At 42.6% G+C, this 288,358-nt stretch overlaps 8 protein-coding genes and 4 pseudogenes across 8 annotated transcripts; 4 read left to right on the forward strand and 8 right to left on the reverse strand.

Moving 5' to 3' along the window:
* The first annotated feature begins 7,219 nt into the window (after nucleotides 1–7,219).
* On the forward strand, nucleotides 7,220–134,397 carry LOC139468593 (serine/threonine-protein kinase SMG1-like). Its single transcript, XM_071250715.1, has 74 exons — nucleotides 7,220–7,671; nucleotides 19,075–19,211; nucleotides 21,222–21,280; nucleotides 22,865–22,942; nucleotides 23,236–23,317; nucleotides 23,476–23,523; nucleotides 24,100–24,225; nucleotides 26,476–26,646; nucleotides 28,112–28,288; nucleotides 28,653–28,725; nucleotides 29,434–29,585; nucleotides 30,214–30,315; nucleotides 33,060–33,136; nucleotides 34,428–34,620; nucleotides 35,207–35,337; nucleotides 35,948–36,109; nucleotides 41,542–41,651; nucleotides 41,891–41,987; nucleotides 42,171–42,272; nucleotides 42,665–42,844; nucleotides 43,886–43,988; nucleotides 44,868–45,063; nucleotides 45,847–45,974; nucleotides 47,722–47,886; nucleotides 48,261–48,415; nucleotides 48,779–48,983; nucleotides 49,927–50,066; nucleotides 50,339–50,539; nucleotides 51,043–51,202; nucleotides 51,732–51,858; nucleotides 52,717–53,295; nucleotides 54,042–54,201; nucleotides 54,368–54,428; nucleotides 54,572–54,667; nucleotides 55,672–55,860; nucleotides 56,213–56,348; nucleotides 56,630–56,800; nucleotides 57,744–57,918; nucleotides 58,881–59,100; nucleotides 59,372–59,542; nucleotides 70,281–70,507; nucleotides 70,717–70,815; nucleotides 71,459–71,609; nucleotides 74,116–74,217; nucleotides 74,862–74,962; nucleotides 76,764–76,917; nucleotides 77,400–77,519; nucleotides 92,803–93,080; nucleotides 93,677–93,950; nucleotides 94,277–94,417; nucleotides 95,714–95,818; nucleotides 96,404–96,489; nucleotides 97,050–97,188; nucleotides 97,494–97,587; nucleotides 98,065–98,163; nucleotides 99,409–99,527; nucleotides 99,637–99,711; nucleotides 111,026–111,211; nucleotides 112,143–112,385; nucleotides 113,073–113,190; nucleotides 114,869–114,951; nucleotides 115,843–116,093; nucleotides 117,283–117,448; nucleotides 118,377–118,553; nucleotides 119,858–119,982; nucleotides 120,469–120,547; nucleotides 121,308–121,433; nucleotides 121,652–121,750; nucleotides 122,610–122,794; nucleotides 126,898–126,992; nucleotides 128,068–128,196; nucleotides 128,868–128,918; nucleotides 130,018–130,124; nucleotides 130,661–134,397. The coding sequence occupies exons 1-74, from the start codon at nucleotides 7,311–7,313 to the stop codon at nucleotides 130,736–130,738; spliced, it is 10,818 nt and encodes a 3,605-aa protein (XP_071106816.1). The 5' UTR covers nucleotides 7,220–7,310; the 3' UTR covers nucleotides 130,739–134,397.
* Nucleotides 83,226–84,182, reverse strand: LOC139469741 (beta-2 adrenergic receptor-like). Its single transcript, XM_071252010.1, has one exon. It carries the CDS (start codon nucleotides 84,180–84,182, stop codon nucleotides 83,226–83,228), a length of 957 nt encoding a protein of 318 aa, XP_071108111.1.
* LOC139468592 (nuclear apoptosis-inducing factor 1-like) lies at nucleotides 105,683–108,436 on the forward strand. The gene is made up of 4 exons (XM_071250714.1): nucleotides 105,683–105,832; nucleotides 106,605–106,737; nucleotides 107,018–107,165; nucleotides 107,919–108,436. Exons 1-4 carry the CDS (start codon nucleotides 105,683–105,685, stop codon nucleotides 108,115–108,117), a joined length of 630 nt encoding a protein of 209 aa, XP_071106815.1. The 3' UTR covers nucleotides 108,118–108,436.
* LOC139468591 (putative nuclease HARBI1) lies at nucleotides 108,404–110,472 on the reverse strand. The gene is made up of 3 exons (XM_071250713.1): nucleotides 109,739–110,472; nucleotides 109,135–109,243; nucleotides 108,404–108,604 (listed from the first exon to the last, which is right to left on the reverse strand). Exons 1-3 carry the CDS (start codon nucleotides 110,470–110,472, stop codon nucleotides 108,404–108,406), a joined length of 1,044 nt encoding a protein of 347 aa, XP_071106814.1.
* A 1,137-nt stretch (nucleotides 134,398–135,534) lies between the features above and the next one.
* Nucleotides 135,535–149,512, reverse strand: LOC139469742 (uncharacterized). Its single transcript, XM_071252011.1, has 4 exons — nucleotides 149,153–149,512; nucleotides 141,339–141,491; nucleotides 138,251–138,452; nucleotides 135,535–137,550 (listed from the first exon to the last, which is right to left on the reverse strand). Exons 1-4 carry the CDS (start codon nucleotides 149,390–149,392, stop codon nucleotides 137,444–137,446), a joined length of 702 nt encoding a protein of 233 aa, XP_071108112.1. The 5' UTR covers nucleotides 149,393–149,512; the 3' UTR covers nucleotides 135,535–137,443.
* A 7,869-nt stretch (nucleotides 149,513–157,381) lies between these two features.
* Nucleotides 157,382–160,677, reverse strand: LOC139467844 (E3 ubiquitin-protein ligase TRIM45-like; annotated as a pseudogene).
* A 6,119-nt stretch (nucleotides 160,678–166,796) lies between these two features.
* LOC139469743 (uncharacterized) lies at nucleotides 166,797–173,651 on the reverse strand. Its single transcript, XM_071252012.1, has 3 exons — nucleotides 173,312–173,651; nucleotides 172,047–172,151; nucleotides 166,797–168,918 (listed from the first exon to the last, which is right to left on the reverse strand). Exons 1-3 carry the CDS (start codon nucleotides 173,374–173,376, stop codon nucleotides 167,793–167,795), a joined length of 1,296 nt encoding a protein of 431 aa, XP_071108113.1. The 5' UTR covers nucleotides 173,377–173,651; the 3' UTR covers nucleotides 166,797–167,792.
* A 2,644-nt stretch (nucleotides 173,652–176,295) lies between these two features.
* Nucleotides 176,296–182,964, reverse strand: LOC139467845 (uncharacterized). The gene is made up of 3 exons (XM_071249348.1): nucleotides 182,960–182,964; nucleotides 181,910–182,017; nucleotides 176,296–177,415 (listed from the first exon to the last, which is right to left on the reverse strand). The coding sequence occupies exons 1-3, from the start codon at nucleotides 182,962–182,964 to the stop codon at nucleotides 176,296–176,298; spliced, it is 1,233 nt and encodes a 410-aa protein (XP_071105449.1).
* A 7,301-nt stretch (nucleotides 182,965–190,265) lies between these two features.
* On the forward strand, nucleotides 190,266–192,431 carry LOC139468027 (uncharacterized; annotated as a pseudogene).
* Nucleotides 192,432–206,054: 13,623 nt separating this feature from the next.
* Nucleotides 206,055–206,669, reverse strand: LOC139467846 (300 kDa antigen AG231-like). Its single transcript, XM_071249349.1, has one exon. It carries the CDS (start codon nucleotides 206,667–206,669, stop codon nucleotides 206,055–206,057), a length of 615 nt encoding a protein of 204 aa, XP_071105450.1.
* A 36,806-nt stretch (nucleotides 206,670–243,475) lies between these two features.
* Nucleotides 243,476–247,625, reverse strand: LOC139467848 (uncharacterized; annotated as a pseudogene).
* Nucleotides 247,626–264,372: 16,747 nt separating this feature from the next.
* Nucleotides 264,373–265,146, forward strand: LOC139467849 (tigger transposable element derived 5-like; annotated as a pseudogene).
* The last annotated feature ends 23,212 nt before the right edge of the window (nucleotides 265,147–288,358 follow it).

A 288,358-nucleotide genomic window follows, 5' to 3' on the forward strand; every position in this document is an offset into this window, starting at 1 on the left:
GACACAGGACAGGCCTAGAACCGGACAACCCCGACCACTGGGAGACGGTCAGATACGGCTCATTCACCTGCGAAACAGATTCGTAACTGCGACGGCGTCGGCAGCAACAGCTTTGGGACATCCAATTAGCCAGCGTACAGTACTACGACGACTTCGTGCTGCTGGAATCCGACCGTATCGTCCTTTCCGAGGAATGGTACTGACTGCTCAACATCGACGCCTGAGACTGCGATGGGCGAGGCAGGTTCGACGCTGAGAAATTGGCGTCGCGTGCTGTTTACTGATGAAAGTCGGTTTAACTTGTATCGAAATGACGGCAGAGAACGAGTTTATCGACGCAGAGGGGAACGTTTGGCAGTAGAACGTTGACGTTTTGCCCTGGCCTGCCCATTCACTCGATTTGAATCCTATTGAACATCTGTGGGACCATCTTGACAGACACGTCATCAGCCTCCCGTCAACAGACAAGAATTGCAGCAGGCCCTGAGAGACGAATGGCAACGGATTCCAGTTCACGTCATCAGAAGACTGACGTCATCGATGAGGCGGCGTATCACAGCATGCATTGAGGCAACTGGAGGTCATACACGCTACTGGAGGCAACTGTGTCGACAATGAACATGTAGTGTGTCTGACAATGTTTTGGTGACATTTCAGACAACTTTTGAAAATGAAATTTCTTACCCCACCATTGTTTACCTTGAGCTTACATTACCTGTGACTGCACAATTTCATTCAAACTGTGGTTGATCAGTCATTTGTTACCCCTCCCTAGATTATATTATAATTCACAACAAAACCTCTTCTTGTTATTTTTTTATCGATCATGGAACTCGACCTATACTTTCTTTTGTCGCCCAGTTTATTTCAAAGTTTCATCCTTCAAGGATCTTTTTAATATCAGTGCGTGTTTAATTATTGACATTTTAAAGGAAATAGACTTATTACATAAATTTTGATTGATATGTTTTGTATATAATGTGGTTTTTATAATTGGTAAAATAAATTTGATAACTGATATTGGCCGCGGCTGTGCCCTCGAAGGGAGTTCAAGTTGTGTCAAATTATTCTCCCCTGGAGAGGGTTTCTAAGACCACGTCTTTCAATGTATATTTATTTCTACCACGTTTTATAATCGTAGCATATGTATTATTGTAATGTGTGGCTACATTTGTCAGCCATCGCCAACACCTGAAGGGATGATGTAAATCCAGCTGGGGTCCATGCAGGTAGCAAAAGTACTGTAAGTCCCCATGGACCCAAGCGTGGTGATCTACCTTCAGTTGTTGGCGATCTATAGCCTGTTGTTATATTGTGTTGTAAAATGATAATATATTTTTACATGTTCTCTAACTAGTTTTATGTAAATCTGTGATATTCCAGTTATTATACTGCCCTTCGTCGGCAGAATTGTATACAGTTTAATATATATTGTTAATGTCAAATCTTGTTTCGTCACGATATGGCTGAAATATTGCCGATGTGACGTTAAACTTTAACTCACTCACTCACTCACTGCTGCTGCTTGTAGTGTTGTTTGAAATTGGCGATAATCCCTTGGTCCATCGGTTGGATCTTCGATGTTGTGTTTGGTGTCAGAAACACAAGTTTAATGTTCGTCAGATTTGAAACAGTAGAGTGCGCAGGGCAATTGTCTACAAACAAAACGTTTCGTTTTTGTTTGGCCATGCTCTTATCTAGATCTCTAATCCAATCAGTGAATATTTCACCTGTCATCCAAGCTTTTGTGTTGGCACGGTAGGTGATTGGCATTCTGAGATTTTCCAATCACGAGCAATTCCAGTTTTTCTGTGCCCGTCATATTTGCTGCTACTAACAGAGTTATTCTGTCCTTGGATTTCTTCCCCCCACTATATTTCTCAGATTTTAGATGGGAGTTTCGTCGGCATTGGAAATGTTTTCTTGCTCGTATGTTGCAAGAAAACCTGGAAGTTGAGAGGTCAACCAATCATCGACGATGTTTGTGCAGATTTTGCGACGATTAAATTTGTATGAAAAATCCAAAGATAGAAATTTCAGTCCTGGCGATAGGGCTGTAGTGTTAGTTTACCACTGTTTTGGACGGTTCTTTGTTTTTTTGTTTATTGAATTATGTTTAGTTTTGTTTTGTTTTGCTGTGTGTTTTTGTTGTGTTTTTTTGTTGTTGTTGTTTTGTTTGGTCTTTTTCTTTTCTTCTTCTTCTTTCTTTTTCTTTTGAGGGGGGGGGGGGGGGGGGGGGGGTAAAACTTGAGGAGTTGAGTTCATGTTCCTAAATCAAAGACAAGGAATAAAACTTCCTGATAATGGATGACAGGAATCGAACCCACAACTGATCAGTAGGTCAAGCACTCTAACCACAGGACCACGGGACCACATAAATGCACGATTGAGGTGAAGTTATGTGGTTTATAAGAAGGTACCACGTTCAGGGAATAATTCCTTTCAGATATATTTTACGAGCGCTTCTTTAGGCTGTCGCCCCTCATGGTTTATTCTCCCTGCAGAGTTTTATTGTACGATAAACAACTCCCACTCGTCGTTTATTTCTTATATAAGATATTTACAGCCTTTTTAAGAATGTCTATAGATTGTACAAGCTTTTAAAAACATTTCATTGATGACTCCCCGAATACAGTCCGACAAGCCTCTTCCCAGCGCGTGACACGTTCGTCACACTCTCGGTCACTCGTGACCAACTCGTTTTATTCCGGGACAAGCCGAATAGCGACTCGTGCCTGTCACGTGGTTTATTTTCCCTGCAGTGTTTTACTGTACGATAAACGACGACCACGAGTCGTTTATTTCATTATTAAACAAATATTAATAACTGTTGTTTTGACGTGTTCATAAGTCGGATTACAAACAAACTCCAGGCCGCTGAAAACAAAAAATGGTCGTGGAATTTGAATGTGATAAAAGAATATCATGGTAGGTCTGAGTCGACCAGTGAATATGTGAAGTTGGATGATTTGGCTGAGGAGGATACTATGAGGTTTAAACATTCTGAGGTGTTGAACATGATTTATATGAATTTAGCTCAACTTATTCCATAACAACAGAGACAGTTGTCAGATTTAAATCACGTTTTTCCATTTGTTTTCTGCACAAAACCGTCCGCCGTCTACCAACGTCCGCCGATCTTGTGTGGTTATTTAGGGATTTCACATTTTAGTTCTGTGTGTACCGATTTCCGGGTTAACCTTTGAGTTTTAATTTTGAAGTTATCTCTTAACAACACTTTTACATGACCAAATACAATGTACTTGCGAAGTTGTAAACATATGGATAAAAACATTATATTATTTGTCCCGACGTAACGGATATAACATGTCCCTTCGCTTTCATGTCTGACCCGCCGCCTCATGTCAATGACCGTTAAAAGATTATACTTGTTGTTACCCTGCCTGGCGCTCGGCATTAAGAGGCTAAAACAAGGACTGGTGGGCTCGGAGTCAGTGTACTGTGTCTGAGTGGGGTATTCAAGTAAAACTGCGGCAAACAAGGACTGGTCGGCCCGGAGTCAGTGTACTGTGTCTGAGTGGGGTATTCAAGTAAAACTGCGGCAAACAAGGACTGGTCGGCTCGGAGTCAGTATACTGTGTCTGAGTGGGGTATTCATGTAAAACTGCGGCAAACAAGGACTGGTGGGCTCGGAGTCAGTGTACTGTGTCTGAGTGGGGTATTCAAGTAAAACTGCGGCAAACAAGGATTGGTCGGCTCGGAGTCAGTATACTGTGTCTGAGTGCGGTATTCAAGTAAAACTGCGGCAAACAAGGACTGGTGGGCTCGGAGTCAGTATACTGTGTCTGAGTGGGGTATTCAAGTAAAACTGCGGCAAACAAGGACTGGTCGGCTCGGAGTCAGTGTACTGTGTCTGAGTGGGGTATTCAAGTAAAACTGCGGCAAACAGGGACTGGTGGGCTCGGAGTCAGTATACTGTGTCTGAGTGCGGTATTCAAGTAAAACTGCGGCAAACAAGGACTGGTGGGCTCGGAGTCAGTACACTGTGTCTGAGTGGGGTATTCAAGTAAAACTGCGGCAAACAAGGACTGGTCGGCTCGGAGTCAGTACACTGTGTCTGAGTGCGGTATTCAAGTAAAACTGCGGCAAACAAGGACTGGTGGGCTCGGAGTCAGTGTACTGTGTCTGAGTGGGGTATTCAAGTAAAACTGCGGCAAACAAGGACTGGTCGGCTCGGAGTCAGTGTACTGTGTCTGAGTGCGGTATTCAAGTAAAACTGCTGCAAACAAGGACTGGTCGGCTCGGAGTCAGTGTACTGTGTCTGAGTGGGGTATTCAAGTAAAACTGCGGCAAACAAGGACTGGTCGGCTCGGAGTCAGTGTACTGTGTCTGAGTGGGGTATTCATGTAAAACTGCGGCAAACAAGGACTGGTCGGCTCGGAGTCAGTGTACTGTGTCTGAGTGGGGTATTCATGTAAAACTGCGGCAAACAAGGACTGGTCGGCTCGGAGTCAGTGTACTGTGTCTGAGTGCGGTATTCATGTGAAACTGCGGCAAACAAGGACTGGTGGGCTCGGAGTCAGTATACTGTGTCTGAGTGCGGTATTCATGTTAAACTGCGGCAAACAAGGACTGGTCGGCTCGGAGTCAGTATACTGTGGCTGAGTGCGGTATTCATGTTAAACTGCGGCAAACAAGGACTGGTCGGCTCGGAGTCAGTATACTGTGTCTGAGTGGGGTATTCAAGTAAAACTGCGGCAAACAAGGACTGGTGGGCTCGGAGTCAGTGTACTGTGTCTGACTGCGGTATTCATGTTAAACTGCGGCAAACAAGGACTGGTCGGCTCGGAGTCAGTATACTGTGTCTGAGTGCGGTATTCATGTAAAACTGCGGCAAACAAGGACTGGTGGGCTCGGAGTCAGTATACTGTGTCTGAGTGCGGTATTCATGTTAAACTGCGGCAAACAAGGACTGGTCGGCTCGGAGTCAGTATACTGTGTCTGAGTGCGGTATTCAAGTAAAACTGCGGCAAACAAGGGTGAAACTGAGTCAGTAATAAAGTTCGCTTTGGCAAAATGTCAACCTCACAGCGAGGGTAAACAGTGTTGTGCCGTTTATGAAATGACAATATTTGGAAACTGTTATACACGTCATCAATAGCTCAAAATAAATGATGCTATACATGGACTTCATAGTTCATAGTGTAAACAACACAACAGAGCAGGGCAGCTTCCGTGTTTCACTTCCAACTCAGTAAACACATGTGTACTTTGAATCTTCGAAGAAAGAGAGAAACGTTTTGAGCTGCGTGCTTCTATATAAAAACGCCCTATGATAAAGAAACCCCGTGAAGATCCGGGTAGAGAATAGCTCTTTAGCAACCCATGCTGGCCGTAAAAAGCGACTATGCTTATCGTAAGAGGCAACTAACGGGATCGGGTGGTTTGGCTCGCTGACTTGGTTGATTCATGTCATCGTATCCCAATTGCGTGGATCGATGCTCATCATGTCAATCACTAGATTGTCTGGTCGAGACGCGATTATTTACGGATCGCTGTCATATAGCTAGAATATTGCTGAGTGCGGCGTTAAACAACAAACAAACAAACATTTTAATTAAACTAACACGTCCCGACATCGCTGAAATACTGTTCAAAGCGGCGTTAGACTAACGTAAGACGGCTGGACCACGCGAGTACCATGCAAGAAGTAGTCTTAAGGATCTTGGACATAAAAAGGCTTTGTTCATCTGTACACCCCCTTTTATATGTAAATATATATTTTAAACCTTTAAAACTATGTACGCATTTTCTTCGAAGCCGAATATAAATCGATTTCGAAACCTGTGTATGAAACTCTGAGGTATTTGTTTCCAACGTACATCTAATGAGTTCCTGATAACAATCAAAAGCCTTTTGAAAATTGGAGCCCGTTTAAAAAAATCTATATGACATTAGTGCCACAAGAACTGTCGTGAATAAAATGGGTCAAGCAGTCCTTTATTTCCCTTGAAAATGCATGTGCATTGCCCGTCGTGAATTTAACCCCAACATTTTTCAAAGTATGTGTTCGATTGTGTTATTGAGCACATGCGCGGTCTATATCATCATTGATGCCTCGTAGAGATCCAGAGGGGAATACCCTAGATGTATGACGAATAATAAGGGTTGACTGTCAATATGCGTGACCTGACTGTATGTGTCATTGTGCCTCGACTGCTTGGATTGTTGCTCATGCCATCAACCACCGGTCAAGATTTACTTATGTTCAGGCTGTCGTGATATAGTTGTGAATATTGTTGCCGGCGTAACATATCAAGGATTCACTCACTATAAGACCGACAACAGGCAATGGTCTTTACAATTACATAAGATAAGATACGATAATACTATAGAGTCTCAAAGGTCTTCCAAATTATTATTATAAAAAAAACATGATGACTACGAACCTATTTTTCAATAAGTACGGTAATATGGACTTGCAGCATGTCAAGCTGAAATATTAGTTAAAAGGGTTGAAGGACTTCCGGAAGCTGTTTGTTCTTGCATGCAGTCGGCGTCAGAAGCAAATTTCATATACCGTATTCGACGTAATAAGCGCCCCTCTCTAATAAGCGCACACGGCGATATTTGCTAATATATTGGCTAGTGAACAAACCCAATTAGCACCCCTTCCGATTGATCAATGTACACAAGACTTATTTATTCGCGTATAATACGCACTTGTGTGTTATATGCATCCTTTATGGGCAAATAATTTCTGGAAAATATATCTGTCGTATATAAACATTTCAGGCTGTCAGCATACACCACGAACTTTATCTTTTAACTCTGTTTTTTTTCCACCAAAATAATATTCTAATATTAAGAGCCCCCCCTTTCTAATTTTGAGAGCGCCCAAGGCGCTTATTACGTCGAATACGGTACCAGGAATAAGACCTGATCATCGACTTTTAGTAATTTCTAAATATTTTTTGGGACCGGGGTTGATCGAACTATTCCTTAGAATCTACTAAATGAAACATATTTTCTTTGCGTTATTTGGTAATGTCAAATGAATCATGGATTGTGGTTTGCTTTCTGTTACACCACGTCGGTTAACCGTACAGAAGGTAAATATATCTATATGGTCAGCTGAGAAAACACAGCTCATGCTTGTCAGATCTTTAACTGGCGTTGCGCTATTTTTAGAACTGAGGATTCCCCGCTTCATTTTGACCAATGACAAGCCTTGAATAAATGTGTGCGTTACAGCTGTCAAGAAGTAATGGCGGATTGTAGGTTGCAACTTCAACTGACTGATATGTAAAACTTCTGACATTATGATAGTTTGAGCCACAATACGTGTAATGAGTGACAAGTCTGGTGGAGTTAAGCAAAAATCACAAGAAAATTTGGATAAAAACCATGACAAGTCAGCGAATGGGTCGGGTGAAAATTCACGATCCAACTTGAGCGAAAGTGGAAGTCCCGAAAAGGTCTCGACTGCCTCGAAATATGACCCCAAAGCTCGTTCCTTTGACAGGAAGACCTCGCCAAGGCCTCCGCCAAAGGGTAGAGGTCTATACAAGAATGGTGGACCCAAACCTCGACGGGAAGATGAACGAAATTTTAATTCTAACGCCAAAGGCTTCCGCAGATACGACACAAAGTCGGGTGCTCCTCCGCCACCCCAAACAACTTCATCTCTGTCAGAGAAAAAGACAATAGGTTTGTTCATTAACATTATCACAGCTGTTGATTTTAGTAACGTGTGTATGCGATTGTGTTCCAGTATGTCCACAGAACAAAAAGCGTGCATAAGAGGTAACATGTTCGAAACGAAAATACCCTGTTCGCAGAATTCGTTACACCGGTAAAATCCAGACCAGGACAGATTTCCTATCGTTTCCCCTATTTTGGGTATATTACTAACATAAACTTGATGGAGGGGTGACATGTGGTGACTTTATATATACTAAGTGCTTACATATTAAGCTATTTTTTTTACCACTTGCCTCAGTAGTAATGATTCTAAGATGCTTTGCCAAAATATTATGGGTGTCGACAGTACTTTATCCTGCGATAAAGTACACTTTCTGTGTTATGTCATAATGGTCTGACGTCTTGACGTTCAAATTACCAACCCCCTGATCTAAAGTTTCCTTTCTAACATTGTTCAATCATTCCTGTCAATCAATATGGTGCATCTACATTAATATCAATGATTGGTGAAAGTTTCAAAAATGGGGAATTGAAGATGTGAAGAAATACGGCAAAATAGTGTCAACCATCACACATGCTGCAGGGTTATCCCAAACATATACAAACTACAGTATTCGTACTACAGCAGCCACAAAATTGTTCGAGGCATGTGTTTGTGCCCTATGAGTTATGGCTGTCTCCAGCCACAGGAATGAGCAATCTTTCAAACATTTTTCGACCACACCTGCTGCTCAGCATAGAGCATGTAGCAAAATACTGCAGTCAAATAACATGACTGCTGTTGCCCTTCTCTGACTATTCATCCGTTGTCAACGTCATTTCTTCACCAAGCCATTGATTTAATGATTACAGTATCATGTAGTGCGAGTGTGGGTGTACCTCTGGAATATTTGAAATGTTCAAATAATGGGCTCATATCAGAAAATTGATGTGACCTTATTTCTGGAGATTCGAACATGTGCTCGCAACTTGATGACGTAAACTGGATGATGTTATTTTTTTAGAGGGAAGTGTCTTGTGAGTTCTTCCCCATAGATGTAGCTGGACAGATGAACGCAATAGCTGAACGATCACACCCAAAAGTGGGAGAGATATGGCAGTCAGTATCAACACATGTTCCATTACAACAGTCAATTCATTTGGAAGTATCACTTAACTGCATCGCCACAATTTGAAATGAAAATTGTGTGTATACTAAAGTTTTGAGATGTGATAAAAGTGAATTTTTGATTTGCAACTCTGTTGACATGATGTAGACTACAGTGTGACTGACTCAATCATCCAACATGTTCAATACCATCTATTTATCATATAATGGGTAGGTTTCTCGGCAGGATAAAGCCAACGGATAAAAACGATATCCGTAGGGGTCATATGCGGATAGAGATGCAAATATCAAAGGTCAAGTAGGACTACTTTCACTGTTTATAAACAAACATGGTGTTGCCCTCGTCATTCGGCGATCGAGTCAGAATTAACCATCGGGAATCTGGATAAAGTACAGGGATAATTGCTATTATTATCAAAAGAACAGTCTAATATACTGAAAATCAGTGTCTAACTGTGACGTAGCTAAGGCATTTTATAAGTGATGGCAACTTTGGAGATATAAATTTCGAGGGCACGAGGCCTAGCCAAGCCCGGATCAGTAGCCATATCTGTGCTTGTAGACCTCTGCGGCTTGAAACCTTCTCCACAAATTAAAATAGTTGGATTTTGCCGAAATATGTTTGAATTGTTACCTTGTTTCAATTTGTCGCTGTGTGTACATCTGACTACACTTCTTAACGTTATAACAGGACAGAGCGGCTGTCAACAACGTCTGACCGTGGATGTGATGTCTCATAGACTAACGTTAGAGTAGCTTCCCTTTGACAAAGGGCAGTTACTCTAGCGGACAGACGGATGGATTGCCGCGAAAGGCAATTAAAAACAACTGTTGTTTTGCATATATGTTGCTTCGCCACTGTATAAGGAAAACATTCCAGGAAAACTCGCAATGTTTCGGTAATATTTGTGAGAGAGGGAAAGCGATTTTAAAGCACAGAATTGAAGAATGACATTATATGATAAAGAGGTTATCACGCGAGTGTGTTTGGGGATGGTAAATATCCTGTATTAGGAATAAACACTATGTATTTAGCTCGCCAAGGCTTGCTAAATACAATGTTTATTCCTAATGCAGGATATTTACCATCCCCAAACACACTCGCGTGATAACCTCTATTTACAAAGTTAAACAGTGATTTTGCTGCAAACAAATGACGTCAAGATATTCTCAAAATTTTATCTGCATAATAGTGACATTCTATATCAATACAAAATTTGAAAATGATATGAAGGACAGTTAGGATAACAATCAGCATGATCAGTCAATGTTTTTGAAAATGAACCAATCTGAAATCCTTTTAAGATGTTGATACGTGTCCATCCTCAGTATTGGATATGGCAGTGTCATCATTATTCGCTGTGTTGGGGCAAGGGATGTGATTAAGATAGTTATTTTCACTGAAGAATGGAAAAGTAGAGCATCCCATGCTTGTCATGTTATTACTTTGTGAAGGACCAATGAAGAAGCACTAAAACATTCATTCATTTTAAAGAACCAGGACATGTACAAGTACATAGTTAAACTTAATAACAGACTAACACTAGTAGAGGACTGTAGCTAATTTTAAATCCTGCTGTCAAAATAGTTCATGTTATCAACCATGTCCACATTATCAGGATTATCACTTATATCAGGATTATCAATTGGGTCACAGGCTAGAATTAACATGATTGAGGTGATCAGGTCATGTGATGCTTTAGTTGCTACCAGCCGTTTTTCAAGATGATGACTTTGACAAATTTTGATCAGATAATGGATTTAGACAGCATTCAATATGTAGAGGGATAGCCATGATGGCATCAACATGATTACTAAGGCAGTCAAATATCACATGAAGGCAAGCAACCAGCAGGATTGGTGACAGTACAGTCAGCCTGGTCATATAACATGTGACATGTATACATCATGATACACCCCTGAAGATCCGGGGTAGAATAGTCTTCAGCAACCCATGCTTGTCGTAACAGGCCACTGTGCTTGTCGTAAGAGGTGACTGATGGGATCGGTTAGTCAGGCTCGCTGACTTGGTTGATGCATGTCATTGTATCCCATTTGCATAGATCAAAACTCATGATGTCAATCACTGGATTGTCTGGTCCAGACTCGATTAGTTACAGACTGACGTCATATAGCTGGAATATTGCTGAGAGCAGCATTAAACATCATGATACATGTTATAACCTAATCATGCTAACTATACTCCTGAAAATAAAGCACCACTTACTACATATTTCCATTTAAACAAGATACTTAGTTTCTAACGAACTAGACCGCCTCCGTGGTCAACTGGTACAGAGCGCCCGCATGGAGAGCGGAAGGTCTGGGGTTCAGTCTCTGGTCACGTCATGCTAAAAGACGTTAAAGATGGTACTTGTTGTTACCCTGCCTGGTGCTCGGCATGGCATTAAGGAGCTGAAACAAGGACTGGTCGGGCTCAGAGACAGTCTGTTGTGTGAGTGGGGTATTCACTCTTAAACTGCAGTATGGTGTCTCTCTCTCGCACGCACGCACGCTCGCTCGCTCACTCACAAACTCACTCACTCACTCACAGTGCAATAGTCTTAGACGCAATGTTAAACCATGTTAAAATACATGTACTCAGATTGAAATATTAAAACCAAAATTAAATTTCTAACATGTCTAATGCCATATTTTGCAGCTGTTCCCTGGCAGTAGTTATTTAGCTGTGTTGTTGCCTCCTCTGTTTCTCTACATTGCTGGTATTGTAGACATGGTAGACATTCATCAAACTGAGATCAGTGTCACATGTACATATTTCCTAAACATACAATTGAATTGGGAATATATGCAAGTAGACAAGGGATGGTGCTCAACTTTTTCCAGCTGTATGTCTTTCTCACCAAAGTTCCTCAGTTTGATTTTTTGGTCACCTTTGTTGAATTGTTCAGTTCAAAATAAACAAATCAAACCAATATAAACATTTCCATGATTTCAGATTTCTGTCAAAAGTAACCTCCCAGACATACACATGATACATCATCAGGTTTATCTCTGAACATGTTCATGAGTCTGTGTGATCAATATTGCTAACAGCTATTTTTCTAGGTCACTATGTGATTTCATATCGTTTCATGTTTGTGACGAATTCTGCTTCACTGTGGTTATTAATTTATAACAAAGTAATACGTACATATGTTTATAGGCATGCATCGGTTAATCTCGTGTTAGTATCCCTGCAGAAGCGTTGTCACCAATGTTCCAAGGATGATCTTCATAACAAGTAAACCTGTCGCCACGTTTATCAACAGGTGTCCCTGACTGTGTGTTCCTATTGGCTGTTAATACAAAGTATATATGTATTATAAATGAACAGATGTGTGTGTTCCCACACTGCTATCTGTTAGCACAGGTTGTAACCACTGCAGTATTGACTGTGTGTATTTCCTCTGTGCCTCACATAGACAGTTGTCGATTGCATGTACATTTCAAGCTGGACTGAATATATTCCACTGTGCCTCACATAGACACTTGTCAAATGCATGTACATTTCAAGCTGGACTGAATGTACACACCTGCATGTCAGTATGACATGAGCACAGGTACAGCAATCAATGCATTGTTCCCTTTGCTGACACAGGTTTAATTGGAAAATGCACGGCAGTGAAGACTGCAACTGGGACTGTTTGAAGCTGACATATGGATGTGGGTCGTGTAGCATATGGCTGAGGTGTAACCTGACCTCGTAACACTGACAGTGGACTGTTTAACATTGGGACTTGTATGTTGTGGTGGTGATAGCAAGGTGGAAGATATGGCCCTGCTATGGAGTTTTGTCAACATTATGTAACTGAAATTGACATGATTGACATTGATGGGCTGGAGCAGGGATTGGAGGAGCCTAACTATGATTCGTGGAGCAATGAACATGCTGACAGTCATTGTACAGAGTTTTACCCTACTTTCGATGGTAGGGTAGCTTTTCCAGTACTGTTACTTGAGCTTGAACATTCTGACATACAAATGTCAAATCAGTAACATTAAATATGAATTTTGTTTTTGATTTAGAGAATCCATAAACTGCATGTAATTCTTGAATAATTTACATGTCAATTGCCATGGCATTCGTCCACATTGTTGACAATAGTATTTTTGTAACAGCTGTTAATTGACTTGTTCTTATCACTAATGCTTATCATGATCACACAGCATGCCTACAATTCTTCAGTGCTGTACATATTCTAGACACAACTACTGTTAACGTGGTTAACTTTGTTCAAGATGATATTTACAACATATATCTAAACATGCTTTAGAAATGTGAAATTATTGCCGGTTAACATGATTAATGACATTTCTTTAAGATATTTATTTTAGAAATAAACAACGAGTTATAGTTATTTATCGTACAATAACACTGCAGTGAGAATAAACCATGAGGGTGGAGGGTTTTACTGTATGATAAACAACCACGAGTCATTTACGTATTTCTTATGTGAGATATCAACATCATGTACAGCCTCTTTGAGGATGATGATAAAATGTTCAAACATATTTTAATAATGATGACTCCCTGAATAGAATCCGACCTCAGCAATCTCAGACAAGTCAAAGAACGGGTGGGTTAAGTTTGGTATGTCCCGCATATTCTCACAATTCTCATGTCAATTGTCTGTACCTTTTCTCCTAATACCTATTGTCATGTCTCTTCCACTTTTCGATGCAATTGTTCGGCCACTGCTGCATCTATAGGGAACAACTCATCCTCTCAAAAATAACGTCGTCCAATATATGACATCAAGTCGCAAGGGCATATTCAGATTTCCAGAAATGATTTTATAATAGAACAATGTTTTATTGTGAGATAAACTTTGCTTTGTTCTTCATTGCTTTTTGCAATTTATTGCTAGCAATCTTATGTTTTACAATAAAACATTGTTCTTCCATAGCGTCATTTCTGGTTGACATATGTGATTGTACATAGATGTCCTCTGGTCATGATATATGTACATGATGTAGGGACTTACAGGTTACCACTCCAAAACCATGACTTGCAGCGTTAGAAATTTGGACTAGTCCCATAGTCCTTACCAAAGTGCCCAATAGTAAAGGTATCATAAGGACGAGTAGATATTTGCCATTTTTTAGAGTTTTGGTACCAGGGTATATGTTATCATTATAAGGACTATTGGACTGAAACTATTTGTTTCTACCATTTGTCTACCGCTAACTTGGTTATTAGTTAGTAAATGAATCATAATGAATTGGGAAATCTATGATTCCAATTTGGGAATTTTGAATGACTTTAGCTGCAGACTTGGGGCCGAATATCAGCCTCAGAGCAGGTCTATATAAATCTCTGATATGTTATACATCATATAGAGAAGGTCAGTTGAACATGTTGAACATGTTGAAAGGAACTGGTCATTGACCAATGATCAAAGATGATTGACAATGCAACCCTGGTCTATTTCCCTGATCCCCAAATACTACATATTTATGATATCTGCATGATCTGCAGCAGTACAAAAGTTTTTAACATGAAGTTCACACAATATTTGGCGTTTCAATTGGACAGAATGGTCAGTTACTCTGTGTTTACAATTGTTGAAGCTTAAAAATAGATTGGTTAGACTTTAATTTTGAAGGCATTGTTGTTGCCCTGTGTGCATATATTTTGAACCCACACCAAATTGCCAGAACACAATCAAGTCAGCATTCTAATTACTTGTGGCTGAGTGGGTTAGATGGATGACTTTGTGAGGGAGCCTTGGTGGCTGAGTGGGTTAGATGGATGACTTTGTGAAGGAGCCTTGGTGGCTGAGTGGGTTAGATGGATGACTTTGTGAGGAAACCTTGGTGGCTGCGTGGGTTAGATGGATGACTTTGTGAGGGAGCCTAGTTGGCTGAGTGGGTTAGATGGATGACTTTGTGAAGGAGCCTTGGTGGCTGAGTGGGTTAGATGGATGACTTTGTTAGGGAGCCTTGGTGGCTGAGTGGGTTAGATGGATGACTTTGTGAGGGAGCCTAGTTGGCTGAGTGGGTTAGATGGATGACTTTGTGAAGGAGCCTTGGTGGCTGAGTGGGTTAGATGGATGACTTTGTGAAGGAGCCTAGTTGGCTGAGTGGGTTAGATGGATGACTTTGTGAGGGAGCCTTGGTGGCTGAGTGGGTTAGATGGATGACTTTGTGAAGGAGCCTCGGTGGCTGAGTGGGTTAGATGGATGACTTTGTGAGGGAGCCTAGTTGGCTGAGTGGGTTAGATGGATGACTTTGTGAGGGAGCCTTGGTGGCTGGGTGGGTTAGATGGATGACTTTGTGAAGGAGCCTTGGTGGTTGAGTGGGTTAGATGGATGACTTTGTGAAGGAGCCTTGGTGGCTGAGTGGGTTAGATGGATGACTTTGTGAAGGAGCCTTGGTGGCTGCGTGGGTTAGATGGATGACTTTGTGAGGGAGCCTTGGCGGCTGAGTGGGTTAGATGGATGACTTTGTGAGGGAGCCTCGGTGGCTGAGTGGGTTAGATGGATGACTTTGTGAGGGAGCCTCGGTGGCTGAGTGGGTTAGATGGATGACTTTGTGAAGGAGCCTCAGTGGCTGAGTTGGTTAGATGGATGACTTTGTGAAAGAGCCTTGGTGGCTGAGTGGGTTAGATGGATGACTTTGTGAGAGCCTTGGTGGCTGAGTGGGTTAGATGGATGACTTTGTGAAGGAGCCTAGTTGGCTGAGTGGGTTAGATGGATGACTTTGTGAGGGAGCCTTGGTGGCTGAGTGGGTTAGATGGATGACTTTGTGAAGGAGCCTTGGTTGCTGAGTGGGTTAGATGGATGACTTTGTGAGGGAGCCTAGTTGGCTGAGTGGGTTAGATGGATGACTTTGTGAGGGAGCCTTGGTGGTTGAGTGGGTTAGATGGATGACTTTGTGAAGGAGCCTTGGTGGCTGAGTGGGTTAGATGGATGACTTTGTGAAGGAGCCTTGGTGGCTGCGTGGGTTAGATGGATGACTTTGTGAGGGAGCCTTGGCGGCTGAGTGGGTTAGATGGATGACTTTGTGAAGGAGCCTTGGTGGCTGCGTGGGTTAGATGGATGACTTTGTTAGGGAGCCTAGTTGGCTGAGTGGGTTAGATGGATGACTTTGTGAAGGAGCCTTGGTGGCTGAGTGGGTTAGATGGATGACTTTGTGAGGGAGCCTTGGTGGCTGAGTGGGTTAGATGGATGACTTTGTGAGGGAGCCTTGGTGGCTGGGTGGGTTAGATGGATGACTTTGTGAGGGAGCCTTGGTGGCTGAGTGGGTTAGATGGATGACTTTGTTAGGGAGCCTAGTTGGCTGAGTGGGTTAGATGGATGACTTTGTGAAGGAGCCTTGGTGGCTGAGTGGGTTAGATGGATGACTTTGTGAGGGAGCCTTGGTGGCTGAGTGGGTTAGATGGATGACTTTGTGAAGGAGCCTTGGCGGCTGAGTGGGTTAGATGGATGACTTTGTGAAGGAGCCTTGGTGGCTGCGTGGGTTAGATGGATGACTTTGTGAAGGAGCCTAGTTGGCTGAGTGGGTTAGATGGATGACTTTGTGAGGGAGCCTTGGTGGCTGAGTGGGTTAGATGGATGACTTTGTGAAGGAGCCTCGGTGGCTGAGTGGGTTAGATGGATGACTTTGTGAGGGAGCCTAGTTGGCTGAGTGGGTTAGATGGATGACTTTGTGAGGGAGCCTTGGTGGCTGGGTGGGTTAGATGGATGACTTTGTGAAGGAGCCTTGGTGGTTGAGTGGGTTAGATGGATGACTTTGTGAAGGAGCCTTGGTGGCTGAGTGGGTTAGATGGATGACTTTGTGAAGGAGCCTTGGTGGCTGCGTGGGTTAGATGGATGACTTTGTGAGGGAGCCTTGGCGGCTGAGTGGGTTAGATGGATGACTTTGTGAGGGAGCCTCGGTGGCTGAGTGGGTTAGATGGATGACTTTGTGAGGGAGCCTCGGTGGCTGAGTGGGTTAGATGGATGACTTTGTGAAGGAGCCTCAGTGGCTGAGTTGGTTAGATGGATGACTTTGTGAAAGAGCCTTGGTGGCTGAGTGGGTTAGATGGATGACTTTGTGAGAGCCTTGGTGGCTGAGTGGGTTAGATGGATGACTTTGTGAAGGAGCCTAGTTGGCTGAGTGGGTTAGATGGATGACTTTGTGAGGGAGCCTTGGTGGCTGAGTGGGTTAGATGGATGACTTTGTGAAGGAGCCTTGGTTGCTGAGTGGGTTAGATGGATGACTTTGTGAGGGAGCCTAGTTGGCTGAGTGGGTTAGATGGATGACTTTGTGAGGGAGCCTTGGTGGTTGAGTGGGTTAGATGGATGACTTTGTGAAGGAGCCTTGGTGGCTGAGTGGGTTAGATGGATGACTTTGTGAAGGAGCCTTGGTGGCTGCGTGGGTTAGATGGATGACTTTGTGAGGGAGCCTTGGCGGCTGAGTGGGTTAGATGGATGACTTTGTGAAGGAGCCTTGGTGGCTGCGTGGGTTAGATGGATGACTTTGTTAGGGAGCCTAGTTGGCTGAGTGGGTTAGATGGATGACTTTGTGAAGGAGCCTTGGTGGCTGAGTGGGTTAGATGGATGACTTTGTGAGGGAGCCTTGGTGGCTGAGTGGGTTAGATGGATGACTTTGTGAGGGAGCCTTGGTGGCTGGGTGGGTTAGATGGATGACTTTGTGAGGGAGCCTTGGTGGCTGAGTGGGTTAGATGGATGACTTTGTTAGGGAGCCTAGTTGGCTGAGTGGGTTAGATGGATGACTTTGTGAAGGAGCCTTGGTGGCTGAGTGGGTTAGATGGATGACTTTGTGAGGGAGCCTTGGTGGCTGAGTGGGTTAGATGGATGACTTTGTGAAGGAGCCTTGGCGGCTGAGTGGGTTAGATGGATGACTTTGTGAAGGAGCCTTGGTGGCTGCGTGGGTTAGATGGATGACTTTGTTAGGGAGCCTAGTTGGCTGAGTGGGTTAGATGGATGACTTTGTGAAGGAGCCTTGGTGGCTGAGTGGGTTAGATGGATGACTTTGTGAAGGAGCCTAGTTGGCTGAGTGGGTTAGATGGATGACTTTGTGAAGGAGCCTTGGTGGTTGCGTGGGTTAGATGGATGACTTTGTTAGGGAGCCTTGGTGGCTGAGTGGGTTAGATGGATGACTTTGTGAGGGAGCCTTGGTGGCTGCGTGGGTTAGATGGATGACTTTGTTAGGGAGCCTAGTTGGCTGAGTGGGTTAGATGGATGACTTTGTGAAGGAGCCTTGGTGGCTGAGTGGGTTAGATGGATGACTTTGTGAAGGAGCCTTGGTGGCTGAGTGGGTTAGATGGATGACTTTGTGAGGGAGCCTTGGTGGCTGCGTGGGTTAGATGGATGACTTTGTGAAGGAGCCTTGGTGGCTGAGTGGGTTAGATGGATGACTTTGTTAGGGAGCCTAGTTGGCTGAGTGGGTTAGATGGATGACTTTGTGAAGGAGCCTTGGTGGCTGAGTGGGTTAGATGGATGACTTTGTGAGGGAGCCTAGTTGGCTGAGTGGGTTAGATGGATGACTTTGTTAGGGAGCCTAGTTGGCTGAGTGGGTTAGATGGATGACTTTGTGAAGGAGCCTTGGTGGCTGCGTGGGTTAGATGGATGACTTTGTGAGGGAGCCTAGTTGGCTGAGTGGGTTAGATGGATGACTTTGTTAAGGAGCCTTGGTGGCTGAGTGGGTTAGATGGATGACTTTGTGAAGGAGCCTAGTTGGCTGAGTGGGTTAGATGGATGACTTTGTGAAGGAGCCTTGGTGGCTGCGTGGGTTAGATGGATGACTTTGTTAGGGAGCCTTGGTGGCTGAGTGGGTTAGATGGATGACTTTGTGAGGGAGCCTTGGTGGCTGCGTGGGTTAGATGGATGACTTTGTTAGGGAGCCTAGTTGGCTGAGTGGGTTAGATGGATGACTTTGTGAGGGAGCCTTGGTGGCTGAGTGGGTTAGATGGATGACTTTGTGAGGAAACCTCGGTGGCTTAGTGGGTAAAATGGATGACTTTGTGAGGAAGCCTCAGTAGATCGAATGGTCAAGCTCGCTGATGCATATCTTCGTATCCAAATTGCAAAGATCGATGCACATGGTTGTCTTGTCCAGACTGGATTATTTACAGACTGTTGTCATATCTAGCGTTTAAGCAAACAAGAAACAAACAAGTTCATGGTAGTTCTAGGGCTTGTCCAACCTCAGAGGGATTGTTCCAACAATCTGTTGAAATTTCAAACTGGTGATTGCCTATTTGTATTTTATCTCACAAAAGTGAGAAATGTGTACATGTGGATCTACAATGTGTTACAGTTTGGGCCAATAGAAACATATTCTGCTTTCAGAACCAGGCAAGACTTTCACTGATGAGTCTCGACTGTCCAAGGTGATGCGGCGTTTGCTCCGAGATGCAGATCGAGACCGAAGACTCACAGCAGCCAAGCAACTTAAAGACTATCTACACACTGTAGAAGGAGGGAAGGTAGGAGATAACATGACAATATCACCATGTAAAGACTATCTACACACTGTAGAAGGAGGGAAGGTAGGAGATAACTTGACAATACCACCATGTAAAGACTATCTACACACTGTAGAAGGAGGGAAGGTAGGAGATAACACGACAATACCACCATGTAAAGACTATCTACACACTGTAGAAGGAGGGAAGGTAGGAGATAACATGACAATACCACCAGGTAAAGACTATCTACACACTGTAGAAGGAGGGAAGGTAGGAGATAACATGACAATACCACCATGTAAAGACTATCTACACACTGTAGAAGGAGGGAAGGTAGGAGATAACATGACAATACCACCATGTAAAGACTATCTACACACTGTAGAAGGAGGGAAGACATAATCATTATGAAGGATCTTTTAGCAGTGTTTAAGAATAAGAAATAAGAAAGAATAAGATTGTATATTGATAAAACCACATGCTATATGGTCTGGTTTCCAGTGTTTCTAGAAAATGGGAAACCTGAAAACATGTATAAGTAATGAGTCAGTGAGCATGGTGAGTGAGTGAGTGAGTGACACTGCTTGGATGTTGTTAAGGTTATGTATATATATATATATCACGGTGGGTCAGCTTCACTTTGGGAGGAAAGCCTGAAGTGATGCAGCTCTTCGACGTTTACTTCTTTGGTGAAATCCATGAGCACAAGTACGGTGCTCACAAACCTAGAAACATAATCTGTGTCAGTCTGAGATTGAAATCCACAGCCATAGGTTTCTGGCTTGCTTATGAATGCAAGCCTGCACAGCGAGTTGTTGTACAGTGGTAGAAACTAACAGTTTTGGTCTACTAGTCCTTATAATGATAACATATAGCAAAACCTCTTAAAATGGCCAATTTCTACTGGTCCTTATGATACCTTAAATATTGGACAATTTGGCAAGGAATACAGGACTATTGCCAATATCTCATGCTGTTGGGTCTTGTACAAGGGGCGCCCGGGCCCAGTCATCTAAGTCATGAGTAAGCAGAATCTTTGACTTTATGATTCATTCATCATGTTCATGATATTGCAAATACATAGCTGATAAATTAATCCTACGATCAGTGAGTGAATGAGTATGGTTTTACGCCACTTTTAGCAATATCATGGCAGGGGACACCAGAACTGGGCTTCACACATTGTACCCATGTCGAGAAGAAGTGAACCTGGGTCTTCGGCGTGACGAGTGAACTCTAACCACGAGGCTATCCGACTGCCCCCCTATGATCAGTAGGAACAATAGTAGTAATAGATTTTGTTGAATGCCTGGTCCATTGTTGTTGGAATATTCAATATGGTGGTTAGCTGATAATGCTAGCTATCGATGAAGCCATCTCTGGTTTATGATGCACTTTCCTGTCCAACTTGGTTTGATAGGGACTCTCTCTTGGCTCGTTTAAATTCATTTTTTCATTGAAGATGTTGATTCAAGCGTCTCTGTTACTTTCTGAGCACTGCCCTATGGATGTTTGGCCAGTGAGCAAATGTGTAGCTTGTAAAAGTTAAATGATAGGTTGTAAATTTCTAATGGAACGGTCAGTCATATAGCCGTAATATTGCTGAGTGCGGTGTTAAACACCAAACAACAGAAATATTTCAGCTGCCTCGTCTAACTTTGTTACTGTGGTTACTAGTATCTGTTTACAAGAGTCATTGCAACTAATTTTACTTACTTTTGTTGGTACCAATTCTAATAGTTGACTTGGACGTGAGTGTAGAGAGATTCTGGGGCATTATGTAGACAAGTGTTGATGGGAGTCAGTGTGTTTTTACCTGGTGGCACCCCATGTGCATTCTGCATTAGAATAGGTCTCCAGCAACCTATGCTATTTTATCAAACACTCGACTGTCTGGTCCAGACTAGATTAGTTACAGGCCGCTGTCATATAGCTGGAAAATTGCTGAGTCAAGCATTAAACAGCAAACAAACATCACCTTGTGTCAGTGTTTTCCTGTTTTACTCCATGTTAACTCTGTTTTTGCAGGCTGCTGTGAAGTCAGCAGATGACCTACTGGCAGCCCTGCCTGGGATCTTCTTTGAGAGGTCAGTCGGCAGTATGTCTAAGGGTGAAATGATACATCACAATGACTTCATGTGACAATACCATACACGATGCATTTTTTACTGTATCGATACAAGACCATACACTTGCTAAAATAAATTTCTTACTTCTCATTTAATTACCCCCAGCATGTTTGTCTGTCAAATATCTTAAAATGTGTTGTAATTAGCATTTCAAGTTCTTTACTAAGACTAGCCAAAACAAACCTGCATCTAAATCTAGCTGTTCCTTTTGAATCTGCTCTGAAATATTTATTTTCAATAAGTTTCCACGCGATTTGTTGTAAATATGCGTATCACAGTTGTGACCTGCTGTATCGTTTCACCATAAGTATGTCTGGATGAATCGGTCACTGGCAACACTGTTAGTTGATACTCCATGCAGAAACAACCGTAACGATCCGTGGTAGAATAGGTCCTCAGCAACTCATGCTTGCTGTAAAAGGCGACTATGCTTGTCGTAAGAGGCGACTAACGGGATCGGGTGGTCAGGCTTGCTGACTTGGTTGGTGCATGTCATCGATCCCAATTGCATGGATCGATGCTCATGATATAAATCACTGGATTGTCTGGTCCAGACTGGATTATTTATAGACCACCGTTATATAACTGGAATATTGCTGAGTACAGCATTAAACAACAAACCAACCAACCAACCAATCATACAGAACCACTGGAAAATGGCCAGGCTTGAATTCCATGAGCCTGTCTTCTTCAGATATATAGGTAAACCAAGCCACTGACCGCCTCCGTGGTCTAGTGGTATAGCGTCCACCTGGAGAGCAGTAGGTCTGGGGTTCCACCCCCGGCCGTGTCATACCAAAAGACGTACTTGTTGTTACCCTGTCTGGCGCTCAGCATTTAGGGGCTAAAACAAGGTCGGCTCGGAGTCAGTATACTGTGTCTGAGTGGCGTATTCATGTTAAACTGCAGCATGGTATCTCATTAGGCTAGCCTTATAAATTGTCATCAGTCCGAACTACTAACCAATTAATGCTGAACTTGTCCAAATGTAATTAAATTTGCCCACGACTTTTACAATGGATGTTTGGTTGTCAATATGTCAAGAACTATTATTTTTTGCTTTGCTTGTATTCCTTAGAAGTTTAAGAAAAGTCAGTTTGTTGGTTCAGAAAAAGAAGTTAAAATTTTGGCTGCCGGTAACTACTAGTACAAGCAGCCACACACACACACACACACACACACGTGCATGCACGTCGCTTGGACGCAATGTTAAACCCAATTTCACCTCACCTCACCTGAACTGCCACTGTGTATGACCTTGCAATGACTATGTCTTCATCACCGCACGTTTGAATATAGACCTCTAATGATGACGTCATTGCAACTGATAAAATATATGATATGAAACTCTCCTTGTCATTGTTCCAAATGGATGTATAAAGAAAGTCAACATGGTCATGGACCCTGATGTTATTCATTCAAGAATTAGGGGATCTTCAATTACTACAGCAGAAAATGTCAAGGTCACACTTTATTTCTAACACTGATATGTAGGGAGGTATCAGTCCTTGGAAATGAAAGATTTCCTGTGTTTTGTTGTAGAGGGTACCGGGAGGTGAAGGTGGAAGTAGCCTTGTCTATTGGAGCTATAGGCAGTGCTGTTGGTCAGGATATGCAGAGGTAAGAGTGACACGATTGAGACTTTTGAAGATAAGGCTGAAGAAAACCATCTTACATTTTCTTGGTTCTTGCACTTTATTTTAAAGATAACATATTTAAGTTTAAAAATAAAATCATTATGACCGCATAGTAAATATTACAGCATAGTTCATCAGTTATAAAACAACAGTGTACGCTGTCACCTGGCAACAGTCCTAATTCGGAACATGATGAGAAGCAAATGCTTTTGATCAGGGCTTCGTATTGTTTGTTATAACCATTTATTCATCACATGATGTATTTCCAATTTTCAGCTTTTTCCAGTGGTTGTTTGGGCAGACCGAGACAGTGTTTGAGGATGAGGTGAAGACCTTCTATCTCCTGGCCTTGCTTGAGGTAGGAACCATGTCGGCAGGTGCCCTCAGGCTGTGTACTTACAGAGGCAGACTAAGTGCTTTTGTACAGTTTGTGAGGGGGGGATTTGTAAATTGAATCACCTGATGCAAAACTGTGAACTCAATCGTTCACCCTAGTCCACTTGTCATTTGTTTCAGACTTTGCGTTGTGATGAAAAGAGACAGAATGCTGCAGAACTTATGCAGGTAAGCTTGATGCAGAGATGTTGCTAGAGACAAATGTCATGGGACATTTTCATGATTTTAGCAGATTTTGATAAGACATTCCTCTATACCATTACCGAAATTGTAAAACATCTTTAGGATTTTGTGGATCATACAATGTCCTAGAAAATGAACCAGTGTGAACCACTGGCATCAACTACGTATTGAATAAAAGCATGGCTTTATTTGGTGGAAGGGCAGATGCATGTAATAAACAGATAAACGTGACGTTTGCTGTCATGGCGGGATTGTTTCTCGTGATCCAAGTTGTTCCTCATAAGTCATAAGTCAAGCTTCTTATGGGTAGCCTAGTGGTTAAAGCATTGCTCGTCACCCTGAAGACCTGGGTTCCATTCCTGACATGGGTATAATGTGTGAAGCCCATTTCTGGTGACCCCTGCTGTGATATTGCTAAAAGCGGCGTAAAGCCATACTCACTCACTGAATAGTAAGAAAACCAGCTTGGTATTTGAAGCCAAGGAAACAGACTATCATGATGTATGTTTGTATTGCTACATTCTGCTGTTGATGGTGGAGATATTGCTGCTGCTGTTGTAGCTGGTGATGGAGAAGATACAGACGTTGCTGGAGAATGCTGACACGCCAGAACTACTGACAGCCGTGGTAGATGTCATCATGTTTATTGCCAAGATCTACCCACACATCTTCAGCATGCACTTTAGGGTGAGTGACGTCTTGCCAACTGATATAGTTACTATAGTGTGGGTACATTTCTTTCAGGTGCCTGTTTAACAATAGGTGTATGTAAACATTTTTTAATGAAATGATGAAAATCTGATACTTTTGGGTTCTTAAAATCTCTCAAATGTTCTAACCCAGAGGCCATCGTGGTTATCAGTAGGACATCAGCCAGGCAGAGTTGTATCATTACCATGCTAGAGTATCTTAACCCAGAGGCCATCGTGGTTATCAGTAGGACATCAGCCAGGCAGAGTTGTATCATTACCATGCTAGAGTATCTTAACCCAGAGGCCATCGTGGTTATCAGTAGGACATCAGCCAGGCAGAGTTGTATCATTACCATGCTAGAGTATCTTAACCCAGAGGCCATCGTGGTTATCAGTAGGACACCAGCCAGGCAGAGTTGTATCATTACCATGCTAGAGTATCTTAACCCAGAGGCCATCGTGGTTATCAGTAGGACACCAGCCAGGCAGAGTTGTATCATTACCATGCTAGAGTATCTTAACCCAGAGGCCATCGTGGTTATCAGTAGGACATCAGCCAGGCAGAGTTGTATCATTACCATGCTAGAGTATCTTAACCCAGAGGCCATCGTGGTTATCAGTAGGACACCAGCCAGGCAGAGTTGTATCATTACCATGCTAGAGTATCTTAACCCAGAGGCCATCGTGGTTATCAGTAGGACACCAGCCAGGCAGAGTTGTATCATTACCATGCTAGAGTATCTTAACAACCCAGAGGCCATCGTGGTTATCAGTAGGACATCAGCAAGGCAGAGTTGTATCATTACCATGCAAGAGTATCTTAACCCAGAGGCCATCGTGGTTATCAGTAGGACATCAGCCAGGCAGAGTTGTATCATTACCATGCTAGAGTATCTTAACCCAGAGGCCATCGTGGTTATCAGTAGGACATCAGCCAGGCAGAGTTGTATCATTACCATGCTAGAGTATCTTAACCCAGAGGCCATCGTGGTTATCAGTAGGACATCTGCCAGGCAGAGTTGTATCATTACCATGCTAGAGTATCTTAACCCAGAGGCCATCGTGGTTATCAGTAGGACATCAGCCAGGCAGAGTTGTATCATTACCATGCTAGAGTATCTTAACCCAGAGGCCATCGTGGTTATCAGTAGGACACCAGCCAGGCAGAGTTGTATCATTACCATGCTAGAGTATCTTAACCCAGAGGCCATCGTGGTTATCAGTAGGACACCAGCCAGGCAGAGTTGTATCATTACCATGCTAGAGTATCTTAACCCAGAGGCCATCGTGGTTATCAGTAGGACATCAGCCAGGCAGAGTTGTATCATTACCATGCTAGAGTATCTTAACCCAGAGGCCATCGTGGTTATCAGTAGGACACCAGCCAGGCAGAGTTGTATCATTACCATGCTAGAGTATCTTAACCCAGAGGCCATCGTGGTTATCAGTAGGACACCAGCCAGGCAGAGTTGTATCATTACCATGCTAGAGTATCTTAACAACCCAGAGGCCATCGTGGTTATCAGTAGGACATCAGCAAGGCAGAGTTGTATCATTACCATGCAAGAGTATCTTAACCCAGAGGCCATCGTGGTTATCAGTAGGACATCAGCCAGGCAGAGTTGTATCATTACCATGCTAGAGTATCTTAACCCAGAGGCCATCGTGGTTATCAGTAGGACATCAGCCAGGCAGAGTTGTATCATTACCATGCTAGAGTATCTTAACCCAGAGGCCATCGTGGTTATCAGTAGGACATCAGCCAGGCAGAGTTGTATCATTACCATGCTAGAGTATCTTAACCCAGAGGCCATCGTGGTTATCAGTAGGACATCAGCCAGGCAGAGTTGTATCATTACCATGCTAGAGTATCTTAACCCAGAGGCCATCGTGGTTATCAGTAGGACATCAGCCAGGCAGAGTTGTATCATTACCATGCTAGAGTATCTTTACCCAGAGGCCATCGTGGTTATCAGTAGGACATCAGCCAGGCAGAGTTGTATCATTACCAGGTATTTGACTCCTGGGTTTGCCCCCATTATGATCCTTGGAGATGTTGGGGGATGATCTTGCTGATGGTGATTGTCTTAATGTTGCTTGATGATCTTGCAGACAATGGTTATGTTAATGTTGCTTGATGATCTTGCTGATGGTGGTTGTGTTAATGTTGCTGGATGATCTTGCTGACTGGTTGTGTTGGAGATGATGCTGGATGTTATTGCTAATGGTGGCTGTGTTGTTGCAGGACACGGTGGACATCCTGGTCGGCTGGCACATTGATGCCACCCAGAAGGAGGCCCTGATCAGGTACACCTCCCAGGCTCTGGTCAGCTTCCACATGTTCTGGACTTCGGACCTCTCCTTCTCCCTCACTCTGCTTGGGCAGTTCCTGGAGGACATGGAGGCCTATGCCGAGGTGAGTCGGCAGCTGTTGATGTGGACCAATTCACTGTAAGACACTTGAATTTCACCATGGTTAATCTTCAGCTCGATGTGTAGTCTTATATAATTATGTAATGAACATCACAGTGACTGAGAGTCACTTTGTCTTCGTTGCTTCTTACTTTGCAAATGACTCTGTTGCATCTAAATTTCGCTATATAAAGATATGGAAGTGCTTCTTAGGTCAGATAATTGGTGTCCTGGTGCTTATTATTCAGTAACAAGAGTCCAGAGGATACCGTTTAAATATCAGGGTGGGTTTTAGTTCCTGAATACTTAATCGTGTCATGTAATTCAACTTTACAATACCCAAACTAGGAAACAAATTTTAATCATTGCTGATAAATTTGTCATGACATTCTGTTCCTCATTATATGTTATTACTTACCTTTGGTGACACTGTAACATGCAATCTCCTTCCAGGACCTGAACATCGCTATAACACCTTCACTGACATCCTCACATGCAATCTCCTCCTTCCAGGACCTGAAGATTGTTATAACACCTTCACTGACACCCTCACATGCAATCTCCTCCTTCCAGGACCTGAACATTGTTATAACACCTTCACTGACACTGTAACATGCAATCTCCTCCTTCCAGGACCTGAACATTGTTATAACACCTTCACTGACACTGTAACATGTAATCTCCTCCTTCCAGGACCTGAACATCGCTATAACACCTTCACTCACACTGTAACATGCAATCTCCTCCTTCCAGGACCTGAACATCGCTATAACACATTCACTGACACTGTAACATGCAATCTCCTCCTTCCAGGACCTGAACATCGCTATAACACATTCACTGACACCCTCACATGCAATCTCCTCCTTCCAGGACCTGAACATTGTTATAACACCTTCACTGACACCTCACATGCAATCTCCTCCTTCCAGGACCTGAACATTGTATAACACATTCACTGACACTGTAACATGCAATCCCCTTCTTCCAGGACCTGAACATCCCTATAACACCTTCACTGACACCCTCACATGCAATCTCCTCCTTCTAGGACCTGAACATCGCTATAACACATTCACTGACACTGTAACATGCAATCTCCTCCTTCCAGGACCTGAACATTGTATAACACCTTCACTGACACTGTAACATGCAATCTCCTCCTTTCAAGACCTGAACATCGCTATAACACCTTCACTGACACCCTCACATGCAATCTCCTCCTTTCAGGACCTGAACATTGTATAACACATTCACTGACACTGTAGCATGCAATCTCCTCCTTTCAGGATCTGAACATCCCTATAACACCTTCACTGACACCCTCACATGCAATCTCCTCCTTCCAGGACCTGAACATCATTATAACACCTTCACTGACACTGTAACATGCAATCTCCTCCTTCCAGGACCTGAACATCGCTATAACACATTTACTGACACTGTAACATGCAATCTTCTCCTTCCAGGACCTGAACTTGAACATGACTGTGCAGCCCCTGGCTGACGAGGACCTGCCCCCGGCAGAGGAGTGCATCACCAAGATCTCCGCCCTGCTGCGTGTGTTCACCACTGTCATACAGAGCCTGGGGGACAGCTTCTCTCCAACCAAGGGGGGTCAAATCTCAAGGGAATATGTCTATGAGGCAAGAATAGAGATCCACTGTATATCACAGCCGAAGCAATGACCGCATTTATATACAGATAGAACAAACTGTTTTTTAGTCCCATCCATTTGCTGTTTATATGCTGTATATATGCTTATAATGAACTACACTTATAACAAACTAAAATTAGTGGTCCCTTTCGACGGTCAGTGCCACAATTGCTACACCCCTACCACTGTAGGTGGCATTTGTACTTTCAACATTTGACAGGAATTGTTGCAGTGTTTCAGAACATGTCAAACCATGTGTCAAATATTTGATTATACAAAGCCTAAAGAACAGACTCTTTGTTGTTGTGTCCTTTTGGAAATAGCTGTGAATATTGTTTGTCTTCTGTCTACAGGTGTTGGATAAGATTGTCCGCAGTGTTGAAAATGCTACAAAAAATCTACACTCTGAGAGCATCTTTATTGCAGGTCAGTCTGTTATAAGCCTTACACATGGTCTCTTTCTACTGAATCAGTTGACATCGTTGATACTCACTTCATACATTTATTTAGTAGTCTCCTGCAGCACTCTCGTTCTTAGTTCATTTCACAGAATCTGTTGTATGTTTAATGTAAATTCCCCCCTGGGAACGACCAGGCCAGAATAGATCTTCAGCGACCCTTGTTTGTCGTAAGAGGCGACTAACAGATCGGGTGGTCAGGCTCGCTGACTTGGTTGATTGCATGTCACTGCATCTCAACTGCATAGATCGATGCTTTTGATGGCCATCACTGGATTGTCTAATCCAAACTCGATTATTTATAGACCATATAGACCGTCATCATATGGTTTGAATATTGCTGAGTGAAGTGCTAAACTATTCCTATAGTCCTTGCCAAACTGCCAAAAAGGCATCCTTAGGACTAGTAGAAATGTTCCCTTTTTTAAGGGTTTTGCTATATGATATCATGATAAGGTTTAGTGGGCTAAAATTGTTAGTTTTCATCGCTTCTTAAACAACAAAGAAAGAAAGATAAATTCCAGGCTGACACATGTTGTCAAATGTCAGAAGAGTAAAATGGTTGAGGGTCTGTCAACTGTCAAGTCATTTCTCTGTGAACATTGACTTGACTTGTAAAGACATTCATGGTTATTAATACTAACTGTGGTTTACCTATGTTCTTCCATTGTTGCAGCCAATGTGTGTCTGACCTGCATTGCAAGCCAGCTTCAGAACAACATCACTCCGACCTGTGAGGTGATGCTGCCGTTTATAACCAGGCAGATCTTCCTCACGAAGCTGCTCAGCAAGCACCACCTCATGACTCTCTTTGATCTGGTACACAAGGTACGGAGGCTGACGATCATGTCTCGCTCTTGTACGAGTGGAGAATAAGATAACGGGTTGTCAGCATCTTTACTTCTTGTTCATTAATAGTGTCAAATTTTATTTCATTTGAATATTGCATTTAAAATCTTGCGAAGATTAAACACAATATTATTGATTACCATGTTTTGAGAATTCCCAGTGATTTAACGAGACAAAAATGGCATTTGGACACTTTCATTCTTTGTGTTGAATTTTGATAGGACAATCTTCTCTTTATCGAACAGAATCTGAGGACATTTTTGAGGACATTTTTGGTTGAACCAATCTGAAACCCTGATAACCTAACACAACCAGAATACAAGTTCTAAATAACCTAGTGACCTTGTTTTCTCTCACCCTTCCTCCAGCGAAGGCCTTTACTGAAGTGTGACTATGAACTGTTCGACACTGCTGTTTGATAAACCTTAATTTGTAATGTGAGATTGATGCAGTAATGTCTATACTCTTGAGATAGTCCACCTACTTCTATTTGTGCATGCTACATGCAAGAACATTGCTAAGGTAACTGTGTGTTTTCCTGAACAATGACAACACTAGCTTTATCATGATCTCAAGTTCCCCTCATCCAACATGTGTGTGTTTGCAGGTGGTGGAGGTGTTTGGACCACAGCTTCCAGTGATCTTCCTGACCAAGGTTCTAGGTCCTGGCTCCCTGCTACATGGCTGTGTGATGTCCCACTCGGGGGAGGTGAGAGGGGGGCAGTGTAGGGCTGTGTGATGTCCCACTCGGGGGAGGTGAGAGGGGGCAGTGTAGGGCTGTGTGATGTCCCACTCGGGGGAGGTGAGAGAGAGGCAGTGTTGGGCTGTGTGATGTCCCACTCGGGGGAGGTGAGAGGGGGCAGTGTAGGACTGTGTGATGTCCCACTCGGGGGAGGTGAGAGAGAGGCAGTGTTGGGCTGTGTGATGTCCCACTCGGGGGAGGTGAGAGGGGGCAGTGTAGGGCTGTGTGATGTCCTACTGGGGGGAGGTGAGAGGGGGCAGTGTAGGACTGTGTGATGTCCCACTCGGGGGAGGTGAGAGGGGGCAGTGTAGGACTGTGTGATGTCCCACTCGGGGGAGGTGAGAGGGGGCAGTGTAGGGCTGTGTGATGTCCTACTGGGGGGAGGTGAGAGAGAGGCAGTGTTGGGCTGTGTGATGTCCCACTCGGGGGAGGTGAGAGGGGGCAGTGTAGGGCTGTGTGATGTCCTACTGGGGGGTGGTGAGAGGGGGCAGTGTAGGGCTGTGTGATGTCCTACTGGGGGGAGGTGAGAGGGGGCAGTGTAGGGCTGTGTGATGTCCCACTTGGGGGAGGTGAGAGGGGGCAGTGTTGGGCTGTGTGATGTCCTACTGGGGGGAGGTGAGAGAGAGGCAGTGTTGGGCTGTGTGATGTCCCACTCGGGGGAGGTGAGAGGGGGCAGTGTAGGGCTGTGTGATGTCCTACTGGGGGGAGGTGAGAGGGGGCAGTGTAGGGCTGTGTGATGTCCTACTGGGGGGAGGTGAGAGGGGGCAGTGTAGGGCTGTGTGATGTCCCACTCGGGGGAGGTGAGAAGAGGGCAGTGTAGGGCTGTGTGATGTCCCACTCGGGGGAGGTGAGAGGGGGGCAGTGTTGGGCTGTGTGATGTCCCACTCGGGGGAGGTGAGAGGGGGCAGTGTAGGACTGTGTGATGTCCCACTCGGGGGAGGTGAGAGAGAGGCAGTGTTGGGCTGTGTGATGTCCCACTCGGGGGAGGTGAGAGGGGGGCAGTGTTGGGCTGTGTGATGTCCCACTCGGGGGAGGTGAGAGGGGGGCAGTGTTGGGCTGTGTGATGTCCCACTCGGGGGAGGTGAGAGGGGGCAGTGTAGGGCTGTGTGATGTCCCACTCGGGGGAGGTGAGAGGGGGGCAGTGTTGGGCTGTGTGATGTCCCACTCGGGAGAGGTGAGAGGGGGGCAGTGTTGGGCTGTGTGATGTCCCACTCGGGGGAGGTGAGAGGGGGCAGTGTAGGGCTGTGTGATGTCCCACTCGGGGGAGGTGAGAGGGGGGCAGTGTAGGGCTGTGTGATGTCCCACTCGGGGGAGGTGAGAAGAGGGCAGTGTAGGGCTGGGGTTTGGTGGAATACAGCAGCACTTGTAATGATGGAATAATTTGTGCTTTAAATGTTTCTTTCCTGACTAAGTCAAATGGGTTGGATGGAAGCATTTCATAACAATTAGCCTGGGTAACTGGTGCTCATTGATGCCTGTTTATTTCATAGTATAATCATTATATGTAAATTAGGTAAATGTGGATGAGTCTTTCTTCTCTGATAATTTTTAATATGCTAACTGTTCCAAAAAGTGATCTTAGTGCTGAGATGATTGTTACTGCGATAATTATGAAGTAAATCGGGGGTATATGGCGTTCCGTTCGTCCGTCCTTCCGTCCGAGCTTTTGTACGGCCTATATCTTTTTAACTATGCACCCTAGCTTCACCAAACTTTCTACACACATTAACCACAATGAGTACTTGTGCCTTTTGCTAGTTTGAAGATTTTGAATTTTTTTATTTTTGCCGTTTCCATGGAATCATGGTGAAACATAAATTTTGGGTAGAGTTTTTGTACGATCCATGTTTACAGTATTATGTATCCTAGCTTCAGCAAACTTGCTACATTAACCGCTATGATTTTGTCTTTTGCTGTTTTCATGGAAACATGATGGAATTTAGAAATTTTGATGACTGGTTTTGTATAGCTAATAAATTTTCAAAAATTGTTTCCACACATGTAGATCATCATAAGTATCTGTGCTTTGTGATAGTTTGAATTTTTATGAATTCTTTACCATATCTGTTAAGGCTAGATGGAAATTATTAATTTATTGATTTTCTTATATGATATTGTTCCATTTTTTATGTGTTTTTATAACAACAATTTTTGGTCCTTTTGATAATTCTTCTTATGTAACTCCTCAATCAAATTTTTATTCAGAGGTGTTCATGGTGATCTACTTCTCGTAGTGAACACTGGTAACATGGGAGATTTGGCGGGGGGGCAATTGTCACTGGAACTCAATCTTAGTTTTTAAAACATTGAAGTTAAAATCAGTTAGAAATATGTAATATTTCATTACTTAACAAACTATTTACTATTTGTTGTTGACCAGCTGGGATAACGGGGGTATGTGAGCTTTGCTCACTTCTTTCTTGTTAACCTAGGCTAACGACAGTCGTAGCGCTATGGTTGCTCTGTGGAATTGGTCCGTATGGGGGGTAGCTAGACCTGCTCAGAATCCAATATTTGTTCCCAAGTCTGCAGCAAATAGCAGTAAAAATTTCCAAGTTGGAATTAAGAATTTCTCAGTCCACATTAAAATAGTGTGGCTAATATTATGGCTTTGTAAAGGTGATGTGTATTTCACCGGCCAGTAAGAGGAAGAGGCTTTGATGTTCATTATTGCACTGTGATCCTGATTAGTGTGTCGCTGTGTTGTGCAGGTGCTGGGCCACTTGATGTCCGTGTATCATGCCATCCTTGGACTCAAGAGTGTCCCCCTGTTGGAGGAGTCCTACAGGCAAGTGACACTTTGTGACCTTGTTCCATTCCCATGTATGAAACAGAAGATATTTCTACAGTGGCTGCTCATGAGATATCGCTACTGGTCATTTTCAAGCAGTAGTCCTTGCTTTTCGAAAGGACCGACCATATTGAGGATTGGGAATACAATGTTGGACCTGACTGATTGTGTTACATTGTACCCCATTCACTTAGTTTGGTGTTCAGGCTTTCAACCATCCATTGCCTCCGGCTTGTAACTTGTCCCCTTGTTCCATGCCCATATACTGAACAGGAGATATTTCAGATTCTGCTTGTGACATATTGCTTTTGGTGACATGACTGATTGTGTTACATTGTACCCCATTCACATATTTCGTTGTTCATGCTATCAACCATCCTTCTGCCACGATGAACAGTAGAACATGGATATAACAAACTACTAGGAACCGGAGAAATCAGATTGTTAATATATATATATGTTGTTCCTTTTATAAGTTTTCGCTCCGAAACGTCTGCCATCTTGGATAAAACAAAACACAACATGCTTAATTGTAACATTGACTTGTTTAGCAAGTGATCACTTCATAGCTTTCAATTAATAACATTTAATAACATTAAATTCATAAAAACTTTAGAACATTGTTCATCAAATATGTATAAAGCATTTCACAATTTACATACAAGAAAGGACTTGTGAAGATACTGGTTAGAATAGGCCTTCAGCAATCCATGCTTGCCTTAAAGGGCATCTATGCTTGTCGTAAAAGGCGACTAACGGGATGGGGTGTTCAGGCTTGCTGGCTTGGTTGATGCATGTCATCGTATCCCAATTGTGTACATCGATGTTCATGATGTCAATCCCTGGATTTTCTTGCTCCAGACTCAGACCGCCATCATATAGCAGTAACATTGCTGAGTGCGGTGTTAAACAACAAACAAACAACGTACGGGAAGATTTTCCTCTGTCCTCGTTTTGCTGACTGCATTCGTGAAATTGCCTCGTTAAGATCAGCCAAAATATCGAATGATGTCATCTGAATAATGTATGTTTTATGGACAAGAATTGTCCAATTACAGATAAGATTAACATAAGCAAGTTTAACAAGGTTGAATCGTAACCGCTGATTGTGTTGATTTGCCGCTGATTGAGTTTAGCCAAGATTAGTCCAATTACAGGTAAGATTAACATAAGCAAATTTAACAGGTTGAATTGTCACCACTGAATGGGCTGCATAAGTGCAGATATATCGTTTTACAGTACTTCTTGACACTTGTATTTCATTATTGCGTTTGTCCCAATGTTTCAGGTTGATCCGGAGCTCTGTTGAGGCGTGCTACACCAAGCTGCTGGCCGGGGGCCCCTCCCATGCCATGTTTGACAGCCAGGAGGAAAACCCCTTCTCCCACCACGCCTTCAGCATCAGGCAGGCAGAGGCCATCATCTTGTTTGACGTCTGTGCACTCGCAGAGATAGGCAACACAAAGAGCAACCTCATTGGGGTACGTGCATAGCTCATGGCCAACTTGTTACTTGTCTTTCTTGATAAAAAGGCTCTGGTCCAATGTGTGTTTTGTCATTTGCGTTGTGTGTAGTACAAGTATGTCCCAGTGATTGGACTATGCATAGACTCATTAGTCCAGCCAAAATGTAACTCCAGAATCCCAGCCTAGTTTGGCTAGGGTTGAAAGTGGACTTTTATAGTCAGTTAACGCCCTTGCCTCATGAAGAAGAAGGATTGTAGGAGTGACATTTGCACCAACAGGTCACTTTTTCTCTTGTGCTTTTAATGGGACTGGAGTATTTGTGTGTGCTCTCGGACAGATAGGGATTTGTAACTACTTTTTGTCAAGATAAAGTACTGTGACTCATCCTCAATCTGTTACATGATTGGCTGTGTGGCTGTGAGATTTATAGGATCACTTATAAACTGTTGTTTATAGGTGTGAAAAATGTATTTTGTTAGTAAAAATGTTGATGGAAACATTTCAGTTGTGACAGTTGACATCCATCAGCAATGGTCGTGATGTAATCAGGTGAGTAGAGCCTGGTAGGCTAGCGACAATACTGTGAGTTTGTTTTACCCAGATGTGGGCGCTGTCCCCCAGTGTGTTTGACCTCCTGAGCACCCACCTGTGTCCGGCGGAGCCCTGGATTGCCGAGTGTTACCCGTCGGTGCAGTTTGCCGTGGTGTACGCCCTCTACTCTCACTGCTGCAGGTAGGTCTAGCAGCACCCACTACATACATGTTCTCATACTTTCTTGTGTCTTATTGCAGAATCATTGATAACAACATTTTGGTTGTAACAAATGTTATATTTGGGATAACACTTTCTTAGTAAAGTGCAGATTCTCGTACTGTATTCATAGCTTTCGGCCATCGGAGCCGTGCCAATTACACTTGTCAGAGGGGTACTCAAAGTACGTGATCTAGACTACCAGTTGTAGGACTTTCATTTTTGTGGAAGCCTCGGTGGCTGAGTGGGTTAGATCACTGACTTTGTGTGCTGGCGATAAGATGCCTCACTCTGGCAAGTGTGGGTTCGAATCCCGGACGGGACTCAACCCAAAAAAGTGCGAGAATCTGTACTTTACTAAGAAAGTGTTATCCCAAATATAACATTTGTTACATTTGACCACTTTCTAAATGGCATTGTGTATTCATAACATTTTGGTTGGAGCAGTAATGTTTTTTAAAGAACTTTCCATGCTTGCTACTTTTTGTGTCTATTTCAACATTCACGATGATGGCTTTACATCTTGATGTACCTTGGAAAGCCTTGTTTTATGCAGTGCATCTTAAGTTGAAGTTCTTGTATCTGCTTCTAGGCACAGCAACTTCACGTCCAGCAGCTCCATGCTGTCCCAGCCCTCCCCAGTGGACAGTGCCATCATCTCATCGGTCAGCATGGTCACCAGTGGCCACTTTGCCAAGGTCCTGGAGCTCACGGAGCAGCTGCTAGCCCACTCCAAGACCACCTACGATGTAAGGTAGGTACAGTCTGACATCATCCAGAAGCCCGATGAGGTGGTTGGGGGCTGGCTAGGCTTCTGTTGTTGCAAATATGGGGATGTTAAGATGGTGGGATGGCAATCGTCTTGATTTGTCACACTTCTCCCCACCAAAATAATAACTGGCAGTGGTGTCCCCATGCTGAATACTTGAGTTTGATTACCAACTGCTATGATATTTGAAGTACATCCTTCTTAAAAAGTCATTCATTAAACAACACCACCAATACACGTGTGACATTGCTGCACTGGTGTGTATGCCACCTTGGAGGTCTGCTGCAGTCATGTCCCTTGTTGTGTGTATGCCACCTTGGAGGTCTGCTACAGTCATGTCCCTTGTTGTGTGTATGCCACCTTGGAGGTCTGCTACAGTCATGTCCCTTGTTGTGTGTATGCCACCTTGGAGGTCTGCTACAGTCATGTCCCTTGTTGTGTGTATGCCACCTTGGAGGTGTGCTACAGTCATGTCCATTGTTGTGTGTATGCCACCTTGGAGGGGTGCTACAGTCATGTCCCTTGTTGTGTGTATGCCATCTTGGAGGTGTGCTACAGTCATGTCCCTTGTTGTGTGTATGCCACCTTGGAGGGGTGCTACAGTCATGTCCCTTGTTGTGTGTATGCCACCTTGGAGGGGTGCTACAGTCACGTCCCTTGTTGTGTGTATGCCACCTTGGAGGTGTGCTACAGTCACGTCCCTTGTGTGTATGCCACCTTTGAGGTGTGCTACAGTCACGTCCCTTGTTGTGTGTATGCCACCTTTGAGGTGTGCTACAGTCACGTCCCTTGTGTGTATGCCACCTTGGAGGGGTAATACAGTCATGTCCCTTGTTGTGTGTATGCCACCTTGGAGTTGTGCTACAGACATGTCCCTTGTTGTGTGTATGCCACCTTGGAGGTGTGCTGCAGTCATGTCCCTTGTTGTGTGTATGCCACCTTGGAGGTGTGCTACAGTCACGTCCCTTGTGTGTATGCCACCTTGGAGGTTATGCTACAGTCACGTCCCTTGTTGTGTGTATGCCACCTTGGAGGTGTGCTACAGTCATGTCCCTTGTGTGTATGCCACCTTGGAGGTGTGCTACAGTCACGTCCCTTGTTGTGTGTATGCCACCTTGGTGGTGTGCTGCAGTCACGTCCCTTGTTGTGTGTATGCCACCTTGGAGGTGTGCTACAGTCATGTCCCTTGTTGTGTGTATGCCACCTTGGAGGTGTGCTACAGTCACGTCCCTTGTGTGTATGCCACCTTGGAGGGGTGCTACAGTCATGTCCCTTGTTGTGTGTATGCCACCTTGGAGTTGTGCTACAGACATGTCCCTTGTTGTGTGTATGCCACCTTGGAGGTGTGCTACAGTCACGTCCCTTGTTGTGTGTATGCCACCTTGGAGGTTATGCTACAGTCATGTCCCTTGTTGTGTGTATGCCACCTTGGAGTTGTGCTACAGACATGTCCCTTGTTGTGTGTATGCCACCTTGGAGGTTATGCTACAGTCATGTCCCTTGTTGTGTGTATGCCACCTTGGAGTTGTGCTACAGTCACGTCCCTTGTTGTGTGTATGCCATCTTGGAGGTGTGCTGCAGTCATGTCCCTTGTTGTGTGTATGCCACCTTGGAGGTGTGCTACAGTCATGTCCCTTGTTGTGTGTATGCCACCTTGGAGGTGTGCTGCAGTCATGTCCCTTGTTGTGTGTATGCCACCTTGGAGGTGTGCTACAGACATGTCCCTTGTTGTGTGTATGCCACCTTGGAGGGGTGCTACAGTCACGTCCCTTGTGTGTATGCCACCTTGGTGGTGTGCTACAGTCACGTCCCTTGTGTGTATGCCACCTTTGAGGTGTGCTACAGTCACGTCCCTTGTTGTGTGTATGCCACCTTTGAGATGTGCTACAGTCACGTCCCTTGTGTGTATGCCACCTTGGAGGGGTAATACAGTCATGTCCCTTGTTGTGTGTATGCCACCTTGGAGTTGTGCTACAGACATGTCCCTTGTTGTGTGTATGCCACCTTGGAGGTGTGCTGCAGTCATGTCCCTTGTTGTGTGTATGCCACCTTGGAGGTGTGCTACAGTCATGTCCCTTGTTGTGTGTATGCCACCTTGGAGGTGTGCTACAGTCATGTCCCCTTGTTGTGTGTATGCCATCTTGGAGGGGTAATACAGTCACGTCCCTTGTTGTGTGTATGCCATCTTGGAGGTGTGCTACAGTCATGTCCCCTTGTTGTGTGTATGCCATCTTGGAGGGGTAATACAGTCACGTCCCTTGTTGTGTGTATGCCATCTTGGAGGTGTGCTACAGACATGTCCCTTGTTGTGTGTATGCCATCTTGGAGGGGTGCTACAGTCATGTCCCTTGTTGTGTGTATGCCATCTTGGAGGTGTGCTACAGTCATGTCCCCTTGTTGTGTGTATGCCATCTTGGAGGGGTAATACAGTCACGTCCCTTGTTGTGTGTATGCCATCTTGGAGGGGTAATACAGTCACGTCCCTTGTTGTGTGTATGCCATCTTGGAGGTGTGCTACAGTCATGTCCCTTGTTGTGTGTATGCCATCTTGGAGGTGTGCTACAGTCACGTCCATTGTTGTGTGTATGCCATCTTGGAAGTGTGCTACAGTCATGTCCCCTTGTTGTGTGTATGCCATCTTGGAGGGGTAATACAGTCACGTCCCTTGTTGTGTGTATGCCATCTTGGAGGTGTGCTACAGACATGTCCCTTGTTGTGTGTATGCCATCTTGGAGGGGTGCTACAGTCATGTCCCTTGTTGTGTGTATGCCATCTTGGAGGGGTAATACAGTCACGTCCCTTGTTGTGTGTATGCCATCTTGGAGGGGTAATACAGTCATGTCCCTTGTTGTGTGTATGCCACCTTGGAGGGGTAATACAGTCATGTCCCTTGTTGTGTGTATGCCATCTTGGAGGTGTGCTACAGTCATGTCCATTGTTGTGTGTATGCCATCTTGGAGGTGTGCTACAGTCACGTCCCTTGTTGTGTGTATGCCATCTTGGAGGTGTGCTACAGTCATGTCCCCTTGTTGTGTGTATGCCATCTTGGAGGGGTAATACAGTCACGTCCCTTGTTGTGTGTATGCCATCTTGGAGGTGTGCTACAGACATGTCCCTTGTTGTGTGTATGCCATCTTGGAGGGGTGCTACAGTCACGTCCCTTGTTGTGTGTATGCCATCTTGGAGGTGTGCTACAGTCACGTCCCTTGTTGTGTGTATGCCATCTTGGAGGTGTGCTACAGTCATGTCCCCTTGTTGTGTGTATGCCATCTTGGAGGGGTAATACAGTCACGTCCCTTGTTGTGTGTATGCCACCTTGGAGGTGTGCTACAGTCATGTCCCTTGTTGTGTGTATGCCATCTTGGAGGTGTGCTACAGTCATGTCCCTTGTTGTGTGTATGCCACCTTGGAGGTGTGCTACAGTCACGTCCCTTGTTGTGTGTATGCCATCTTGGAGGTGTGCTACAGTCATGTCCCTTGTTGTGTGTATGCCATCTTGGAGGTGTGCTACAGTCATGTCCCTTGTTGTGTGTATGCCACCTTGGAGGTGTGCTACAGTCATGTCCCTTGTTGTGTGTATGCCATCTTGGAGGTGTGCTACAGTCATGTCCCCTTGTTGTGTGTATGCCATCTTGGAGGGGTAATACAGTCATGTCCCTTGTTGTGTGTATGCCATCTTGGAGGTGTGCTACAGTCATGTCCCTTGTTGTGTGTATGCCACCTTGGAGGTGTGCTACAGTCACGTCCCTTGTTGTGTGTATGCCATCTTGGAGGTGTGCTACAGTCATGTCCCCTTGTTGTGTGTATGCCATCTTGGAGGGGTAATACAGTCACGTCCCTTGTTGTGTGTATGCCATCTTGGAGGGGTAATACAGTCACGTCCCTTGTTGTGTGTATGCCATCTTGGAGGTGTGCTACAGTCATGTCCCCTTGTTGTGTGTATGCCATCTTGGAGGGGTAATACAGTCACGTCCCTTGTTGTGTGTATGCCATCTTGGAGGTGTGCTACAGTCATGTCCCTTGTTGTGTGTATGCCATCTTGGAGGGGTGCTACAGTCACGTCCCTTGTTGTGTGTATGCCACCTTGGAGGGGTAATACAGTCACGTCCCTTGTTGTGTGTATGCCACCTTGGAGGGGTGCTACAGTCATGTCCCCTTGTTGTGTGTATGCCACCTTGGAGTTGTGCTACAGTCATGTCCCTTGTTGTGTGTATGCCACCTTGGAGGGGTGCTACAGTCATGTCCCTTGTTGTGTGTATGCCACCTTGGAGGTCTGCTGCAGTCACGTCCCTTGTTGTGTGTATGCCACCTTGGAGGTGTGCTACAGTCATGTCCATTGTTGTGTGTATGCCACCTTGGAGGTGTGCTACAGTCACGTCCCTTGTTGTGTGTATGCCACCTTGGAGGTCTGCTGCAGTCACGTCCCTTGTTGTGTGTCTGCCACCTTGGAGGGGTGCTACAGTCACGTCCCTTGTTGTGTGTATGCCACCTTGGAGGTCTGCTGCAGTCACGTCCCTTGTTGTGTGTATGCCACCTTGGAGGTGTGCTACAGTCATGTCCATTGTTGTGTGTATGCCACCTTGGAGGTTATGCTACAGTCACGTCCCTTGTTGTGTGTATGCCACCTTGGAGGTCTGCTGCAGTCACGTCCCTTGTTGTGTGTATGCCACCTTGGAGGTGTGCTACAGTCATGTCCATTGTTGTGTGTATGCCACCTTGGAGGGGTAATACAGTCACGTCCCTTGTTGTGTGTATGCCACCTTGGAGGGGTGCTACAGTCACGTCCCTTGTTGTGTGTATGCCACCTTGGAGGTGTGCTACAGTCACGTCCCTTGTTGTGTGTATGCCACCTTGGAGGTGTGCTACAGTCACGTCCCTTGTTGTGTGTATGCCACCTTGGAGGGGTGCTACAGTCATGTCCCTTGTTGTGTGTATGCCATCTTGGAGGTGTGCTACAGTCACGTCCCTTGTTGTGTGTATGCCACCTTGGAGGGGTGCTACAGTCACGTCCCTTGTTGTGTGTATGCCACCTTGGAAGTGTGCTACAGTCATGTCCCTTGTTGTGTGTATGCCACCTTGGAGGGGTGCTACAGTCATGTCCCTTGTTGTGTGTATGCCACCTTGGAGGGGTGCTACAGTCATGTCGCTTGTGTGTTTGCCACCTTGGAGGTGTGCTACAGTCACGTCCCTTGTTGTGTGTATGCCACCTTGGAGGGGTGCTACAGTCATGTCCCTTGTGTGTTTGCCACCTTGGAGGTGTGCTACAGTCATGTCCCTTGTTGTGTGTTTGCCACCTTGGAGGTGTGCTACAGACATGTCCCTTGTTGTGTGTATGCCACCTTGGAGGGGTGCTACAGTCATGTCGCTTGTGTGTATGCCACCTTGGAGGTTATGCTACAGTCACTCCCTTGCTCTAGGTGCCTGGTGATCAAGTGGGTGTCCGAGATCATCACCAGCCTGCACACATCCCAGCACATCTTCCTCAAGGCAATCTTCATCAGACTCCTCAAGACTCTCATAGGACAAGGTAAGCATGAACACTGCTTCTGAATTTGAATGAAACTTACATTTGTTTTTGTCAACACAATTCTTAGAGAGAGGATATTCAACAGTTAAAATTGTGCAAGTCTTTGAATTCTTAAAAAGTGCTTTGTATCTTTCAGCAAAATTAAGATATCTCTTCTATGAAAGGAAGGCCCTGTAAAAGCAAGAGGCTGAATCCCCAGAGGTTTATGACTATACACTTGTAACTGCTTTTGTTGTCAGGTTTCAACACAGAGCAGCCCATCTTTATGGCAGTCAACCAATGTTTGATGAACTTATTCAAGTCCACTGTCCAGTTCCCAAAGGAGGTGGTCAAGCTGTAAGTGAAAGTTGCTGTTACTTAGGCTGGTCAGTTGGTTACTCAGATCAACTGTGATGCAATAGAGGTAGAGTTTTCGCAGGAACCATTTCTATATACATTGTGTAAAGATTATTCTCTTGAATATATTTAAGATATATGAAATTACTACCTTGAATATTTTCAACACTTTGTGTGTTGTAGGTGTGTGGAACTTTGTGCGTTCCGACTGACCGACCTGCGACGGCAAGTTAAAGAAGCCTTCAATTCTCTCCTCAAAATACTTCCCTTGGATGTTGTGACCAGGTGAGCATACATATTCATGAAATACCCCCGAGGTTGTGACAGTGCTGCCTTTTATGTCTTAATTCATACAGGGAGAGGATAATAATCATCTGTCCAATGATCATGAAAAAGTACCTTTGGAAATTCCAAACTAAATGTAAACAGAGTTAATAGGGATTATTACAATAGTACTGTGTTTTTTATAGAGGTTTCAAATTCATGTAAGGTTTTTTGAGTACTCAGTGTTTGAAAACGTGTATCAGTGAGGTTTGAGAAGAAGTGCTTTGAAAAAACCCATTCTTTCCCGGTGTTGCACTCATCAACGAATCCAAGGCCTAATGTAGATTCAGACCAAACAATGCAGGATTTTTTGAAGTCATGGTATGATATCGCTTGGACTAATTTATTTCCAGTAACCTTGTGTTCGAGGCAGAAGAAGAAGCCCTAGCCAGTCAGCGCCGTGACCGAGTCGTTGGACTGAAGGCGGCATGGTTGGCTCGGAGGAATCACATCGGCAAACAGCCAATGGGGACGTTCCACTCTCATAACTTCAGACATGTCATGGCCTACCTTCTGAACAACATGCAGCCCAGGTCAGTCAGTCAGTGGGGTCACAGGCCAGTACACATGCAGCCCAGGTCAGTCAGTCAGTGGGGTCACAGACAAGTACACATGCAGCCCAGGTCAGTCAGTCAGTGGGGTCACAGGCCAGTACACATGCAGCCCAGGTCAGTCAGTCAGTGGGGTCACAGGCCAGTACACAGGATGAGGCAATATATAGTTCTATTTGTTCTCAGCCCAATTCAGAGAATCGTCTTATACTCTAACAAGCCTTCAGTCAGATTGCTTTCAGTATTGTGGCATAGAGATAAATAGCTGTCATTCCTGAGGTCAGTTCAGGAAAGGATAGTTTCTTTTTCTCGTATGCTGTCAGATGAACCCTGTTCGTAATACCCCTGTGATGTTTCCAGCTTAGAATAGGTCTTCAGTATCCCATGGTGGGGTAGCCTTGTGGTTAAAATGTTTGATTGTCACGCTGAAGACCTGGGTTAGATTCCTTCAGTGTTTGAAGCCCATTTCTGGTGTCTCCGGGCGTGATATAGCTGGAATATAGCTAATGCCTCGTAAAACAATACTCACTCAGTATCCCATGCTTGTCATGTGACTACAGTGGATGGAGTGGTCAGACTCCATGACTTGGCTGGGTGCATGTCATTTTGTTGACTGTTCAGTTACTGGGTGGTCTTGTCCAAGATTATTTAAAACAGCCATGATGGTGCTGGAATATTGTTGACAGTGGCGTTATACAACATTGACTCAGCCCTGTTTGCAGTGTTAAATTGTTTTGTGTTTAGTACTTGATGCTCCGAGTGACTGAACTGTGTTAAAGTAGACACAATTTATGGATAACACCTTCTTAATTACTGTAAAAGCAACATTTCAGTATAGATCCTTATACTGTTGTCAAGCAAGGACAACAGTATAAAGATCTTGCTTGACAATGATATAAAGATCTTTACCGAAACGTCACCTTTACCGTAATTAAAGAAGGTGTTATCCATAAATTGTTTCTACTTCGTCATCTGTCAACTTGTAAGCACTGCCTATCAAACTGTACTGTGTTGTTGCTGCAGCCAACAGGGAGTGCTGCACTGGCTGGAGGCCATGTACCACAGTTCCCAGCGCTCCGACAAGGAGCAGGAGAAGACAGCGGACGTCGTCACTCTCGCCGACTTGGTCAGTCAATATGTGTAGTAATATACTCGGAAGCAGACCTGTGAAGATCTGGGTTAGAATAGGTCTTCAGCAAACCATGCTGGCCATAAAAGGCGATTACGCTTGTCATAAGAGGTGACTAACAGGATCGAGTGGTCAGACTCGCTGACTTGGTTGATGCATGTCATCATATCCAAACTGTATGGATCGATGCTCATGATATCAATCACTGGATTGTCTGGTCCAAACTGGATTATTTACAGACCGCCATCATATAGTTGGAATAATGTTGAGTGTGGCGTTAAACAACAAACAAACCACAACAGAAGCAATGATGAGGAAGCCAAGATATTCAAACACTTCATTTTAGATACTTGGTGCAATAAATCACTTCTTTGATATTCTTAGCAGACATGGGGTAGCCCATTGTTCTTGTCCACTTGTGACATTGCTGCTATAGTGTTAACAGTGTTGTCAATATTTACTGACCTCAATCTCACATAGAAGCAATCTTCTTTAAAATAGGTAGTAAGTGCATTCTATCTATATGATACATTGAAACAGTAGAGTGCTGTTTGTAGGAGGCGACTGAGTGGAGTGGGTGGTGGGGCACAGTGACATGGTTGATTGCATGTCATCATAGCTTGATGGTGTGGATCGTCACTCACAGTAGCAATTACTTGATTGACTGGTCCAGACTTTATACTTTAAAGGTGTTGAAATATTGCTGAAATATTGCTGAGTACAGAGCTTAAACAACACACTCACACTCTCTCTCTACCACCCCCCACGCACCCCAGTAGAGAAAACAGTAGAGAATGGGTGTTTGAATGTACAGTTTAAATAGTTATATGTTTTCTAACTGTACATGTGTTTAATACTGTGGTTGTGTCTGTGTAGATTGACGGGAACGAGTCCCTGCTGTGGTTCTGGGCCACTTGGGAGGCTGCCAACTTCTGTGTGTTAGCCAGGCTGAGGACACCGCTCGGCAAACCACAGGAGACTTTCATGACCATAGAAAGTGTGCTGAAGTCCATAGCTACAGAGGTCAGCCGGGAGGACACAGAGGACGGAGGCGCAGCAGATGCTCCCAAAAGTACAGTTAACTAAGTTCATAATGAACACACATTTTTAACTAATGCTTTTATTTTTGGTCCCAACCATTGGTGTATATATGCTGTATATATGCTTGTGACGTATTACGGTTATGACAAACTAAAGTTAGTGATCTGTTTGAGTTTGTTGTAACCGTAGTTTACTGAAAGTTTGGCTTGTCAGGAATGTAGAGCAGATCAGGTGGAGAGTTTCAATTGTCAGTGTTGTTCATAGAAAGCACATCAGGTCCTACCCGTGAAGATTCCGGGGTAGAATAGGTCTTCAGCAACCCATGCTTGCCGTAAAAGGTGACTATGCTTGTCGTAAAAGGCGACTAATGGGATCGGATGGTCAGGCTTGCTGACTTGGTTGATGCATGTCATCAATCCCAATTGTGTGGATCGATGCTCATGATATTAATCACTGGATTGTCTGGTCCAGATTCGATTATTTACAGACTGCCGTCATATAGCTGGAATATTGCTGAGTGCGGCGTTAAACAACAAACCAACCAACCAACCAACATCAGGTGCACTGTTAATTGCACATCACATAGTCCATGTTATCAGTGTTGTCATAAACAAGTATCGTTTTAATTGTCAGCTTTGCTATTTACGGCTAGCAGATCAGGGGGAATCCTAATTGCCCATGTTGTGATGGTCTGCATTGGTTACCAGCCCCAGTGCTAATTAGGGAGGGTGAGTCTGGAGTACGGGCCTGACACTGCTGTGTGTTTCAGGATGGTGAGTCTGGAGTAACGTTTTGACACTGCTGTGTTTTTCAGGTGAGCGTCCAGGGGAGTACACCAGCCTCCTGCGAGTCCACCTGCTGCTGCAGTTTATGGAGCATCTAGAGAAGCTCCTCTACAACGCCTACGAGGGATGCGCTGTTGCCATGCCAACACCTCCCAAGGTAAGTGAGGCCTTCATGAGAAAGAAGGAGTTTCTATTTTTGTCCTTGCTTATGTTTGGGCAGTATTGTAGGGACAGTAGTGTAGGGACAAGAATGTAGGGGCTGTATTGTAGGGGCAGTAGTGTAGTGGCAGTATTGTAGTGACAGTAGCGTAGGGGCACTAGGGTAGGGGCTGTATTGTAGGGGCAGTAGTGTAGTGGCAGTAGCGTAGTGACAGTAGCGTAGGGACAGTATTGTGGGGCCAGTATTGTAGGGGCGGTAGCGTAGGGACGGTAGCGTAGGGGCAGTAGTGTAGTGACAGTATTGTTGGGCCAGTATTGTAGGGGCAGTAGCGTAGGGACAGTAGTGTAGGGACAGTAGCGTAGGGGCAGTAGTGTAGGGGCAGTATTGTAGGGGCAGTAGCGTAGGGGCAGTATTGTAGGGGCAGTAGCGTAGGGGCAGTAGCGTAGGGGCAGTAGTGTAGGGACAGTATTATAGGGGCAGTATTGTAGGGACAGTAGTGTAGGGACAGTAGCGTAGGGGCAGTAGCGTAGGGGCAGTATTGTAGGGGCAGTAGCGTAGGGGCAGTATTGTAGGGGCAGTAGCGTAGGGGCAGTAGTGTAGGGGCAGTAGTGTAGGGGCAGTAGTGTAGGGGCAGTAGTATAGGGATAGTAGTGTAGGGGCAGTGTTGAATGGACAGTATTGTAGGGGCAGTAGCGTAGGGGCAGTAGCGTAGGGGCAGTAGCGTAGGGGCAGTAGTGTAGGGACAGTAGTATAGGGGCAGTATTATAGGGGCAGTAGTGTAGGGACAGTAGTGTAGGGACAGTAGCATAGTGACCGTAGCGTAGGGACAGTATTGTGGGGCCAGTATTGTAGGGGCAGTAGTGTAGGGACAGTAGCATAGTGACAGTAGCGTAGGGACAGTATTGTGGGGCCAGTATTGTTGGGGCAGTAGTGTAGGGACAGTAGGGTAGGGGCAGTAGTGTAGGGGCAGTAGCGTAGGGGCAGTAGGGTAGGGGCAGTAGTGTAGGGACAGTAGGGTAGGGGCAGTAGTGTAGGGGCAGTAGCGTAGGGGCAGTAGCGTAGGGGCAGTAGCGTAGGGGCAGTAGGGTAGGGGCAGTAGTGTAGGGGCAGTAGTGTAGGGGCAGTAGCGTAGGGGCAGTAGCGTAGGGACACTAGCGTAGGGGCAGTATTGTAGGGACAGTAGTGTAGGGGCAGTATTGTAGGGACAGTAGTGTAGGGGCAGTAGTGTAGGGACAGTAGTGTAGGGTTATTAAGTTAAGTGCCTCCATTAAGTAAAGTGTCAACAATAATTGCCTCAATTAAGTTGAGTTTCACCATTAAGATAAGTGCTCCCATTAAATATAGTGTCAACAATGAGTTAAGTGCCACTGTTAAGTTAAAGGCCACTATTAAGTTAAGTGCCCCTATTAAGTAAAATGCCACCATTAAGTTTAGTGTCAACGATAAGTTAAGTGCCCCCATTAAGTTAAGTGCCCGTTTTAAGTAAAATGCCACTTGCCCTGCCTCTGCATGGACAGGACAGGGACATGGTGAAGGATCGGGGTGATCATGATTGCAGTACAGAGAAACTTAGAGGGCCGTCAATGCTCATAACATAGACATGGTGACAAGAAGACTTCAGAACTAACTGCAAGAACATTTAACGTTCAGTGAAAAATTGTTTGGCTTGGAGTAAATGAATATGAAGGATTTCATTGATAGATCCCTTTGATTATTACTTGTGCAAATTTCATATGCTCTTCAGACTGTGAGGACGTTTTTCCGCACCAATCGGAACACTTGCCAGGAATGGATCGCACGTATCCGAGTGTGCATCATCAAGATGGCAGTGCATGCTGGGATGTCTGCAGCCGCAGCGCGGCATGCTTATGAACTTCTCAAAGACATGGTTGATGCAGACAATACCAATGTAAGTAATCCAGATGTTTTCATGTTTTACTTCTAGCTTTTGATAAGTCAAAATGTATTCAGATTTAATGTGCCATCCTTGTTATCGTACATACAATTGAGTAAGACTGTTTGAAACCATCTCCGTGGTCTAGTGGATAGAGCTAATGCCCTTACTGCGGGTCAGTGGTTTGAAAATTGGGCTGCATTATACCAAAATAGATGGTAGTTGTTGTTACCCTGGCTTGTGCTCAGCATTAACTGGATAAAAGAAGTATATGGCACTTTGAGTTGTAATGTTGCAGATTCTGTATCAGAGAGCAAATGTTCAGATAGATTGTACTCAAGTGTACTCAGATGTGTAACAGTGTGTAACAGTGTGTGACCTGTCTGCAGGTTCCCGAGTTTGAGCAGGGTGTGGTGTACCTGACTCAGGCACTGTGTGACCTCCGCAGTCCGGAGTGTGTGATGGGGGTGTACAACTGGTGTCGGGATGTCGCTGGACGCAAGTTCTCCTGGATCAAGGCAGTAGCAGAGAAAGCTGAGAGAAGGTAACTCACATTTATTTTAGCGATTGTTCTCCTTGTTCTTTAGGCTGCACTCAGCAGTATTCCATCTGTGTGATGGTGACCTGTTTATCATCAAATCTGAACCAGACAAAACAGTGCTTGGTATTAAGAGCAACATCCCTTGCTATTGTAATCATTAGACACATCAACAGATTCAACCATCCTAACCAGGCATCACACATACACACACGGGGCAGCACACAAGCAGATACAAATTGGACCCCAGCATTCCCCTTCATTCAGGACACTGATTTCATTGAATTGGCCACATGCATTGATCACAAGTCAAGAGTGATATGTCTTCATTATTGTCACTGTGATATGTTGGACTTTCCCTCCCCCCAGGTATGAGGCTGCAGCGAGGGAGTTCAAGTCGATGCTGAAGAACACCATGTCGGTGGAGAGTGATGACGACAGCAAAGGGAGGTCATCGAGTTCGTCCCCGGAGGGGAGTCCAAGACCTGGCAGTGAAAACAAACCTCTGCACAAGATGATCCTGAGCAAGCAGCCAGAGAAGAACCCTGGCACTGTCAACTTCATGGTGAACGAGGTCAGTTTCAACTTAGCATTTGTTTCGGGGCTGTAAGGTAGCTCTAGTTGTTTTTGTGTTTTACTCCCATGATTCGTTCCCAGGAAAAGCTGAATCATGTGTGTTACAGTGCTCATGCCCTTACAATATTGTAGTTGAAAGCTTACTCATCATCATAGCTGTAGTAAAATAAAAATGCTGGAATTTCGCATTAAGGATCTGAAGATTTCCAGAATACCCTGAGATAGGAAGGTTGGTGGTACTTGTTGTTATCCTGCCCGGTGCTCTGCATCAGCTGGAGTCTGTAGACTCTCAGACAGGAGTTTCCATTTAAAGCTGCGACATGGTATCTCCGTGGGCCAGGTTAGTATTATAAAACCAGCACTAGTACAAGCACTGACTTCACTGCTGGAGATTCTTTGAGTCCACAGTACTTAGTGAGGATTGGATGGTTACAGTGTATGACCTGGCTGATTGTGTTATCCTGTCCCAGCATTGTGGGAATGCCTCAGTGGTCTATTGGTAGAACGTCTGCCCGGAGAGAGGAAGGTCAGGGTTTTATCCCCGGCCTCGTCATACCATAAGACCTTAAAAGATGGTACTCCTTGTTACACTGCCTTGCGCTTGGCATTAAGGCGCTAAAAAAAGGACTGGTCGGCTCGGGAATCAGTATACTGTATCTTAGTAGGGTATTCATGTACACTGCGGCTTGGTATTTCATGGTATTAAAATCAGCATCAGTCCAGACTACGCACCCATACACACATGCATGCACATCGCTATGTTAGTCCAATAATCTTGGACGTTAAGCCCCATTTCACCTCACCCCACCCAGCTTAGTGGCTTGTTCATGATGTCGACCACTTTTTTGAGTTGATTATCGCCAGACTGACGTGATATGGCTGACTGTGGCCTAAATATGTCCATATGAAGTGTTGTGATGATGCGGTGCTTGTCTCCCCAGGTGATGGACTGCTACATTCAGCTGAGTGACTGGGACGCGGTGCTGGAGTGGCAGGAGTCTGTACAGAAGTACCGCTCCGAGAACACTCTCAGCACCGTACAGACAGCCTTCAACTCCAACTATGACATCAACTACATCAAGTAGGAGGCCACAAATAGATCTTCAAATATCTAAATTCATACAGGAAAGCTTATTTTATCATAAATTGAAATTAATTTCTGAAATAAAATTTTAGACAATAATAAAGCAACATATTCTTATTTGGTGTGGTTGACAAGCTACGATAATATTCCATCCATATTCTTTCCTAATTTGGAACAATTGATTGACAAGATCTTTGATTGAACTAAACAGCTACTCAAGCTCTCTAGGTAGATTGTATGTTGATATTTTGAATGCATTGTTTCCTCAGAGCACTGTCCCACTTTGACAGTGGGAACCTGAGTGGTGTTCGGGAGAGCCTGGAGCTGGTGCCAGGGGCTTCCTTGTCCGAGATGAGCAAGTCGGAGGCAGGAGGCTTGACGTGGAACCCACGCACAGAGCTGGAGAATATCCACTCCCAGTTCATCAAGGCTGCAACACTGCTGCAGGAACACAAGCAAACAAACCACAGGTGGGGGTGCAAGAAGCAGCAGCATGCTGACTTGGGATATTAGCTAACATTTGAAATCACTGCCCATGTAATGTTAACATAACCAAAAACAGACTGCTATTCCTAACTCACTGTAGACTGGTACAGCAAAAATATTTAAATGAAAGTTGGCATCGGGTACACATTTGGATTTTGGTTTTGAGAACTTGCTTAATAGGCAATAACATAACAGTTAACATATAAATCCATGTAAGAGCATTGTTGGTTTCCTTTTTAAGGTTTTCTTGATAACTCATCAGTCAAAACATCATTGCTGGGAATCAGGTGTGTTTTATCCTTGATTTGCAGAGTTTGCAATGTCTTCCACTAAATGCTCCATCCTTCACATTGAGACAGCTATATAGTGTTCTACATCCGAGACATTGCAGTCCTTGATGCATTGTTCAGTGTTTGAGTTCACAGGTAACAATTTTGTGTCAACTGTGTGTCACTTAGCTCAACATTTGAGTTGTGTGTATTTATAGGACCGACATCCAGAAGTGCCTGAGCCAGGCGGAGCGGTGTGGGGAGGGGTTGTTGAGAATCAAGGCAATGGACTGGCCTCCGACCCTGTCTGGACAGGTGCTCAATGAACTGAACACAGTGTCCATGCTGCGGAAACAGCTGGATGAGAAGAGAGTGAAGGTACGGCCCCAGGTCTATGTCTATACCTGTGGCAGCACAGATGTTGTGTGTGTGTTTGTCAGCGGTGTGTTCACATTCTTCTGTTCTCTTTTAAGGATCGGTGCCAGATTTCAGTAAACAGTTGCTGTCATTACTTTTATGGTCTGCCGTGGGACAGTATTGCACTGATAATGTTCTAGGGTAGTGTGACTGTGCGTCTCTTGTTGCAGTGGTATATTGTCACTGATAATGTTCTATGGTAGAGTGACTGTATATATCTTGTAGCAGGGTAGTTTGTCACTGAAAATGTTCTATGGTAGAGTGACTGTATATATCTTGTAGAAGGGTGGTTTGTCACTGATAATGTTCTATGGTAGAGTGACTGTATATATCTTGTAGCAGGGTAGTTTGTCACTGATAATGTTCTATGGTAGAGTGACTGTATATATCTTGTAGCAGGGTAGTTTGTCACTGATAATGTTCTATGGTAGAGTGACTGTATATATCTTGTAGCAGGGTAGTTTGTCACTGATTGGTGTTGTTGTCCCAGACGTCACTGTTGTCGCTGTCGGAGCAGCTGCTGGTGGAGCCAGACAGCCAGGAGCTGGGGACCTACATGCAGACACTGAGACTGCTCAACCTCCAGCTGCTTCTGCCGGGATGTGACCGCAAGCCAGGTGAAAATAAAATACTACAGGGAGAATAAACCATGAGGGGCACAGCCTCTTTAAAGATGTAGATTAAATGTGCAAGCTTTTTGAATACTACCTAAATTTTAATAATGATGACTCCCTAATGATGGTTGAATAGAATCCAACCTCTGCATTGTCGGACAAGTCTATTTCATTAACATGTGGGTTAAGTTTGGTATTTCCCGCACAATCTCACAATCCTCACGTCGATTATCTGTACCTTTTCTCCTAATACCAATTGACATATCTCTCCCACTTTTGAGTGCGGTTTTTCGGCCACTGCATTTATCTGCGTAGCCCAGCTACATCTATGGGGAACATCTCACTCAACACTTACCTCTCAAATATAACATTGTCCAATTTACGACATCATCAAATTGAGAGCACATATTTGATTCTCCTGAAATGCCTTTATGATAGAGCAAGGTTTTATAGTGAAATAAAGCATGCTTTGTTCTTCATTGTTGTAAGTGATTTATCACGTAGCTATCTTATATAATGTCATATTACTTCATTGTTGAGAATAAAACAATATGATGTCATCCAGGCTGGATACTGCCGTAAAATTCCATTCCCTTCCTTTTTTAAAGAGTTACACATTAATACCGTCATCATACTGAAATGTTTTTAAGTGCCTTTCACAATATAACTATGGACTTTGTAATAGACTAGTGTGTTCTTGTGACATCAGAGACCCAAGTTCGTGAAGTGTACAACTTGTGATGCCTCTTTCTGCTATGTTAATGCTGCCGTACTGCTATTAGGGGCCACTGCTATTAGGGGACACTAACTGCCCTCACAAAGTTTCAACATGATCATTACGCCTATATCATGATGTTGCAGAGTTAAAGAACCAGCTGTCTCGCACTCTCCTGGCAGCGTCGTCTCTGTCCCGCAAACAACACAGCTACGAGCTGGCTGAGGACTTGCTGGTGAGACAAGTCATCACCCTCATGAGGAACAGCAACGAGAACGGCCGCATTACCTTCCCGAACGACCTGGTCCCTGCTCTGGCCAGTCTGCGCTCTTGCAATGGCAGCCTCAACCAGATGGAGGTGATGAAGGTGGAGCGAGAGAGCGCCAAGCTGCTCCACAGCATCAGCCAGCCCAAGGATGCCATCGAGGTGATGAGCAGCAGCATCATGGGGAACATCCTCCTGGGTGACACGGCTCAGAAGAAGCCCGTCGTGGGCAGCTGTGCGGAGCTGTGTTCCAGGTCACTGGTGACCCTGGTCAAGTGGATGCAGGGGGACCAGAAACTGCTGGGGTCGGTGGCGGCGCAGGTCAAGCTGAGCGGACAGGGAGATGGCAGTGGGACATCGTCCCACACGGTGAGGAACATCAAGCTGTTGATGGAGATGGAAGAGAAGGGAGCAAAGAAGAGACTGGGACTCAGCCTTGCTATGGAGGACCAGGAACAAGGTAACTAGTGGTCTGCAGTTGTGGGGCTGGGGGAATTATCTCCCCTGGAATAGTGTTTCTCAAGCGCCTGACACCATCGTTACACTCTCGGCCACATAGAGCCATCAGTGTGGGCCCGGCCAATACAAGAATCTGAAATTTGCCCCCTAACCCCAAATGTAGTAACATTCATACTTTTTTTTATGTCTTTAGGAATGCCATTGTAGTTCATTTTGAAAAGGTTTACGTCTGACGATGATTTCCAGATGAATTTACTTTGTTGTATAATCAGATTGGTTCGAGATTGCAGAGATAACGAAAAATCACCCAATTTCTCCCTTACTTTCTTACCATATCAATTACATGATAGTTGTAATGAAATAGAAATTCAAACTGAAAAACAAAGAAAGTAATTAAGCCAGGATGTGTGTATTCGGCAACACAGCAGTCGACACTTGTTTGTAAACATAATGGTCATTCAGTTGCAAGATCAACTCCAAGCATGGTTGTGGTCATCTGTCACTGGGGAGTTTTGACTGGTCGCAGCGATAGTATAGCTCCACATACGGGATATCGCTGTGAGGAGCTTGTGTGTTTGATTATTTCTTCACAGCTGTATCCTTAAAGATGAAAAATTGTTCTGTTTGATTGTTGTGGGATTACAGTATATAAAAGTTTGATTTTATTGTGAAATGATGAAGATGTACAGATAAAATTTATTCGTTAAAAGGAAATTACTGCTAATGTTTTGTCTGTTCTATGTTTAGTTCTGAAGATAGGCGACAACCCCATCCTGTCTGACAGTGACAGTATCATTGGTCGCCTGCTCCACCTCTGTGCAATGGAGTCTCCCAAACTGGCCAAGTCCTGGTTCACCCTGGCTGGGTGGTGCTACAAATGGGGGAGGAAGGCAGTAGACAATGCCAGGTAAGATACAGGAATTTGAACGCTGAAAGTCAGTAACATGTCCTTGGTTTCCCTAGTGATATACTGCGATAATGTTGGAAGTGTCAATCAGAGTCAATCCTCATTCATTTTCTGTACCAACTGATTTGCAACATTTGTTTGTTCAACACTGGTGCCTCTGTTCCAGCCATGGTAGTGTGGAGCTGTCAACTGAAGAAAAAGGACAGATTTTGTCAATCATCCCCAAGGTAACATATCAGCTGTCGGCTATACCAGTAAATGTGCAACAACTTTGCAATGCAGATATTGAATTACAGAAAAATAAGCAAATTTTTATGACAGTATAAATGTTAAACTTGTGGTATATATGGACTGTGTTTGTGTGCTGCAGGGTACAAGCAGTGAGGAGACAGAGAGGGTGCTGGGCGTGTTGAGCCAGATCCACAGTCCGCTGTCCAGTGAGGAGGACATTAGTGACCAGGACCAGGTCAGTGGGAGCATGTAGACAATATCAGCGTTGTATAATAGCGATGTAGGTCAGTGGGAGCATGTACCTCGCACACATTGACGTGTGTATCTTGTAGACAATATCAGCGTTGTTTAATAGACATGTAGGTCAGTGGGAGCATGTACCTCGCAAAAATTGACGTGTGTATCTTGTAGACAATATCAGCGTTGTTTAATAGCGATGTAGGTCAGTGGGAGCATGTACCTCGCACTCATTGACAGGTGTATCTTGTAGACAATATCAGCGTTGTTTGATAGCGATGTAGGTCAGTGGGAGCATGTACCTCGCAAAAATTGACGTGTGTATCTTGTAGACAATATCAGCGTTGTTTAATAGCGATGTAGGTCAGTGGGAGCATGTACCTCGCACACATTGACGTGTGTATCTTGTAGACAATATCAGCGTTGTTTAATAGACATGTAGGTCAGTGGGAGCATGTACCTCGCAAAAATTGACGTGTGTATCTTGTAGACAATATCAGCGTTGTTTAATAGACATGTAGGTCAGTGGGAGCATGTACCTCGCACACGTTGATGTGTGTATCTTGTAGACAATATCAGCGTTGTTTGATAGCGATGTAGGTCAGTGGGAGCATGTACCTCGCACTCATTGACAGGTGTATCTTGTAGACAATATCAGCGTTGTTTAATAGCGATGTAGGTCAGTGGGAGCATGTACCTCGCACTCATTGACAGGTGTATCTTGTAGACAATATCAGCGTTGTTTAATAGCGATGTAGGTCAGTGGGAGCATGTACCTCGCAAAAATTGACGTGTGTATCTTGTAGACAATATCAGCGTTGTTTAATAGACATGTAGGTCAGTGGGAGCATGTACCTCGCACACGTTGACAGGTGTATCTTGTAGACAATGTCAGCGTCAACATTCTTGTAGGCCACACACTATGGAAAAATTAACAGAAGCAGAGATACTGAATAATCTACAGTTACAGTCCAGAGTCATGCTTGTGTTCTTCCCCTGCAGAGTCTCTACGATGACGGCACCGAGACGACGAGGAAGCAGCTGCTAGCAACATCCACATCGCTGCAGATGGCGAGTGAGGAGTGTATCGAGCAGTTGTTGGCGGTGTGGCAGGGAGTGGTGCAGAGAGTGTATCACTACTACAAGCTGTCCGCCAAGGCCTACTTCACGTACCTGCATCTCAATGGAGTTGTAAGTCAATCAGAATGGGTAGTGAATATGGCTTTACAGACCGGCTTCAGTGTTCATAGGGGGCGTTCGGGTAGCCTTGGGGTTAAAGCTTTCGCTCGCCACGTCATAGACCCGGGGTTGATTCCCAACATGGGTACAATGTGTGAAGTCACAGCATCTTTACAAACACTGCTTTTTACAGACAGCTCTGCAGCCTCTTTACAGTCATGTCTGACATTGTTCTGTCTAGTTATTTGTTTTGGGAAATGTTGATTAGCATGTGGGGAATGTAAATAACCGAATGGGCGAGGATACTTACGAATTGACGTAAATGTTATCATTTATGTATGTGTGGAAACAACTATTGCTGCAGAACGAAGAAACCGACAATGCTGATTGCAACATCATCTCCACTCTGCGTCTGCTTCGTCTGCTGGTGAAACACGCGTGGGAGCTGAGAAATGTGCTGGAAAGTGGCCTGGCACAGACCCCCACAACGCCATGGAAGGGTAGGCGGTTTGCTTCAACATAGGCATGTGTTGTCATAGCCATAATGGAATAGCAATGAAACCTTGCTAAACTATATTAGCAGTGGTAAATGATATCAGGACGAATCCGAATTTAAATAATAAAACTAAAACTTTGAACATATATTCCAGCTCTGTATGCATGAATGTTGGTGAGATAAAGATTTTGTCAACTGTTCTCTTGGGGCATATGGTGTGATGTCGGCTTGGAGTACATAGGCTACCATTAAGATAGTTTGTAATGTATTACCTACTCTCTTCAGGAATAATCCCCCAGTTGTTTTCCCGACTGAGCCATCCAGAAGGCTATGTGAGACAGAGTGTGTCTGATCTGCTGTGTCGGGTGGCCCAGGATGCCCCACACCTCATCATATACCCAGCTGTGGTCGGCAGCTCCGCCAACAAGATGGAGGCCAAGGTCACAGACCAGAGAGGTGGGTTGGAAGAGAGGTGGTTCAGTAGAGAGGTGGTTCGGTAGAGAGGTGGTTGGGTAGAGTGGTTGGTCAGTCACAGACCAGAGGGGTGGGTCAGTCACAGACCAGAGGTGGGTCAGTCACAGACCAGAGAGGTTGGTCGGAACAGAGGTGGGTGGGTCGGTCACAGACCAGAGAGGTGGGTCAGTCACAGACCAGAGAGGTGGGTCGGAACAGAGGTAGAGAGGTGGTTCGGTAGAGAGGTGGTTCAGTAGAGAGGTGGGTCAGTCACAGACCAGAGAAGTGGGTTGGTCACAAACCAGGGAGGTGGGTCGGTCACAGACCAGAGAGGTGGGTCGGTAGAGAGATGGGTGGGTAGAGAGGTGGGTCGGTAGAGAGGTAGGTTGGTCACAGACCAGAGAGGTGGGTCGGTAGAGAGATGGGTGGGTAGAGAGGTGGGTCGGTAGAGAGGTAGGTTGGTCACAGACCAGAGAGGTGGGTCGGTCACAGACCAGAGAGGAGGATCGGTTAGAGAGATGGGTCAATGTGTGACTTACCGATGAATGTATTGTGACTCATGGTATTGTAACGCACCTGGGTAGCCTTGTCTAGATACCCCCACAAACATAAATCCCTCACTTGTGACAGAGATTTATAATATTGCTGATTTCGGAAACGTCAATCACTCACTTTACAGCAAAAGTGCAGGTTTTGAAAACAGTTTGCAAGTCTGAGACAAGTGAATACTAAGCAAGTACTATTCCATGTGGACTGCCACTTCTACTGCCAGTTGCATGGATGCATGGCAGGTTATTTTTGCAGACAGGTGAAACTGGTATTCAGTGTTAAGGAATACTGCACACACTGCCCAAACATAGTTAAATATTGGAAACTGTTCAGAAATGGTAAAGTAAATACTTAAAAAACAAATGTCAAAGTCCCAGATGTGTCTATTTACTTCAAGGTTTGCTGAGCAACTACTTGTCAGAAGAAGAGGAGAGCCTTGACCCTGATGAAGGAGGTCAAGGGTCACAGGGAGAGGATGAGGGAGAGGATCCGGTCATTGAGGACCCGAGTGCCACCATGCTGCAGACTTGCCTAGCCACCATCGTGGACACCCTGTCTCACCACAACCCCAAGTAGGTGGAAGGAAGCTCTCATGTCCCTCAGACCAATCATGTATTCAGTGACGTAATACCGTATTTACTAGGAATAAATCTTAGAAATGGCATTATTACATTCTATCCTTCGGTAGAAACTTCTGTAATGACAACATATCGCAAAACCTTAAAAATGTCAAATTTCTACTAGTTTTGATCCCTTAAACATTGGGCAGTTTGGCAAGGACTAGAGGACTAGTGCCAGTTTCTAACACTGCTTTCTGTATGAGTGTATGAGTTAGGTTATACATTCAGTTATGCACATTTGTATCGGATAACAAAGTCTTACAGGTTACAAGTCCTTCATTTATATGACATCAGTTCAGTGAAATATCTTTCTGTCTCGTAAGCTCAGATAGTTATGGTCTTCGTGTTTACACAAATTTACTGGAAAAAATACCCAAAATGTTTTTGGCACAGACTGATTTTTCTCTTGACCTATTTCTTGTGTTCCCGCGCCATGTCATGCCGGAGACTTGAACCTGTTCCTGTGTTCCCCCGCCATGTCATGCCGGAGACTTGAACCTGTTCCTGTGTTCCCCCGCCATGTCATGCCGGAGACTTGAACCTGCTCCTGTGTTCCCCCGCCATGTCATGCCGGAGACTTGAACCTGCTCCTGTGTTCCCCCGCCATGTCATGCCGGAGACTGGAACCTGCTCCTGTGTTCCCGCTCCTGTGTTCCCGCGCCATGTCATGCCGGAGACTGGAATCTGTTCCTGTGTTCCCGCGCCATGTCATGCCGGAGACTGGAACCTGTCCTGTGTTCCCGCGCCATGTCATGCCGGAGACTGGAACCTGTTCCTTTGTTCCCGCGCCATGTCATGGCGGAGACTTGAACCTGTTCCTGTGTTCCCGCGCCATGTCATGCCGGAGACTTGAACCTGTTCCTGTGTTCCCCCGCCATGTCATGCCGGAGACTTGAACCTGTCCTGTGTTCCAGGATGATCTCCGAGGTGCAGCAGATGGTGCAGGAACTGCGGCGCGTCACGCTGCTGTGGGATGAACTGTGGCTTGGCACCCTCAACCAGCAGCATACGGACGTGGTGCGCTCCCTGGCCCAACTGGAGAGTGAGGTGAAGAAAGTCAACGCCAACCAGTCACTGAACAAGGAGGAGAAGACAGCCATCATCAGAGAGAAGCACAAGACCATTATGAAGCCAGTAAGTGTTGTACAAGAATTTGTTACTCATCCGTGAAGAGATCACCCGTTCAATAAACATACAGCTGTATTACACGTTGTGTAATGCCAAAGTGCTGCTTATGTACTGCAGGAACAAGTTTCACTATCAAATATTGCCTGTCAGATACGAAAACTTTTCACTCGTTTCATAAAATTGGACTTACACAGGAGCTCTAGTATTCTCCATAGAGTATGTTGATGTTGCTGTGGTATGTAATGTGGAAACGGAAGATGTGTTTGTGTTCACTCAGATCCTATACACAATGGAGCGGCTCCACGAGATCACCAGCCAGGCGGCGGAGACCCCGCATGAGAAGTGGTTCCAGGACACGTATGGGGAACTGATAGAGAACGCCCTGCAGAGGCTGAGGAACCCTAGCAACCCCTCCAACCCTGCCGTCAACTGGCAGCTCTTCAAACAGGTTTGTTGCTGTGATCAAATCTTACAAAAATATGTTCTGAAAGGATTCTGAAGCCGAGCAGTGGCGTCGAACTCCCTCACTCACTAATGACAGTAGCATTAAACCAAACTCCCTTACTCACTGATCAAAGTGGCGTTAAACTCACTCACTCACTGATATAAGTGGTATTAACTCTTTCAACACCAGTCAACCAGAAGTGTTTACTGCTGGGACACTGAGTTCCCAGAGACTCTTGTGTGATAGATGAAGCCAACATTTATAAAAGAAAATACCTGCTTGTAAAATATATTTGCTACTACATGTTATACACCATTTGAAAGGTCTGATCCTATGGTTTATAAATATGAAATATGTTTTTCACATTATTTAAAACAATGCATTTACAACCCAATTAAATTTGTTGTAAATAAAAAATGTACGCTAACATGGTGTTAACATCCAGATTAAGGACCAAGGAAGCGAAAACTTGACGTTCTCTTTCAGATTAAATCCTCCTTGGGGCACTTATTGCATTTTCCTGGCTCAAGAAAATCTACATGACATAGTTGTAACCATTTTCCTTAATAAAAATTGTTACCACACAAAAAACTTTGTTTTTGTCTGATATACGTCCACCCTTATGGTGCCTCACCCTCCACGGCGCGTCACGCCAAGGGAAGCAACTCTCACCCAAATCACTTTCCTTATGTCATCTGACTAAGACAGACGTGCTGTTTTTTTCAAGACAAAACAAAGTACAAGATAATCGTTCGTACAAGAACCATGGCAGACCAAACTGTATGTATGGTACATTTCTTTCATGCAAAGGCGTAATACATCGCATTGTGAAGTTATAAAGTTGTAATTATGTGACACGTGTACGATACCTTTGAAAACAAAGGCCGTAGTAGCGTCCATTTTGTAGTGCCACGTATGATACATGTAACACCAGGGCCATCAAAAACGGCTTGGGTTTTTTAATGTTATATCATCGGGCTTTAGCCTACAATCTTTTCCTTTAATAAACCCAAGGTGGTGTGTTATTTATTTTTAAATTACACTTACCTTTTTTACGGGTTTTTTACACCTTCGCGCGTAACACGCCCACTTTGGTGTTATAATTATACTACGACATTGGCTATTAGTATCGCGTTACCAATCGCATTCTAAATTACGCCTTTGCTTCTAGTTGCACAATTTATGCACGTATCTTTCCGATCTTTCAATCGCACTGATACACTTTATTACCCTTCCCGCCAAACTCAAAAATTACGGTCTTTTTTACAGACCTTCAAACTGTGTACGGGGTGCTCGGCTTCGATTCCCCCCCAAGACAGGCATGATACTTGCATAAAGTGTTTGGCCGAAGACGGGCATGACGATGGGTCATGCCCGATCTGTGTTGCATTTACACCACGGGCGCAAAAAAAGAGGAAGGTGGACCTCTTACACTTTAAGGGTCTATTGAAGGCGGGGGTGGACATTAGATCGGCAAAGACCGCCCCCCCCCCCCATCTAAAAAAGTAAGAAGGGGAAAAAAAGCAGCTGAGACTGTCTCCTCCGCTCCCTCCCCGGGGGCCGGGGGAGAAGGCTCTAGGGTCCCCGTCACAATCACTGCACCCTCTCCTGCACCGTCTTTGGCAGACATCTCTGCCTTGTTGAGGTCGCAGATGGCGTCGATGATGGAGGAGGTAAAGTCTCAGCTCCGAGAGGAGATGCGGACCGAGCCTTCCCCGTTGTCGGCGCCGGACGCGGCTTCGAGACCTTGTGATATGCCCGGCGTCGGCCGAGGCAGGCCACTTGGTCTCGGGGACGATCTCAGACCGGGCTTCGGCGCCGGCTCGAGGTCGCTCCCCAACGGAGGGGTGGCGGGCACTGGCCCGTTCACTACCGACGCACAGTTCTCCCTAGCGGAGCCAGACGCCTCTTCCGAGGCCGAGGCTTCCTCTAGCGGATTGCTAGCCCAGAGCCAGGTGGGTTCCCTTGAACCCCCGGCACCTCGGGACCGGGACTCGGCTTCGGGCCGGGTGCAGCCCGGGGATGCGAAGGCCCAGGCCTTCGGGCGTCCCCTTCCGACTTCGTCTGCCTCTTCTCTCGGGGAAGAGTCGATTAATTTCGGCTCGGAATCGAGAGAGGAGGAGTGGATGGAGGAGGGGGGAGACGACTCGGAGACCTCGGGAACATTTTCCTTCGTTTCCTCGTTGAGGCATGTACGGGACAAGATTGTCCAGGTACTGCCTCAGGTGGCTGCGCCTATGCCCCAGTCGGATCCGACTGAGTTCCGCCTTCCGGGGGACGCTTTTGCTCCGAGCAAGGCGCCCCAGGTGCGGCTCCGTATTCTGTCCTCATTGGTGCATGAAGTTATCAATCCTCTGTTGTCGGGTGCCCGCAGGAAGTTCGACCTGCCCGAACTTATTAAGCGGTACCCGTTAGCAGAGGATGGTGATTTTGAGGTACCGGTGGTGGACGAATGCGTCTGGACCTCCGTTACCCTGGGGGGGTCTTCAACCCCAACTTGGCTAAGGTCAAGCAGGGCCGGCGGTTGCCACCCTTTCCCGCGTGCGGTACGGAGCTGAAGGCTGCTTACGTTTGCTTCGAGGAGCAATATCGTAACGCATGTCAGCAGCTCCGGGTGTCCGTACACTCCGCTTATCTGTCGGCCGTACAGAGGGAGTTAGCGGGAGAGGGGCCGGCCGACTCTTCGGAGTTGGCCGCGCAACTGACGGAGGTACATAGTCATCTTGCCAGGGACGCTATTCGTAGCTGTGCCTCGCAGATGATGTGCGCAGTCATGGGCATGCGCAGGCTGTGGATGTCGGTATCCAAATACTCGGCTTCCACACGCCAGGATCTACTTGCTTTGCCATATAAGATGGGTGCCACCCTCTTCCCTGGGGCTCAGCAGGTGGTCCGAGAGGCCGCACAGTTGTATGCCTCCATCAAGGATTCTAGGGCCTTGTTGGAGGTACCATGCGTTAAACCGCGTAAGCGGACCTCTCCACTTGCTTCCTCCTACGCTGATGCGCCGGGTCAGAAGTCTGCACCTGCTTGGAAGCAGCCGCTTCCTTCAGGTAAGGGCGCCGGGAGGAGCAAGAGAGGCAGGGGCCGGGGCAGGGCAGCTGGTCGAGGCCAGCAGCCTTTTCGCGGGGCCGGGAACCCATCGGGTTCCCATTAGCGCCCGAAGTGCCCCGGGCGGACCCACGGTCGCATGTTATCGAACTGCCGACAGCCGGGGTCCACTGCCTCAAGCCGGATGTCCCCGTAGGCGGCCGACTGGCTCTATTCCTGCAGGAATGGGAGACAGTCACATCCAATCCCTGGACCCTGTCCACTCTAAGGGATGGCCATTTGCCTCGGTGGAAACACCATCCGCCCCCCTTCTCCGGGATAAAGCACACTCCGGTGCCTGCTACCCTAGAGAGGGCGGAATTCCTCCGTGCCGAGGTCGACGCACTTCTTATGAAGGCTGCGATCGAACCGGTTCCCGTGGGACAGGAAAGCGAGGGCTTCTACTCGACATATTTCCTAGTCACCAAAAAAGACGGAGGGTTCAGGCCTATTCTCAATCTGAGAAGGCTGAACAAACTTATAGAGGTACCGTCCTTCAGGATGGAGACACTGCGCTCGGTGATCTCAGCTGTCGAGACCGGAGAATGGCTAACGTCAATAGACCTAAAAGACGCCTATCTCCACGTACCCATACACCCCGAGTTCAAGAAATACCTCAGGTTTTCTTTCGACGGGAGGTGTTATCAGTTCAGGGTTCTACCATTCGGGATCGCTACGGCCCCGAGGGTGTTCACCAAGCTGATGTTGATTCCCGCCCAAGTGGCCAGGTCAAAAGGTCGGTTCTGCCATCCGTACCTCGACGACTGGTTACTAAGAGCTCTATCGCAATCCCTGAGTCAGATAGCTACACAACAAGTGATAGATATTCTGATCACTCTAGGGTGGATAGTCAATCTCAAGAAGTCAGATCTGAGCCCTACTCAGAATCTAGTCTTCCTAGGGGCGAATTTCAACACGGTGAGCGGAATTGTATCTCTGTCACAAGATCGCATTACCAAGGTCAGAAGTGTTACTTCCCAGTTCCTTCTGTCCGCCAGTCACACTGCTCGTACATGGCTCCAGTTACTGGGCAACATGGCGGCGACAGTGGATGTGGTTTGGCGGGCGCGCTTGAGAATGAGACCCATTCAACAAGCGCTCCGTCGACTTTGGGTGAACTCGGAAGATCTCGAGACTGTTCTCGAGACTCCGCAGTGGCTCAATGCACACCTTCAGTGGTGGACCGAGGTCGGGAATCTGTCCCGGGGGCTCCCCCTCGACACTCCCGTGCCGTCTCTCACAGTTCAAACAGACGCGTCACTCTCCGGCTGGGGAGGCGTTCTGAACGATCACACTGCCTCGGGACTATGGTCCCAGCAGGAGATCAAACTGCATATCAATGTGCTAGAACTGAGAGCGGTCAGGTTGGTGTTCCAACGCTTCCTGGATCTGCTTCGTGGCCAAGTGGTGCGTCTAGAGATGGACAACCAAACGGCGATGACTTACATCCGGAAGCAGGGGGGAACGGTGTCTCCGTCGCTTCTCCAAGAGACGTGGCAGTTCCTCCTATGGTGCGACTCACACGTTATCAGGGTGCTACCTGTTTATCTCCCGGGGGTAGACAACGTCCGTGCGGACGCTCTGTCTCGCCGGATCCTCGCTCCTCACGAGTGGAGGCTCGACCCGGGGATATTCGGGATTATCTCCCAGTTATACGGGTCGTTCCAGGTGGATCTGTTTGCGTCTGGGGTGAATCACCAGACACCAACGTTCTGCTCCCGAGTCCCCGACCCGAGGTCGGTGGCACCGGACGCCTTCCAGCTAGATTGGACGGACAGAATTCTGTGGGCATTCCCCCCAGTACCTCTGATTTCCAAGGTCCTGTCTCAGCTAGCCACTCAGCCTGCGCGACTACTTGTGCTCCTGGCACCCCTTTGGTCGGCGCAGAGTTGGTTTCCAGTCATACTCAGGTTTCTGGCTCAGCCTCCTGTTCTATTACCTTTACGACCGGACCTCCTATCCCAGAACGAGGCCCTCCACCCGAATCCCAGGATTCAGTGGGTGGCTTGGCCACTGTCCGGAATCGCCTCCAGGAGAGCGGTATTCCTGCACGAGTTGCAGACACAATACTGGCTTCGCGGAGGGATTCGACAAACGTTCAGTACGAGGATAGATGGGCCTGCTATGCGCGCTGGTGTGTCGATAGAGGGATTGCAGATCCCTTTTCTGCAGATCTCGTAGCCGTACTTGAGTTCCTCCAGTCGCGACTAGATGTCGGCCTGGCCGCATCGACAGTCCGGGGGTACTCTACAGCTATCGCTGCCTTTCACGTCCCCGTCGACGGGGCACTTTTGGGTGCGCACCCATTAGTGCAGCGTTTTTTAGCAGGTGTGGACAGGATCCGACCGCCTGTCCGGCGGATCAGTCCCCCTTGGGAATTGTCAATCGTTCTTGATTGGCTGTCCGGTCCTTCCTTTCGGGATCTGTCGTCTCTCTCTCTTCAGCTGTTGAGCTGGAAGACGGCGTTCCTTGTGGCGGTAACGTCCGGCAGACGGGTAGGCGACATTCACGCAATGTCAGCCGATCCCGAACTAACTGTCTTTCACCGGGACAGGGTCAGTATTCGCCTGCCGGACTCTTACCGTCCTAAGGTCGCACACGCCTTCCACGTGACGGCTCCTATTGAGCTACCTGCTCTTTCACAGCCTTCTTCGTCGGGGACCACTACAAGACATGCTCATGTCTTGGATGTCCGCAGGACCCTTAAGTCCTATATCAGCAGAACTAAGGGTATCCGTAAGGATAATCAACTATTTTGCTGTTATGGCGGTAGGAAGGCTGGCTCACCTGCGAGCAAACAAACAATCTCCAGGTGGATAGTCTCTACTATATGTACGGCGTACACACTTCAAGGCAGGGACCCCCCTACCAAGTTGAAGGCTCATTCGGTTAGAGCAGTGGCTACGACACAAGCGTATGCCGCGGCTCTGCCCATTGAGGAGATCTGCTCCGCGGCTATTTGGAGCCAGCCGAGCACGTTCATCAAACATTACCAACTCGACAAACACTCAAGCGAGCGTGCTCGGTTTGGTCAGTCAGTTCTCCGAACTGGGCAAAGTTCTACATCTCTAGCCGATTGAGCCTTCGAGATTTTAGACCGCCCGGACCGGTTATAACACTGCTCAGTAACGGTCCGGATTTTATCTTCTACGGTCGATACAATACCAGCCATTACCACTCGATAATCATCGTATTTGCACATGCACTCCTTCGATTACGGGGACCCTCTGGCCTAGCTCTGTGCGGGTTTATAGGCTCTCGTGATCTGTGCCCCAATATCACTTGTTCAAAAAAAGTGTGGGGGGTGGGGGGTGTTTGTGTCTCGAGTTCTCGATATGATAAGCCACAAAGAATGGCTCTTTTCATGGTGTATGGTCGATAACGCCCTGTCTCCAGCCCCCGCCTTTCGACGGTGGTGCCTCACGATAAGGTTGGTTCCATTTATTGAACTCTTGTTTATTCATTGAAATAATCAAAATACGATGTATTTATGCACGCTTGTTGCTGACGGATGCCACTTCCTAGATTATCTTTAGGAGTCTATCTTGATGCAATAAGTGCCCCAAGGAGGATTGAATCTGAAAGAGAATTTTACAAACCTGTAGAGGTTATGAATTCTCTGATGAAATCCTCCTTGGGGCACGGCCACCCGCCTCCCCACATTCCGTCAGCATTAGACATATGGAAAGTGATTTGGGTGAGAGTTGCTTCCCTTGGCGTGACGCGCCGTGGAGGGTGAGGCACCATAAGGGTGGACGTATATCAGACAAAAACAAAGTTTTTTGTGTGGTAACAATTTTTATTAAGGAAAATGGTTACAACTATGTCATGTAGATTTTCTTGAGCCAGGAAAATGCAATAAGTGCCCCAAGGAGGATTTCATCAGAGAATTCATAACCTCTACAGGTTTGTAAAAATTTTTGGCAAATATATGATTTCATAATATCCACGTACCTATTTCTGTTTTATTTTCATTGTTTACGTAATTGGAAAATCATTTTAAAAAGAATTATAAATAGTTTCTGTCATCACCTATTTCCCGATAACAGCGACTGTCCGCTCAGTAAAATGAAGAAATAACCCCGTTTTCGAGGTTTCGTATGAATAACAAGTTCGTCGAAGAATGGCATATGACACATCGCTGGAGAGCTTATTCCTTCATCTACACGCTCGTAACATCGACTGTTCTTTTTTGTAGTTATAATTAGCGATTTCATTGGATTAAAATTAGTTTCTAATGACGCTTTCTTGCTGAAATCTGCTACAAGTTTCGTGATTGGTCAATTTTGAGCACCTGACCTAAGGCAGCCAATCAAATTACAGCTGTGATACCAAGCTCGTGTTCGATAAATTACAGAAGTTTGCGAAAGAATTTTGTTAAATCGTGTTATTCTGAACGTTTTGAGCAGGAAATCACGATATATATTAAAAATAAGGAACTTCGTGAATGTATCGTGCTAGGTTACGAGCTGTGACAAAGATTTTTCATGCATATATTTTTGCATTAAACATCTTGTCCGAGCCGAGAAATCAAGGCGACGAAAGCCAAGATGTCATTTGACTTACATTACACGCGATCGCACGAAAAGATGGAAATAATAACTTAGATGTAAGTTTGATTACTTTTAGATATATTTTTGTTGATTTTATTTATTACTTTGTATAATATATTTAAAGATTTGTTTAAAACGTCTTTATTTTCCTCTTTGACATGTTCGATGTGGACCCGTTGTTGAAATGTGTGTCCGAGAATTTTATTTTCAATAACATCACGAGAAATAGTGAATAATTTTTTAATTTAACAATAGAAAATGTTAAATTGAAATGGAATATGTATTTCAGACATTGTGCAATGTGATAGATTTAATAAATGAATGACATTACAGGTAGGTCCATAAAAATATATACTATTTTGACGTGACTACGTCTTGGCCGAATAACCGGCCTGCGGTGTCTGGGGACTCGATGCTTCTTGGCCGGATAACCGGCCTACGGTGTTGAAAGAGTTAAACTCCCTCAGTCACTTATCAAAGTGGCGTTAAACTCCCTCACTCACTGATCAAAGTCACGTTAAACTCCCTCACTCACTGATCAAAATCACATTAAACTCCCTCATTCACTGATCACAGTGGCGTTAAACTCCCTCACTCACTGAATAAAGTGGCGTTAAACTCCCTCATTCACTGATCAAAGTCATGTTAAACTCCCTCATTCACTGATCAAAGTGGCTTTAAACTCCCTCACTCACTGATCAAAGTCACGTTAAACTCACTCACTGATCAAAGTGGTGTTAAACTCCCTCATTCACTGATCAAAGTCACGTTAAACTCCCTCATTCACTGATCAAAGTGGCGTTAAACTCCCTCATTCACTAATCAAAGTCATGTTAAACTCCCTCACTCACTGATCAAAGTCATGTTAAACTCACTCATTCACTGATCAAAGTCACGTTGAACGCCCTCATTCACTGATCAAAGTCACGTTAATCTCCCTCACTCACTGATCAAAGTCATGTTGAACTCCCTCACTCACTGATCAAAGTCACGTTGAACTCCCTCACTCACTGATCAAAGTCATGTTGAACTCCCTCATTCACTGATCAAAGTCATGTTGAACTCCCTCACTCACTGATCAAAGTCATGTTGAACTCCCTCATTCACTGTTGATGTTTGTCCCTCATTCACTGTTGATGTTTGTCCCTCATTCACTGTTCAAAGTCATGTTGAACTCCCTCATTCACTGATCAAAGTCACGTTAAACTCCCTCACTCACTGATCAAAGTCATGTTAAACTCCCTCACTCACTGATCAAAGTCATGTTGAACTCCCTCACTCACTGATCAAAGTCATGTTGAACTCCCTCACTCACTGATCAAAGTCATGTTGAACTCCCTCACTCACTGATCAAAGTCATGTTGAACTCCCTCACTCACTGATCAAAGTCATGTTGAACTCCCTCCCTCACTGATCAAAGTCATGTTGAACTCCCTCATTCACTGTTGATGTTTCTCCCTCATTCACTGTTCAAAGTCATGTTGAACTCCCTCATTCACTGATCAAAGTCACGTTAAACTCCCTCACTCACTGATCAAAGTCATGTTAAACTCCCTCACTCACTGATCAAAGTCACGTTAAACTCCCTCATTCACTGATCAAAGTCACGTTAAACTCCCTCACTCACTGATTAAGTCATGTTAAACTCCCTCACTCACTGATCAAAGTCATGTTGAACTCCCTCACTCACTGATCAAAGTCATGTTGAACTCCCTCACTCACTGATCAAAGTCATGTTGAACTCCCTCATTCACTGTTGATGTTTGTCCCTCATTCACTGTTCAAAGTCATGTTGAACTCCCTCATTCACTAATCAAAGTCACGTTAAACTCCCTCACTCACTGATCAAAGTCATGTTAAACTCCCTCACTCACTGATCAAAGTCATGTTGAACTCCCTCACTCACTGATCAAAGTCACGTTAAAATCCCTCATTCACTGATCAAAGTCACGTTAAACTCACTCACTCACTGATCAAAGTCACGTTAAACTCACTCACTGATCAAAGTGGTGTTAAACTCCCTCATTCACTGATCAAAGTCACGTTAAACTCCCTCATTCACTGTTCAAAGTGGCGTTAAACTCCCTCACTCACTGATCAAAGTCATGTTAAACTCCCTCATTCACTGATCAAAGTCATGTTGAACTCCCTCATTCACTGATCAAAGTCACGTTAATCTCCCTCACTCACTGATCAAAGTCATGTTGAACTCCCTCACTCACTGATCAAAGTCATGTTGAACTCCCTCATTCACTGATCAAAGTCATGTTGAACTCCCTCATTCACTGTTGATGTTTCTCCCTCATTCACTGTTCAAAGTCATGTTGAACTCCCTCATTCACTGATCAAAGTCACGTTAAACTCCCTCACTCACTGATCAAAGTCATGTTAAACTCCCTCATTCACTGATCAAAGTCATGTTGAACTCCCTCATTCACTGATCAAAGTCACGTTAATCTCCCTCACTCACTGATCAAAGTCATGTTGAACTCCCTCACTCACTGATCAAAGTCATGTTGAACTCCCTCATTCACTGATCAAAGTCATGTTGAACTCCCTCACTCACTGATCAAAGTCATGTTGAACTCCCTCATTCACTGATCAAAGTCATGTTGAACTCCCTCACTCACTGATCAAAGTCATGTTGAACTCCCTCATTCACTGTTGATGTTTGTCCCTCATTCACTGTTGATGTTTGTCCCTCATTCACTGTTGATGTTTGTCCCTCATTCACTGTTGATGTTTGTCCCTCATTCACTGTTCAAAGTCATGTTGAACTCCCTCATTCACTGATCAAAGTCACGTTAAACTCCCTCACTCACTGATCAAAGTCATGTTGAACTCCCTCATTCACTGATCAAAGTCATGTTAAACTCCCTCACTCACTGATCAAAGTCATGTTGAACTCCCTCACTCACTGATCAAAGTCATGTTAAACTCCCTCACTCACTGATCAAAGTCATGTTGAACTCCCTCACTCACTGATCAAAGTCATGTTGAACTCCCTCATTCACTGATCAAAGTCATGTTGAACTCCCTCATTCACTGATCAAAGTCATGTTGAACTCCCTCACTCACTGTTGATGTTTGTCCCTCAGCTGCATGTCAGCCTGCAGCAGCGAGCCCAGAAGCGAAACAGTCTGCAGTTGCGGATGGAGGAAATCAGCCCTCGACTGTCCAGTCTGGTCAGCTCGGTCATCCCTATGCCCGGACTCGGTGTGCTCGGACAGACAGTCACCATAGAGTCTGTCTACAACACGGCACAAATCCTCCCCACGAAGACCAAACCCAAGAAACTGGTCCTGCTTGGATCAGATGGCCGAAGGTTGGTGTTGTAAAGGGCGGGGCACAGGCTCTTCACAGCATGTAGTGAGGGGTGATACTAGGGAGGATTTAGGATTCAAGTCCCGATCAAACCCTAAATATTTGGTGATTACGAAGCTGTACAAATTCATTTTATTCTATTGTTAAACAATTATGGTCAGTGCTTGTTTACCTTTATGTAGCCACTATTCTTGTTTGTGGTCATTTCAGATACCCGTACCTATTCAAGGGCCTCGAGGACCTCCACTTAGATGAGAGAATCATGCAGTTCCTGTCTATTGTAAATAACATGTTCTCCAAGTCAAACAAGTAAGTACCGTCGCTCTGTTTTGAAATCTGATAGTTATGCATGGAAAGCTGTTTTTCACGGAACACTCCAGTCCTCAGTGGTATGAATCCTAACGAGGGACGCATTAACCCCCATGTACCCCGAGTGATCCTGCTACAACAAATTTATCTTACTGACATTTTTAATGTGACATTATAAAAGAATTGACACAAATTCAAAATTGATAGAAAACAACTGTTTGATTGAGCTGAGGTTAATGTGCTATGTCCCATGACATTCATTGACTTGGGGAAAAAAGCATGGGGCTTTTTGCTTTGAAGCGGGGTATAAGGGATATATTCTGCCTCTCAGAACTCCATGTGTGGCCTTAACAGTGCCTCTAGCACAGGGAGATTTATTCCCCAGCTGAGAAATTTATTACCCTCCAAGGCGGGATACACAGTATTTTATCAAGATCACATGGACCAATCAGATCTTATCATTCTGACATGGAGGTGATGTGAATTAGCTTGGCCGTTACTGACTGGGTTGTAAATTAACACTCAATCATTCACTTGTGCTAGCATTGAATGTTAAAGAATCATGAAAGTTAACAGTAAATTTGGACGTGTACCATAATAAAACAGATGTATTTCCCGGTGATAAGCTTCTTTTGTTGTGCAGGGGGACCCGTCAGCTGTACCGAGCTCGACACTACTCTGTGACACCACTTGGACCCCGGTCAGGCCTCATTCAGTGGGTGGAGGGAGCCACACCTCTGTTCGGTCTGTACAAAAAATGGCAGCAAAGGGAGGCAATTGCACAGACCCTCAAGGTAAAAAGGATTTAAATTGTCCTGAAAATGTTTGTGAATAAGTTGAATTTTTAAGCTTGTCCCATGTCACATCTACTTTTACTAGCTGGGATCGCATTCCAGATCAACGTCTGGGGTATCGACATCTTGGGATCAATGCGCTACGGATTGACATTGCAATGGAGCTACACCAGACCACTCCTGTTTGACATGAATATTGCTGCATTCGGAGGATGCTGATTCTGCAGATCGATAGTGATCCTGGTTTTGCTTCCCTTCTACAGGTGACTTTGATTGTTGGCATCATCAGGATCGTTCTCCCTCCTACGATTAAGCCCTCAGCGACAAGACGCATCGAATACGAGGATCGTCCTCACAGCTGGGATTGAACATGTTGATCCGTATCAACATATACATGCCTACTCCAATGCCTACCGTATCCTGACTATAGTGCTTGTGCTGACTTCTACTGTTCTGCGCCTCCCCGGGATTGGTCCTCGGTTCGCTATCGACAGGAGAATCAACCCTCTTCACATTGAGACTCATGTAGTCCCCCTAAAAGATCTACCTCGCTGTCTCCGTATTCGGTTCCTGCCCAACCTACCTGTATCTACCCTGCCTCTGCCTACGTCCTGGGACCACTTCAGCTTTGATCGATCCAGTGCTTCCTGAAATCCTACCTCCAGAGCAACAATTGCTGGGTCCTTATCTCCGTGCCGATGTCACTGCGTCCGAAACAGTGATATCAAATGTTTGTGCAGGAATCTCTTTGTGGCCATTTGTCTCGACCTAACACCTCCTCGTTGACACCTTGACCACTGGTTCATCGAAGAAAAGCCACTCCATATCCACATACTTTCAATTCAAGGCTGTCATTCTGGCAGTGTCCCACTGGGCCAAGCACCTTCGTGCTTCACACGTCAGAATCCAGTTGGTTGATCTATTGGTCGTCTGGTATATCAACAGGATGGGCTCCACCAAGTCAATATCGCTACTGTCGCTGATGCTTGACTTCTACGGGTTGATCAACTCACTGAATGTCCGAGTGACTTCCTCTTCAGACGTGACCAACTCTTATAAGCATCTGATGTCTTGGTATTATTTCGATGATCCTCTTGTGATTGTTGTTGATCATTCCTCTTCTCGTCTTAGCATGCTTCAATCCCTCGGGCGTGGTTGATAGCTTTGACGAAGAGATGCCAAGCTGGCTCACCCTATTCTCCATCAGAGATAGTGGTTTTGTCTGTTTTCTAGATCTGCTTGCCTGAAGACCCCTTCCATATCGGTTATAAATCATACGATGAATCGATCTTTATTCAGTAAACCACATAACACATGTTCTACCCGATTTTATGTTTTGACCTCCGATTAACATAAACTTAAACACATTTCACCTGTAAAGTGTTATAAATTCTTTCATTTGTATCACTGTTTATAACACCAGCTTCCTCGTGTCTGTATCAAGGTTGTATTCTCAAAGAGCTAGTGTAGCTGTGCCCCACTGTCCAACTGTGGGATAAATGAATAGTGTGACACACGATAAGTGTAATAATTTCTAATGTTTACATTGAATTGTATATTTATATACTTATCCTATCTCACACACTCTATGCCGTCCCAACCATCACAGCTCTGCTAGCCTGTCAGCTCTAAGAAAGAGAATGATGTGGCAGGGGGAGTCAGGTGATCAGGTTGTGTCAAGTCACAATGCACTGCGGTGACCATGGTGATACTGGGATGTGTTCGGGTGAAATGTTTTCAGAAGCAGGAGACTTTGTTCAAGCACGTTTCCACATAAGAATCGAAAAAAGGAGGAAGAAATGCATAGTGTGAGATAGGATAAGCATATAAATATGTAGGACTCAGATCTGTGGTTGGACTCTGATCCATGGCAGATTCTCATATCTACTCCACACATTGGGCAGATATTGACGTGTACTCAGATCTATGGCAGATTGTCATATGATATAAATAATGGGCAATTTCTATTGTGCTAAACTTTGTAAAGATTTCTTATATAGGGGTTGACTTTAGATCAGTGTTGTGACTATCATATCCCCTTGGGAACAGCATCGTCAGGTACTTTCCTTATAAATGTTCCCTGAAGTTTCCCTGAATATTTTCACACTTCCCTTCTTTGAATTTAGAGCATTTACACATGGAACTTAATTAAAAATATATTTTAAAAATGGTTTTGGCATAAGGGTGTTTCGCTACTGGTTTCTTCCTTTGCCAGCATGAATCTGCCATGAGAAAACCTTCAATTTTCTATGGTGTCCGGCTCCATTGTTTATGACTGATTGCTTTGTCTATCGGTTGAACTTAAATGGTGTCATCAGAGGCAAGGAGTCATGGCGGCGTCTTAAGCGTGGCGTCATATAACAGTTGAACAGATTGTCAAAGGCGACCAAATGTATTTGGGTAGTCAGGCTTGGTGACTTGATAGAATATTTGAATATACACAGCACAGCAGCCTAAAACAGCATTTACTCATTGACTCTGACTGTATTCTACTGTTTTCCTGCAGATAAGTTCATCAGGACAGAGCAGTGCTTCCAGCAATGCGGCCACCATCCTGCGCCCCAGCGACATCTACTACAACAAGCTCACACCGGCACTAAAGGATAAGGTAGGTGGCCCAATCATCATACCCTTCCTGCCACATGAAACGTGTTTTCCTACCATGAAAATGTATGTGATCCGATGTTGGTGTGTTCCATTTGGATAAATAATATCATTCCGATTTACTGGCGTTATGGCACATTTGATGACAAGAAAGTTTGTTGGTAGCTGATGGCATTACAGGGCAATTTTAGATTTAACATTTCTGTGCATCTGCAAGTCCTAAAAGAACTGTGATATTTATCTCAATGTAAATAGAGCATATCCATGACACCATCCAACTGCAGTGTCACCCTTCTGTGCCATGGGGGCGGTCGGGTAGCCTAGTGGTTAAAGTGTTCGCTCGTCACACCGAAGACCCGGGTTCAATTCCCAACATGGGTACAATGTGTGAAGCCCATTTCTGGTGTCCCTAGCCGTGACATTGCTGGAATATTGCTAAAAGCGGCGTAAAACCATACTCACTCACTCACATTCTGTGTGATATGATGTATGTTATATGTTTCCATGACAGCTGAACCTGCTGGGTAAGAGAATGCCAAAATATATCTACTAGAACAAGGTTCTGATACATATTAATGAAATGTGTTATGATTACAGCAATCCATGTTACATTTACTCATTTTATCATTTTCGTTTATGTTGGTCCAGGGCATTGACAACCTTGACAGCCGTAAGGAGTGGCCACTGAGTGTCCTGAGGAACGTCCTGGAGGAGCTGATGGAGGAGACGCCCAAAGACCTCCTGGCCAGGTAAGCTTGCGAAGCATGAGTCGACATGGCCTTGGAATGACCTCCTCACCAGGTCAGCTCATGATGCATGAGTCGACAGGGCCTTGGAATGACCTCCTCACCAGGTCAGCTCATGATACATGAGTTTTCAGGGCCTTGGAATGACCTCCTCACCAGGTCAGCTCATGATGCTTGAGTCGACAGGGACTTGGAATGACCTCCTCACAGGTCAGCTCATGATGCATGAGTCGACAGGGCCTTGGAATGACCTCCTCACCAGGTCAGCTCATGATACATGAGTTTTCAGGGCCTTGGAATGACCTCCTCACCAGGTCAACTCATGATGAATGAGTCGACAGGGCCTTGGAATGACCTCCTCACCAGGTCAACTCATGATGAATGAGTCGACAGGGCCTTGGAATGACCTCCTCACCAGGTCAACTCATGATGCATGAGTCGACAGGGCCTTGGAATGACCTCCTCACCAGGTCAGCTCATGATGCATGAGTCGACAGGGCCTTGGAATGACCTCCTCACCAGGTCAGCTCATGATGCATGAGTCGACAGGGACTTGGAATGACCTCCTCACAGGTCAGCTCATGATGCATTAGTCGACAGGGCCTTGGAATGACCCTCACCAGGTCAGCTCATGATACATGAGTTTACAGGGCCTTGGAATGACCTCCTCACCAGGTCAACTCATGATGCATGAGTCGACAGGGCCTTGGAATGACCTCCTCACCAGGTCAGCTCATGATGCATGAGTCGACAGGGCCTTGGAATGACCTCCTCACCAGGTCAGCTTATGATGCATGAGTCGACAGGGCCTTGGAATAACCTCACCAGGTCAGCTCATGATGCATGAGTCGACAGGGCCTTGGAATGACCTCCCCACCATGTCAGCTCATGATGCATTAGTCGACAGGGCTTTGGAATGACCTTCTCACCAGGTAAGATCAAGATGCATGAGTCGACAGGGCCTTGGAATGACCTCCCCACCAGGTCAGCTCATGATGCATGAGTCGACAGGGCCTTGGAATGACCTCCTCACCAGGTCAGTTCACGAAGCACGATTCTATTTGTCGCATGGAGATTCAGAGCTAGATTATATCCACAGCATCCAACTGCTCGAACTCTGAGCTGATAAATATGAAGAAGTGTTGACTGGCTTATATCATCTTCCTATTAGAGTGTGAATCATTGCTCATGCTATCAACCACTGGTTTGCTTGGTCAAACCTTATTATACACAGCCAGAATGTTGTAAATTTGTGCTTTGTGTGACATCCACTCACTCCGGTGCTTGCCACTAACTCACTCCGGTGCTTGCCACTAACACTGACATAGCCATGATAAACAAGTCACTTTCGAACCAGTCATGATCTCTTAAAAAGGGCCATGATACACGGGGCCAGTAGGTTCATGGTGGATATTTGTGATCAGATACGAGATAACTATGCTTGTCGTAAGAGGCGACTAGCATGATCGAGTGGTCAGACTCGCTGACTTGGTTGATGCATGTCATCGTATCCCAATTGCGTGGATCGATGCTCATGATATCAATCACCGAATTGTCTGGTCCAGACTTGATTATTTACAGACCATCATCATATGGCTGGAATATTGCGGAGTGCAGCCTTAAACAACAAACAAACAAATATTGTGTGGAGCATGAATTGGATGAATAATATCTTGCTGTTATAGTTTTATTTGTTTTCAATATAGGGCGTCTGTTGATCTGTAGCATCTGGTTGTAAGATGTACACGCAATATGTGTCTGGTAGAGAGATAGGAGATTCATCTTTACCTTGTCTGATCCCCAGGGAGCTTTGGTGTGCCAGCTCGGGTCCCAATGAATGGTGGCAGATCACTCAGACCTATGCCAGGTCCACTGCTGTCATGTCTATGATCGGCTACATCATTGGACTCGGGGATCGTCACCTCGACAATGTACTGGTGGATCTGGCAACGGGCGAGGTACGTCATAAATCTGGATATCTGATGAAATGTGATGACAGTGAGACTGTACCTTCAATTTCAGTATTTAAGTATATGGCTTTAGGTGATAGTATTTCATGGGGAATCTTGGTTAGAATAGGTCCCCAGCAACCTATACTTGTCGAAAGAGGGAACTTAATGAGTCGGTGGTCAGGCTTAGTTACTTGGTTGATTGATCTCCCAGTATCGATCACTGGTTTGTCTGGTCAGGTTCGATTAATTACAAGCTGTCATCATAGCTGCAATATTGCCGAGTGTAGTGTTAAACAACAAACAAGAATTCATTGACCTGATTGAAATTGCATTTCCCCGTGAGGATCACAGGGTAGAACCCCCCCAAACGTTTTGCTTGTTGTAGGATTGGGAACAGTATAGATGGTTATTGTGTGTGGCGATTGGGTGCCGTCATGCATTGTTGCTCATTTCAACAACAGTTGAACTGTTTACTTTTTTTTCACCAGGTTGTCCATATAGACTACAATGTGTGTTTTGAAAAAGGCAAAGGTCTGAGGGTCCCTGAGAGAGTCCCATTCAGGATGACTCAGAACATAGAGACAGCTCTGGGTGTTACTGGCATTGAGGTAAGGCAGCTCTGGTTGGTGTGTGGTGGTCCGTCCGTACACAGGCCCTTGTGTCGTTGCTTAAATATTTCTAGATCAATAAGTATCATGAGTGTAAGAAATGCACTATCGTAGTATACCTTTACACAAGGCTGAACACTACGTATGGCACCGCTTGCCTTGTATCACTGTTTCTAAAGTGAAATCACTTATCAGGCCAGAAAACGTCATATCTACCTTGTCTAGGGTGATTATACTATCGATTCCAATACATGACACCTCCCAATTCTTTATTACTATGAAATAATATCGACCGAATGCTGTCAACTCGTCACTTTGATACCAACTGGGCACACATCAAACCCGCACAGAATCTGTGTGTGTTGGAAAGCAGTGCTCTCATTGGTCGATATTTTAGTTACATATTTGCAATATCTTGAATGGACTATAACATGTGACGAATCGTCACATGGCGCTGGCCTGTGGCAGAGGCCCTATGCTGGCCGCATGGAACTCAGAGTAGGAGAGTGCTGGATTGCCTTGCAAGTCAGTCATGTACAGGCTGTTGTGATCATGGTGATACTGAGTGCAGTGTAAACCTCGCTCGCTCACTCACTCACTCACTCACTCACTCACTCACTCACTGTAGGAGGTACTTATGTGATCTTTTTAATACTTATCTGAAGATAGATAGTTTTTAGGAGACATACTTCGAAAGTAGGATAGTTCTAAGGTGACCTCTTTTTAAAGTAGCTGTTAATATGGATAGTTCTTAGGTGACCTCTTTTTAAAGTAGCTGTTAATATGGATAGTTCTAAGGTGACCTCTTTTTAAAGTAGCTGTTAATATGGATAGTTCTAGGTGACCTACTTTGAAAGTAGCTGAATATGGATAGTTCTTTGGTAACATATTTTGAAAGATGCTGAATATGGAGAAATAATTGCCCACATGTTTTTTGAGTGCAGATGTGATTCTGCAGATTTCAGGTTTTGTAAGACATGGTTAACTTGTTTGTTTAGTGTCTGCAAGTGTTGCTGGTGTGGGGGATGAGAAGTTTTTAACTCCTTAATTAACGAAGGTTTAAATTTCAAATCTTTACATCACATCATGCCTTATGTGTAAAGAAGGCAGCAGCTTGTTGGTTTTGTGGTCCTTGTGGTCCTTGTGTTCGGTGTTGGTTCTGTGTGTTGGTTCTGTGTGTTGGTTCAGTTGTATTGACAGAGTACAGAAAGTGGGAAACCCTCCATAGCCATGACCCAGTCCAGCTGGGAATAGAACTGCTCAAACAAACTGTAATAGAGCAGCTTCCATCTTAGGTAACTCTGTCAGTTAGATGTGGGAGAGAGAGAGTGTGTGACAGGTTTGATTGATATTACAGAAGTATTGATTTGTTAATGGGAACACTTTCAGGTGAGCAGCCAATCAGATCAGGTTTCACATAATCTGTAAGCCTGGCAAAGATGCATGAGAATGGAAGTGCTGTATGCTCAGTAGTAATTTTCTGTGGAGAGAACGAATACTTGATAAATGATCTAAGTGGTGTTGGTGTGACCCTCCATTTACAGAGCTAATAAAAAGCAATATGACTTCAAGCGGAAACTGGAGTGTAGTTGTTTTTCATTGCTACATCAAAGCTACATTGCAACTGGACACTTTTTATGATCCAAGAGTAGAAATTTTAGATGATGATGATGATGATGATTAATATGATGCTTAAATGTGATAGGTATGTTGTAATAGGATTTGCAGATGGTAAAAAACAATTTCCTATTGTGTCAGAGATCATGGTTTTATTTCATGTGAATTTCTTTGCAATCAAATTGATCCACTCGTTTCCATGGACATGGCAGTATTTTCCATGGGAATTGCCTTTCATCTAAGTCAACACAATTTACATGTATTTCCTGAGCCTGACTGGCTGGGTGTTTCATGCAAGATACTTAGCCATGAGGCCATTCGGCTGAAACGCTGGTTCTGATATGATACACATCCATACCTCTGTCCTTTGATCTGTTTGGAAATGGGGAAATACAGTAACATTAAAGTTAGCTTATGTCATGGATCTTTGTTGGTCGCGCACACACACACGCACGCACGCACGCACGCACACACACACACACACACTGCAGTGAACTTAACTCATGAATATCTACTTCCCACTTGTTCTGCGCGTAGGTGCAGCAATGTTGACTTTATAGTTTGAAATATTATAATGGCTTCCACTGCAGTGCATTTTATTATAGCATACATCCTTTGCAATGATCTTTTCTGTCAGAAACAATTGGACACATTGCTTTTTTGATGTTTGATAGATGTTCACAACATCCTCCTTCAGTGTTATAAAGTGTTTATTTTGAAAAAATAAAAATGGTGGTCATGTGCATGGCAATAGAATATCCATATCTACCACTTGTTCGTGCTAGACGAGTACCAGGACTGGTCAAAAAGTTCTAAGCGTCACTAACTTTTAAGTATGGGCCATAACAAAGTGAACTTGTCAATGTAGTACATTGTTGGAGTAGCTCATTGCAAGTGTAGTTGTTCTGTTGAGGCTGTTTGTATATTAGTGACGTGACAGCCAGTTGAATGTGATAGGGGGCCAAATGAACACAGAAATGGAAAAGAAAGAGTACCAAGCTGTTATCAAGTTTTTGACTTTACAGAAAAAGTACTCCCCAAGAAATTCAGGACTGCATGTCACAATTGTATATGGGGATAAGCTGTGATATGTTTAAGGCTGGGAGAACAAGCCCTGATGATGACCCTAGGTCTGGACGTCCATCAACTTCCACTGATGAAGATTGAATACAAGGAGATAGAAAAAACTTATGCTGTCAGATAGACGTATTACCATTGCTGAACTTGAGGAAGACACAGGTCCAAGCCATGGATCCATTGAAACTATTCTTCATGAACAAAAAAAGAATAATATATCTGCTCATTGGGTGCCTAAGTTTCTAAATTCGGATCTTAAGGAAAGAAGAACTGACATTGCCAGAGACAATTTAGTGCATATTGAGGAAGATTTTGTCAAATTCAAAAAGAGATTAGTAATGGGTGATGAAACATGGGTCTACCACTATGATCCCGAGTCAAAACATCAATCCATGGAATGGCACCATTCCACTTCTCCAGCACCAAAGAAATTCAAGTCTTCAAGATCAGTGAATAAAGATATAACCACCGTATTTTGGGATGCAAAGGATGTGATCCTTGTTGATTACTTAGAAAGTGAAAAGACAATTACCGGTGCCTATAATGTTGATTTGCTTCATCGTCTGAGAAATTCTATCAAAGAAAGGTGGCAAGAAAATCTGACTGCTGGAGTTCTACTACTTCATGACAATGTCTCTCTTCACACCTCTCGACTTGCAAAGGAGGCTGGGTGACAAAGTGGGCTTGAAGAGCTTCCTCACCCTCCATCCTCACCAGACCTGGCATAAAATGATTTCTACCTGTTTCCTAAACTGAAGGAACACCTTCGTGGAAAGCTCTATGATGACAACTATGACCTTAAAGCTGCTGTGAATGAGTTTTTCAAGGTGGCTTTAGAAACCTTTTTCCTGACTGGAATTGAAAAGCTTCACTATAGATAGGAGTGAGTGAGTGAGTGAATATGGTTTTACGCCGCTTTTAAGCAATATTCCAGCAATATCAAGGCGGGGGACACCAGAAATAAGCTTCACACATTGTACTCATGTCGGGATTCGAAACCGGGTCTTCGGCGTGATGAGCAAATGCTTTAACCACTAGGCTACCCGACTGCCCCACTATAGATATGATAAGTGTATTGAAAAGCAGGGAGATTATGTTGAAAAAAATATTTTTAAAAAAAATTCACAATTGTTGGATTTGTTTGTTAGGCTGAGAAATTTTTGACCAGCCTTCATAAGAGTATTCGTTACTTTATACAGCCTCTTTGGTCGGGTAGCCTAGTTGTTAATGCGTTTGCTCATCACACCGAAGATCCAGGTTTCGATTCCCGAGATGTGTGAAGCCTATTTCTGGTGTTCCCCGACGTGATATTGCAGGATTATTGATAAAAGTGGTGTAAAACCATACTCACTCACTTGCTCACTTATACAGCCTCTATCTGTTAGGGTGATCTATCTGCAATTTGATTGGCCAAGGTCACTACTTGTTAAATAGGCATTTAAGACAGCTTTTGACCACATAAGCTTAAAGGGAAAGTAAAGTGAAAAAATTGACTGTGACTTCTTTCAGAATATCAATTTTCCTCGATACATTAGGTCACTTTCTGAGAGGAAAAAAATTCATAACATTCATTGAAAATACTTCAATGTCCAAGTGAAATAGCTGAAATCACACGCTTTTTAATCAGACTCCAAAACAAAACTATGTGGAGGAGTGGCCTAAAGCTAGCGGCTCAGCGGTGCATGACAAATGTTTTCATTGGCTGATATGTAGACTTGGTTGCAGCATATAACTACTATATTATCTATCTTGCAATGCTTAGCAGCTATACGGAAATGTCATGAGGCAGTCCATCAAGAGGAAATCTAATGGTGTGGCTATTTCTATAAATCCTACACCAAGAACATAGCATACATTGCTGGGTGTATGCTTCTGGAGTGCTTCAATGATGGCAATTCGGCTCGTCAGCTTTTGACATGTCTAGTGTGTTTGTCATTTCTCAGGAATTGTGTCAAGTCATTAAATTGTCACTTTCTCTAGAAATGTGTCATAACGTCATTATGCTGTCACTTTCTCCATTGATTGGTCCGAGGCTGCACGTTAATGCTGTCTATATGGAACGTGCATAGGAGTGAGTGAGTATGGTTTTACGCCGCTTTTAGCAATATTCCAGCAATATCACGGCGGGGCATAGGAAACAAAGTTGGGTATTATGGATTCTGTATGTGAAGGATGCCTGCTGGTTTGTTTTTGTGTTCACTCCACATCTCTCACAGTGGACGGTTCTCTACGGACACGTTAAGTCAATCAGACAGTCAGTGAAGTGTTGCGGCCACAAGTGTGAGACTAAAAGCAAAAAAACATCAACGACGTAATGACACGTTGAAATCTTATATTCCCATTTTACATATTGCTTACAGCAAAAGTGAAAGGAAGTATGTGTCAAAAATGTTTGAACTATCACCTCACCACATCTAAACCCTGTTGTGTCGTCTTAGTACCTAATTACGTCATCAATGTAGAAATATGTATCACACATATTTGTATTCATTTGCTAAGAAACAGGCACACTACTATATAGAAACTACGTTTTCTTACTTTTCATAAAATATCTTAAAAAGTTAAATACTAGTAATTGTACTGAATTCCCGACATGGGTACATACATACCACATGAAAGCAAGTTATCATGAGTTTGTTACAAACACTGGTCCAAGCAAGCCATGAAGACTAAGCGCGCGCACACGCACACGCACACGCACACGCACACACACACACGTGGACTGCCTGTAATATCACTGTGACATGAGTATTGACGTCAGGCTAGTGGGACGAAGCAGAGTAGCGTACACTTCGGATCAGGGTGTTAGGCAAGCAATAATTATGTTGTAGTTGCAATAGTTACATTGCAAGAGGTAGAACCACTTGATGAGTTCTTTGTATCAGATGTAAAATATATAATTAGTTGACGATCCTTACAATTACTTACAACATAAGCCCCATGTGATGATGTCAACCCAGGACTTGGCCAGCGAAGCCATCTCATCTGGTTTCTATGTCCTTGTAGTCTGTTCTAACTGATTGATTCAACAGAATTGATATTTGTCTGTTGAGGAAGATGCTCAAGTCTAAGCAGTTTTTTGATAGCGCTGCGGAAGTCCGGATTCTTCCATGTGTAGATAAATGGATTTATGGCTGAATTTGAAATGCCCAGAAAGACCGCAAAGTTGCCCACAAATGCTCCAGTGACGGAGAACTTGTACACCTGGACCTCCTGAATGATGCTGAAGGGTAGCCAGCAGATGGTGAACACAATGGCGATGATGATGCTGAACTTGGCCAGCTTCTTGTCCTGGAGGAACCTGCGATCAGATGCCATGTTCTCCGTTGCAATCTTCCTCTTGTGTCTGCGGACAACGATGTAGATGTAGGAGTAGCACACCATTAGGAAGATGGAGAGGAGGAGGTCCTCGGTGTGGATATACAGGCGGTACTTCCTCTCCGTCACAAGCTCATACAGACACAAGTCAGCGGTGTCCCATGTGTTGATGTCAAAGATGATCGGGACGAGGGCGTTGGTGAGGGCGTAGATCCACATGATGGCGATGAGGACATATGCCTTGGTGTTGGTCATGATACTGGGGTACTTCAAGGGGTAGGTGATGGCAATGAAGCGGTCGATGACGGTGAGGCAGAGGGAGTACAGAGCTGCCTTGCTGAAGAGGTTGACGAACTGGAATCGGAGGATGCAGAGTTCTTTCACATGTTCCATCCAGGGCTGAAAGAAGAAAGAGATCTGGAAGGACATGGTGATCCCGAGGATGAGGTCGGACAGGGATAGATTGGCCACAAACATGCTGTTGATGGTCTTCAGTTTGCGGTACTTGATGATGGCAAGGATGAAGATGCTGTTGCCCCCCACCATCACCACCATCATGATGAACTGCCCCGTCATCAGGCCTATAGCTAGGGGGGTGAAGCCTCCATTGGATTTCCCCGGGGCTGCAGACACTGCTGTGCTGTTGTTCATTTGGGAGTGTTTTCATCTATCTGAAACACATGACAAAAGTGGCATTTGAGTTTCATTTTTGCAAGGGTTTTTCAAAATGTTATCTTCCTAAATTAATGATTTCATATAGACAGAAAGGCCAGTATGTTGCTGGATTTAGTTAACAGAGAATTAGTCAACATGGTAAAGTGTGCAAAATGGTTGAAATTGTTTCCGTGATTGTTGATTATATTGGAAATGGAGAGAATTATCAAACAATGGCCCTCAAGTTATCAGGCAAAGTGAGGGCCACTGCCATTCTACCATGAATTTGGTAAATAATTGATTTTGTTTGGTCAATCAGAGGTATCAAATCACAATAAACCCCCTCTGACTGAACCAGCCAATATGATGTCCGCATCACTGCAGAAGCTAATATTTTTAGAATGGTACTTCTTATACAGTCATTGTCGGTAGGCATATTTAATCAATTATATGTACTATTATATGCTACAAAATGCAAAGTTGTGTGTACTACAATGTTCAAAGGATGTAGGGCAATATTTTCATTCAGAAAACAGGATAGAAATATGCAAAGAGGATGTATTTCTATCTTTGAGGACAACCTTGAGCTTGCTATTCGGCACTTTTCTTTGTACGACTGTGATGTCCTACCTTTTGCGTCACAATGAGCGACATGATGTCATAATAGTGAAAGGGCGGTCGGGTAGCCTATAGTGGTTAGAGCGTTCGCTCGTTACGCTGAAGACCAAGGTTCGATTCCCGACATGTAAGGGTGAAACGATACACCGATATTCCGATGCATCGCGACACTTGACCAACGACACGATACACATGGGTCTATATATCGATATGCCACGATACGGAATGCACATCTTACTACAATGTTCCCTGGCTATTGCACCTTTCAATATAGCGCTAACTCTGTTATAGAGCGCAGTAACGCATGGCTTCCAAAGCTTACATGCATTTTAATAAGCTCAAGTTTTTTCACTGACAGGATGTTTTCCCAATCACAAAGAACATTATCAGCGCGAGCAGGGAACACCGGAAATACCAGTCAATAAATCCGAACTCAAGTACACAATTCAATCCTATTAATATACGATCTGGTTATAAAAATGTGTTCATTGTATATCTGGACTCATGTTTGTAATATATTTTATTAATTTCATTCAAAAGAGTACTCTTTTTTTTATCGTTGCGTATCGAAATACGTATCGTATCATGACAAGCATATCGAGATACGTATCGTATCGTGACCTTCCTGTATAGTTGCAGCCCTACCGACATGGGTACAATGTGTGAAGCCCATTTCTGGTGTCCCCTGCCATGATATTGCTGGAATATTGCTAAAAGCGTTGTAAAACCGTACTCACTGACTCATAATTGTGATGTGTGCTGTAGAACAAAATCTTTGCAAGGCTAACTTAGTTTTCTTTTGGGGGGTACCCACCTCATGTTAGCATGCTTTCAGTGACTGTCAAAGTTTGTGCGAAGTATTACAGAGTAAACAAACTGCTTGAGCATATAGCGCCATGTTTTGTTTAAATTCTGTTGTCAGTTATTCTGTAAATACTGACACATTCAGTGTAAACAAATTGCTTGCGCATATAGAGCGCCATGTTTTGTTTAAAGACTGTTGTCAGTGATTCTGTAAATTCTGATCAACTAAACACTCAAAACACTGGACTCAAGCCATGCCCCTTCATGCATTACATGATGAGTATTGCTCTGTCGACTCGCAGGGTTGCACGGGGGCACCGGAAGTCAACAGAAGATATTTAGGGATTGATGAAGAAAGCAATAGTGATTTAGATGACTAAACAGTTGGCAGATTGCAAATAGAGGATAAGTCTGACACTACTGCGAAGTTCCGCATTTAGGCAGTAGTCTGATATTCTGACCTTCCTTGCAGGTTCCAGTGTCCATCATTGCACTGTCAACCACCTATATCAATTCTAGTGTCGGTGACCATGAAAATGTGCAAACTGACATTCAAATAGCTATAAACATTGACAGAATTGAAGGTCAAGGTCAAATGACATCACAGACATCAAACGGTGGCATGTTTTGATGCCACACTGACCTCTGTTGTGTTCTTGCCTCAATAACAACTACTCACCATGTTCTGTTTTTATTGGGTTCTCAGAGGGTTCTCAGAGGGATATTGTCATCCTGAGGGCAAATTCTATCTGTTCTAACTTTAATACGTAACAACACCATATTTTTCGGGTTGAAGTTGACTTCTCCACACAGAAGGATGACTTGTGTGTATGTCACAGTGAAGTGCAAGAGCCTGGGCCCGACCCGACCCGACCATCTCGCATGTTGCCCAGTCTCTGTGTAGAAGTTGACCTGCAGTACCAAGATATGGGACTATGAAATTTTTCTGGAAAGGATAATCTGTTTCATCTGGCAACGAACACCAGCTGGTGTCCCAGATCTGGAGCAACTTGGTTCAAATGACAACCTGTGGGTGACCATAAGCTGGAAGCAATGGTTATGGCCGGGGATTCCAAAGCCAATTTGTCCTCTGACAATAGCATCCGTAACCATAATGTGCGATATTACACGATTCAGTCACTTTCAAGTAAAGGCATCCCGTCAAATCAAATAATGCAAGTTACTGGTCATAAAAACATCCATTCAATAAACGCATACTCTCAAATCACCCAAAGTCAACAGTGCTGCATTTTCAACATTCTGTCAAGTTCCTGTGCACCAGTTGAACCTGTAGCTAGGCCTATGTCCATGAATGCACTCTCCACTGCCATTTGTATCTCTAACGTGGTCCCCGTGTTATATTCATCGGTACAAAAACATGACGTGGTTCTGTCATCCAATTCACAAAACAAATGCTGATATGCTACACAGTAACACTCCCTCTTTTCCAGTCCAGCTTACGGTGGTGTATTCAAAATAAACATTTGCAAGTCTGACCAGTCTTCCGTTGAACACACTCCTTCCAAACGTCGCCGGATCGTAGATACATCATGCGATTCAGAATAAGTGTACACCACTGTAAACTCTTCTTCCCAGCACAGAGCGATGTCTTGGTTTTCATACGCTTGTGAACAGTAACTGGAAGTTCCTTCTGTAACTTCGTGCCGCAAAAACACTGATCACTTCAAGGTCAGGGTTGCACCCCTTCCAGTGTTTATATTTGACATTGACTGATATTTAAAAACATTTGTTCACATTAAACAATTAAACATATTTGTGGAATAATTTTGACTTGAAGATCATTTCATGCAAATTGTTTGAGTTGACAATGTAGAAATTGCAAGATTTTTCATTTCCACTCTGTAATGATGTAAGCCGGCTGTTCGTGCAGTGACAAGCGCTGAACATGTAAATAGTTTGAAGTAAACTGCACATGTTTGATTCTTTATCAGATATCCTATATCACCTACTGTGAAGTACTTAATGTTTATATTAAATGAAAACAAAACGATTCTCAATGCTGAATGATGGAATATTTAGTTTAATATTCCAAGGTATGTTTCAGTTGAACTATTTTACTATCGTGGAATCATAATGTAATTGGACTGTGCTTTGGTGAAATTCCAGGAATTTGATGCCGTTTTGCATGCGTAGTAATATGACAAAAAGTGACTTTGCCCCTCTCATATTAGGGTGAATGTAGGTCTTTGTATTTAGCTACTTACATTAATAGTAATTTGGCGATAGGTAATAAAAACAATAAACTACTCGTGACGAGGAATGATGGAGTATCTGTCCCTGTGAATTTATTTTTGTGAGTCACATGCCAAGGCTCATGACTTAATACGAATATTTTACATTTGATTATTGCCAACAGTGTTCTGGTGAGGCAGCTCATAATATTTACACTCAGTGGGACACTGGGCGCATTCATGTAGATGGGTTTGTTTTGTTGGATTGTGCGAGTGAGTCACTGACTGTTTCAGAAATAGTTTACATCACACGGACTTCTGCTTCACAATTATTGAACGCAAATGTCCTGATTTCCTTGCCGGATGCGTCTCAGTATTCTATCAGCGCCTCTCATTGGCGGAAAGTCACAAGTGGTCCAATCAGAATCGATCTTACACATCTTTGCAAATGTATTCATACTACTGATGATGCCAAAGATGTTTCTGCCCCAAATGACCCCCGGATTGCAGCATCGCCGACCACAAGTTATGTCAGGGATACACAGAATTAATCGTATGGCGCACCTGACAATGACTTGGTTACAGACTTGGGAAAGGTAGAAAATCTAAGAACGGTTGAAATTTTCAAACATCCTGGCTTTGACATTGAGGCTAAATATGTGACATGAGTTCTTGCTGCCATACGTTACATCTGAGAACCATGTCATCAAGCACACAATCAGGGCTAGGTCCAACCGTGAAGGTCTTTTATTCATAATGCAACAATGGTGTTGTTACTGTTAAAAAGAGGTTTGAAGGTGGGATTATTAACTTGAACAGGCATACGACTCAAAAGGTGTTCAGAACCAACCAATACTTTCGTAGTACTATACAGATCATTAAATATAGTAATTAAAGAATTGGATGGTACTTAACTTCTTTTGAGTAGAATATTTAACGTGCCAATAAAGATAACCATGGGCTTTCATAAACAAGCTAAGGACTGGTTAGATTTAGTGCATAACAAACACTGGCTGGATGAGACCCAAAGTCCTATCTCCATAAAAGGTGACTGTGCTTGTCGTACTAACGGGTTCGGGTGGTCAGGCTCGCCGACTTGGTTGATGCATGTCATTGTATCGCAATTGCATAGATTGATGTTCATGATGTCGATCCCTGGATTGTCTGGTCCAGACTCGTTTATTTACACACTGCCGTCATACAGCTGGAATATTGCTGAGTGCGGCGTTAAACAACAAACAACCAAACACAAGGATTACTGTCTCACAACATGATTAGTTTTAAACAAACAGCCTAAGAAGTTGAGGTAAAGACTAATCAACTGAAAGGGTTTTAATGATGCTAGTTGAGATTTGCGCACATCTGATATTGTCACTGGTAGTTTGTGTGGTTCCAGTCTGTCATGATAATTGATTGATATCTTGATAAATAAATATTACCATGATTGTCAGTGTACATGTATTGCCAATCTGAAATACACGTCTCCTCAAGTCTGGATTAATGCACATCATCACAGTCGTCAATAGAAATGTTTTGCAGTTGACAGAAGTTGTCCTTGACAGGAAGTGATGGCATTGACATCGTCTGTGAAGTGTAAACAGCATCGTCTCTATCAACAGCAGCTAGGATGGCGGCATGATGCAAGTGATTATGCATATTGTCAATAGCACTGTAAACACCCCGAGTCCCCAGTGACCATGCATTTCCCTTATAGTGTAGGATCAATTCCCTCACTTCCTCCTGGCCGAGGGGCTCCAGTATAATGGATTTCAACCTTAGACGAGGGCAAATATCCTCATCAATTTCATAATAAGTAAATTGCAAATATCACGAGTGATAGATTGGAATACAGGCAGGAACTATGATGGTCAGAAGGAATATTATTCTATTGAATGTTTTTCTGTTCAGAACATAGATTTATTCGGTTTAATTGATAATGTTTTAATTGGAATTAAAGCTGGATGATACACATGATTGGGGTCGTTGATTGCTGAATACTATTTGGTAGTAATAAGAAGTAGTTGGCCTCATCTTACAAATCTGCAAAAAAGAAATTATTTCTGAAACCTTCATTGAACTGTTGATATATATAGCTGTTAAAGATGATAAAAGGGAAAAATGGAGTCCTAGACACAAGTTGGTGTAGCATATAATTCAACTTGTTGATTATTCTACATGACACATGACAGTTTTATCAGCATACAGGTGCTATGGAAGGGATTTTGGAATGATATGTTTAAACAAGTGATTACTTGTCCTTTCTGTTCAGTGAGTGAGTTGGCATTAACGCCGCTTTTAACAGTATTCCAGTTATATCACGACGTGTCAGCTTAACGTGGGAGGAAACCCCGAAGTGATGCAGGTTTCAGACGTTTACCACTTCGGTGAAACCCGCGAGCACGTGTATGGTGCTGACAAACCTAGAAACATAATGGTGGCGAACCGGGATTTGAACCTTTTTGTTCAAACGTGAACCATCTGAATGTAATTGTTTGGAACATTCCATGGTGCTTCCGTCCCACATCATCTCTCTCTTTCAGTTGGATGTTAATTTAAGGTTTATCCAGATTGTTGAACACTTGAGCCTTTTTGAGTCCAGACAATCTACAGATAACTGATGCCTTAACATCTGCACAGTAAGAGGACATAAATACCATATTGAGGAATTACTTTACAGCTGTAATAGAAAGTATTTCAATCTCTTCCTTTGGGCTATTAGAAAATATGAATTAGCAAGACATTTATGACTGAATAGTGAATACATTGATCATATTACTGGTTTACGAGATGCTGTGATGCAGTTTGAGACTTTTTGAGACTAGGTGATACAACAATCAACTTGAACACTTACCTCCGTACCTGCAAGGTTTTTTGTCTTTTCAAAATTCCATGGGAAGAACATTATCTTGCTCCCTAAATACAGGTGTTTTGTGACGGGGTCCCAGGTGTGTTAGGCCTGCCCTCATCACTGAAGACTGTAACGATCAATCCTGGAGTCCATGCGTCACTGTACACACTGCAGACTAGCCGGACATACGCTGGGATGCGGTAATGAGTTGGACAAGGATGTGTGGTTTACATGCATCAATATTTTTAGATGATTGGATTTCAGGGAGACACATACCAGTACCTTTATCCAATTAGATTACTGTGACATTGAGCCAGGGAAATTTGACAGTGATCTCTATGAATGTTTTGATCTTAACAATTAAATCGAAATGATTTGTTGAATTGTTGTTGTGTTTGAAATATTTTCGTTTGGAAGCATTAGTGATGAAATATAATTTATCATGACCAGTTTTGCAGTACAAAATGGATCCCAACAATTGATTTTGTTGTTTTGCAGTCTCCTGTTTTAATAAGAAGAGTGAACTGTGTACTGTTAATTTTAGAATGTAAAAATATTCTTTGAAAGAAAAGGATTTTTGAAAAGGATATTTTTCAGTGTAACTATGGGTTGAAAAAATTAAACGAACTGATGCTTTGTAATTCACCAGAGCAATACTATAGCTGAATAGATGGATGTGGAAATAACAGACCATGCAAAACTTGGGTGCATGAGTGGTTTAGCACTGAAGATTATAGAATCTGGTGTTATATATTTGCTTGTATTTGATCAGTTTGGCTTGATAAATGGAATTTGAAATTTTTCAGCCTGGTGAATGAGTTTCTATCTCCTTGTCACACGTTGTCATTGTGTCCATCATATTTCTTAGGCCAGTGTCTTTACACGGAGTTACGGGGCAGTCGGGTAGCCTTGTGGTTAAAGACCTAGGTTCGATTCCCGATGTGGGTACAGTGTGTGAACTCCATTTCTGGTGTCCCCCGCAGTGATATTGCTGGAATTTTGCTAAAAGCGGTGTAAAACCATACTCACTCACTCACTCCAGCTGTATCATGGGTACAATGTGTGAAGCCAATTTCTGGTGTCCCTACAGTGATATTGCTGGAATATTGCTAACAGCAGCATAAAACCTCACTCACTCACTCACTCACTCACTACACTGAGTTGACACTGTCGACAAGAAGTGAATCAAGTATTTCCAAGATGTCATTAGATTGTAGGTGTGCATGGAGACAGTGCTAGGAGAAGCATTTAATTGATATACTGATATTGTATTTTTATCCCCCGTCCCAACGAAGTTTCCGGAGCATAACTCAGACTCATGCTGAACTGGTGCCTTTTGCTATTTAGGAATTTTATAATTTTTATTTTTTACGTTTCCATGGCAACAAGTTGGACTTAGGTTCTATGGGTGGTGTTTGTTTCCGGAGCGTAACTCAAAAACCATTAAATACTTTCTTACAAACCTTGGCATGTCTACTAGGCACATACTGAACTGGTGCCTTTTGCTATTTAGGAATTTTACAAATTTTTATTTTTTTACGTTTCCATGGTAACAAGTTGGACTTCTACAGGGGTGGTGTTCGTTTCCAGAGCGTAACTCAAAAAACATTAAAAATACTTTCTTACAAAACTTTGCATGTCTACCAGGCACATACTGAACTGGTGCCTTTTGATATATAGCACTTTTAGAAATTTTTATTGTTTCAATGACAACAAGTTGGATTTAAGTTTTAATATAGGATTGGTTTACTTAAGGAGTATAACAAATAAACTGTTAAATATTTCCTTGCCAAACATTGCATTTCTATATATAAAGTGCATACTGAACTAGTGCCATTTGATATTAAGGAGTTTTAGAAATGTTTATTTTAGAATTTCCATTGCAGCTATTTTGACATGGGCTAAGAGAAATGTTGGGTCAGTTACCTGGTTTGTGACCATAACGTGTTAAAATGGGCGGGGGATATAGACTTTGTCAACTATACGCTTGTTATTTTTCAATGGCAATCCGCTGCCAATCCATATACTTTTCTATGATTAGATTGACTACCTTTTTCCTATAAATGTCATTATTTGTTCTACTAATTTCATTCAACATTTTGAACCAATGGATGCTATGGCACTTTGTTATGACAGTGATGTTTTGGTGTTCCAGGGGACTTTCCGAACGGCAAGTGAGCACGTGATGAAGACGATGCGTAAAGGCCGAGAGACGCTGCTGACACTGCTGGAGGCCTTTGTGTATGACCCCCTGGTGGACTGGACCACCGGGAACGAGGGGGGCTACACGGGGGCCTTCTACGGAGGGGGGATGACCACGGCGGCAGGAGCAGGGGAGAAGAAGAAGAGCAAGAAGGAGATGGAGCGTGAGATCACCTGCAGCATGTTCGCTATCAGGGTGATGGAGATGAAGGCGGCCTGGACAAAGAACAGGTAGGCAGGAGAAGGAGGAGGATGTCAGAAGTAACTTTCGGATATAGATAAAACCAGAAAGAAAACCAGAATAATTCATGACTTTGTGCGCAATAACATTGAAACGCAGTGTTATCTTGTATACATATTTTGGTATCTGCTTTGAATACAGGATCTGACATTGAGAAATTGCTTAATTTCAATTTCGGAACAATTTTTGGTGTGAGGCTTTATTGGACATTTTGATAATATTCAGTTGAGGGAAATGTTACTTGAATGAGAACATGGCTTTTCCATGTTGTAATTTTGCAATGTTGCAACCATACCAAGTTAAACTTTTCACCAAATTTACAAACCTTGACCTAGATGGAATAGAATAGGACACTTACAAAGCCATTTATGGCTGACATAAAGCAGTTGCACCTGGGACTATTACAAGACTGTTCAGACATGTCTCGCGGGTCAGCGGGAACAGTCAGCGGGAACACTGAGGTACGTCAGTCAGGGTAGGACCTGCAGGACCCTACAGGCTACTGGGTTGTGTGTATCTGGTGGCATGACACTGTATCACTCAATGCCACAGTTTTCTGGTATTGATGTAAAACCTTGTGTTTCAGAGAAGATATCATGACTGCTGTGCCCGAGCTGAGGGAAGTAGAGTTGTCGTGGATACAGACGTGCGAGCGCCACCTGTCCCACCTGACTGACATGGACGGGATGAAGGAGGTGAAGCAGTTGTTGATGGAGGCTCAGCACGATGCCGGCCACGCCCTGTACTCCCTGCAGGAGAGGTACGCAGAGTACTCGGTGGTCAAGGCAGCCAAGGACTCGGCCTACAAGGCCGTGGAGGAGAAGATCAACGAGTTCAGTCACTGGCAGAAGATGCACAAGGTGAAGGGGCTGTTGAAGTGGAAGAACTCATTCTTGTTCGTTCTGTAATACGTAGGGTTCTATGCCCCTTTCAGGAATATTCCAGCCATATGACACTGAAGACACACAGGTTTAGATTCTCAACCTGTGGGACCATTTCTGGTGTGACATGCTTTGTTATGGCGGGAGTGTTGCTAAGTAGGGCATTAAACCTACCTTGCTTTGTAACATATTTTGGATTGAGACCTTATTTTCGGTTCAGCCCTTTCTTCAACATATCCCCTGGAAAGATCTGTGTATTGTTTTGGGCTGATGTGTATTGCATCAGGCTTGTTTCTACTTCTCAGCACTGCCTGGAGACCATGCAGGGTTCGGTGTTCCAGAAGATGTGTTCTGAAGTGGCCAAGCCCCTGGACCTGGGAGCACCCAGCTTCTCTGCTGCCACAGAGTTCCTCCAGGGAGCGGGCCAGAGTCAGATCGTAGGGCAGGTGAGTTGGTAGGGCATTTGGGTTATCTAGTGGTTGAAGCGTTATATATCATCTCGCCGGGGATCTGGGTCAGATTGTGGGGCAGGTGAGTTGGTAGGGCAGTCGGGTTATCTAGAGGTTGAAGCGTTATATATCATTTCACCGGGGTTCTGGGTCAGATTGTAGGGCAGGTGAGTTGGTAGGGCAGTCGGGTTATCTAGTGGTTGAAGTGTTATATATCATTTAACCGGGTTTCTGGGTCAGATCGTGGGGCAGGTGAGTTGATAGGGCAGTTGGGTTATGTAGTAGTTGAAGCGTTGTATATCGTCTCGCTGATAACGTGGGTCAGATCGCAGGGCAGGTGAGATGGTAGGGCAGTTGGGTTATCTAGTGGTTAAAGCATTATATGTCGTCTAACAGATGACCTGGATTTCCCACAACAGGGACAATGTATGAAGCCAAGGTAATGTTGGAATAATGTGAAACATGTCATTTAATCCAGCTTTCTTACAATGATGGATGTGTACCTCATCTGGTCCTGTCTGTGTACCTCAGCTGGTCCTGTCTGTGTACCTCAGCTGGTCCTGTCTGTGTACCTCAGCTGGTCCTGTCTGTGTACCTCAGCTGGTCCTGTCTGTGTACCTCAGCTGGTCTCGTCTGTGTACCTCAGCTGGTCTCGTCTGTGTACCTCAGCTGGTCCTGTCTGTGTACCTCATCTGGTCCTGTCTGTGTACCTCAGCTGGTCCTGTCTGTGTACCTCATCTGGTCCTGTCTGTGTACCTCAGCTGGTCCTGTCTGTGTACCTCAGCTGGTCTCGTCTGTGTACCTCAGCTGGTCTCGTCTGTGTACCTCAGCTGGTCCTGTCTGTGTACCTCAGCTGGTCCTGTCTGTGTACCTCAGCTGGTCCTGTCTGTGTACCTCAGCTGGTCCTGTCTGTGTACCTCAGCTGGTCTCGTCTGTGTACCTCAGCTGGTCCTGTCTGTGTACCTCAGCTGGTCCTGTCTGTGTACCTCAGCTGGTCCTGTCTGTGTCAGACATGAAGCTTATAGAACTGGTGGGCTTGATACACTGATCAGGTTGACGTTCACTTTCCCTTTGTCAGCAAACTGTGTGGTGTGGTCATTGAAACAAACAGAGAACGAAGAAGGGGTTAGTGGTTTCTTAATTCAAAAGTACTCCAATATCACAGCATAGGTAGTTTACTGTATAAGTGTTCTAACTTCGAGAGACACTCCAATATCTTCCTTTGTGGATCTCCGACAGCTCCAGCCTACTGTAGTATGAGCAGTGCTGGTGACACTGTGCTGTGTGTTTCAGTGTGAACAGCTGGAGACAGAGATGAGTGGTCACCTGCAACAGCGACGGTCACTGCTACACAGCGTGTTTGAGGTGCTGCACAGCTACAGCACCATTGTATCACAGGTGAGAAGCACAGGCACATGTCATTGTAGCAGGGATTTATCTAGGGTTTCAAACAACGTGATTTTGGCAGGCAAATTGGTGGGGAAATTATTTTGTTCAATGGGATTTTTCTTAAATTCTTAATTTGAGATGTATTTTAACATTGTGTTTAACATTGCATTCAGGACAATGATGTAAGATTAAGCCTCTTCCTCCTTTATTGGTCGCTATATGGCTGAAATAATGCTGATGATTTTTTTTATCTCACTCACACACTCCTCCTTTATGGCCATGTTATCTGTGGAATACAGGTCACCTCCATCAAGCCGTCACATCAGTTCTAACTATATTAAGATGAAATTAGATTTTATGAGTTCCCTTTTGGGAATATTTACTGAAAATTGCTGCAGAATGGAAGCCAAATATCGGCCTCTGAGCAGGTAGAGATAAGTCCCTGAGTAGTGTAGGCTACTAGGAGAGGTTGGTCAAAGTTAGCCTGTGGCTGAAGTCTGCTCTTGCATGTCATAACCAGTTACCTGTATAAACAAGTCACATTCTGATGCTGAATCACGATGGAGATTACAGAGACTTGTTGGAATGTTTCAGTTTGGAGCCATATTTGCTGACGAGGCGAGGACATCCCACTATCTGTGGTGGCTGCAGGAGCTGGTGTGTGACTTCACCACAAACAAGTGAGTTGGACACTGTTCATGACAGGGTTGGGGAGGTGGGGTAGCCTAGTGGTTTAAGTGTTTGCTTGTCACTCCATGTGTGAAGCCCATTTGTGGTGTCCCCTGCCATGATGTGGCTAAAAGTGGTGTAATATTCAACACACTCACACTCACACTCACACTCACACTCACTCATGACAGGGTTATGCCTTGTCGCTAGCAAAACAGACTCTGCTAGTTCCCCCACCACAACACTAGAAAACATCGACACAGATGGCTTGCCCCTAGTTCAAGTAACAGGTTGAGGTCGTGGGCTGTTTCTGTGTCTTGTTACACTGTCACATAGACTTGAGGAGGAAGTGTTGGCTAATGTTGTTGCCTCAGGCAGCATTGTACAGCTGTATCACATCCCCCTTAATGTTTCCACATAAGTATTGAAAGAAAAAGGAAGAAATGCATAGTGTGAGATCGGATAAGTATAATTAGTATACAATTTATTCTCAAAATTTACAATATTGATGTGCGTATGTTTGATATGATGACAGTAACATATGAACTGTACGAGGTCTGCCTTGTGTCAGATGTGAGCAGATAACCTCGCGGTATCACGACCTGTTCGGGCCCGGGTCTACAGCACCCAGCAGCAAGACACAGGTCGTCATGACAACGGAAACTCGGCTCCAGAGTATCGACACTGAAACCAATGCCAAGATACGGAAGGTACTGTAATGGCCGACAATTTACTCTTCCGGATAATGAAACATGTCATATTTCTAATATGTCTAAGGCATAATATCTTAAATAGTTTCTGGCACATACTGTTATCGGTGTTTCTATTATTTTGAAAAACATTGCTTGATTATCTAACACTTGTGTCGAATGTGTTGAGGTTTATCTAGTGCATCCTGTAATGAAACTATGAAAAAGGAAGTAGAGGTATTGATATTGATAGTGTGCTGAGATGGGATGGGGATGTGTGGTTTCTCATCATGGAAAGCTGTCTAACTGTTATATTGTTTTACCAGTTGCTGGATCGTCGTTCCCAGGAGTCGGTGGACACGCCTATCCTCGAGATACAGTACCATGAGTCTGAGAGAGCAATACAGGCCTTTGTGCAAGGTGAGCATGTGGGTCTCTGTGATGTCAGTATAAACCTAGTGGATGTGGCGACATGCCTTTCAGTGGGACTCGCTGGGCAGTTACAGACATAAGATTTTCTTTGCAACATTAGCATAGTTTATTCTACATCTACTGGGATGTATTTTAATGTTTAAATGTTGGTGGGTTGGAAGGGGTCATTAATCTAGTAATCTATGACAATGTAATTTGTTTTGAAGAGTTGCCTCCCTGGGCACGCCAGGATCAGCTGGATTAGCTCTGATTATGATCTTTGGTGTCTGTCACCCCCTTACCTTTCAGGTTCACTAAAGTAGGGAAGATCTACAACCTGCAGGACTTTGGGCGTTCCTCCTATGATAAGCTGACAAACTAATTTAGTTATTGCAACGAGTTCATTGACTTTGTTGACTATGTTGCCCATACTTAGGTTCTTTCATGTGGAAGGTTGAACATTGTCCAGTATGTGATGTGTTGCAGACAGCGGCATGTGTGGCGTGACAAGCCTGATCTGTGTGATCGTGTCAGCCCTCTGCTCCCTCAACAAGAGATACATCATGATGGAGGGTGCGGCCTCAGGTAACACACAGTTTCAGATCCAGATCAGTGAGTTCACAAACAACTGTATGCAGCCCATGTAGGATAATGGTTTCATGAACCCAGCAGCATTGTTGACCTGTTTTTATGGAACCGAAAAAAAGCAATAATGTACGAGAACGAAAGAAACACAACATCTTCCCTGTCGCTTATTACAAAGTGTTGATGATAAACTGTTAGTTAGATTCGAATGTTTATTCCGTGCTTTATTAAACTGATGTCAGATTTCCTGTATTTTTACTCTTGAAATACAACAATTCTGACAATCGTGGGGGTGGCCCTGTCATCTAAGGCCCCAGTTCACTGTGTGTCCTTTAATTGTGTCCTTTGAGCACGTCAGAAACCTGTGGTCTTGTGTATATTCCTTGTTGCCCTGGTTGTGTTTCTAGGTTTGTTAGCACCATACCCATGTTGGTGGGTTTCGTGAAGTGATAAGCGTCTGAGACCTCAGCTCAGCATCTTGTCAACTCGTTATGAAAACCATTCATTCAGGAATCAAAGGTTGCTGTTAACACCAAACACCAATTAGTAGTGAAAGTTGTTTGTGAAAAAGTAAATATTTTCATCCATTGCCCCATACTTGACACTGCCAACTGTAAATCGTCAGTGTGCCAGGTATTTGGCCATCCTGGCTATGAAAGAGATGGCTTACGAACCACAGATAAGAGCACATACAAGTATCGTGATACGTATAGGATCGTGAACAAGGTAATGAATACCTATTGGATCACACAGTTGGTGTATTTTCCCAGCCCTATGGAAGAGCACAACGTTCCACTAATGATAAGCATATTTTTGTATCCCAAAATATTCTCATAACATTGGAATTAAATAAAACTATAAACATTCTCGGTTCTCGGTCAGTTAGTTGTACAACAGTGAAACATCTCTACAATGGAGCCTCTTATTTCTGCATAAAGACAAGTGATGTACAGAGTATGGTTGACAAGTATATATACAGTTACACTGGAGTGGAGAAGCCTGTTATATACACAGAAGAGTCATCCATACTCTGTACATCACTTGCTTCATAACGGTGTTAGAACCTACACCGCAACGTCGCTCCTAATTGTAATAAAGAAGTTGTATATCCATACATCTTAACCTTACTTACACTACTGACATCAGGGTGCACACTTCATAATGGAAAACGGGGTTGCCCCCCTTCTCTATTTTTTGATGGTCGATGATGTAGCATGTCATTCATGCCCTGGCTGTGTTCCCTAGGTGCCGGGGACCGCCTCATGGACCTGACCTCCCGGGACGGGGACTGGTTCCTCGACGAGTTGTCCAGCATGAGCGGCAATGTCAACATGTTCCTCGACACTCTCAAAAACAACACCATGGTAAGTATGTTGTTAGGATTTGAGATGTTGAGTACATGTGTATTGTATGTTATCACAGAAGTTGTGTGACAATTTACGTGTTTCCATCTGAGTTTTGTGTATGTTTCAGGCAGGGGACGTGGAGAACTTCCGAGAGCTACACCATGCCCTGACTTCCACACACAATGCATATGTGGCCCTCCAGGTAACACAGACTCATGACTGGTGGCAATAGTGGTAACACATTATACAATACATGTCATGATACTTGAGTCAAGCTACAGTATGTATCCCTACACTTAAACTCGGCAGTTTTGAAGTCTTTTAAAGGTATGTAGAAGTGATATACATAAGGAAGAGCATATGTATGTCAACTTCTTTATTATGAGGAACACAACGTTTCAGAGTATATGCTTACTCCTTCATCAGGTGAATATATATACCTGTAAGTTGCTATCAGTGTTAATTACCCCCTGCCTCCTGTTTGCCCACTGTCCATGCCCTATTACCAATCAGTGCTAAGTTAAGTGTAGGCTTTCCTTGTTAATTTTCCACCTTTGTTATCTAAATACTCTTGTTGTCCTTACAGGTACATATATATCTTCTCTGCCTCATAGCATTTATTCACCTGATGAAGGAGTAAGTATATACTCCGAAACGCTGTGTTCCTCATAATAAAGGTCATTGCTATCAACCAGTTTGTGTTTGTGTTAAAGTCACACATATATTCTTATGTCAAAATATTTTTACAGTATTTAAACTGATGGAGAGTTGATTTCCTTGGTGTTGTTAAGGGCTGGAACCATTTATTTAAACTCAACTTGTCCACAACTCATTTTGCATTGTGGCTCATGTAACAAAATATATTTGAGGAAAAAAACAAGTAGTCCTCCCAGACTTGTACAAGTCTCTATTGGCTGTGTTTTACCCTGATGCCGTGTTGTAGTCCTCCCTGACTTGTACAGGTCTCTATTAGCTGTGTTTCACTCTGATGCCGTGTTGTAGTCCTCCCTGACTTGTACAGGTCTCTACTGGCTGTGTTTTACCCTGATGCCGTGTTGTAGTCCTCCCAGACTTGTACAGGTCTCTACTGGCTGTGTTTTACCCTGATGCCGTGTTGTAGTTCTCCCTGACATGTACAGATCTCTATTAGCTGTGTTTTACCCTGATGCCGTGTTGTAGTCCTCCCAGACATGTACAGGTCTCTTCTGGCTGTGTTTTACCCTGATGCCGTGTTGTAGTCCTCCCAGACTTGTACAGGTCTCTATTGGCTGTGTTTTACCCTGATGCCGTGTTGTAGTCCTCCCAGACTTGTACAGGTCTCTATTGGCTGTGTTTTACCCTGATGCCGTGTTGTAGTCCTCCCTGACTTGTACAGGTCTCTATTGGCTGTGTTTTACCCTGATGCCGTGTTGTAGTCCTCCCAGACTTGTACAGGTCTCTATTAGCTGTGTTTTACCCTGATGCCGTGTTGTAGTCCTCCCTGACTTGTACAGGTCTCTATTGGCTGTGTTTTACCCTGATGCCGTGTTGTAGTCCTCCCTGACTTGTACAGGTCTCTACTGGCTGTGTTTTACCCTGATGCCGTGTTGTAGTCCTCCCAGACTTGTACAGGTCTCTATTAGCTGTGTTTTACCCTGATGCCGTGTTGTAGTCCTCCCAGACATGTACAGGTCTCTATTAGCTGTGTTTTACCCTGATGCCGTGTTGTAGTCCTCCCAGACATGTACAGGTCTCTACTGCCTGTGTTTTGCCCTGATGCCGTGTTGTAGTCCTCCCTGACTTGTACAGGTCTCTACTGCCTGTGTTTTGCCCTGATGCCGTGTTGTAGTCCTCCCAGACTTGTACAGGTCTCTACTGCCTGTGTTTTGCCTGATGCCGTGTTGTAGTCCTCCCAGACTTGTACAGGTCTCCATTAGCTGTGTTTTACCCTGATGCCGTGTTGTAGTCCTCCCAGACTTGTACAGGTCTCTTCTGGCTGTGTTTTACCCTGATGCCGTGTTGTAGTCCTCCCAGACTTGTACAGGTCTCTATTAGCTGTGTTTTACCCTGATGCCGTGTTGTAGTCCTCCCAGACTTGTACAGGTCTCTATTAGCTGTGTTTTGCCCTGATGCCGTGTTGTAGTCCTCCCTGACTTGTACAGGTCTCTACTGGCTGTGTTTTACCCTGATGCCGTGTTGTAGTCCTTCCCTGACTTGTACAGGTCTCTATTAGCTGTGTTTTACCCTGATGCCGTGTTGTAGTCCTCCCAGACATGTACAGGTCTCTACTGCCTGTGTTTTGCCCTGATGCCGTGTTGTAGTCCTCCCTGACTTGTACAGGTCTCTACTGCCTGTGTTTTGCCCTGATGCCGTGTTGTAGTCCTCCCAGACTTGTACAGGTCTCTACTGCCTGTGTTTTGCCTGATGCCGTGTTGTAGTCCTCCCAGACTTGTACAGGTCTCTATTGGCTGTGTTTTACCCTGATGCCGTGTGGTAGTCCTCCCTGACTTGTACAGGTCTCTATTAGCTGTGTTTTACCCTGATGCCGTGTTGTAGTCCTCCCTGACTTGTACAGGTCTCTATTAGCTGTGTTTTACCCTGATGCCGTGTTGTAGTCCTCCCTGACTTGTACAGGTCTCTACTGGCTGTGTTTTACCCTGATGCCGTGTTGTAGTCCTCCCAGACTTGTACAGGTCTCTATTAGCTGTGTTTTACCCTGATGCCGTGTTGTAGTCCTCCCAGACATGTACAGGTCTCTATTAGCTGTGTTTTACCCTGATGCCGTGTTGTAGTCCTCCCAGACATGTACAGGTCTCTACTGCCTGTGTTTTGCCCTGATGCCGTGTTGTAGTCCTCCCTGACTTGTACAGGTCTCTACTGCCTGTGTTTTGCCCTGATGCCGTGTTGTAGTCCTCCCAGACTTGTACAGGTCTCTACTGCCTGTGTTTTGCCTGATGCCGTGTTGTAGTCCTCCCAGACTTGTACAGGTCTCTATTAGCTGTGTTTTACCCTGATGCCGTGTTGTAGTCCTCCCAGACTTGTACAGGTCTCTTCTGGCTGTGTTTTACCCTGATGCCGTGTTGTAGTCCTCCCAGACTTGTACAGGTCTCTATTAGCTGTGTTTTACCCTGATGCCGTGTTGTAGTCCTCCCAGACTTGTACAGGTCTCTATTAGCTGTGTTTTACCCTGATGCCGTGTTGTAGTCCTCCCAGACTTGTACAGGTCTCTATTAGCTGTGTTTTACCCTGATGCCGTGTTGTAGTCCTTCCCTGACTTGTACAGGTCTCTATTAGCTGTGTTTTACCCTGATGCCGTGTTGTAGTCCTCCCAGACATGTACAGGTCTCTACTGCCTGTGTTTTGCCCTGATGCCGTGTTGTAGTCCTCCCTGACTTGTACAGGTCTCTACTGCCTGTGTTTTGCCCTGATGCCGTGTTGTAGTCCTCCCAGACTTGTACAGGTCTCTACTGCCTGTGTTTTGCCTGATGCCGTGTTGTAGTCCTCCCAGACTTGTACAGGTCTCTATTAGCTGTGTTTTACCCTGATGCCGTGTTGTAGTCCTCCCAGACTTGTACAGGTCTCTTCTGGCTGTGTTTTACCCTGATGCCGTGTTGTAGTCCTCCCAGACATGTACAGATCTCTATTAGCTGTGTTTTACCCTGATGCCGTGTTGTAGTCCTCCCAGACATGTACAGGTCTCTTCTGGCTGTGTTTTACCCTGATGCCGTGTTGTAGTCCTCCCAGACTTGTACAGGTCTCTATTGGCTGTGTTTTACCCTGATGCCGTGTTGTAGTCCTCCCAGACTTGTACAGGTCTCTATTGGCTGTGTTTTACCCTGATGCCGTGTTGTAGTCCTCCCTGACTTGTACAGGTCTCTATTGGCTGTGTTTTACCCTGATGCCGTGTGGTAGTCCTCCCTGACTTGTACAGGTCTCTATTAGCTGTGTTTTACCCTGATGCCGTGTTGTAGTCCTCCCTGACTTGTACAGGTCTCTATTGGCTGTGTTTTACCCTGATGCCGTGTTGTAGTCCTCCCTGACTTGTACAGGTCTCTACTGGCTGTGTTTTACCCTGATGCCGTGTTGTAGTCCTCCCAGACTTGTACAGGTCTCTATTAGCTGTGTTTTACCCTGATGCCGTGTTGTAGTCCTCCCAGACATGTACAGGTCTCTATTAGCTGTGTTTTACCCTGATGCCGTGTTGTAGTCCTCCCAGACATGTACAGGTCTCTACTGCCTGTGTTTTGCCCTGATGCCGTGTTGTAGTCCTCCCTGACTTGTACAGGTCTCTACTGCCTGTGTTTTGCCCTGATGCCGTGTTGTAGTCCTCCCAGACTTGTACAGGTCTCTACTGCCTGTGTTTTGCCTGATGCCGTGTTGTAGTCCTCCCAGACTTGTACAGGTCTCTATTAGCTGTGTTTTACCCTGATGCCGTGTTGTAGTCCTCCCAGACTTGTACAGGTCTCTTCTGGCTGTGTTTTACCCTGATGCCGTGTTGTAGTCCTCCCAGACTTGTACAGGTCTCTATTAGCTGTGTTTTACCCTGATGCCGTGTTGTAGTCCTCCCAGACTTGTACAGGTCTCTATTAGCTGTGTTTTACCCTGATGCCGTGTTGTAGTCCTCCCAGACTTGTACAGGTCTCTACTGGCTGTGTTTTACCCTGATGCCGTGTTGTAGTCCTTCCCTGACTTGTACAGGTCTCTATTAGCTGTGTTTTACCCTGATGCCGTGTTGTAGTCCTCCCAGACATGTACAGGTCTCTACTGCCTGTGTTTTGCCCTGATGCCGTGTTGTAGTCCTCCCTGACTTGTACAGGTCTCTACTGCCTGTGTTTTGCCCTGATGCCGTGTTGTAGTCCTCCCAGACTTGTACAGGTCTCTACTGCCTGTGTTTTGCCTGATGCCGTGTTGTAGTCCTCCCAGACTTGTACAGGTCTCTACTGGCTGTGTTTTACCCTGATGCCGTGTTGTAGTCCTCCCAGACTTGTACAGGTCTCTTCTGGCTGTGTTTTACCCTGATGCCGTGTTGTAGTCCTCCCAGACTTGTACAGGTCTCTATTAGCTGTGTTTTACCCTGATGCCGTGTTGTAGTCCTCCCAGACTTGTACAGGTCTCTTCTGGCTGTGTTTTACCCTGATGCCGTGTTGTAGTCCTCCCAGACATGTACAGATCTCTATTAGCTGTGTTTTACCCTGATGCCGTGTTGTAGTCCTCCCAGACATGTACAGGTCTCTTCTGGCTTTGTTTTACCCTGATGCCGTGTTGTAGTCCTCTCAGACATGTACAGATCTCTATTAGCTGTGTTTTGCCTGATGCCGTGTTGTAGTCCTCCCAGACTTGTACAGGTCTCTATTAGCTGTGTTTTACCCTGATGCCGTGTTGTAGTCCTCCCTGACTTGTACAGGTCTCTACTGGCTGTGTTTTACCCTGATGCCGTGTTGTAGTCCTCCCTGACTTGTACAGGTCTCTATTGGCTGTGTTTTACCCTGATGCCGTGTTGTAGTCCTCCCAGACTTGTACAGGTCTCTATTGGCTGTGTTTTACCCTGATGCCGTGTTGTAGTCCTCCCAGACTTGTACAGGTCTCTATTAGCTGTGTTTTACCCTGATGCCATGTTGTAGTCCTCCCAGACTTGTACAGGTCTCTACTGGCTGTGTTTTACCCTGATGCCGTGTTGTAGTCCTCCCTGACTTGTACAGGTCTCTACTGCCTGTGTTTTACCCTGATGCCGTGTTGTAGTCCTCCCAGACTTGTACAGGTCTCTACTGGCTGTGTTTTACCCTGATGCCGTGTTGTAGTTCTCCCAGACTTGTACAGGTCTCTATTAGCTGTGTTTTACCCTGATGCCGTGTTGTAGTCCTCCCAGACTTGTACAGGGGCGGTATTCATAAAGAAACTAAGATTTTTCTTAAGTGTAAACTTAAGTTTTAGAAATCTGACTTAGCTAAGTCTGAGACTTAAGTTGATAATCATAAAGATGCTAAGTCCGAAACTTAGCTAAGTCTCAAAAGAAAAACTAAGTCAGTTTCGTAGTACGTACGCGCGTGATCACTAGGGTGAATCCCGGCTATTTTTAAAACTTCCGGTGGAACTCTTTAAAAAAAAGGTGTGAACGTCTTTTTCGGTGGGATTTCCCGGTTGCTATTTACGGCAGACGACACACGCAGCGAAACTTTGTCCACATTGCCAACGTCATGTCAGAGGCCGATATGAAGAAGAGGAAGCCTAACTGGACGAAAGAGGAGGTTTTACTGTTGACGGAACTAGTGAAAGCAAATGTACATGTGTTGGAAGGAAAGTTTGGTCCGGGCGTGACATCGGCGAGGCGTCAAGAGGCGTGGCAGGTACAGTGACACTTGTTGTCAGTCACTCAGGCAGTCGTTGTACACAAATGTAGTATTTACACCAGACATGAGTTTTATGAAGTTATATTTTAGCAGTGTTCATCTACTAATTTAACTTATTCGAGATATATTAGTACGCCAATCAAGCGATTATAAATGCATGATTAAGGGACTTGCAATTTGTTGTGGGGTAGGGGTGGAGAGGGAGCCTGCTGGAGGAAATAATATATTTTTTAAATCGATTAAATCTAACGTTATTTAAATATTAGTATAACAAATACCTCACACCCCCATAATAAATCACCTGTCCAACTTGTAATCAACTTGCTGATTTTCAGTAACAATATTTTCACTAGTATTTACCACTGCATGTAGATTTAATGCAACATTCTACCACTGAGCATGAAATCATCACTATTGGTGATTGGTTCTGTTATCAGTGGAATTTAAGTCACCTCTACTTTTGCCATAACATATTCTATTACTATGATAAACTGGGACATTTGTTATTTCCAATTTGAGGGTTTTTTTTACTGACAGTGCCCTTGCAGCAGACTTGGGGCTAAATATGAAATCTTGAAGTGATATCCAAAATATTAACATCTTAATTGTCGGCTGAATAAATTAACTTGAGAAAAATATTTTTTATATATATTTGGGATCAGACTACTTTTTTAATATAATCTCAGCACCCTCACAAACTGTTTAGCCCCTTATTATCTTCATATTTCCACAATTGTAAGACACTTACTACTTTCCCTTAACTCTACAGGTTATTACAGCTACCCTCAATTCCTCTTGTTCACACCCGAGAACAAAGGAAGAGGTGGAAAAAAAATGGAAGAACGTGAAAAGCCAGGCAAAACACAAGTACTCCGAATTTGGGAAACTGACAAAAGGAACTGGCAAGTACTTTTCTTCCCTTCATACATACTGTATACAAGTCAGGGTTATTGCATGACAACTCTTCTATCAATGGTCATTATAAATACGGTATTACCAATAGATCAATTATCAATCATAATGTTCTGTGTATTTTTGTATGAAGAATATCATTTCCAAAATACATTTAGATAATGATGATGATTAGAAATTTTATTGTCTTATCCCTTCCATTAACAAACATATATAATAAAATTTTAAACGATATAAAAAATTACAGTTTGTAATTAAATGTTTATACAGGAGGTGGACCAGCACCAGCACCAATCAGCCCAGTGACCAATGCAGTCATTGATATCTTAGGCCAGGACAACGTGACCCTAACTGGTGTGCCAGGTTCAATTGACACGACAATGCTGCAGGTGCTGGATCTGATGCCACCTACTGACAGGTACATCAATGATATGAGATACCTTTCGGGTTAGAAAATTATCATGGTTCTGTTCTGACATAAATACTGGGTGCTTGGAAAGGGATTATGGTATCACTATAGAAGAGCTTGTATATGGCTTATCCTTAATGAGTCCAAATTGAAGTATTTTCTGAATGTTATTCTAGTATAGGTGATGACAGATTTGCTTAATTAAAATAGTTCAAGGCAATCTATAACACTATCTTTTGTCTTATTAGATATTATGTCTGGGAGATGGGATCTTGTTACCTTTGGCTAGTTTTTATCTAAAAGCTTTGAATCTATAAAACCATGTATACATAACTTTTGTCTTGTTGAATAGTATGTCTGGGAGATAGGTTCATGTTACCTTAGCTAGGCTAGCATCTATCTAAAAAGCTTTAACTGAAACTACTAATATTTGGTATTTGCATTTTCCCTGGATCCTAATATGTATAACTTGCTGTTCTGTAATCACATGAAATTTTTTATAAATGTTACACCAAGAATAACTTATAAAACCACTTGCTGTGGACCTAATTATTATTTGAAAACTTAGTATAAATGTATATTTTTTTATAATATCAACACCTCAATTGTGCACAAATTAAGTCAATTGTTATTTAAACAATTAAGATATGATTATAAATGTAAATGTTCTCATTATAATAACACAAAACAACAGGCTTGTTGAAATTGAAAAGAACATTTATGTGAAAATTACAATTAAAACTTTAATATTTTCTGTTTCAGGGAGATTTATGACACTGCCATGTCAGATCCACATCCTCAACCAGAAGGAGCCAACATGTATTCCAAGGAGCCAGATGTCACAGGGACCCTCACTTCACCAACCGTGGAAACTCTGTTGAAGCAAAAATTAAAGCTTGAAATCGAATGCCTCACTTTGAAAAAGGAATACCTTAAATTGAAAATCACGAAACTGAATTAGCTAAAAGTATCATCCATGTTGTTTGGGCATTAAAGAATTATTTATATATTTGAATATTTAATGTCACAATACATACTACCGGTAAGCCCAATGTTATGATACAACAGATTCTGGTAGAAAGACCATTGTGGAACATTTTTGAGAAATAGTACATTCACTACATTGCATTTAGAATATTGTATATTTAAGAGGGTGAGGGCTAATTAAGATGATTAAAAACTAAAGATACTTTGCAAAGAATGTACTGCTGATACAAATTGGATTTGTTATGAGGAAATGTTGAAAATTAAAATAAAATAATCTTACATGGAAAGTTGGTATTGGCAAAGTGCTCCCGGTACCGGAGTGCAGCTACTGGTGGAGCAGTCACTGCTTGAGCTCCATTCTGCCCATCAAGCCTGCCAAGTCCATCATGCCCATCAGTGGGTGGAACTGGGATATTTCTGTCCTTGCAAATATTGTGTAGGACAGCACATGCTATTATCACCTAAAATATGAAATCATTAATGATAAATTAACATCATTACACTTAACATTTAGGCTTTTACCTGGCCTCAGTTGAACATACAAATATTACTGTAAATAACGAATAAGTTCATACAACCCCATCATTTCCCTTATCTGCTCCTAGTCATTACCAATCTACAACTGCCCTGTTATTGCCTTAAATACCAAACTGTATATATATATTCACTATATATTCACTTGATTTAGATACAAGTCAATCTGAACATGTTCATGTCCATGTACAAACTTTAATAGATGATGAGCCACTGCATTGTTCTTTTCATATTCTCAATGGCATTTGTTAACATAAATTCAAACAACCATGTTTGAAATAATTATGTAACTCAATAAAATCTTGTTGCTTTTTTCAATCATTGCTTTCCTCTCTAGGAATTGTTATTTTATATATTTATTGTCATTTAGCCTTGTTACATTTTTGTTCTGTTTAACTTATTTGTGTGGCAAATAAATAGTGCACACAAATTAACATTTGTTGATCATAATTTTTACCTTGCAAGCCTTCTCAGGTTTTAACCTGATTTCCCCATGGAGAACAGGAAATCTGCGTTTGAGTTGACCGATGGCCCTCTCAACGGTGCTCCTGGTTCTTTTGTGTGACCTGAAAATAACATAACATATCAGAGTGTAACCTGTAACATTAATCTTCAACAGGGTTTAAGAAATATATATTTATCTTTTTATTGATAAATGTCACTTGTTGAAGAAATAATTTTGATCATGTGAAAACAATAATTTACACTTCGGATTATGTAGGAAATTCATACCGGTAATGTTTAAAAAAAAATATTCCTAATTACCACCAATATTCAGCATATTTACCAAAGCAGCACATGATTACTTGTACATTTAGAACAACTAACAAAGACATAATAATAGATGTTGAAATAAAAACATATGGTTATGGTGTGAATAATATTCCGTATTTTATTAAGAATGTTTTTGTAATTTTTGCAATTGCTTCGATTATCCAGACCAAATATTGCGTTTGTGCTCTATGAAAAAAGAGGGGCAAATATGTAATCGAGGCAAATATAAGGGACATCACTCTAAGTTGTTGATTACGCTCGGCAACGTAACATGAAACTTTACATACCTGTTGTAGTTTGTTTGTGGTCCCGGCAATGGTCTTAGGAAAGGGGTAAGTAGCCACTTCTTGCAGGGATAACCACTGTCACCGAGGAGGTGACATCCGATGGGGAGAACATTGCGCTCGAAAAGCTGGTAGAGCCCGCTGTTTGTCAACATACGTGAATCGTGTGTCGATCCCGGCCAACGAGCAACAACGTCAATGACTCTGTCGTCGCTGTCAAAAGCGATCTGCGTATTTATGCTATGATAGTGATGACGGTTTACGTATTCATTTTCGTTTACTGTTGGTGCCTGGATTTGTACGTGGGTTCCATCGATCACCCCGACAACTCCGGGAAAGTTCGCAATGTGATAGAAGTTTGTTTGGTGACGCCTAATGTCCCCGAGTTGCAGTGGGAAGCGGACAAACTGTTTCACAATCCTTTCAGATGACAAACTGGTGATACACTGATTTACAACTCTGGAAATGGTGGGCTGGGTGACACCTTGATCATCTGCATTACACAACTGAAACTTTCCCGTTGCAAAGTACCTTAATGTGATCAGCGTCTTTTGTACCTCGTCAAGTGCGTGGTTACGGTTGGTTGCAGGCTCCACGTCAGCTGCTATTAAATTAGCTACGTACCTAATGCCATTTCCATCTAAACGGTATCGCCGTATCAACTCCTCATCGTTGTATTCAACAAGACTTTGTCTTCTTTGATGAAACGAACGACGACCTAGCGGTACGGCAGCCATTTTGTTTACTGACTTAAGTCAAACACCTTGTAGTTAAGCCTACCCCTACCCAGTCTTAAGATTTAAGACAGAAATTGGTAAAACTTAAGCCTAAGTCGCTTCATGAATATGACTTAAGTAAAATCTTAAAAATTAAGTCAGATAAGGTAAAAAACTTAGTTATTTTCAAGATTTAAGTTTTTTTTCAGACTTAAGTTCTTTTATGAATACCGCCCCAGGTCTCTACTGGCTGTGTTTTACCCTGATGCCGTGTTGTAGTTCTCCCAGACTTGTACAGGTCTCTATTAGCTGTGTTTTACCCTGATGCCATGTTGTAGTCCTCCCAGACTTGTACAGGTCTCTACTGGCTGTGTTTTACCCTGATGCCGTGTTGTAGTCCTCCCTGACTTGTACAGGTCTCTACTGCCTGTGTTTTACCCTGATGCCGTGTTGTAGTCCTCCCAGACTTGTACAGGTCTCTACTGGCTGTGTTTTACCCTGATGCCGTGTTGTAGTCCTCCCAGACTTGTACAGGTCTCTATTAGCTGTGTTTTACCCTGATGCCGTGTTGCAGGACCTGAACATCAACTTCCGCACCATCATCCTGCCGGAGACCCTGAAGCTGATCCAGTCCCAGGACGCCAGTCTCTTGTCCTTGCTGTCGCACCTCGAGAACATGATCTCCGACCTCAAGCAGCCACTGGACGCTCTCGTTGCCCAGCTAGAGGTTCTGCACAGGAATGCTGTCATGGGAATAGAGGTATGTAATCTTGTCTACTCCGCATAAATATGTTGTCATGGGAATAGAGGTATGTAATCTTGTCTACTCAGCATAATCATGCTGTCATGGGAATAGAGGTATGTAATCTTGTCTACTCCGCATAATGATGCTGTCATTGGAATAGAGGTATGTAATCTTGTCTGCTCAGCATAATCATGCTGTCATAGGAATAGAGGTATGTAATCTTGTCTACTCCGCATAATTATGCTATCATGGGAATAGAGGTATGTAATCTTGTCTGCTCAGCATAATCATGCTGTCATGGGAATAGAGGTATGTAATCTTGTCTGCTCAGCATAATCATGCTATCATGGGAATAGAGGTATGTAATCTTGTCTACTCATAATCATGCTATCTTGGGAATAGAGGTATGTAATCTTGTCTGCTCACCATAATCATGTTGTCATCGGAATATAGGTATGTAAACTTGTCTACTCAGCATTATCAGCAATTCTGATCAATCTGTTTTCACAGAGCTGAAGTTGTTTCGTTGTACTGTTTGGGCCAGGCTGATGACTGACGTACGCTGTAGTGTAATGTAGATATTTTGTTTGTGTACCTGATGTTTAGTCCAGTCACCTGACTGCAATTCCAATAAAGGAATTCACCATGAAATCTGTGATAGATTATTTTCCACTTTTTCAGTGTACTTTTATGAGTTTATAGTGGTATTAAGCATAACATGTATAAGAACACAAAGGTCTGAAACACTTTTACAAGGCCTGTTGTTGTAATAGATGTGTTTTTGTTGCATAAAGTAACATTGTGCAGTAAAATGTCATTAAAGAGTTTTGCAAGACAGATTGTTGATACAGGGAAAGGATACTCTAAACTTAACAGTGTCCAATTCTCATTCATGATCCACCATTAACCAATCATCTTGAAATGTTGACCAATACCCAACTTCCAGAACGATTCGATGGAGTGCATGACGATCGTGAGGAACATGCAGTGTGACTTCAACAAGCTGCTCCAGGGCTCTGACCACGACTCCGGTGACCTCACCCCGGGGCAGATGCTGCTGATGGGATTCAACGGCTTGTTCACCCGACTGGAGAATGAGTTTGCCAGCATGTTGGAGGCCATTGATTCTGTACAGGTGCCGGACGTCTGGCGGAAGGTGGACGTTGTCAAGGAGGCCAAGTCCATGCAGGTACAGGAACAGTGGTGCTTGTTACAACATCTTCTTCTTAATCATGTGGGAATCTCTGCAGCTCTTCTTCTTGACATGTTTTTTTGTTTGTTTGTTGTTTAACACCGCACTCAGCAATATTCCAGCTCTATGACGGCAGTCTGTAGATAATCGAGTCTGGACCAGACAATCCAGTGATTGACATCATGGGTATTGATCCACACAATTGAGATACGATGAAATGCATCATACTAGTCAGCGAGCCTGACCACCCGATCCCGTTAGTCGCCTCTTACGACAAGCATAGTTGCCTTTTACAGCAAGCATGGGTTGCTGAAGACCTAGTCTACTCCGGATCTTCATGGGTCCTTCTTGGTAATACAGTACTGAATGTCTGGAAAATAAATGTTGGCTCTTCAGAAGTTTGACCTAGTTGGTGTTATTGTAGGCAGCAAATATTGCAAGAATATACTTCTAACATTTTTACATCCAGTCTGACATCCATTCTGACCGGTTTCTTACTCTAGCTCTCAACTCGACTCTGACCTCATTCCAACCTCCATTCTGACCTCATTCAAACCTCCATTCTGACTTCCATTTTCACCTTCATTCCAACCTCCATTCTTACTTTCATTCGGACCTCCATTCGGACCTCATTCCGACCTCCGTTCTTACATTCATTCCAACCTCCATTCTGACCTGTTTCAGCTGTCCTCCTTCACCAGCAGCACTCGAGGTCTGTTGTCCAATCTGTTCTTCCTGAAGAGACTCCAGGCCATGCAGGACTTCTTCCACATGGGCACCCAGTTTGCTGCTGCCCTGCAGGGTGAGTGTACAACACACGTCTGTGAACCTTGCCAGTCACAGGACCAGGAATATGATGTGAACCATCTCATACGTCCCCTTTTCAGGAAGTTGATCTGACAGTAAAGGAGTCTTCAATCATCAAGCCATTTGTCTTTATTGGTTCACTCATAATCAGAGTATCCAGCATATCAGGATCTGATAGATATGTCTGTGTACTCGGATCAATACATTGTGGAGATGAACATAATGTGTTTTCAATGTAGAGGTACGTTACCTGTAGATTTAACTGCGCTTGATTGCGTTTTGGAAGCAAGCTTGCAGCATGTGGTTTTAAATGTTAAATTTAGCACAGTTAAATCTACAGGTGAACTCTTTAATGATAGTAAATATATTGAGTGAGGTGGCAAGGGGTGAGTAAATATATTGAGTAGGTTATCAATCTGAAAAGACAGATAACAGCCTTTAAACAAATAGGGTGCTGTATATGCTTAAGCAGTTGTTTATCAGATCGTAATACTTCACTCAAAACATATGACAGGCATTGAAAGCATGTAGCACAGCAAGTTTGTAAGCTATCGTAAAGTATGCGCACCCTAAGAAAACTAAGCAGGTCTTGCATGGTTTCATTCCCCATCACATGATGTCAAACTGCTCATTGACTTGAAAATATGTCACAGTCGTATATATTTAAAAAAGCTCCCAATTTCGTTCAAGTTCTCTGTTGTCCCCAAAACTTCAAATGCATTTGTTGTCATGTCTTCTACATAAGATGTATTGCCACACATTGAATATTGTAGAACTGGAACTCTGCTTTTTGTAACTTGTCATTGTACATCACAATATTTCAAAATACCTACCAAAAGAAGTATTTTTCTATACACATTTGCTTACATGGGGATGTTTCCATCAAATCAGCTGTTTCTGACAGGGCTGGTTATTGTGATTTGACACCTGATTGACCAATTACAAAAGCCGAGATGTCATTTGACTTACATTATACGCGATCGCACGAAACGCTGGAAATAATAACTTAGATGTAAGTTTGATTACTTTTAGATATATTTTTGTTGATCACTTTGTATAATATATTTAAAGATTTGCTTAAAACATCTTTATTTTGCTCTTTGACATGTTCGATGCTGACCCGTTGTCGAAATGTTTGTCCGAGAATTTTATTTTCAATAACATCGCGGGAAATAGTGAATAATTTTTTAATTTATAGATAAAAAATGATAAATTGAAATGGAATACGTATTTCCGACATTGTGAAATGTGACAGATTTAATAAATGAATGATATTACAGGTAGATCTAGGTCCATAAAAATATATACTATTTTGACGTGACGTGAGATAAACACATATTGATGATTTGAGATTTGCCGAGCGTGCTACCCCACCTCGGCCTCGGTTAAACGGCTCATCGTCTATAACGCCCACCAATTATTTGGACCCCGTTGGTAGCGTTGTAGCGAGGGACCATTGTAGTATCATTCCTAAGTCATTCCAATCCATGGTAAAATCTGGATTTATTCTGTTTCACCCAATTCCCGGGTAGAGCAGCAACAACATTGTAGCCATATGAAGACTGCTTTTATAGGGACTTAAGTTACAACACATACGTCCTGGCCATGGATGGCAACAAATGGTTATGACTTTAACAACCAGGCTGTGTGTGACATCAGTCTTTGTGTTGCAGGCCTTGATGGCGGAGTGTGCTACGATGATGAGCAGATGGCCAAACCTATCAAGAAATTCATTGCAGACTATGTGAGGAAGCAGGTAGGTTCTTGTGAACAAACTCAGAAGAAGTTTGACCCAATCTCATTTAAATCCGATCTTAGTTCTCACTACCGCTGATCAAAGATCTGAGGACATCCGATTACGGGTCATGTCAGACCAACATTTCGCAAACTTTGACTGACCAATGGAATGACTGAGAAGACGTCAACATAAGCAAATCAGAAGGCAGATCTCTCGTGCTTTATGGCGCTAGTTTCAAAATGGCGACCACGCTTCGAAACATATTTTGACAAATTTGCAATTAAAATTGGAAAACTGAACAAAGGAACAGTTTGGAATGGCTAACAGATGGCCTAGATTCCATGAATTCAGTCGTAAGGCCATGTCTGTCATTTGGAATACCTGGTGTATTTTCAAGGTTGCATGATTAGAAAACAATTTCTGACTGCCATTTTCCTGATCTGGCAAGCAATGCTGTGATTGGTCAGATGAAAGGTCATTCTGACATGACCCATAATCAGATGTCCTCAGATCTCTGTTCAGCGGTAGCGAGAAGTAAGATCTGATTTGAATGAGATTGAAGTTTGACTAAATAAACTGATTCGCCAATGAATAATGGTGGTAGGTGAAGGTTATCCTTTCTGATTCCCTTTACTTGTGAGAAATTAAACAATAGTTATCATTGAGTATAATTCTATGAATAATACGTCTATTACATCATAGCCATAAATTCTTCTGGTGACGTTACAATATGGCTAAAATACCACTACAATACCCAGTTAAAGATGTTTGGCAGTAAAGAGGACGTCTGTTGAAAATTGATAAAATATTTATGGTGTGATTCTCAGCATAAACAATTTATGGCTATGATGTAATAGAGGGTATTTGTTGGAATTATGTCATTTATAAGACATGTGGCATGTTTCCCAGGTGATTGGTTTCCCCTCCCAAATCCTGGGCTACATCATCTGTGTGTTTGTGGACACCCTCGGCGTGAATGTCACTGCGGAGATCGAGCTGAAGGATGTTGGGGCCGAGTCAAAGGTGCCGCTGGATGACCTCTGCAAGAAGGCAGTTGACCAGTGCTTGAGGAACTCTCAGTTCCAGCATGTCCACCTGACTCAAGCCACCTCCCTGACAGGGTCTCAGGACTCCTCCTGGAGAAAACATGATCTGGCCAGGTGAGTTCCTTCTCAGTCTGAACCGTACTACACCTCCACAACATGATCTGGCCAGGTGAGCTCCTGAGTCTGAACCGTACTACCACTCCACAATATGATCTGGCCAGGTGAGGTCCTTCTCAGTCTGAACCATACTACCACTTCACAACATGATCTGGCCAGGTGAGTTCCTTCTCAGTCTGAACCATACTACCACTCCACAACATGATTTGGCCAGGTGAGTTCCTTCTCAGTCTGAACCATACTACCACTCCACAACATGATTTGGCCAGGTGAGTTCCTTCTCAGTCTGATCCGTACTACCACTCCACAACATGATTTGGCCAGGTGAGTTCCTTCTCAGTCTGAACCGTACTACCACTCCACAATATGATTTGGCCAGGTGAGTTCCTTCTCAGTCTGAACCGTACTACCACTCCACAACATGATCTGGCCAGGTGAGTTCCTTCTCAGTCTGAACCGTTCTACCACTCCACAACATGATCTGGCCAGGTGAGCTCCTTCTCAGTCTGAACCGTACTACCACTCCACAACATGATCTGGCCAGGTGAGTTCCTTCTCAGTCTGAACCGTACTACCACTCCACAACATGATCTGGCCAGGTGAGTTCCTTCTCAGTCTGAACCGTACTACCACTCCACAACATGATTTGGCCAGGTGAGTTCCTTCTCAGTCTGAACCGTACTACCACTCCACAACATGATTTGGCCAGGTGAGTTCCTTCTCAGTCTGAACCGTACTACCACTCCACAACATGATCTGGCCAGGTGAGTTCCTTCTCAGTTTGAACCGTACTACACCTCCACAACAACTGTTACTGTGTTTCCATTGTGATTAGATCCAGTTTCACTGGCAGAGTAACAACTAGCACTGTCTGTAGTTTGATTTTTTCACGTGACAAAACAGTATTTTAGGGACCAGCTCAATTTCTCAATCAGCTTTCAAATATATGGTTATCTCGTTTAAGTGAAGTAGCATTATTTTCCAGTTCAGATATCCAAGTTTTGTTTTCTTATGGTGCATAACTAGACAAGAAGGAAATCCCCAAGGTTAAATAGGCGGTCAGTATTTGAAATCATTGAAGTCACCAAGATGCTTGTCATGAGTTAGTTATGAGGCAGTCTGGTATTATTGATCAAATCTTTCGCTGAATTGAAAGCCTAGTAAGATTGAATGTTACTGCTCCCAGACGTCTGGACAACAACATCAGCCTGGTAAAGACGTCCCTGCAGCGCTGTCAGCCTCAGGTGGCCAGGTTCCAGTGGCTGCATGAGGACCTGTTCTCACAGGCCGGCCGCCATTCCACCCAGTTTGACCTGCCAGTCAGAGCCAATGTCATGTCCGAAATGAGAAAGGTGAGTTTACATTTCTTCAATGGTTTTTTTTACAAATAAAGACTTCCAAATGTTTTTTAAGTTGTATTCTGAATACATTTCTGTGGACTGAAAACTTTACTGTCACGTCTAAATACATCAAAACTTGTGTATGTATTGTCCTCTACTTTTCACACCTGTCATACCGATATAGCCCTAGACTGACTTAATTGTTGTGAGCATCCTCAGTCCATTCATGTAACTGCCATCTTATCTCTGTTTCCGATCCCATTCCCAGTAGTACCTTGTCCTTCTTAGCTACATGGTGTAGCAGGGTCCTTACACCAGTGTGTCACAGAGCCTGTGAAAAAAACATACATGTGTGTGTCAAGCAATCCTGCTCCCGATAAAATCCGGTTAGAATTGGCCTTCAGTAACCCATGCTTGCCATAAAAGGTGACGATGCTTGTCTTAAGAGGAGACTAATGGGATCGGGTGGTCAGGCTCACTGACTTGGTTGATGCATATCATTGTATTTCAGTTGCATGGATGGATTGTCTGGTCCATACTCGATTATTTACAGACCGCCGTCATGTAGCTGGAATATTGCTGAGTGTGGCGTTAAACAACAAGCAAAACAGACAAACAAGCATGCAGTCCCTGTTGAGTCCGGAGGGGGTGATCGCTGGGTGTGAAGACCTGACTTACATGCCTGTTACATGTGTTCAGGGCATGCAGTCCCTGTTGAGTCCGGAGGGGGTGATCGCTGGGTGTGAAGACCTGACTTACATGCCTGTTACATGTGTTCAGGGCATGCAGTCCCTGTTGAGTCCGGAGGGGGTGATCGCTGGGTGTGAAGACCTGACTTACATGCCTGTTATGTGTTCAGGGCATGCAGTCCCTGTTGAGCCAGGAGGGGGTGATCGCTGGGTGTGAAGACCTGACTTACATGCCTGTTATATGTGTTCAGGGCATGCAGTCCCTGTTGAGCCAGGAGGGGGTGATCGCTGGGTGTGAAGACCGCTACAGTCAGTTGGAGGGTAGCATCACGCAGAGACTACGGTGGGCCGCCGGCGCCAACCCAACACTCAACTTTGTCCTGCAGCAGTTTGAGGAGGCAAGCAATCGCAGGAAAATGTCACTTGAGGTATGGACGCATGGTTGCTTGGCTGCGGAACAGAGTTACTGTCACATAGCCATGCATCAAAATAGAGGATCACGAAAATCTTGTTTCTTTCTTTACCTTTTATATTCATGTAACACATGTTATATTTTCTTAGAAAAGTACAGATTCTCGTACATTTTGAGGGTTGAGTCCCATTTTGGATTCGAACCCACACTGCCAGTGTTAGGCACCTAATCGCCAGCTCTAAAAGTGCAGTGTGGCAGTGTGGGTTCGAATCCCAGACGGGACTCAACCTCAAAAAAGTTCGAGAATCTGTACTTTACTAAGAAATTTTATCCCAAATAAACTAGTAAACTGAGCTATTAAAATAAAAGTATACTTACCGCCAAAAGATATGGGAACCATAGAAACACATAGAAAAGTATGTATGTTAAGAAGAGATGTTTCCAATGTGTACCACTTAATGACTAAACTAACAATCAGTCAAAAGTTACCACTGGGTGTCTCTGTTCTTATCACAATACGCTGCACGTTACTTCAAAACTTTTCATGGGAATCCTACATGAGACAGACCGCCTCCGTGGTCTAGTGGTAGAGCGTCCGCCCGGAGAGCGGAAGGTCCGGGGTTCGATCCCCGACCGTGTCATACCAAAAGACGTTAAAAGATGGTACTTGTTGTTACCCTGTCTGGCGCTCGGCATTAAGGGGCTAAAACAAGGACTGGTCGGCTTGGAGTCAGTATACTGTGTCTGAGTGGGATATTCATGTTAAACTGCGGCATGGTATCTCAGTGAGCTAGCACTATAAATCGGCATCAGTCCGGACTAGTACAAGCAGCCACACAAACACACACACGTACATGCACGTCGCTATATAAGTGCAATAATCTTGGACGCGACGTTAAACCCCATTTCAGTGTTTCACCTCACCTCACCTCACCTACATGAGACAAATGGTGCATCTCGAGTTATGGATCTATGACGTCACATGTGATGCATTCATGAGCGTTAGTTCACACAACATAACAGTATGTTCATTTGTGCATCGAACCAATCTAATATCTCGAGTATGAGTAATTCTTCAATTATTAACCAACATGAATGGTATTTGCATTTCTTGTGTCCGTGACTATATATAGTAACACTTAACTGTGCTGAAAGGAAAAATGATTTGGATAAGGACTAGGTTAATGAGACCACTGACCTGTACCACACTGCTGGAAATGCAAATCAAGGGAGGTATCTCATTAATAAGCCATTTTTAAAAGAATATTTTTCTATGTTATCAATTCTAGACAGATATAATGGTGGTGTTTCTTGTTTCAGACGGAGAGCAAGATGGTGACGGAGGTTGTCTCTCTGTGTCAGGGTATCTTGCACTTCGAAGCACTGAGAACACGGACAGCTGAGGCAGTGTCCTCCGACACCAACTTCCTCACTCACATCAACAGGTGGGAGGAACATCAGGCAGACTTGTTTCTCTGTTTGTGGACTGCCTCTGTGGTCTAGTGGTAGAGCGTCCGCCCAGAGAGCAGAAGGTCTGGGATTTGATCCCCGGCCACATCATACCACCAGACCTTAAAAGATGGTACTTGTTGTTACCCTGTCTGGCGCTCGGCATTAAGGGGCTAAAACAAAGACTGGTCGGCTCAGAATCAGTCTACTGGGTCTGAGTGGGGTATTCATGTTAAATTGAGGCATGGTATCCCAATGTGCTAGCACTATAAGATCGTCATTAGTCCAGACTAGTACAAGCAACCACCCACACATGCACATGCATGCACGTCGCTATATAAGTGCAATAATCTTTGACGCAACGTGAAACCCCATTTCACCACCTCTATGTTTGTGCAACAACATTAAACTAGTTTCTGTAAAAATAAAGTCAAGTGAGGCAGGCTTTGATATACATGAATCTAACGCTGTTGTTTTGGCAGATGTAACGAGGTGTGCATGTTGATGGAGTCTTCCAGCAGCAGTGTCTCGGACCTGGAGGTGCAGCTGATGACCACACGGGTAGGTGATGACCACAGCTTCTTTCACAGCCTCCCCTGCGGGGCCCCAGTCACCCATGGTGCTGTCCTGTGACAGAGGTACTATGTTGGCTGGCTGACGGCCACATGGAACTCTGGGTAGGAGAGTGTGTCCTACAGCCTCTTTCACAGCCCCCCCTGCGGGGCCCCAGTCACCCATGGCGCTGTCCTATGACAGAGGTACTATGTTGGCTGGCTGACGGCCACATGGAACTCTGGGTAGGAGAGTGTGTCCTACAGCCTCTTTCACAGCCCACACCGTGGGGCCCCAGTCACCCGTGCTTGGGGCGGTGGGGTAGCCTAGTGGTTAAAGTGTTTGTTAGTCACGTCGAAGATTCGGGTTCAATTCCTGACTTTGGTACAATGTGTGAAGCCTATTTCTGGTGTTCCCTGCTGTGATATTACTGGAATATTGATAAAAGTGGGGTAAAACCAAACTCACTCACTGCCACCTGTGACTCTGCCATGGACAATATGGAACACAGTTTGGCCAGTCATTGTAATACACGGCCCAAAAATGATCATTAAATGACCAGCTCTATGACATTAATGGACCAGTTATGGGTTAGAATTGGTCTTCAGCAACCCATGTTTGTTTTCCTGCAGTTTCACCTCTGAATATCCCCTGCATAGTATATGACGCCTCTTGTCAGAGAAAAGTGCTGAATGTGTAGGATTAGTCTAGCATTCATAAAGGTGCTCTGCTCTGCTGCATGGGTCATGTTTGGTGCTTTGTCTTCCAGTCCCCAGAGGAGGGTGAGAAGATCACTGCCCAGTGGCTGCAGTCCACGCTGGACCAGGTCAACAAGGACGTTGCAGAGATGGACACACAGACCGACACCATAAAGGCAGAGATTGATGGATTCAGAGTACGTTTAAAAGAAATTTCAGTGTATCTTGTTATTTGGCTATTTGGGAGCAACATTACAGACGCTTGACATGTCAGTTGTTTCTTGTTTTGTACTTAAACATCAAAGATAGAGAAGCATCATGGATGAAACTCTCCATGGAAATGAGCATATTTTCGTTATTGTTCTGTGAACTGTGTTTTTTTATGTCTTAAGGTGACTTTGAATAATGTTTTTAGATAAGCATTCAAGACAAGGTCTCAACAATCAAGACAGTGCTAGCATCACATCACAAGCTGATGTCTGATCTGCGCTCCATCCTCAAGTCCATGGCCAAGGTAGGTTGCAGGGTAGCAGGGGGTGTTTGCTGAAAATCCCTGGTCTAGTGGCAGAGCGTCCGCCCGGAGAGCGGAAGGTCCGGCACTGATAAAAACTAACAGGTTTAGCCCACTAGTCCTTATAATGCGGACATGTAGCAAAACCCTTAAAAAGGACAAATTTCTACTAGTCCCTTAGATACCTTAACTCTTGGGCATTTTGGCAAGGACTATAGGACCAGTGCCAATTTCTAATGCTGTCCGGGGTTCTTGTTGTTACCGACCCGTGAAGATCCGGGGTAGAAAAGATCTTCAGCAACCCATGCTTGACGTAAAAGGCGACTATGCTTGTCGTAAGAGGCGACTAACGGGATCGGGTGGTCAGGCTTACTGACTTGGTTGATGCATGTCATTGTATCTCAATTGTGTGGATCGATGCTCATGATGTCAATCACTGGATTGTCTGGTTCAGACTCGATTATTAACAGACCGCCGTCATATAGCTGGAATATTGCTGAGTGAGGCGTTACACAACAAACAAACATAAACTGCAGAATGGTATCTCATTGGGCTAGCACTATAAAAGACTAGTACAAGCGGCCACACACACGTGCATGCATGTGGCTATGTTAAATGCAATAATCTTTGTTGCAACGTTAAACCCCACTTCACCTCAACCTACACTGGCAGAGGTCAACCTTAGTTACAATGTACTTCATTGATATAAGGTAGAGTACTGAAGTAAAATCATTGTGGCAGTGGCATTGTCCTCCGTTAATAGAAGGTAGAATATTGAGATTGATGGAACCCCTAATCGTGGAATACAAGGAAGAGTGTTGAAGTAACCATGGTAATGGTAGTGTTATCCCCCTTTCTGCAGCAAGAGGAGCAGGACTATGGTGACTACGTCATTGAGGGGGGTATCCGGGAGTACCTGGCCACCTATAAGAATTTCTCGGAGAACATGGCTGCCGCCCTGAAGACTGCCGTGAGCGATGACATGACCAAAGAGGGCATGCAGGAGGCCAGGGTGATGCTGGCAGATCTGCTGGAGCAAATACCACAGTGAGTGCTGCTTTATCTTTTGAAATAACCGACCGCCTCTAATGGTAGAGCATCCACCCAGAGAGCAGAAGGTCAGGTGTGATGCCTGGCTGTGTCATACGAGAAGACGTTAAAAGATGGTACTTGTTACCCTGCCTGGCACTCGGCATTAAAGGGCAAGTTCACACGGAAATGAACCTTTTTTTCTTGTACTTTTTCCACATTAAAAGTGTTAACATAGAAGTGTCATAGACAAAAATATAAAAACATCATATTTAATTAACATATTTTTTGCACTAAAACGATTTATATTTTTCACATTTACCAAGTGTTCTATTTCCATAACAAAAACACCATGGCTTATGTCCCTTGCAATATGACGTCATTGGTGCCAATTGATAAACATTATGACGTCATCATGCTTTGTTAGAGCCGCTTCACGTGGTGTAGGTACAGTTTTGTGATTCTAGCATCTCAGATGCCAGCCAGAATTGTGTTATGCTGAGTCACCACTGCGCCGGAGTGTGTCGTAGACCATGTTGTTTTACCGCAAACTGGTCCTTGATATCTTTTGCGTTGAGAATAGACAGGGACCCAGTTGAATTGGCACCAATTACGTCATAATCTAAGGGGGATAACTCAGGCCTATTTCGCTCGTAAAACGAAGGCCTCATAACGGCATATCACTTTCACACTATTGTGAGCTTCCTACTTTCACTGTGAAAAAAAATGAGTGTATATTTTCAAACACAGATACTAACTAATTCTAAAATTGCGTTTTGTTTAGAAAAAGAAAGAAAGTGATTTTTGCGTGTACACTTCCCCTTTAAGGATCTACAACAAGGACTGGAGTCAGTATGCTGTGTGGTGAAAAATGTAATCTTGGTCTGACTTGCCAATAGTTGGATTGTCTCTTGAGAGTTCGAAAAAATGAGCCGTTTTTGTTCCTTTTAGCCATACCTCCATACTCCATCGTGCCATAGGTACAAAAGTGGAAATCATTGAAACATTCTTTTGAAAGTTATATACAAGTTCATTAGACTCACATCTAGCCACTTTTTATTTGGGGTGGTGGCGTTGCCTCATCATGCTGAACACCCAGGTTCCATTCCCTACATGGGCAATATGTATGAAGTCCGTGTCTGGTGTCCCCTGTCCCCTGTCCCCTGGGCAATATATATGAAGTCCGTTTCTGGTGTCCCCTGTCCCCTGTCCCCTGTCCCCTTGTCTCATGGGCAATATATATATGAATTCCTTGTCTGGTGTCCCCTGTCCCCTGTCCCCTGTCCCCTTGTCTCATGGGCAATATATATATGAATTCCTTGTCTGGTGTCCCCTGTCCCCTGTCCCCTGTCCCCTTGTCTCATGGGCAATATATATATGAATTCCTTGTCTGGTGTCCCCTGTCCCCTTGTCCCATGGTCAATATATATGAAGTCCATGTCTGGTCTCCCCTGTCCCCTGTCCCCTGTCCCCTGTCCCATGTCCCATGGGCAATATATATGAAGTCAATGTCTGGTGTCCCCTGTCCCCTGTCCCCTATCTCCTGTCTCCTTGTCTCATGGGCAATATATATGATGTCAGTGTCTGGTGTCCCCTGTCCCCTTGTCCCATGGTCAATGTATATGAAGTCCATGTCTGGTGTCCCCTGTCCCCTGTCCATCGTCCCTTGTCCCATGGTCAATATGTATGAAGTCAATGTCTGGTGTCCCCTGTCCCCTGTCCCCTTGTCTCATGGTCAATATATATGACGTCCTTGTCTGGTGTCCCCTGTCCCCTTGTCCCATGGTCAATATATATGAAGTCCATGTCTGGTCTCCCCTGTACCCTGTCCCCTGTCCCCTGTCCCTTGTCCCATGGTCAATATGTATGAAGTCAAAGTCTGGTGTCCCCTGTCCCCTGTCCCCTTGTCTCATGGTCAATATATATGACGTCCTTGTCTGGTGTCCCCTGTCCCCTTGTCCCATGGTCAATATATATGAAGTCCATGTCTGGTCTCCCCTGTACCCTGTCCCCTGTCCCCTGTCCCTTGTCCCATGGTCAATATGTATGAAGTCAAAGTCTGGTGTCCCCTGTCCCCTGTCCCCTGTCCCCTTGTCTCATGGTCAATATATATGAAATCCATGTCTGGTGTCCCCTGTCCCCTGTCCCCTTGTCTCATGGTCAATATATATGACGTCCTTGTCTGGTGTCCCCTGTCCCTTTGTCCCATGGTCAATATATATGAAGTCCATGTCTGGTCTCCCCTGTCCCCTGTCCCCTGTCCCTTGTCCCATGGTCAATATATATGAAGTCAATGTCTGGTGTCCCCTGTCCCCTGTCCCCTGTCCCCTTGTCTCATGGGCAATATATATGACGTCCATGTCTGGTGTCCCCTGTCCCCTTGTCCCATGGTCAATATATATGAAGTCCATGTCTGGTGTCCCCTGTCCCCTGTCCCCTGTCCCATGGGCAATATATATGAAGTCAATGTCTGGTGTCCCCAGTCTCCTGTCCCCTGTCCCCTGTCCCCTGTCCCCTTGTCTCATGGTGAATATATATGACGTCCTTGTCTGGTGTGCCCCTGTCCCCTTGTCCCATGGTCAATATATATGAAGTCCATGTCTGGTGTCCCCTGTCCCCTGTCCCTTGTCCCATGGGCAATATATATATGAATTCCTTGTCTGGTGTCCCTTGTCCCCTGTCCCCTGTCCCCTTGTCTCATGGGCAATATATATATGAATTCCTTGTCTGGTGTCCCCTGTCCCCTTGTCCCATGGTCAATATACATGAAGTCTATGTCTGGTCTCCCTTGTCCCCTGTCCCTTGTCCCATGGTCAATATATATGAAGTCAATGTCTGGTGTCCCCTGTCCCCTGTCCCCTGTCCCCTTGTCTCATGGGCAATATATATGACGTCCATGTCTGGTGTCCCCTTGTCCCATGGTCAATATATATGAAGTCCATGTCTGGTGTCCCCTGTCCCCTGTCCATTGTCCCTTGTCCCATGGTCAATATGTATGAAGTCAAAGTCTGGTGTCCCCTGTCCCCTGTCCCCTTGTCTCATGGTCAATATATATGACGTCCTTGTCTGGTGTCCCCTGTCCCCTTGTCCCATGGTCAACATATATGAAGTCCATGTCTGGTCTCCCCTGTCCCCTGTCCCTTGTCCCTTGTCCCATGGTCAATATATATGAAGTCAATGTCTGGTGTCCCCTGTCCCCTTGTCCCATGGTCAACATATATGAAGTCAATGTCTGATGTCCCCTGTCCCCTGTCCCCTGTCCCCTGTTCCCTGTCCCATGGTCAATATATATGAAATCCATGTCTGGTGTCCCCTGTCCCCTTGTCCCCTTGTCCCATGGTCAATATATATGAAGTCCATGTCTGGTGTCCCCTGTCCCCTGTCCCCTGTCCCATGGGCAATATATATGAAGTCCATGTCTGGTGTCCCCTGTCCCATGGTCAATATATATATATGAAGTCAATGTTTGGTGTCCCCTGTCCCCTGTCCCCTTGTCTCATGGTCAATATATATGACGTCCGTGTCTGGTGTCCCCTGTCCCCTGTCACCTGTCCCCTGTCCCATGGGCAATATATATGACGTCCGTGTCTGGTGTCCCCTGTCCCCTTGTCCCATGGTCAATATATATGAAGTCCATGTCTGGTGTCCCCTGTCCCTTGTCCCCTGTCCCATGGTCAATATGTATGAAGTCCATGTCTGGTGTCCCCTGTCCCCTGTCCCCTGTCCCATGGGCAATATATATGAAGTCAATGTCTGGTGTCCCCTGCCCCCTGTCCCCTATCTCCTGTCTCCTTGTCTCATGGACAATATATATGATGTCAGTGTCCCCTGTCCCCTGTCCCCTTGTCTCATGGTCAATATATATGACGTCCTTGTCTGGTGTCCCCTGTCCCCTGTCCCCTGTCCCATGGGCAATATATATGAAGTCCATGGCTGGTGTCCCCTGTCGTGAAATTCCTGAAATATTGCTAAAAGCGCTGTAAAACCACTCACTATTCCTTTTTTTTTCTAGAACTTACAATTTTCACATTGCAATAGTTCTTATATCTAGGCAATGGCATGCTCGTTTCACAGTACTGCCGAATGTCAGGGTGTGATATGTAATCTGTGTCTCCCTGCAGGATATACGACACCCTGCTGCAGTTTGCTCCACCCATCCTGCCCGACACGGAGGAAGAAGAGGAAGAGAACCCTACAAGCAAGGAGAACAATCAGGGTACACACAATACATGTGGAGTTAGTTGTTCCACAAAGTTCCGCAAAATAACTAATTTCAATTTTAGTTGCACATTACAAAGGTTTATCTTTGTCCTGCTTCAAACATGTTATGTTCACCTATGATAAGAGGGGCGGTTGGGTAGCCTAGTGGTTAAAGTGTTCGCTCGTCACGCCAAGGACCCGGGTTCGATTCCCAACATGGGTACAATGTGTGAAGCCCATTTCTGGTGTCCCCCCGCCATGATATTACTGGAATATTGCTAAAAGTGGCGTAAAACCATACTCACTCACTCACCTATGATAAGACTAGACCTAGACTAGGGCCTTCCTTCCACCAGGGGCGTAGGATGGCTTACTAGGAGATAGCTGACAGTGTATTTCCTTATCAAATGAGTTTAATCATTAGAGGGAATATAATCTGAGCCTTGGCTCTGTCGACTACTGCAGATATATTTGATATGAAAAGACATTTAGATGAGCAGGGACCAAGAACCGAGGATCGGGCCTCTGGGCCAGATGGAGAACGATGACTGACGAATGAGACCAAGCTGCTCTGTTACACGAATTAAATCTTTGTGAAGACATGCAGGGTGTTCGTGAATTGACAAATCAGCTGTCCACTCCGACTGCTGCCAGGAGAAGAGCAGCAGGGCACCCCAATGTATCAGTTACACTCATCAGTGTGGCAGTGTACGTCAGTGATACTCTACTGACGAGGCCTGTCTCTCCCTTGTATGGTCTCTGGGATGAGATCCTATTTGTTTTCCAGTATCAATTTACAATCTTAAGTTAGTTATTTTCAGAAAATATTTTCTGTTACCATATCAAGAAGGTGTTATGAACCCTTGGGAGGTGTGGCAACGCAGGTTTCAACACTTGCATGGACTAATTGATAAATGTTCCTAATCAATGCAGGGCACACTTGCACAAAGCCATCTAAGCGCTAAGACTATGGTAAGCCTATGTTAAAGTATGGGAGTTATGATAATCCTAGTGCTATGATCGCTTTGTGCAAGTGGGCCCAGGAGGCCGAGTTGATCTTCATGTACTGACCAGCTGCCTCTCTCCTCCAGCTTTGAAGAAGCCAGCCGAGCGTGAAGTAGCCAGTCCTGCACGCAGGATGTCCACAATCCAGAGAGAGCTGCAGCCCAACACCCCGCCCTTCAGCCCTCAGGCCGGTGCCGCGGCCCGGGCACAGAGCAGTCAGTAGTCTTGTAGCACCTCAATAACCAGCTCACAATCATATGATGTCTGTTCCTTTTGCTAGAATCTTATATTTTCCTGGAACAGTTTTTCATTGTTTGCTTTCACAACTACTGCATCTTCTAGGGTTGCTGTTCCATGTGTATAAGGGGCGATGGGGTAGCCCAGTGGGTAAAACGTTCGCTCATCACGCTGAAGACCCGGGTTCAATTCCCCACATGGGTACAATGTGCGAAGCCTGTTTACTGGTGTCCCCTGCCGTGATGTTGCTGGAATATTGCTAAAAGCGCGTAAAACAATACTCACTCACTCACTCAGCCATGTGTATAAGACAGTAGTAGGATTAGGATGTCAGTATGTTATTTAGGCTGAGGTGCCACAATTCATTGTGCAGAGTTTCATCCCTTAATTGTGCCAGGATCCGCTGATTGTGGAAGGTCAAATTCAGAAGTGACCTGATTATGATCAACAAAGTAGACACAATGTATGGATAACAACTTCTTTATTTACTGTAAAGGTGACATTTGGTATAGATCCTTGTACTGGAGTCACTCTGGGCTTTTCCCACAGTAAGCTGCAGACATGCTGCAATATGATCAAATCAGTGTTAAACCAAACCTTCTTGGGCGGTGCCATTGTTCTTGCACTCAACAGATTGTCTTGTTTTCAGCTCCCATTGTTAAGAAGGAGAGAGTTATCCGAGATCCACGTACGGGGAAAGGTAAGTCAAGTAGGATATTCTGTTGTCATGGACCAGTGAGAGATGGTATAACCTATGTATTGTGTATGCCAAAAATGACATGCCGGTAATAGCCTTCAGATGAGCGGACTTGATTCCCTTCAAGGTTGAAAAGTGTGAAGCTCATTCTGTGTGTCCCTTTCTGTATGGTGGCTAGAATATTGCTGGAAGCATCTTAAAGCCCTATCCACTTGAGAGCAAGGACATTAGGAAGTTGAAGTGTTTGGAGTTTTGATGGGTCCCAAAGTTCACTTCCAGTTTTTGCAGAGATTAATGACTGATTGCCCCTGTGTGTAATTCAGCCAGATTGTGTGTAATTCAGCCTGATTGTGTGTAATTCAGCCAGATTGTGTGTAATTCAGCCTGACTGTGTGTAATTCAGCCTGACTGTGTGTAATTCAGCCAGATTGTGTGTAATTCAGCCTGATTGTGTGTAATTCAGCCTGACTGTGTGTAATTCAGCCTAATTGTGTGTAATTCAGCTCGAGTGTGTAATTCAGCCTGATTGTGTGTTGTGTGTAAATCAGCCCAGTTGTGAGTAATTCAGCCCAATTGTGTATAATTCAGCCTGATTGTGTAATTCAGCTTGAGTGTGTAATTCAGCTTGAGTGTATGTAATTCAGCCCAGTTGTGTGTAATTCAGCCGGATTCTGTGTAATTCAGCCAGAGTGTAATTCAGCCTGATTGTGTATGTCAGCCTTGTTGTGCAATTCAGCTCGAGTGTGTGTAATTCAGCCTGTTTGTAATTTATCCTTATTGTGTGGAATGCAGCCTGTGTGTAATCCAGCCGTACTGTCTAATTCAGCCTGATTGTGTGTAATTCAGCCTGATTGTGTGTAATTCAGCCTGATTGTGTGTAATTCAGCTAATGTGTGTAACTCATCCCGTTTGTGTGTAATTCAACCCAATTGTGTGTAGTTCAGTCTGATTGTGTTTAATTCAACCCAATTGTGTGTCTTTCAGCCCGATTGTGTATAATTCAGCCTTATTGTGTGTAATTCGGCTAGTGTGTGTAATTCAACACAATTGTGTGTAGTTCAGTCTGATTGTGTGTAATTCAACCCAATTGTGTGTAATTCAGCCATCCAGGAGAGGAACACCTATGCAGTGGGGGTGTGGCGCCGTGTCAAGATGAAGCTAGATGGGAGAGACCCGGACCCCAACAAACGCATGTCCGTTGCAGAACAGGTCAGATTCCAGCAAATCATATAATCCAGCTGTTTTATATATGGTCTTTGTTGTAATAATTCATCTTCTATAATTTTTTTCTCCATTATTCCATATTAATGACTTGATAGCAAGTAGTTGATCAGGACTGTTTATGGAATCGGTTCAGCCAATTTTCACTTTCATATGCTTAACTGGTTGTGATGCATTGTTGTAGCTTCATGGTTATAGTTCTTTCTACTGCCAAATTCTCCATCCTAATTGGTAAGCCCATTTTATCCCCTTAAGACTTAGCCAGTCCGTAGAGATCCCCAGGCAGAACGTGGCCACAGCACCCCATTCTTTCTATAGGAGGGAGCCAACTTATGAGGGTCTTGTGGTTACCATTCGCCACCTTGCAAATTTTGTGACTATCAGTAGGGAATTGTTGATCAAGCTATTATTTTGGTTGGCCCATGCTCAAGTATTTTCAGACTACCTCTAACTCGCTGCAAAAAGAAATTCTTTCAATGCTTGTGAAAATGAAGTTCAACGTAAACTATTTGTGTGTGTTTCAGGTGGACTATGTTCTGAAGGAGGCTACCCATCTGGACAACCTGGCCGTGTTATATGAGGGATGGACGCCTTGGGTTTGAATTCAACATGACCTGAATCCAGGCTCCTCGCTCTAACTACGACCTCTAGCAGAAACCTCTCCCTAGCAGCGACGGCAGACGCGTAAACTGCACATGTTGCTCGCCTCGACTGGGAGACTCTGTCTGGGTCATACTTACAACACTCGGAAGTCGAGTCCAAAGTTCTAGCCAAAACATGGAAGTAAAAAGCAATACCGCACTCTCGGGCCCGGCCGTTGGGCCTTTATATGAGTGATTGCTTTGAGTCAAGAGCTACCGGGACGTCGACTGCCGGCACCCTTTATAGCATTTTGTTCCGACATTGGCAGAGTAACAAAGCAGCAAGAAATATCGACAAACTTATTCAGAGCGACCATCGTCAGTAGATGGGTCCGCATTGATCTGATTTGCGATGAATAATGAGATAGACTTGAGGATAGAGTTGGTGGGATAGAAGGACATATTGATTGACGTATCATGTATTACAGCCACACATTGCCCCCCTCATCCTAACTGTATGGGATTTTGTGACAAGGTGAACTATGATATTGATAGACTTTTCTTTTTCATCGAACTACAGTCCTGAAATGAAATATCTATCACCCTTGTTGTTATATTGATGATTGTGTATTATATATGACATGTCCATATGCTTGCTTTGAATTCCTGCTTGTAGTGGAAGTCTTCGCGTCCTCAGCTAGAACTGAGTGGTTGGCAGACACAGATTGCAGCCATTATGGAAATAGACAAGCTAGCCTATTTTGCAGTGCTATAAGATCACATGTTTCACACTGTAGATTGGCTTTAGACATTGCAGTGGAAATTGTTACCTGACACATGAGAATTGTTATGTTGAAAGGATCAACACTTATACATTTCCCTCTCTTCGTCAAGATGTGTGAAATTAAGGGAAATGTGCATATACAAACATCATTAAATTGTCTATCCTCTTTCTGCTTAGAGTATTAAGAAAGATCATATTACTGAATAATACTTGGATGACAATAATGAAATAATATTCAAATACTTCTTTTTTCTTGAAGAGAAGTGAAATTCTTGTCCATCTTTTTCTATTCAGTTCCATTTGCCTACTTACTCTTCATTTCTGATGTCTATCAATTCATTATGCTTGTTTTTGTTAGAATATGATACGCCTCGGTTTTAGTATCTGAATATACAATTTATACTATATTTGTGTTATGACAGAATGCTCTCTTTATTCATCTCATATAAAAAAGAAATGTAGTGTCATGCTTCTATAACTAATGTGTATAGAGAAAATCATACACCTTAGATAATAAGGATGAGCTACTGTTTCATACTCTGTTTAAGGAAAGTCAGAAAATGTTGGATTATGCATATGGTCAAAGAACAAGAGATCCAACATTTTGTGTGAGATGTAATTTAGAGTAAGTCGCTGCTGACGGTTTTGTGTAACAGCTATGCTGCTTGCTTCAGTTCAAACTCCATGTTTACATGGCCTTGGTGTTTAACAGGCCGCCAGCTTTAGGCCATTGCACTTGTGTTTATTTGTGATAATGATAGAATTAGTGTTTATTATTATGTTTACAGGAAAGACTTAAGTCAGTGTGTTCCATCGTAGGATAAGCATGAAGTATGAGTGGTCAGTTTCCGACACGGGGGTCATTGATTCCACTTTGGGATTATTCTTAGATCTATTGGGACGGTGATGTTTGATTTCATCTGATAAGATAAGAGGAACCGAGCTGCATGTTCACAGCTCACTGTACAGATATCATTGCTACACATACTGCTCCTCATGTGACCCAGAAATGGGAGTTGGTTGAGTCGAGGTGGTACGTCTAACCAGATACACAAGACTTGCATTATGTCATTAGTCTCGTCTGCAAGCCCCTGAGATTTGATGGCTTGGTATGAATGGGAAGTACTGCCGATGTTTGTGGTAATGATGTGGTCTTTGCGAGAGCTGAAGCACTGATCAGTTATATAGCTGCCCAGGAGGTGTAGCTTGTGGTGGCAGATCTTCATTAGGTGACATTGACCGGGATGGTGAGAGGCGTTGGAAGGTCATCCTTGGTGGATGTTGATCTTGAGTGACAGGGGTGAGGAATGTGAGGAGGTGATTGGTTGGGAGGGAGCCAAGCGACAGCCAATCCCAGGAATGTCAGATTGTTGACCATATACTCATAAAGAGAAAGTCAAGTCAGTTCCGAGGTTTCTTATGTACATCAATATTTGGGAAGTGTTAGGATGGCTAAAGGGCTTTTGGTACAGACTGGGAGCCTCTTTTAATTATCTGTGTGTCATCATGGAATGTGGAGCATCTTCTACAAGGTGTTTTTTTAACAGATTAGCTCCTTGCCTACACTATACACGTGATGTACCTTGGCCAGACATCGGGACAGGGTCAGTCTGCATCAAAGATGGGCCCTAGTGTAAACTGTGCCATCTGATTCTGAAATGAGTTGATTGTATCTCCAATATAGTTAAATGAACCTTCACAGAAATACAAGAAACATCAACATCAGGGCACTGCCCCATTCCACAAAATGATCTTAGGACCAAGTTAACCAGAACATCCATATGTTAACATTGACCTACAACAGTCCAAGCACTAAGATAGCTTTCTGGAACAGGGCCTGGTCACCAAACACATCTGATCATTAACTCTGTAAGCTCTGTGAGTAGACGTTTCCAGGGGATACCGGTACTTGAGATGTTGAAGCTTTCTGGCTTAGAGAACTGCCCACAGCCTGTCGTGATGTCCTTTGTATAGTCCTTGGTGCCAGGGAACCAGTCGCGATGTCCTTTGTATAGTCCTTGGTGCCAGGGAACCCGTCTGTCACGTGGGTGTTCATAAGTTTGTCTGTCAGTACGTGAGTATTGTGAAGCACTGTCCATGTGTCCGTGTGTTCACCGTCAGTCATGTTACATTCATGTTCAGTGTAGTTTTCTTTGCATGCCAGATTTCAGACTTAAATCATGTACAGTTTGATGTATTTGAATGCAATTTAACAGAACTTTCAGCTGTACTTGAATGTACAATAACAGGACCATGGCTGGACTTGAAATTTGAATGCAATTTTGATAATGCAGTTAGCCAGAATAGCAGAATGAGATCAGAATATAAATGTGGAAGGCTTTTATGCGAACCAGAGTTTTTGAAAATATGAAACTGTTGTCAACCAGTTGTTGCCGTTTAACATACTGTTCTATTATTGTCACACATGATGTATGCCTGCTGACAGTGCAGTCCTGAAAGTAAATGGAAAACTAAAACAGGCCAATGAAAACCTGGCTCTAGTTGTCATGGTAACAGAGTCATCATTAGAATCATGCTCCTATTTGGTTCCATTGGGAGGTTCTGTTTGGCCGTCCTCAAACCACCGACCTGGGCCCAAACACAGTCTGCTGAGTGGCATCAGGAGATCATCAAAGAACTTTCAGAAAAATGCCCAAATGAAAATCTGTTGTAAGCTGACTTTTGGACTGCTGTCATCAGGTATTGTGTATGATGTAGATTGGTGTATACCGATGACTTGTATGATGTGTAGATGTCCCTCCCTGATGGTCTCCGTGTAACCGTAGTCCCGTGCTGCTTCCTCAAGCACTGCACCATCTCTCATCTCACACTGTACTGTATGTTCCACTTATTTGTGTTCTGGTTTGGAGCTAATAAAAATAGTTGTAGTTGAGAACAGAGTCCTGTTGTACGTGTACACCACACTAGCAATATTTCAGCTATTAATAGTAACAATTTCTTGCAACACAAAGGTGGATCCTGAAAGTGTCAACATTCGACAGGAAATCTAAGAATCACAACTAATTCCAGGGGCATGTTTACAAGGCAAAGCTCCTCTGGTAGATCTCCTTGAACACCTTAAACTCCGAGGGGAATGAATGCATTACCAGACACCTTTGCCATTTTGGTAACAGGTGGACACAAGTTCCTTCTGTAGTAATGGTTTCCAAGTTTTTCTGACACCATTTTTGGCTGCATAGCTAAAGTAACAGGCTTTGGGTGCTTGCATGAAAATGTATATTTTTGTTTCCAAAGTTAATGAAGCTATCGAGTACACGTTCATAAAAATGTGACCCTGATGGATGTCACTGAAGTTATCGCACACCATTATGGAACTATTTCAGTAATTTTTCTATGTTCATTAATCTCAGTCAGTGCAAACAGTAATGTTTCTGCTTGTTTTGAGCTGCATTGTTCCATTTCGCAAACTGTCATGTTGACACGTGCAGCTATATTAGAAGCATCAAACAAACATGGTGGATCGGTGTCTGGTAAAATGCATATGTAAAGCAGTTGGAGCACTATATAAGACCTCTTTCCGCCCAGGATCTGGTCGGAGGGGTGAATCCCAGAATCGGACCGTTTGTGGCTGAATACTGTCAAGGAAGCGCTGAGGTCAACCTCAGGTATTATGTGAGTGACCTTGGGCTTATCCCCAACTTGAATAGTATTTCAGGCAACTGTACGCTGCATGTGGTGGGGAAATCAGAGTTGTTTGAAATGTGCCTCTGCTCACCCAGCAGTGAATGGGTACCCGGTAGGATGAGATGGTCATGTGATACATCAGACAGCAGGTCCACCTGTGCGTCCCACGTATTGTCAAGTGTATGGAAACACAGTTGAAGTATGAGGGAAAATAGGGTCTAACATCGTGTTCAAGATTGATGCACTTATGTAGGGACGTGCATGCATGTGAGGTGTTTTGAGATGCAACCAGGCGTTACGTATGATGTGACCAGGCGTTACAACCAACAGGCTGACCCTCTATCCACAGAAGTTTTAATTGTTGGTGCATGGAATTGACAATAATGAGTAGAAATGTTGATGGGGAAAATCCACATCAAAAAGGTTTATTTCCCCTAAAGAATATTACACAGAACAGTACCAGCATCTGTACAAACAGTCCAGTACCACACCTCCAACACGGAAACACATTCACATATCAAGTTACGCTTCATGAAAATATACTTTGAATGTTTAAAAGAATGTCTACAGAAAGAAATGGAGGTGCTTGGCTCCACAGAAGGAAGAACAATTATAATGCATGTCATTACAAATATTCAATTAACATTTTTTTAAATTATGTATACTGATAAAAGATGTAAATACCGTATAAAACTAGGGTGGATCCAGCGTTTTCAAAAGGGAGTGGACCAAAATACAAAAATCCTCCGTCAATTTTATTGCCCACAACATACTACATTTGGTTTTCAAAAGGGGGACGGGGGGTCTGGACCCACCCTCTGAATATGTAATACTTCATAAAACAATACTGCTGGACTAGTATCAAGAGGTACATCAACATTAGAAAAATAACAATATGTTAAAAGGAAGATTCATGAATCGGCAAAGGTAATGAATTTTGGCCCAGATCTGAGATGATGTTTTACTTCAAACACTGCTGACTCCACCTCTGTTGAGCTCCCTTGCCTCGACCTACCCTATAGCTGCAGTATCAGTATCAAGTTACCCATCTCTCCTGCTGGACCAACACAGAACTGTTCACAGTGGTCACCACACTAACAAACCTCAATCTAATCATTCTGTGCAGGTACTGAAGTTCAGCAGAAATGCATCCTTGCTTGTCAAGGGAACAGTACTCTGTTCTACAGACCTGGGCCTTCAGGACGCAACGTGATCAACACAGCATGAGTTTTGTTTGTTTGTTGTTTAACGCCGCACTCTGCAATGTTAAGGCTATATGACAGCGGTCTGTAAATAATCAAGTCTGGACCAGACAATCCAGTGATTGACATCATGAATATTGGGATACAATGACATGCATCAACCAAGTCAGTGAGCCTGACCACCCAAACACTGTTAGTTGCCTCTTACGACAAACATAGTCACCTATTTAGACCTATTCTACCCCAGATCTATGAGTTGTGTAATTGGACGAGCCTCAGTTCGAAGTCAACCCTCTCTTTCTATAGTATCTGATAGAAAAGATAATATTCATCATGTTTATATTCCCCTTCCTCGAATATTCTAGTGATGAGTTTTGTGATCTGTAGGAATTGTTTTCTATAACGACATCTTACATTGTTAGAATGTATAAACAATTGGTTATCTAAAAAAATCTCCCTTTATCTTCTCCCATTCACAAGGTTGAGGCATTGTATGTTACTAGAATCCCAGTCGTATCAAATCAATGTATTAATCATATTAAACATGGGTTGGTGACCCATCTGAACAAGGAAATCAAAATATCACATCAAAGACTGGATATAACTCCCAATACCACAAGTCGTGACAAGGCAGATTATATAGCATGCTGTTGGTGATATTATATCGAGTAATCAGTGTGAGTAATCAGTCAGATATCACGGATCAAAACTACAAGGTGCAGTATGACTACCTTACGTTTTACACAGGAGAAGAATATTCTGGATGTGTGTAAGGACATAAAGATGCCATTCTCATCAACAGCACTAATAACTTAGAGAGAACAGTGTCCTTACTCTTCAACACATCCACACATCCTTGCATTCTAAACCCACTTGTGAGCATGAAATCTTCATTCAGAAGGCAAAAATGGTGAAATTTACATGCCTGTGACAGTGAATCTCAAGTAAACTCTTTTGAAATATAAAATAACATGATAGAAAACCAGGCATCAGCGACATTATTTTTTGTTGTTTTTATCATATGACTGCTGAAAATGTTGGCCTTCATTTATACCGCTGCTGCAATTGCTTCCCTCCGTGAAGCTGGCTGACAACTCAGCTGATGATGGACGTATTCTGGACCTTAGTCCTGGCGGAGCGTAACACGCGGTTGCCGGACACTCGCCGGTTGTCCTCCTTCCAAGCTGGTGACCCCATCGTACCTGGAACACAGTGGGAAACTACAACTACAGTAAACTACGTTTATAATGAGCATGCTTATAACGAACCGGAGAATATAACAAACAGGTTTTTTTTGTCCCGGTCATTTGCTGTGTATATGCTTATAACAAACAACGGTTAACAAACTAAAAGTAGTGGTCCCTTTGAGTTATAACCACAGTTTACTGTACTTGGACAATACTTGTCTGGTGGTGTTCAATTAGACACCTCCAAAGGACTCACAGATGAACAATATCATGTCTGAAGCATGCAAACCCGACATGTTGAAAATAGCATGTTTAATATCATACAATTATAGACTTTTATACTAGGTCAATACCTGTTTTTATGGACCTGAAAAAAGAAATATTGACCGAGGATGAAGTCTGAGGTTGACATTGCCAAAACGCCTGACAGTGGACAAGACAACCATGTGTCACTGTGTCAGGCCTACTGGTCAGAGACCAGCTGAGCATCAGCATTGTTGAATTTACTGATCGTGTACCGTGTGACCTGACTGACCCTCGTGACCTCTGACTGACCCTCGTGACCTCTGACTGACCCATGTGACCTCTGACTGAACCGTGTGACCTCTGACTGACCCGTGTGACCTCTGACTGACCCGTGTGACCTCTGACTGACCCATGTGACCTCTGACTGACCCATGTGACCTCTGACTGACCCGTGTGACCTCTGACTGACCTGTGATGAAGTTGTACTGCTTCCTGACTGGATATTCTCTCGGTACGCCTGGACCCAGTATGTGGCCCAGCTTGCTGTGGATGCGGTTATACTGAGACCAGTAGCTGGGAGGGTCATCGGATGCCCGGATTACAGCCTTCACCTCGGACCCTGACGTGTGCTCTCGACTTTTGGCATGTGTGTTCACATGATGGTGATTGGCCTGCGGAGGATGCAGAGAAGAATTGACATTACTGAACAATATTCACAACTGAAAGTTTAAATGAACAATGCCTAGAATCTGTGCGAGTTGATTGAGTTAACATTCAACACAGCTGTGACAGTATTTCAGTTATATCACGGTGTGTCTGCTTGATGTGGGAGGAAAATCTTGGTGATGCAGGTCTTGGATGTTTACCACTCTGGTGAAACCCACAAGCATGGTTAACCTGCAATTGTGGGTATCAGGCCAGAGTTGAACCCACAAGCATGGTTAACCTGCAATTGTGGGTATCAGGCCAGAGTGGAACCCACAAGCATGGTTAACCTGCAATTGTGGGTATCAGGCCAGAGTGGAACCCTCAAGCATGGTTAACCTGCAATTGTGGGTATCAGGCCAGAGTGGAACCCACAAGCATGGTTAACCTGCAGCTGTGGGTATCAGGCAAAAGTGGAAACCTCAAGCATGGTTAACCTGCAGTTGTGGGTATCAGGCCAGAGTGGAACCCTCAAGCATGGTTAACCTGCAATTGTGGGTATCAGGCCAGAGTGGAACCCACAAGCATGGTTAACCTGCAGTTGTGGGTATCAGGCCAGAGTGGAACCCACAAGCATAGTTAACCTGCAGTTGTGGGTATCAGGCCAGAGTGGAACCCTCAAGCATGGTTAACCTGTAGTTGTGGGTATCAGGCCAGAGTTGAACCCACAAGCATGGTTAACCTGCAATTGTGGGTATCAGGCCAGAGTGGAACCCACAAGCATGGTTAACCTGCAATTGTGTTAATCAGGCCAGAGTGGAACCCACAAGCATGGTTAACCTGCAATTGTGGGTATCAGGCCAGAGTGGAACCCACAACCATGGTTAACCTGCAGTTGTGGGTATCAGGCCAGAGTTGAACCCACAAGCATGGTTAACCTGCAATTGTGTTAATCAGGCCAGAGTTGAACCCACAAGCATGGTTAACCTGCAATTGTGGGTATCAGGCCAGAGTGGAACCCACAAGCATGGTTAACCTGCAATTGTGGGTATCAGGCCAGAGTGGAACCCTCAAGCATGGTTAACCTGCAATTGTGGGTATCAGGCCAGAGTGGAACCCTCAAGCATGGTTAACCTGCAATTGTGGGTATCAGGCCAGAGTGGAACCCACAAGCATGGTTAACCTGCAATTGTGGGTATCAGGCCAGAGTGGAACCCTCAAGCATGGTTAACCTGCAGTTGTGGGTATCAGGCCAGAGTGGAACCCACAAGCATGGTTAACCTGCAATTGTGGGTATCAGGCCAGAGTGAAACCCACAAGCATGGTTAACCTGCAATTGTGGGTATCAGGCCAGAGTGAAACCCACAAGCATGGTTAACCTGCAATTGTGGGTATCAGGCCAGAGTGGAACCCACAAGCATGGTTAACCTGCAATTGTGGGTATCAGGCCAGAGTGAAACCCACAAGCATGGTTAACCTGCAATTGTGGGTATCAGGCCAGAGTGGAACCCACAAGCATGGTTAACCTGCAATTGTGGGTATCAGGCCAGAGTGAAACCCACAAGCATGGTTAACCTGCAATTGTGGGTATCAGGCCAGAGTGAAACCCACAAGCATGGTTAACCTGCAATTGTGGGTATCAGGCCAGAGTGAAACCCACAAGCATGGTTAACCTGCAATTGTGGGTATCAGGCCAGAGTGGAACCCACAAGCATGGTTAACCTGCAATTGTGGGTATCAGGCCAGAGTGGAACCCACAAGCATGGTTAACCTGCAATTGTGGGTATCAGGCCAGAGTGAAACCCACAAGCATGGTTAACCTGCAGTTGTGGGTATCAGGCCAGAGTGAAACCCACAAGCATGGTTAACCTGCAGTTGTGGGTATCAGGCCAGAGTGAAACCCACAAGCATGGTTAACCTGCAATTGTGGGTATCAGGCCGACCAAAAACAACCAGACCAAAAGAAACACCCCCAATAAAGTTTGTATTATCAATTGAACCAAACACAGTAAATGACGTAGCATGTAACCATTTGTTGCAGTCTGTGTCTTTCTATTTAAAGTGTGTGCAAAATCTATCGTTTGAGACGTTCTGGTTTACTTTGGTAGGCCTGGGTATGGTGAAACCCACACAATATGATTCTTCCAGCGCCTTAGTGTTTACTCTAGACACTAATAATATACTGACAGTGTTTCTCTAGACAATGATGATATACTCACAGTGTTACTCTAGACACTGATGATATACTCACAGTGTAACTCTAAGTGTTACTCTAGACACTGGTGATATACACACAGTGTTACTCTAGACACTGATGATATACTCAGGTGTTACTCTAGACACTGATGATATACTCAGGTGTTACTCTAGACACTGATGATATACTCAGGTGTTACTCTAGACACTGATGATATACTCACAGTGTTACTCTAGACACTGGTGATATACTCACAGTGTTACTCTATACACTGATAATATACTCACAGTGTTACTCTAGACACTGATGATATACTCACAGTGATACTCTAGACACTGGTGATATACTCACAGTGTTACTCTAGACACTGATGATATACTCACAGTGTAACTCTAAGTGTTACTCTAGACACTGGTGATATACTCAGTGCTACTCTAGACACTGATGATATACTCACAGTGTTACTCTATACACTAGTGATATACTCACAGTGTTACTCTAAGTGGAACTCTAGACACTGGTGATATACTCACAGTGTTACTCTAAGTGTAACTCTAGATACTGATGATATACTCACAGTGTTACTCTAGACACTGGTGATATACTCACAGTGTTACTCTAAGTGTTACTCTAGACACTGGTGATATACTCAGTGCTACTCTAGACACTGATGATATACTCACAGTGTTACTCTAGACACTGATGATATACTCACACTGGGGGACTGTTTGGCTGTGAAGTCCTGGGAGTAGTTGGTGCGCCAGGGGTTGTCAGGGTGCGGCACCCCAAGGTGGTACTGGGAGATGTGCATGGAGGGGCCGGGCGTGGCACGTGCCGGTGGATTCAGCGTCTTGCTGCCTCCGTGGAACTGGAAGGAAGAATCAACGTTTATCTCCATTCTACACAGAATTAGTCATTTTGAAAGAAAAGAGAGGGAAACTCGGAAAACCTTCTCCTGTTGTTTGAAAGGTAATTTTACAGATGCTATAGAGCTTACTCACTGAGCAATATGTTTGTTTGTGTGGTAGCCCCATACTACATACAGTTATATAATTTACAGGACAACCCGGTATTAGAGGGATAGTCATGTATTTACTCTTCTTGAGTGTTTACATCATGGCGGAAGCAGCCGTCGCGAGGTTCCCAGCATTCCCTGCTAAGGGAGCAGTTATTACGGGGAGTGGCTTATTGTTTAAACTGTTACTCTATGACACTCCTCCCCCATAGTTTTGTTGCAATTTTAAACATAACTACCATAATGAATCTACACATGTTGAAAGAACTGACAATTGCTCCAGAAGATGTCATTAAAGTGTCTCTTCACACCTCTCAATGGAACATTTTAAATGAAATTTCAACCAATATTGTTCCAGATGTTATTTAGAGTCTCTCATGTCACACAATAACTGGAACACTTTAACTGAATATGCACTTGCATTAATGATTAAAGATAACTGGATATGCATCCGCTTATGTCTGAATAAGGGAACCAAATAACAAGATCCAAAACTATCAATCACTGATGGTTCACTTAGGTGACCAATAGTGTGAAATACATCACATTCTCATTACTGTTCATAACTCAGCAGCAATCTTTAGATTAAGTCTATCTGGCGCTTTCCGGATTCTGGAAGAACGACGAAATTCTTGCGCACCACAAGAATCTGACTGAGTAGGAGATAGTGTCTCTGGTAAGACCTCCTGTGACTCGGGCCTTGTAGAAGTTACTTCATCTTGCAGGTGAGGGGTACCCGGAAGTACTGGAATGTTGCCAGGTTCAGGCAACATAGGTAACTTGTCGGGTAGTTCTGGTAGAACTGACTGTTCATGTGTTGATGGAACTGTTTTATCATGTTGGTTTTCATGTGTCAGAACATGGCGCAACCGCAGGTGATCAATATGGCGCTTGACGACACCACCATTGTCAAGACGAACATGGAACGACACTGGACCGGTTCTCTCTGTTATGATTCCTGACAACCATTTGTCACCAGGACGAAAGTTTAACACATACACAAGATCTCCAACTTGCAAGTGATGGTCCTTTGCATGTGCATCATGTACTGACTTTTGCTGTTCTTGTTTGTTCCTAACTTTACAGCTCATATCTGGATGAAGAAGATTGAGATGAGACTTCGGTCTTCTTCGAAGAAGTAATTCTGCTGGAGATAACCCTGTTGTAGTCTGCGGGGTAAGTCTGTATCTGAACAAAAACCGTGCAAGTTTTGTGTCCAATGTGCCCCCTGTCATACGTTTAATGCCAGATGTAAAGGTTTGTACAGCTCGTTCTGCTAACCCATTAGAGGCAGGGTGATACGGTGCCACACATGTATGAGTGATGCCATTACGTTTCATAAATACAGAGAATTCCTCACTTGTAAAACAAGTGCCATTGTCAGTGACCACTTGGTCTGGCAGTCCATGAGTTGCAAACATATGTCTGAGACAATCAATTGTAGCAGTGGATGTGGCACTGTTCACTGGAAACACTTCCAACCATTTAGAATGTGCGTCAATACACACAAGGAACATTTTACCCAGGAAAGGCCCGGCATAGTCTAAATGCAAACGACTCCATGGATGTTCAGGCCATTCCCAAAAGTGAAGCGAAGCCTCGGCTTGTACTGGACGAGACTGTTGACACACAGAACAGGTTTTCACCTTGAGTTCCAATTCATCATCCATCTTTGGCCACCATACGAATCCACGCGCTACAGACTTCATGCGCGAGATACCTGGATGAGCTTCATGCAACATGTTCACAACAATCTTTCGACCTTGTGGCGGCACAACAATACGATTGCCCCACAAAACACAGCCATCAAGGACACTCAATTCATGTTTCCTTTTCATAAAAGGAGTGAAAGACTCCTCTAGATTTATGCTTGGCCATCCAGAAAGAAGGAAATTTCTTACTCTGGAAAGGGTTGGATCTCTGTCTGTCCATTGTTTAATTTGCCATGATTTCACAGGAGAAGCATCCATTGCTTCCAGTAAGAGGATTGTGTCCCCTGGTAGAGGTGGATTTGGTGGTGTGTATGGTAAGGGAAGACGACTCATGCAGTCGGCATTCGCATGGGAAGTACCTTTTCTGTACTCAATTGTATAGTTATATGCAGAGAGGGTTAATGCCCAACGTTGAATTCTGCTCGATGCCATCTGTGAAATGCCCTTGTCCCGACTGAAGATGCTCTCGAGGGGTTTGTGATCTGACAACAGAGTAAAGGAACGCCCACAGATATACTGATGGAACTTCTTAGTTCCGAAGATAATTGCTAGAGCTTCACGATCCAATTGAGAGTAATTCTTTTCTGCTTGCGACAGAGACCTGGATGCGAATGCTATTGGTTTCTCTACACCATCATCAGACTGATGTGAGAGGACGGCACCTACCCCATAGGGAGATGCATCACACGCCAATACAAGTTTCTTATGGGGATCATAATGCGTCAAGAGATCACAAGAAGACAAATGTCCTTTCACCATGTTGAAAGCTTTTTCCTGTTGAGCTCCCCATGACCAGGTAACTTCTTTCCTGAGAAGCCGATGCAAGGGCGCCAAGGTAGTGGCGAGATTAGGCAAGAAACGCTAATAATACTGCACGAGTCCAAGAAAGGATTTAAGTTCAACAACATTGCGTGGAGCTGGAGCCGACACTATAGCCTTCACCTTTTCGTCAAGGGGATACAATCCCATCCTCGTCGCCAATGTATGTGGTAACCCCATACTACATACAGTTATATAATTTACAGGACAACCCGGTATTAGAGGGATAGTCATGTATTTACTCTTCTTGAGTGTTTACATCATGGCGGAAGCAGCCGTCGCGAGGTCCCAGCATTCCCTGCGCATCTATTTTGTGACCCAAATACTCTACTGAGCCGACCATGAATTTGCACTTCTGTGCATTTAATCTGAGACCAGCCTTGCTAAGTCTGGATAGGACTTCCTTCATGTTTTCCAAATGTTCTTGATCAGAGGCCCCAGTGACAAGAATATCATCCAAGTAGACACAGACACGGGGAATGTCTTTGAGCAAGCACTCCATAGTTCGCTGGAATACAGCTGGAGCTGCCGATATGCCAAAGGGTAAGCGCTGGTACTGATAGAGGCCACGATGAGTGTTTATAGTTGTGAGCTTTTGCGACTCCTCGTCAAGGGTTAACTGTTGGTAGGCTTGACTTAAATCCAGTTTCGTGAAAGTCTTTCCACCTGACAAAGATGCGAACAGATCTTCGATCTGTGGAATGGGGTAAACATTAATACGAGCAACCTTGTTGACAGTTAATTTGTAGTCTCCGCAAATTTGTATGCTCCCATTGGATTTAACCACTGGTACGATTGGAGCAGCCCAATCAGAATACTGCACTGGCTTCATAATACCCTGTTTTTCAAGGCGTTCAAGTTCATCGTCAACTTTCTGACGAAGCGCATAAGCAACATTCCTGTGCTTATAAAATCTTGGCACATTTGAGGTGATCTCAATAGTGACCTTTTGATCCTTGAATTCCCCTATATCATCTTGGAACACATCAGAATAAGAGTTCAAAATGTCTTGTAACCCTTCATTTCTCACATTCAAAATTTTCCCCCAATCTAGTCTGATGGCCTGAAGCCAATCTCTGCCAAGCAAGTTCTCGCCATCACCTTCCACCACTGTCAGCGGGAGAGTAGCCGACTGATTTCCATAATTTACTTGAACGTCTGTAGTGCCTACTATCGGTATTCTCTCTCGGTTGTAGGACCGAAGAATAGCATTGGTCTCACTTAACTTGGGCCTGTTATCACCATCCTTCCACACTGAATGGAAAGTACTTGAACTTATCACTGAAGTTGCTGCGCCAGTGTCTATCTCCATAGTTAGCTTTTTACCATTAACTAACACTTCAATGAGATAGGGCTCCACTCTGTGTCGCTTACCACTCATTCCATTTTGAGCATGTTGAGTTTCTACCTTAAAAAGTCCATATTCATTGTTCTCGTCTTCCTGAGATACATCGTCAATACGATTAGCATGATTAGTGGAAGATCTGTTGTCCTTGTAATGGGTACCACGACCATGACCACGGCCCCTGTCGCGACCACGACCACGGCTGTGACCACGACCTGAAGATCTATCATTCATGGCGCTGCGAGAGCGACAAGCACGCTGGATATGACCAACCTTATTACAATTGTTACACACAGCGTTTTTGTAATAGCACTGACTACTGACATGATTTGAGCCCCCACAGCGATCACACTTCCTGCCTGTATTATTTCTCCTGTTATCCTCTCTAATCTTGTGCACTGGCCTTGGCATCTGATCTCCCCCTTTAATATCATGCACTTCCTTAGCAGCCATTTCCATTCCCAAACACAAGGAGTAAGCCTTAGCAAAGTCCAATGTTTTCTCAGTTAACAGTCTTTTTTGCATTGCTTCATTTTTGATACCACACACTAGACGATCCCTTAACTGAGTCTCTAAATCAGTGTATTCACATGTCGATGCCAAACGACGTAACTCAGCCACATATGCCGATACAGTTTCATTTGGCTGTCTATCACGCATATTGTACCTCCTCCTTTCCATCATAATAGTGGGTTTTGGGTGTAAATGTGACTTCATCAGGTGTACTAACGCATCATAAGAATGATCGCCAGGCTTCTGTGGCGTAGACAAGTTCCGTATTAACTTGTATGACTTCGCACCAATCACACTCAATAGAATAGCACGCTTCCTACCCTGATCTGTAATTTCGTTTGCTTCGAAATAATGTCCAAGTCTCTCGACATATTCATTCCAGTCATCAGTCTGAGAATCATATTCATCTATTTTGCCGAAGGTAGCCATGTTGTTTTGAATACCGGGCGAACGCACGTGGTCTGACCAAGATCGTTGTTACTACTCGCCGGCACGACAAACGCACTAAATTGACCTCGTCGCTAATATATGTGGTAACCCCATGCTACATACAGTTATATAATTTACAGGACAACCCGGTATTAGAGGGATAGTCATGTATTTACTCTTCTTGAGTGTTTACATCATGGCGGAAGCAGCCGTCGCGAGGTTCCCAGCATTCCCTGCTAAGGGAGCAGTTATTACGGGGAGTGGCTTATTGTTTAAACTGTTACTCTATGACAGTTTGTTTGTTCATTTAATGCTGCACTGCCCTGCAATATTCCAGCTATATGACTTCGGCCTGAAAATAATCGAGTCTGGACCAGACAATCCAGGGATTGATATCATGAGCATCGATCCACACAATTGGGATCGATGACATGCATCAACCAAGTGAGCGAGCCTTACCTCCCGTTCCCGTTAGTCACCTCTTACGACAAGCATAGTCATCTTTTAAGGCAAGCATGGGTTGCTGAAGACCTAGTCTACCCCGGATCTTCACAGGTAGCTTTACGTCTACATACTGAGAGAGGCTGGTCATGATATACAATGATATAGAGCACAATGAGCTATATGTCTGCATACTGGGAGAGACTGGTCAATATATACAATGATATAGAGCACAATGAGCTATATGTCTGCATACTGAGAGAGACTGGTCATGATATACAATGATATGAAGCACACTGAGCTATATGTCTGCATACTGAGAGAGACTGGTCATGATATACAATGATATAGAGCACACAGACCTATATGTCTGCATACTGAGAGAGACTGGTCATGATATACAATGATATAGAGCACACAGACCTATATGTCTACAAACTGAGAGAGACTGGTCATGATATACAATGATATAGAGCACACTGAGCTATACGTCTGCATACTGAGAGAGACTGGTCATGATCGATATACAATGATATGGAGTACACAGAGCTATATGTCTACATACTGCATGGGAGAGGCTGGTCATGATATACAATGATATGGAGTATAACACATGACTAACTTCACCTGAAGTGCATGTTCTCAGCCCACACTAACACTTCTCAATAGGAGCCTTTTGACCCTTGGCAGCCAGTGACATGATTGTTGTAGATTTCAATCTATCACGCTTTGGTACGTTGAGTCCGCGTTTTAGTGACTCACATAAATAGCAAAAGGATCAGGTCATAAATAACATACATTATTCATACTCTAAAGGCACCAATTGAAAGTTTAAAAAAAGAACTTTATTTGGACATTAATCATATTAATTTCTTTGAATGAAAGTTTTCAATTTAGTTGCATACCTTCAGATATGTAGTTCTGCTGCAAATCAGGACTAAAGTGGACAGTCTGTGCCCAAACCTTTCAGTCTACATGGTCTGCTAGGCTGAACTTGTCTTCCAGCACCATTTTTCAAAGTTTGTCCAATTTATTGGCTTTCATGATATCACATATACTTCATTTAGAAGGGCCTTGATGTCGTAAATCCATTAAACACAAATTTCTATGAAAAAAAAATCTACATTGAACATGAAAATGGAGAATATCCTGCAAAATATATACTTATGTATTGCCCTTCAACTGGAATATGTTGAAACTGAGGTGATGATATGATGAAAATACCAACACTAGTAGGTGTGTTTGGCACTAATGCTTGTCGTAAGAGGCGACTAACGGGATCGGGTGGTCAGGCTCGCTGACTTGGTTGATGCATGTCATCGCATCCCCATTGCGTGGATCGATGCTCATGATGTCAATCACTGGATTGTCTGGTCCAGACTTGTCATATAGCTGGAATATTGCCGAGTGCTGCGTTAAACAACAGTGGAACGAAATAAATCGTGCTCCAAAAGTTAAGTGTTATTCTTGTGTACATTGATTATTTCTATGATTAGAAACAGATATTTGGTGCAAAATAGAAGCACAATAAAAACTAAACAACTCTATGTGGTGTTAATTTCTTATACATTTATTTATCGTTTTTATTTATTTTGTCTATCCATCTACATTGTACCAATTTATTTATTTAGTTTACATTTACTTTTGTATATTAACATATACATTGACTCATTTAAGTATGTTTATATGTATTTATCTATTCAATTACTTAGTTTTCTAATTCATCATTTGCTATCAACACCTAGTCTCGTTGCACGGATTATCCAAATGCATTGAAATGTAAATCATGCATTATAATGTTAATAAAAAGATTCTGGAAAAAAACATGTATATCTTTTCATTTTCTAAATAACTTTCTGTCTGCTGCTACTTTGAACAGCTAACAAATTCTTGTCAGTGTCAAACACTGTCAGAGTTGGCTTTTGAAACATGGAAATTTACTCCCTTTTGTAATTAGTTGGTTGCAAATTGTTTTAATTAGATATTTAAAGACATGTTTTTTGTAAATGTATATTTTATCCTAGTCAGTGATTGATGACTGCAGCACATGAATATGTTTGAATAATATAAATATGTAGCTCAGAGGTTGTACAGCTGAATGTGAGCATGCTGTAACATTATCCTCATCTACATCATCATCAACAACAACAATAACAACAACAATAACAATAATAATAATAATTGTAGCAACTGATATGAAAACAAGACAAAGTTTTCCATTTCCCGGTAACCATACAGCCTATGTTCTGAAGTACCTGTTTCGAGGTTGTTGTGTAATCCGGCACCCATGGGGCTTTGGCCATGAGAAGGGTGGTGGCATGCATGGGCCGGGCGCCCCACCCCCTCTTGAATGGAGCTGACAGCACTTGTTGCCTCTCTCTGTACGAGCCATGTGCAACGATAGGAAAATAACACCCATCTTCTGTCAACAACGTTGTGGCACTCTTGCCCTGGCCAAAGTTAACCCTTGGCTCAAACAAGGCCTCGGTCGACATGTTAGCTGTTAATGATATTTCCTCTGTAAATCTACATAATTATCATTTAAAGAAATCCTGGTGAAGTTGACAGCAGTAAAAGCTTGACACACTTCCGTTTGTGGTCATGTAAACAGTGGCGACGCGGGATAATGCACGCGATCGTGTCACTCCTTTTGACGCTATGATATTGATCCGAAATAAAATAGTTCTCTATTTTGTATTTACTATTAGGCAAATAGTGTTCATATTTACGCATTTAAACACTTTAATGGTTACATGCTATTACACGTAGCATGTTGTAGGAAATGTAATAATAATAGACATGTCAATAGATACTTTGAACTGGTGACAGTTGTCAAGGAGACAGTAGTCATCGAAAAGTTGTGAATCGGGTCATTCCGGAAGCTCTCGGAAGTTGCCGAACCGTCGTCTGCATGCGCAATGATACGACAGTACATAACAGTAAACAAAGGTTGGAGGTTGGTGAAATATTTGACAACAGACAGGATAGATTCACCAAGAAAGTGATGTTGGGGTATAATTCTTTATCCCAATCGAAACCAATCCCATTAAAAATGTACCCACCCCATCAAACAAATTAAATTATATACAAAGAGAGGTGTTCGAAAGAAGTTAAAAGAAGACATACAATTAATGTCATAATTTAATTTAACTTTATATGAATAATTATTGTGCTACGATATATGGTTAGTATTTTATCCCATTCCTATTTTTGTATCAACAAACGTAGATAATACTTATGTTACTGTTATTTTGAAAAGAAATGCACCTGTTTTCTTACCTGGGCAGTAAATCGGTAGATGGAGCGGTTATTTTTTAATTAGGATTATCTGGTATCAATACTTTAATTCACTGTCAAATGAAAAAAAACTCCCTGATTTTATGATGTCCATTCATTAAACTGTGACATCACAAATAATTATGTATCTAGTTAATTTTCCCATAGGTATTTGTTTTATCACAACTTATTTTGTAAATAGAAGATTGTTTTAAAAGAACAATGTTATTGATATTATAAAGTGATTATTGATATCTTAATAAAGATAAAGGGGCACACAGAAAACCTCCATATTCATAAGAAATTTATGCCAAAAGTAATAAACAAGGAAAAGTTAGTAAAACGGCACGTCATACAGACGTATGCGCTATATAATATACATGTATATGCATCTTCACGCGGCAAAGGTTCTAACAAATTTGGAAATTTGACTTTTAATAAAACACACCTCCGAGGTTTTGGTTGAAAATGTAAAACCGCTAGCAAAGGAAAAACCCGAAGAGGCGTGTTTTATCCAACTTATGAACCGTCTAAATGCAAGAAATACCAGAAACAAATATAAGAAAATATCGACATACGGCGGTATAAAAGGAATTCGCCCAAAGCTTGCGAGATAAAAAACACGTGCAGCACGGACTAGCTGGAGCAATGGCATGATAAACTGAACAACTTCCCATCACCTGCCCCGGTAGTGCTGAGTGGGAAAACAGTGGGTTACAAAGCTTAACACGATATGTGAGGTTGCAAGTTCGATTCACGTCATGGAACTTTCATGTTAAAAAAGAATTGTGACTTTTAACCAATCATCAAACACAATTGTATCCACATCAAGAGGAAAGTTTATAAACATCAACTGTAAAAGCTAGGTATTACAGTTGTAATGTATCCGAATAACGGACATGAAGTAGTAACATTATAGTAACCCGACATCATATGTTACTACTTCATGTCCGTTATTCAGTTATGGCCTGATGAGACTCGTACGTGGTACGAGTTGAAAGCGCTAGTCTATTAAAACTGTGGTCAATCTTACTCCACTTATTTAATTATTACTATATATATATAATTAAATAAGTGGAGTAAGATTGACCACAGTTTTAATAGACTAGCGCTTTCAACTCGTACCACGTACGAGTCACATCAGGCCATATATATATATATATATATCCAGGGGCGGTCGGGTAGCCTAGTGGTTAAAGCGTTTGCTCGTCACGCCGAAGACCCGGGTTCGATTCCCGACATGGGTACAATGTGTGAAGCTCATTTCCGGTGTCCCCCGCCGTGATATTGCTGGAATATTGCTAAAAGCGGCGTAAAACCATACTCACTCACTCACTCACTATATATATCCATGGTATAAAGACACCAGTAACATAATGATAATGCGTTCTTTACAGTGTACGTTCAGCTGAAAGAATGCAAATTATGTTTTGTTTGTTTGTTGTTTCACGCCGCACTCAGCAATATTCCAGCTATATGACAGCGGTCTGTAAATAACCGAGTCTGGACCAGACAATCCAGTGATTTACATCATGAGCATCGATCCATGCAATTGGAATACGATGACATGCATCAACCAAGTCAGCGAGTCTGATCAGCCGATACCGTTAGTCACCTCTTACGACAAGCATAGTCGCCTTTTATAGGAAGCGTGGGTTGCTGAAGACCTAGTCTACTCCGGATCTTCACGGGTCTGCAAATACATGTAATAACACAGATGAGTATGTGCGAATCTTGTTTAATGCGGCTGTAACTAATCATGCCGCGATCAGCCCTGACTATCCAGTGACTAAACTCTTGAACTACTGTCCCCGCCCCTAGGGCAAATGGTAGTAAGTGAGTGAGTGAGTGAGTGAGTAAATAGTTCAGCTTTATCACGGCGACGACCTGTAGATAACCGATCCTGACCACCCAATGTGTAATAATCTCTCTTATATCTAAAATAGATAGAAATGGGGCTTAACGTCGCGTCGCACTTATATAGCGATGTGCATGCATGTGTGTGTTCGGCTGCTTATGCTAATCCGGACTAATGCGAGTCGCGAGTTCGAGTCCGACGGATTCTCATTAAAAACTGGCTACTTGTCCTAGTGACATGTGACCTACGACAGACTTGAAGTGCTAAATTATATAGGTATTCTATCACTCTACAGGCCAAGATCATACCATGAAATATAAATATCCAAACATGAATTACCTTCTCGACTTCAGCCGTTATGATAGGATGTTCACCTGGCACATCATGCATGGGAGCATCTGTACTCATTGTATACAGCGAGGGGGGACTGGGAACCTTGTCTAGCCATGAACCCCCATCATGCCCATCACGGGCTTGTCAAATATATCCTCCGTGGTCTAGTGGTACAGCGTCCGCCAGGGAAGCGGAAGGTCAGGGGTTCGATCCCCAACCGCGTCATACCAAAATACGTACACATATCGGTCTCTCAGCAGGTCTAGAACATCCTGGATACCATATCTGGACAGACACCCAGTGAAGGAGTCCATGCACTCAGGGCACAATGACACAATGACACAAGTCGTTGAGCAACATATATGCTTGTTAGGTGGCAAACGCGTCCGTCATTTGATGAGTGAGGGATTAAGTATAGTTTTAAGCCGCTGATAATGACTCCATACTGAGGTGCTCCAATTCTTGAATAGATTAACAAGAAAATAATAGTTCTAAACCATTTTATTATTTCATTCTCAAGGTAAACGAAGACCCTGCAAGTGACCCTGCATAAGCGAATACTTCTAAATAATTTTGCCATAGATGTCCTGTGCCGAACCGGGAAATAGCCAGAGAAATGCTCAAATAGCCCAGTGAGGGGGACACAAGCGGAGGCAGTATATATGTACAATACACCCAATCGCATCATTTAACAGGGAACTATACAATTGCATCTTAACACCTTCACAAAAGATTGAACAAACTTTGATTATAATGCAATTTGCCAAATCGCAAAATGAAAATTCCAATTCAGGTATGGAACCTATGAGAACAGTCAGCAATGGCCAAGGCATATTACACTCAGATTATCATCCTTTATGATGTCCTCAGAAAACAGCAGCAGGTGACATGATGGTCGTCAAAGATAGTTGTCAAATATGATCATCAAAGAAGGACGTCAAAGATGGTTGTCAAAGACGGTTGTCAAAGAAGGTCGTCAAAGATGGTTATCAAAGACGGTTGTCAAAGAAGGTCGTCAAAGATGGTTGTCAAAGACGGTTGTCAAAGAAGGTCGTCAAAGATGGTTATCAAAGACGGTTGTCAAAGACGGTCGGCAAAGATGGTCGTCAAAGATGGTTGTCAAAGATGGCCGCCTCGGGCGGAATGAGTGTAAATTGGACTAGGGGTGACTGTCTTCTCCTCCACGACAGTTTCTTAGACCACAAGCAAGAAATCAATTGCCCCCTCCTCCATATTATCGACGTGGACATAGATCCCGTCCGTGTCTGGAACCAAAGAAATAGTGATTAGGGGTTAAAAAGCACGAAGTTCTATTATTCTCACTTCACGAATACTGCTTGGATATCCTATCACTTTTCATGCGAATGGATAACAACCATTGTGACAGTTTACAAATGTTAACTGTGAAATAAGCCCCGTGTGCAAATTCCGTTAAGATTTGTTGATCATGGCATTAAGAAAATAAAGCGACAAAACCCTTTCAATATCCAATAGAATTCTCCGTGTAAAGTAACACCAAAGATTCTGAGACGTCATATTGTGCCTGACCACATCAGAGGACAAAGAAATCAATTGCCTCTATAACAACTTTAAAGTAATAGCTTTTCTTTAAGTAAAACTTTTAACAAAACAATAAGCAATGTGCCTTTCTTCTGCTGACGCCATAACAGGCAGCACAATCATGAGTGACGTCACTTCAGACTGATTACAACTGCATTTCATTATTTACCATTGACGCAGATTGTTTCTTGGAAATGTCCTCAATTTCAAACTGCTGCAAATATTTCTTCACATTTGTTTTGACGTCGTGTCATAGATAAACAGATAATAACAGTTACATCCTGAAATATGGTCTCCGAGTTACAAATAACGATTCATCCAACTTTAATATAAGTTTCAGTCTTCCAAGAGATAATTTCATCAGGCTGTGTTTATAGTCTTCCTTGTGACGGGTGCCACCGGTAGGGCAGGATACTCTCACTTATTCACGAACACCTGGTATCATAACTATTGATAGTAATTCATAAACACATACTTATGATATGGTCGAGAATCGCACAACCGGCTCAGCTTTTGGTAGATAAAATTATGTTTCATGGATATGGAAAGGGTTTTGTCGCTTCTATTTACGAGTAATGATAAATTGAATTATCACACTAAAACCAATCTCATTGTTAACAACCCTCGTGGTGGTTAAAGATTAAAGTCAATAAGTTGTGCTCACTCGTTTGTCGGGTCCAAACTCAATTACAGGCCGCCATCATACAGCTGGAAGTTTACAGAGTGAGGTGTTAAACAACAGCGGAATCTAGGATTCAATCCCCTGGACAGTGGATCCTGAAACGTCTGAGAGTCATCAGCTAATCAGCTAATCATACCAGCTAATCACATGTTGTGATACACACGTATGTTATACAGACTGAGCTCTGAGTGACTCAAATTGCAGACTTTTAGCAATTATTATTAGCACGGGTATGGTGCTTCCCTAAATAGCATAGATACTGTATAAGTGCTCGTTGTAAATCATAAACTGACGGCCAAAAGAAACGTTACCAACATTAACTGATTTGCCACTTTGATACAAAGATGCCAACCTGTTCAAAAACAGTAAAGAACACATCTCACGAATACAGCCTTCATGTTCTCTGTCGTTCTTTGCACGTGGTTTGCGGATTTGGGGAGATATTGGTGTTTTTCAGCAATTTTTTAAAACATTCTTTCCCAAATTATCGTGCAATTTCCGGGTATAAATTACGCACGGATCTGTTCCCTGTCATTGGTTGCGATGATTAACACCAACGAACATGCCAAGACTGACCGCTGTCCAGAGGGAGAGAGCCATAGGTATGTTGCAGATGGGAGCAACACAGAGAGCGGTTGCCATTAACATGAACTGCGCCAAGGTGACCATTACCAGACTGGTCGCACGTCTCCGACAGACTGGCAGAACCGCAGACAGACCAAGGAGTGGCAGACCAAAGGTCACGACCCCACAGTATGACCGCTATTTACGGGTACTTCATCTGAGGAACAGATTTCTTACTGTGACGTCATCAGCAGCCAACAGCTTAGGACATCCGGTCAGCAGACAAACAGTGACCAGACGACTACGACATTATCGCCCTTTCAAGGGGATGACCTTGACCCGTCAACATCGACGTGCCAGATTGACGTGGTGCAGGCAAACTCAGCGATGGCAACAAAGGGAATGACGGCGAGTGCTGTTTAGTGACGAGAGCAGTTTCCACCTCTTCAAACCTGATGGGCGGACGCGAGTTTATCGACGACGTGGTGAACGTACGGCTCCTTGTTGTGTCCAGGAGGTGGAACCTTACGGGGGCGGAAGTGTGATGGTCTGGGGCGGCATTTGCGGGGACGAGAAGACGGAACTTGTCATCATCGAAGGCAATCTGACAGCATATAGCTACATTGACAATATCTTATGGCCAGTGGTTCTTCCTTTCATCCAGCGTCAACAACGGACGGTGTTCCAACAAGATAACGCCACACCCCATAAAGCCCGTATTATTAGAGACTTCCTCAACGCCAACAACGTGACTGTCCTGCCGTGGCCAGCTCGATCACCAGATCTGTCACCCATAGAACATCTCTGGGACCAGCTGGGGCGGTGTCTTCGGAAACGTCAACATCCTCCCTTCACGAGACAAGCGTTGATCGTTGCCCTCCGTGAGGAATGGGATCGGATACCTGCAGTCGATGTGAGGACGCTTGTCTACTCAGTTCAACGCCGCATTCGAAGATGCATTGCCGCTCATGGAGGTCATATCCCGTATTGAACGGTCTGGGCCGTCGTCATCTTAAAGTTGTAACCAATGTTGTTGATCGAATACTGGACGAATGACCCCTTGTCAAGGACTTTGTTGTTGAATTAGTAAATTCGCAATTTACTGCTCTGAATGATGAATTTCTACAATACAATTGTTATTGCTGCTTCAAATTGTGTTGGTCATATTTTACCCTAGAAATATCGTTGGTAACGTTTTTTTTGGCCGTCAGTTTATTTTAGGAAAGGAAAAAAGTTTTATTTTATTTTTTACATATTCGTTTGACAGGACAAACAGACACAGGACCATCTACGTGTTCTCAACAAAACCAACACAGTCATGCAAGTCAAAGGTTCTACAGAACATAGTTTCGAAACCTCGCAAAAGTCTACCTAATATTATGTTCTACTACTGTTTTTACTTTTACGACAAATGACTTGTATTAACTTGCCATAAACTGTAAAACATAATACCCCTTGGGGGAAAACAACACATCTAATCTGATAATTGTTGAATATGATAATTGACCAAATATTTTTTTTTCAATTATCTAAAAGACATAGCCTTGATCAAAATATAATATAAACTACATAAAGGTTCAATTTCCTCCACGCAAAGACAGCAAAGACCTTCAGTTATGACCTCGATGTTCATGAAGAGAGCATGTACAAGAAAACTGACGCAATCGTGTTCAAAATAGTTTGAATAACTTGAATAATATTTACCCTGGTGGACATGATAATTCAGAATATATGTGATAAAATACTGTTAAGTATGTTGAACAGTGTTAATAATTAGCTTAGCCACGAGGAGAATCACACATATAAATTTAAATTCAACAAAATATGTTTACAGTTTATGAAATATCTTGAAAGATACAAGAAAGTACGATGTAGAAATACAGTACACACGATAACATATTTAAGTCTGGTTGGCAAGTAAATGAAGTATCTAGATATTGTATGATAACCAGTAAGACTCGCATTGAGACAATTCAATGTCCATGCATGCTTGTCTGGTGATATTCATGTTGACGATTATTATGATTCGACTTTAGTCGCACCTGCTTGTTAAACAACTCAGCAAACCGATTTAGTCAAAAACCGTCAGTAGATTTTGTTAGCAACGTCTTCATATAATACAGTGGACATTTCTCTCTAAGAGTGATTCGTTAATCCTAAATTTGTTGGCGAGATCGATTTCACAGGGAACAATGTCATCCTCTCAGGGTTTCACTGTGCAAACTTGTACACGTGTATCCCACTCTGCCACTGTGCAACATACAGCAGTCAACGATGAAGACAGAGTCCAAAGGGCTCATCCATGCCCTGTTTTGCCGTCAACATGTCCCTCACATACTTCCCGTTCTCTATCAATAAGACAACTTTGTTGGCTCCCCTATCCGCCACCAGTATGTGGCCTGTGCTGGTTCTCGCCATTCCTCTGTTTTCCTGGAAGGTCTTCTGTCCAAGAGTGCTTGTGAAGTCCATATCTCCATTGGCCGTCAAGCCTGTCACGGCCTCAAGGTCAAAATGTGAGATTAACAAACCTCCAGTCTCTGTTGTGACGATACATTCCAAACATGCACCAGCAGTGTTTGTTAGTGTTTTCAGTAGGTGCCCAGAATATCAACACAAGTAGATTCCGAACAGCCAGCTGCAAATGTGGAGTTGTTCAAATACGTAAGACCATGGTATACTTTTGGAGTTTGAATGTTTGAAATAATATGTAAATCAGGCGTTATGTTGACAGTAATAATTTCTCTTGAATTGGGAACAGAAACAGCAACCATGTTCTCCCTCATTTTCGTAACTGCCCAGGGATAGTTGTCAGTGGATAGAGTACAGTGCTGCATAGTGTTATTTCTTGAATAATATGATTTGATTTTGTTCTCAATGCGACAGGAAACAACACATGTTGTTCCATTCACCTCCAGTACAACAATGTCAACCCCACCGGAGTTTCCTATGGTCTTACATAAAACAAGGGATGACTGTGGATCAAAGCTTTGCTGCACAGCCAAATTAGTTTCATCCAAGACAGTACTGAGTTTATCCAAATCTGCATTCAGCATCATAAAGGGACGCAACTTCGCCTGGGACAATCCAACACGTGCCTCCTCGGTCTGGACGTCCGTCTCAATCTCCCCTGACTGACAGGCCTGGTACACCTCATACGTGTCCATGACACTCTCAGTCTCCAGGGCTCTCTGTATGAACTGTAGCCGCTGCTGGTACCTCTGTACCGCCATCTCCGCCGTCTTGATGCAGCTCTGCAGCTTCTCCGTCCTCTCATCAGTCCCTCCGTCCAGGACCTGCAGCAGGTCCACCTCCTTCTGTGTGATCAGGTCACGGGCCTCTTGGCAGTAGGTCTTAATCTCGCATTGCAACTCAGATTTATGCTGTTTGGTGTGGACAAGCAGAAGTTTGTTTTCATATATTTTAGAGTTTATTATCACATATCTGTTCTGTTAATCGTTTAGACTTATCTTTCAGTATTCTTTTCATTTCTGGACATTTTGATTCTCTATGGTTACCACCGCGTCACACTTTCTGTGGTACAGAATACAGCAGGAGTCACAGACTCCTTTCTCGCAATCGTTGCAGTATAAACTCCACATAATGTTTCCTGTGTTCTGTGCACTTGACCTTCCGCTTCATCTTCACCTTAACGTCGTTGGTAATGTCACGGACTTCATGATCATATGACATAGGCATCAATCCATGCATTTGGCTGCAGGCCTCACACTTAGAAATCTCACACTCTCAGCACCAGTGTTTGGCAGGAGTTGTTTCCCCTTTCCGTTCACACAGAGAACAGGTTGTAATGTCTGTAACTGAAATATAAAGACGGAATTAGTATTGCAATGTGAGAATAAGAAAGATGGTATCACCATCTGGTAAATACTGCCATGTTTTCTGTAGTTATATTTCCAACATACGAATTAAAAATATGTTAAACAAATGTTATCCCAAAATGTAGCTGAAGACAAATCAGGTCTCAATACAAAATTCCAGCGGCCCAAAGGATATCAAATGGTCGGCCATCATTGTTGATATACGACGTTACTGGTAGGAATGGCGTAACTATCGTCAAAGTATCACTACAAAGCCAACAGTGCACGACCACCTACCTGTTGTGTATAACCTTGCTTCAATCACGCGACTACACGATTCGAAGGTGAGTGAGGCAAGGGATGTCTTACTGAGTACTTCATTTCATCTCAAAGGATTACATGTATTTTCTTGTCAGTAGCTGTGATTCTGAAGATTTGGAAACAAAGCGATTTGAAACACAGGTCACTTGACACAATTATATTTTCTTGAATTATTGGCCAGTTCTTTATCGCCGTGTCATCTGTTCGGATTGGTATGTGTAGCCTATGATGATGTGATCAACTCGGTACCACCTGTAAGGACCCTCCGTGAGATGACTAGTACTGTTCTCCGGTGCCTGGGCTCATTGAAGCCCTATATACTCCCATGCTAAAGCAAAGGCTACTGTACAATATCAAGTAAAGTAAGTAACAACACGGGGTTGGGGTTGGGGTGAGGTGGGTTTGGGGGTTGTTAGATGCAAGCATATTTGGAGTTACAATCTCATTGAAATCAGTTCTTTCACACTGAGATAAAGTGAGTGAGTGAGTATGGTATTACGCCGCTTTTAGCAATATCACCATAAATGGGCTTCACACATTTTGCCCATGTGCGGAATCGAACCCGTGACGAGCCAACGCATTAACCACTAGGCTACTCCACCGCCCCACACAGCTTAAAGACTGGGAATGACAAATGAGCCGAGGATTGAGTGGTCCTCCTACGCCGGCACCTGATGATCTTACAAAACGACAGAACGTTTAAGCGTTGTTCATCATTTTCTTTCTTCTGAAAAAGCCACGAAGAAAAAATTACATATCATAGTGTATGTTCATTAATTTGGTCTGTACCGGCTCGTATATTGTGATATGAAGAGACGGCCCCAGCTTACCAGCTGACTTCAGACTTAAGACGATGACAGGCAAATCAGACAGCGAGATATGTTTTACGAGTAATGATAAATCTAATGATCACACTCAACCGATCCCATTGTTAACATGCCTTGTGGTGATTAAGGGTAGGCATGTGTCCCAGTAATTAACCCGTGCTGGTCTTACAAGGCGACTTAATGAGATCAGATGGTCAGACTCTGCGACGTGTTTAAAGAACCGTTTGCTGTGGCCGTTATGCTCTTATAATAAAAATAGAATCTGTCACTTCTCCACCTCAATATATATGCATGGCCAACAATTACATGTTATTCAGGTTAATATCAGGCGCCATTTTACTATTAACCCTCTATTGTAATACACCAATAATTCATCACTATCATTCATAATTATTGACATGACAAAGTTGATTTTTATCACATAAATAATGTTTAATTTTTAAAAGACATTATTTGATTTCACAAATTAGATTTTGGGATATAATCTCCAACACGGATGAAAGCTGACACCACATCAAACTGTACCTCTGTGTGGAACATTCATAGGGGTTTCTACACAAGGTCGCACGCGAACCGTTCACACAGGACAAGTTTACACATATGTATGTGCATATTCCATTGATGATTAAAGTTGCACACATGTGTAAACAGGTGCATACAAATGGGGTATTAGTCGCAGGATTCTAGTTTGCCAATAGCAAGGTTGTGCAAATACTGTGGTTCAGAATACATGGATTTCAAAATCCATATTTTGGTGACAGTGACATACGTAGATATCTGATTAAAGACGGAAATTAAGTTTTCCATATTCATATTCCACAACCCGAAAAATATTATAATGTATTTGGCAGTTTATGTGACAGTATCTTATTGTTTATAGTAGTACAAGCGAACTAGGAACCATTTCAATTGATAAAAACAAACAGTTTATGGTTTGGTAAACACAAAAATTAATCATCAAACACTCTGCCACAGGCTAGCAGGGAAGTAAAACTTCAAGACAAGGCCCTTTATCTTTTCAAGTGATTTGCATCGTAAGTCTTACTTTTCTAGGTTCGTCAGCAACACACCCGTACGTGCTCATGGGTTTCACCAAAATGGTAAACGTCTGAGACCGGCATCACTTCAAACTTTCTCCCCACTTCAAGTTGGCACACCGTGATTAACTGGAATGCTGTTCAAAGCGAGGATAACACAACTCACTCACTTTCTTACTCACGTGTACCTCAAGTCATTGCTCAAGCTACATGGAAACACACGAGGTGTACTAAGCCATTAACTTCGTTACAAGGTTTGTACCCATATACAAGACAGCTCTTGCAATAAAACTGTTTGAAGCCGAGAAATGTGGAACCTGAATGAACAGATAAACAGCGGGGGATATTGTGCTGGCATGATGTATACCATAGGTTATAAAATGCATAATATCATGCATAAAGATTATATACTATGCATAAACAAAAGTGACAAAAAGGAAAACTTTCCACAAGACTTCATGACAAGAGGGATGACTTTAACTTCCCAAGAGACAACTTTCCTTTTATGTCGTTCCATATGTTCCCTTGTTGTTGTGCTAGTGAACAATTGACTTGCCTTTGCATGTGTTTGTGATGGGTGCCACCGGTGGGGCAGGATACGATCACCTTTTCGCGAACATCTGATATTATCACGATTTGATAGTGATTAATAAAAACATGCTTATGATAAAGTCGGAATCGTGCAATGGGTCTCCCGCCGTGATATTGCAGCGTAAAACCATACTCACTCACTCACTCACTCTCTCACTCACTCACTCACTCACTCACTCACTCAATGGGCTCTTTAGCAGAGATCTCTGGACTATGGAACCAAGCCGCTTTGCTTGCTGGTGGGCATTTTGGCCCTGAGACATATCACTAACTTGTTAGAATATTTCCTAAAAATATTTATTTCTCGTTTGTTGTCTTATACTTTGTTTTCAGTTTTTTTCCCAATTGATTTTTTTCACGTTTTGACATAGATTGTCCGGATGAACGTAATTTTTAGAAAAGTTCTATCCAGGATATATCTTTCCTTGTTTCGCTTAGTTTTATTTGGAGCCGGTTTTTCTTTTGGTGATTTTGTTAAATCATGGATTTTGTTATGGTTCATTGTCTTTTGAAACTGTATGGAGATCCTCCAGTGTTGGAGCAGCAGCATGCACGCAACAGTTAATACCATGCAAAGAATACTCTGCATTGAGAGTGACAGAAGTAAAGTAATTTAATTTATTAGGATGATTCTGTGGAAATGATGGTTAAATTGTTTAATTGATCTCAGTTTTTCAATCGGGAAATTCCAGTTTTTATCATAAAATGACATAAACAAAATATACACCGGATCATCATTAAGGTTATTGATTTTGACTTTTATTGCGAGCGTTCAGTATTTCCTTGATGTGGGCATTCTGGAGTTTGTCCCTAACCTGCATCACCAAGTACGTATAGGCGTGACCTTCCACGAGATGGTCAATAACTCCTCCCCAAAATAAACTGACCGATCCTCTCTCTTCTTCCGTGCCACGTTTCAGATGAAGAATGTTGCATTTATCCTATAAAGTGAAAACTATGTCATATGTTCTGCCATTCTGTAGAGAAGTATGTAAAAGTGCAATAACCCATGACGGATCTCTTTGCTTTGACGTGGCGTAACATGAACGCGTTATTGACGCTTGTATTTGTACCTAATCACAAAGGAAACAAACCCATTTAAACACAACTAGCTCTTTCGAAATGTAAGTAACCCTTTAATACATGTGCATGCTGAGAATTGTGCTATGTCTGCTATTATTTGTTTAAATTTGTTATTAGTAATTCTCTTTGGTATATCTTCAAGGAAGTTTTCTCAAAATGTATGATGCAATCTATGTCTCAAGTCCGTGTTGTTAATTGTGGGATAGGCGATATCAGAAGTAGGCCTTGAACAACAAGGAAAGATAATATATTACGGAAGTAAGAAGTATCTGATGATTTCGGTGTAAGCCTTAAATGTCGAGAATGTTTTCAAAGATGGCCGATTTTCACTTTAAAAATTGCTTCACACTATTTGGTCAGACATTTTGATCTTAAAACATTCTGCATACAATGGAAATTTATTTGTCTGCAAATGATGTATAATACAATTGGCGTTAATTAAGCAATGTTACCTATGAACGACTACGTAGACGGAAATGGCGCTGAAGAAATGGACTTTATTAATATTACCAGACAACTGGGATAGTGTCCGAGAGTGTCGTTTAAGGGAGTAAGAAGTATCTTTCTTTGGCATAAGCTGTCAACTTACGTGATTTTCACAAGATGACATAATTTCATTTGAAATCTGCTGCTCAGTATTAGATCCGACATTTTGATTTTCACCAGCACCCGTGTAAAGGGAGGAACAATGCGGTGCACGCTGTTTGCTATAACGTAGATTGCGATGGAAGGAACCGGTCAAGGTCACGTCCGTGGCAAATCAACGTTTAGACAAAAAAAAATTGTCTTCTTCAGTGGGTGTTACATCACCAGATTGCGTCGCCACTGTGTGTGTGGCTGCTTGTACAAGTCAGGGCTGATGCCGATTTCATAGTGCTAGCAAGCTGAGATACTATGCAGCAGTTTAACATGAATACCCCACTCAGATTCAGTATACTATCTCCGAGCCGACATTTCCTTGTTGTAGCCTCTTAATGCTTAAGGCATGGTGACAATAGGTAACGCCGAGGTGAGGTGAATAAGGTTTAATCTCGCGTTCAAGATTATAACACTTATATAGCGACGTACATGCGTGTGTGTGTGTGTGTGTGTGTGTGTCTGCTTGTTCTAGTCCGGACTAATGCCGATTTTATAGTGCTAGCCCACTGAGATACAATGCCGCAGTTTAACATGAACACCCCACTCAGGCGGAGCGCAGTATACTGGCTCCGTACCGACAATTCCTTGTTTTATCCTGATAAAGCCGAGCGCCAGGTTGGGTAACAACAAGTACAATCTTTCAACGTCTCTTGGTATGACGCGGCCGGAGATCGAATCCCCGACCTTCCGCTCTCCGGGCAGGCGCTCTATCCACAACACATCGGAGACGGTCCTGAAGGATGGTAAGGTACACTACCAATACAGGACCTCTGTGATGCAAGAAGGGCCGACACAGGCCAACAAAACGGTTGCTATCCACATGAATCAGTTACATACTTCAGTGAGTGAGTGAATGGTGTTTAAGTCCAACCGAACATATTTGCCATAGATTGTGGCCTGTAACTAGTGGTTGATTGTGTGAACAACAACCCACGTATGCTGACAAACAATCCACAGGGTGACATTGGAATTGGTCGTCACTCGTGGTCGCCCATCCAAGTACTATCTATACCCAGTAGCCATGGTAACGATACATTCGGATCCATTCGGATCCACTCGAGTAATGGGTATTGGCTGTACAGGCACTATTCCTCTTGTTGTACCGTAAAGTTCCACCACACAGGTACGATGTAAACGTTATGTTTTCAGATTTGCAGGTGTTATTCCCAAGTCGATGCCCTGATCTACCGTAAACACTTTCTTCCTACGTGTAATCCAACAATCGTGAGGGATATTAAACGTCACCCTGACGTCATAATGACGTCAACTTAATATCCACATGGAGAGCACAATGCAGAGACACATCCTCTAAATACAATAAAGTAAAAAGTTTCTATTTGGAAATCACTTCATAACAATATACATATACACATATAAGAAAAACACTTCATTTGAATTAGTCGAAATATCTCTGCATTCAAATCCCCATGACCCGTTTGTGACAGCCCGTGTCAAGCCAGTGTCAGCACACGTGCCTTGTTTGTGACAGCCCGAATCAAGGCAATATCTGCACACGTGACCTGTTTGTGAAAGCCCTCATCAAGGCAGTGTCTTCACACGTGCCTGGTTTGTGAAAGCCCGCATCAAGGCAGTGTCTGCACACGTTTCTTGTTTGTGACAGCCCGAATCTATAGTAGCTGCACACGTGCCTTGTTTTTGAAAGACCGCATCAAGGCAGTGTCTGCACACGTTCCTTGTTTGTGAAAGCTCGTGTCAAGGCAGTGTCTGCACACGTTCCTTGTTTGTGACAGCCCTCATCCAGGCAGTGTCTTCACACGTACCTCGTTTGTGACAGCCCGTACCAAGCCAGTGTCTGCACACGTGCCTTGTTTGTGACAGCCCGAATCAAGGCAATATCTGCACACGTGCCTTGTTTGTGAAAGCTCTCATCAAGGCAGTGTCTTCACACGTGCCTTGTTTGTGAAAGCCCGCATCAAGGCAGTGTCTGCACACGTTCCTTGTTTGTGACAGCCCGAATCTGGAGTGTCAGCACACGGGCCTTGTTTGTGACAGCCCGAATCTATAGTAGCTGCACACGTGCCTTGTTTGTGAAAGCCCGCATCAAGGCAGTGTCTACACACGTTCCTTGTTTGTGAAAGCTCGTGTCAAGGCAGTGTCTTCACACGTGCCTCGTTTGTGACAGCCCGTATCAAGCCAGTGTCTGCACACGTGCCTTGTTTGTGACAGCCCGTATCAAGCCAGTGTCTGCACACGAGCCTTGTTTGTGACAGCCTGCATCAAGGCAATGTCTGCACACGTGCCTTGTTTGTGACAGCCCTTATCTATAGTGTCTGCACAAGTGCCTTGTTTGTGAAAGCCCGCATCAAGGCAGTGTCTTCACACGTTCCTTGTTTGTGACAGCCTGGGTCTAGACTGTGTCTGCACACGTGCCTTGTTTATGACAGCCTGCATCAAGGCAATGTCTTCACACGCGCCTTGTTTATGACAGCCTGCATCAAGGCAATGTCTGCACACGTGCCTTGTTTGTGACAGCCTGGGTCTAGACTGTGTCTGCACACGTGCTTTGTTTGTGAAAGCTCGTGTCAAGGCAGTGTCTGCACACGTGCCTCGTTTGTGACAGCCCGCATCAAACCAGTGTCTGCACACGTGCCTTTTTAGTGATAGCTCGTGTCTAGGCAGTGTCTTCACGCGTTCCTTGTTTGTGACAGCCTGGGTCTTGACTGTATCTGCACACGTGCCTCGTTTGTGACAGCCCTCATCAAACCAGTGCCTGCATACGTGCCTTGTTTGTGAAAGCCCGTGTCAAGGCAGTGTCTGCACACGTTCCTTGTTTCTGACAGCCCGCATCAAGGCAATGTCTGCACACGTGCCTTGTTTGTGAAATCCCGTGTCAAGGCAGTGTCTGGACACGTGCCGGTTTATGAAATCCCGTGTCAAGGCAGTGTCTGCACACGTGCCTCGTTTGTGACAGCCCGCATCAAGGCAATGTCTGCACACGTTCCTTGTTTGTGAAATCCCGTGTCAAGGCAGTGTCTGGACACGTGCCTGTTTGTGAAATCCCGTGTCAAGGCAGTGTCTGGACACGTGCCTGTTTGTGAAATCCCGTGTCAAGGCAATGTCTGGACACGTGCCTGTTTGTGAAATCCCGTGTCAAGGCAGTGTCTGGACACGGAATCTGTTTGTTATTGTCCCAATGAAACACCGTCTCACCGTCTCAACGAAACAAGATCTAGACACCCATTGTATATCAGGAAATGTATTTTTCTACTATCTGATAGAAACGTATTATTCTTTGTGTGCATGCTTTTGGTAAGGGTCTGGGGTGTGATGTCTGTCGCTCACGTTGCCATAACACATATACATATGCACACATGCACCTTTTATTACGTTGAATGTTACATTTGTGTTCTGTGGGGATAATAACTTACACTTAGCTTGCTTTGATCTTGTAAACAAAATGCAAACATTGCTGTGACTGTTTACATCGTGTAGAGAGACAGTCTGCAGATCCTCAGTATTTAGATCTACCATGAAATTAATAATAAGTAATGAATACTCCCCAGGGAGCTGGGAATGATTCCTGAGTGCACACTGATCCAGCTTTGAGCATGCATCTGAGTGTTGGGAAAATATGCGCAATATAAATGGCCTATTATTATTATCATTATTTATTATTATTATTATTTTTTTATCATTATAGTAGACCACTGGAGGTTGTGAAAAGGTCTACGTCATATGTTAAGATTACAATATGCTGGTCGGATCAAGCATCGGACTCTAGCAAATTCTTATTTGAATAATGTCCTGTCAGACGTTTTTATTTCATTGAGATCCTTTGAGAACATAGCTGACAAAATCGTTTTGTCCGAGAAATGCGTTTGGGGCTTTTCTTGTAAAATAGGATCAATTGCGTTGATTGGGTTAAAGGGCGCATTGTGTTCATCCCTTTACATACTCATGTTAATCACAAGAAGTTAAATGACGAAATAGTTCCATTGTTTGGACATTGACAATGTTTTCAAGCACTGGTTTGGCTGTTCTAAGCTCTGTCTGGTGTGGTGACCGTGGTACAGTTGTCATTTCCCCTGAAGCATGTTCCACAACCAGATAAAGTGCTCAGGCAGACACAGTGAAAAACAATATTACCATGTCAACTATTATAATCTAAAAGGGGCGGTGGGTTAGCCTTGTGGATAAAACATTCGCTCGTCACATCGAAGACACGGGTTCGATTCCCCGCATGGGTACAATGTGTGAAGCCCATTTCCGAAGTCCCCCGGGGTGGTGTTGCAGGAATAGTTAAGAAAATGGCATAAAAACAATACTCATTCATTCACTCACTCACTAACTATAATCTAAATGGCGTGATTGTTCCATTTCTGAAGATAAAAAGTTTTTGTTCTAGTTGTGACATCATGGCACCCCTGATACTAAAGTTGCTGGTTGATACAACAAGCACCTTGCAGAGACTAAGGACAGTTTGATCCAGTAGTGCCATCTCAAAGCCCAAGCAAGCACCAGATTTATGTCCTTGAAGGTCAATATGAAGCACTGCACCATCCGTGTCAATTTCCCGGACACCGAACCATTTCTTGGCTCTATTGCGAACATCCACTGAGTCACTTGCTATGAAGACACGACTAGCGTTTTCATATTTAGACAGAAACCTCCATAAGGAGTCTACTGAAGATAATGCGTTTATTTGAGAAGCGTCATTGGGTATGCTGGGATTTTTCCTCATTCGAATGTGAGCGCAGACTAAATCTCCTCCCTTAGGAACTCTGTTCATGAACCTGTTGATACGTTTCCCAAACTGAATAGACGGTGTCACCAGAAGGTGCCATATAGCTTGAAATACCTGGGCACGGTTTTTGGTTTTAAACTCTTTCGGAACAAGGCGACCATATCTGGGACTGTTCTTAATTCTGTTGATGATGTCTTGGTTTGTTCTCAAGAAGACAACATCGCTTGGAAACTTTAGGTTAAAGTCACTTTCAACGTCAACAACACCATTGCGGTTATTCATCCAATCCACATTCTCCCGACTCAGATCTTGAATGTCCTTCACCTTCACATTCCAGTTGACCATGTTTGGAATGTAGAACATCTTGATATCGCAAGGATAGGACATATTGATACCAAACTGTCGGCCTGTTACCTTAGCAAGCAGGTAGGCAGCTACTATGCCCCTCTGTCTGTCGCCCCAACCTCCACAGCGACTCTTCTTGTCGCAGAGGTAGATGAGGTACCGTCTGTTGGGTCCATAGGCGCGTTTAGTGTCATTCCTGTTGGACTTCGGTACCTTCTCTGTCGTTTTTTCTTTGTAATCAGTTCCCTTCACGACACGAGGTGCTTGTGGATTCTCTGCGGCCTTATGCTTCGTCTTCAATGGTTGTCCAGATCTGGCACCAGCAGCGAATACAAGGCTCTCCTTCCTGGCACTCATGTTTGAGTCAGCAGCTACATTCCAAGGACTGGAACCAATCAGTAAACAGTAAACAATGATATACACCAATGTAATATTCCACAGTAAACAATGATATACAGGTATAACATATCGCAAAAGGGGGCATGGGTGGCCAGTCGTCTAAAGCGCCGCAATTCCCTGTACAGAGTTGCGTCCCTTGGGCACGACAGTAACCATTGATTGTGGGATCGAATCCCGGTTCGCCCCGATTATGTTTCTAGGTTTGTCAGTACCATACCCGTGCTCGTTGGTTTCACCGAAGTGATAAACGTCTAAGACATCACTTTGGGCTTTCCTCCCACATTAAGCCGACACGCCGTGATATAACTGGAATACTGTTAAAAGCGAAAAACAAAACTCACCCACTCACTCACTCATATCGCAAAAATATTAATGCATTGGGAACAAAAGTAATGTCACCTTGCAATCTGATAACCATTCGCATTTGAACATACAAATAGTAAGAGGAGGTGAAATAGGGTTTAATAATCTGTTCAATTAATTCTGTGCGTGCGTGCGTGCGTGCGTGCGTGTTTAAGTTAGACACAGAATAGTGACTCCTAGCCGACCAGTCCTTGTTTCATTCCTTTCTTGAGCACCAGGCAGGGTAACAACAAGTACTAGCTTTTAACGTCTTTTGATATGGTGCCGCCAGGGGATCGAACGACCGACCTTCCGCTCTCTGGGCCGAAACGCTCTATCCACTAGACAACAGAACGTGTTTAATGGAAAGAGTGAGTGAGGTAGTTAGGTTCTTTCAGGCTTTGAGCATGTTTTTAGTTGTATCAGGACGTGTCAGCTTGTCACGGAAATGCAAGATTTAGACTTAAGGGAAACCCAAGAGCACAACTGTCAGGTATAGTACTGTCAGGTATAGTACTGAAAAACAAAGAATAATAAGGCAGATCTTGGATTCGAACCAACTATTAAAGGATTCTTGCGCGCCTAGACTCTGCGCAGAACAAAGCGACGCCTTAGACGCAGCTGTGCCAGGACTGGCGGGAAGAAATGAAGGAATTCACCGAAATATTGAAACAGAAAAGGTCTTAGTATATAGTTATCAATAACACTGAACTTCAGAAACATTATACACGCTTTTCATCCTCCGGTTATCTTCTTGGTACGTCACATAAAACAACACTTCCCTGCTTATGTCTCCCGTTATTTGATGAGCAATATCATTAAAGTCAGATCGAGTTCTCGCAGCCGCTAAACAAAGATCTGAGGAGATCCCATTACGGGTCACGTAAGAACCACCTTTCGCGAACTTTGCCCGACCACTGAAATGAATAACAAGAAGTCGACATCAGCGAATTAGAATGCAGCTTTATCGAGCTTTACGGCACGCGTTTCAACCTGGCGACTTCCATTTCAGACTACGTTTGAGAGATATGTTGACATAGTTCTCGATTATAATTTTGAAAACTGAACAAACGAACATTCTGGAATGTCCAATATATGGCTGAGATTGTTTGGCAGTGCTTAAATTCCCACCTACTGTGCAACGCCTCCTCCGTTCAAATGTTTATCCCACGGAAGCGAGAGATAGACGATAAGTTTGACGGAATCAGTCATACGGGCCGTAACTGTAGTTCGGAATACATAACATTTTCGAGGTTGCATGATTAAAAACACATTCCGACTGTCACTTTCATGATCTGGTAGGCGACGTTTACATTGGTCGGATGAAAGGTCGTTCTGACGTGACCCGTAATGGGATATCCTCAGATCTTTGTTTAGCGATAGAGAGAGCTAAGATCTGATTTTAATGAGATTGTTTGTTGAGGGTCCATCAGTTTATTTATTTTATAATATGCAAAATGAAAGCGTTGTGTCTATAAAATGTCAAATGTACTTATACATGGTGTGCGCCTGGTAGAATTGCGCTCGTTGAATACACCAGAAACCAATGATTGCTGGTTCGAATCCCGGTTCACCCCAATTATGTTTCTAGGATTGTCAGCACCATACCGTGCTCGTGGGTCATCACAGAGGAGAACGTCAGAGACCTGCAGCAATTCGGGCTCACATTTATTTCCTCACACATTCATCTGACACGCCGCGAAATACTGTTTAAAGCGGAGTTAAACCACCTCACTCATTCTTGTTTTGTGTGTATCTGTTGGTAGAAGACAACGTAGTGAGTAGCGGCTGTCAAAGGCAGTTTTGTTAAAAGTATAATTGTAAAATATAAGTGTTACCCCTTTGGTAAGAGTAACAGATGATATTCGAAACGTGTCAGCGAATGCGTAATACTGTGAGTAACCAGGGGAATAACATCTTTGCGCCATGGACCGCCTCCGTGGTGATGTGGTAGAGCGGAGGGTCAGGGGTTCGATTCCTAGGCGCGTCATACAAAAAGAGGTTAAAATATGGTACTTGTTGTTACCCTGCCTGGCGCTCGGCATCAAGGGGCTAAAACAAGGACTGGTCGGCTCGGAGTCAGTATACTGTGTCTGAGTGAGGTATTCATGTTAAACTGAGGTATGGTATCTCAGTGGGCTTGAACTATAACTCGGCATCAGTCCGGACTAGTACAAGCAGCCACACACACGTGCATGCACGTCGCACTATAAGTGCAACTTGGAAAAAGGTGAAACACCATTTCACCTCACCTCACCTTTGCGCCATGGGTCAATAGCATGATCTTGTTAAAGAACTTGGAGTCGGCGCCAAGTTGCCGTCAGGTTGACACAATTTGGACAAAAGTGTGCTGGCGTTTTCTTTAATATTAAGATTAAAATTAAAAAAAACAACCAATATGTTACGTCATAAATATGTCTTGAAAAGAGTACAGTGCTAAGTTAACTTAAAACAACCAACAGGAATGTGAATAGTGCCGTGCTTATACTTATCCCTCGTTGTATCGTGGCTCATACAAACAAGCTTTCACATTGGTAGTGTAAACAATGTCCTCTACAGTGAACCCCTGATAATCCGGACGTCAAATTTCGAATGAAATCCTAGTTGTAGTTGCCCCTCTGTATTACACAGATGTCCAGACAGTACTTGTCCGGAATGCATGGTGTCCGCACTAACGGGAGTTATGAAATATCGGGGTTTACGGACTATCGAGTTTCCGGACAAACGGTGATTTCGGACTATCGGGGTTTCACTGTATGAAACACATGGTACCTGAGTTCATAGGCTAGCAGGAATGGTCGGGATGATCCAGTGGTGAGGATGAAGAACCAGGCGACCACCAGGAAGATGGCTGCCAGTACACCGAGACGCATCCTCCTGAAAGAAGTCCACACAATTATATACCGGAATAGTTTCAGGAACCTGCTGCCCTGGTCCCTTTAGTAGTTTACTTAGTGGTTACTTGGTTTTGAGTTCCACTGCACAAGTATGGCACTTTACTATGGGTATACGCCCTATGAAGATACGGGAAAGAGAATAGGTCTTCAGCAACCCATGCTTGTGACCCGTGAAGATTAGGGTAGAATAGGTCTTCAGCAACCCATGCTTGTGACCCGTGTAGATTAGGGTAGAATAGGTCTTCAGCAACCCATGCTTGTGACCCGTGAAGATTAGGGTAGAATAGGTCTTCAGCAACCCATGCTTGTGACCCCTGAAGATCCGGGGTAGAATAGGTCTTCAGCAACCCATGCTTGTGACCCGTGAAGATTAGGGTAGAATAGGTCTTCAGCAACCCATGCTTGTGACCTGTGAAGATCCGGGGTAGAATAGGTCTTCAGCAACCTATGCTTGTGACCCCTGAAGATCCGGGTAGAATAGGTCTTCAGCAACCCATGCTTGTGACCTGTGAAGATCCGGGGTAGAATAGGTCTTCAGCAACCTATGCTTGTGACCCTTGAAGATCCGGGGTAGAATAGGTCTTCAGCAACCCATGCTTGCCATTAAAGGCGACTATGCTTGTCGTAATCGCCGACTAAGGAAATCGGGTTGTCAGACTGACTTAGTTGATGCATGTAACCGTAAGCCAAAGATCGCTGACATACAGATGGAATAAACAAAAAAACAACAACATAAAATCCCTTAAAACAACTAACCAACCAGCCATGGGTGTACCTCCCCATGTCTGTTATCATATCCCACTTGCGTAGATCGATGCTCATGATGTCGATCACTGGATTGTCTGATCTAGACTCGAATATTTACAGACCGTCGTCATATAGCTGGAGTATTGCTGAGTGCACCGTTAAAGAACAAACATACACACAAACAAAATCACTATCATCAAAGATACTTTTGCCAACGAGTATATATTTGATTATGATTGGATACTTAGGGTCACGTGGACACTGTTCAGATCAAATGAGACTTGATGCTTAAAGCTTGAAGATACCCACATGAATTCACATGATAGTTGAAACACAATAACAATCTTCATAAACAACAACAACAACATATGTATATACAGACCATTAACTCACCTGCTTCTTAAACTGCATCCCTGTCGACAGCAGTACGTCTTTGATAACCTCAAAGCGATCTGCATCCTCGCGACACAGAAACTTGCTTCAAAATCCTTCCGACACAATGAACACAATATCCAAGTAAATAAACAGGTTTACGACACTTCTCACACCCCAGCCAGTTGAACCTACGGCAGGCGACACGACAGATCAGTAGGCGACGGAGAAGCCCCTGCGTGGTGTACACACATACATCACCTACACAGCGTGGGCCGCTAAACACTGCGACGTATTTCTATTCTTCAACCAACCTGAACGCGACGACGCACTGGGTCAACGACACGCCTGTCGCTATAGGGTGTGGTCAAACCGCAGTCCTTTTGATAAGATTTGGAATGGGCTCACAACGGATCTCACGTTCTATGAACGTGTGCTAGACACGGTGACCAGTGCGATGGAGCATTGTGCATCTGCCTTGCTGGAGACAACACTGGTTGAATTTCAAGTTGAATCGCTTGACTGGTTTTCTACCAGCGAGCATGGGTGACTGATTTCTCGCAGTGTCGGATCAACACATATATATATTTTATATATTTTGAATATGATATATGTTATGTTCTGTCATATTAAATGTACAGAATTGGACATTGTTCCTGCTTTGTTGTAACACCTTGACGTATCGTAAGTACTATGACAAACCCATACCCAACTTCGGTACGCCGAGACTTTGTAAACACAAGGGACGTCACTCCGGCACTGCAACTACCCACTCGGGTACATTCGGCTCATACCGCCACCCATGTGTGAAACGAACGGGGTGTACTGCTTGTAGTCCCGCGGCGGTTATCTCCCTTGGTTTAGACAGCGCACAGCCAATCAACGGATTTAATGACATTTTGAGGTGAGGTGAGGCGAGGTCAGAAGACAAGGACTGATCCAGAATTTGAAAAATGGTGTTCCAAAGGTGTGGGGGTTGAGGTGTGTGTGTGTGTTCGCGCGCGTGTTTGTGTTTGTGCGTGTGTGTGTGGTGTTTCAGGACCCCTCTCGCGTTCCATAGTATTGTACTTATACAGATGTGGTGGTGAAATAGGGTTTAACGTGCTTCCAAGATTATTACACTTAAACAGCGACGTGCATGCACGTGTGTGTGTGGCTGCTTTTAATAGTCCCGACTGATGTCGATATACAGTGCTAGCTCACTGAGATACCATGCCGCAGTTTAACATGAATACCCCACTCAGACACAGTATACTGACTCAGAACCGACCAGGCCCTGTTTTAGCTCCTTAATGCCGAGCGCCAGGCAGGCAGAAATTCTAAAAAATACATGTGATATTAAAGCACAGGTGGTGATATATTGTGACAGTGTGACTCATGACTTTCCGACTTCCTTCATAGGCACTAGGCCTCTCCCCATTGAAGCGTGTATTAGGTAAAGAGGTGGTCTGACAAAATATTGAAATGTTTACTGTTTTGTAGCTTTACGTAAGAAGAGATTGTTGGACAAACTTATCTCTTGGTCTATGACTTAATAAACATATAATTTACAATGTTGTAATTCTCAATAATTTCTGGTCAAACTATACATGTCGTTTACCATAATCTGCACAGAACATCCAAAGTATCTGACAACTCCAGTATTAGGTTGGTTGGTTGGTTGGTTTGTTGTTTAACGCCGCACTCAGCAATATTCCAGCTATATGACGTCGGTCTGTAAATAATCGAGCCTGGACCAGGCATTCCAGTGATTAATGTCATGAGCATCGATCCACGCAATTGGGATCGATGACATGCATCAACCAAGTCAGCGAGCCTGACCAGCCGATCCCGTTAGTCGCCTTTTACGACAGGCATAGTCGCCTTTTACGGCAAGCATGGGTTGCTGAAGACCTATTCTACCCCGGATCTTCACGGGTATCCAGTATTAGGTCGATTTGTCCATCACAACCAATACTTAAAATGCAACCTTCTAAGTATAAGCGACAAAACCATATATATCCATGTTCATATGAAACCTCTGCTAAAAGTAGGGTCCATTGTACGATTCCGACTATATCATGAGCATTTTTGTATGTATCACTATCAAATAGTGATGATAACAGGTGTTCGCGAAATGGTGAGCGTGCCCTGCGATCATGTCGATGACAGCCATCATAAACACACGCAAAGGCAAGTCAGTTGTTCACCTAAAAAAAAATGGGAACAAAAGTCAAAATAGGGAATTGCATCGGACAACATTTCGATCACTGATGCGTGGAATTTGGAAATGTCCACATGTCTACCGTAAAACGTTTCAAAGCTTTACTGAGGCCTTGAAAGTTGTAACCGTGATCATTCAACTTTTGAGAAAGAGTCGTATGACACTCTTTGAAATCTTGATAGAAAGAGCATGCTCGACTGTACCTCCAAAGTTGTGAAATGTAAACACCAAAGGCAGAAGCTGCGGGAGTATTGTTCGACATAAAGGGAAAGTAGACTATTGCAAAGTTGAAGTCACCTCTCTTGTCTTAAAGTCACGTACGTGGAGAGTGTTTTGTCACTATGAATCTTTATGCATGGATCTAAATGTGAAACATTTGAGGCGGTCACACTGATCTGTATTTCTAGGTCAGCCATGATGGGTAAATCAGTGGACGGGAATTGGCTATTGGATGGTTATCGAACCATATTAGATCATGGATATACCCGAAACTAAAGTTAAACTCTTGGCCGAATTACCTTGTTTTCTCTTTGCCAATCCAGGCAGCAATTCCGATTCATATGCATAAAGAAACACATACACAAGAAGGGGAGTACACTTGGTGCCCATGGGGACGCCTACTTCTTGCCTAAAGGTCTTTCCCCAAATTGTAAAATAGGTGTTTTGCACAGTACAACAGTACATTGTTCTTTTTTAGAAGTCCCTACAGGTCACTGTGGTATAGTTCACCTAGAGTATTTTCACTTGTAGATACAATGCATAAACACACGAATTATACACAGTGAAAAACATTATTATCATGTCAACCATTAAATCTAAATGGCGTGATTGTTCCATTTCTGAAGATAAAAAGTTTTTGTTCTAGTTGTGACATCATGGCACCCCTGATACTAAAGTTGCTGGTTGATACTACAAGCACCTTGCAGAGACTAAGGACAGTTTGATCCAGTAGTGCCATCTCAAAGCCCAAGCAAGCACCAGATTTATGTCCTTGTCGGTCAATATGAAGCACTGCACCATCCGTGTCAATTTCCCGGACACCGAACCATTTCCTGGCACTATTTCGTACATCAAGAGAGTCACTTGCTATGAAGACACGACTGTAATTGTCATGCTCAGACAAAAATCTCCATAAGATATCTACAGACGATAACGAATTTATAGAAGCACCGTCATTTGAAATGGAAGGATTTTTCCAAATTCGGACGTGAGCACAAACTAAATCGCCGTTCTTTGGAATTCTCTTCATAAACCTGTCTAAATGATCTTCAAAATGAAAGGATTTCTTCATTAGAATGTGCCATATAGTTTGAAAGACTTGAGCACGGCTTCCGTCTTTAAACTGCTTTGGAACAAGGCGACCATATCTAGAACTCTTTTTTATTCTGTTGATGATATCGCGGTTTGTTTTTAGGAAGATGACATCACTAGGGTATTTCATGTTGAAGTCAATATCAACGTCGACAACGCCCTTGCGGTTATCCATCCAATCCACGATTTCCCAATTCAAACCACGAATGTCCTTCACCTTCACATACCAGTCGACCAAATTTGGGACATAGAATATTTTGATGTCACAAGGATAGGACATATTGATACCAAACTGTCGACCTGTTACTTCAGCAAGGAGATAGGCAGCTACTATTCCCTTCTGTCTGTCGCCCCAACCTCCACAAGAACGAATTTCGTCACACAGGTAGATGAGGTACCGTGGGTGTTGTCTTACGTTGGCGTTTGATGTATAACTGTCGGACGGTGTCATGTTCTCTTCAAGCTTGTCTTTGGTAGGTGTGTTCTTGTTCTTGCTATTATTTGTCTTGTCCTGGTCCTGCATAGCCCTAACGGGTGAGAAGGTGCCACCTTTATCGTGTGTGGAATTCTCCTTTGTTACACTGATGTCAGATGCAGCGACCTCCCTCGCGCTGGAAGAAATGTAATCTGTTTTAAAAATAGCGACAAAAACCTTTTCTATTATCATAATAATAATAATAATAAATAAATAAATACAGCGACAAAACCCTTTCCATATCCAAAAGAAATTTCTGCATAAAGCAGAGTCGATTGTATAATTCCGAATATATCATGAGCATGTGTGTATGAATCACTATCAAATAGTAATGATACCAGGTGTTCGCGAAAAGGTGAGCGTATCCTGCCCCACCGGTGGCAACCATCATGAACTCATGCAAAGGCAAGTCAGTTGTTCACCTGAAAAAAACATGGAAACATATGGTACAGGTCGAAATAGAGATTGCATCGGACATCATTTTTGTAACTGATGCGTAAAATTTGGAAATGTCCTCCACATATCTACCATAAAACCTTTTGAAAGCTTTACCGAGGCCCTGACTGTTGTAACCTTGATCAAACAGCTTCTGAGCAAGACCCATATGGCACGCTTGGAAATCTTGGTAGAAAGAGCATGCTCGATTGTACCTCCAAAGTTGTGAAACACCAAAGGCTGGAGCTGCTGGAATATTGCTCTCGACATGAAGGGAAAGTTGACATTTGAAAGTTGCAGTCATCCCTCTTGTCAAACAGTCTTGTGGGGAGTGTTTTGTCACTCTGAATCTCTATGCATAGATCTTAACGGGAAACAGACGAGGTTGTCTCACTGGTCTCCTGTATATCTAGTTCAGGTGAGTAAATCAGTGGAAGGGAATTGGCTATTTGATGGTTACTGAGCGGCATCCGATCACCGATATACCTGAAGCTTAAGATAAACTTCTTGGCCATATTACCTTGTTTTGACTTTGCCAATCCGAACAGAAATTCAGATTCATATGCATAAAGAAACAGAAACAATGAGGAAGTCGAGCATATTGTTATTAACAGCGCAGCTTCGTTAGTGTACAACAACCATGTCAGTCATAAAACCCGTGAAGATCCGGGGTAGAATTGATCTTCAACCCATGCTTGTCGTAAAATGCGACTATGCTTGTCGTAACGGGATCAGGTGGTCAGGCTCGCTGAATTGGTTGATGGATGTCATTGATTACATTTGCCTGGATCGATGCTCATGATGTAAATCACTGGATTGTCTGCTACAGGCTCGATTATTTACAGACCGCCGTCATATAGCTGGACTATTGCTGAGTGCAGCGTTAAACAACAAACAAAGACTCATGCATTGAGGTAATTAGTAACACATGGCGAGGAGATCCACTTTGCAGTACACTGCCCACTACCACAGACCACTAAAACTTCTGGATACCCTGCGTATGTGTTAACCCAGCCTTTGTAGACGCACAATGGCTTCAAGGTGGTATATCGCAAAGGTTGTGAATGATGTGAGACTTCAAGAATGCAAAGGGCACATAGGATTATGTTTTGTTAAATTGCACCTCAATGTGTAATCACATGACTCGTTATGACTATATTAAATTTTGAATTCAAGTTTAATCACGTGTTTTCGGAGAATGTGCATTTACACTAATGCCAACACTACGTGCAGTGCATAGCTGGTTTAAATTTTCAGTTTTTCAATAAATCTATATCATTGCATACTTTTAAGTCTGTCTGAATATATCGTAAAAAAATATCGGTCACTCTGAGCTAATTCTATTGAAACCCTTGTTTGCCGGCATCGAGGTGATAAAACCTTGAATCAAGGTAAACCTTCCCTTATCATTCCATGTTTCTTGGCCCCGTGAATATCCGGGTTAGAACTGGTCTTCAGCCATCCATGCTTATCTCCCCGTAAAGACCCGGGTTAGAACTGGTCTCCAGCAACCCATGCTTATCTCCCCGTAAAGATCCGGGTTAGAATTGGTCTCCAGCAACCCATGCTTGTCTCCCCGTAAAGATCCGGGTTAGAATTGGTCTCCAGCAACCCATGCTTCTCTCCCCGTAAAGATCCGGGTTAGAACTGGTCTCCAGCAACCCATGCTTATCTCCCCGTAAAGATCCGGGTTAGAACTGGTCTCCAGCAACCCATGCTTATCTCCCCGTAAAGATCCGGGTTAGAACTGATCTCCAGCAACCCATGCTTATCTCCCCGCAAAGATCCGGGTTATAAATTGGTCTTCAGCAACCCATGCTTGTCTCCCCGTAAAGATCCGGGTTATAAATTGGTCTTCAGCAACCCATGCTTGTCTTCCCGTAAAGATCCGGGTTATAAATTGGTCTTCAGCAACCCATGCTTATCTCCCCGTAAAGATCCGGGTTATAAATTGGTCTTCAGCAACCCATGCCTATCTCCCCGTATGATCCGGGATATGAATTGGTCTTCAGCAACCCATGCTTATCTCCCCGTAAAGATCCGGGATATAAATTGGTCTTCAGCAACCCATGCTTGTCTCCCCGTAAAGATCCGGGTTATAAATTGGTCTTCAGCAACCCATGCCTGTCTCCCCGTATGATCCGGGTTATAAATTGGTCTTCAGCAACCCATGCTTGTCTCCCCGTAAAGATCCGGGATATAAATTGGTCTTCAGCAACCCATGCTTGTCTCCCCGTAAAGATCCGGGTTAGCATTGGTCTTCGGACAAATCACGTAAGAGGCGATTAACGGGATCAAAGAGTTTGTTAAGTATCCCCGTTGACCAGACAGAGCACGGTGCAGGGATCAACATTCTCTTGTTAAGGGATATACAGCTGTTTCAAGTCGGAAGTGCGTCATGTGTATGTATTATTACAGGGCCATGTGGATCCTATATACACACTCTAGTTACCAAAATGTTTGTGACTCGGCGCGAACGTGTAACGTAATAGACGTGCATCTTATCTCGATCAGCCATCTTCATTCCTTCAACATGTTCATGTTCATCACATTCCATAGTGTCTACAGCAGAAAGAGAGCGCTACCAAAAGACCGACATCCTTTTGTATTAACAAATGTGTTTTTAGATTTGCAAGTGTTACTGAGGACTATTCAATTCAGGGAAATGTAATCTTTTTATCGAAAAGGTTGACATTTGATAATGCGGCTAAAACGGGCACCGAAATATGCAATGACACCAGCAAACACATAGCGTTTATCTCTTAATCTAATATTCCCCTCGACTGGCAACGAATCTTTAAACATAAAACGCCAACGCCAGATAATAACATCTGCTGAAACGGATTCCATGGGACGTGACAGGGGAACTAGTCGTCAAACGTATATGAATGAATCACTGAGTTGAAATAAATCGTGGAGATCGAACTATTTCTTCATGGGAATACGCTATGGGAGTGATACATCATGTCACGTGAAGCTCTGATGTTACACCAGTAGTCGACTCGAGAGTATCGCCAATTAAGTATTTGCAGAAAACAAGAACTCATCACACATGTTCCAACACAATGGATGTGTTTTGTAAGTCCCAGATCTTTGATCGAATATCCCCGTGGGCTTCTTGGTTGGAGTAAGACCCCAGCTACTGGTGGAACACCGCCAAGAAGCAACAAGGAGACGACTTCAGAAACTGCAGGGTGGTTTTATTCCCAACGTTGTCTTACCTGGACCACCTGAGACTGAGAGCTTGTCTGCGCTAGATGGGACCACGACAGGAACTGCCATGCCTGGACCACCTGAGACTGAGAGCTTGTCTGCGCTAGATGCAATCACGACAGGAACTGCTATCCCTGGACCACCTGAGACTGAGAGCTTGTCTGCACTAGATGCAATCACGACAGGAACTGCTATCCCTGGACCACCTGAGACTGAGAGCTTGTCTGCGCTAGATGCAATCACGACAGGAACTGCCATGCCTGGACCACCTGAGACTGAGAGCTTGTCTGCACTAGATGCAATCACGACAGGAACTGCCATGCCTGGACCACCTGCGACTGAGAGCTTGTCTGCACTAGATGCAATCACGACAGGAACTGCTATCCCTGGACCACCTGAGACTGAGAGCTTGTCTGCGCTAGATGCAATCACGGCAGGAACTGTCATGCCTGGACCACCTGAGACTGAGAGCTTGTCTGCACTAGATGCAATCACGACAGGAACTGCCAAGCCTTGTACTGTATACTTGTACATCCTTATAAAGCCCTATGCCATCAATCTAATTTATCTGCTGCTACATCCGCATTTGACAAATTCATAACTTTTAGGGCATACATCGTCCGATAAAATCTTTAGTAATCTCGACTACCCACATGTGCAGTAACGCTATCTCTATATTATAATATATGTACAATTATTAGTTGATCTCATCATGTCTTCACTTATTAGGAATATTGATTTTACTTGGCCATATGTTGGACGCAAAGTTACACTTTACACGTCATAAGAGACGACTTAGTGGATCGGAAGGCCGGACTCGCTAATTTGTTGATTGTGTGTCGACGTACCCCAACGGCTTTGGGCATTGCTCATCACTGGTCTGTTTGGTCCAGACTCTATTATTTCCAGGCCGCCGTGATGCAGCTGGAGTATTGCTGACTGCCACTTTAAACAAACAAACTAAGGGTGAATATGGCCGTACCTGAGCTCCGCAGTGAACACAACTGGCTGGGTCGGCCATGTCAGAAACAGCAGGAAGCACACAACCACACAGAGTAGGAGGGCAAAGAGCATGAATTTCAGCGGTTTCCTGAAATAGTTCAACACAAATAGTAACTTGTAACTTGATACGCAGGAAGTCCTGACATTTAACGATCTTGTCTAACTGGATGTTGACACATAGATGTTCCTGTTATAAAACTGTTAACATGTGCTAGATTTGTTCTATTGAAGTCGAGTTTATGTTCTGGATGTACCGTTATAAAATGAAAAAAAGCAATGAGATCCTTTCCACATTCATAACAAATCTCACGATACCAGGTGTTCATGAACAGGTCAGCGTATCCTGCCCCACAAATGGTACCCGTCACAAACACATGCACATGCATGTAAAGTCAAGCAAGTCCAATCTTGCTGATACAGTGGTGTGACCTTGAAGAGTAGGATGTATCATGGCGTGTCAGCTTAAATTGAGAGAAAAGCCCAGTGGAATGTAGAACGTAGAAGTTAACTAAGTGAACCTAACTAATTGAGACAATTCTTCAGAGAGAACTACTGTAGCTGAGTCAAACGTGACCCATGAGGTCATAGGAATGTACGTAATTACTGTAATATATACACATAAACGTTAAGGGGATCAGCTACTTTGGATTCAGCCGTTGCAGGAATAAAAACCCGTCTAAATCCTGAGCTGTGCAAACAAAGTGAATGAGTGAGTATTGTTTTAAGCCGCTTTTAGCAATATTCCTCCAATATCACGTTTGGGACACCGGAAAATGGGCTTCACGCATTGTACCCATGCGGGGAATCGAACCCGGGTCTTCGGCGTGACGTGTTAGATTAAGTAGTTGAAGTGTAACCTAATTACCATTATGGTCAGAGTATGGTTGATTCATGGGAAGTGTACCTGTCACATATATAGATATGTAAGCCAGCGATTGAGAGCATAGCATACGGCACGAAACACACAGTCAGTCAGGTCAGAATAGGTCAGTTGTAACCTCCCGATCCATAGCTTAGTCGATATAGATACGTCATGTTGGGTTTTTTATTATCCCGGGAGTAGAATCAACGAGCATCGAACATATTCGAGTCATGTCTTCTACTTAAACAGTGTTATGGTTGATCTTTAATTTCTCCATACTTTTGCATAATTGTCTAGATCTATAGGTTTAACGTGTTTGAAAAGCACGTTCTGTATGGCCTAGCGGCGGCCGTGTGGCCTAGTGGTTAAAGCGTTAGCTCGTCACGCCGAAGACCCGGGTTCGATTCTCGACATGGGTACAATGTGTGAAACCCATTTCTGGTGTTGTCCCCTGGAATATTGCTAATTGCGGCGTAAAACCATACTCACTCACTCTGGCCTATGGATTCCTGGCTCATAATCAAGTACAACAATGATAGTGTGACGTCATTATAATTGTTTGATCGAGTTCTCTAATCTTCCCGGAATCACCTACAGATAGTGAGAGTGTCAAAGTCACAGAGAAATGTCCCTATTCGCTCTCTGAATACTACAAAACTGTAATGGGGCATCAGTTCGTTCACAAGAATAACTGTCATCCATTGGGGGATATTTATTCGCTACATTTCATCCATTAGATACATTACCGATTCATTGTCTGAAAACAGACATTGTCTGGTCACTCACATAACAATGAACAATGAAGAGATCAATGCAAACGTAACTAAAATCACCTGAATAGACATCTGGCACTGAAGCTCAAGCGAAATGGGAACACAAAATGGTACTTACATCTTCCCCACAGAACGACATGAGTTAGTATACTATCTGACGAACAGCCCTAACACAACAGGAGAGCGAGGACGTATTTTGTTTGACTGCAATTACTTCCCGGTCCACTAAACACTCGCTAGCCTCCTTAAAATACACACTTCAACAAAAGAAACGCACGGGCAGAGTTTAAGTAAATTTATAGTACCAAATAAAGTCGATTTATTAATATCATAGATACAAATATGAAATTTTGGAGCTCGATAGTCACATGTTGTTGTACAAGGGCATTGAAATCTTTTCATTGTCATGTCGCATACCGCCACAAGGTTGCGCTGAACTTAGTATCTCGTGTGACCGCCCCGGGCAGCAATCACAGCTCTGCATCTTCTCGGCACTGACTGGATAAGTGTACGAATTCTGAACTGCGGAATTCTGCTAGTAACGCGTTGGCCAGTTGTGGGAATGTCTGCAGCGTGTTCTGACGTACATGTCGCTCGTGATCTGGTTATCTCGACGGCCAGGGCAAGCCTCTGACGTTGGCGTTATGAAGGTAGCATACCGTGACACGAACTGTGTGTGGTGGGGCGTTGTCCTGTTGAAACAGTTCCCTCTGGCGGTCAATGATTGGAAGTATATGAGGTTGAAGAATTTGAATTATGTAGCGATTTGCTGTCAAATTTCCCTTAACCACAACCAAGTCAGAACTCGTGGTGTAGGATATGGCCCCCCACACCATGTCACTACCGCCACCGAATTCGTCGAATTCACGTACACGATGTGGGGCAAAACGCTCATTTCGACGACGATAAACACGTTGTCTTCCATCTCGCCTGTGAAGAAGAAATCGTAGTTCATCGCTGAACCACACTCGTCTCCAGTTTCTCAAATTCCAAGGCTGTAAGGTATGGCACCAATGCAAGCGTCGCTGTCGATGGATCTGTTGCAAAACAGGGACGATAACTGCCCTTGTGGGTCGGATTCCAGCCTCGCGAAGATGGTTCCTGACATTCTGGTCCGATATCCTCCTTAAACCAAGGATGCGTCCTGCAGTCTCCGTAGCTGAGGCATTGCGATGACGTAGGTGGAACAGTCGAATGTAGCGATCCTGTGCAGGGGTGGTAACTCTTGGTCGGCCGGTTCTCGGACGGGCTGCAGTGGAATAGAACTGTGTGTATCGGTCCCAAAGGCGGTAAATGGTGCTGAGGTGGTGTACGTTGAGGTGGCGTGCAACAGAAAACTGCGATTCCCCTCTTTGGATGTTTCCTCCATGACATTTTTGAACAAGTGTGAAAACTATGCCGTTTAAGACATTGCAAATCGACAATGGCTGCGTTTTGACGCACCGTTTGCTGAATATCAGGCCACCAACATTTTCCAAAAACATATATCCAATTTATATACCGGATATTTTGTGTAGTCAGGTTCAGTGAACTACATACTACCTGTGCGATTTTTAAAAAAAAAATTTGGAAGAGTGTACGTACATTAGAAGCGTGATTTATTTCACCATAAAACATTGTTCTATCATGACGTCATTTCTGGAGAATCGATGACTTGATGACCCTCTGTTGTGCCCTTAAACCTATAATGGTCTTAAGTCTACAATGTTCATGAGTGGGCGGAGCTTATGTGACCACGTCACACTTTACACTGCGGACTGCACCTCACTTAAACACGGAAGTGCATCGGATTTCTGCCGACGTTTTGAGTGTATTACTTTCACAAACAAGCATCAGGCCTCAACAGCAGTTTGGTTCCATAGACACACGGCCACTTGGTGAGATGTTGTATACAGTTTACTAAACTTATTTGCTTTTTGTTGCAGCAAAACAATATTGGAAATAAGATCTAACATAATAAAAATCTGACTTCAATATATGTTTATGTTTTCAATTATTCTTCCACATATTATACATACTTCAGAAGGCTGCAGATGCAATGTAAGCTTAGAAACATGCTGAGAAGTAACATAGTCAAGGTGGATGTTAAGGATTTTGTATCGAGATTAGATATTTTTTTTCCAGCTACAGCTACAAAACGAGATATTTAAAACAAAATTAAAACTGAGAGCCTGATTAAAAAGAATAGAAAAACACCTTGCAGCAATATAATTTTTGTGGCAGGCACGTTTTTTTCCATCAATCTATCAAATGGTCCTTCTTTAGCTTGCCTAAAGTCATGATAATCCCTGAACAGTGACGTGTGTATGTCAATGGTGGACATAGCTTGGAATATACCTATAGCCACGCTTGTCGTGTGAGGCGACTACCGGTGGACAGGGTGGGCATACTTCGTGACTCGATTGATTGTGTGTTGTCATGTACCCCAATATAAATACGTGTAATCGAGACAGGGTCAGACAACGAGTGGTTTAAGTACGAACAACGTCCCACGTCAACTAGGTACTATGACTCTCAATCAACCAAATAACGAACCTGACAACCCGAGGCTCTACCCGATACGCGCCATTTACTGGTAACCGATTCTAAGCCGGGGTCGCCATCCGATAAAAGGAATATTCCCTGCATGCTCATCTTTGCTGTTTCTGATACTTGCAGTCAGTGTTGGCCTTCAAGAGCCCTCTTAGTGTTGGCCTAAGAGAACCCGCCTTTTAACAACTATAAATCCATACCGGGCGCTGTTGTTTACCACCGTACACCCCACCCACACCACCACACCCCACACCCCACCCACACCACCAGAACCACCCACACCCCCATAACCCCACATCCCACACCACCACACCACCACACCCCACCCACACCAACACACCCCACACCACCACACCCCACCCACACCACCACATCCCACACCCCACCCACACCACCACACCCCACACCACCAAACCCCACCCACACCACCACATCCCACACCCCACCCACACCACCACACCCCACACCACCAAACCCCACCCACACCACCACACCCCACACACCACCCACACCACCACACCCCACACCCCACACCCACACCACCACACCCCACCCACTCCACCACATCCCACACCCCACCCACACCACCACACCCCACACCCCACACCCCACCCACACCACCACATCTGTATTTCAGTTATATGAAAGTGGCCTGTAAATAATCAAATTTGGCCCCGGCAAAATAGTGATTGATATTATGAGCAAAGACTCAGGACGTCGGAGTACGTTGATCAAAACATGTATTGCTGGGGATCACTTATAAACAGAATCAGCTGCCTCCGTATTCTGGTGGATACATCGTCTGCAGAGAGGGTGATTGAGTAAGTGGATACATGTATGTTCAGCAATAGCATGCTTTGGGACACCAGAAATGGGCTTTAAACGTTGTACTTATGTGGGGAATCGAACCCGGGCCTTAGGCGCGACGAGCGAACCCTTTGACAACTAGGCTAACCCACCACCTCTAGACAGCGAAAGGTCAAAACTACGTTAAAAGATAGTGCCTGGCGATTGGCATTAAGTGGATAAAAGAAGGACTGTACATGGTACATATTCTCTTTTACGATTCGTGAAAGACTTCAGGTATTACCTTCACTCTCGCTCGGAAAATATAACAAGTCTGACACTCATTTAAAAAAATCACATATGTTCGTATAATAATCGCTATAAAAGTACCAATCATGACCGCTCTAAAATTAGTTATAAATAGTTCACAGTTTATAGGTTTTAAAGGTGTTATGCCACATCTGCACGGTTTGATTACCGTTATACACTGGTAACCAAATAATCATTAACAATCTTGGACTATGACCCCTCTATATTTGCTTATAAATTTGTATTTTCAACAGTCAAGAGGATTCCATTAATTGTCGATATTAAAGGCGCTTTAAGTGTCCATGATATGAGTAATAATATAGTAAAAGAATCTTAAAAAATTAGGAATATTCACCCATTGCATTCATATTCAGCGCACAAGTTCGAAATGTGATTTACAATCACCAGCCAAGAAGAAATCCTAATATTCTAGCCCTGGCTTACATGATGGTAACCTTGTCATTATTCCCTCATGTCATCCCGTTTGGTGTTGGTACTCTCGATCGGTCATGCCATGTCCCTTTACACTGTTCACTGCCACTCCCCCGGACATGTACCACCTCAGTTTGTATGGTAGTTTGAAGTGAAGGAATTGACATCCATAAATTATCTCTCCAGTATTTCAGTGCAGAGAAAAATAAATTAGTAACAGCTAGTAAGGACTCTAAAAAGAGAATACTGAAATAGCGTAAAGTGTCTGATGGTATTTCACAGTCATCATCCAAACACGGATCAAGAAGATTTATTTAATGTAAATACGCTGCGCTGCAAATAAATCACTGGCATGCAAATCATAAGTGTTTTATTATTAGTTTAAATCCCTTATACGTACTGAAAAATATTTTAAGTGAAGGTGCCTTTGGTGGCTATATTTCGCAACTTTGGAGTACAATAGAGTAACAAGATTTCGAAGAGTGTCATACCACTCTCGCTAACAAGTTGTTCGATCAAGGTAACTACATTCAAGTCGTCAGTAGAACCTTTAAAACGTTTCATGGTAGACATGTTGGGGATATTTTCTAAATTTGAAGCATCACTGACACGTATAATTATGTATACAGAGTAAATCTTACAACATGGACCTGTAGAAAGGATCTTGTGAAAAATCGGACCACTATCCACTTGACTGTTTGTTTTAATCAACAAACAGAACAAACGGCCAAGTTGTTCTTTAGACTAAAGCTTCTGCATGAACAACTGAGTTGGCAAAGAAGTATATTCAATTTGAATTTGAGAAATCAATATGACATTCTACAAGATCTGAGATCATTATTATAATACATGTATATACAAGGTCTATCTATTGTAAAAACAATATGTATACACTTACCATTTGTATAGATAATATTTCTACCTTACCCAGGTACCAGCAGTAGGTCTCAAAATGTCCAATTGGGAATTGTTTTACCCGAGCCCTGGCAAAAACTATTTAGATACACGCATAAAACGATCTGATCATGCATACACTGAAGTTGACTGAAGCTTTAATATTTACTCAATCATATAAAAATCAGAAGGAATGTGGATAGTCTGAAAGAAATGCGACCATTTAGCGACTTGTAGTGTAACCATGGAGTTTGATTGTTATTGTCATTAAACAAAATATCCCCTGACTAAACCAAGGTCCGGGTAGATGAGTACTGTGGGGACCCGGGTGCTACTCATGACCCACCCACTCGAGTGCCCGAGTTACCAATCCCAGTCCTAGGTATCATGTGAGTTAGAAATGTGAATATTTATCATTTAAGTCAACATATTTAAAGCAGTCAAATATTTCATGATGGGTTTTTTCATAGACCATATGGACAGACATTATTTTTGGAGACACACCTAACCTCGATCTTCGTGCAATAACCTCGATCTTCGTGCAATAACCTCGATCTTCGTGCAATAACCTCGATCTTCGCGCACATTGGTTGTTACAGTTATGACAGCAATGTCCAAGTTTATGTACAATTTCCAACTCAGATAAAAATGTATTTCGTTGAAACCATGTTTTCGCAATGCCATGAAAGAAACAAAAGCAGCACATACACTCTTAACAGAACGTTTACAAGTACAAAAATGTAAGTCCCGTTGCAAAGAGTAATGTCATTGGTTATTTTACGTGCACGTTACGTCTACATTTCACAGCTCTTTAGATACAATCGAGCATGCATTTCCTACGTATATGTCATAGAACGCATGGTAACATGGTTACAACATTCAAGGCCTCAGTAAAGCTTAAAAAATGTTTAATGGTAGACATGTGGAGGTCATTTCCTAATTTGACGCTATATTAAGAAAAAGTATGTGCGATGCAATTCACTATTTTGACTTGTACCATGTGTTCCCGTGTGTTTAAGTTGAACAATTGCCTATACGTATCATATAGCAGCTTGGGTTGTATACTCCCCAGGGAGCTGAGAATGAAAATCGAGTGCTCACTGATCCACTGACCGGGGTAATAATAGTGCAGCGCTATGAGCATCCACTCGGTGAATGGAATTATAAATGCACTTATTATTTATATACTCGAAATCGTACAATGGACTCTGCAGATATATATATATATATATATATATATATATATATATATATATATATATATATATATATATATATATATATATATATATATTCAGTGTGTGATAATGTATACAATTTTAGATGCACACCATATATGTGCTTGGGATTAATTGTTTTTCTTTTACTCAATTTTTCCTGAAAGAAACTGTTCACATTTAGTCAAGGGATAACAGGACTTGTTTTCTAAATACAGATATAAGGCTCTAAGGAGCAGTCTTATTGGCCATGTTTACCTTTACATAGCAGGGCGGTCGGGTAGCCTAGTGGTTAAAGCGTTCGCTCGTCACGCCGAAGACCCGGGTTCGATTCCCGACATGGGTACAATGTGTGAAGCCCATTTCTGGTGTCCCCCGCCGTGATATTGCTGGAATATTGCTAAAAGCGGCGTAAAACCATACTCACTCACTCACTCACTTTACATAGCAAACGGATGTTACAACTGGTTAAACGTTTGAGGCGGCCCTCACATACAGCAGTCTGGTGTTGACCACAGAGGCAAATCAACCATGGCAGCTGTACTGAAACTGTGTGTGGTCCTCATCTGTCTTAGACTGGTGGAGTCAATCCAGGGTGAGAGACAGGCTTAGTCCAGTTAGAGTCAGTAGGTTTTATTAATCATATTCTGAATTCATGAGGTATTGTGCGTAAAGTGTGATGACATGAATGGATTTTTTTTAAATATCGATGCCGTTAGTCGTATGATGGGTACGATAATGGCGATGACAGTGATGTGGACATGTTATATTTTGACGTACAGAAAGCCTATCTGACATGTTCATATGACCGTCGATTCCTTCAGATTGTACGAGACAACTTGAGTCAAAGATCATTCGTGTTCGTGTTTAAACTCTTACTAAAAAGAGCTATTTGGCCACATTTATATCACGTAAGGGAGTAACGACTGATCTATCATCGATGTATTGCATTTATTCATAACCCGAAAGCCAAGATACCAATATCAATGAAATATACCAATGATCCTTAAGGTGTGTGTTGTAATGTGCTGTGCTGTGTTGTATATATGATTAGGATATGGGTAACGAAACACGTTTGGAAACTGAAGGGGAGAGGATCATGGAATAAAACTCCACAAGTTTTGTGATTGAAATATTGATAGCATATGTGTGATTAACATAGCAACAAACTACCTCGATGTTACGGAGAGCGCTTGGACGTGGATTTTAGAGAGGGACTGAAGAAAGGACATACATTTGTTGAGGGTTACACCTCCTTTCATTATGCTCACGTTTGAATTGTATGTGAATAGTGATACAGTTGGTTGTGAACTGACTCGATCATGTTACTAGCATCAATTCCAGTAATTGGAGCTTGTTGTGTTCATGAAAAATGACTACAAATTTCACAAAAGAGCCCTCCATGGCTGTTTTACTGCTAAAATCTGATATGCCAGAAAATGTGTGTTTCCTCAGATATCGTGACACTCACGACACAATTCCCTTAATGTTTGAATTAAAATAATCTCATAAAACTTGAATAGATCTAAAATTGATGCAGTGTCAGGCTGCTGGATTCTAAGTGGGTGGGGGGGGGGGGGGGGGAACACAAAGTGAGCGTGATGGCGCGTATGTTTGTCTGGATGTGTTTTGTTGTGTTCCTGTGGGTGTGCATACGTTTACATTATCTTATTCCCTTTCAGTCAAAAACACTTATAAATGCTACTGTGACAAGTGCAAAATAACGAAGAGTGTCTCATTCAAGAAACCGTAAGGCCACTGTTGATTATTTATTCATTTTTTGTTGTGTTGAACTCTGTTATGCCGAATTAATTGTCTGTCCAGTTCAGTTGAATTCCGTCAATCCTGTGTCATTATTTGATCTCTGATCAGTCGAATCGGAGGTTTCTAATTTTCGATTTCCTCGAACTTGTTTTGTGTCCCAAATGAAAATATCAAGTAACTGGAAATTATATTTGTGAAGTCGTGGACACTCCACATCACATCAAAGGGAGGATGGGCCTGTAATAAATTCATCATTTTGTCTGTATTTACTTACTTCAAATGTTTTTCATTTACAATGACTTGACATTTATATTGCAGTATATACAGATCAACTACGTATCGTGCAAAGATATACCACCAGCTGTGGATTTTGGGGATGGGGAAGGTGTACCAGATACCGGTGAGATTGTAAAAATGGTCACTTGGAAATCATTTATTCAAATAGCAATCTATACGACTAAATGGATATAGTGATGGATCAGGTGTCTCGGTTGATTGCGTATTATCGTACCCCTTCCCAGACAGCGTGGGACGTTGTTTGCAATAACGAGCACAGGTTTGCCTGGCCAAGTCTCAGTTGTTTGCAGGTCCTCGTCACATAGCTGAAGTACGTAAGACGGCGTTAAACAATCAAATGTAATTGTCCCAACTGAATGTGTGTAGCTTAAATATAATATAAGTCTTTCATCACGTGTTATTTAATTGCACGTGTGATTAATAATATTCACTTATGAACCATGCCATCGATTGCATCGCGTGTTATTAATTCCAACTTGGTACATGTGAAATCGTGTAGAAAACATCTAATTCATTTACATTTTTTTATCCTACAGAACCGGCTTTAGGAGAACTTGTACTGGCTATACCATTGGTTACAAGAATATGTTCGTGTCTTGTCGACTGGGTTGCAGGTGTCCAACGACGTTTTACTGAAGCTTCTGGAATCAAAGGCATCCAGAACCAGATCGTGAATACACCCTGCCTTGTCCTGTCACCTACATTCTCTATAAGATCAACACCAAAGTTGTAGTGCAGTGTAGAATCTTAGAAAATATTTATACATGTAATGATAAAATGGTCGTTAAGACAACGATTCTGTGAAAGTTATTCCACAGTGTTCCCACATCAGAGAAACAATCTTTAACCTACATGTACAGTGAGTGTACAGTCACCCAGAGTGTACAGTCACCCAAAGACTTGTCATGTGTTGGTTTTCTCAATATTCTTATCTTTAGTGTTTAAACAGCATATTGTTTTTTTCTAGTTTCCCATTAAAAAAACTGCAGTATCACGTTCATATCGTGTGTTTGTCTAATTTCTGTATAGAACAACACGTGCATGTTCCCGTAGAACGCACCAAATCAGTATTTATACGGTGCTTCCTGGATGAACATCGATAATGGGTATTACCCGTCTCGACAAGATCGCCTCTAATTTGGCTATTGGATAGTAAATAACAATGCAAATAGCCTGTAAGATCTTCACTAAAAGCTTACTCCAATATTCAAAATGGCCTATTAGGCTTTGGTACCTTAATTGTAATCATATGCAAATATATCATGATTTGTTTTCCGGGGATTGTAGTGTTGTGAAGTACTAACCTCATTTAAGTCGGTTCCTTTATGTTTTGTGTTGTTTAACGCCACACTAAGCAATAATCCAACTATATGACGGCGGTCATTAGCAATGGAATGCTAGTTTTGATGCTGAACCGCACACGGGCCACTTTTAAATTTAAATCACATTTTAAGACGGTTACACTGAAGTTTAGTATTTTAAAGTGAGTCAGTAGGCCCTATTTCTAACTCACACACTCAAAAGTGATTTTAATGCTCGCATAGCTGAATATCAGGTTTGAAGTCATAGTTCAGTTGTATTAGAAAAAGAGGTATGAGGTAGAGGTTATTAATGTCCGAGTTAAATGTAACTTTGGGTTTGCGCAATATATACAGACCTTAGAGATCTCCTGTCAGGTTAAACAGACTTTCATGACTCAAATAGTACACCACGCCGGAGGAGTGTCAATAATGAGCGGAGTTTGCAGGCTCAGGCTTATGTCTGAGATTTAAGAACCTACATGTAGCTTCTACTGACCTAGGTACAGTACCAGGATCGATGTCCCAGGTAACAAGCATAAAAAACAACACGTCCTACAGGTCTCACAGCGATTGTGTACATACAAACAGACGCACAGAGAAAGGATTGTATGTACTGCCAACACAATACAGTTGAAGACAAGTTAATTTATGAGAACCGAATTTCGTCAAGATATCGTACTACATTTACGTTTCTGTCTTACTGTCCTTTGTCAACGGGTATCTAAGAATAATTAACTTGTTTTCATCGCGATTTGGCTGTAATATTGCCGATGCGATGTAAAATATTAACTCATTCACTCACTCACTCACTTACAATATACTGACGTTGCTTTTACATGGTCCCCGTAGTAAGCGTTCCCATCGTAGTAGTCGTTCCCATCCATTAGGAACGATTTAAGTCCAATCTGCCGTATCCGCGTATTCCACAATACGACCCGTGAAGATTCCGAGGTAGAATAGGTCTTCAGCAACCCATACTTGCCGTAAAAGGCGACTATGCTTGTCGTAAAAGGCGACTAACGGGATCGGGTGTTAAGTCTCGCTGACTTGGTTGATACATGTCATCAATCCCAATTGCGTGGATCGATGCTCATGATGTCAATCACTGGATTGTCTGGTCCAGACTCGATTATTCACAGACCACCATCATATAGCTGGAATATTGCTGATTGCGGGGTTAAACAACAAACAAACAAAACAACACGTGGACAGACCTCAGAAAATATTGTGTATTGATAAGCATGGCAAATCCGTTGACCGTGTGCATGAATATGGTGGTTGTCATGGTGGCACTTCTCCAACAGACACTAATCAACAGGTCTGACATTTGAAATACAGAAACCAAAAATGAACATATGAATGTTGAATTACGGTTTTAATGAAGAAAACAGTGCTATATTCTCAAGGAACTTTCATTGATTATTTCAGGGCAAATGTGATTATATTATGACACTGATTGATTCTGGATAATATTCATTAATCCATCAGTGAATCTTCAATCTATATCACACACCAGGGGAGGACTTTGTTAAAGTCTTCAAGAAATGTCAATTTAGCACAAAGCATAAACAACCACTATGGTGGGATACAGACAATATAGGAAACTAAGTAAATGCGGAGCATTAAGAAGCCACAGAGATCTGAGACATGATATTGACATTTATAGAGCAGAGAAAAAATAGTTTAACCAATTATTATTTACCAGAAAAACGAATACCTATTTTGATAAACAGAGTACATTATTATCGTCATCAAACTCTGAACCAAAACAGTTCTGACGGCATAATGAATACAAACACTGAGAACGTTTCTAGTGTCTACATCTTGTGAATGGCGTTTACACATCTTGATGCCGGAAAAGGGGTTTACAGGTGAGGGACAATAAGCCAACTGTTGAATATTAATGGTCTAGCGTCTAGTATGATTGTCATCATATCATTGAGATCAAATCAAGGAGACACCATAGCGACTGTTTGTTTACACGTAGACATTTGTTACATGGTTAAGGCGTCGTTCAATGTCAAAGCCTGCTGTGATTTTGTTTTCATGTCGTTGTTTATCGGAAGTCGAAAAGTAAAATATGATTTGTAAACAAGCCATCCTGGCGGTGAACTTTGGAACTAATTCATACGCTGCTAACAACGATAGGCCTTATTTCAATCTATAGAGCCAATACATGCAGATATTATCATCAACCTCGAACGTGGCAGATAGTGGGTTTCTCTTTTGTTCAGTGGTTACGGGCATCAGTGAGACAATACGTACATCCCGTCCACGGATGTACCCTGTCGTTGGTCTACTGCAGTGCAGCTTGTACAGTGTAGTCCCACCTCTCTGTTTGCACACACCCATCATCTAACGCCAAAGACAACTCTCTTCACTGACATGCACCTTCTGCACGCAATCCCACTGTCTCCCACAAACAGTGTATTCGGCTCTTTGAATTTCTTAACCAAACTCCTTACTTCAAGACATCCCAAATTTCACTTAAAATGGCACTTCTTATCCACGTTTAAACATTTGTTTAAAGAAATATGTATTCAAGATAACGTTCGTGATGGTTCCCTGGAAAGAGAAAATAGTGCCACGTTTCGCACAGTCACCTCTTGGCGAATATAGACAGTTAGGACAAATAACAACCGCTAGATAATTCAAGAGACTGTTCCACACAATGCTGACAATATCAAAGTGGCGAAGGACAATTTCAATATTTTGTAGGAACTACTTTATAGGACGGCCCAGCGATACATATTTTTTTATCATAAGTAATCCAGTTATTGCAGAAAAAGACAAGGGAGAATTCCTTTCACAGAATATCCCCGAAGAGGTTTGGTAGCTCACATGCCATTTACATTGTTCTGGGGCGTTATAATGTTTCGTATAAAATATTTATTTTGGTATTCAGGGCCCATTATAGCACAGCCAACGTCCGATCATGTTCATATCCTTTAAGAATTGGATGACTTTAATGCAATTATTGCTCCCTTTGAACCTGTGACTGATTGCTCATTATCCCAGAGACTTTGTGCAGGTAAGTAATATGGAGGTTATATAGAGCATAACATGCAAGAATAAATTGTCTTTGTAACAAACACAAAATACTAAAAAATACTCCTACTACTTGTCATCTTTAATGACGCGAAATCACCCGTCATGTGTGAGAGCTTCAGTTTCCGTTCATGTTTAGTCGGCATGTCACAAACGTTTATAGTCATTACATAAGGAGGCATGTCACAAACGTTTATAGTCATTACATAAGGATAAAAAATAATACTGTGGATTTGTTTTAAAAACAAAACACTATCATGGAACCAACTACTGGCATTTGTCCTTGCGTTTCATCATAATATTCCTTCTTTTAAGATGCCTTGATTTTGTGGTACAATTCTGATACATTGTAACTCACTGGTGCAGAATCTTCAATGTTCTACACTGTGGAGCCAATGTGGCACTGTCAGTAAACCTGGCAAGGCTTTAGCTCAGTTATTCCTCAGCTGCAACTTCACAATGGTGTGGTCACATTGTTTTCAAACCAGCCTTTTGAGTATGAACAGACACTAACACAGCCAGGCAAGTTTCAGTCTCTGTGTGTAACTCACAGATATTCCTTACTCCCTGGCATGACTTGGTGCAGTTCAGAGCTTTAATACCCAGAGGAGATGGCAATGTTGAGATATGGTGTGGCTAATGATGTGCATATTGACATTAATGTGATAATGGGGACATATTAATTGTGGGTAAATGTATATTTTGGACATGTGGCATATTGAATTTATACATGAACAAATATTTTAATCTTTCAAGTTTTGTTTCATTGAACTGAGAAGCAGCATACACTCAGCTGTGATGCTGACATATTGGCAGATTTGCACATTGGGTTGATGATCACTGTCACCATTATGGCACAGCTAGTATGGTAAGACAAGCATGTTGGATAATCTGAGGGCACAACTAGGGGGTTTGCAGAGCAGAGCAATGACCAATAGATATATCCAGCAGTATGGGTCAGCACTGTGTACCTGTACCCTGGTTATGTATTGACCAACAGATTGACCACCCTCGCCACTGGTTCAACACTCCAGGTGTTGTGGATGCTGGTGTCAGTGTAGTGAAACAACTGTCATGTGGTAGAATATCCCTGACTTCATCTGCTATAAGTCTGTATCAGTTGAATGTCATCACCTTGACATGTTGTATCAGGGTTACTGATATCCAGTGATTTGGGTGTTGGGTGTCTGTGACTGTTTGAGGGTTGGGTGATTGGAGTTTGTGTCCCTTCGACATGTTGGCTAATGTTTACTGAGCAAAGTATCCTGTTTATTACATGCAAGTGAATAACTTTCCCTAATCTTTAAGTCTGTGGTCAGTTCAAATAAACAAACATGACATTCAGTCAGCGATAGTCAGTATAAATGGGTCAGTTATAGTCAATATAGATTGGTCAGTTATAGTCAGTATGGATTGGTCAGTGATAGTTGGTATAGATTGGTCAGTGACAGCTGGGTATAGATGGGTCAGTTATAGTTGCTATAGATTGGTCAGTGACAGCTGGGTATAGATGGGTCAGTTATAGTCAATATAGATGGGTCAGTGACAGCTGGGTATAGATGGGTCAGTTATAGTCAGGGTAGATGGGTCAGTTATAGTCGGTACAGATAGGTGAGTGATGGTTGGTGTTTCAGTGAACTGGAACACCTCATAATCCTGTTAACACTAATCCCCTTGTTAACACTAATCCCCTTGTTAACACTTATCCCCTTGCTAACACTAATCCCCTTGTATCCCAGGTTTTTAAGCTGACCATTGTGCAACAGCTTCTTTTAATAATACCTCTCTCCAGACTCACTCTCCTTAGTGTGAACAACTCTGTATTGCACCCAAAGTAGATTCAATTTATGGATAACAACTGCTTTAATACTGTAAAGGTGACGTTTCAGTATAGATCCTTATACCGTTGTCAAGCAAGACTGAATGAGGAACTATGAACTCATTAAGCAATAACTAAGCAACAGTATGAAAAGTAAGATGTCAAGAGAGTTGTTTTCATATAAGAAATATTGATCATTCACCACTCTGTAGAATAATGCATGCCATGTACCACTAGCTGGTGGCACATGTTCCTGTGACCAGCGCATAGGTCACAAAACAGGTGATGTTAAGCAATGCTGGCCACGGAGAGTAGCTGGATGCTCAACAGCGTTCACCAGCTTCACTCCTGGGAGTTTGTAGAGCTTTGGTCCTGCCCCACACTGAAGCACAGGTGACACATGTGGAGTCTCCTGTGGCAAGTGACTTTGTGTGAAATGTGCACACTGATCCACTGATCCGAGTAATAAGTGCACTTTGAGCAACCACATAGTGGATGGAAAACAGCACCTAACAAATGCACTTATTATTATTAGCTGTTTAACTGTGTCGTACTTGGTAGTCATCTATGAAGTGTGGATGCAATATGGCTTTTCAAATGTTGAAAACAGCAACTAATTAAGGCAAAAACAGGAGATGATAATAATGATAAATTAAAGATGTAAGCAGCAATGGCAGGCTCCAAGTAACACTGCGCACAAATGTCCATGTTCGAATCCTCAAAGGGTTTCCCTGTACCAAATCCGTCAAATGTAGGCACCACTTGCAGGGTATCGCTGCTACGAAATTGTAGTGTGCAGGGGTGTCCAAGTCTGTTCTAAACCCTTTTCCGACCTCGAACATGTTCGAATCCTTGTTTGCTTGTACCAACTCCGTCAAAAAATAGTCACCGGAAATCGCCGCTACGAAATTGGTGTGTTCCAGGGGTGTCCCAAATATTAAACAAATATTACCACCAATCGATGTTACTTTTAGCATGCAACCAAGAACAAAAGATGAGGAATATATGTCTGACTAACTTCATGTCAACTTTCAATAGTTTCTGTAAAGAGCCTTACAAGATATGATCTTTAAAGTCAAATTTCGGAGAGAAAAATCATCAAAATCAAAATCCAATAGGGCCGTCACTAAGAAAGATATCCAAAAACGGCTAACAGAGTTTGATGTGTTATGTATGGAGACAATTCTCAGATAGTTTGAAATCGTTTCATGCAGTGGGTTCAGAGGAGATTGGATTTGAAGACATATACCCAAAATACCCTGTGAAAACCTTGAATCCAATATGGCTGCCAAACCACGTGACCAATGACCAAAGTTAAAGAACAAAAAAATGTCAAGGAACTGGAGCAGCAGTTACATGGCAGGTTTGAAAGTAATCGGACAAGCGGTTGCGGAGTAATAGGGCAAAATACATGTACATCTTTAAAAAATACTTGTTTTTCAGTTATCTGTCCTTGGCCATTGGGGCTTAGGCCTAGGGATTTTGGCAGAATCTAGTATTCAGCAGTTTCCATACACATACAAAATTTGAACATAATCGAGCCAGTGGTTATTCTGATAGCTCTGTTTAATTTGGGTTGTGAATTTTGTAAAGCCATCTGCAAGCTTTATTTGTGTCCCATTGGAATTGCCATTTGTGGGCTGTGTATCAGCTTTGATTGTGCATTTTCTCTAGCTTGCTGAAGGGCATAAGGTGTTATCTCTGCTTTGTCCAGAGCTAGCTTTTCCAGTGTGTCTGCTGTTTCCTACTATGTGAGACAGGGATAATTTAGATTCAAAGACAGACAGTTTATTAGGGTCTCACCTCATGTACAGCAATATATACATAAAATAATATACACCTATTATCAAAGTACACAAGCCATTCTAAAAGAATTGCGAGAGACCATATATAAAACAGGTTATACATAATATATTTAAAACAGCATTCCCTGAAATAAAATAGAAATACATAATAAACTCAGGAACATAAAAGCGCTCTTCGCCAGGTTAAGATTAAATACAAGGTTTTGGCCGAAATTAAAACTAAGCTAGTAAATGACAGTAAAACACACATCTTATCTATTTAAGACAAAGAGTTGTGTTGCGGTAATAGCAGCGTTGCGTTCTGCTCTAGCTTGTACCTCAGGTCTGAATATAATGCACACTGTAAAAGGACATGTGTCTCATCTTCGATGCAGTTGTCATAAAATCAGCATAACCGTTGTTGAATGGACAGTCCTTCATATCGGCCCGTTTCAATACGCATGGGGGCGACACCACAGCAAAATTTACTTAATGCACTCTTGAAGTTTTGGGGCATAAGGTTCCATGCAGTAATCTTGTTTGAAAAGACGATAAGTTCTCAACTTTCTATCATTTTGCCGAATGTTGTCTCTCCATGCTTCCAGTATTTTCAGTTCATATGCATTAATAACACAATCGATCACATTCTTGGATATAAAAGTTTCAACATTGTAGGAATTACTTAACCATTGGTTTTCAAAGAACTTGTAAATTCTGTAGTTCCATATCTTAAATCTTGATACACGGTAATTGTCCAGTAAGATGATTATTCTTCAGTTCAGTCTATCCACTTTCATGTTCACCATTCTTCTCCACTGACGTAACACGGCTTTCCACAGATTGACACCGATAGGGGTCCATCCCATCTCCCCCTGTACTGCATCATAAGGAGTATATGTTCCCACTCCAAGAAAATGTCTACACGCTCTGTTTTGAATTAAATGTCTTATATAGGCCTTACTAAACTCAGATTAATTACTTTGTAGTTCAAACTTGTTTGAACAATTGTTGAGGATCATTTTGCTACACCATTGTGCATGACGTACCCCTCTATTCATTGGTGGTCGCCCACTTCACCTAATTTACCAGTACGATACTAACAAGTAACTAAGTGCTCTGGGTGTGTTGTGCTGGTTACCTTGGGTCCCAATAATAGAACAAAACAAGGATGATGGTGATACCAGATTCATTCACAACATTATTTGTCAAGTTTTACCTGTTTGTGTGAACAATGACTTGTTTAATACCTCCTAATCCTATGCATGTACTTCATTCACTCATATTTCCACATACTTACATGCTGATACATTTGTTCAGGTTAAATGTCTATTCCCATTCACCAAGCAGACGAGACACATGGTCAGTCGGTGGACCTACATGAGAAAAATCTTCATGCATCAGTCTCAGCTACTCCCTTCAACCTTGACATGAAGTGGACAGATGCCTACACAAACAAAACACAAAAACATTTCATTATTTTTTGTATTTCTGTCACCCTTTCAGACATTCAGTAACAAATATTGGCAACTTTGCAACAACATTTCAAATTGTTATGGTTCTTGCTATTACAACTTAGTCACACGCAGGGCAAGTCTGCCTTGGACTGCTCTCTCTTCATCATCTTTAGTAATCTGCTCATTGATGTAAGAGCCAAATAGATAATATTATAAATGACTAATTATTCTAATTGTAAAGAGATTATAAATCTCTTACAAAATATATACATGCACATGAATTTAGGGGTGTGACATACTTTTGTGTTACACAAATATATAAACAGACTATATATACTCACACACAAAATTAAAGAAACGCAAGTCGAGTATGGAGTATACATGTTATTTATTTTCAACAGTAAAGACAAGAAATACCAATAGCGCAAGATTGACAAAAATTTGACGGAAGACAGTTTAATGGATTAAAAGGCAAATGACATAATTGTTTTTTTCAAATGTTAAGGGCTTACACAGTTTCGGGTCAATACCCAAAATGTCAGTCAATAGCTGGTGTGACCACCATTAGCATTGATCACTGCCACACATTTCCTGTACATTGAGTGGATCAGCCGATTTTTGAAGGCCCTAGGGATCCTCCTGCACACATCCAGAGCAGCTGTGCGTAGTTCATTGGCAGTTGTAGGGACTGGGCGCACATTGTGCAGACGCCTGTGAACCTCATCTCACAAGTGTTCGATGGGGTTCAGATCAGGGCTGAGTGCTGGCCACGGCAGAACACGGATGTTGTGTTGTTGCAGAAAGGCCATGGTAGCTCTGGCAACATCTGAGGTTGTTGGAACGGAGACGTCGGATCACAGTGTCCCGGCTAATGTGTCTATTATTTGTTCCTATGGTCTGTCGAGCACTTCCACTTGCAGTTAGGAATGGATGTCGCTGGTGTTGATGGGTAATCTGCCGATCTTGTCAAGGTGTGGTGACCCTAGGAAGACCGCTCCGAGGAAGATCATCTGTGGTCCGTGTAGCACTGTATTGATGCAGGAGACGGTAAATTGTGGTTATGTTAACGTTGAAATGACGGGCAACATCTTGGACAGACTCTCCAGCTTCCAAACGTCTGATAGCCTGGTTTCTCTGAATTTGAGTTTGGCGTGGCATTGTTGACTAAGAAGTGGTAGGTCCAAGAATTGGCCACATTTTTATACCCACTACAGTTTGTGACAGTTCATGCAATTTATAAATTGCCTGAGTGAATGTATCCGTGAATATCCACATAAAAGAACAGTATCCCACACGTCACATGTCTCTGTAACAATCAAATATTTTAAAATGTATATATTGTTTCGGGATATTATAACCCGTGTTCGTTTCTCAACTGATCAATTCGTTTGTTTAAGTTCTTACACATAGGTGTCAAGTCTCAAAGGTCAGCTGAGAAAGCCCATGTGACAACTATTTTCATAATGTTCATGGTTCTTAAAAAAATCCATTGAGTTAGATAACAATGAGCAATCAATCAACATATTATCGGTTAACCCTTTGAACAAAGTATGTTGTTTTTACATCAGCACTTCATGATATGAGTGTATTCCCTTTGCATAAGTAAACCTACACATGTAAACACTTATTTTTGACATATCCACTGTGTAAGATAACAGTTATATAAATCAGTCAACATATTTTTTGTTGATCCTTTGATGGCTAGGAATGATCCGTATATACAAAAAAGTAAATCAACTGATCATTCATCTCTTGCTGGGCTGCCACATGCATATTACATAACACACATTTCACCTCACTTCAAACCTGAATTTAGATTGAGTAATTACCCCAGACACAAGAAATGCCAAATGGGAACCTTTGTCAGGTAATCTGAGTGGTGCTACCACTTATTATACCTGTAATAAATTCATTAACTGAGCATCAAGTGAATAATGACAAATACACAAGTGTAGGGTTATACCAGAAAACGTGGATGACAACAAGGGAGTAGTAATGGTATTATTGATGCAATCCAAAATCCGAAAATGCAGGTATACTTTTTTATTATTGAACTATAACCATCAGGGGTATTTCCAAATGACAACATCCGATGAGCTTCCTTCATTCTTTTTATCTGTTTGTTTAGGCTGAATTAATTAATAAACATGTGCTCTTTGTCAAAATCTTTATAGATCACAGGTAACCAATCAGTGTTCAAAACTGTGTAAAACAAATATTGCCTCCAAGTTTATTTAGCTGTCCTTGTAGCCCAGTCTCTTGTCACGCTCAGTTGCGTTAGCAAGCAAATCGACTCACAGGCCTGTGAGCAGTGTCAGACAACTAAGAAGAAGCCAGAGATTAGTGCCGCTAAGGCTTACAACATGAAGGACTCATGAACTCCATTTAATCTATCCTAACCACTAATTATACATAAAAGTTGAACATCAAAATGCACACACTGACGAATTAACAAATAAATATGTAAAATTGTTACACCTGTCACACTGTAGTCACACTGTAGCCACACTGTAGTCACACTGTAGTCACACTATAGCCACACTGTAGTCACACTTTAGTCACACTGTAGTCACACTGTAGCCACTAGCCACACTGTAGTCACACTGTAGCCACACTGTAGTCACACTATAGCCACTAACCACACTGTAGTCACACTGTAGCCACTAGCCACACTGTAGTCACTAGCCACACTGTAGTCACACTATAGCCACACTGTAGTCACACTATAGCCACACTGTAGTCACTAGCCACACTGTAGTCACACTATATCCACACTGTAGTCACACAGTAGCCACACTGTAGTCACACTGTAGCCACTAGCCACACTGTAGTCATACTATAGCCACTAGCCACACTGTAGCCACTAGCCACACTGTAGTCACACTATAGCAACTAGTCACACTGTAGCCACACTGAAGTCACACTATAACCACTAGCCACACTATAGCCACTAGCCACACTGTAGTCACACTATAGCCACTAGCCACACTGTAGTCACAGTATAGCCACTAGCCACACTGTAGTCACACTGTAGCCACACTGTATCCACTAGCCACACTGTAGTCACACTATAGCCACTAGCCACACTGTAGTCACACTATAGCCACTAGCCACACTGTAGTCACACTGTAGTCACAGTATAGCCACACTGTATCCACTAGCCACACTGTAGTCACACTATAGCCACTAGCCACACTGTAGTCACACTATAGCCACTAGCCACACTGTATCCACACTGTAGTCACACTATAGCCACTAGCCACACTGTAGTCACACTGTAGTCACACTGTATCCACTAGCCACACTGTAGTCACACTATAGCCACTAGCCACACTGTAGTCACACTATAGCCACTAGCCACACTGTAGTCACACTATAGCCACTAGCCACACTGTAGTCACACTGTAGCCACTAGCCACACTGTAGCCACTAGCCTTACTTAGTACTCCCACTTCTAAAATGCCTATCAAAGAAGTTAGCCACACTGTAGTCACACTATAGCCACTAGCCACACTGTAGCCACACTGTAGTCACATAGTAACCACACTGTATCCACTAGCCACACTGTAGTCACACTGTAGCCACTAGCCACACTGTAGTCACACTGTAGCCACACTGTAGTCACACTGTAGCCACACTCTAGTTGCACTGTAGCCACTAGCCACACTGTAGTCGCACTGTAGTCACACTGTAGCCACACTCTAGTTGCACTGTAGCCACTAGCCACACTGTAGTCACACTGTAGCCACTAGCCACACTGTAGTCACACTGTAGCCACACTGTTGTCACACTGGGAAATAGACATGATGGGAGAGAAGTGTCAGTTTCAGATTCTAAATTCAGATTCTAACATAATGAGGGCAGATACTAAGAGTAAATGTAAATAATTTCTCAAGACAGGTTAACAATGTTACAGGTCTGCATGCATTGGGGCCTAGTGGGTCTTCTGTATTCTGACGTATGTACAGGCTAAGTTACACCCGTGAGAGCTTTGAGGGATTTGCCGGTAGGAAACACTAAGTTATAATATCCAGTGTAAAGCCGAGGTAGCAGATCAATTCTATCAATAGTTAGTGAGTGAGTTGGGTTTAACGCCGCTTTTAACAGTATTTCAGTTACATCACGGCGTGTCAGCTTAATGTGTGAGGAAAGCCCGAAGTGATGCAGGTCTCAGACATTTACCACTTCGGTGAAACCCATGAGCACGGGTATGGTGCTGACAAACCTAGAAACATAATTGGGGCGAACTGGGATTCGAACCAACAATCATAGGTTTTTGGTGTGCCCAAGGGACGCAAATCCGCACAGTGAATCGTGGCGCCTTAGACGACTGGGCCACCCTTGCCCCCAATTCTATCAATAATATAACCCATTCGTCACCACTCACCCCTTTCCGTAACCTGCAAGAAGACTCGTCCCCCTGTCGATGAATGTTATGTGCGAAAATACGACAAACCAGTCAGAATGTGCACATCATTTCAAGATCTTCGTCAAAGATTCCCTCAGAAATATTTTTTTGATTTTACACGTCTTGCATCTAAAAATATACCCAAGACACAGTTACATGTGTTCAATCATACTGTATAATTCCGCATGTCCCAATGTGCTTTAAATTGCATCTGATATATATATAATATATGGTGAAATATATGTGAACCATTAGGCAATAAGTTGACAATTGTTTTAGGTATGCCCGTTTGTGCTAAGATGGAACCAAGTCGCAAAAATGGCCATGAGAACAAGTCACTATTTGGATTGTCCCAGAATAACACGAGTTGGTCACGAATGTAATGTAACCATCCTCAATGCAATGTATACTCACCAATATTTATATCCATACAGATTTAGGGATATTATGTTGGATACAGTGTGACATAGACCTCTAGTGTGACATGGTCCTCCAGTGTGACATGGTCCTCTAGTGTGACATGGTCCTCAAGTGTGACATGGTCCTCCAGTGTGACATGGTCCTCTAGTGTGACATGGTCCTCCAGTGTGACATGGTCCTCTAGTGTGACATGGTCCTCCAGTGTAACATGGTCCTCCAGTGTGACATGGTCCTCTAGTGTGACATGGTCCTCTAGTTTGATATGGTCCTCCAGTGTGACATGGTCCTCCAGTGTGACATGGTCCTCTAGTGTGACATGGTCCTCTAGTTTGATATGGTCCTCCAGTGTGACATGGTCCTCCAGTGTGACATGGTCCTCTAGTGTGACATGGTCCTCCAGTGTGACATGGTCCTCCAGTGTGACATGGTCCTCTAGTGTGACATGGTCCTCTAGTTTGATATGGTCCTCCAGTGTGACATGGTCCTCCAGTGTGACATGGTCCTGTAGTGTGACATGGTCCTCCAGTGTGACATGGTCCTCCAGTGTGACATGGTCCTCTAGTGTGACATGGTCCTCCAGTGTGACATGGTCCTCCATGTGTTTAAAAGGGAATAATCGAGGCTGGCTTTTCTCCGGCATATTGACATGTTGTATCAACTGTTGGTCATGAAGCAATAGGATCCCGGTGCAGTCACTGATTTGCCTGCAATGTATCCATTGTGTCCTGTGTTTAACAACATGTTCAATTCCATTCAGGATGGACCATACAACACGTAACAAGTACCGAGACAAAGTACATAAGAATTGTGCTGTGAGTGCCAATGGAGAGTGTTGTCTATGGACGGGCTATCAGAAGAGTTACAGGGGGGTCAAATATGGCCAGATTAATGTTAAATTTACAGCAAATGGCAAATGGAGAGCTGTTCATGTTCACAGGTTAGTCTACATGATAGCTACCAACCAAGTTGGTTTAGATGGCGATGTCTCCCATCTCTGCGGGAACACGTTGTGCGTGACAGAGGAGCACCTGCTACTGGAGCCCCACCCCATGAACCTCAGCAGGAAGTCCTGCATGGCCACTGGTGTGTGTGTGGGGCATGGGGCGGGGGTGCCACGATGCTTGGTGACCCTCAAACTGTGACAAGGCTTCATGTTTTAACTTATCCTGCAACACTTCTTAATTCATTTACTGCTGGGTTTTTTTACAGAAAGACGAAGCTGTGAGAGGCCTAGCTGCAGAAGATGTTGTTCTAACTGATGGTGTAGCAATACCCTCACACAGCTGCCATGTGACCTGGAAGTGGTGATGTCACATAAGGGCACACTACTGCTTTGTCAATCAACACGATCAGATGTGTTGTGTGTGAATAAGCCTTCTGCAAATATCAGTTCCATTGTGTGTTATTTGAACTTTTTTTTACTTGAAGTGCTGCCTCTCTCGTTCATGGATCCGAGTTTAATGCAAGCCTGGATGCAATCCGTGTTTCAACATACCATGGTGACAGTGGCGCCCTTGGCTTATATGGCGCCAGCTGCTCCCCTGATGCCTCTTCCTCACATGACACCAGCTACTAAGCCTCTACCTCAGTCATCTACTACCCCGGTGGTAGTGGCGGCGCCTCCCGCGACGTCATCTATGCTGGTTGCTCCCTCGGCGTTGGTGGTCTCAGTGGTTAATAAAGGACCCTTCTCTGACGTCATTACCTGGCTTATAGACTGCCTAGGCTTATGCTTCCCAGTTCACCACATTCCAGGATGCCGGGGAACAAGTTAGAGGACCCTTTGGCCTGACCAGGTAAGGTGGAAACTACATCCCGAGGTTTTCACCATGATTTGCCTGAGGATCGATTATCCCAATGTAGGCTACCACTTGTGAGGATAAGTCAATTTAGTTCTTTTATGAGAGCTTCATTTAAGTTCTCTACTTTCTTTGGTTTGTCCTGGTTAATCATCCGGGTTTTAGTCAGTGCATGGACAAGCACGTGGACGTAAGCAGAATGACATGAACTTGTGTAGGGTGTAAAGGGCCCATAAATTTTGCAAGTATTAACAAAATATATAAAAAACAACATGTAAATCATAACTAGCAATGCTATAACAAATGTAAATGGTGTAAAAGGGTAAATTGCATGTTGAAAAGGTTGAAGTGTGTATGACAGATGTTTCGTTTAAAATCCGTAAAATAATGTCGGTAATAACATGTACATACTACCTTAGTTATAAGTTGTAATATTTCACATTTGTTTTTATTATAGCTTGTACCTGTCAACAATAGGCCTTAAAATTAAAGGGCCAGTAAAAGAATTTGAAGGAGAGACATAATACAAAATATCAGTCACAATGTTTCAAGACTGAATCAAGAATGTATTCATCAATCTATGCTGAAGTTATAAAATAAACCATTCAAGACAGTGTACTGATGGCCATGTGTCAATGGCCAAAGTGTATCACCTACACCCGACATTGACTCTTCACCACCAGCCAGAGCTGCCAACTGTGGACCTACATCTCTCTGGTTCCCGATCCACAAGCACGACACTCTGAACCTTGTTCTGATTTTAGTAGTGCCTTGTTAGCCAAACCTTCTACTTCATCCACACAGCCAACTATCGCATCCGAGCCCCGACAGGTTTTTCTCTGCACACATGGCTCAACTATAGAGAACCTTAAGGGCCAAGGGCTACTCATCGAAGACAGCTAAGGCCATAGCATTGGCGCAAGACCTTCCACCAAGGGATTGTATGATGACAAGTGGTGTTCCTTTGAATCTTTTTGCTAATACAGGAATCAGGACCCCACTTCTGCATCCTCCCAGTTCCTGGCTGATTTTCTACTCTTTCTCCACAGCAAGGTCCTTCATCTCAAGGGATCTGCCATCTCTACCTAGTCGCCATTAAATCAGTGCTAGCTGATGAAAATACCAGAATTACAAGCTTTGCTTTTCGGCTTGAAGACCAAGTTCACCCCCCTGGCCTGGGGATGATAAAGAAAACTGTCTTCCTCTCATTGCTGTCACTGGCATCACGGGTCAGTGAACTGCATGCCTTGGACATATCCATTGTCTGGTTTGAGCAGGAAGCTTATGGGGCTGTTCATCTCGGGCTGTGCTTGGACATCATTGCCAGGAATGAACTCCCAAGGACAGCCTGACTGATCCTTCACCATCCCTCCCCTCTCGTCGATCATGCGTACAGCTGATGAAGAGGAGCTTTTATTTGTACCCTATACGTGCACTGCGCTAAAGCCAAGCGCAAGTCAGGAAAGAGCTCTTCATTCCGGTCTCTGCTACCTCACAGATGGAGTTTTCACGTAATACCATCGTCTTAAGGCTGCATGCAGTCATTCTCCAGGTGTATATGGCAGTCAGCTTGGACCCCTTCAAGGCCAACAGCCCTCACAAGATTACAGCAGTTGCATGGACCATGGCTCTCCAAAGCAATTGCTCTATCAAGTCTATCATTTAAGGGTGTTTCCGGCGATCCAACCACATTCGTCAGTCATTAACTCCACGATGTGGCCTTGGAGGACGTTGCAGGTATCCATAGTTTGCTATGACTCAAGTCACTATCCCGCGCCGTCACTAATTATGAATGTACAAGTAAAAACATAGTTTACTTGCTTACTTGCAACAAATGCAAGAAACAATACGTCGGGGAATCCAAAGGAGAATTTCAGACCAGACTGAAAGAACACTTTGCAGTCATCAGCTACAAGAGAGACAAACCTGTAGCTAATCACTTCAATAGTGATGATCACAGCACCAAAGGTGTTAGGTATAACATCATAGCTCAAGGAAAACCCTGAGTCCACTGACACCACAGTTAAGAGGAGATCACTCGAACTGAGGTGGATATTTGAGCTAAAAACGTTCCACCCGCACAGTCTCAATGACAAAATGGTTGACTGATTATTCCCTCCTTTGGTCAACTTGCTACATTAAGAAGTAATGCAGGATAAGTTAAGTACAATATAAGTTAGTACAATATAAATATTTTTTTATATTTGTATACTTATCCTGCATTACTACATCTAAGTACCCTCCCATCACATTGCTACATCCCCAAAGTCTTCAGAAGTTACATTTTAAACATTAATATGCTCTTATGTGACGTCATCATTTCCGGGTCACATGGCAGCTGTGTGCAGGTATTGCTACACTACTGGTTGGAACAACTTCTTCTGCAGCTTGGCCTCTCACAGCTTCGTCTTTCTGTCAAAAAAAACCAGCAGTAAATGCATTAAGAATTATTGCAGGACAAGTTAAAAAATGTAAAACATATTTAGATTTAATAATAAATACTCTTAAGTTTATTATATTTGTCATAACATTATTTGGGTGACTGAGAAATGGAAATAAGCATAAGTTTATTATATTTGTCATAACGTTATCTGGGTGACTGAGAAATGGAAATACGCATAAGTTTATTATATTTGTCATAACGTTATTTGGGTGACTGAGAAATGGAAATAAGCATAAGTTTATTATATTTGTTATAACGTTATTTGGGTGACTGAGAAATGGAAATAAGCATAAGTTTATTATATTTGTCATAACATTATTTGGGTGACTGAGAAATGGAAATACGCATAAGTTTATTATATTTGTCATAACGTTATTTGGGTGACTGAGAAATGGAAATAAGCATAAGTTTATTATATTTGTCATAACGTTATTTGGGTGAGTTGGTTAAGTAGAAAGAAACTGATGATAATTTGGTTTAAAGTGCTGGATGTTTCTATATATACAGTAGCTAGGTCATGTAAACATGCATTATTTGTCAGATGGCTTGTTATTTTTATCCGATTTTAGCAAAGGCTGAAGATCATAAACACTATTCATATTTAATGCACAGACAAGATTGCAGCTTCATACTTTGGTCTGGATATCTTTAGGTGTGTTACCATGGTTTTAAGAAGTTTGTTTTATCATTTCACACATTAGTGTAGAACCATTAAAGTGTGTAGTCTGTCTTAATTACTGATGCTCAGTCATATGTTGATATCCTGTCAGGATTCAGCGTCTCTCCAACATGTAAGTTTGTCCTTTATGACGGTATGATCAGGGAGATGTTTTGTAGCTTGTAACTCTCTGAACCAAAACACTACATGTATTATACTGAGAGACTGTATGAGTGAACGAGTGAGTAACTGATTGCTCAAAACAAAAAAGTCAGTGAACAAGCTTCCACATCGCTTTTAGCATTACTCCGGCCCAGACACCAGAAATGAACTTCATACATTGTACCCATTTAGGGAATCCAAACCAGGCCTTCAAGGTGGCGAGTGATTCCTTTAACCGCAAGGCTACCTTACTAACCATAAAAAGAAAGAAAGACGGCAAGATAAGCAAGCAGACAAACACAGACAAGACGTGGCATCAAAATAAGGAAAGATGGTGAAAATACAGCAAGTACGCCGAATGTGAGGGGGACTCACAATCCACCTGTATAGCCAACACACAGTCCACCTGTGTAGCTAACACACAATCCACCTGTGTAGCCAACACACAATCCACCTGTGTAGCCAACACACAATCCATCTGTGTAGCCAACACACAATCCACCTGTGTAGCCAACACACAATCCACCTGTGTAGCTAACACACAATCCACCTGTGTAGCCAACACACAATCCACCTGTGTAGCCAACACACAATCCACCTGTGTAGCCAACACACAATCCACCTGTGTAGCTAACACACAATCCACCTGTGTAGCCAACACACAATCCACCTGTGTAGCTAACACACAATCCACCTGTGTAGCCAACACACAATCCACCTGTGTAGCTAACACACAATCCACCTGTGTAGCCAACACACAATCCACATGTGTAGCCAACACACAATCCACCTGTGTAGCCAACACACAATCCACCTGCGTAGCCAACACACAATCCACCTGTGTAGCCAACACACAATCCACCTGTGTAGCTAACACATAATCCACCTGTGTAGCTAACACATAATCCACCTGTGTAGCCAACACACAATCCACCTGTGTAGCTAACACATAATCCACCTGTGTAGCCAACACACAATCCACCTGTGTAGCCAACACACAATACACCTGTGTAGCTAACACATAATCAACCTGTGTAGCCAACACACAATCCACCTGTGTGGCCAACACACAATCCACCTGTGTAGCTAACACATAATCCACCTGTGTAGCTAACACATAATCCACCTGTGCAGCTAACACATAATCCACCTGTGTAGCCAACACACAATCCACCTGTGTAGCCAACACACAATCCACCTGCGTAGCCAACACACAATCCACCTGTGTAGCCAACACACAATCCACCTGTGTAGCTAACACATAATCCACCTGTGTAGCTAACACATAATCCACCTGTGTAGCCAACACACAATCCACCTGTGTAGCTAACACATAATCCACCTGTGTAGCCAACACACAATCCACCTGTGTAGCCAACACACAATACACCTGTGTAGCTAACACATAATCAACCTGTGTAGCCAACACACAATCCACCTGTGTGGCCAACACACAATCCACCTGGGTAGCCAACACACAATCCACCTGTGTAGCTAACACATAATCCACCTGTGTAGCTAACACATAATCCACCTGTGCAGCTAACACATAATCCACCTGTGCAGCCAACACACAATCCACCTGTGTAGCCAACACACAATCCACCTGTGTAGCTAACACATAATCCACCTGTGCAGCCAACACACAATCCACCTGTGTAGCTAACACATAATCCACCTGTGTAGCTAACACAAAATCCACCTGTGCAGCCAACACAGTCCACCTGTGTAGCCAACACACAATCCACATGTGTAGCCAACACACAGGCCATCTGTGTAGCCAACACACAATCCACCTGTGTAGACAACACACAATCCACCTGTGTAGCCAACATACAATCCACCTGTGTGGCCAACACAAACCACCTGTGTAGCTAACACAATCCACCTGTGTAGCTGACACAATCTAGCTGTGTGGCTGACACACAATCCACCTGTGTAGACAACACACAATCCACCTGTGTAGCCAACACACAATCCACATGTGCAGCTGACACACAATCCACCTGTGTAGCCAACACACAATCAACCTGTGTAGCCAACACACAATACACCTGTGTAGACAACACACAATCCACCTGTGTAGCTGACACACAATCCACCTGTGTAGACAACACACAATCCACCTGTGTAGCTGACACACAATCCATCAGTGTAGCAAACACACAATCCACCTGTGTAGACAACACACAATCCACCTGTGTAGCTGACACACAATCCACCTGTGTAGCCAACACACAATCCACATGTGTAGCCAACACACAATCCACCTGTGTAGCTGACACACAATCCACCTGTGTAGCCAAGACACAATCCACCTGTGTAGCCAACACACAATCCACCTGTGTAGCTGACACACAATCCACCTGTGTAGCCAACACACAATCCACCTGTGTAGCTGACACAATCTAGCTGTGTAGCTGACACAATCCACCTGTGTAGCCAACACACAATCCACATGTGTAGCTGACACAATCTAGTTGTGTGGTTGACACAATCCACCTGTGTAATAAACACACAATCCACCTGTGTAATAAACACACAATCCACCTGTGTAATAAACACACAATCCACCTGTGCAGCTGACGCAATCCACCTGTGCAGACAACACACAGCTGTCATAATCTAGGAAAATCTGAGGACACCTCCATGGAAACCTCTCTACATGAAGATCTGAGGACACCTCCCTGGAAACCTCTCTACATGAAGATCTGAGGACACCAACATGGAAACCTTTCTACATGAAGATCTGAGGACACGTCCATGGAAACCTCTCTACATGAAGATCTGAGGACACCACCATGGAAACCTCTCTACATGAAGATCTGAGGACAGCTCCATGGAAACCTCTCTACATGAGGATCTGAGGACACCACCATGGAAACCTCTCTACATGAGGATCTGAGGACACCACCATGGAAACCTCTCTACATGAGGATCTGAGGACACCACCATGGAAACCTCTCTACATGAGGATCTGAGGACACCACCATGGAAACCTCTCTACATGAGGATCTGAGGACACCACCATGGAAACCTCTCTACATGAGGATCTGAGGACACCACCATGGAAACCTCTCTACATGAAGATCTGAGGATACCTGCAAGGAAACATCTCTACATGAAGATCTGAGGAGACCTCCATGGAAACCTTTCTATATGAAGATCTGAGGATACCTGCAAGGAAACATCTCTACATGAAGATCTGAGGAGACCTCCATGGAAACCTCTCAAAGATCTGAGGACACCTGCATGGAAACCTCTCAAAGATCTGATGACACCTCCATGGAAACCTCTCTATGTGAAGATCTGAGGACAGCGCCATGGAAACATCACTACATGAAGATCTGAGGACACCGCCATGGAAACCTCTCAAAGATCTGAGGACACCTCCATGGAAACATCACTACATGAAGATCTGAGGACACCGCCATGGAAACCTCTCAAAGATCTGAGGACACCTCCATGGAAACCTCTCCAAGATCTGAGGACACCTGCAAGGAAACCTCTCAAAGATCTGAGGACACCTCCATGGAAACCTCTCTATGTGAAGATCTGAGGACACCTCCACGGAAACCTCTCTACGTGAAGATCCGAGGACAGCGCCATGGAAACCTCTCTACATGAAGATCTGAGGACACGTCCATGGAAACCTTTCTACATGAAGATCTGAGGACACCTCCATTGAAACCTCTCAAAGATCTGAGGACACCTCCATGGAAACCTCTCTACGTGAAGATCTGAGGACAGCGCCATGGAAACCTCTCTATGTGAAGATCTGAGGACACCTCCATGGAAACCTTTCAAAGATCTGAGGACACCGCCATGGAAACCTCTCAAAGATCTGAGGACACCTCCATGGAAACCTCTCCAAGATCTGAGGACACATGCAAGGAAACCTCTCAAAGATCTTTGGACACCTCCATGGAAACCTCTCTACGTGAAGATCTGAGGACACCTCCATGGAAACCTCTCTACATGAAGATCTAAGGACACCTCCATGGAAACCTCTCTACATGAAGATCTAAGGACACCGCCATGGAAACCTCTCTACATGAAGATCTAAGGACACCACCATGGAAACCTCTCTACATGACCATCTGAGGACACCACCATGGAAACCTCTCTACATGAGATGTGTAAGTATTGTATAAGGACATTATATGTGTGTCAGTATTGTAAAGGGACATCATATTTCTGTTATTTGAAAAGTTTGAGAAAAATGTTTTTCTCAGAGAATAGGTTACAAGATAGTATATTAAAACATGTTTGACTGAACTACTGTATCTCCATGTCAGCATTACAAGGGTCTGTGAAGATGAACAACTCTCCCGTCAAGAATGCAGTATAGCGGACACCTTCTGCCATTTTGGCTTGCCCCCGACTCAACCGCGCCGTAATGGGTGATATTTTGTTCCATAGGGCAATAACTCTCCTTTTGAAATGATATAAGTGACGGTCCAACCTGTCATTTCCGGTCTGGTTCTCGGATCAATGCACGCTGCGACAACCAGTAACATGTAGAGACAGAGCCAAGCTAAAGCGTTACCCTGTTGCACTTCACTGAAAACGGTCGTTTATAACTGAACATTGTTAACTAGCCCATATTTTGTAGTGATAATTAGTTTAGAATATCAACACTTGTTAAATCTTCAATGAAAAGACAATTTTTCACCATGGAAGATAGCTGAGAAATCGCCATGAAAAACGGTATATTGCCCTGGTATTTTCTACGTCAGAAAACAGTGAAGCATTCTGTCAGTTTCTTTTACAATTTCTTGAAAACATTTCTCACTTCTCTCAGTTTTTCCTGATCAATACTCACATGTGTCTCTTACGTTGCATAAGACCTTCACATTTCGCGTAGCGCATCATCTAGCCGCCGTACTAAAACGCATGCATATGATGTAGCCTGCTTGGTGATACTACAACATAGATATGAGTATGTGTACAATGAAAATCTACTTCATTTGTGATATACAAACATCAAGGGCATCACTTTCAGTACCAATTGCAAAACGCCAACAAAGCGACCTTGAATGAACATCAGCTGACCTCACCGCCTTGCTTTGAACGGCTATCAAGTGGTTAACTATACAATGTAACCAGTCGTGGTCATCCCTGATGTATCATTGAATCATCAAACATCTATTCCTGGACATTACAATATATAGATCATTGTTTAGGCAAAAAGATATACTATTTATACACCAGCATGACTGTTGCCGATAGAGGTGAAGGCTATCGGTGAAGGGAAGATAAATTGAAAATGATTAAATGCTTTCATAAGTAAATGAAATCCTTATATTTACAAAAGTAGATACAAAATACGTGTTCACTGAAATCTGGCTCTGATGGATGTCACTGATGAAATTGTCGCATGCCATTATGGAACTGAATGATGAATTGATGTCCAATTTTTTATGTTTATGGATCGCTTTGATATTCAATTTCAAGGTTTAATCATATTAAATCATACAAACACAATCAGGGTAATTGTTTCTACATATTTTGAGATTTATCGCCCTATTTTTCAAATAGTGATGCTGTAATAGGTGGCTTTATTAGTAGCATCACACAAACATGGCAGATAGGTGTCCGGTATAATGCGTGTGTACCCGCTTCCCTTTCATGTTCTCATGGACCAGAGGTCCAAGTGAGCTGACGTCATGGTGTGTTGTCTGTCTGTCCAAGATTTTAAACTACTACATTGATAATTATCATTTTTCTCATTACTGCTCTCTGCATGTATCAACATAATTTTGTAACTTATCCTGCATTACTCATTGGTTGGTCCTGCTGAAGAATTAAAAAGTGCTGTTCTGTTCAGAAGCAGGCAGTCTCATAGGCCTCAGCAATCTCGTAGGCCTCAGCAATCTCGTAGGCCTCAGCAATCTCGTAGGCCTTAACAATCTCGTAGGCCTCAGCAATCTAGTAGGCCTCAACAATCTCGTAGGCCTTAACAATCTCGTAGGCCTCAACAATCTCGTAGGCCTCAGCAATCTCGTAGGCCTCAGCAATCTCGTAGGCCTCAACAATCTCGTAGGTCTCAGCAATCTCGTAGGCCTCAACAATCTTGTTGGTCTCAACAGTCTCGTAGGCCTTAGCAATCTCGTAGGCCTCAACAATCTCGTAGGCCTCAACAATCTCGTAGGCCTCAACAATCTCGTAGGCCTCAGCAATCTCGTAGGCCTCAGCAATCTCGTAGGTCTCAGCAATCTCGTAGGCCTCAACAATCTTGTTGGTCTCAACAATCCCGTAGGCCTTAGCAATCTCGTAGGCCTCAGCAATCTTGTAGGCCTCTGCAATCTCGTAAGCCTCAGCAATCTCGTAGGTCTCAACAATCTCGTATTGTAGGTCTCAACAATCTTGTAGGCCTTAGCAATCTCATAGGCCTTAGCAATCTCGTAGGCCTTAGCAATCTCGTAGGCCTTAGCAATCATGTAGGCCTCAACAATCTCGAAGGCCATAGCAATCTTGTAGGCCTTAGTATTCTTGTAGGCCTTAGCGATCTTGTTGGCCTCAACAATCTTGTAGACCTCAGCAATCTCTTAGGCCTCAACAATCTCGTAGGCCTTAGCAATCTCTTAGGCCTTAGAAATATCATAGGCCTGAAGGATAATAGATGGCAACCATAAGGAAACAACATTTCGACTTGAAAGTGGTGCTTTTCTCCATCAAGGCCTATATGGGGGTCCCCAACAAATGATGTTGTAAAGCCACGTACAGCTCTGGTGCTGCTGTCAGTGGAGGGAATTACCTCAGGCTGAGGCGAAACTTGTACCTTATGATGTTGAGAGCGTTTGCCATACCAATCCAATTCCTCAGGCCTAGTCTCCGATTGTCCACTTGGTCAATGATTCTTCCTCTGGTACCCGCTCCTACCCTGGGAACTCCCCCTACGGGATTGATAGGAGCCTTGTCCTTTGCCACAAAAGAATGCTGATCGGTGGCAGCTGGTCCTTGGGTCGATATTTTCCTGCCTTTGGTGCAAGTTGGCCAAGGTTCTGGGATACATGTTCCAGAGCCTTAAGTTCTGTCTCAGTGGTAATCTCAGCTAAAGACACACAAGGTCAATTTGCCTGAAATGGCTGTCAGCGATCTTAATGGTTATCAGCTTGAACAAGACTGCCATCTTCATCCAAGTGGTGAACGTGGTCTGCTACCCCAGAGGCATGTATGGGAAAATTATCCCTTCTAAATCTCAGCACCTTAAGAGCTGGTGAGAGGGTAAGTCGAGAAAAAATCCTCTTGTTGACACCTGAGCCAGTGGAAGGCACTACCCCTAACAGACGGTCAGCCATCTTGTCTGGCATCTGTGCAAGGCCTAGGTTCGTACCACAATGCCCGGGATTGTCTCGCGACTCAGCTAATGACACCTCCGAGGAGTCCCGGTGGACGGGAGAGTGGCTCCTGGAGTGCCGCTGGGACTTTGATGCCTTGGAAGATTGCCTAGAAGCAGTGCTGAGACTTGATGAGAGATTTTGCATTAAGGAGTAATGCAGGAAAAGTTACAAAATCTAGTAAAATCTAAATATTATTATTTGTATACCGGTACTGAAATATGCAGAACAATTGAAAATAAATGTCTACTATGTCTATTTGTCTATTGATATAAAAATCCCCACTAAACTGGACTGAAGGGAGTTAAAATATATTGAATTCCTTAAAGAAAACAATAAAGAGAATGATACCATATGCTCAAATATGTATATGGCGTGTATATTTCGTTTGTTGTTGCCTTCCACAATCACATAGTGTTTATTTACCTATCCTCTATCTTTGGTATAGCCTAGGAAACCTATGGGCTAGTGAAACTGAATGTTTGAGTCCCTAACATCTGCTGTTACAATTCTGATCTAGTTCTAAGACATGACTGCCACAGCAACCTAATTGAAAATGTCCTTTGTGTCCGATTATTTCAACCAGACGTCACTTTTAGCAATATCTATGCAATATCACTGCACATAGCATCACACAGTTTGCACGTGAAATCACACCCAGGCCTTCGGCTAGATCAGCAATCATGTTCACCACTAGACTACCTCACTGCATGCTGTTGTTGCTATGGCAATCATGTTCACCTCTAGGCCTCCCCACTGCATGCTGTTGTTGCTAGGGCAATCATGTTCACCACTAGGCTACCCCACTGCATGCTGTTGTTGCTATGGCAATCATGTTCACCACTAGGTTACCCCACTGCATGCTGTTGTTGCTATGGCAATCATGTTCACCACTAGGCTACCCCACTGCATGCTGTTGTTGCTATGGCAATCATGTTCACCACTAGGTTACCCCACTGCATGCTGTTGTTGCTATGGCAATCATGTTCACCACTAGGCTACCCCACTGCATGCTGTTGTTGCTATGGCAATCATGTTCACCTCTAGGTTACCCCACTGCATGCTGTTGTTGCTAGGGCATTCATGGACCTTTTCTCAGTGTTATTATGGATGTGCAAATTAATGTACAAGTCAAGTCAATGCCTGTGCAGACACTGCTGTGTTTTTCAGTTTCAGCTTTTGGGCTTGTAGTGAGTACAAACTGATTTTACTTGACTAGTAGAAGTTTTTGTAGACTCTGTCATCGGACTAGTAGCTGCTGACATGATCTTAATGATCAGAAAGGTGCAGGTAAGCTACATGCTTTGTGGTGCAGGTGAGCTACATGCTTTGTGGTGCAGGTGAGCTACATGCTTTGTGGTGCAGGTAAGCTACATGCTTTGTGGTGCAGGTAAGCTACATGCTTTGTGGTGCAGGTGAGCTACATGTTTTGTGGTGAAGGTGTGCTACATGCTTTGTGGTGCAGGTGTGCTACATGCTTTGTGGTGCAGGTGTGCTACATGCTTTGTGGTGCAGGTGAGCTACATGCTTTGTGGTGCAGGTGAGCTACATGCCTTGTGGTGCAGGTGAGCGACATGCCTTTTGTGCAGGTGAGCTACATGCCTTGTGGTGCAGGTGAGCTACATCCCTTGTGGTGCAGGTGAGCTACATGCCTTGTGGTGCAGGTGAGCGACATGCCTTTAGTGCAGGTGAGCTACATGCCTTGTGGTGCTGTATAAACTAACAATCAGTGTGTTTGATAGTGTGCCACACACCACCATAGACACCATTCATCATTGGCACTCACAGTTGGGTTGTGTTCAGTAATGTACAGTCCTACATAAGGTGTTTCTGACAGGGACAGAAATCAAATTAAATATCTACAATAATTCATGACTACAGCAGCATTATTCATCATGTCAGTGCACTAAACTTTAAATATCATCAATCAATTCTGATGTAAGATCTTGATTGTATAAAAAATTGTAATAAAATGAAAAAGACATTGATTTACTTTACCTTTCTTTTGGTGTCCAGACTACACCAGGTGAGACATGCGGTCTTCATCATTGATGACATCTTCCAGAGGCAAGGGAGTTAACTGGCCGTAAAAGTCACCACCCTTTTCCACCCTTTCCGAACCAGGCTTTTCTGGATTTTTATCTTACATCACGATCTATATTATAACAAGCATGAAGTACTCACATCCCCCGCCAATATGACATGTCGGGTGTGTGCAATGCATTAGCTCCTGTGAACTATGTTCGCGGGGCCTTTTTGTAAAGAAATATACTACGTTTTTCAAGATCTGCTCCGGAAACGAGGACTACCGCCATTTTCAGTCTAAATCAAAGTTGTTGCCATGGAAACTCGAAAAATAACTTTTTTAAAAATCCCAAACTATCAAAAGGCACCAGTTCACCCCTAGACCTATCTATGTGCCAAGTATGGTGAAGAAATATGGTACGGTTATCAAGATCTGCTCCGGAAACGAGGACTACTGCCATTTTTAGTCTAAATCAAAGTCGTTGCCATGGAAACTCAAAAAATAACTTTTTAAAAAATCCCTAACTATCAAAAGGCACCAGTTCACCACTAGATCTATCTATGTGCCAAGTTTGGTGAAGAAATATGGTACGGTTTTCAAGCTCTGCTCCGGAAACAAAGTGTGAAGGAAGGACGGACGGACGGCACCCATTCCTATATCCCCCTTCCACTTCGTGGCGGGGGATAATAAAATGTGTCATATCTTATGAAGTGTATCAGATCATGTGAGCACGTTAATTCATAGACTTGTAATATAGAATTCCAAAATCGCAGGACTTTTATAGTCAGTTATCTCCCTTGCCTCAGGAAGATGCATTGATGAGGTGCCCACCTCACAAGACACCCACACACTAACCCACACACCAACACACATACCCACACACCCACCCACACGCTCACCCACACACATATCCACACACTCACCACTCACTCACCCACACACAAACTCACCCACCCACACACTCACCCACCCACACACACACACACACACGCCCACCAACCCACACATCCACACACTCACCAACCCACACACTCACCAACACACCCACCCACACATCCACACACTCACCCACACACCCACCCACACACTCACACACACACACTCACCCACACACTCACCCACCCACACACACATTCACTCACCCACACACACACTCAACCACACACGCACACACTCCTCCACACACCAACACACATCCACCCACTCACTCACCCACCCACACACTCACCCAAACACACACACACACAAGCCCACCCACCCACACATCCACACACTCATCCACCCACACACCCACCCACACACTCACCCATCCACACACACACACACTCACCCACCCACACACTCACCCACACACACACCCACACACATCCACCCACTCACTCACCCACCCACACACTCACCCACACACTCACCCACCCACCCACACACTCACCCACACACCCACCCACACACCCACACACATCCACCCACTCACACACTCACCTACACACTCACCCAACCAGAGTTTTCATGTGTGGTGCTCGTGGGTGGGACAAAGATATATCCTACTTTAAATACTCTACTCATGTCTTGTTTCTGCTCTGATTCCTCAATCTGATGTCCTCCGTAGCACACACTATCAAAGCCATCTGTCCCCCAGGCAACAACTCCAGCCTAGGACAGATTACCATAGTGAGGAAGATGGCATTAAGAAATAAGCTGCACACTGCCACGGAGACAGGGGACCGGTTGCAACAGGCCGCTGGTGTAAGAGTACATGCCCAGACAGTATTCACAGATGGCATTTGTGTGCACGATGTCTACTTGTAATCCCACAACTTACTGCACGTCATTTGAATCAGAGGCATCATCGGTGTAGGGCTCATCAGCACTGGGATTTCCATGGCTGAAAGGAATCAACTTTGGAGATGTCCTAATGAGCATCTTATGGACGTTACAGCATGATAGTTGTGGGGGTGGGTACATAATGGTATGGGGCGGTATCACAATGACTGTCCGAACTGTGCTCCATAGTGTCCATACTACTAACAATGCGTGTGAGTCCGGCGTTGATTAATGAACAATTTGCATACTCGTATATGCAAGGGGCCGACATATGGTTCTCAGTAGGAAGTGACAACTTGGAGACGATGGCTTGCGGTATATACAGTTCTACTTTATACATGTAGCTATATACATACAAATGACACTATGTGCCTGGTCAGCACATAGTGGTAGTGGTTGTTGTCTTGGTGCCCCGGAACACCCAGCCTAACCCTAGCTAGGCTAAGGGTAAGACCTTTCTTCTTTCTCCTCCTCTCCTCTCTGGACCAAGGCTTATATAGCCAAGGTCACCTGACATTTAGTAAGTAATAAATATAAATGTAAACAGTAAATCATCAGTGACATACTTGCACATCCTGTTCAGGATGGCAGACAGTCGATGTACACAAAAATGGGGATTAACAAATAGGATTAGCATCAATTAACAGCAATTAAGTGTTTCAAGGCATATAGATGTCATGGCTCCAGGGTAATGAACCTTTGCAATCAAATGTTCTTCAGACAATGGATGTCGTAAATCAGTCGCTATGACACTACCACTATTACATTCGGACAACATCATTGCACCACTCGTAGTGCTGCCATTTGCACAACGTGTTGGGCGACGTTTCATCTTTCATGGCCGGCTCTCAGTCCTGACCTTTCCCCCATTGTCATTTGAATATGTCTGGAATGTCATTGACAGACGTGTACATCATTACCAAATCCACCCACCTCTCTCCATGAACACTCCTCATCAGAAGCATGCCCCGAAGACTGCATGTCTGGCCAACGGAGGAGGTTTTACCCGATATTTGTTGACTGCAACATGCAAATTTTGAAATTGACCCCTGAACTTTTTTAACAACCTACTGCACCACAATCTCATCACACCAACCATTTGAACCCATTAGAATTGAACACCTACTTCCAAGCAGATATGATCATATCTTTCCATTGCCATACAGATTAGAGGATATGCCTTGGTGATACCCACTATCCCTCCGTTTACTAACCGGTATAGTATACTAACCAGTATATATGACACACACCTTTGATTGGAATTCAGCTTCATAGTACTTGAATTGAACTCACTATGTTCACCATTTGTAGAAATGGTGGTGGTAAGGTGAGGTGAAATGGGGTGTAACATTGCGTCCAAGATTATTGCACTTATAAAGCGACATGCACGTACGAGGCTGCTTGTACTAGGCTGGGCTGATGCCAATTTATAGTGCTATCAGATAGCATGCCGCAGTTTAACACTTCGAGCCCACCAGTCCTTGTTTTAGCCCCTTAACGCCGAGTGCCAGACAGGGTAACAACAAGTACCATCTTTTAACATCTTTTGGCACGATGCAGCCGGGGATCGAACCCCAGACCTTCCGCTCATAGAGCGGACGCTCTACCACTAGACCACGGAGGCCGTCAGATATGTCAAACCTTACATGTGAACAAATCCTGTTGTGGACTAATTGTCCTTGTTGTTGCTAGATGCAAGAACTGCCTGATCCCCATGCAATTGTCAATATTTGATATTTGTTCAGACGAGGGCCCTTTCCACAAATCCATCATGTAGCTGCAATTATCACAAGTCTAACCTAACGGATGGGAGTTACAACCACCTTAGCAATAAGATCTCTTTGGGAGACAGGCCCAGCATGAAAATGAAACTTGTGTTTACTGTAGAGTTGCGTCCCTTAGCTATGCCAGGATTTGTTGATTATTTGTCCAAATGCTAGTTCCTTCTGATAATGATCCTTGATTTGTCATCATAACTATGTTCCTGGGATTTACTATACTGCTAAATCAGTTATCCATTGTACTTAATCTTGATTGTATTATGACAATTAACCTCGAAGCATTCGCCACAATCGTTTCATGTCTGAAGCCACAGTTTCTTCTTTGGCCTAGTTTGGCAAGGGTGGAAACTGGATTTTTGTAGTCAGTTAACACCCTTGCCGAGGGAAGATGGACTTTTATAATCAGTTAACACCCTTGCCTCGGGAAGATGGACTGTTATAGTAAGTTAACATCCTTGCCTCGGGAAGATGGACTTTAATAGTCAGTTAACATCCTTGCCTAGGGAAGATGGACTTTTATAGTCAGTTAACATCCTTGCCTCGGGAAGATGGACTGTTATAGTAAGTTAACATCCTTGCCTCGGGAAGATGGACTTTTATAGTCAGTTAACATCCTTGCCTAGGGAAGATGGACTTTTATAGTCAGTTAACATCCTTGCCTAGGGAAGATGGACTTTTATAGTCAGTTAACATCCTTGCCTAGGGAAGATGGACTTTTATAGTCAGTTGACATACTTGCCTGGGGAAGATGGACTTTTATAGTCAGTTAACATCCTTGCCTAGGGAAGATGGACTTTTATAGTCAGTTAACATCCTTGCCTGGGGAAGATGGACTTTTATAGTCAGTTGACATACTTGCCTGGGGAAGATGGACTTTTATAGTCAGTTAACATCCTTGCCTCGGGAAGATGGACTTCTATAGTCAGTAAACATCCTTGCCTAGGGAAGATGGACTTTTATAGTCAGTTAACATCCTTGCCTAGGGAAGATGGACTTTTATAGTCAGTTAACATCCTTGCCTAGGGAAGATGGACTTTTATAGTCAGCTACCTCCCTTGCCTAGGGAAGACGCATCTTGATGGATCTCGCATGTCAATGTTTGTTTGTGTGAAGCATTAGGCTGGCAGTATTCACCAGTACGCTGATTCATTCATCTCCTCAATACACCACAGTCTTCATCATGTTTTCTCACAAATCAATTGTATCAATTACCTTTCATATTGTTACAGCAGTGTAACATGTCAGCCTATGAATTACAAGTCTGAGATACTCTGGTGCCTGTCCCAGTCTGTGTCTAGGGCCCTCACCACTTTATACAGAATCAAGAAATATCACGAGTATTAATTTATCAAGATAGCACATGTGCTAATACTTACAAAGTGAAAAGAAGCCATTCCAGCAATAAAATTTTTACTTGCATTAATGACAAGCTAAGCAATGCTAAGTTCACTTTAAAAATATATATCCATTTTGCTGGCTATAAACAGCATTGAGCGTGATCACAAGGCTACGATCCAGGTAAGGATTGCCAGTCCACTGACTGCCAGTGGTTATATTTAGCAGTGCATTCTCCCTCTCTCTCTCGGTCCAAGACATTTTGGAGAAAATGGCCCCTAATTGTACTGAAAAACCCTCATTTTGGAGGAAATGGTCCAATGACGCCAAGATGGTTCCCAAATAAATCTTGTGAATTCACAATGCCATTTAGAAAGTGGTCAAATGTAACAAATGTTATATTTGGGATAACAACTGGTAGTCTGGTAGAGAATCTGTGTTATCCCAAATACAACATTTGTTACGTTTGACCACTTTCTAAATGGCCTTGTGAATTCTTAGCTTTCGGCCATGGGAGCCGTGCCAATTTACCCTTGTCAGTGGGGTACACAAAGTATGTGATCTAGACTACCAGTTGTTGGAAGCCTCAGTGGCTGAGTGGGTTAGAATCACGAACAGGGCTCAACCCAAAAAAGTACGAGAATCTGTACTTTACTGAGAAAGTGTTATCCCAAATATGACATTTGTTACAAATAAATCTTTGTTGATACAATTATCACATGAGACCCCCTGTCTCCAAATTTGACAACATTAATTGTTATTTTGTTTGTTTTTGAATTAGTAGTACATGTAGTAAGGATTGTAACTGAAAAAGCAAGAGAGGCAAGAGACAATGACACATAAAGTGAAAGTGACTGAGGATTAGTGATGGACCCAAGTTGGTCCCCTGTATTGATTGTTATTTTGTTTTTCGGCCAGTGTTTGAAATAACACCAGGCTGCCTGCCATCCTGACCCACAGACTTAAGAACCCTGACTAAGCTCTTTGAGAACCTTTAACTGCAGCTTAGTGTGACAAACTGATCAAGACGCGAATTTACTGCAGACCGGAAGGACCTATATACTTTTTTTAAACTACGGGGAGGCAAATCTCTCTGCTCACGTTACATAATATTTTTGCAGTTCATTGTGTATTTAGTAACTTTCAGTGTACCTGTCTGTCTCTAAATAAAGAGAGAGTCTAAACTTAGTCACTACACATTTGTTGTTCCCCAATAATTGATTGACGTCATGAGCTTCAATTAATGTTTGTTTTGTTTTTTTGTTGTATATTACTGCACTCAGCAGTATTCCAGCTATATGATGGTGGTCTGTAAATAATCGAGCCTGGACCAGACAATCCAGTGATTGATATCAATCAACACAATTGGGATACAATGACATGCATCAACCAAGTCAGGAGACTAACCACCTGATCCCACCAGTTGCCTCTTTGGAGTAGCATGGGTTGCTCAAGACCAATTCTAATCCGGATCTTCACCGGTTAATTATTTAAGTTCAGGATTCTTGATATGGTTAAAGAAACAAGTACCAGTCTTTACTTTGTAAGAAGTGTTGCCATAAGTAATTTGCAGGGTCACAAACGACTACACACCTAATGCCTTCAGGAAAAGTCCAAAGTTAGTCTTATCACATTATGGGAGCTGGATTTATTTTTTTCCAAACCATTAAAGCTAAAACTGTCAGGAGCAGTCGAAGAAATAAATAGGAATTAAAGCTATCTACATTTATATTTTCTGACTTCAACTTTGGGTACAATTCGTGCCAATCGGTCAACGTCGAAACGTGAGGGGTAGAATAGGACTTCATCAACCAACGCTTATGTAATGGCGACTATGGTTGTCGTAAGACGGGATCGGGTGGTCAGGATCGCTGACTTGTTTGATGCATGTCATCGTATTCCAACTTCGTTGATCGATGCTCATGATGTCAATCACTGGATTGTCTGGTCCAGGCTCGAGTTTTTACAGACCGCAGACATATAGCTGGAATATTGCTGAGTGCGGCGTAAACAACAAACAAAAGGTTTAACAACACCAAGAGGCACCAAAGACTCACAAGCCGCGTGACAAGGAACCAGGAGAGAATCAATTGTGTGGAGGGAGAAATGAAAAACAATGCACTTACCCATATTCAGCACATGATCGAGTTTAGGAAACATTAGAAGAAATGTAAGCCGTATCCGGAAGCACCACCCACTGTCACGTGAACAATATAAATAGCCCAAGGACATCCATCACTGCCGAGAAGTGACAGGTCACGTGAGCACGTGGAGGCAGCGCCTTGTATTTCACACGAGTTGGGGAGGCCGTGGAGGGGGTGGAATGTATAAACCAACTCCGCTTCTTCCCTATTCATCATAACCAGCTTTTCAAATATTATAGTAATAAAGAAATATAGCTAATATATGTGCGCCAGTTGTTATGTGCATGTCTATTTCACTGAGGAGCAATCGATTTCATAAAGCAGTTGCATGATTGGCAGTTGACAACATAGTATCACCCGCGTGCTAGATCGTATTTCACTCACCCGTTATCTTCAACATAGCTGAATTACAGGTGAACGATATTTTACAATCGAATGTGAGGTGTGGGGAATTGCCTGTGTAAATCTTACCATGTCGACATATGACCTGTTACGGCTCTTCGGCATTAAAAATAACTTCGCGTTCGCTCGTCACACCGAAGACCCGGGTTCGATTCCCCACATGGTACAATGTGTGAAGCCCTTTTCTGGTGTCCCCAACCGTGATATTGCTGGAAATGTGCTAGAGTCGGCGTCAAACCCGCCATACTCACTCAATTATTTCAACATGTTAAACGTTGCTTAAGCTGCCCACAGAAGACTACTACGGTCGAACACTGAAATGCAATTTCACCCAGTCTCTTTGAAGCAATGGAACATTTTTTTGGTTAAAATATATGCACACATTTTTAGAAGAATAGTCTTGGTTTTGGAATTGATTTTTATGCCGTTTGATACACAAAACGGTGATGTCTAAAACATTCGCATTGTGCGTGTTGGGTCACAAACGATTTTTGGATTATATAATCAATGGGTTTAGCCCTTTTTAAACTGTTTTCTTTATTTCTCCAAGAATTGTAAAAAGTATACAAAATATAAACCGTGCCATGCACCCAGTTGGTCCAACCTTATACGATTTTCCTGACAATTCTATACCAAAGGAGCTGTCCTCGCATCTTTTATTGTATAATTCTGAGACTATATGAAGAGAAATAATCACTAAAAATTGCACAAATACATATCCAATATTGAATAGATTAGGTCCATAATACGTTTATAAAACACAAAATATGTCACACACAAGTAGACGTCATAGTTGTGGATGCTGCTGGAAAGTATCCAATGAGATGCCATTAGAAACTATTTTAGTGAAAGCATAATATTATGTTCAATAAACGACATCAGAAAGTAGTGTACAACGAAAATATCGTCATTTTCGCATTTACCAATTTCCCACTCTCATTGTAATTATTTATTCAAATAACGGATACGGGATGTTCATTTGCAAAACTATCGGTTGTCGGCACTTTGTCCAAACACCAATCATCATTCCGGAAAGACTCCAATAACCCCTCATTCATTTTCGAAATGTCGTAAAAACTCGAACTGAACCTCCATCACTATTCGTTACGCGTATGCCAAGATGCCTATTACATCACGTGTATTTCCCACTCAACTACGATCCATACATCCCTGAAATAATCATACCATTAACAATCAGTTGGCAAATTATCTAAGTCTCTAACAAACGGTCCAAATAAAATCAGCCGAGATGTCCAAGTGTGAAACCAAACCCTGTGCTCTGAAACCTTCCAATGGGCCTTCTCGTCTGAACATGTAAACAAAGAATACTTCTAGATTTACATGTTAACATCTTATACTATTCCAAGAGATTCAGTCGTCAGTGTGTTGCATACATAAGCACAGATTATTGCGAATATGTTTGTGGGTCGATAATCGTGGCAAGAATTGATGAATTGATAATTAGATACTTATTTGGAAAAGTCAACAGAAATCGTTCAACGGTATTGGTCTGCCTTTCCCCGTTGTATCAAGGCGAGAATGGAAACCTAAAAAACAAACAGAACTTGTTGATTTCAGATTGATTCTGATAACTTAACTCACATGACTCATTTATGTATACTCACACGCAAAAGAAACGCAAGTGGTTTAAAGCAAATAGGTAACAAACACGGAACCATAAATTGATACGAGTTTTAGCAGGTAGTGAAGCCTGATGGTGTTATCAATATTTTTGTTTGCATTTTGGAAGCCCCGAGTAAAAACGCAACATCAAAAACGAATCGCCAAAACGTACCATTTCAATGAATATGTGGGTGTCATGCACCCATTTCTCGCGAAATCGAAAATGCACGAATTGTAGTGGGTATAAAACTGTGGCAGATTCTTGGACCTACCATTCCTTGGTCAACAATGTCACGCCTAACTCAAATTCAGAGAAACCAGGCTATCGGACGTTTGGAAGCTGGAGAGTCTGTTCAAGATGTTGCCCGTCATTTCAACGTTAACATAACCACAATTTACCGTCTCCTGCATCGATACAATGCTACACAGACCACAGATGACCTTCCTCGGAGCGGTCGTCCTAGGGTCACCACACCTCGACAAGATCGGCAGATTACCCGTCAGCGCCAGCGACATCCGTTCCTAACTGCAAGTGAAAGTGCTCGACAGACCATAGGAAAACATAATCGACACATTAGCCGGGACACTGTGATCCGACGTCTCCGTTCCAACAACCTCAGATGTCGCCGACCAGCACGTCGTCCTGTTCTCCAACCACAGCACAGGATCATCGCATTTGGCATCATCGTGAGTGGAGGCATGTCATCTTCTCTGGTGATAGTCGCTTTTGTGTCTCCCATTCAGACGGAAGAGTCAGAATTTGGCGGCGTCGAGGTGATCGTTTCGCTGACAGAAATGTTGTGGAAAGGGATCCATGGGATGGACCTAGCGTTATGATATGTGCTTTCTGAATGTTGGTCAAGGTCATGGACACGGCGTCACTGCTCAGCGGTATATCGACCAAGTGATCAGACCCCACATTGTTCCATTTTTTGCACAACAACAACAACACAGTTTCCTACAGGACAACGCTCGTCCCCATGTTGCCAGAGCTACCATGGCCTTTCTGCAACAACACAACATCCGTGTTCTACCGTGGCCAGCTCTCAGCCCTGATCTGAACCCCATCGAACACTTGTGGGATGAGGTTCAAAGGCGTCTGCACAATGTGCGCCCAGTCCCTACAACTGCCGATGAACTACGCACAGCTGCTCTGGATGTGTGCAGGAGGATCCCTAGGGCCTTCACAAATCGTCTGATCCACTCAATGTACAGGAGATGTGTGGCAGTGATCAATGCTAATGGTGGTCACACCAGCTATTGACTGACATTTTGGGTATTGACCCGAAACTGTGTAAACCCTTAACATTTGAAAAAACCAATTATGTCATTTGCCTTTTAATCCATTAAACTGTCTTCAGTCATTTTTGGTCTATCTTGCCCTATTAGTATTTCTTGTCTTTACTGTTGAAAATAAATAACATGTATACTGCATATTCGACTTGCGTTTCTTTTGCGTGTGAGTATATATATGTGATCCCAGCATCACGGTAAAACCTACTCCGAACATTCCGCGTACTGCTTTCAGTGAACTCGCTGTGTTATGAAGGGAGATTACCGGTAGTGATGTCATATTAGTATACGACAACATCAACACCTTTGCACATATACAAATTTTGTTATTTTCTTTGAGGTGCGGGTGAATTTCATGAAGGAGTTTACTGTTTCGAACTTGAATTGTAATTTGAATATATCTTGAATATCTTTTCACCCAGTAAAACAATACACTGCTGCAAAATGGGTACATGTATGTAGTACTGTTTTTTGTTGTTGTTTTTTTAAAACTTTTTTATTGTTCCCAGAGTTGAAGATTAATACAGTATTCCGTCAAAAACATTGGGTTGGAAACAAACATTGTCCTATTTCAAACCAAAACGATTGCAACACACGATAAGACTCAAACATAGCACGTATCAACAGAGAGCTAAGAATCGCATGCTGAGAATAAAGGTGGCCATTCTTTGTTAACGTTATTTTTGTCATCCTTTTTTATAGCAATATTTTTTTCGATTGAATATATGTTTTCAAATAGTTTTAAAAGTATATTTAATTTCGGTTTGGTTCCTTTAATTCCACTTACACGAATATGCCCTTTTCCCAATAAAAATATATGATTGATTAAAGTTGTTAGAACCAAACCAAATAAGATATTTTGTCAATTTCTTTCTTTGTGGAAGATAATTATTAAGCCAAAGTTCAAGATCATTCCAAAATTGTTTAGTTTCATTACATTCCCAAAAGACATAGCTGATGTCTTCATTGACATCATTACAAAAGCTACAAACACTGTTGTCCGCAAGATCCATTGTTAATAGTTCCTTCTTTGGGTAGATAATTCCATGTAGAAATCTGTAATGAAAATCTAAAAGTAAATATCGTTTTCCAATTAAAATCACAGTGAAAAATTGATTGCCATTCATCACAAACTTTAAGATTATTTCCATTTGATATTAATTTATCAAAAAAGTTTCTAGCGCCTTTGACATGCTTCATCAGATCACTTAAGCAACTGTTTATATCCAAATTCTGAAAACTAGTTTTCTAGTTTTCTGGATTGTTGTTTTCCCTAATTCTGGTATATTGAAGATTACATATCTATGGTCTATTATTGTACTTTTTATCGGATATTTTAGTTTCAGTTCTTCAAATGTCATCAATCCGTTTTCATTGCATATATTTTTAATATTAGTAGTAAATTCCACTATTAGCCCATTGCTTTATGTAGCACGTTGCTTGTTTGAAGTTGTGATTAAGCCATAATGGTTGGGACAGATTTTCTTCTATATTATCAACATCAATTATAAAATTTGTTTTAAAGTTGTTCAAAGCTTTCAATACATCTTTCCAGTAGGGTTTTTTAAACAAAAGATTGCTTGTCAACATTAGCAACCAAAGATAGTTGTCTTTAATTGGGATATCACAAGGGTAACTATTTGTTGTTTTTTACAATATGATCTGAGCGAAGAGAGTTTTAGTGCGTTAATGAAGGCTCTAATGCTAACCATGCGTAATCCACCTTCCTCATATTTTCTTGCCAAAGTGGTCCTTTTGATTTTGTCTTTTATTATTATGCCAGATAAAATTGTAAAATATTTTGTCAAGTGATAACACAAGGTCCTCAGAAGGGTTAGGTAGTATGGAAAATATATGAACTAGTTTTGACAATGCTAAAGTTTTTATGACTGTAATTTTTCCTATTAGCGTTAGATTTCTTTTTCTCCTATTTGCAAGCAATCCATTTATTTCTTCCAGCTTTCTTTTTGTATTGATTACCCATAGTTCACTTAAGTTTGGATTAAACATAATTCTTAATACTTTAAAGTCCTTATTGTGCCATTCTATTTGTAAGTCTTGACATAAACGATCATTGCTAGGGTCCATGTCGACAGCCTCTTTCATTTGTAAAATATTCTGACATATGCCCATTTAGTATTTTGCTTGATGTAGTATCAGTATCGTAAGTTAGTATATTTAGCCACCTTATCATTTCTGGTCCAAATCCATATTTTTGTAAAACTTTATTTATAAACTGTTTGGATACCGTATCAAATGCCTTTTCAAAATCGATCAGCAGAAGTAATCCTGGTTTATTTTGTCTTTTTGATTCAAAGATAATATCATATAACAACCTTGTGTTTTCTGAAATAAATCCTGTTTGATTATTATGAATGAGCAATTAGAATGTTGATTTTATACGGTTTGCAATACAAGTACTAATTATTTTATAGAGTGCATTCAATAAAATTATTGGTCTCCAATTTTTTATCAATGTTCTGTCTTTGTTTGGTTTTGGTATACAAGTTATAACTCCTCTTGTCAATGTCATACTCATTGTGTTATTAGCAGAAGTACTTTTTACAAATATTTATATCCAGAATTTTAGTTCTTTCCAGAAAAACTGAAAGAATTCAATAGGAAAGCCATCAATACCGGGACTTTTATTGTTTTTCATGTTTTTAACTGCCAATGAAATGTCTTTAAGCTCAATTTCTCTTTCTAATAAGTTTTTCATTTGGTTGTCTAATGTTGGAATCTCCAAATATTTTTAAATTTTCGTAACTTCTGTCAATGCTATCAGATGTATATAATTTATTTTATAATAGTTTCTTAATTCATCCAATATGCAATTGCCGTCTTTTATTACCGTATCATCTTCAGTTATAACTTTATTGATTAATTTACTGACATAATTTATATTAATTTACTGACATAATTTATATTTTTTAAGTGGCAGAAATAACTTGTTGGTTATTCGTGCGGGTGAATTTCATGAAGGAGTTTACTGTTTCGATCTTGAATTGTAATTTGAATATATCTTGAATATCTTTTCACCCAGTAAAACAATGCACTGCTGCAAAATGGGTACATGTATGTAGTACTGTTACTAAAATTATCTAAAATGCCATAGAATTTATGAAACTTTTATTAATCTGCTATTTCTTTAAACATAGAAATTGACATGCATCGTATGGTGTTACCCATATTCTCCCTTTAAGATGTGGGTGAATGTAACACACTGCAGCATATATACGTATTTCCTTTGGAGAATCGTGAAATATTATCGCAAATTTAAATAATTAAGTTAAATAAAATATCCACTTCATTTCTAAAATTAAAAGTGAATGTATAGTTGAAGGAAATGCGTCACATTATATATTTATTAATGTATAAATAAGTGTGGACAAAACTTTTTGTTTTACATTTGGATTTTATCGTTTGATTGGGGGAACATTTGTGACTAAAGATTGCGTCAGGTGCGCCTTAAAATATAGAGGTCGACAATTTGAGAGTCATGTGTGGAGGCGAGTCAAGGTCGGTTCGGGTTTGGGTTAGCGTTTGTGGGTGCGCTTGTGGAGCTGTTTGAACGAATGTTAGAAGTAATATATATATACTGTTACTTTTTGTGGCACCGATTTTAACGCTTCTTATAAATTGGGTTAAAACCAAAAAGTATCTGGTTTCAACTGGCCATAGGACACTTTCATGATTTTAACAATACATTCTTCTATATTGTCACAAAATTTGAAATATGTCTTTAGGACATTTTGGATGACAACAATTCAATGTCCGAGGAAAGGTACCGATGTGGTTATCAATATCGATATAAATATATACTAGAATGTATTGTCCTGAGCCATAGCAAATTTTCACCACGGATATGAAGGATACTCGCTCGAGTTTTGACGTCATAGCAGAAACTTTATTTTCGCCACATAAAAAAAATATGACCGTGTGACGTTATACATAACCGTACAATTATAGTATATATGTCATAGTGTCAGACAGTATTTGGTTCGCTCACAGTTTATATAAAGCTGCCAAATAAAACATCCCGTTGCACTGTACTTGATCTATGTGCGATCCAATGTGGCTGCATATTTTAAAGGCTTTTTCGTAAGCAAAACAGAAACTTGGACAACATTTGGCACTTTTTGTTTTTCAAACCTGTCTTTAATTTTTCATCATGGTGTTGAAAATTCAATAATATACAACTCCGTTAAATTTCAAAGTCAGAGGATGGCCCAGTACCGCAATTCTCGCTCAGCATTGACTGTTTAAAACTGTGGGTCTGAAAATTAACTCGTCAACCAGGATTCCATCGGTAATTTAGTGAATCACAAGCTTTTGGTCAGAGATCTCGCGAGATCCGAGTTGTATGCAACCCGCCGCCGTGTGAATGTCGAGTCGTATACAACTTCAGTCCGTACGGGTAATTGCATACAAGTTGTACCAACTAGTTGTACCGTGTGAATGCCCCTTAAGGTCTAAACAGCTAACCGATGTCACACAGGAAACGACGCAAAAGCTGAAGACTGTTGACGTCATTCGACAATAATAGTAGTTTCTAAGACGGCGGTCTTCATAGGTGCGTTTTTCTAAAGGGGAGCTCAAAATAGAGAATGTCTTTTTAAAATGTATATATTTGATATAAAAATAAACTCGGGTGAGATTTTATTTATCATCCATCACCATTCTTCCGAATTTAAAAGTTTGTAAACAGTAATAAGCAGTGCCTTAAGTGTTTAAAAAAAACTGCTAACCAGCTTCAATAGATGTGAGATAAGTGATCTCATTTTATTGTCTGTGGATCGCATATATGCCTGCATATTTCCACACGACAGTGAAATTGTAAAAGTTATAAACGGCAAGACTAGCAATAAATAAATTACTAAACTCGTTCCGGTGTAATACCAATTTAATTAATTTCGGGAATATTCCAGCTGTTTGACGGCAGTCTGTAAATAATGGAGTCTGGACCAGACAGTCCAGCGATTGACATCATGACCATCTATCCACGCAATTGGGAAATGATGACATGCATCAACCGAGTCAGCGAGCCTGGCCACCCACTACGTGTGTCATAAACATAGCATGACATGAACACTCATAAAGTATCCTCTATATATCTGGGGCGGTCAAGTAGCCTAGTGGTTAAAGCGTTCGCTCGTCACGCCGGGTTCGATTCCCGACATGGGTACAATGTGTGAAGCCCATTTCTGGTGTCCCCCGCCTTGATATTGCTGGAATATTGCTAAAAGCGGCGTAAAACCATACTCACTCACTCTTTTTATCTCATTCTTAAATGTGAACACTGAGTTTTCCGAAGTTGAGAAAAGTGATATTTTCATTGCAGTGATCATAACACTTGATATTTCACTGCAGTGAAAATAACACTTTGACGGAATCGTCATACAAGAGGGACCACAAATTGTCACCCTTTGTCGTAAGTGTCTGGCCCGTTCACAAACTGTTGACTTCCTTTTTACGTTAGTTCCACATTGACAAGGTAAAATATTGATAAATGGTCATTTATGATGATAATATCGCTTCATGGCGTTTGTTATTCTCTTGAAAATATTCCGTTATAAGCTGTGAACTTCTCACTTAACTTTTCAATCGAGACAGTTCGTATCGAAAAGCGAATTTTGTGTTACTTGACTAACGTGTATTCTTTCGCCTTCAACAGCGGTCTCGAAATGTTTATAATTTTTTTTGTTAAAGTTGATTTTGTACATAATCATATCTATATGTATGATAGAGAATTTTCGTGATCCTAAATATTTGGTTTCTTTTGTTTACAATGTATATATTTTTTTATTTGCAAACACGAAACTAGTCGCAAATACCGGGGGTGGTGACCCGTCCCCGTGTGTTAGGTTGGGAGAATTTACCTTTCAAGGTTTAACATTTATCATTGAATGTAGTATCTTGTAGATTGTAAAACTCTCTGAAAGAGGATTTTTTACCCCTCCTGTATCTCCTATTTTGTCCATAAGATTGGTTGCCTTAGAAGCTTAAGGCCACACACACCTTCAAATAAATTATATCCACATCCTAATTATGAGTGCAACATTTGATGGGTTTCATCGAAATGGTAACGTCTGAGATCTCCATCACTTCAGGCTTTCCTCCCACTGACACGCTATATATGACTGGAATAATGTCCGAAGCGACGTTAAACTCAAATCACTCACCCACTTGACAGACTCGGTCATCATGGCGACATGGGGCTCATGTTTTCTGTCACTGGTTTGTCTGGTCCAGGCAGCCCGCTGTGATGTAGCTGGAATATTGCTGACTGTACCATTAAAAAACACTCACTCACTCCGCTGTGTATGCATACCGTGAATACCACCCTCTGATCACAAGGCATTTCAAAGTCAAATTTGACAAAGTAATCTAATTTATTGTAGACGTTTTGCATTTTGATTGACCTTCGTTTGTCTGTATGCGTAGTGCTGTGTTGTTTTGTTGTTTATTGTTCATTTGTTGTCATGTTGTTAGCCTGTCATGAGTGGTTCTGATTGGTTCCATGTCAGGATTGTCAGTTTGTCACTGGCACACTGTTTCTGCAGGTTGGGGTATATGAAGGCGGGGATCTGGTCAGGCTGCATGATTGGAAGCCAGTCAACAGTTAGGGCATGCTGCACCGAATGGGTTCCATATCAGAACAAACATCTTCTCTGTTGTTTGGAGTACATTGGATTAGTTGTCAGTTATAAAATGTATCCGCAGATATTCGAGGATGAAGGTGTCAGCATTGTAGACACGCAGGAAGCATATTCCCCTTGGCCAGAATGTAGGTTGTTAATTGAGCCAATTATTATTTAATGCATTTGTGGCTTTTGCACGGATAACAGTGGACGGTGATTGTCCGTTTCTTGTGCCTTGCCAGCTGAGTATAACTTGCCTTTGACTTTTTCATTGGTCATACTTTACGGTAGTGACTCCGCAATTCCTTCATGTATAATGTTTCGAGAGATCGTACCGTGATACAGGAGTGTTAAAGCGTTTAACACATTGAAACGCTGAACATGAAAAATATACCTTGACCTGCTGTGATCCGGGTTAGAGTTGGTCTTCTGTGTTGTCCTCGTTGTGCGGTCAGCATGCTGCCTTCAGATTCAGTAACTGTGTAGGGGGCGAGGATAATACCTTGTTGTAAACATGTTTCGCTGTGGTTGGCAAACTAGAACAGTGTTGTCTTCTCTCAAACTTGAGTTCTTTGTGTGTCTTCTGTTGTCCGCATACCCTTTTAATTCAATCGTCTGTGTCTCATCTCTGTATCTGATTGTGTCGGACTGGTCTCTGAGTTTGTTGCATCTGTATATCGGGTAACTGTGTTTTCATTTTCCAAATGACTGGTATTAGTTGTGCGTTGCGGCTCTGTATTGTCTCATGAACTTCCATAGTTTTTGTTTCCAGTTGAGTCTCTCTGCTGTGGCAGCTTGAATACATTTCTTCAAACTGCGCATAAACCGTACGACTTCCCCATTTACTCCCGGAAATAATACAGTGATTCGCTAATTGTTAAATCCAAGATAACTTGCAATCTTGGGAATCACGGATCTGGATGATGTGCAATGAACAGTCTCGACTTCCGGATACCTAGTGTAGTAGGTGTTAATTCTGCAGCTTGTAAACATGTAAGTATTTTTAGTGTAGATAATGTATCACTTATTCTATTTCAGCTTGTTTGATTCAACAGAGGTTTGTGTCATTTCCTGGTTTCCTATCTGTTATTAGTTGTGTCCTTATCGGTATTTGCTACTGATAAGCTTCTACAGGGTTAAAGGTCAATGGCCCAGTCTATTTTACTTCCAAGGGTGTTTTGTTCTATTGTTTGCTCATCATTACTTTTACCTGTTGTTAGCCAATTAGTATACCTTTCAATTCAAATCCCTTTCTCGCCTGCCATTACTAATCTTATGCTGCAAACACACCTGTGCTGCACAGCAATTCACATTACATTAAAGATCAAGTAATCAAGGTCAGTGATCATAATTAATGTATATCAATCTAAACACTATGCTTTTAATCATTAATTTAAATCAAGTACATAAGTAATAAAATAGGTTTTAAATAACGTGTAAACATAAACAAATTTAAACGATAAGATTAGTGAATGAGGCGAGTGTGATGAGATTAGGGTGCTGATTAATGAGTATTGCTTATCTATACATATATTTGATATTTCAATGCATTGGTAATTTAGTATTTGTGTATTTTGGTATTTGGTGCATATTTGCTATTATTTAGTAAATCAGGTGTATTTCTAGACTTTGTACATATCTCGCTAGAAGTATGCATGTATTTATTGATAGAGGTATGACTGACTGAAGTTGTATTTCAGGGATGCATGTATATATCTCAATTATGTACATTTTATTTACAATAACACACAGTCTCACACCATCCGATTTCCTGTGTAGCACAATTCGGCTTACCCACGGAGTTGGACCTTCAACCTTTTCTATAATATCAAGCTCTTTCAAACATTGCAGTTCATTTTCAACATCTTTTGCACATGAAAGGTAATTGTGCAATGTGATTATCTCACTGGTTGAATATGTTCATCAGCATGTACATTCTTGACCATGCCAATGCCATTGAATAATTTGGGGAATTCGCCTGCAATGTCTTTTGATGAAATAGCAATGTTCCAGCAATGTCAACAGTCTTCACAGGCTTGCAGGGGAATTGATTAAATGTTCTGCAACAACGTTATACAACTCATCCTCTTCTCTATCGGTATCATCAGGAGGCGAAGCATTCGTAAAATCACCATCAACAAACTGTACTGTACTCAAGGCTTGAAACGACACACACGAGCAAAATGATTTAGAATTCCACATTCACTACATTTCTTATCTCTTGAAGGACATTAACCAACAGTTCTACTCCCTCACTCATACGTTCGTTCTACTCCTTCACTCATACATCCGTTCTACTCCCTCACTCCTACAGACGTTCGTTCTACTCCATGTCATACATATGTTCTACCCCCTCACTCATACGTTCGTTCTACTCCTTCACTCATACATCCGTTCTACTCCCTCACTCACTCATACATCTGTTCTACTCCCTCACTCATACAGACGTTCGTTCTACTCCGTGTCATACAGATGTTCTACCCCGTCACTCATACAGACGTTCATTCTACTCCCTCACTCATACAGACGTTCATTCTACTCCCTCACTCATACAGACATTCTACTCCCTCACTCATACAGACGTTTGTTCTACTCCATGTCATACAGACATTCTACTCCCTTATTCACACAGATGTTCTTAGACCCACAGAGATCTGGACATGTTACTGGGGTACAAGATGACAATTCAGTTAAACAAGACTCTTCAGAAGATGACAATTCCCCCCGCCCCGACAAATTCGAAAGAACAAATCATCTCACTGTTACTTTAAGTCCCAATTGATGAGAGAATTTCTGTCTGTCCGTATCCAAGAGTAGTTATTGAGCTATCAAAACAATACCATGGAATTGGGATTCGGAACTTTGTATTTCCATGTCAGGTATCACCACTATGAACAGAGTCAAAATCAAACAATGCAAATCAAGAAAAAGAAAAATGCCAAAAATCTGCTAATAGCAAAAGGATCTGTATGATATATCTGTACAGTTTTGTTGAAAAATATCTAATGGTCTACTATATCCCCCGGGGCGATAAAAAATCATTTTGGGGATCAATAGGACTGATTGTGTCTGTGACTGTATGTATCAAACATTAATCATCATTATTCACACAAGCTCTCTGCTGAACTGCTGCCTGTACTTAACTTAAACCCCACGCTACACCAGAGTCAAGCTGAAAGTAATGATCAATGTTAATTCTGTAAACACTACACCAGCTCACCATCCATGAGACAACACAGACTGATCTAGATCATGTCAGATGCCAATATTCCCAACCAGGTCTGCAGCACAGCATTATTAGTAAAATATGGATTTGTATTTACAAACAACATTCTCACTGTATGTTGTGTTGGACTGGCATAAAATGGAATTAAATAATTTCAGAATTAATTAAACAATTCTCCCAAAAGTGTTAATTATCACTAAACTAAGTAATCATTATTCAAGCAAGGGCGTTGAGCCTAATGGGGTTCAGTGAAAATATGTTCAATCGCCTGTGGATACACTGCATTCAGGGGAAGTAACTGTGGAAATACAATTTGAAAATTGTCTCCCCTTTGACCATATCTGCAGATTGGTTACATCAGCTGAATATGACGGAAGATAGATTTTCACCATCCAGATAAGTGTCATGATCCATTAACTGAATGTGCAGGTCAGATGCAGACTTGTAACACCATCAATAACACTTATCTTTTATTATCTTCTGGCAATTCTTCTATGATATTCTACAGCATTAAGAAACCAAAGTATCCTTTTCATCAAAATTGTCATGAAGCCCAGTTTGTGTCATTTTCCCCAACAAGAGTGTCCACTGGCCTATATAAAAGTCTCATTTTCACCCTTGCTCTTTCAAACTGACTTTTCTTCCCTCGATTGTAGCACCACACCGAGTTGTGCCAAAGGCTCGCATAAGACATAGAGGTTATCACGCTTGTGTGTGGGGGGGGATGGTAAATATCCTACATTAGGAATAAACATTGTATTTAGCGAGCTAAAGACATACTGTTAATTCCTAATACAGATTATTTACTATTCCCAAACACCTCAAAGCGTGATAACCTCTTTATCATATAATGTCATTCTTTAATTCTGTACTTCAAAATCGTTTTCCCTCTCACAAACATTACCGAAACATTGCGAGTTTTCCTGGAATGCACGCATTAATATTTATTACGTCACAGGGTAAGTGATGTGTCAGTCAGACAGTGACAGTAGCCGATATAGTTCCAGCTGAAACTGAAAATACGCAAAACAACAATTGTTTTTAATTGCCTTTCGCGGCAATCCATTGATCTGTCCACGAGAGTAACTGCCCTTTGTCAAAACTTATAAAATGCCTTAGCTACGTCACAGTTAGACACTGATTTTCAGTATATTAGCGTATATTCTTTTGATATTGATAACAATTATCCCTGTAGTTTATCCAGATTCCCAATGGTTAATTCTGACTCGATCGACGAATGACGAGGACAATGCCATGTTTGTTTATAAACACTGATAGTAGTCCCTACTTGACCTTTGATATTTGCATCTCTTTACGCAAATGACCCCAACGGATATCTTTTTTATTTGTTGGCTTTATCCTGCCGAGAAACCTACCCATTATATGATAATTTCTTTTACGTAATATATGATATTTATGACACAGAAACAACTCAACTAATAATGGCTATATATAGTGGTTTGCATCTTTCCTGAAGCTGTGCATCTGGCACTCACAGCAACTGAGACACCTGGTGCCATGATGGAGCTTGCTGCTGCTCCTCCCAACATGAGGGGGCGGTCGGGTAGCCTAGTGGTTAAAGCATTCGCTCATCACGCTGAAGACCCGGGTTCGATTCCCGACATGGGTACAATGTACGTGTGAAGCCCATTTCTGGTGTCCCCCGCCGTGATATTGTTGGAATATTGCTAAAAGCGGCGTAAAACCATACTCACTCACTCACTCCCAACATGAGGAAATCATAACGGAGCTTGCTGCTGCTCCTCCCAACATGAGGAAGTTTGACAAGTGGGATGATTCGATCCAACCATTGCTGAATAATTGTTATCCAATCTGTTGGATTATCCAGTGATGAATGCTCCAAGTACTTCACATGTGATACACTTTCAACGGCCAACGGCACTGGAGAAATACTTCCAGGAACTATGACATGCAAGAAGAAAGAGACAAGAATCAAGTGCAATTCTATACTATAACCAAAGTGACATAGCCAAAGATCGGGAGGATATGTCAGAACACATGGTCAGTTATTGTTTATACAAGAAATCAACTGATGTCACACTTCGGCTTGGATTCCTCAATGTTCAGTGGAGATTCTGAAGCATGTTGTGTTGGCTGCAGATCACGGAACACCTCTTAGCACTAAGACGATGTTAAGCGTATGTTAAAGTATGGGAGTTACGATCATCTTAGTGCTAAGATCGCTTTGTGCATGTGGGCCCTGTACTCTTGACCAATAAAAGATGCTACATGTTGTGTCACTGACACATTGTAATTCACCAAACACTCTAGTGGATGAGGGGGCACGGTTGGCCCAGTCGTCTAAGGCGCTGTGATTCGCTGTGCAGAGTTGCGCCCCTTGGGCACCTATGATTGTGGGTTCGAATCCTGGTTCACCCCAATTATGTTTCTAGGTTTGTCAGCACCATACCCGTGCTCGTGGGTTTCACCGAAGTGGTAAACGTCTGAGACCTGCATCACTTCGGGCTTTCCTCCCACATTAAGCTGACACACCGTGATATAACTGGAATACTGTTAAAAGCGGCGTTAAACCCAACTCACTCACTCACTCAACTGGATGACCTCTCAATGTTTTCAAACTTTGCATTGACACATTCAGTGGTGCCAATGCTGTGGACCAATGGACCTTGATCACATAACCATGCTTCTTGATACTATCCACTCTATAGTCCTGACAAAAAGTCTCAACTTTGCGGTCACATCTACAATGATATACATGATCATATCATTGACTTATCAGGATGCTCCTATTCTTGTCATCATCAACAGCAACTGTGATAACACCATGCGTCAACCTGGCTACAGTTGCCATCAGACTTGCATGGAAGGTGAATGGTGACTTGGTGAGGCCTGAGAATCCCAACAGTTGTCTACTGGGGTCACTTTCCATGGGGTGTATCTTTCCAGGACAGAGAGGATCTCATTAATATCTTTGGTAACAAATCTCTGATGGTGATGTGTTTGAAAAGCTGCTGTCTCAGTAAACTGAAGGAGATTTTCGACAATATATTCAATGACTGGGGCTGCCTTTGAGATCTTGACAGTAGACTTCTCTGTCTTGTTTGCACCCAGACCTCTTATTAAATCCTTCAAGACCAGCAACTGTTTTTCCTTTTACATATCTGCAGCCCTGTTGTGCCCCTTTCGTCCTCTTGGGTTGACAAATGATGATGCTCTGACTTTCACGGCCAGACGGGGTGTCAGCATCATTTCTGTCTTCAAGATGTAGTCAATACATGCGGTCATGTATCTGGACAAGGCAGAATGTGAGGAGACAAATGCCACCATGAATATTTCAATGATATGTTTGTTAGGTACATATTACCTTCTCTTGTATGACAAGGACTTGAAAATACCTGATCATGAAGTTTTGAACAGTTGTGTAGGCCATCTGGCATTGCCACATTTTCACAATTGTGACTGGTGTTAACAGGCCAGGAATGTTAACGGAAACACCACGTTTCACTTGTGGGGTGGTGGTACTGATAACAAACACATTTCCAGGGGTGGAGATCTTGACTTTCAGTCTGTTTTCCTCAACTGGTAGTGCGACTTTGTTTTCAACTGCACCGATAGTTACAATGATGTCCACAGTCTCTGTTGTTGGAGTTGTCTAGAAATTTGAAGAGTATTGATCAGTAATTATTTTTAAGCACATAACTTACCTGTTTATAGTCCATGTTTCATGTCATCTGGAATAATGTGTAAGAGGGAGATTGTTGTGAATAATATATACCTTTGCTACAAATGATCTTAGTAAGATAGACAATGGCTTAATTGTGCTGATCGCTTGTATTGTCTTAATTGTGCTGATCGCTTCTATTCATACAATGTATTATGTTTGTGTACATCCATCAGCTCTCCCTATAAATTCATGAACATCCATCAGCTCTCCCTATCAATTAGTGTACATCCATCAGCTCTCCCTATCAATTCGTGTACATCCATCAGCTCTCCGTATCAATTCGTGTACATCCATCAGCTCTCCCTATCAATTTGTGTACATCTATCAGCTCTCCCTATCAATTCGTGTACATCCATCAGCTCTCCCTATCAATTCCTATCTTGCTTGAAAGAGAAACCCTCCATGGTGAATCATAGATGCCATTTCCCTCTATGCTGTGATCATGTTCCTTCATTCATCAATATCTGCTCTGTATAGGGTTCCATACTTCCTGTTGTTTGTGCAGGTTGATGTTAGCCTGTTAATATGATTTATTCCCATGAGATTTCATGTATGTTTTCAGATTTATCTGTAGTTAACCAAAACTTACCAGGTTGGGTTCCAATGGTGGTGTGAACATTGAGGACTTGGGCCATAATTTTGTTGAACGATATTTCTTTCTTCTTTTTGTGCCAACTGTCTCAGGCATGTCCGGGTGGGTGTGGCTGTCTGTGGGGCTCTGTGGGGCTGTCTGTGTGGCTCTGTGTGGCTGTCTGTGTGGCTCTGTGGGGCTGACTGTGTGCAGGTAAGATGTTCCAACTATGTGCACACATTGTTCATGTGCCTGAATTGACGACAGATTTCCACTGATTACAACAGTAATAATTAAAGGCCATACGCAATATGCATCAGCTTGTTAACCAGGGTTGAAACATGCTTAATGATTCTGCAATGCACAATATATCTACCAGTATCTACAAGAGAATGAAGAGTGAGCAAAACATAAACATATTGTTACGTTATGTAAATACATTACATTCTTTTGTGCTGAATAATTTAGACAGAATAATTTGTTGGCAATAAATGAATTAAATTAACCAGGTGTGCATATTTCATGTAACAATCCCTTTTTTCCAATGACTAATGTGCCCCACCCCAAGATCGTAACTTATGCTTTAGATTGTTACCTTAAATCGATCTTTCACTTTGTCATTGACACTGGATCTGTTGCCTACCCTCTTCAGGTACCGCAGGGTACCCTTGTCTGTGTCCTTGTCCAAATTCAGAAACTTCTTGCGGAATTTCTAAAACACATTTATGAAACACAATAGAATCAAAAGATTACAATGAGCAGTGGCACAAGACATGTGACTGTACAACATAAGAACATGGATGGACCAAGTGACAATAACTTTATTGATATTTATTGAATAATAACACTCTCCTTCACTTACTTTTGTTCCAAGGATACATTCTCCACGAAGTAGAATATGATGCTGAAGTTTGAAAAACACAAAACAATATTCAATCATGAATCAAAAACACTGGAACATTGCAATTGCATGGCTGTGATACATGGCATCATTGATTCTAATTTCTTAAGATAATTTGTACTGGTGCTTGTAATTAATACACCCAAAAGTCAATATTCTGTTCAAATTATATGTTTACCATAGTTGAAAGAGCTGTATCAAGACATTGAAGTCATATGAAATAGCCTCAGCCAAGTATTACCCTGTGCATAACACGACACCAAATTAACCATAAACATGTTGAACAAGTAAATCATCAAACAGAATTTTTTTTAAATGACTGTTTCTCATCACTTAAGGAATTAACATTAGATTTTCATTCCAGAACAGTAACAATATGACAGTAATGTTTACAGTGTCACGTTCATGAAGTTATCGGCATGACATACACATAATTCCGGGTACCGGTATGTACAATGGAAGTTAAGAAATGGGTTTATGATGACATAATCATAATGTTATAATCAGTATTTGTTGACATGATGAGAAATGTCTCTACTAGAAATCTACAACATGCACATGCAAATGTTAGAATTAACAAATGTTACATTAAAGAAAACAGAATTGGGATCTACAATATCCTTTATATATAAGTTTCATATGAATCGACTACATCATATCTGTATGTTCTTCAACACATGAATATTGATTGTTTTGGGCATACTGTAATGTTAAAGCTAGGATTTTGAAATTATTAACTAAGTTAATTTATGCAAACTTACTTATCTTCTTTACCTATGGTGCTAATACCCAATAGTCATGAAAACAACTTTGTACAAATACACAATAGAAAACTTGAACAGTAACTTGACTCTAAATATTAGTAGATACTTTGTTGTCGGCATGATATCAGATAGCTGCAGGAGTGAAATCCTCTGGGTAGCTGATGCTCTATTGTTGTTGTCCTGAAAGGTCATACCCTATATTGTAGCAAGTGTCCCTACTTTAGAACTTGTTTGATAAACCTGTCACTGTATTACCATCTTACCTCGGGTAAACATAGTGACCAGCTCACCTTCTGTAGTGGTCAAAATTTCATCGTTTTCTTTTAGCTTCTAAAAAGGTTATATTCATTTTTCGTTTCTTTGCAATTTGTAATATTCCCATTCCGTTTTAAGTTCTAAAATTTGTATTAACTGGTCTTAAGCCACTACCCTTCTAAATATATAACAAGGGGAGGTAAATGCTCTGGAGTCAGTTTTTCAAGCCATGTGGTAGCCAGAAGGCACATGTCCAAGTCACCAAGTCATATTTTTGGTCTAAAACAATGGTAAGCCAGTTTCACAATTTCACACCAAGCCTCAAACACTTAATGTAAATGCAATGTAACATTACATACATAATGCTAAACTTTTAGTAATTCTCTAGTGTTAGAACTGATAATTGTTTCATCTGTGTGTGTTAGTTCTTCTGTAGAAGCTCACCTTGCCTTACTTGCCCATGTAGTTCATATGTGAGCCTAGTCTTCTTGAAGTTAATTATTGTTTAATATGTATAGACATTTAATTGTTTGTTTTGTTAAGCACTGAGACAGCTTCTCATCTGTTTCAGTCAATCTGTATGTGGACTGTATGTGCAAAAGAGCAAAAGAAAATAGATAAGAAAGAATGAAAGAAACCAAAATAAAGAATTAAGAACACAAGAGACTTGGTTATTACAGCATTGACATTGTTAGACATTACTATGGATAGTGAAGAAGAACACGTTGAAGACGTGAACATTGAACAAAGAACAAGAAAAATGACTGAAAGGGGTTTAACACATGCAAAGGAAACAACAAGTAAAAGAGTGGACAGTGTTTATAGGCAGCTATTGAGGCATTATGATCAAATCAAACCTGAAATGGCAGCTAGCTCGCTGACGAAAGACATGGTTGAACAGATACGTATCAAGTATGCAAAATGGCTTAAACTATATGGTGGTCTGTTTGAAGCTCGTGGTGATTACACTAGGCTGTTAACGGCATCTGAATGTTTTGACTTTGAAGATGAATGTAGGTCACAAGATGTTACCTTAATAGCTTTAAAGTCCAAGTTTGAACATTTCTTCATGGTGCATGGCTCTGTACAACGAGATATTGATAGTGCTAGCAAGACAAGTGTTATTTCATCAAAGAAGAGGTCTGTTGGCCCTCAAGGCACATGTTCAGCGCGGTCAAGTATGTCATCTGCCCAGATACGGGAAATGCAGACACAGGTTGAGTTACAAGCCAAAGTAAATGCACTTAAACAGAAGCAGAAGCTTGATGTAGAGAAGTATAAGCTTGACATGGCCAAATTAAACCTAAAGATGAAGGAAGAGGAACTGGAACTGAAGCCCAGATGGAAATATCCGAGGCCAAGTGTAGAGTTCTTCGGGATTTTAACTATGATCAGTTTGAATTTGGGAGTGATGCTGAGGAACGACAATCCCAACAGCTCAGTGACACTAGCTTACCTCACATTTCAACAGAAAAGGATCGGTCTGCTGGAATGACTGCAGGAGAGTCACAAGATAATAAGCAGCCTGGTAAGAAGATTCAAACCTTTCATAAGCCATCAAACAGCTATATTGATGGTCAAGCTAATGCCAGCTCTGGTGATGCAGGTGTGATATATTCTGTGGTGCAGCAGCTACGTAAACCTCCACCTGATCCACTTGAGTACCAGAGATTCAAGAGACAATTCCAGATAAAAATTGTAGATAATTCTGATTCAGTTGATGAGAAGATGAGCTATTTATAACAATTTACCACTGGGGAAGCTCTCAAAATTGTTAAGGGAGCTAGTTACTTGGATGCAAGGAGAGGGTATAGAGCAGCTTGGGCAGAGTTGGAAGAACGGTATGGCAATGATGAGGTTGTGGCTTCTGCTTTAGTGAAACGTGCTCTCACTTGGCCTTAAATCAAGATAGATAATCCAAGATCTATATATAGAATACTAAACGAGCTCCCGTGTAATACCAATTTTATGAAACGAGTGAATAGTTCTGGTATCTGACGAGCGAAAGCGAGTCAGATACCACAACTATTCACGAGTTTCATAAAATTGGTTTTACACGAGAGCGAGTTTAGTATTTTATTTATTACTTGTCATTTATAATGTTTTTAGAATTATACTGTTGAGTGTAAATAGGCCGACACCTACACGATCCATGGCATAATCCAATTGAGTTTAACAGAATAATACTTCAAACACGTCAAAAGTTGAAACGTATGAATTTAATATCATACAATGGTCCACCTTTAGAATTCAGGCGTTCGTCCCACAAAATTATCGTAGTGCTAAGGCTATCACAACTCACATAATTTAACTTAGACTAAAGACTCTCGTTGCGCTATAGTACGATCGCCTTGTGGAACGGGGCCTTGCAGCTCAAAGTTTACAATGACGTCACAATACCCGATGACGTAATTTGTTGAATTTTGTTGCAAGATCCATCGGCGAGTCAAAGCAATGTGACGTCAGCCTAGCAACAAGGTTGCTGGGGTCATCGTGTGTCCATAAGCTCCTCCCAGTGATCTATCATCTCCACACGCAATGTCGTTGATACGCCAAGGGATGTTGAGAGCTTTCAATATTTGTTCGTGAAACGTGTTCCGAGAGTACATAAGCACGCGTTTTGGTATTACACAATGTGTAATAAAGCTGTATGTTTATTAAACGGGTGATCTCTTCACGGGCAAGTAATAATGATGAATATGCTATCTTCTTACAGGAATGTTTGAATGCTGTGAGTACAATCACTGCTGTCAAAATCCTTGAATATCCTGATAATCTGAGGAAGTTAGTCATGAAATTGCCCTATTTTCACCATGAAAAGTGGAGAAATCTTGTCCTCCATGTTCGCGATTCTGGAAGATTGGTTGATTTTCAGGACCTTGTCGACTTTGTCAAGCGTGAGGCTAAGAAAGCAGTAGACCCCATGTTTGGAAGAGATGCCTTGAAAATTGAAGAAAAATGTAAACCACCACCCCGAAGACTGCCAACTGCATCACTAAAACCATCATTCAGTACTGATGTGGTAGGAGCTGTAAAACCTAAGGATTCTCTGAAGCCACCTTCAGTTATGAGAGCCACGGTTCCTGTCAAAGCACAGGCTGAACAAGTTCCATGTATGTATTGTGATGATCTGTCCCATTCGGTTGGTCACTGCCAAAAGATTATTTTAAGGCCTCACATTGAGAGATTATCTTTCCTGCGATCGAAGGGCCTGTGTTTCAGATGCTTGAATAAAGGACACATCAGCAAGGGTTGTGCCCAGAGGGCTGTTTGCTCACATTGTAGTGGCAATCATCAGTCCATTCTTCATGTTGACCGGAATACAGACATGAAAGTCATCAGTGCCTGTGCTGGACTCTCCAACATTCTTGGTACCTATAAGGAGGCCGGTAACTATGAAACTACTCTTGCTATCATACCTGTTAAAATAGCCTGTAGAAATGGCATCACAGTTGAGTCAACTTATGCCTTTTTGGATCCAGGGAGCACTGTGTCGTTCTGCTCAGAAACCCTGATCAACCGGCTTGGATGTAGTGGGAAGAAGATGGAAATCACCATTGACACAGTGGGACAGCCGCACACATCGGTAGTTCAAGCAGTAAATGGCCTCCAAGTATATGATCTTGAGTTGAAGAATACTGTATCCTTACCAACCATATACTCTAGGGAGCACATACCAGTATCCAACAAGTACATACCTACATCCTTGGATACATCACATTGGCCTCATCTAGCTGACATCAAAGTGCCAAGAAAGGACTGTGACTTTTTGAGATTCTACTGGTGGCCAGAAGGTGATTCTACACAGGAGCCACAAGTGTACAGAATGCTTGTTCACCTTTTTGGAGCTGTATCGTCTTCAAGCTGTGCTACCTTTGCCCTGCAGCAAGCAGCGAAAGATCATCAAAATGAGTATGATCCTCACATCATAGACATGATAAAGGACAACTTTTATGTGGATGATTGTCTTGCTTCTGTTCCGGATGAAACACAGGCTATTTGTGTCGTCTAAGAAGTCACAGACTTATGCCACAAATGTGGATTTAAACTTACAAAGTGGATAAGCAACAGCCACACTGTGATGAAAGCTATTCCATCAGAAGAAAGGGCGAAAGATGTGAAACAACTGAGCCTTGACTGTGAAAGTCTCCCAAGTGAAAGAGCTTTGGGAGTGTTCTGGTTTGTAGAATCTGACACACTTGGATTCCAAATCCAAAGTAAACCTAAACTAAACATGAAACGAGGGATCCTATCGATTGTTAGTAGCATATATGACCCTTTGGGCTTCATAGCCCCGTTTGTGCTCCAAGCCAAGCAATTATTGCAGTGTCTTCAGATGAAACAATATGGATGGGATCAAGAAATAGATGCTGTTTCACATAGAAAGTGGCAGCAGTGGCAAGAGAACTTACCTAGACTTGAGGAAATTAGGTTCCCCGATCTTACAAGACAAAAGACTTTGGTAAGGTTGTATCATGCCATCTACATCTGTTCTCTGATGCCAGTGATGTTGGTTATAGAGTAGTAGCTTATCTCCGCCTCTTGAATGAACGTAATGAGGTGCATTGCATCTTGGTTATGGCAAAGCCTAGAGTTGCCCCATTGAAGAAGATAACCATACCTAGAATGGAACTAACAGCAGCTGCACTTGCTGTACGACTGTCTGGAGTGATCACTCAAGAGCTTCAGTACCGCTTAAGTGACACCGTATTTTGGACAGACAGTATGTCCATCTTGAGATACATCGCAAACACAACATCACGTTTTAAAACATTTGTAGCCAACCGCATTGCTGTAATACGGGAAGCTACGGCTGTACATCAGTGGAGATTTGTTGACACAAAATCAAATCCTGCAGACTATGCATCAAGGGGTGTACATGTTTGCAATCAAAGGCAGATGAACTTTTGGTTCGAAGGACCAAGCTTTCTTTGGCAGTCTGAAATTCATTGGCCTCAACTGGAAACCATGCCAAGTACTTCTTTGGAGAAAGATCCGGAAGTGAAACAGTCTGTGAACTATGCTACAGTACAGTTAGACAATGACATTTTCGACAGATTAATAAACCACTATTCTAGCTGGAGACAGCTGAAAAGGGCAGTTGGATGGATCATTCTGATTGTGAGAAAGCTTCGACAGAATATTTCTCATCACAAAGATGAACAAACTGGTGACTTTGAGAATCACCAGATGTCAACTGATGTGCTTCAGCATGCTGAAAAAGTACTTATTCAAAACTGTCAGAATAGACACTTCCCAAAGGACCTTGAAATCTTAAGCGAAAAGGGTTTTTCACTGTCTGATAAGACAGTAAGAAAGGCCAGTGCTTTATACAAACTTGATCCATTTCTTCAAAATGATGTTATCCGAGTTGGCGGACGCCTTGAGAAATCCAAAATCAACTATGAATCAAAGCATCCAATAGTTTTGCCAAAGAACTGTCAGTTGTCTAATCTTCTAGTGAATGATGCTCATAAGGCAGTTGGACACCTTGGAAAGAATGCCATTTTGGCCCATCTGAGAAAGAAATTCTGGATAATTGGAGCCAGATCTATTATCAAATCACAGCTTGCTAAATATCTCATTTGTCGTAGATATCAAGCGCCAGTTGGTCAACAAAAAATGGCAGATCTTCCAGAGGATCGCCTGAAGTCAGATATGCCCCCTTTCTCCAGTGTTGGTATCGACTACTTTGGTCCATTTCAAGTAAAACGTGGAAGAAGCTATGTCAAAAGATATGGTGTACTTTTCACCTGTATGGCTATTCGGGCTATTCATCTTGAAGTAGCTAGCTCTTTGGACACTGACTCATGCATAAATGCCATCAGACGGTTTATTGCCAGGCGTGGTCCACCAAAGATTATCCGATCTGACAATGGCATCAATTTAGTTGGAAGTAAACGAGAGCTTCGTGAAGCACTCTCCACCTTCAATCAATCCAAGTTAAGTACCACATTGGTAAATGAAGGGATCGAATGGCGCTTCAATCCTCCATCAGCTTCACACTATGGTGGCGTTTGGGAAAGGATGGTACACACTGTTCGGAAAATCATGTACTCACTTATGCATGAACAGGTTTTGAAGTTGGATGATGAACCTCTCAACACACTCTTCTGTGAAATCGAAGCCATTGTCAATGGAAGGCCCCTTACAGATGTACCTTGTAGTCCAAATGATCTAACACCTCTAACACCAAACCATCTTCTTTATTTGAGATCAGGAGAGATGATGCCGCCCGGGACATTTTCCAAGGATGACGTGTACTGCAAGCGTCGGTGGAGACAGGTACGATATCTAGCAGATGTTTTCTGGAAAAGATTGAGTAGAGAATATCTTCCCTTATTGCAAGAAAGACAAAAGTGGAACACCAGCAAGAAAAACCTTCAAGTTGGAAATATTGTACTTGTCATGGACAATATGCCGCTCAATGCATGGGCACTTGGTCGTGTTATTGAAGTGTTCAGAGACAGAAGAGACTTAGTGAGAACTGTGAAAGTTAAAACCGCTACTTTTGAACTATTGCGACCAATCGACAAACTGTGTGTTATTCTGAGAAATAGTGACTGAAGGTGAACTGTGTAATGTGAAATATTACAAAACAACATCAAAAGAGACTAAAGAACATTAGCTGTATCTGATTGAGACAGTGTTACATTTTAGTTTAATCCAGAATGTTTGTTTGTATGTTATATGACAAAGTGATTTATCTTAGTTTAATTCATAAGAAAGATATATTTTGCCCCTAAGGTACCACTTTTATTAATTATTTCACTTACATTCTACAATCAGGAGGCCGGTGTCTAGTGGTCAAAATTTCATCGTTTTCTTTTAGCTTCTAAAAAGGTTATATTCATTTTTCGTTTCTTTGCAATTTGTAATATTCCCATTCCGTTTTAAGTTCTAAAATTTGTATTAACTGGTCTTAAGCCACTACCCTTCTAAATATATAACAAGGGGAGGTAAATGCTCTGGAGTCAGTTTTTCAAGCCATGTGGTAGCCAGAAGGCACATGTCCAAGTCACCAAGTCATATTTTTGGTCTAAAACAATGGTAAGCCAGTTTCACAATTTCACACCAAGCCTCAAACACTTAATGTAAATGCAATGTAACATTACATACATAATGCTAAACTTTTAGTAATTCTCTAGTGTTAGAACTGATAATTGTTTCATCTGTGTGTGTTAGTTCTTCTGTAGAAGCTCACCTTGCCTTACTTGCCCATGTAGTTCATATGTGAGCCTAGTCTTCTTGAAGTTAATTATTGTTTAATATGTATAGACATTTAATTGTTTGTTTTGTTAAGCACTGAGACAGCTTCTCATCTGTTTCAATCAATCTGTATGTGGACTGTATGTGCAAAAGAGCAAAAGAAAATAGATAAGAAAGAATGAAAGAAACCAAAATAAAGAATTAAGAACACAAGAGACTTGGTTATTACACCTTCCAAAACAAGGTTTTGAAGCGGTACTCTTCCAAACCTAGGTTTTGAAATGGGTCACTTCTAAAACTGTTTTGGGGTTTTACATTTCAATTGTAATACATTGGTTTTACAATTGACATTTTGTAAACTTGCCTCTTGATGTCAACACAATTGTGTTTGATGATTTGATAAAGTCACCATTTTTTTAAACATGAAAATGCCATGACGTGAATCGTAACTGCAATCTCTTTTCCAACTGAACAACTGAGGTAGGTGATGAGAAGTTGTTCAATTTATCATGTCATGACTCCAGCTGGTCCATGCAGCACATGGCTTTTCTCTTGCACGTTTTGAACGAATTCCTTTTATACCACGATACACCATTCCACTGTTCTGGATATGCAGCGAACCTCAAGGTATCTCACAGAGACATACCTGATGACAAATTTCCAAAAAGCAATGCCTATGCTTCTGACCAGCTCTCATTGTCTCAGCATAGTTATCCTGTTGAATTCATGCAGAAGAGCTATGAACATCTACAAAGTCTTCATCAACCAAAAATAGACAATGACGCACCTCTCACCTCTGATCATGCAGAACTAATTCTTCCAAGAGAACCAGTCTGATTCTGTACAACCTCAGTGCCTGTTGCAGTCTCGGATGGCCGCTACAAGTTCCTAACAGTGCTATCACTGTATCAGAGAAAATCAAATGAATTCAACTTGTTTGTTGACTGTCAAGACAAAACCGTGCCCCTTATTGATTGAATCTGTTGAAAGATTTATGGAAACTTGACATTCTTCCTTAAACTGAGAGGGAGGTGGTCCGTTCCCAGCTGGACAAATTTGCAATTGGCACTCTGGAGTCTGAGACTTTCGACTGTGGTAGTTGATGGTGAGACTTATTATGCCACTCCTTTCGCCACTTCAAGCCAGAAGGAATCTGTGTTGTCAAACCTCAAGAGCCTCTATCCATGACCGGAAGATAGAAGAATTGATAACTAAAGGTTTCATGGAAAAGATAACTGATCATAATGATTTCGCTTTTCCAGACTCATGGTATAAAGATAACTGATCATAATGATTTCGCTCTTCCAGACTCATGATAAAAAGATAACTGATCATTATGATTTCGCTCTTCCAGACATCATCCAACATTGTGATCATCACTTTTAGGAGTTTTCCGGAGGTTCTGCCAATACAACATTGCCATCTCTGGCGTTATCAAGACAATGTTCCACCAAATCAGACTGTTACCTGATCATTAATGTCTCCATCTCTTCCTGTGGCGTAACCTGAACCGTGATAGTTAAACTGATACCTATGAATGGTAAATTTTGCCATTTGGCACAACCTGCAGTCGGTGTTGTGCAACCTCCTAACAAAGCACGTCATTGACAACAAGGACGATATCCAGATGTTTCTGAGTTGACCCTCAAATCGTTCTGTGTGGACAAAGTCTTGGAGAGACTTCCTACAGAGACCCAGGGCAAAGATCCAATCGTCAAGATGAGACAGCCCCTTATATAATTTGTGGATTCAACATGAGACAGTGGGCCAGCAATGTCCCCTCAATTACAAAGACTTCCCCTCTGATGCAAGGTCAGAGAGTTGTGAATTTGGTTGGTACATGGAAAAGAGGATCCTTGGGTTACAATGGCAATGTGATAAGGATGTTATCACATACAAGCATGGATCTATCCAATATAGTCATCTCACCATGAGGATGGTGTACCATATATTGGCCAGCCAATAGATCATATTGGTTATCTTCTCACCTACCCCTACCGAGACAAAATCCTAGTGCAAACCCTCTGTCGCTCCAAACATCAGCGTGATGACCTATTTGAGCCTGGTCCACTTTGTGATGAGTGGACAGTCAAGTCAATTGACACTCATGAGTGAAGTTTCATTCCTGTGGCGTACAGTAACTATACTGAACACAAAAGTTCCTGTGACATTGAATAAGATTTAATGCAAAGTTATGGTTTTTTTACCAAATCTGAAACAATTTCGGTTTGCAACAGATAAAAGACTCCTGTAAGTGTTCAAATAGTTTAATTTGCCATACTGACTCCACAAAATGTGTGATTTCATAAAAAACATGAACATGCCAAAATGTCAATTTACAAATCAATAGCGTGTGTGTCCATCTCTGGTTGGGACGCAAGCAACACATCCTCGTCCCATTGAATGGACCAGGTGTCGCACAAAGTATCTGCTGGAGCATGTTTTGAAGTTCCTGGTGTGTCTGTGGAACACGTGGTTGACGTCGAAGGCACTGATCCATCTCATCCCACATGTGCTCGATTGGTGAGAGATCAGGGGAGTGAACTGGCCAGGGGATGACATTCACGTTGTTTTGTTGAAGAGAATCCTGAACAAGTTGAGCAATATGAGGCTGGGTGTTGTCATGTTGAAAGGTAATGCCTGGGCCATGACAACGCAAAAACGGTAGAACAACAGGGTCGATGATCTCGTCGTTGTAGCGCTGTCCATTGAGATTTCCCTCTACCACTATCAAACGGGTCCTCTGTCTTGCTGTAATCCCACCCCGTACCATAATGCTGCCACCCCGTACCATAATGCTGCCACCCCCGAACCGATCTCTTTAATGACACAATGGTTGACGTAACATTCACCTGAACGTCTATACACTTGAATCCGTCCATCGCTGTGGCTGAGGTGAATACGAGGCTCGTCAGTGAATAGAACGTGCTTGATGGTGATTTCCTGTCAAAATGGGACGTCTGGCGACAATCCCTGCACATCTGAGGCGACGACGTACGGTTTGTGAAGATATGCGTCGAAGGCCAGGGATGCTTCTTGCAGTCACTGTTGCTGGCTGGAATCAATTTCGTAGGTGTGTTGTTCGAATACAGTTGTCTTGACGATTATTGGTTACTCATTGCCTGCCACTCCGAGGATGGTCTCTGACTGCATTCGTTGCCAACGTTGCCATAAACACCAAATGGTGTTTTTGTGGACGTTATATTGTCTTGCAACATCACGTTGACTCGATCCTGCTTCAAGCATACCAATGGCTCGCAGACGCTCATTTTCGGACAGGCGTAGCATTTCGTAAAGTTGAATAATTGCGTAATTTTGCTGTTTTTCTGAGTGGTTGTCAGCACGATGCATATGGAATCCCGATAACACTTATGTTTTTATACCCATTCTTGGGTAGTGAAATGCATGGGGCTTGCATAAATGTCAACTTTTGCATGGAATGCATGCTCTTCTGTAGCAGATGCGTTTTTGTTACTTGAATAAAATATGGAAAAGCAAACTTTACTTGTTTGAAAAATACACTAAAATATTGCTGTCACAGGAACTTTTGTTGTTGAGTATATACACATGCACAAAAGTTAAGCGCCACCCACAATATTTGTGAGCTGTTACTTTTGGCACTTAATGATGACTATGATAAGGATATGTACGATTGTTATAAGCCGTATATGTAAACCTCATGTGATGCAAAAGTTGTCCCAAAGCAAGTTTATCTTGTGTTCCAAAAGAATATGAGCAGAATAGAATTTTACCGAAGACCAGAAATTGAAGGATTAGAAAACAATGAAAAACTTTTTTGGTCATGTAACTGTCATGATATCAGCAGACCATATCAGGTGTCACATAGACACCCTAGGGAGTGCAGAGTCTATTGCAAGACAGAAACGTCAGTAACGTGTGTATGATCCCCGGACATTGACCACAGCTTCAACCCTACACCTCATACTCATTACAAGTCCTTGAATGCTTCTCTGAGGTAAACAAATCCATTCTTCATGAAGTGCGGCTTCAAGTCCAGCGAGATTTTGAACTGGGGGATCATGATGTCTGATTTTCCAGCCAAGAATGTCCCAGAGATGCTCAATCGGATTAAGATCCGGACTACAGGCCGGGCAAGGAAGAGTGGCAATAGCTTCTTGACGCAAATAAGCTAAAACTGCCCAAGATCTTTGTGGTCTAGCATTGTCGTCCATGTAAACAGGTCTTGTCTGAAGAGGATGGTTTTCAAAATGAGGGACTACCACTGGATGAAGAACGGCATCTTGGTATTGTTGGCCATTCAGGTTTCCACGAATTGTCACCAGCGAATGTTTGCAGCCGAAGGAAACACAACCCCATATCATGACAGACCTCCCGCCACATTGTTAGGTCTTCTGGATGTTCCTTGGTGCAAAACGAGTGTTACGTTGCCTCCAAACAGTTCGTAGCAGCATTCGACACTCATCAGACCAATGGATGCTTCTCCAGTTGGCCATGTTCCATCGACTACGGGCACGACACCATATCAGACGATTCCGCATGTGCCTCTCAGTCAGTTGGGGACGTTTCACTGGTCTTCTGGTGTTATAACCAGCCGCTCTGAGGCGACGCCTTATGGTCATGGTCGAGAGTCTCTGATGGATAATCCACTGCAGTCTTAAATCTGTTGAAGTGGCAAATGGATTTTGTCTGACTATCCTGAAAAGACGTCTATCCTCTGTTAGAGGTCTTTCTTTGCCTACCAGACCTATGCCTGTCATTGACATTGTGCAGAGTTGCGCCCCTTGGGCACGCCAGAAACCTATGATTGTGGGTTCAAATCCCGGTTCGCCATGATTATGTTTCTAGGTTTGTCAGCACCATACCCGTGCTCGTGGGTTTCAACGAAGAAGTAAACGTCTAAGACCTGCATCACTTCGGGCTTTCCTCCCACATTAAGCTGACACGCCGCGATATAACTGGAATACTGTTAAAAGCGGCGTTAAACCCAACTCACTCACTCACTCACTCATTGACATCATTGGTTTGACCATGTTTGACAATCAAACGAGTGATAACACTGTGATGACAACCCTTTTGTCATGCAATGGCCTTGCATGACATGCCAGCATTTTTCATGCCTATCACTTGCCATCTTTCAGCGTTCGTTAACTTTCTCCTCACCATGGCTGATTTTCAACCTCTATTGGTAGGGGAATCTCACACAGGAGCAAAATGCAACCGCGTGTCTGAAACTTGAATTTCACTATTTATAGGGTAGGGGAACTGCAGCAACACGTAAAGCATGCTTTCCTTGTGGTATCTGGACAAATTTGGGTTCATGAAACTATGGAAGCCTAATTCAGTCATACATCATCATATTTCGTATTTCTGATTCCCACACGAGAAATCAAGAGACTATGAATATGGTGGAGCTTAACTTTTGTGCATGTGTATACATCACTGGAAGTACCTCTGCTTCCTATAGAAACCTTGGCAATCAAGGGGACGGAGTCAGAATATAAACAAAGCTGGATAACAATGTGCTTCACCAAACATACAGTGCCTGTGAACTGTATTATTCCTGTAGAAACAGTGCAGTTTCCCATTAAACCCAGAGATCTCAGACTTCTGTCATTTAGGAGATAAACCTACTGTGTTTTGAAATTTGATGTAGTCCCACTGTAGAAACCTCTTTATTTTGATTTTGAAGCGAGCGCTATATAATAAAGAGGTATCTACTTTACAGTACGTGGGACTACATCAAATTTCAAAACACAGTAGGTTTATCTCCATTCTACCATGACAGCAACAACGCTTTGAAAACGGCGCTCTCTTGCAATGCGTAACAACACAGGCACACAGGTACGCAATCTTAGAACATTCCGAAAAGTGGTCACAGCTGTATGTAACAATTATTACTAAAGTTCAAGATTAAAAACACTGTAGTCGTGAGTAGTTCAAAATGAGTGTTCAAAACACATAGTTTTTCAAAAAGAAGTTGACAAATAACACTCCAAAATTAGTCCAAAGACAGATGTTTCAATTTCTACCAACTTGTTGTTCACTGTTGTACACTGTGTGAAGCCCATTTCTGGTGTCCCCCACCGTGATATTGCTGGAATATTGCTAAAAGCGGCGTAAAACCATACTCACTCACTCACTGTTGTGGACTGACTGTCAATTCTTGGAATTTGAAGGGAGAGGTCATATCTTGGAAATCGAACATGCCATCATTTCTATTGTAGGGGTGACAGGTTGTAGAAAATGGTTTTAAAATGCTAAACAAATAATACATTTCTACAACAAAAATTTTGAATTAACATTCTGTTATACATTTAACATGTGTAAGTGTTATTCGTTAGTTAGCAATTACCACCAGTAAACAATAATACAATAAAAATAAATGCCTCTCCACCCCGAACTTGGATGTGGCATAACTTGACCTACATCACGGTTACTCACACCTCGCAGCTGTCAATGGCTGACAATCTTGTGTTTACATTCTCCGATGCTAGCTAAATGAAGCGAGATGACAACACCGATCTATGATGTGGTTCAACATTAACCTGTAGATTTACTGGGAATGATCGAGCCTGCTGGTACAATATGATTACCAATGCAACTGAGTATGACTGAACAGCCGCTTTTTAGTTTGCAGATGAACTGGACATTTTTACACGAAGTTGGGCCTATCTTAGTATCTGCATGGTGTGACCTGTCAATTTCAAGATTTCATGGATTCCAAGCCAGAGTGTGAATGGAATTAGCCATTCGTTGCCCAGACATAGAGGGTCGTGTATGATTTTCTTAATTGTGCATGTTCTGAAATGAATTTCATCAAGTTTGACTTCAATGATGTAGGGACATTGTTTCCATGGATTTTCAAATGGATAAGTGTTTTCTGAGTGATGGACTTGCATATCTTCTTCTGCGAAGTCCTTACGATGGTGGTGAACTGAGAAATCAACGAATATCGCTAACAAAAAGGTTTGTAAACAACATGTTGTAATGAATTAAGTTTTTTCAATCAATTTTTATAATGTTATATTTTAATTTCATTGTCGGTTGTTTCGATGAGGAAATAACTTAAACTGTTCCAATTCTGATCACCATAGCATTTCCCTAACAGTTTCATAAACATTTCATCTGTATGCAAAAGATATGCCTTCGTTAAATCTTTTAATGTCATCATCGATGCAGTCAGGGTTGAGGCCTAGCCAACGCCCAAAACATCCGATATCAAACTACCATATTTCCTCTATTTGATGCTATGCCATCTGTTAATTTCGCGAGAGCCCTTGCCTCGGCGTGTATAAGAGACCTGGCTGGTATTGAAGACCCAGCATGCATTAGAGGAAATATAGATACGTTTTACAGTTCATATGGGGGTGATCGATCAGCAGACATTTCTAAGAATTGATATGTAGGCTGTCTATGTATTCATACGCACGTTTTTTTGTGTAAAAGCTTAATATATTTGAAAGGGGTTTTCGTAGCAAAAAGGAAGCCTCTTTTGAACCAATCCATATCAAGCATTCATCAATGTCATGGTAGAATCACACAGCTTAGTTTCTTGCGTCGTAATGCCAACAGTGATTGGAATGTCAAATTTAGCAGTCAAACTCTTTGTGCGGTTTCGTACCGGTCTGTCGGTGTCGATGACCTGAAGCTCTGTTGCACAGTCACATCCAGGTACGTCCACGCATATCTTGCAAACTCCCAGGCTGCAGATGATTACTCCACTCAGTTTTTACACCAGGGCCCCGTTCCACAAAGCGATCTTAGCACTAAGGTGATCGTAAGTCCCATACTTTAACATAGGTTTACGATCATCGTAGCGCTAAGATCGCTTTGAGGAACGGGGCCCTGGTGTCTGGAGATTACAACCTTGCAGGTGGAGTTTGTAGAAGATTGATGAAGGAATAATATCTGCATCAGATTCGGCATTGATGACAAGCTGATTTCATTCTGAGATTTCCTTACAGGGGTGTTTATCTGTACCGTCATTACTTCTCAGTCTGGTTGATTCACTGGATCCAAGAAACATGCATTCCCTTCACCAATGAAAGCCTGTTCTTCAAATGTCTCCGGAAGATCACAATGCCAGAATAGTGCTGCTAACAGAACTGCCTGATGATACCGGACCCTGTTGACTTCTTGTTGTGATGAGGACTTCACCCTGTTGACTTTGTTGACATTCAGGCATTCTGCATTGAGTGCATTCATAGAGACCTGTTGCCCAAACCCAGCTAGGTACAATTTGACTCTCACGAATCTAAAATTTATTTAATAAATTTGGGGGCGGCTGTTCTAAAGTGTCAGTTACCAAATTGCCTTATTTTAATTTTTCTATGATCCAAGGTAATTATTTCGTTTACCTAATTCCAACTTTTATTTTTTTTCATGTAAACCATGTGCTTCTGCCACAAGACACCTGCATATTTGATCCTGATCTGTTTTCAGCGTTTAAAGTGTTCTAAAGCTGAATTCTGAACCTATGTTGATTCCAAAAAGTGCTTAACGAATAAATGGCTGTTTTGATTCTCACTCTATTCTTGACAGGCAGTACTCACATTTGGTATTTCAGTGGCCTTGTCATTATTTACCCGCCTCATCTTAGGTGTCTCCTTAACAGAGTTCAACCCAATGTCCCATCTGATCGTAGATGCCTTCTACAGGAGGACCAGATGACCTCAGGGCTGTGGTCCGGCGCACAGCGCACTTGGCACATCAACAACCTCAATTTGGAGGCGCTCATATTGGCAATATTACACTGGCAGGAGCGCCTCTGATACACTAAACTCACACTCTACACTCAAATGCTAGCTCCATACTAAGTCGTGTTCTCTATGTGATTGCAAGTTGTGAAGTAAGGTATACCACAGACCTCTTCATCATCAGCACATCTAAAGATGCCTCTGTCTTGGACCTCACGGACATTAACAATACAGCCGCTTCAGAGGAAGAACTTGCACAGGGAAAACAAGTCATCTATGATTACTTGGATGTATTTTCCACAGGAGACACTGAGTTGGGACACACAGACAGACTATGTCATCGAATTGAACTTACAGATGACATGCCATGCAAACATTGTTACAGAAGAGTACCACCAACTACAAAGCAGTTAAGGAACATCTCAACCATCTTCTACTTAACTTCTACTTTGTGGAGTCGTTCTCCATGGTCTTCAAATGTTGTACTGGTAGGTAAGAAGTCAGGAAAACTCTGACTTTGCGTTGATTTTCGCCAACTTAACCAACAGACCATTAAGTAAAGCTACGCAATTCCCTGAATGGAGGAAATGTTTCAAGTCCTCGCAGAATCTAAGTTCTACAGCACCCTCAACATGAAGAGCGACTACCACCTGTAGTGTACATGCAATTAAGGTCTATTATTGTATGTCAGTGAGTATGGCTTTACGCCGCTTTTAGCAATATTCTAGCAATATCACGGCGGGGGACACAAGAAATGGGTTTCACACATTGTACGCATGTCGGGAATCGAACCCAGGTCTTCGGCGTGACGAGTGAACGCTTTAACCACTAGGCTACCCGACCGCCCCTCATTATTGTATGTATATACATTGGTCAGAGGTACGAGTCTCGTTTGGGATTTATGACCATGTGCAAGTGGGTATCAATGGCGGCACTCTGTGTTCTTTCGTTAAAGATCAATAAAGTGTTCATCTCACTCTATCAAACATCATACAGTGATCCCTCGACTTAACGCTCCTCGATGTGCCACTACTCCGGATGCGGCGCGGGGTAAACCTTGGCTCCCAAAAATGCATGAAGAATTTCCCCCTAAAAGCGTGTTAAAGCAAATAAAGTTACAAATAAATTGATGATATTTAATTCCAAGTCGAAGTACACATGAGTGTATTTGTAAACAATTACGTTCAATGTATCTGGCTGCATGTGATCAAAACCATTCTGCATTTTGTTCCGGTTGTGAAAAAACATTTTGTACACAGATCTGGCATTATAGTCACATAAAATCAAATCACAGCAACAACAAACATAAGCTGCATTGTTTGTTTAAATACTCATCTCAGCTTGATGTGATTGGTAAGACAACATGTGAGATGTCTTCGAACTTCAAACCGGACGCGTGTAATGCTATAACAACAATAGAAACAATGGCTTCCGGTATTTAATCCGGACGTGAGTAACCATGAGAGACCTAAAAAAACATTGGAACTTCATTGTTTAAATAGCGTAATTACGAAGGATATAAAATAAATCTTAGTTCATTAGTCTTTACCATTTCAATCATGGCAACCACTGCGAGTAAATCTAAGCGACAGACTTACACTATTAAAGAAAAGTTGGAGATAGTGAGGCGGGTGAGAGAGGGTGAATCGCAAGCTAGTGTCAGCCGTTCAACTGGGATTCCAGCAGGGACCATACGTGGATGGCTGAAAGAAGAAGAAAACTTCAAGATCTTGCATTTGAGACCCACGAGATCGGGGGATTGCAGAAGCAGCAAAATAAAGGGGCAACTGACTCTACACTGGATGCAGCGCTGTTTGCGTGGTTCGCGCAAAGCAGACATGGTGGCATACCACTTTCTGGCGAGATAGTGAAAATGCAAGCTCAGAAACTGTCCCTAGATATACATGGACCTGACGACACATTCAAGGTCAGCGCAGGCTGGTTGTGGAGATTCCAAAAAACGACATGGAAACAAGTCGTTTACAGTGACCGAGGAGCGGAGATTGGCTGACGACAATGCTGCTGACGCGTTTTCCCCCATCCTTAGAGAGCTGATTGAGTCCAAGGGGTACGACTAGGAGCAGATTTACAACTGTAACGAGACCGGCCTGTACTACAAGCTGTTGCCTGACAAGAACCTAGGCACCAAAGAAGACAAGCAGACTGGGTTCAAGTCCGCCAAGCAACGGGTGACAGTTTTGCTCAAGTGCAACAAGCCTGGGACTCACAAGTTGAAGCCATTGGTGATCGGCAGTGCCCAGAATCCCAGGTGCTTTCATCACGTAAACAAAGAAACACTTCCTGCACACTACAGCGCTTCTGCAAATGCTTGAGTGACAGCCAAGATTTTTTAAGATTATTTTTTTCGCAAGTTTGTTCCAGCTCTCTGTGACCATATCCGAACTTGGAGGAGAAAGCCATCCTCCTAATGAATAACTGCCCCGCCCATCCCCCAGCAAGTACTTTACAGTCGCATGATGGACTCATAAAGGCATTCCTATTGCCGAAAACACAACCTCCCTTATTCAACCGCGCGACCAAGGGATAATAAAAGCATACAAGGCACATTATCGGAGATTCCTAGTGAGTGCGTTGGTGGAAAGAGGATTGGATCCTGTTGCGTTCCTGAAGACGCACAGTGAAGGATGCTGTTCTTCAGACAGACAAAGCCTTGATGAAGGTGACGCCAGCCACCATCAACAACTGCTGGATGAAGGGACTTGGGCCAGCATTCATGGTTGATGAAGATTTCATGGTGTTTCAAGAAGAAGATGTCACCGATGCTGTACGAAAGTACCGCGACTATGCTAAGGAGAACAGCATCGATGTATCCCCAGAGACGGCCACGGGGTAGAACACGTGCGACGACAACCTGCCGATTGCCGAACTTCTGAACGACCAAGAGTTGGTTGCCGCAGCTATGTCCGTCGAAATCGTCGATGATGAAGAGGATGATAACGGTGACGATGAATCTGTTCAGCCAATGGCACCCTCTGTTCGAGATGCTATTAATGGGGCCGAGTGTTTATTGTAGCACTTAGAAAATGATAGACACGAACAACTTCACGTAATGAAAGTTCGCTGCATACTGTCACAACTGAGAACAGAGGAACGTGATAGTCAGAAACAAACAAAAATCAGTGACTTTTTTAGTAAATAAATGTGTTCATTTCCTCATGTACATGCACCGATTGCATGGTATGAGTGTTTCAATACAACATTTTCCTTGGGCATAATTATCATTGATAATAGAACTAAATATATCTCTCATCCACTCAAATCTACGTTTGTGTTTGTTTGATTTTTATAAATTGCTCAAATAACATATTATGTCCATGTACATTGTACATAAAGTGCATACACGGAGCAGGCTGTGTCCAGGGTTTTCATAACTTTGACACATCATTATTTATTGACCAATCACAGCCTTGGTTGCACATTAGTTTCGTTACAAGGCTTGTTCGGCTTTGTAGTGTTCTGTCATCGATCGATAATGTGAGTAAGTCAGAGATTGGACCAAATTTCTTCCGAAAAACGTGGAATATAACAACACTTTGTTTCCTCATTTAGATTCTACATGTGTAACATCCAGTCGTAAAATAATACACTGTACTTTGATTAATTTACACAAAGTATTTTTATTTTTTTACGCATGCATTTTGAATCATCATCCACGATCAGTGTTACATAGGTCTACATGTCCCATGCCACTGTTCCATTCACTACCATCATTACGTAATGTGAACCTCAGCAATGAATATCTGTACAAGCTCTTTCCTAGAATGCATGGTCGGTTTCTTGGACCCCGATGACAGCGGTATATCGAGGGATCATTGTATCACTTGACAACAGTCAACAGATCAAGCAGCATCTTGGACATTATATTGGCGATGAGGATGCACAGGTGAACAAAGTATCATTATCATGGCTGTTTCATGACAAAGCGTACCCGTGTTTCCCACCTTGGATGTTCATACTGACGGAAACAGTGGTCCGTGATGGAAACAATGATTGACACGTTTTGAAAGTCTTATGGTAGGTCTGAACATAGTTGAGGCAACTCAGAAGCATGTCTGGTTGTTACATCCAGCTGGCCCTACAGTCAAAGAAACATTTGACACTATTCCAAACCACTCACTGACTATTTCATTCCTATCCTCAACACGACTTTTGTAATCTAACAACATGCAAAGCAAAATGTAGGTGAAAGCATTGACGCTTACTGCACAATATTGAGAAAATTAGTGCAAACCTGTGACTTTAACGATGTTGACAAAGAGATATTTTCGTAGATCGACTTGACATGTATGAGAAGATCTTGATTTGACAAGATTGCTTACAGCAGGCAGATCTCTCAAAATTAGCGATTTTCGAGCTAGTAATGTGGAAACATTGGCAATAAATGCACCATCTCATTCACACTCACAGAACAATCATTTCGCACACAGACCATCTCGATACCACTCGCAGCAAAGAGAATCTAGGTCAAGACACAGACGATCAAGAGCCAGACAATTCAGTGAGTCAAAACAAACTTGTGGTGGTTATATCCTCATGTTGGAAAGTGTTCTGCAAAGGGTAAAGAGTGCAACTATTGTGGCATTTTAAAGTATTTTAACGAGTACTTCATGGGTTAACCGTTTTGTGTTCAGGAGCATGGCATCAAGTATTCTCCGAGCAGTCCAAATCATTCTTTGCCCATACACCTCCCATGTGAGATGAGTGAGGGGTGTTGAACAACCAAACCACAACATTGTTATACAGGAATTCTTGTACAGGCCCATCTTCTACATTAACAGCAGTGACATTAAGGGATTCAATAGCACCAATGAAATTTGTTCCCTGATCGGAATGGAATTGCTTGACTTCTTCCCTTAAAGCAATAAACCTTCTGAGACAGTTTGTGAATGAGGAGCTTGTCATTTCTTCAGGGAGTTCAATGTGTACTGCACGTATCATTAGGCAGGTGAACAATGTCACCGAGCGTTTGCTGTTTGCACTACCACCTCTTGCACGACAAGTCACAATTTCCCATGGTCTGAAAGTGTCAATACCAACATAAGTGAATGGTAGGCATGGCACCAAGTGGTCTGGAGGCAAATCTGACATCATTTGAGTTTTCATCTGAGCTGATGGCATGTGACACACTTGCTGATTAGAGATGACACCAGCCTTTTTGCTCCAATAATCCAGTAACCTGCCAATTTCAGAGCACCTTCCATCAGATGTCTTCCTTGATGTCTGTCATGGTAGTGGTGTACATGAAGTTTTGCCACGTGGTTTCCCTTGGGAATGATAACTGGATTAATCTCATGAGCCGTCAGTATGCTGTTCTTCAGTCTTCCTCCTACCCTAAGAACGCCTTGTTCATCTAAAACAGGTGAGAGGGACAAGATTGAGCTTTTCCTCGGAAGTGGCTTGTGTTTTTGCAGACACATGATTTCTTCGGAGTAAGCTACCATTTGGACTACTTTGACAATGAAGGCCTCTGCATCCTTGAATCCTTCTACATTTCTGAAGTCTTTACACTGGTGCCAACCAATACATGAACTGTTAGCTTTGGCAAAGGATTTTGCAATTTGTCAGATGTGAGATTGTCTTTACAAGTCTTTTCCAACTCGAAAATCTTGTAAAGCCACAGTGCCCAGTTGTAGTGACAGGTTTTAGTCGACTTCAGATCGGCTCTAACCTCTTTATCATTGTCTGGGTCAACAAGCGAGACAAGCTGCGAGTCACACATGTGAGATGTATCACTTTGGCTCAGGACATAGTTCCACTGATTGGGTTGTGAAGATCAGTGAATTCTGTCAATCCTGTTTGCGACATACATCATTGTTTCTCATTGCATATATAATACGACCCTGCTGTGAAAAAGTGCAGGCATTCTGTCACTCTAGGTATGGCATGTCCATGACGTGGGGCTACTCTGGACTTACCCAGCATGAAACTCAGCGTACTGGTGCCATTGACGTCGTACATCTTGAGGTAAGCAACAACACCAATTGCTTCCTTCGAAGCGTCAGAGAATATATGAATCTCTTCAGTAAGGGAATCAGACAGTGAGTTTTTTTAAAAAGGTCTTGGGATCTCAACATTCTCAAGATTCTTGGAGAGTTACACCAGTTCTGCCACTGAGATAAGTAAGAAGAGAGAAGGGGTAATCCCAACCAGAAGTTGTTGACATTAGTTCCCTAAGCAACAGTTTTCCTTTGATGACAACTGGTGCTGCAAAGCCCACAGGGTCATAGAGGTTGTTAATTGTAGACAATACCCCTCACCTGGTGAAGGGCTTCCTCTCGGCACAGACTTTGAAGGTGAAAGTGTCTTTGTTTAATTTCCAAGATAGGCCAAGGCTTCTTTTAGGTGGAGGAGTGTTTGTGTTGAAGTCCAAGTCCTTGATGTCCTTGGCGAGGTCCCCTGCATCAAAGCTGGAGACTATCTTGTGTAGTCTTATGTGACCCCCATGTTGGAGCACTCTCTGGGTTCTCGGAATCAGATCAATGGCAGCGTTCGAAGTACCTGCCTGCCCGACGGTCCGAGACGGGTTGATTTCAACTCGGGCTGCCACATTTTCAAATCCCCCTGTCCGTCAGTCGGGTTATATTTCATATGTGAAAATATTCTAAATATTTCCCGATGATAAGCATTAATTCACATGTAAAGATGAATGATAAAATGTAACCAAAAAGAAACCCCGTTTGAGACAAGCTATTTGATTGGATAATCCCCGACACGACGACCAATCAGTGACAATGTTTCTGTTGCTAGTGATATTGCAAAAGGCGGCGCCAATTACCTACGTTGCGCAACAGCATGAGTCTTTTATGATAGCACGAAGCGAAAAAGAAAGATCGTTCCTTCTTGGAAAACTGAATTTTCATGGTTGGTGACAGACGATAATCGTGAGCTTGTGTACTGTGGTACTTGCTGTTCTGTGTATGGTCCACTCGCTAGGTAAGTGGTAAGTGACAAGTTAAGAAAATATTCAAAGGGGCCGTTTGTTACTGGTTGCAGTAACTTGAGGCATGATGCATTAACTACCCATAACAAGTCAGAAGGACATCGCCATGCTGTGCAATATCAAGACTCTCATCCTGCATAGGTGAGCATTGCAGAAAAAAAAGAAAAAAAGTTAAATGCTGATGTTTGACAGATTGACAAAGCAGTTCAGGAATGCACATTATTTAGAAAAAATGTCCCGACCAATATCTGATCAATTATCTATTTCAAATTCAGTTTTGAATTTATTGTATGGTTTAATTTTGTAGGTAGCTGCTGTGCAAAGTCAATCAGCATCACAGTCGAAAGCTAAGCACTTCCTCAGTCTCCTCCGATCTATGGACATTGTGATGTTTGCTCATTTCATGGTTGATGTTTTGAACAAGCTCACAATACTGTCAAGGTTGCTGCAACTAAGACAGGCATGCATCTTTAATGTTCACCAGCAGTTGCACACTTCCTTGACTAACTTGCAGAAACTTGAAGACAGGTAAGTTTTATTAAAATGTATGGTATGAACTATTTTAGACACAACTATTAGCAAATTGTAGCACATTTATTCATCATCTGCTTCTACTCCCTCCTACATAAGCATAATATCTTTAATCTGCTGCTAGATACAGGCTTACTTAGACTAGAATATGCTTACCCTTTTCTATCTCTTCAGTACTTTTGTGCACAACATAATCTTCACATATTCTGCTTTTGCATATGAAACCTTTTCTTGCTTTAGCTGTAGTGTTGTGTCAGTGGTGGTGGTGTTTCATATTTCAGAGAAGGCCCTGAGCTAAGAAAAGTCAGTGGTTCTGACAGCTTTAAAGGAGAAACACTGAAAGGAGGTGACAGATTGTTCCCAAGTCAGTCTCCAAAGTTAATTCATGCCTTAGTGACTTGTCTTAAAGACAGATTCACTGACTTGGATCAGGGTGTTCTTAAAGCAACAAAATTTGCTGATTTGCTACATATGAGGATGCATGTGGTGTGTTTCATCTCACTGATAATTTCTGATTTCATTATTATTGCATGTCTGTGATCTAGCTTTTTCTCAAACATGCTAAGTTACCTTTCCTGTTTATAGATGACCAGTGATACAGTAACATATCACCTTTATTAAAGTTCTCTGCCAGTATCAATCTCTGTTCTACAAAGCTACTTTGGGTAATATTGAATTAAAATGGAGAATAACTAATGACTGAATGTAATTACAACTCTATTGATAAAATTTACAATTTTCAGATTTTGGTGATGATGCTGTTGCAGAAATAACTGACCACTTCAGACCTCAACTTGAGGCACAGCCTGTGGATGTAGGAGCTGCAGAAGAAGAATTGACATTCCTTAAACAAGCTTTGTATGAGAGGTTTGCACCTGTTTAAGCCGCTTCAATTAGAAGTTCAGTTTATTCATTATGATTGGTATTGTAATAACTAAATTGGCATAATTACAAAGGTAAATTTTTCAACAGTACAAAAGTACAATGTGTGAAGCCCATTTCTGGTGTCCCCCGCCGTGATATTGCTGGAATATTGCTAAAAGGGGCGTAAAACCATACTCACTCACTCAACCTTTGAAAATTAAATCAACTTAGAAAGTTTGATGTCTCATTCAGCTTTCAATCTGTTCCTGCAGCCATGATGTTCACAAGATGTCCTGGGAGGTTGTTAACAATCTGTATGGAGTAGCTGGGACTGGGAGATGCTGCAACATCCTGCTCGTGATAGATTTGATTATGTCTTTGCCAGCTGCGACTGCAGAATGTGAAAGGGGATTCTCCCACATGAAAATTATAAAATCTCAATTCAGAAATAACCTGAATAGTTCATCTATGACATTGTTGATGACAATACAGCTACATTCTAATCATTCTAATGATTTTCTACCTGATGAAGCCATCCACAAGTGGAACAAGTCCCATCATAGGAGGCCAGACTTCATGGACTATAAAAAGACCGTGCCAGAGCAGCTGAAAGAATCCCTTGAACAACTTGACCAACAAGATGAAGAAGATGATGATAATGATGATGCCATTGCAAGAGCAGCTGTTACCACGGATATTGCAACTAGATATCAAGATTCTGACTATGAGTCAGACTTCAGTGACCTCGTTGAAGGAAGTGACAATCACAATGACACTGACAGTGATATGGACATTGATTGAAAGTCATGAGGCCCTATTTAGGAATAAGGATATTTACATGATGTATTCTAGGATATTAAATACAAATCTGACCTAAAAAGTGTTTGCTATTTCTTTTCTTGCATTACTTCATGTTCAATGAATTTGATTTAAAGTTTTAATTAAATTATCCTGAGAAACATAGGACTATAGTGGGCAGGCAGGTTTTGGTCAGGGCTGGCAAGTATTTCAGCTAGCCAGTCCTGTGGTCTGGCTGAAATTTTTGAGAGTTTCATACCCTGTCAATGGCTTTTTTTCTCTGTGGGGACAGACAGCAGTCCATCTTCAACATAAAAAGGTTGTTTTCCACGAACTGTTTCACAACAACATCAGCATTTACCAGCATTATGGTCTGAGACAATAGGTAGCAACTGCAGGAGAGGGTGAATTCCCAAACACATCAGCAGTCATTCTGTACTCAAACAAGTCTTGGCTAGGATCATTATTTCTGTACCAGAAAAATCTTAGGTAGTCACGATGAGATGGTTTCACCTTGAAGCAGTAAAACATTTGCTCCACATCTGCCATCACTGCAAAGCATTCGGTTCGGAACCTGAGAAGGATTTGTGAGGTCAGAACCAGTCATTAGGACACTGTTCAGAGAGACGCCATTGTACTTCACAGATGAATCAAATACACCCCTGATTTGTCCTGGTTTCTTGGCATTGTAAACACCAAACAAGGGCAAGTACCAACACGCTTGATCCTTTTCCAATGGAGGGGCTATTTCCGCATGTCCCTTGTCTATGACTTTCGCCATGAATGTTGTCATATGTTCTCTCTTTGGGGAATCTTTGCACATGCTGGAGTCCAATAGATTTGCTCGATGAATGTTATGGAATTTGTAACATGGCAGCCTGGGACAATTTTGTCAAAATGGTAGAGGAGTGGTCAAATAGCCATCACTATCCTTTGACAATTCAGCATCCGTAATCCTCAGGAATTGCTTGTCCTCAATAGACAAAGTTTGCATTTCGTCAAGTCTTGTTTCCTGAAAGACACTTTCCCCAAAGTCATTTCTCTCTTTGACTTCAAAATTCTTAGGACAGGGCTCCATGATTGTTGTTCGACCATCCAAAAGCATGTGAGTTTTGTTAACTATTATCACATCCGGTTTGTGTACCTGCATGCCCAAGACAGACTTCTCCAATTATTCTTTCTGAAATAGCTTGACAAGCAGAATCTTGTCACATGACTTGCCACCAACTAAATTATCACATATCTTCGTGCAAGCGGACATCATTATTGGCTTCTCTTCATGATGTGACGGTGATGGAGTCATAACCTTTCTCTCCCCTTCATGCTTCCTCAGTGAAGTCCTGCTGTCTGCAACTTTAGTGGAGGTTTCTCCATCATTGTTACTGTGCATGGTGGTAGCATGCTGAACTTTATTCACAACACTTGAAGCATATTCTATGCTTACCAAGAAAGTTCTTTCTCTCACTCAAAGACAGACGTCGGAACCCCTTACAATAATTGAGAGTATGTCCATCCGACTTATCGTGGTCTGGACAGAGTCTAACAAGGTCTGTAACATTCGATTTCAGTTTTCTTTGATAACAGTTTGAAGTTTGGGTTGATATTCAAGGGATGTCATTTCATTGCTGCTGACTGTGAGTCATAAAGAATTCCTGGATCATTTCTTATTCTAGCCTGTCTGCTTATGAATTCTGAGAACATGGAAAAGGGAAGATAAGTAACATGATACTGTTCCTTGTATTTGACAGCTTCATTGGTCCATTTCTCTTGAAGAGCGTAGGGAAGCCTGTTCACAATCAGAGTAATGGCCGCTGAAGAGTCATAGTATGCCAGAAGGGCTGAGTACCTCTGATTGTCCTTCACAGACTCAATCTCGGACACACTGTCTGCCAAGTCATAGAGTTTATCATGATCTTTGTAGGAAATTTGGAAATATTTTTCTTGAGTGCAGACAGACTCTTCAAGCTCGGGACTGGCATATGTTTCCAAATGGTTCCGAGATCTTCTGAAGACCCCGAAGTGAATATTGAGCATTAGCAGTACTGATACTAGCAGCTTTTCTGCTGGGGTCCCGGCCAAGACACCTGACCAGCAAGTCCATTTCCTCCTGCGGAGACACGTTTAGTTCAAACATAATTTGTGTAAAGCTGTTCTGCCACACAGCAAAAAAACCCTGTCTTATCGTTGAATTTACTCAGCCAAGAGAGGAGGAGGTATTTCTTCATCAAATATTTGGAGAGTTCTGAACACAAACCCAGTTGGTTTGTCACATGTCCCAATGCAGGGGGAGCTGTCATGTCTGGGACATAAGGTTCAGCTGCAGGGTTCAGCATACTATTTGGTGGAACAATATCATGTTGAATTGTCGAGGCTTCCAGGGCATGTACTTGCTTTGGTTGAGTATGGTAACCATGGTTATAGAATGACTGAAGGTCATCAACTGTGTTTTGACTACTCTGCCCAGCTTTGTGAGATGTACTTGTATTTACAGGTATGTCTTGGTTCTTGTACAACGTGACAACATGGTCAAGTACCCTAGTTTCAAACTCAAAAAAGGTCTGCTGGTTTTCCACAAATTCCGGAATTTCTTTGAGCTCCGCCGATGTGTGGGAAGTAGGGTCATGTCGCCTTGATTTCTTGTCAACATCCAAGACTCCCTGCTGTGAGGTTGTTCCCGGTGTTTGACAGCTTTGCCCCAGCGCAACAGTCTCCAATAGTTGTGTGTACCTGCACGTGGAATCATAGACTGATGCATGATCCGATTTCGATTGTAATCAGTCTACTTATTGTCCTTATTCAAGAGTGAATCTGCAATGTTTTGATGTGTAGCCTGTACTTGTGAACTTTCTTCAGGGCCAGTTAGTTAATATGCAAAGAATTCCAAATAAGTTTTCCTCATACTTCTTGTATAGAAGTCAATATATGCAGGCACACTGGTTAACCGTCCAAAATAATCAACAGGTGTTCACAGTGAACAGGCACTCTCTATTTACCTTGCTAGTTTGGAAAGTTTGTTGACATACATTTGCAAGTTTTCTTGATAAAGTTTGTAACCTAGTTCTGTTAAATGTCTAGATCCTTCACGTGATGTCATAGTGTAATACTCAAGCACAGTTCTTTGAAGAATATAATATTAATGGATTGTATGTCTCACGGTCATCTGAGCCTTATACGAGTGTGGCAATGAAGATATTTTGCTACGATGACTTCAAAAAGATGTTTGTCCTCATACCTTTAATCGACATAAACCCGTGGTACAAAAGGGGTAAAAAACCTGTACATGTCAGCACTTGAGTAATGAGAATAAGTCCTTTTGGTAGGCGCAGAAACCACTCGTGTCAAACTAGTGCTTTTTCAGGAAGTATGAAAAGAGCAAGAAAAGATAACTCTAATGTAATGTTTTTTACCTGGAACATAGAAAGAGAGAGGCATCCAGATGAAATATTGCCTGGCAGAGGCAAGACATGCTTCCATTGAGAGGAATCAGTATGCTCTTGAATGAATGCAACATGGTTGGCTACAAATGACATAAATTAACGACTACATCCAACATAGCACATTAAGGCTATCAGTCCACAGTACTGAACAGGAAATACTAATTTCAAGGAAATGTGAAACAGCCAACATCAAGCGAACTCCTAATAGCTGCCATTAACTCCAGTCAGGGGGGGTTACACACTTCAAAGGAACAACCCCACTTTTAGCTGCTTCCAGCTGGCTTGAATAGTCACTGTTTGTAAGTATTGACAGAATACAAGGATGCATCAACAAATACATGTAGTATTGGTGTTCTAATATCAACATTCAATTGTAAACATCTGGGAAACCGTATTACATGTAACTGATTTCTCTCTGTGAGCCACTGTGATGCTTCATTTTGGAGATCATGCTCAAGCACATCACCACAGTCCATGCCTGACAACCACAGTTTCAGGTAATTTTTGCCCTGATGTGAAATGGAGCAAGGAAACCAAGGGGATCAAACAATTTTGCTATCTCTCAAAGAAATCATCTCTTGGTAAGTATGAGGGCTGGCTGAAAACTTCTAAGCCTAACTGTGAAAGACCCGTACCAAGTCGATGTTTTTCATTTATTTCTCCACATAGTCCCCTTCCAGGTTTACACACAGCAATGATGCAAGGCCTGGATGCTGGTCAAGAAGAAATTTTCTTCAGCCACCCTAAAAATGTCATTCACAGTGGAAATGACGTCATCATTACTAGGAAAATGGCGACCGGCTAGTTCCTTTTTCATTTTGGGAAACAGGTGGAAGTCTGACGGGGCCAAATCGGGTGAATGAGAGGGATGGTCAATGAGTTTGAAGCCACAATCATGGATCGCTGACATGGCAACCACTGATTTGTGAACAGGAGCATTGTCTTGGTGGAACATGCAGGACTCCTTTAGTGAGCATTCCCCGTTGCTTAGCTTTGATAGCTTCACGCAACTGTCTCAGTAGGTCAGCATAATATCTTCAATTGATAGTCTGGCCTTTTTCAGGATAGTCAATCAGCAGAATACCCTTGGAATCCCAAAAGACTGAAGCCATCACCTTTCCAGCAGAAGGAACCGACTTGGCTTTTGGGGGGGCTGGTGATGCTTCCATTGTTTTGACTGAATTTTGGTTTCTGGTTGAAAGTGATGAATCCAGGTCTCATCCATGGTTACAAATCGGGCCAAAAAATCATCAGGATCTGCTTCAAAACGGCATAAATTGTCACGGGACGTCAGGAATCTGAAACATTTCTGATCCGCTGTCAAGAGCTTTGGCACCCATCTTGCAGAAACTTTTGTCATTCCCAACTCGTTGGTGATAATGTCCTCAACCCTCTCATGAGAGATGCCCACAACACTGGCAATATGTCAAGTGGTCAATCATCGATCAGCCATCACCATGTCATGCATCCGGGTAATGTTTTCCGGAATGGTTGCTGTTGAAGGCCTTCCTGGATGTGGGTCATCGTCAAGGCTCTCTCTGCCACGCTTGAATTCCGCAGCCCACTTCTTTACAGTGGAAAAGGAAGGGGCATCATCCCCTAAAGTGGAGACCATGTCAGCATGTATCTGTGTTGGAGTTAGCCCTTTCAGTGTCAGGTACTTGATGACTGCCCTATAGCCAGTTTTGTCTATTTCTGGTGATTTCACTGGGTAGGTTCACAAGATGGTCTGGTACAAAGACAATAATAACACTACAGTTGCAGTTCTTATGTCTATGATTCATTAAATGATTGTACTTGTTGGTGGCATAAGTTTGTTTCAATCCGATTGAGATACCCCACTTAGGCTTAGGCTCGGACTACAAAAGCAGAAATCATCATCCTGAGTTGGCCAGACAAGACCAAGTGTTTCTGCTGATGGCAACTCAACCTGGGTCAAGTTGACCTGAGATGCTCTTTCTTTTACTGGTATGTGTTCAAGGACCTCTGGAGAATTTGATAACCATTTTCTGGATTGCATTCCAGCTTTACCCCACAAAGCTGAAAGTAGCTTGTACATTTCGATATCATCATCCACTTCTGGAGCAGAATCCATACCATCATCCATGTATGTGGATTTACAAACAATGTTTGCAGCTGTTGGGAAGAGATGCTCAAGCCTCCTTGAATTTTCCCTAGAAATGTATTGTTCCAGAAAAGGAGAAGCATTCATGCCAAAGACTATTCTCTGAAACTCATATATCTGTGGTATTTCTGATTGCTTTAATGATCTCCACAAGAACCTAAAGTATGAACGGTCTTTGAATGGAATTCCTATTTGTAAATACATTTCAGCAATGTCACAAACCAAAGCCATTTCGTATTTGAGGAATCAAAGAAGTATCTCAAACAAGTCGCCTGAAGTTTTAAACTCTGGTTTCTGATATCATTCAATGAAATGCCCTGACATTTCACTGAAGCATAAAAAATAACGCTGACTTTGGTTGTACTACAGGAAAGTGTGGTAGGAACCACTAACTGCAAGAAGTTTCTTCATTTGCAGATACAATCCGAGTATAACCCTTTAGAACGTAGTTTGATCATAAACTTCAGCTACAGCTTTGTCTTTTCGACAACTTTTTTCTGTTTGACAGAGACATTTATAGGCCATGTTGTAATTGTCAGGAAGACTTTTGAAATCTGCCTTCCAAGGTATTGTCCATTGTCATAAGTGACAGATCTTTGCACAGATTCAACAATCTATTCATCTTGCTTAGTCAAGACTGGTTCTGATGGCTGAAACTCTTTACTTCCCAAAACCTCTGAAGCAAACAGTTTAGTTCAAGCTTCTTTTCATTTTGGAAGTAAGTGCTCTGGTCTCTGATGTCCTGAATCTCCAGGAAGACATCCAATATTTCTATATTATTCTATACTTGTGAACATGCCAGGATATGGAAGGGAATATCAAGTAGCTTTGCTCCTAAACACACTTGGTGATCAATGGATTCCATTTTCAAACACCAGAAGCTGAGAGAACTGTCGAAGAAATTCTAGACAAATTCGAAGCATTTACTATTGGTGAAGTTAATGAGACCTATGAGAGATACATCTTCAATCTCAGAAAACAGAAGGAAGGAGAGACATTTGAAAATTTCTTAGGATCAATCCGTTCTCTTGTGAAAACCTGCAACTATTGTCAGAATTGTATCTCTTTAATAATAACAGATAGACTCATCCTTGGAGTAAGAGATCCTGACACTCAGCAAGCACTGCTCAAAGAGAGGGACCTCAACCTAGAAAGATGTATAGACATCTGTTAAACCACTGAAAATGCATCAGTTCAGTCAAAGTTGATCAGACCTGAACCTATCAATAGAGTTGCAACAGATTCTGTGAGTTCAAGGAAAAAGAAGCCACTTCGGTCAGATGAATTCATCATCGAGAAGTCAGAGACCTCAATCCCTGCGTGAGAGAGACTGTAAATTCTGTGGTTATTCTGTGGCTCGTAAAAGTTGTCCTGCATGGGGAAAAAGTGTGCAAAGTGTCACCAGCTGAATCATTTAGCATCAAAGTGTCCCAGTAAGAAGCAAGATAGCAAAGTCAAGCATGTTGAGCTTCCAGATGAAGATTGGCTCCTAACTGACACTGAGCAAAGATTTTCTCAAATAGAAAAGGAAATGCCTGCAGTGACCTTTGGTCTTGAGTAATTCCACAATTACACATATGGCAGAAGTGTAACTGTGATAACTGATCACAGGCCATTAGTGTCTAACGTCAAGAAGCCCTTGTCTAGAGCTCCCAATAGACTGCAGTCATTACTTCTGAGGACCCAGCGATATGTGTTTGGTCTTCACCAACATCATGACTACAGGTATGTGAAAGTGTAGGTGCCCTACGATTGTACTGTAACAACTAGCTGACTGCTGCCTCACCATGGGAACTGGTTCATGATGTGGTTCCACTTGACTACCTAACTGACTTCCGACTGATTCTGTATGACAAGATGAAGCATTATTTACAGGGACAGTTTTCACATCTATCTTCTTTTCAGAATTGAACAGTTGTGATAGACAATATTTGTAAGTAGCAACAGACCTATTTCTGAAGACCCGTGAAGATCTGGGGTAGAATAAATCTTCAGCAACCCATGCTTGTCGTCAAAGACGACTAACGGGATCGGGTGGTCTGGTTCACTGACTTGGTTGATGCATGTCATCGATCCCAATTGCGTGAATTGATGCTCATGATATTAATCACTGGATTGTCTGGTCCAGACTCTTTTATATACAGACCGCCGTCATATAGCTGGAATATTGCTGAGTGCGGCGTTAAACAACAAACCAACCAACCAACTATTTCTGAGATGGTACATGTTTGTAATCTAACACGTGATCAAATTCTCTCATCAAAATTCCACATAATACCCAACTCTACATGTGCACGGGCAAACAACCAGTGTATCGCTACCATAGCAACAGTTGCTGTATTAACACACAAATTTCCCCTTCTGCTTTATCACACAACTTATTTCCAACTGACTATACCAAAACATATACAATGAAACTGGAAGGTCTATGGAAATCCCATCATCATGTGATTTAGCAAAGATGTGGTATGGTAACCACGCTCAGCTACCATTTTGTTATGTAGTGGAAGTCTTATAAACAACTCAACAATGATTAAAGTTCATGTCTGTTTACTCATTGAAACTCAAATTTACACCATATTTACATTAACCTATGATTTCAGAAACAATTTCTAAATTCACAATTTACATGCCCTTATTTGACCATGTTTTACTCCTTTTTTTGACCATGTTTTAGTCTATATCTGATCATGTAAAACCCTTATTTGGCTCTATTAAAGTCTTATTTGACAAATTTTATACAATTGTGCCCTGATGTGACACTGTTAGAGGCAGCCATCAACAGCTTGGCCACTCGCTATCAATGCAGGACTAAAAACGGACACGCCCAAGGACAGAGTTCACTGCTGCACACATTTGTGCATGCCGCCGGTGCACCACACGCCACTGCCAACAACCCCACAGCTGGACAAGTGGTGCATTCAGGCCAATGTTTTCAGTGTTTTGTTGTATGACCTTGTTATCATTTAAGTAATTAGCTGATTTCAATATCTACATTAAACAATAAGAATATATTATTAGTTATATATAAACTAATAATCATATGTTAAACCCTCTGAACAGGAATGGCAAGTAAATGTTTGATATGAGTGATTGACGTATCTTGGAAAGTGCAGGTGTATGAGTGTTGCATGTTTGACATGAGTGGGTGTTGAACTATATATTTTTACAAATACAAATCAGTCTGTGCCGGCAGCTGGTGAACAAAGAATGATTCCTCATACTGTGAGTGTGGGAGAAGCTGGGTCACCTACTCCTGAAACAGGCTGACTCAGATGGAACAAGATGCAATTGGAAGAAAGCGGCCTCGGCTATTATTTTGTAATGTAATTAAAATAAATAATTCTGTATGGCTGCTGTATTCTACAGTGCTGCAGCAGCATAATGACTTGATCTGTGCATGGAGTTTTCCTTTATTTAACTTCTACTGGTTGTGGGGTAGGGTAGGTAGCTTAGGTCGGTCCTTTGTTTAATTCAGCTTACACCTTATTGGCCTTGTTTCAAATACTAACACCAAGCATTTAACCATCACACCAGCCACTACAGCTTGACCATGCTGACAACTAACATCTGCTTTGTGTCATATTCTCATCTCTTGAGATGGTCCCTACAGGTTAGTAATGTTTCTATAGGTATTGTTATAATGTGCTTGTATCTGTTTGTGTAATCAGCTGTAGTGTGACAAAGTCTTAATACTTATTCAGATAAGTCATTACTTAGTCATATAATTGCAGCCGTTTAAATGTTTTAACTAGGTCAGTGAGCTCCAAGAGAAATCCAGCAAATGTAATTATTTATGTATAATGTAAAGCGTTCATAGGTATGTTATGTGTAACACATAATTTATGTTTTCTAAGATTACCAGTTTTAACTAAGCGAGTATATTTGTCTTTGTATTTAGATGCAAGCATCATAGTTCTGTGTGTTTGTGTTGGTGAACACAGTTCACCTACAGGGTATGCTTGTGTATTAATGTAATCAATAATTATACTTATCATATCATTTTACATGTATAGGATACAAATGATATATAGAGTTATTGTGATTTATAACATATCCTTCAATGTATTTGTTAAAAACATGAGTTCTATCGATTTCTATGATGTTGTGGGTGGGACAAGAATAAAATATAACATGACTGCATGTGAATGTGAGGTGCCCTTGCTTATTTATGTCTGTATATTTCCATGCCCATATATACATCTATGTATGTTTCAGGGCGTTTGTCCTGACCATCAATAAATCCTCTTCACATGCAACGACCCGTGCTATTTATGAACACCCCCGGAATGATTGTGAATGCAGTGTTTTCACCTGCTCACCCTTGTATCGAAGCCAGGATCAGACGAGGGCGACACTAGTAGCACATCACTATAAGATGCCATAACTCACTATGCAAAGTTGCCTCCCTTCGAGTCTGAGGATCTGCTGGTTGTGCATTTGTATCCCATGATACTTGGTCTGTCAGAACCCCGCCCACACTAGTGGCTTTCAGCAAATTGGTAAGTGTCTACTTTTGGAGCTGACACGCCAACATTCAGTTGCGAGATAACAAACTGGATCCAGGTTCGATTCCATTCATCATGCTCATGGGCGGGGCACAGGTGGCCTAGTCGTCACTGTGCAGAGTTGCGTCCCTTGAGCATGCCAGAAACCTATGATTGTGGGTTCGAATCCCGGTTTGACCCGATTATGTTTCTAGGTTTGTCAGAACCATATCTGTGCTCGTGGGTTTCAGCGAAGTGTCTTTCCTCCCACATTAAGCTGACACGCCACGATATAACTGGAATACTGTTAAAAGCGGCAGTAAACGCAACTCACTCACTCACTCATGCTCAATGACACAGTGTGTGAAGCTCTCCATGGTAATTCCTGCAGCGACATTGCTAAAGTAGCATAAAATCCTACTTCATCACTCCCTCATTTAGGCTCCCATGTCTACAGCATGCAGGACAATCGGTATGTACCCCGTATTATAAGTGTGGCTGACTTTTAATAGTAACATATCAAAACATTGTTTAGTCAGTCAAAAATATCTATCTTTTAATATTAATTAAGAGAACAGACAAATTTGGAAAACTGTCTTTATTAACATATTTTCTCACAGCAGAACTGACGCAGTAGACCTGATATTACATCTACATGTACTAAAAATACATGCGAGAACAAATATTCGATATCATATTCTAAAACGTAATATCTGGTGAAAGTTTAAGACATTACAAATTGATGGTGAATTACAAATTTTGAGGTGAAGACAGGTCATGCCATACCATATAAAAAAAAATAAAACAAATGCAAACCAATTTTTCATATTTTAAAACACACTTCAGGCTTTAAAAAATAAAAGAAATGGTTCTCAGGCAATGTCTTTTGAAAATAAGGTGTGCCTGTGCGGTGTTTGGGGGTATTTTTTGCTGTTTAAACTAGTATGCAACCAAATAAACACTTGTGTACAATCAACCTGGGAAAGGGCCTACCTACATAAATGTATTCCTTGATGAGTAAAATACTGGATTACAGTATTTGACTACCCTTGGAATACTAGTAAGTGAATAATATACGCATACATTGAGCTTTCACAACACGAAACATTATTGTGATCACACAATAACGGAAAAAAACATGTCAACATATCTGTACTGAAGTATGCAAGTTAGTCCTGTTATTGCACTGTCTGGCTATACAAGTGTTCATTGTGTATCTGGACTTGTAATCCATTGTATTACTTTCTCCAAGATTTCATTCAAGGCAAGGCAAGGCAAGGCAAGGCAAGGCAAGGCAAGTTTATTCTGTATAACGCCTTTGCCTGAAAATACAGACAGAATTAATAATGTACACATTTACAAACATGTTTCCTATTTTCAGATTCTTTCTTCTTCTTTTTAATTTCTAGCATTGATAATCATATAGACATAATCCAGGAATAAACCAATGTTAAAGATAGCTTCCTGGTTTTCATGTTGAAACAATAGTGTGCATGGTATAAGGTTCATGAAACAATAGTGTGCATGGTATAAGGTTCATGAAACAATAGTGTGCATGGTATAAGGTTCATGAAACAATAGTGTGCATGGTATGAGGTTCATGAAACAATAGTGTGCATGGTATGAGGTTCATGAAACAATAGTGTGCATGGTATGAGGTTCATGAAACAATAGTGTGCATGGTATAAGGTTCATGAAATAATAGTGTGCATGGTCTAAGGTTCATGAAACAATAGTGTACATGGTATAAGGTTCATTAATACATTTACCAACATAACTTTTTTTTGTCTTTGAAAGGCTTTTTGAAGTTATACACATAAGGAAGGGAACATATGGATATCAACTTCTTTATTATGAGGAACACAACTTGTACATGTAAATATACATGCTCTCTGCCTCATGGCATTCATTCACCTGATGAAGGAGTAAGCATATACACCGAAATGTTGTGTTCCTCATAATAAAGAAGTTGACATCCATATATTCTCTTCCTGAAATTTTTCTAATTTCTTAATAACTACCGCACACAAATAACAAATAACACATCTTCAATATACGAATGGCCCCTTGATTTGCAATATGGACATAATCTTTCATTATATTCAATTCAAGTATATCAGTTATTTTCAACTGCAATATTATAATTACAACATCTGAACTTTGAGATAACAATTCTTAAATGTGTTAGATATCACTACAAAGGTATCTTTCAACATTTAACATAGTCTTGTATATGATAAGTTCCCCGTATTTCACAACCATAGCTGAGTATAGGCACTATTATAGAATCAAATATTTTGAATGAATCACAGCATGTTATGTTACAATCCTTCTCTGAAAACCATTTACCAGATATAACAGCTCCATTTGCTGGAGATGCTAGGCATGTGTGAGCTTTGCTCCATACAAGTTTTGGTGTGACGACGAGTGCAAGATACATATAAAATGACACAGTTTCAACAGGGATACCATTGTAATACCATTTCTCATATCGGCATAGGGAGCCACCATTTCTGAAGACAATAATTTTAGTCTTATTTAAATTTACCTTCGTTAACGTTCCTGTATCATTACAAAAGTTTTCCAAAACACTTAGCTCCTTTTGAAGTGAATTACAAGTGTTAGTTAACATTTAACTGATTTATAAAAATTCCTTGTCCCCCTTATTTTTCCATTTTCTTTCATAGCTCATTAATAAACATAAATATCTGTGGACTAAAGATGCAGCAAGATGAAAGTCCACATTTGGTTGTAACACAGGCTGTTAAATGAGAATACATTGAAGCAATAATGTTATAAAACTTTATGTATTGACTGTAGAAGAAGATCAAGTGGATAATAGCCTGTAAAGTAAACATAGGATCTGCAGTGGAGTACTTTGAAGCCTGTTAAAGGGGCACTGATCTAACGCAATTCCCCGGACTGGTTGCTGCCTTTGTTATTGTTTTTTTCCCAGTGAGTACCCAGATGATACGCAACGCAACTGAGCGTGACCACAGACTGGGCTACCGTCTGCAAGGACAGCTAAATGAACTTGGAGGCTGGAGGCAATATTTGTTTTACGCATTTTTGCATAAACACTGATTGGTTAACTGTGCATGTTAATTAATTTCTTCAGCCTAAACAAAGAGACAAAAAGAACGGCGGAGCTCATCAGATGTCGTAATTTGGAAATACCCCAGATGGTTAAAGTTTATACTAAAAAAAGTATCCATGCAGTGAAAGCATTTTCGGGTTTCGGATTGCGTCGATAATACGATTACTACTCCTTTGTTGTCATCCACGTTTTCTCGTCTAACCCTACACTTGTGTATTTGTCGTCATTCACTTGATGCTCAGTTAATGAATTTATTACAGGTACAATTAGTGGTAGCACCACTTAGATTACCTGATAAAGGTTCCCATTTGGCATTTATTGTGTCTGGGGTAATTATTCAATCTAAATCCATGTTTGAAGTGAGGTGAAATGTGTGTTATGTAATATGCACGTGGCAGAGATGAATGATCAGTTCATACTTTTTTTTGTAAATCAACGGATCGTTCCTGGTCATCAAAGGATAAACAGAAAATACGTTGATTGATTAATCACAGTTATCTTGCACAGTGCATATGTCAAAAGTGAGTGTTTACATGTCTAGGTTTACTAAAACAAAGGGAATACACTCATGTCATGGCGTGAAGTGCCCATGTAAAAACAACATACTTTGTTCAAAGGGTTAACTGATAATACGTTGATTGATTGATCATTGTTATCTATCACTCAATGGAACCGTGGAGTTATGAAAATAGTTGTCACGTGGGCTTTCTCAGCCGACCCTTGAGACTTGACACCTATGTGAAACACCTGAAACAATCCAAGTGATCAGTTGAGAAACGAACACGGGTTATAATATCCCGAAACGAAATATATCTTTTAAAATATTTGATTGTTACAGAGACACGTGACATCGAATAAGTTTCTTTGTACAGCTGCAGACGAGTGGGGTATTGTTCCTTTGTGTGGATATTCACGGATACATTCCTCGAACAAGGAAGCTGCCTAAAATTTATACACATAAATTTGATCGGTTGTAATTATGGTATTTGCATTTTGTTTTCCTTCATTTAAACCGATTCGTTCTTGTTTCTCCACGTCCTGGTTGGGAAATTCTTCAATGCACGATAGACGTTGTTTTCACAGTTCTTTTCCTTTGTAAGCGTGTATATATTACCGTCAATTTGTAAAATTTGATTCTCTCAGGCAATTTATAATATGTGTAAATATTTCAGCCATTTTGACTTAGAAATCTGTCCAGATTGATTAAGACGATCAAAAGGGCCTACAAACATCACAAAAGATTATTATGTAGGATTAGAAGCCAAATAGCATAGAAATGTACTTTTCAACGAAATGTTTTTCAGTCACTTTGTAAAATATTTAGACATTTAATAAATATGTTACACATTTTGATAGTAAAATATACACACTATAAAAAAAGCAATGCTTAGGTGAAATATTTACTTTGTGTTGCAAGTAAAAATAGTGTAAACGAAAATCGCAAAATTACCAAGCATGTGCTTTATCAAAACTTCGTCACCATTACCGATGCTACCCCCAAAGATACCTACATTAGCTTATTATCTCGAAAACTGTATTTCATTTTGTTGATCAATGTGACCATACGCCCTTATTACTACCGGTATCCATAAAAGTGACCAATGCGCTTACGAAAGGCGCAGCAGAGGTCGCGAACTAGTCTAGATTTCTGCTATACATCCGGGTACTCACTGGTAAAAAACAATAACAAAGGCAACAACCAGTCCCGGGGAATTGCGTTAGATCAGTGCCCCTTTAAACAAGATGGAAGTAAATATTGTGCAGAAAGTGTCTATCAGTGATATACCCCTGTAATTGTTTGTATCATTTTTACTGCCAGATTTAAATGAAGGACATATAATAATTTTACCCCAGCTGTTTGGGAAGTGTCCACTGTTAAGAATGTTATTGAACAAGTGTAAGCGGCTGAATAATTACTGCTGTACCATTTTGAAAAATTCCGCTGGTCCTGGGCCCACTTGCACAAAGCGATCTTAGCGCTAAGATGATCGTAACTCCCATACTTTAACATAGGCTTACAAATCGCTTTGTGCAAGTGGGTCCTGGAGTCCGATTGTTTGGTTAGTTTATGATGACAGATAAGATTTCTTGTTCTGTAGTTGGACAGTTGAGTATGCACGGATCATCTGGTTCAACAGTAGTTTGTAGCACTGACAGCGAGCGGTTCCTTTGATCTAAGCCGTGCTGTATCTTACTTGTTACAGCACGGCTGTGCCATGTTCAGCGAGGCCGGCTCCCAATTGGTTGCCGTTATAGCAGCAATCCCGCCTAGTGAAATGTATACAAAGATACGACATTGTATTGCAAAAGTTGCAACAATGTTATGGAACTTAAGTAACAAGTTGAACATTGTAAACAAGACAAGAGGAACTGAGAAATCAAGTGTTTATTCTTATCAAGTAAATGAACAAGTTCACATAAACGATAAAATAACGAACAAGGCAGTCCAGTTTTCAAATAATGTTGTAAAGGTCCTATGCATTACACGCCCATTATAAAACTTTAAAACCATATTGTCAAGGAACAATTTAGGTTCACAATAAAATGTTAACGTTCAAGTCCTTTTCTGCAGGAAACAAACAATGTCAAAATTGTAACTTAGATATTGAAGTTGAAGAATATGTCGGTTGATTTTCAGTCTTCAAATTTCTTTCAGGTTCCCTAACTCAACTGACAACTCTACCCGATCGTATCTGAGCCTCTTTGTGACATCATGCAGTACTCTACGTCACCATCAGTGCTCACAATCAGTGCTACAAGTCAGTTACCACACCCTTGACTGGCTATTGGTCTAGTTACAGCACAGTTTGTCTTGGCCTTTGACGTCCGAAAGGGTCACCTCGAGGCTCCGCCTCTCGGGCCTTTCGCATGTCAATCAAAGGCCAAGACAAACCATGCTGTAACTAGACCAATGTCTCGTCTACGCATATCGTAACTTTAACTCAGTGCAGGTTCATCTGTAAGGTGTGTCAGAAATACTTTGTGAAACTGTTTTCTTTACGAATTTTCCAGAACACTATCATGATATAACATTTATACTAAGTTTTCATATAATAATTAGATCCACAGCAAGTGCTTTTATGAGTTATCATGGTATAACATTTATAAAACATTTCATATTATTATGGTTTAGCAAGTAATACATATCAGATAAAATGCATATTCAAAATATCAGTAGTTTCAGTCATAGCTTTTTAGATAGATGCTAGTCTAAGGTAACAAGAACACATCTCCCAGACATTATA

This window comes from Haliotis cracherodii, unplaced genomic scaffold, assembly GCF_022045235.1.
Source record: "Haliotis cracherodii isolate W230 unplaced genomic scaffold, xgHalCrac1.p SCAF_2, whole genome shotgun sequence".
NCBI lineage: Eukaryota > Metazoa > Mollusca > Gastropoda > Lepetellida > Haliotidae > Haliotis > Haliotis cracherodii.

Excerpts from the sequence above, each read along its gene's own strand:
- LOC139469741 (XM_071252010.1), bottom strand. The coding sequence starts at position 84,182 with ATGAACAACAGCACAGCAGTGTCTGCAGCCCCGGGGAAATCCAATGGA.
- LOC139468592 (XM_071250714.1), top strand. The coding sequence starts at position 105,683 with ATGTCAGAGGCCGATATGAAGAAGAGGAAGCCTAACTGGACGAAAGAG. Across the intron at positions 105,833-106,604 it reads GGCGTCAAGAGGCGTGGCAG|GTTATTACAGCTACCCTCAA; the intron begins GTACAGTGACAC and ends TTAACTCTACAG. Across the intron at positions 106,738-107,017 it reads GAAACTGACAAAAGGAACTG|GAGGTGGACCAGCACCAGCA; the intron begins GCAAGTACTTTT and ends ATGTTTATACAG.
- LOC139469743 (XM_071252012.1), bottom strand. The coding sequence starts at position 173,376 with ATGCAGATCGCTTTGAGGTTATCAAAGACGTACTGCTGTCGACAGGGA. Across the intron at positions 172,152-173,311 it reads GGATGCAGTTTAAGAAGCAG|GAGGATGCGTCTCGGTGTAC; the intron begins GTGAGTTAATGG and ends GACTTCTTTCAG. Across the intron at positions 168,919-172,046 it reads CTGCTAGCCTATGAACTCAG|TCCTTGGAATGTAGCTGCTG; the intron begins GTACCATGTGTT and ends GATTGGTTCCAG.
- LOC139468591 (XM_071250713.1), bottom strand. The coding sequence starts at position 110,472 with ATGGCTGCCGTACCGCTAGGTCGTCGTTCGTTTCATCAAAGAAGACAA. Across the intron at positions 109,244-109,738 it reads CCACAAACAAACTACAACAG|GTCACACAAAAGAACCAGGA; the intron begins GTATGTAAAGTT and ends TGTTATTTTCAG. Across the intron at positions 108,605-109,134 it reads AACCTGAGAAGGCTTGCAAG|GTGATAATAGCATGTGCTGT; the intron begins GTAAAAATTATG and ends TTCATATTTTAG.
- LOC139467846 (XM_071249349.1), bottom strand. The coding sequence starts at position 206,669 with ATGCCGGAGAAAAGCCAGCCTCGATTATTCCCTTTTAAACACATGGAG.
- LOC139469742 (XM_071252011.1), bottom strand. The coding sequence starts at position 149,392 with ATGTCGACCGAGGCCTTGTTTGAGCCAAGGGTTAACTTTGGCCAGGGC. Across the intron at positions 138,453-141,338 it reads CAGCCAAACAGTCCCCCAGT|GCCAATCACCATCATGTGAA; the intron begins GTGAGTATATCA and ends CATCCTCCGCAG. Across the intron at positions 137,551-138,250 it reads GCAGTACAACTTCATCACAG|GTACGATGGGGTCACCAGCT; the intron begins GTCAGTCAGAGG and ends ACTGTGTTCCAG.
- LOC139467845 (XM_071249348.1), bottom strand. Across the intron at positions 177,416-181,909 it reads GTGTTCACTGCGGAGCTCAG|CGCGAGGGAGGTCGCTGCAT; the intron begins GTACGGCCATAT and ends CATTTCTTCCAG.
- LOC139468593 (XM_071250715.1), top strand. The coding sequence starts at position 7,311 with ATGAGTGACAAGTCTGGTGGAGTTAAGCAAAAATCACAAGAAAATTTG. Across the intron at positions 48,416-48,778 it reads GCAGAGAAAGCTGAGAGAAG|GTATGAGGCTGCAGCGAGGG; the intron begins GTAACTCACATT and ends CCCTCCCCCCAG. Across the intron at positions 116,094-117,282 it reads AGAAAACATGATCTGGCCAG|ACGTCTGGACAACAACATCA; the intron begins GTGAGTTCCTTC and ends TACTGCTCCCAG.